This window comes from Lithobates pipiens, unplaced genomic scaffold (genome assembly GCF_037356315.1).
Source record: "Lithobates pipiens isolate NorthernLeopardFrog02 unplaced genomic scaffold, aLitPip1_a1.2 Scaffold_23, whole genome shotgun sequence".
In the NCBI taxonomy this organism is placed as follows: domain Eukaryota; kingdom Metazoa; phylum Chordata; class Amphibia; order Anura; family Ranidae; genus Lithobates; species Lithobates pipiens.
Genome location: NW_027507785.1, coordinates 50,489,304 through 50,750,721, shown reverse-complemented (window position 1 = coordinate 50,750,721; position 261,418 = coordinate 50,489,304). Strand labels below are relative to the sequence as shown.

Sequence of the window (261,418 nt, the reverse complement as noted above, 5' to 3'; positions counted from 1 at the left end):
CTAAAAGCCAAACACTATGTGGGGCGGAAAACTAACACTGCACATCACCCCAACACACCATCCCCACTGTGAAACATGGTGGTGGCAGCATCATGTGGTGGAAATGCTTTTCTTCAGCAGGGGCAGGGAAGCTGGTCAGAGTTGATGGGAAGATGGATGGAGACAAATGCAGGGCAATCTTAGAAGAAAACCTGTTAGAGTCTGCAAAAGACTTGAGACCGGGGCGGAGGTTCACCTTCCAGCAAGACAACGACCCAAAAAATATAGCCAGAGCTGTATCCGAGCCTGTCACGTCACGCAGCCATAGAAAGTTAATGCGACTCCAAAGACATGCTGGTAGTTTTATTGGCTCCTGTCTAGATTGGTCATCATATGAGTAAGTATGAATGTGAGTTCGAGACCTTAGATTGCAAGCTCCTGCAGGGCAAGGACTGATGTCAATGTATAATAATAAAAAAATATGTAAAGCACTGCATAAATTACATATGCTATATATAGTACTGAAAGAACCTGAAATAAATATATTTCTGCACTGTTTTTAAGGGTGTACATCAGCACACAGTGATCATGAACTTTCTTCATTCCTCTACAATGGCCGTCAGGAAGTCAGTTCTGTCCTTTGATAGGACCACGGAGTGTAGAGAACAAATCATCGCTCTCAATGAATGGAAGGTTCAGTTTAAAAAGAAAAAAGAAAAGTTCTTCGTAGTGAAAGGAATCAGCCTGGCGTGGAAGCTGATAAACAATGGAGCTCGCTTACTTCAGACCCCATGCCGGGTTCCCTGACCCTCAAAGCGATGACATCATGAACACCAGTTCCCAAGGCAAAGCCTTCATTCCAAAACCCCAAACACGGGGAAATCTGGGAAATGAAAGTTGAAGTGGAAGTATGGGCAAAATCAAAATGATGTAAAAATGACATCTGTCACTACCATTAACGCAGAATAGAATCCCATCTGTTTTGTTTTATTTCGTTTTATCACCTTCTTTTTGTTATATATTTCTATAACAAAAATATAAATATATATATATATATATATATATATATATAATATATATAATATATTATTGTATTTTACATTATTTTTACATTACATTAATAATATTAGTTAGTTTTATCACCTTATTTTCATATATATTTTTGTATTATCATTTTTTATCAATATATATATATATATGCACAGTATATAATATTTATTTTTAGAATATTATTCATGTATTTTACATTATTTTGTTTTAGTTTTATCACCCTATTTTCTTCTCTCTCTCTATATTTTTTTATAATATTATTTTTTATTTGTTTATAATATTATTTTGTTAGTTTATATTACTTATATATAATATATGTATCTATATATATCAGTGGCGACTGGTGTTTTTTTTTTTGGGGGGGGGGGGGCACAAATAAACTGAAAAATTAAAAAAAATACTGAAACAAAAACATCAAATGCAGCCACTGTGCCCATCATATGCCGCAACACTTCCCATCATATGCAGCCACTGTGCCCATCATATGCAGCCACTGTGCCCCATCAAATGCAGCCACTGTGCCCATCATGCATCCACTGTGCCCATCATATGCAGCCACTGTGCCCATCAAATGCAGCCACTGTGCCCCATCAAATGTAACCACTGTGCCCATCAATTGCAACCATTGTGTCCATCATCTGCAGCTTCTGTGCCCATGAAATGCAGCCACTGTGCCCATCATATGCAGCATCTGTGCCCATGAAATGCAGCCTCTGTGCCCATCATGTCACAGTCCCAGGGTATTTTACCCCTTGTGTGTTGTGTTTTTTTTTTACATTTTCACAGGTGAATGGGTAGGGGTACATTGTATTTACTTATTAAAGGGGGGTCACGGATTCCGATAAGCCCCCCGCCCGCAGACCCCGACAACCAATGGCCAGGGTTGTTGGGAAGAGGCCCTTGTCCTCATCAACATGGGGACAAGGTGCTTTGGGGTGGGGGGGCTGCGCGGCCCCCCTTCCCTAAGGCACCCCCCATATTGAGGGCACGCGGCCTGGTACGGCTCAGGAGGGGGGGGGTGCTCGCTCGTCCCCACCCCCTTTCCTGGCCAGCCGGGTAGCGTGTGCTCGGATAAGGGTCTGATATAGACCTGGGGGGCCTCCTACGCCGTTTTTTCGGCATAGGGATTCCCCTTTAAGTCCATACCAGGTGATGGGGCCAGCGACGTCTCCTTCGCTGGTCCCGGCTACCTGGAGCCGTGCTCAAAATGAGCGGACTTTCCCCTGTGTGTGTGGGCGAGTCCGTTCATTTCAAAAGTATAGCGGATAGTCCGGCAAAAAGTGCCGTGTGTGGGCAGGTAGCTCGTTCGGAAAGTCCGGTGGACTAAGTCCGCCAGATAGTCTGATACGTGTGTACGCGGCAAAAGAGACACTTTATTGTCCCCTAGACTTTAAGGGGGCCAGACTAGGACCAGTGGGAGTAAAATATGTCCTGCCGTCCAGTCAGGGCCATCTTTAATATTAAATGGACCCTGGGAAAACATTTTCTTGCCCCCCCCCCATACAATTTCACTCTCTGCCTTCTCTGAGACATACAATAAATAGCAGATAGACTTAAAATCAGGTTACTGTATCAGATCAGGCAGCTATTGCGATTAGTTGCCAGAGGTTACAGTGTATCATTACTGCTTACTGACTGGTTGCTAGAGGTTACAGCACATGATTTCTGCTTGCTGATTGGATGCTAGAGATTACTGTACAGTAATACTGCTCACTGATTGGTTTCTAGAGGTTACAGCACATCATCTCCTCACTGCAGGGGGCAAGATATAAATATGAATGCCACTTTTATTTAAATATCTATGCCATTGGATGCCACTATTTACATATGAATGCCGGTAATTTACATGTAAACACAGGGTCTGCAGGTGAGTCATTTGTACACAACAATAGGACAGAGCTGGGCAGCATTAGTAATAGCACTTCACACTGAGATATCGGGACACAGCACGGGACTAAAACTAGAGGTGATTCAGTTCGCATTGTGCGCTATACAAGTATTTCATTCATTCATTCATTCATAAGGGAATTTAAAATGGGATAGTTGGCAAGTAGGAGGCAGCTGCTTTGCGCCCCACAACAATGACAGGGCCCAGGGCAGCTACACCTTTTGCCCTGCCTTAAAGATGGCCCTGTATCCAGTTTAAGTAAACACGCCCTATCTTTGGTGTCAGTGGGAGGAATAGTGACCCATCATTGGTATCAATGGAAGGGATTATGCCCCATCATTGGTTTCAGTGGCAGGAATAGTGACCCATCATTGGTGTGAGTGAGAGGAATAGATCCCCATCATTGGTATCAATGGAAGGAATTCTGCCCCATTGTTGGTGTCAGTGGGAGAAATAGTTACCGATCATTGGTGTCAATGGAAGGAATTCGGCCCCTTCGTTGGTGCCAGTGGGAGAAATAGTTACCCATCATTGGTATCAATGGAAGGATTTATGCCCCATTGTTGGTGTCATTGGAAGGAATAGTGACCCATCGTTGGTGTGAGTGGGAGGAATAGATCCCTGTCATTGGTATCAATGGAAGGAATTTTGCCCCATTGTTGGTGTCAGTGGGAGAAATAGTTACCCATCATTGGTGTCAATGGAAGGAATTCTGCCCCATCGTTGGTGTCAGTGGGAGGAATAGTAACCTATCGTTGGTATCAATGAAAGGATTTATGCCCCATTGTTGGTGTAATTGGAAGGAATTGTGCCCCATCGTTGGTTTCAGTGAGAGAAATAGTGCCCCATTCAGGGTTGCCAACCTTCCGCAGCATTTTTTACTGACAAAATATGGGAAATTTACTGACGGAGCACATTTTTTGCTGGCAACCTAAAAAAAATTACAGAATTCCTACTGAAAACTAACACAGTGAATATTTGAACAGTATAAACATGACGAGGGAACACTGCCAATACCCATAACAAGGTAATTTGCATGATTACACTTAAAAAGCCAACACAGCATGAAATTATCAGCCCCCAATATTTACTGACAGTTGTAAACAAATCACTATTTTTTACAAATTGTCAGTAAATTTACTGCCGGTTGGCAACCCTGGCCCCATTGTTGGTGTCAGTGGAAGGAATTGTTGGTGTCAGTGGAGGAATAGTTCCCCATCATTGGTATTAATAGAGGGAATTCTGCCCCTTCATTCATGTCAATTGGAGGAATAGATCCCCCCATTGTTGATATCAATGGAAGGAATGGTGCCCCATCGTTGGTGTCAATGGAAGGAATTGTCGGTGCCAGTGGGAGGAATTGTGCCCTACTCTTGGTGTCAGCAACACAAATTATGCCTCATTGTTGGTGTCAGTGGATGGAATAGAAGCAAGCAAAGGACTGCAGTTTGGAGACTGGTACTTTAGAGCGCTAGACATGTATTTTACGATTGGCTGATTTTCTAGCGTACGACCCAGGCAGCGCTGCCTTGTCTAACCGGTGATGATTCTGAAAATTTTCCATCCTTTGCTTCCCGATCCGTCACATCAGCATTCTCCTCGAGTCGCTCCTCTCTGTCGCTTCATTGACTTATTAGCGCGACCCCGGCTGAACAGTGCACGCCGCGGCGGGGTGGGGGGGGGGGTGGGAGAGTGCAAGCTTCACTAACAGCATGTTAATAAAGCCGCCGCTTTCTCCGAGTAGTATTTATAGCTTGTACTTTTCCTTGTCTTCTTTGACGTTTTCGAGAAGCAGTGAGGATGAAAAATCAACGCCAATCATGACTCATTTCGTAATATTTTGATTTCCTGAAAGGAGGACGGCTTGGAGGAGAGGCGTGAGAATTTTCAGGGCAGGAATATCACCTCCGTGGGGTTGTTAGACCGAATACAAGGGTTTGGGCCTAGCTGCCCAATGAAGGCTGCCCTAGCAGTAGAAGGAAGGAAGCAGCCATAACTCATGCAGAGAAATAAACTATTGTCTGTGGCAAATAGGTTCAGCTTCTGTTCTGTGATCTGCACACTGGAAAATAAAGTGTATGAATCCTGCTGGTTGCCATGGAAACACCTCCAACTTTCATTGCACCCGTTTTCATAAATCAAGTTGCTATTTTTTTTGACCAGTATATGTTTTGGGATGCTCCAATAGGTCACCAATACGAACTAAAGAAAAAAAAAACTAGCTTCATTGAGAGAAGCCCTGTTGGGATTTTATCCCAGCTTGTTATATCGGTCTGAACACCTGCCGTGTCGATTATGAGGGGTTCCCACCATCCCTCTGCTGATTTTCTGGGTCTTTATACCATAATAAGGGGTTCCCACCATCCCTGTGATGAGTCCCCAGGTCTGCTCACCTACTGTGCACATTATGAGTGATTCCCACAATCCCTGTGCTGAGTTCCCGGGTCTGTACACCTGCTATGCCCATTATGAGGGGATCCCACCATCCCTGAGCTGAGTTCCCATGTCTGAACACCTGCCGTGCTGATTATGAGGGGTTCTCATCATCCCTGTGCTGGGTTTTGGGTCTGTACACCTGCTGTGCTCATTATGAGGGGTTCCCACCATTCCTGTGCTGATTTCCTGTGTCTGTACACCTGCTGACCCCATTATGACGGGTTAATTTTGTTTATCGAAAAATCTTACAAACAACAATTTATATACAATAAAACCATAATAAATAAAACATATTTACAAAATAATTGAATACGACTATACAAAACAAGAACATAATAAATGGTGCAAACCAAATTGCGCACAACATAATCCCTACGAGAGAGCTTGACTAAGGATCATCACCGTCACCATGCATGTAGCCTTTTATCAAAAATATATTTGATCTGAAAATCTAGGGGAGTGAAACAAGAAAACAAAAAAAAAACTGCACACCCGCAGATCAACAGGCAGCAGCTACCGAGTCCTGATATTCCTCCACGTCCATGTGGGCAACATAACCCAGGAGCTTATCATGCTTGACCCTCAGGCTTTTCACTGGCCCACCATTTTCCCAGTCTCGCAGAAAGGGCCTAAACCAGGACTGGAAAATACCAGCCCACCCAGGCGGTCTCTCTGCCAACATGTTAAAAAGATTGTACTTCATAAACATCAGAGAGAAAAAGACTATAGGGTTGATCATCCCTAGACTACCCTTCCGCCTAGAAAGGTAAGTCACATTCCTTTTGACAAGGTTTATTTTGTTCCCCCATAACAGCTGGAAGAAGCAACTATAGACCTTGGTATAGAGAGAAACTGGCAAAACGCAAACAAAATTGCCATACAGAAAAATCGGAATCAGGTCTTGATCAGATCAACCTTTTCCCTCAAGGAAAGCCGGCAACCTTTCCAGCATGCATCGGCATTCTCCAGGCTGTTCACCCAATTTGCACAACCATAGTCACCTGGGCCAAATTCAATGCCTAGAACTCTAATTTTTTCTTGGGGCTCCGGGAAGTCATCCGGGAGAACAAAGCTCTCACCTTCCACGCCCATCCAGAAAGCTTCACACTTGGTTGACCTCGTTGACCTTTGAACCTGATGCCCCTGTATACTGCCTTATCACTGAGACCACCTCCTGTGCCTCCCCAGTCCCACAGACAAAAACAGAAACATCAAAAACAGAAACATCATCAGCATAGGTCACAACCCACAACCTTCAAAGGAAGCTCACCAGCGATGCCCAAAGGTACCCCACATAATGGCACACTCTCTAGCCTTCCAACAAAGGGGTCGATTGCAAACATATTTAGCAGAGGACTCAATGGACACCCCTGATACATAACCGAGCTGACCACAAAGAGCTGCCCGACCCAACCATTAACCAGAGGAAAGATTTTAGCCCCTTTGTACAAAATCTTGAGCCAATCAATGAAACCCCCCTCAAGGCCATATTTGCCAAGAAGGGGGCATAAGTACTCATGATTAACCCGATCAAAGGCCTTAGCCTGAGCCAATGTCAGCAAAAATGTACCCCAACCAGCAGCCCTTGAATGCTCCAAGGCCTCCCGTACAGCTAACACTGCTGAGAAAGTGCTTCTACCCTGGATCGAGCAGTGCTGGTGGTGGGATAACAAACTGCCTGCCACTGGTTATAATCGGCAGAAAAAAATCTTTGTAGGTATCTTTCTATTGACATTAAGAAGACTAATGGGGGCGTCAATTCCCAATCATCGAAGGATCTTTACCCTTTGACAGAAGGATCACTGCAGATTTCCTCATGGAGGGAGGGAGAGAACCCTCATACAAACAGCCATTAAAAACCTCTGCAAGGTAGGGAGACTGGATCATCTTAAAACATTTATAAAAAGTGTCTGTCAAACCATCTGGCCCTGGTGTTTTCTTGACTGCTAGTTTATCAATAGCCTGGATTACCTCATCTGCAGTGATTTCATCTGTCAAATTCATCAATGGAACATTACTCTCCAGACCTGGTGTAGAGTCCAAAAAGGCCAACATCCTTGTCCGATCAAGGTTCCTTCCTCCCAGGAGATCAGCATAGTTGACCTGACAACCTCCAGGATCCCTGACCTAGACTTCGTCAGAGAGCCAGTACTGTCCTTCAGGCCATTGACTGTCTTAACTGCTACGTTCTGTTTACAGTTCTGGTAAAGGTCAGGCGATTGGTATTTCCCATAATCCCTCTCCTGAACCAAAGAGGTGTGTCGGTCATATTGATGTCTCCTAATGAGGAGCTTCACCTCAGAGATCGCCCGAGAATCTCCTCCATTCAAAATAAGGCGGTCAAGTTTCCTCCGCATATACGGTGATATACTTATCTTGCTGCTTCTTTCTTCCTATGGCTTTGAAAAGCCCAACGGTCTGCTGCTACAAGCTCCCACCATTCTGACTTACTGTTGCAAGAGTCTAGGATCGTTACCTGTGCTTGAAAAAAATCCTCAAAGGATTATCTTACTCTTACTTCCAGGAGGGCCGAATGCAATCTCCAAATACCCCTCCCCCTAGGTGGCATGTTTGAGGCATACAGAGTCACAGATAGAATACAGTGATCGGAAAACTCCACTACCTGCCAAACAGGTGCTGAAAAGAAAAAATCTATCTATCCTACTCTGACTACTACCTCGCTGAAAAGTGAACCCTGTGCTGTCTGGGCAGCGCTTAATGTGCGCATCTACCAGACATGCTTCCCTAACTATCGCATTGAGAAAAAGACTGTTATAGCCCAGCTTATCTCTGAAACCTCTCTTTAGACCTAGTAATGGTGTTGAAATCACCTTCAAAAATAACCTGCTGGGCCGTAAAAAGAAAAGGCTTAATCTTTGTAAAGAGGCATTTCTTGTCCCACTTTGTCTGGGGGCCATAGATGTTAATCAGGCACAGGTCCTGCCCTCTCACAGAGACATCCAAGACCATGCATCTCCCAATCTCTACCTCAATTACTCGCCGGCATATTACCATACCAGAAAAAAAGGCCGTAAGAGACCAAAATGAGGGACCACAGCTCCACTCCTTCTTTGCCAGATGTATATAGGCCAGCCTACTCAGATGGGTCTCTTGCAAAAACAAAATGTCAGCATCAAACTCGCTGAGCAAAAATAAGGCCATATGACAAGCACTTACTGATCTTAAGCTGACAACATTAATGGTTCCCACTTTTAACGGAGTGGGAACTGCCATTAGGGTAATTGAGCCAGCCATTTCTTAGCCTGACTACTCCCTCTCTCTGGAGAACCAGCAAACTTCATTGCATCCTGGGACTCATCATCCATAGAGGATGCCATACTCAACGAGTCCCGTTCATCGTCATCATCTAACAGGACATCAAAGTTATTTGCCAAAGGCAAAACCTTAGGACTTAAAGTGGTTGTAAACCCTTACAAACCACTTTGAACTACAGGTAAGCCTAGATTAAGAAAAACAAAGAAAGGGGCGCCTCTGGGTGCAGATTTTTAAAAAGCTTCATGAATTTATTAATAAAACAATTTTGCACTCACATATTCCAAGAGAAAAACAGACATTGAAATTAGGGTCATATGATTCGTTCCGTCATATAGGTGGTCCAGTCCACAGATGTCCTGTTGCTCCTCTGGGTGTCTCCACTGTTTGTTGTTGAATTTTCCGGCTACAGTGGACACAGAGGGTGTTATCCTAAAGTGAGGCTTGGAACGCTGTGACAAGCAGGACGCAGAGCTATGACGCCACTTCCTGGCGACGCATTTCCTGAGCGCTCAGGTCGTGATGGACAGACGACCGCACTCTTCCATCAGGCCAATCTTTTTAAAAATCTGCACCCAGAGGCGCCCCTTTCTTCGTTTTTGTATCTTGCAGTAATTTGGGAACTTGGTTTCAGTTTTCTGATGGTGGCAGCCCTGCATGTGGAACTCCTTTTAAAAGATTAATACACTTCAGTGGACTTGATTTTTAAATATATACAGAATTTTTTTTTCTGTAGTCATATTGCATGTTTATATGTCTCTATGTGGACAGTACTTCCTTTTTGGTGATATTACTTTTGGTTCCTTGCGCCTCTACTTGTCTTAAGCCTAGATTAAGGCTTATCTGTAGGTCCAAGAAATATCTCCTAAACCTACACGGTTTAGGAGATATTTGCCAAAACACAGGCACGCATGCGCCATAGACAGCGTCGCGCAGGCGCACTGAGTGCGCCGCTGTCAACAGCGATATGCCGCGAGTGTCGGCTCCTGTGCGCATGCGCGGGAGTGATGGCTTCGCTGAATGATAGCGCCGGAGCAGCGAGACCCACCGAGAAGATGGAGGCTCCGTACATAAGGGGACATCGATGACTTCGCTGGCTCCTGTGTCAGGTAAGTGACACATAATGGACTACTATGCGATGCATAGTAGTCCATTATGCTTTATCTTTGCAGGGAATCAAAGAGGAAGTAAACCCATCAGGGTTTACTTCCTCTTTAAGGTAACTGCACTTCTTTTTTTTTCTCTTTCTTTTGCCCCTTCTCGTTTTATCCTCCAACCACTCCATATCATCCTCAGACAAACCGGAATCAACACCTTCCGCACTCCTACCCTCCCCTTCACCCCCCCCCCCCACTTTCCCTTCCCTTACCTACCACTAGGCCAGCTTCTTCACCATCTTCCCCGCTCCTCTGCAACCCACAATCCTCAATAGAAACCTTACAGCATTAAAGGAGGGGGAATGGCACTGCACTTGATGCACCTGCCTCAGCACCTCTTGCTGCCTCTGCAATTTTGGAAGACATAGGGTTGGACACATTCTCAGTATCTGATACCTTATCTACAGATTGGGAAGGCACAGGCACACAAGGTAAACGCACAGACTGGGGCACCACAGACTGGGAAGACACAGGCACACTAGATAAATGCACAGACTGGGAAGACACAGACATACTGGGTATTGGCACAGACTGGGGCACCACAGACTGGAAAGACACAGACATATTGGGTATGGGCACACATCACAGGCACCCCAGCTGCTGAGCTCTGAGCATCCTCCATGTCCAGGCAGAAGAACTCTCTCATAAGATCAGGCGTGTTATGCATTGCCTCAGGACACTGACTGTAAAGATGCCCCACCTCATTGCACAGATTGCACCTTATAATGTTACAATCCTTTGCCAAATGTCCTACACCCTTACACAAAGAGCACTTTATAACCAGACAGGAGGATGCAAGATGCCCTTTATCTCCACACATGTTGCAAAGCTTTGGCTGGCCGGGTAGAAGATGGTCAGCCTGCCCCTCCCAGGAAAGCTGAGGATGGCAGATGCTGGACAACATTGTCAATGACTTTTAATTTTAACTGCACAGACCACCCACCCATCCATATTCCCTGATCATCCAAAATCTTATTTAGGGGGCTCAGGACGTCTCCATACCTCCTCAACCATAGAGATAAATCCCCTTGTGGTATGGGCTCATTGCAGACAAGAACTGTCCCCATTTTAATGACTGGCTGGCCTGATACAAGCTTGGGGATGAGCCCTCTCCAGTCCAGCAGGCCCATACACACGTGCTCATATTACTCCCAAAATATGTCCAAAGACACCGGATGGATAAAGGACAAATCATACTCGTAGAAACCTGCCAGACTGATCAGGGCAAAGATATCTGTGGGCCTAAACCCCATTTGCAGAATCTTATCCACCACTGCCCTCCTGTGCGGAGGAAGTCCACCCCTCCCATCAAAGCTGCACAATATTCCTCCTTTTAAACAGGGAGGAAGATAAAACATTTCCATGCTCCTTCCCTGCTTGCTCCCCCTTCCCAGATCTTGTAGCAGCAACAACAGCATACGTTTTCCTTACGGACACACCAATTGCAGTCTTGTCCTTAGACACAATCAAACCTGCTGACAGAGAGTCTGATTCAGCTGGGATAGCAGTCTGTGGATTAACAGAGGTGAGATCCGCCCTTTCCCTCTGCTCTGAACACTCAGCTTCTTTCCTGGGTTCAAGCACAGTCTTGGTTACTGCTCCTGGAGAGTTGTGGCAGTACTGCTCCCAGCATCTCCTCCACCATTCTCAGAAACAGCCGTTATGTCTGGTCCAGGCAAAGTCACTGTATTGTCCATGGTGCTCCTCTCTGCAGACTCTTCCACGAGAAGATGACAGTTACTCTCACCAATTTCATCTGAAGCTTTGTTTTCAGGAGATAATTCAGACTGCATCACATGCTGTACATTGTCTATGGGTCTGGGCTAACTGCCCGTAGCACTACAACCCTCAGCAAGCCCATTGTCATTAATAAAGTCCACATCACTGTCCTGCACACACACTGTACCTGCTTGCTGTGCTGTTACCTTTGCGATGTCAAGGCTGACGATGGGATCAGACCTCCCCCCAGCTGCTGCAGACTTCATGGTTAATCTTGTTCTCTCCACAGGTCTGTCTTTCACAGGGTGAGGAACTGTGTCCATCTCATCATCATCTGAGGAATCCACACCCAAAGGGGATTCCAGCTTAGTGATGAACTCCAGCATGCCAGTACCTCCCTCAACCTCCTGTTCAGATGTTCCATATTGCTGGAGGGAGGGGGACAGAGGCCTCCGCCATTGATGGCTCAGCAGATACCTAAGTTGTTGAACAGTTGGGCTCATCCTCTGGGCCCACTTTCTCCCTCTCTACTGACTCTGTCAGTACTTGCATCTCCTCACTGATTGGGTCACTTTCCATGCAGGAAGCGGCTCCTCTTCTCATTCGGCAAAACTGTTCCTCTTTTCTATATTTTTCTTTAAATATTCTCCTTCAGAGAGCTCACCAGTACCTTCTGCTTCCTTCCAGCTTGCTCCAAGTCCTTCAACTCAGGCCTCAGAGCCGGTCTCTTTTTGCTGTATACTTTGGCACAAATCTGTATTTCTTCCTAAATTCAGCCATCAAAACTAACAATTTCTCCTCTTCTTTCTCAATTTGTTTCAGGTTACCGACAATCCTCTGTCTAAAGGCAGACAGGGACACATCTCTCCTTGGGCCAGGCCCAGTATCTTCCACAGGCTGAGGCCTAGTCACCGGCCTATCCAGGGGGCCCCTCGCCAGGGTCCTCCCCAGGATCCAGCATTCACCCTGGGGCAGAGAAGCAACTCTAGCCCCTGGTCTCTGGAAGCACAGGAGCTAAGAAACCAGCAACCTCACACCTTACTGCCAAGGAGCAGAATGGCAGTTTCCCACCATCCATGTGCTGAGTTCCCGGGTCTGTACACCTACTGTGCCCCTTATGAGGGGTCCCCACTATCCCTAAGCTGAGTTCATGGGTCTGTACACCTGCTGTGCCCATTATGAGGGATTATGAGGGGTTACCACCATACCTGTGTTGAGTTCCTGGGTCTGTACATTTGCTGTGCTCAGTATGAGGGATTCCCACCATCCCTGGTTTAGGAATACACAGGACGAATGTATTTAGACAATATTTACTTATCCCAGAGTTCAACTTTAAAAACTGGTCAGCTAATCTGTGAAAAAAAAATAGTCAGCTATGATAAACCCGAATCATGACATGGCCACGAAATCCAAACCTGCCTATTCAGTAAGCGCAATAAGTTATTGCGACCGGCGAGGTTTCAGTTTACAGAAGTTAGCGAAAGGAGAATTCTGATTGGCTGGCCTCAGTTTCTGCCAACTGCCTTATGGAATCGGCTTGGAAGCGGGTTTGCGGCCAAGACCTCGAACTGAGGCGGCTCCGCGGCAATAAAAGTTTATCACCATAATGTTATATTTAATATTTTTTTTTAGTGCAATGCACAAGGCCGGGGTTTGTTTGGACCGGTTAGTAGGTTCGTCTATTGAGCTCTTCCACGTGTTGTCAGTGTAGCCAGTTGATCCACTCCTCTGTCTTGAATCTGAGCCCAGGTCAGCCCTACATTCCAAAATTGCAGGAAGCATCTGGAGATCCCTGGCTGGAACGAAGCTCCTTCCTTGAATCCCAGCAAATGCGGCTCTCCGCTCCACGCCAGGACGTGACACCATGCAGTCTGAGACTCCGGAACCAGCGGGCCCGTGTCACGGCTCATTACATGGGGTCACATGGCCATTTACAGTATCTCACAAAAGTGAGTACACCCCTCACATTTTTGTAAATATTTTATTAGATCTTTTCATGGGACAACACAGAGAATAAATACAATTGAACAGCAAATTTAAAAGGTATGTTGTGGTTAGCGACAACAAACACCAAACGAGCCATCACCAATGGCAAACAATACACCAAGGAGACCATAGTTTGTCAGTTTGTCAAATACGTTGTTACATTTTTATTCACATGAATGTGACAACACTGAAGAAAAAACACTTGTCTACAATGTAAAGTAGTGAATGTACAGCTTGTATAACAGTGTAAATTTGCTGTCCCCTCAAATTAACTCAACACACAGCCATTAATGTCTAAACCGCTGGCAACAAAAGTGAGTACACTTCTAAGGGAAAATGTCCAAATTGGGCCCAATTAGCCATTTTCCCTCCCCTGTGTCATGTGACTCATTAGTGTTATAAGGTCTCAGTTGTGAATGGGGAGCAGGTGTGTTAATTTTGGTGTTATCGCTCTCACTCTCTCATACTGGTCATTGGAAGTTCAACATGGCACCTCATGACAAAGAACTCTCTGAGGATCTGAAAAAAAAGAATTGTTGCTCTACATAAAGATGGCCTAGGCTATAAGAAGATTGACAAGACCCTGAAACTGAGCTGTAGCGCGGTGGCCAAGACCATACATCGGTTTAACAGGACAGGTTCCACTCAGAACAGGCCTCGCCATGGTCCACCAAAGAAGTTGAGGTCACGTGCTCAGCGTCATATCCAGAGGTTGTCTTTGGAAAATAGACGTATGAGTGCTGCCAGCATTGCTGCAGAGGTTGTAGGGGGTGGGGGGTCAGCCTGCCAGTGCTCAGACCATATGCTGCACACTGCATAAAATTGGTCTGCATTGCTGTTGTCCCAGAATGAAGCCTCTTCTAAAGATGATGCACAAGAAAGCCTGTAAACAGTTTTCTGAAGACAAGCAGACTAAGGACATGGATTACTGGAACCATGTCCTGTGGTCTGATGAGACCAAGATAAACTTATTTGGTGTCAGATGGTGACAAGCGTGTGTGGCGGCAACCAGGTGAGGAGGACAAAGACAAGTGTGTCTTGCCTACAGTGAAGCATGGTGGTGGGAGTGTCATGGTCTGGGGCTGCATGAGTGCTGCCGGCACTAGGGGGCTACAGATCATTGAGGGAACCATGAATGCCAACATGTACTGTGACATACTGAAGCAGAGCATGATCCCCTCCCTTCAGAGACTGAGCCGCAGGGCAGTATTCCAACATGATAACGACCCCAAACACACCTCCAAAGACGACCACTGCCATGCTAAAGAAGCTGAGGGTAAAGGTGATGGACTGGCCAAGCATGTCTCCAGACATAAACCCTATTGATCATCTGTGGTACATCCTCAAAGAGAAGGTGGAGGAGCGCAAGGTCTCTAACATCCACCAGCTCCGTGATGTTGTCATGGAGGAGGGGAAGAGGACTCCAGTGGCAACCTGTGAAGCTCTGGTGAACTCCATGTCCAAGAGGGTTAAGGCAGTGCTGGAAAATAATGGTGACCACACAAAATATTGACACTTTGGGCCCAATTTGGACATTTTCACTTAGGGGTGTACTAACATTTGTTGCCAGCGGTTTAGACATTAATGGCTGTGTGTTGAGTTATTTTGAGGGGCCGGCAAATTTACACTGTTATACAAGCTGTACACTCACTACTTTACATTGTAGACAAGTGTCATTTCTTCAGTGTTGTCACATTCATGTGAATAAAAATGTCACAATGTATTTGACAAACTATGACAAACTATGGTCTCCTTGGTGTATTGTTTGCCATTGGTGATGGCTCGTTTGGTGTTTGTTGTCGGTGTCGCTAACCACAGCATACCTTTTAAATTTGCTGTTCAATTGTATTTATTCTCTGTTTGAATAAAATATTTTTAATCAATAATTTTTCTCATAAACGTTTTCGCTGATGATGAAGGAAGGATGGGGGTGATGATGGAGGGATGGGGATGATGAAGGAAGGATGGGGATGATGATGGAGGGATGGGCTGCAGATGACGATGGAGGGATGGGGATGATGAAGGAATGATGAGGATGATGATGGAGGCATAGGGGTGGGGGTAATGAAGGAAGGATAGGGATGAGGATGATGAAGGAGGGATGATGATGATGATGGAGGGATGAGGATGATGAAGGATGGATGAGGATGATGATGGAGGGTTGAGGATGAGGATGATGGAGGAATGAGGATGAGGATGGAGGGATGATGATGATGAAGGAGGGATGAGGATGATGTTGGAGGAATGAGGATGATGATGGAGGGATGAGGATGATGAAGGAGGGATGAGGGTGATGGAAGGATGAGGATGATGGAGGGATGAGGATGATGGAGGGATGAGGATGATGGAGGGATGAGGATGATGATGGAGGGATGAGGGTGAGGATGATGGAGGGATGAGGATTATGATGGAGGGATGAGGATGATGATGGAGGGATGAGGGTGAGGATGATGGAGGGATGAGGATGATGATGGAGGGATGAGGATGATGATGGAGGGATGAGGATGATGGAGGGATGAGGATGATGATGGAGGGATGAGGACAATGATGGAGGGATGATGATGATGATGGAGGGATGAGGATGATGGAGGGATGAGGATAAGGATTATGATGGAGGGATGAGGATGATGATGGACAGATGAGGATGAGGATGATGGAGGGATGAGGATGAGGATGGAGGGATGAGGATGATGATGGAGGGATGAGGATGACGGAGGGACGAGGATGAGGGTAATGATGGAGGGATGAGGATGATGGAGGGGTGAGGATGATGATGGAGGGATGAGGATGATGATGGAGGAATGAGGATGAGGATGATGGAGGGATGAGGATGATAATGGAGGGATGAGGATGATGATGGAGGGATGAGGATGATGGAGGGATGAGGATAATGGAGGGATGAGGATGGAGGGATGAGGATGATAGAGGGATGAGGATGATGGAGGGATGAGGATGATTATGGAGGAATGACGATGATGGAGGGATGAGGATGATGATGGAGGGATGAGGATGATGATGGAGGGATGAGGATGATGATGAGGGATGAGGATGATGGAGGGATGAGGATGATGATGGAGGGATGAGGATGATGGGGGATGAGGATGATGATGGAGGGATGAGGATGATGATAGAGGGATGAGGATGATGGAGGGATGAGGATGAGGATGATGGAGGTATGAGGATGATGATGGAGGGTTGAGGATGAGGATGATGGAGGGATGAGGATGAGGATGATGGAGGGTTGAGGATGAGGATGATGGAGGGATGAGGATGATGGAGGGATGAGGATGATGATGGAGGGATGAGGATGATGGAGGGATGAGGATGATGGGGGGTTGAGGATGAGGATGATGGAGGGATGAGGATGATGGAGGAATGATGATGATGATGGAGGGATGAGGATGATGGAGGGATGAGGATGATGGAGGGATGCGGATGATGATGGAGGGATGAGGATGATGGAGGGATGAGGATGATGATGGAGGGATGAGGATGATGATGGAGGGATGAGGATGAGGATGATGAGGGGATAAGGATTATGATGGAGGGATGAGGATGATGATGGAGGGATGAGGATGATGGAGGGATGAGGATGATGGAGGTATGAGGATGATGATGGAGGGTTGAGGATGAGGATGATGGAGGGATGAGGATGATGGAGGGATGAGGATGATGGAGGGATGAGGATGAGGATGATGGAGGGATGAGGATGAGGATGATGGAGGGTTGAGGATGAGGATGATGGAGGGATGAGGATGATGGAGGGATGAGGATGAGGATGATGGAGGGATGAGGATGAGGATGATGGAGGGATGAGGATGAGGATGATGGAGGGTTGAGGATGAGGATGATGGAGGGATGAGGATGATGGAGGGATGAGGATCATGGAGGGTTGAGGATGAGGATGATGGAGGGATGAGGATGATGGAGGGATGAGGATGATGATGGAGGGATGAGGATGATGGAGGGATGAGGATGATGGGGGGTTGAGGATGAGGATGATGGAGGAATGAGGATGATGATGGAGGGATGAGGATGATGGAGGGATGCGGATGATGGAGGAATGAGGATGATGATGGAGGGTTGAGGATGAGGATGATGGAGGGATGAGGATGAGGATGATGGAGGGATGAGGATGAGGATGATGGAGGGTTGAGGATGAGGATGATGGAGGGATGAGGATGATGATGGAGGGATGAGGATGATGGAGGGATGAGGATGATGGGGGTTGAGGATGAGGATGATGGAGGGATGAGGATGATGGAGGGATGAGGATGATGGGGGGTTGAGGATGAGGATGATGGAGGGATGAGGATGATGAAGGAGGGATGAGGATGAGGATGATGATGGAGGGATGAGGATGATGAAAGAGGGATGAGGATGATGATGGAGGGATGAGGATGATGGAGGGATGCGGATGATGGAGGAATGAGGATGATGATGGAGGGATGAGGATGATGATGGAGGAATGAGGATGATGATGGAGGGATGAGGATGATGGGTGATGTGCAGTCAGTCGGGTGTCCAGCAGGCTCCATGTAATGGGAGGTGGGCGGAGTCGGGTGACGTTCAGCCTCCGATCACCCCGCAGTGGCAGCAAGAAAAGAAAGAAGAAGGAAAACAATCGTAGAGGAGGGAGAGGAGCACAGCGGAGAGGAGAGGAGGGAGCGAAGCACAGCGGAAAGGAGAGAAGACGAGGGAGCGGAGAGGAGAGGTTGGATCGGAGCATAGCGGAGAGGAGAGGAGGGAGCGCCGGGCAGAGCAATGCGGAGTTCGGGGTGTGCTGGGCGGCTGTGCAGGTGATCGGTCCCCGGAGACCCTCCGATCTCCCCAACCATGTCCAGGTTCAGGAAGGACAAGGAGATCATCGCTGACTATGAGAACCAGGTCAAAGGTAAGTGCCAGGTGTGCGCCCTCCCTGCTGACAACCTACCCCTCCTTCCCTGTGCACCCCCTGCTTCGGGTCTACCCTTCACTATATAACACCTGCTGCCAGTATGCCCTCCTCTGTAAATCCACAGCTGACAACCTACCTATACCTACCAGTGTGCCCTCCTCTCAGCACCCACTGCTGCCAATCTGCCCTTTACTGCTCAGCTACCTGCTGCCAGTGTGCCCTCCCTCTGCCCACACCTCTCTGCTGCCAATCTACCCTCCACTCAATTGTTGCTGAAATTATGCCTATTTCTATACACGACCCTGTAGCAAAACAATCATACACTACTGCCATGCACTGAACACCTACCTGCCACCTACCTGCTATCTTCCCATTACTACATACCTCTCTCCCTGCTTCCATTGTACCTTCCTCCAGCATACACTAGCCACTGCACTGTGTATACACTGACATGCACTTGTCTCTACACTGTGTACACTGACATGCACTTGTCTCAGCACTGTGTACACTGACATGCACTTGTCTCTGCACTGAGTATACTGACATGCACTTGTCTCTGCACTGTGTGTACACTGACATGCACTTGTCTCTACACTGTGTACACTGACATGCACTTGTCTCTGCACTGTGTGTACACTAACATGCACTTGTTTCTGCACTGTGTACACTGATATGCATTTGTCTCTGCACTGTGTGTACACTGACATGCACTTGTCTCTGCACTGAGTATACTGACATACACTTGTGTCTGCACTGTGTACACTGACATGCACTTGTGCCTGCACTGTGCATACACTGACATGCACTTGTGCCTGCACTGTGCATACACTGACATGCACTTGTCTCTGCACTGTGCATACACTGACATGCACTTGTGCCTGCACTGTGCATACACTGACATGCACTTGTCTCTGCACTGTGCATACACGGACATGCACTTGTCTCTGCACTGTGTGTACACTGACATGCACTTGTCTCTGCACTGTGTGTACACTGACATGCACTTGTCTCTGCACTGTGTGTACACTGACATGCACTTGTCTCTGCACTGTGTGTACACTGACATGCACTTGTCTCTGCACTGTGTACACTGACATGCACTTGTCTGCACTGTGTGTACACTGACATGCACTTGTGTCTGCACTGTGTACACTGACATGCACTTGTCTCTGCACTGTGTGTACACTGACATGCACTTGTCTCTGCACTGTGTGTACACTGACATGCACTTGTCTCTGCACTGTGTACACTGACATGCACTTGTCTGCACTGTGTACACTGACATGCACTTGTCTCTGCACTTTGCACAGACTGACATGCACTTGCTACTTTAGTGCATTACCTGCACTGAATAGGCAGCCCACCCAGAATAATGCAGTGGCAGCCTCTCCCTGTCCATTCCAGGCCCCCTCCCCCCCCAGGCCTAATCTCCCTGCAGTGTGGCCATCTCCATGGCAGGGCATCTGTGTGCTCTGTGCAGCGCCGGGCGGACGAGGGGGAGCAGGCTGCAATGCAGCTGTGCAGCTAATAAGGAGTGTCACTTATATCGGCCTGCAGCATCCATCATGCTCACTCACCCAGGAGCAGATTGCTCCCCTGATACAGAACAGAGACACTGCATTGTCTGCTAATAGTCATTAAATGATACACGTGCGATTCAGCTGCTGGCCTGAATTATTGCTCCAGGAGACAGGCCCACACTGAGATATATGCAATGTATGGAAGCTGTGTGCCTGCAATCCCTCATCCCTCTGCCCCTGGAATTGTTTCCTTGTCTTGGCCCAGCTCCAGGCCTGAAACTTTCCCTGCCTCCCCATCTGCTCCACCTCTGGCTCTAATCTCCTCCTCACCTTTATTAAAGTCATATGTTGGCGGTTGCACTCTTAGCCCCCCCCCCCCCCCATGTCCTGAGCGCCTCCGAGTAGTCTATAGAACACTCTTACCTCTGGGAGTCTTCCACTTTTAGGTCGGATGTATTGATCTGCATCAATAAATGTCCTGCTTAAAGGAGTTTTCCTTTTTCAGAAAGAGGAAGGCCTCCACATCGGCGACCGATAAGGGCGTTCGGATCAGAAAACCCTCTAATTTGCTGCTTTAGAGCTGCAGCAAACGAGAGAACGAGGCGGATGCAGAGGTTTTCCACCTTCCGAAAGTGAAAAGCCCCTTTAACTACCCAAAAAAGTCTTTAGATTGTTCTTCTTCTTTTTATGTTACAGTCCAGCTTGTAAGGTTGAGCGTATGGGGGACCTGAAAAGGGGGCTCCGTCCATGAGCACCCCTCAGGCCTATTGAACCAAATGGCTTATGCCGCATACACACGACCGGACTCTCCGGCAGACTAGGTCCGCCGGAATCAGTCCGTCGGACATTCCGATCGCGTGTGGGCTAATCCGAGCGTTTTGCATTAAAAAAAAAATCAGACGGACCTAGAAATACCACAAGTTTCAAATCTGTCCGACGGACTCAATTCCTATCGGGAAAACCGTTCATCTGTGTGCCGGTCCGACGGACCAAATACGACGCAAGGGAGGCTATTGGCTACTGGCTATTGAACTTCCTTTTTTAGTCCCATCGTACGTCATCACGTTCAAAACGAACAGACTTTCGAACTGACTTATGCCGCGTACACACGATTGGAATTCTCGATGGAAAAAGCTCTGATAGTTTTCCCGTCGGAATTTCGATGGAATTTCGCTCAAACTGTCTTGCCTACACACGGTCACACCAAATTCCGATGGTCAATAACACCGCGACATACAACACGTTCCAAGGGGACGTTTAATACTTCTGAGCATGCGTCGAGTTGTTTCCCAGCATGCGTCGGAATTTTGCATGTTGGAATTGCAGGCACACGATTGAAAAATCCAATAGAAAGCTTTTCCGTCGAAAAAATTAAGAACAGGCTCTCAATCGGAAATGCCGAAAGAAAAAGACCGACGGGCATACACACGGTCGGAAAATCCGATGAAAAGCTCCCATCGGACTGTTTCCATTGGAAATTCCGGATGTGTGTACGAGGCATAAGTCAATTTGTGTGTGGGAAAGTCCATTCATTCGGAAGTCCATCGGAACTCTGCCGAAGGTCCGCCGGGAAGACCGTCGGATCTAGTCTGCTGGAAAGTCCGGTCGTGTGTACACGGCATTAGTGAAATGTTTGCTTCGTGCTGTTGGATGTCAGCTGTCCCATCTTAAGCTCCCCAATTGGTTGACGAATCGCTTCAAGAGCTAGCAGAGTGGGGATAAGCATACCATACCAGGCCGCTTGCTATCAACATGGGGAGGGTGCTTTGGGGTCCCCCCAAAGCACCTTGTCCCCATGTTGATGCGGACAAGGGCCTCATCCCCACAACCCTTGCAAGGTAGATTTGGGAGTCTGCAGGTGGGGGGGCTTATCAGAATCTGGAAGACTTCTTTAACAAGGGGGCCCCCAGATCCTGCCCCCCTCCCCCATTTGAATGGGTACCCTAACCATTATCTCATGTACTTTTGAACTTTTCTGATGTGTTTTTTTGTTATCAGTTTATTAGTATTTTTCTTCATCACAGATACATTATATAACAAAACAAACATGGAAAACAAACAAAACAAACCTATTTCCAGAATTCATACAACAAAAACATATTACATTCCAAACACATTAACATACAAAAAAACAAAAACCCTCCCCCAGCCCCATTTTCCCCTCCTCTCTCCCTACCCCCCCCCCCCCATCCCCAATCCCCCTCCGACCATAAGCTCCCCTCACCATCCCTTCTTTCTTGAGTCATCATAATTATTCTATAATTGGTAAATGATCTATTTACCCCTATGCTTCCATCTAGTCCTAAAATAAATGGTGTCAATCCTGGTAACAACAGCCAGGGTCCCCACATTTCATCAAATTTATTTGTTAAACCCCCCCCCCTCCCCATTCTTATCTACCTGCCATTCTTTTAACAATACGCCATTCACTTGTATCCGCCATTCCTCATATGTTGGGCTTCTAGAGGATATCCATTTCATTGCTATTAATACTAATTTTCTTGCAATAAATAGTATTGTATTAATGATTAATCTATTTGCCGGAGTATATACTTCTTTTTATATATATATAAGTATCCTAACAAGCATATTTTTGGATCTATCTGTATCGGGGGTTTGGTACACCTGGTTGATCATTTCGATCACAGTCTGCCAATATCTAAACAATTTAGGGTAATTCCAAAGCATATGCATTAAGTCAGAGGATACTCTTGAACATCTCGGACATTCTGATGTTTCCTGCCTACCCCATTGATATACGGTAGTTTAGCTGGTGTCCTATACGCTCTATATATGATGTATAATTGCATTAAGCATTGCTGTGATGATATTGATACAGTTTGTGTGGATTGCAATATACCCTGCCATGTTTCATCTGTCATTTTTCCAAGATCTTTTCCCCATCCTTTTCTGGCTAATTTGTTTCTCTGGTCTGCTCAGTTAGGCGACCATAAAGAGTGGAGATCAAACCCTTCTTAAAGCGGAGTTTCACCCAAAAAGTGGAACTTCCACTCATTGTACTCCTCTCCCCCCCCCCCTCTGGTGCCACATTTGGCACCTTTCGGGGGGGAGGGGGGACAGGATACCTGTCTTTGACAGGCATCCTTTCCCACTTCCGGAAGCCTCAGCCGCGGCTATTGACGTCACGGCCGGGGCTCCCTCCTCCTCCTCCCCCTTTTCGCCAGGCCAGAAGGAGAGAGGAGCGGAGCCTAACGCATGCACAGTAGGGTTCCCAGCGTGAAGCCGAAAGGCTACACTGCCGGGTACCTGTACCCGCAATGGCGGAGCACTCGACAGCTGATGGAGACATCAGATTCTGTGCTGTCATCACTGGACTCCAAGACAGGTAGGTGTCCTATTATTAAAAGCCAGCAGCTGCAGTATGTGTATCTGCTGGTTTGTAATTTTTTTTGGGGCGGACCTCCGCTTTAACCTGTTTCTTTGCTAGGGTATCCATGAGTGGCATATTTTGCATCTTAACTCTTTTAGCTTTCAACTGACTCTGTAGCGCATGGCGCAATTGTAGATGTATTTTTGGACATTGACTTGACATGTGGTTTTCATCCAAGGCAAGGGTCTCCAAACTTTTTAAACAAGGCCAGTTAACTGACTTTCAGGCTTTAGTGGGGCCTGGACCATGGCCAGTGGGAGTAGAAAATTCCCCGGTGTCAGTGGGAGTAAACAAGGCCCTATTCTTGGTGTCAGTGGGAGGAATAGCGCCCCATCGTTGGTATCAATAGGAGGAATAGTGCCTCATTGAAGGTGTCAATGGGAGGAATAGGGATCCATCATTCAATGAGAGGAATAGTGCCCCATCATTTGTGTCAGTGGGAGGAATAGTGCCCCATCATTGTTATCAGTGGGAGGAATAGTGCCCTATCCATGGTGTCAGTGGGAGGAATTGTGCCCCACCATTGATGTCAGTAGGAGGAATAGTGCCCCATTATTGGTATCAGTTGGAGGAATAGTGCCCCATCATTGATGTCGCTGGGAAGAACAGTGCCCCATTTTGGTATCAGTTGATGGAATAGCACCCCATTATTGGTATCAGTGGGAGGAATAGTGTCCCATCATTGGTGTCAGTGGGAGTTATGGTGCCCCATCACTGGTGTCAGTAGGAGTTATGGTGCCCCATCATTGATTTCAGTGGGAAGAATAGTGTCCCATCACTGGTGTCAGTGGGAGTTATGGTACCCTATCATTGATGTCAGTGGAAGGAATAGTGCCCCATCATTGGTGTCAGTGGAAGGAATAGTGCCCCAAGGGCTGGATAAAGGCAAGCAAAGAGCCACATCCAGCCCCCTGGCTGCTGTTTGGAGATCACCGATCCAAAGTAACCTATGCTTATACTAAGTTTGGATTGCACAGCTTTGTAGGAGGTTCACTGTAAGTTATTTATTTTACTCCAAATACATGCCGGTAGGTTAATTGACTTCTGTCCAAAAATTGGCCCTAGTATATAAATTGTGAGTTGGGGACTTTGGATTGTGGGCTCCTTGAGGGTAGGGACCTACGTGAGTGTGTGATGTATGTGTGGGGCACTGCGTAAATTGACGGCGCTATATGGGTACCTTAATAAATAATAATATAATAAATGAGCATCTTAATGAGACACAATGCACAGGGATAGGATCAATTGTAGACATGCACCCACACTCATTCAGGTTGAACTGGATGGACTGGTGTCTTTATTCAACCTTACTAACTATGTAACTATGAGTACATTGTAGCTACTATTATCTTGCAGAGGTTGACGTTTATAGGTGGTCATAATGGTATTACAAATGTGTCTTTTGTCTTTAAGGTGTTGATGATCGACTTTTGCATCTGAAAGTATAATAGTGGTTTGGCAAAAGTGCAGATTTTAAATTAAAGTGGAGGTCCAGCGACAATTCTTTTTTTTTTTTTAAACCTTTCAGACACTTACATATTCATAATGTTAGACTCGTTTTGTGCAATATCTCCCCCCGATGTCCGGTTTGGTTTGAAAAACTTAGTTATAAAAACTGTTGATGGCAGGTTTCATCTTGCTTGTGGGCATGTGAAACCCACAAGCATAAACTTCCTGGATGCAGTGAATGCTAAGTTACCAGCATTCACCGCTCGTTCCCACGCATGCTCAGCTTGTACGGCGCGGAGCGCTGTAAACTTCCACGTTGCCATCACAAAGGGCGTCGTTGTCGGAAGTTCCCGCCCAGTTGCGATGGCAACAAAAAATTAGAGGCGGGCATCCGCACTGACTCCTGGGAATACTGACATTTAGCTCCCAGGAGACAGTGCGCCGCCGAGGATGACGGCAATCCACGCCCATACCCGCGGGGGTCAGATTTAGGAAGTAAGACAAAAAAGAAGGCTAGACAGGTAACCAGTGAGGAAAAAAAAATGTTTATTTAATTTGACAATCTATGACGTGCAAGGATAAGGTGAATTGAAATATTTTTGTGGACCTCCGCTTTAATAATATGCCAATAAGAGGTGACTTTCCAATCTCAGAAAGTTAGGAGTTGTGTAACTGAAGGGCAGATCGGTATGAGGGCTGTCCTTCAAAGACAGACCCAACTTGTCCATGTAGACACCTCTGGCTTGCAATGTTGATTAACTGCATACTGAGACTTCTCCTTTTCTACATAAATATTATCAAATTTCCTGTCTGTGGCCTTCTGTTTCGAGAACAAAAATAGTTTCAGCACAAGAAAAAAGCTGTTTTATAGACTTGTTGGGAAGTAAAAATGTCTGAGGTCTTCTGATTGACCCATAGTTCTCTCAAACAACAGGGCTGATGTGGTAAAACTGGAGAAGAGAAAATTAACTCAATTCATGTTACATTTTTCCAGGAAATGTGAGAGAAAATTTGAATGCATGTTACTGGCAGCGAAACCAATGTTGTCTTCCTTCCTCCCCATTTTTTTTGCACCTGTAGCGATATTGTCTAAGCCCTTTGTACACACAGTCAGACATTCCGACGGAAAATGTCCGATCGGACCATGTTGTCGGATAATCAGACAGTGTGTGGGCTCCATCGGACTGTTTCCGTTGGAATATCCGACCAAGAAAGTTTTAGAGCTGGGCTGTAAAGTTTTCCGACAACATGATCCGATCGGACTTAGTCCGATCGTTTGTGGAGAATTCCGATCAGACAAAGTGCCACGCATGCTCAGATCAAATTCCTAGACCAAAGCTATTGGCTTCTAGCCTGAACGTAGTCCTGTCATAACGAAATAACATCATCACGTTCTGAATGACAACTTTGTCCGACCGTGTGTATGCAACACCAGTTTCGGACAAAATCCGATGGATTTGGTTGTCGGGATGTCCGACCGTGTGTACAAGGGCTAAGGGGTTCAGTAACAGAAAATAGAGTTCGAAAAGTTGCTGAAGATGTCTTTGTTATGGTGAGCATAGAATTGACCTGGTGGCTTTCTAGTGGGACATGTTGGGATTTGTTGTCCAATGATTGACAGAGAGTGACAGCTAGAAAAAGGATGATTTGTGCCTCTTGGAGTGTGTGTGGAGGGGGAGGGGTATCTGTCTGGCAAAGGTCTATATAACTTCATCTCTCAGTTAATGGTCTGTATCTTGCCTTGTCTATCTATCTACACTTCTTTTGCCACCTTTTCTCCCCCCTTTCCCTGCACGCTTTTTCCTCCTTTCCATGTCTCTCACTCTTTGCAGTGCATTACGCATATTATTTTTTGTGTTTATGCACATTGTGTTAAGCCAGCCCATTAAAATGAACCAACCCTAACATGCTAATAAATTAGACATGACCTTGTATCTGATGCAGCACAATGCATGGTATTACAGTGCAGTTGTGTTGCTTTAGCATGTTGGAGTGCCATTCAAACAGCACTGCAACACAGTACATTATTACTACACATTGTGTAAATGGGCCTCACTCACTTACCTCTCTTTCTCCTGCCCACACACCTCTTTCCTTCCCTCTCTACCTCTCTCTTTTCCACCCATCTTCCTTTATCTTTCCCCAGCTATCTTTCCTCCCTCTTCCTTTCCCTATCTTCCTCTCCCTCTCCTCTCCTTTCTCTCTCCCTCTCTTTTTATCTCTTTCTCCATCTCCCTCTATTTCATCCCTCTCTCTCCTTCTCTCTCTATTTTCATGTTTCTCTCCCTCTCTCTTTATCTCTTAATTTCTTTCTTTCTTTCTTTCTTTCTTTCTTTCTTTCTTTCTTTCTTTCTTCTTTCCTTCTCTACTTCCCTTCTGCTCTCTCATCATCTCTCTCTCAGTCACTCTCTCTTTCTCTCTTTACCTCCCTCTAAGTCTCCCTCTCTCTTTCTACCTCTCTTGTAATCTCTTTTTTCATCTCAGAGTCTCACTTGCTCTCTCTTTTTCTATCTCTAGCTCCCTCTCTCTTTATTTCTCCATCTCTCTTTTTCTTTCTATCCCTTGCTACCCATTTACTTTCCTTCCTGCCCTCTCTTTCTGTCCAGCTTTCTCTCTCTTTTCATGACTCTTTCTTTATTTCCCTCTCTATATCCTTGTTGCGCTCTCTCTCTATATATATTTCTGTCTCTCCTCTTTCTCTCTCCGTCTTCTTCTTTATCTCACTCCCTCCCTTTCTTAATTTCTATCTCACTTTCCCATTTCCCTCTCTTCCTATCCATCTCGCTCTCTCTCTCTTCATCTTCTTTCTTTCTTTCTTTCTTTCTTTCTTTCTTTCTTTCTTTCTTTCTTTCTTTCTTTCTCTCTCTCTCTCTTTCCCTCTCCCTCTTCACTTCTCAATTTTCTCTCTCTCCATTCGTCTTGTTTCTCTTTCTTTCTATCTCCCTTCTTCATCATCTCACACTTCCTTTTTCTTTCTTTCTTTCTTTCTCTCGTTCATCTCACTTCCTCCCTCCCTTCATTTCTCTCTATCTTTCCCTCTCTTCCTACTCATTGCGCTCTCTCTCTCTGCTTCTCTCCTTCTCTCCTTCTCTCCTTCTCTCCTTCTCTCTCTCTCTCTCTCTCTCTCTCTCTCTCTCTCTCCCTTTCTTCATTTCTAGCTGACTTTCCCATTTCCCTCTCTTCCTATTCATCTCTCTCTCTCTCTTTTCATCTTCTTTCTTTCTTTCTTTCTCTCTCCATTCTTCTTGTTTCTCTTTTTTCTATCTCTCTTTCTCTCTTCTTCTTCATCTCACTTTTTTTCTTTCTCGTTCATCTCACTTCATCCCTCCCTTAATTTCTCTCTCTCTTTCCCTCTCTTCCTACTCATCGCGCTCTCTCTCCCCCTCTCTCTGCTTCTCTCCTTCTCCCTCTCTCTCTCCCTTTTTTCATTTCTATCTCACTTTCCCATTTCCCTCTCTTCCTATTCATCTCTCTCTTTTCATATTTTCTTTCTTTCTTTCTTTCTTTCTTTCTTTCTTTCTTTCTCTCTCCATTCTTCTTGTTTCTCTTTTTTCTATCTCTCTTTCTCTCTTCTTCTTCATCTCACTTTCTTTCTTTCTTTCTCGTTCATCTCACTTCATCCCTCCCTTCATTTCTCTCTCTCTTTCCCTCTCTTCCTATTCATCGTGCTCTCTCTCCCCCCTCTCTGCTTCTCTGCTTTCTCTCTCTCTCTTATTCATCTAACTTCTTCACTCTCTGTCTTCATTTTCCATATTTTCCTTCCTTTTCACCCCCCCCCCCCCATTTATCTCTATATGTTGCTCTCTCCTAACCTGTCTTCTCTCTCTTCTTCATCTTACTCTTGGTCTTCATTTCTCTCTCTTTCTCCTTCATCTTTCTCCCTATCTCTTATTTCCTCCCTCTGTTTCCGTCTCTGTCCTCCCTTCTCTCTCTCCCTCTATTCCACCCCCCTTTATACCTCTACACTATGTCTACCTATTTATCTTGTGCCTTCCTTCCTCCCTTGCGTCTCTCCTTACTCCCACTTTGTGTTACATTGTATTCTCACATATAACGTTGCAGCTGCTCCCTAAATACAGATAAACTCCTCTTCCTATTCTGCATACACCCCCCCACCCCCCATCCGCAGCGTCTGTATATTTGTATATGTGCAGACCGCCTGCACTTGTAACACAATATTTCTGCCCCACCCAAGGGCTGCATGTGTTTTTCCAATCTTCCAGAACAGACAATCCGAAATAAATCCATTTCTTGTCTCTGGTGAGAGAGCCTCAGTGGCTGTAATGAGTGATTTTTCTCTCTCTTTATATTTTGTGTAAATTCGCAGTGATTTCTATGGCAAAGAAGCCTTGAAGAGTAACACACAGCTTGATTCATATGGGAAAATCAGGCCTTGTGAAATCCAACCATTTCCCAGTACATTGTAGAAATGTTTTACACAATGTGAAAGCAAAGATGAATAAGCAGAGGACAGCAGCCAATCACAAATCGTCATACTTTGTTTTTGCCCGTTTTAAAGGGATAGGATTGGCTGGCAGGGATTACTCTGGGATTTTACTGTTTGTATTAATAAGCCTTAACTGTAACCAGAAACTTGGCTTCAGTAGACAAGGGAAGGGTCGCCTTTGCATTCACTCTTATGGCATTTCTGGATTGTTTTTAAATATCTATTGCATTCACTGTTTTGCTACTTCAGGACTGTTTGTTTTAAATATTTGGGTGTTTATTGTTTTTAAAGGTGTCTAGCAGTCAACACACCAGCATTTTGCAATGCAATGTCCTCACCTACCTCTACTTTTAGCTAAATCCCTTTAGTTCCAGCTAGATCCTCTGTAGTTAGAAATCTCCGTAATTCCAACTGTTGCGATCACCTTGTAAAACAACCCATTCTGTTTAAGCACTTCAGTACCGGCCATAGTCATATGACGTCCGCAGGAGGGATCTTCCATCCTGGACGGGCATCATATGATGTCCTGGGCTTCCTGGCTGTATGGGGGGGGGGTGGGGGTGCGTCACTCGGGAGCCGATGCGCATGCCTGGCGGCAGCGATGTCTGCTGGCCACCTGCGATTACCCGGTAACAGAGTTGGAACGTGGGTCTGTGTGCGTAAAGAGGAGACCGATCATGTGTTCCATGTACAGAGGAACACCGATTGGTCTCCTCCGCTCCTGAGTCTCCTCCCCCTACAGTTAGAATCACTCCCTAGGTAACACATTTAACCCCTTGATCGCCCCCAGTGTTAACCCCTTCCCTGCCAGTGACATTTGTACAGTAATCAGTGCATTTGTAAAGCACTGATCGCTATAGTGGTGTAGTGGTTAGCACTCTCATCTAGCAGTAAAAAGGGTCGCTGGTTCGGATCCCAACCACGACACTACCTGCCTGGAGTTTGCATGTTCTCCCTGTGCCTGCGTGGGTTTCCTCCGGGTACTCTGGTTTCCTCCCACACTCCAAAAGACATGCAGGTAGGTTAATTGGCTTCTGTTCAAAATTGGCCCTAGTATATGTATGGGGACCTTGGATTGTGGGCTCCTTGAGTGTGCAATGTAAAGGGATAGGGACAATTGTAGACACTCACTCAGGTTGAACTGGATGGACTGGTGTCTTTATTCAACCTTACTAACTATGTAACTATGTGTATATAAATGTGAATGGCCCCAACACAGTGTCTGATATGTCTGCCGCACAATAAAAATCGCAGATTGCTGCCATTACTAGTAAAAAATAATAATAAAAATGATTTTATATTATAATAATAATAAAAATGCCATAAAACTATCCCCAATATTGTAGACACTATATCTTTTGCGCAAACCAATCAGTATATGCTTATTGCGATTTTTATTTTATTTTTAACCAAAAATATGTATAAGAATACACATCGGCCTAAACTGAGGAAAAAATTTATAAAAAAAAAAAAAAAATTGGGATATTTATTATAGCAAAAAAAGGTAAAAAGTATTGTGTTGTTTTTTTTTCAAACTTGTCGCTCTTCTTTTGTTTATATCGCAAAAAATTGCGATTTTTATTTTTTACCAAAAACATGTAGAATACATATCGGCCTAAACTGAGGAAAAAATGTATTAAAAAAAAAAAAAAAATTGGGATATTTATTATAGCAAAAAGTAAAAAGTATTGTGTTTTTTTTTTCAAACTTGTCGCTCTTCTTTTGTTTATATTGCAAAAAAAACAAAAAAACAAACAAAAGAAAGCTCTATTTGTGGGGGAAAAATATTTTCATTTGGGTACAGTGTTGCATGACCGCGCAATTGTCATTCAAATTCTGACAGTGATGAAAACTGAAAATTGACCTGGGCAGGAAAGGGGTGAAAATGCCTGGTTTTAAAGTGGTTAAAATAGAAATGAAATGCAAAACATTTTTATTACAGATATATATATATTAAAAAAAAAATTATAAATATCTTTTTTCCCTTTTTTTTTATAAGTGTTCACATTCCCTCTGTTCTGTTCCCTCTGCATAAGAGCTGGAGGGAGAAGAAACAGCAATACACTGAGCTTCCCAGTGAATGCCTGTGCCAGGACAAGTCTGGTCATTGGAGAACAGGCTGAGTTCCCGGCATATCTAGAGAACTGACCAGATGTGTTCTCCTGCTTAGTATGGTCAGTTTTTAATTGGAAGGCAAGGGGGCTGGCAGGTGCACCAGGGACTTTCTCATACAAGTACATGGTACAGCAGGAATATCAGGAATAGGAAGTGTTGGGGTAACAAAAGCTTTAAACTGAATAGACTCTGTGACCTCAGCCCAGTTTGTTTTTTATGGAAGTCCTCTAATGGATGCAGTCTGTTGAGGTTGGCAGAGAATTCTGGGTCTTGATGTTCCACAAAACCTAAGAAGCCCTGCAGGCTAGGAGCAATTCATGGATTATCCAGCTCCTGCACTGAGCTGTCATTGGCCGCAGATATTCTACATACTGTTATGTGCCTGAAGTTCTTTTGAAGACATCTAGAAGTTTGAATCTGTTGCTCAATGGAGTTAGCAGATATTAAAAGGCAGAAAATATGTGTTTATGTGTTTAGATGGAATATACACTCATGCGGCACTTTGCTACCTTGCTAGTCCCGGGTTGGACCCCCTTTTTGCCTTCATTCTTGGTGGCATAGATTCAACAAGGTGTTGGAAACGTTCCTCAGAGATTTTGCTCCATAGTGTCATGATAACATCACACATTTTCTGCAGATTTGTCGGCTGCACATCCATGATGCCATCACACCCCAGAAGTGCTCTATTGGATGAGATGTGGGGAGTGTGGAGGCCATTGGAGGACAGGGACCTCATTGTCCAGTGGTGAGATCTGGTGAGTGTGGAGGCCATTGGAGGACAGGGACCTCATTGTCCAGTGGGGAGATGTGGTGAGTGTGGAGGCCATTGGAGGACAGGGACCTCATTGTCCAGTGGTGAGATCTGGTGAGTGTGGAGGCCATTGGAGGACAGTGACCTCATTGTCCAGTGGTGAGATCTGGTGAGTGTGGAGGCCATTGGAGGACAGTGACCTCATTGTCCAGTGGTGAGATGATTGGAGCTTTGTGACATGGTGCATTATCCTGCTGGAAGGAGCCATCAGAAGATGGGGACACTATAGTCATAAAGGGATGGACATGGTCAGCAACAATACTCAGGTAGGCCGTGGTGTTTAAACCATGTTCAATTGGTACTATGGGGCCCAAAGTGTGCCAAAAAAATACCTCTCCCCCCCACACACCATTACACCCCCACCACCAGCCTGAACCGGTGATACAAGGCAGGATGGATCCATACTTTCATGTTGTTTACACCAAATTCTGACCGCAGCCGCAACGTCCTGCTGAGCTCCGCGGAAGGAAAAGCTGCTACAATTTGCACCGGCCCTAATCGCCGGTGTGACTGTAGCCTATGTTTGTGCTGTGTGGGGAGATGGGGGGTTATGTGTGGGGGGGGGTTGGCATAATTGAAATCTGGGGGGGGAGTTCAGTCCACCTAAGCACCCCCCTAGATCCGGCCATGCAGCATTTACTTACCTGGCCCCCTGCATTCCCTGCTGCTGTAGCTATTGCAAACCTGGCAGCCATGGCATCCCTCCAGGCGTGTCAGTGTAGGCTGCTGCAGATGCTATGTTTGCATGGCATCCCCAGCATCCCTACAGACCTGCATGGGCTGGGCTTGTCTGTGTCGGTCACCACGGCTTCTATTTTTGCATGGCACCCACAGGCCGGGGCCACATTGTAAACTCTCTGGAGTCGCGGGTTGGGCACCCCTGCTCTAGGTTGATAGATACTAGTGTAGTTAAGTAGATAGATAGGGCAAGTATGTAGATGTGGTACGAAGGTAGATAGATGTTCTAGGTAGATAGATAGACCAATCGATCAAAAAAATCAAGTATTTTGATTATACTTAAGCAGTGAGCACTTAAATCTTTTCTTTCTATCCATGACCTGGCGTCCTTGCTGAGATCTAAGGAGACGTGAGAGAAGTTTATGGTCCATGTTAACCCTTTTGATACCCACTTGCATGACCACCTGTTTGCACAGGGGTCCATGTCATGAGGCGAGAGCGATTAGTTAGACCGGAGGTGGACGGATTGTCACGCTACTGTGAAAAAAAAAAATGACATCAGTGCTACAGATTTAATTTAAAATGTATTTATGTGAACTGTGAAGTTAAGTCATGGATTGTGGAAACAAACTAGTGTCGGGTGATTGTATATAGTGTATACCACATTTACCACTGACTAATGCAGAGTTGCAATGAAAGGAGATCAACTAAAAGTAGTTGGATCTGTATGTGCGTTATAATTAATCGAAATTAGTTGATTAATCGATTAAAACAAAAATTGATTAATCAAACACGAAAATTGTAATCACTAACAGCCCTACTATAGATAGATAAGTGTGTGCAGCCTAATGTATTGGGGTGTGCGTCTCAAAACTCAAACACACATGTGCATGTGTGTGTATGTGTATATATATATATCTATCTATCTATATATATATATATATATATATATATATATATATATATATATATATATTAAAATGTATTAAAGCATGGACATTAGGGCTGTGGATGGTGTTAGTAGGGCAGTGGATGGTGTTAGTAGAGAAGTGGATGGTGTCAGTCAGTATAGCAGCAGATGGTGTCAGTAGGGCAGCGGATGGTGTCAGTAGGGCAGCGGATGGTGTCAGTAGGGCAGCGGATGGTGTCAGTAGGGCAGCGGATGGTGTCAGTAGGGCAGTGGATGATGTCAGTAGGGCAGAGGACTTGTCAGCAGAGAAGTGGATGGTGTCAGTAGGGCAATGGACGGTGTCAGTAGAGCAGAGGACGGTGTCAGTAGGGCAGAGGACGGTGTCAGCAGAGAAGTGGATGGTGTCAGTAGAGCAGTAGATGGTGTCAGTAGGGCAGAGGACGGTGTCAGTAGGGCAGAGGACGGTGTCAGCAGAGAAGTGGATGGTGTCAGTAGAGCAGTAGATGGTGTCAGTAGGGCAGTGGACGGTGTCAGTAGGGCAGAGGACGGTGTCAGTAGGGCAGGGGACGGTGTTAGTAGGGCAGAGGACGGTGTCAGTAGAGCAGTGGACGGTGACAGTAGGGCAGTGGACGGTGTCAGTAGGGCAGAGGATGGTGTCAGTAGAGCAGTGGACGGTGTCAATAGGGCAGAGGACGGTGTCAGTAGGGCAGTGGACAGTGTCAGTAGGGCAGAGGACGGTGTCAGTAGAGCAGTGGACGGTGTCAGTAGGGCAGTGGACAGTGTCAGTAGGGCAGAGGATGGTGTCAGTAGGGGTGGTGTCAGTAGGGCAGTGGACTTTGTCATTAGAGAAGTGGATGATGTCAATAGAGAAGTGGATGGCGTTAGTAGTTTTCTTTTTTTAATTAAAAAAATCAAAACATTTTCTTCAATTTTTTTTATGAGCCCCGTTGGGTCTAAACAGATCACTGATGTCTAATTTTTGAGACAAAGAAAGGGACTGAGGACAGAGGGAATCTGTGCCATACGGGTGATTAGGGTGTGCAAAGGCACTCCTGACACACCCTGTGCGCACGCCTATGGATACTGTACTTAGAGAGATAGACAGCGGTGCTAAAATCGATCTTACTTTTCATGCTACCATTGCTGTTTAGACTTCATGCACACTGTATTCTATTGAAGCTTTTTTTTTTTCTCCTATTGGAGCTTAGCAGCAGCAAAAAGGCCACGTTTTTAAATGTGTGTTTATACACGTTTATACGTGTTCATGTGTGTATATGCACATTCCCACGTCTGTTGTTAATATATTCTATTGGCTAGAATTCTGGTCATTAGAATGCATTAATGCGCCTAAATGTGCCTAGCGTTCATTTAGGTACTTTTGGGCATTCTTTATGCTCTAAAGCTAATCTCCTGAACACATAATTGATTTTTTTCTGCCTCTAAACTTCTCTGTGTGCATGAACACATAGGTTCCCATGGAGGGGCATTTAGAAGCAGAAAGTGTGCATGAGGCCTTAATCCGCAAGTGGAAATTCAGCAGGTTCTCCTCTATTTGCTGGATATCTCTGACTCTATAAACTAAAGTAATTATTCCAAACCATTTTAGCCGCAAGAAATTTAGAATTGCATTGTAACATTATTCACACTGACTGAATCAGTGATAATTTGTTACTTCATTTAATTATTGAACTGCTGCATGTCAAGGGCTCTTTTTTGGGTTGATGGATTTCCTTCGGAGAGTAATCACTTTTTCTTGTTTTTCAGTAACAAATCTGATCCAAGTGTTTATAAGTTAAGAATAGTTTTAATGAGATTTAATAAGATGAAGATGAGATCCTGTAAGGGAGATGTTGGTACATGGTGACTTCCTCTCAGTATGATCACTGTGAACATTCTCTTTTCAGTCTAATGTGGCTGATTAGATTAATGGATCATGGCAGGAAGTCACACCTTTGCCTCTGCATTTTCAAGCACTTTTTGGCACCTCTTCATGCATTTTTGTTTGCTGCCAGTAAAGCCTAGGGGGCCAAAAACATGGATTAGTACACCAAAAAGGCACCTGTAGTATTTTCCCCAGTGCATTGCAATGAAGCACGCAGGTGTGAATAAGAACACCCACAAAATGGACATTCCTTTCTTCTGCCTCCTCGCCCTCCCTCTTACACAATTGGAATTTGCTATTTAAAATTAAAACGTTATCTGGGCCTTATCATGTCTACTCATATGCTTGGCACTATAGACCTGGTAGGTACCTATGACGTGTCTGCACATGCATGGCTTATGTCCAAGTCCAAGATGGTGGCATGGGAACAGAGCAAGGAAGAAGAAGGGAAAAGCTGTATGCCTTGCAAGGACAAAGGCTTGACTACATGGACTATTAAGAAGGACAAGGCTTGACTCCATGGACTATTAAGGAGGATGAGGCTTGACTCCATGGACTATTAGGAAGGACAAGGCTTGGCTCCATGGACTATTAGGAAGGACAAGGCTTGGCTCCATGGACTATTAGGAAGGACAAGGCTTGACTCTATGGGCTATTAAGGAGGATGAGGCTTGACTCCATGGACTATTAGGAAGGACACGGCTTGGCTCCATGGACTATTAGGAAGGACAAGGCTTGGCTCCATGGACTATTAGGAAGGACAAGGCTTGGCTCCATGGACTATTAGGAAGGACAAGGCTTGACTCTATGGGCTATTAAGGAGGATGAGGCTTGACTCCATGGACTATTAGGAAGGACACGGCTTGGCTCCATGGACTATTAGGAAGGACAAGGCTTGGCTCCATGGACTATTAGGAAGGACAAGGCTTGACTCAATGGACTATTAGGAAGGACAAGGCTTGACTCCATGGGCTATTAGGAAGGACAAGGCTTGACTCCATGGACTATTAAAAAGGACACGAAGGACTCCATGGACTATTAAGAAGAACAAGACTGCACTCTATTGACTATTAAGAAGGAGAAGGCTTGTCTCCATGGACTATTAAGAAGGACAAGGCTGGACTACATGGACTATAAAAAAGGATAAGACTGAACTCCATGGACTATTAAGAAGGACAAGGCTGCACTCCATGGACTATTATGGTCAAGGCTGGACTCCATGGACTATTAGGAAGTACAAGGCTTGCCTCGCTTGACTATTAAGAAGGACAAGGCTGGTCTCTATTGACTATTAAAAAGACAAGGCTGGTAGTTCTATAGAAGGTCTCATATGGCCCACGGAGATGGGTCCGCGACTATCGGTAATAGGAACCAGTTTTCCTGGCGGTACGGTCAAGAGTTCGATTGTTTAGCATTGTTTGGGGAGCGGGGGGAGGGAGGGGGAAGAAAATAACCACTCGATGTTCAAATGAAGAGCAGGTACAGCAAGATTAAAAGGTATTGTGTTAGGAGGCGGATGTTTAATGGTAACCCTTTTATGATATGGAATTGTTCTAACCACGATGCTGATATGCAATATGTATGTTGAACATTTACCTGTCTGCAATGATTGTTAATAATAAAAGAAGTTTTTAAAAAAAAAGACAAGGCTGGACTCCATGGATTGTTAGAAAGGACGTGCCTGGACTCCATGAACTATTAAGGACAAGTCTGGACTTTATGGACTATTAAGAAAGACAAGGTTGGACTTCATTGACTATTAAGAACAACAAGGTTGGACTCCATGGGCTATGAAGAAGGACAAGGCTAGACTCCATGGACTATTAAGGTCAAGGCTGGAGTCCACATAGACTAGTAAGAAGTAGACTCTGGACTAAGGCTGGACTCCATGGACTATTAAGGTCAAGGCTGGAGTCCACATAGACTAGTAAGAAGTAGACTCTGGACTAAGGCTGGACTCCATGGACTATTAAGCGCATGCACAAAATATTGTTCCAAGATGGTACCATAAGAACAGAGCAAGAATGAAGAACCTTGGGCTGGAAGAAGGACAAGGCTGGACTCCAGGGACTATTATGACAAATAGAAATAAATTTTTTTGTCTAGGAAGAATGAAGTTCCTATTTAAGTTATGAAAAAAAAATCACCCATCCTGCTGCACCTGTGTAATGCTTGAAGGGGATCCTCATAGTGAGGTTACCCTAGAAAGGAGGCCTGGCATCAGCTGCTGATATGGCTGATTACATACTTGGATGTCCTCAGAGCTTCTAAACTACACATCGTCAGTTTCGGGTATTGCTGCCTTGTTTGAAGACAGCGCAATATAAGGTGGAATTCCCCTTCTGAAGAAGGATTTGCAATGATGCAGAAAGCAGATCACATGACTGGAGAGAAATTGGCAGACAAAGCCACAGCCGGTGTTAGGGAGAAGAAGGACCTGCCAAAATAGGTTGTCCGACAAAAACAAAGGATTAACGTCCCTTGTAGTCACCATGGTTGGAGATATACCCTATCAGGGCGAAGCAGGTGCATTGGAGCGGCATTTAAATAGGCCATCAAAAAACCAATTGCAGGGTAACCTATGGCTTGAAATTGGATGCAGATTGAACATTATAATGTAATCCTCTGGTGTGTCCCATGGGTGAGTTAATCTACGGGACAATCCTTTTAAATTGTCCACAGTGGATAATCCCAATTCACAATACAAATGGGCATGCCATGGGCAGCTGTTGGTACATAAAGAGATATATAGATTATTATACTGATATTACGGAGGGGTGTTGCGAGACGCCGGATGGGGCAGCCTGTCTCCAAATCGCTCAACCTGCCAGCCTGTGGTCTAGGGGGCGATGGTGAGACAAACGCAGGATTCAGCGGCAGCTATTTACAGTAGATGTCTTTTTATGTTGTCTTTTTGTAAAAAAAATATAATAATATTCCATTTTGTTCATTATGAGAGTAGACATATTTTGTCATTTCTCACTTATGGGAGGCGGGCTGCTCATTCATCTCAGTGCAGAGTCCCTCTCCCATCTCTGATAAAACGAAATCAAAGGATGGGAGTGGACAGCAGAAGGATTCAGATTTTTTTCCGCTGAACTGCAGTGGAAAAAAACGAGATAAAAATGAAAGATAAAAGATAAAATAATAAATCCAGCTTTTGCAGCAATATTTATTTAGGCTCAGTCCAGAAATTTCCCATGGAGTATTTTTTTTTCTGCCACCAGGTGTCCTCAGTCTGATGGCCAGCATCTTTCAACTCATTTCCTCTGAACCCATCCTGGACCCTTCCCCAGCCTGTGATGGGACAGTGAATGGAGAAGCAGCACAGCAATAAGCTCATCTCTCTGTCACTCTGCTCTCCTCTCCTATCAGCATGCTTCTAGTCAACAATGCCAATTCACAGTCCATACGTGCTTATGGCCAGCATCTTTCATCTCACTTCCTCTGAGACCATCCTGGACCCGCCCCAGCCCGTGACTGGACAGTGAATGGACAAGCAGCACAGCAATTAGATCATCTCCCTGTCAGTTGGCTCTCTCCTCCTAACAGCATGCTCCTTGTTAGCAATCCCAATTCACAGTCCATATGTGCTAATGGCCAGCATCTTTCATCTCACTTCCTCTGATCCCATTCTGGACCCACCCCAGCCCATGACTGGACAGTAAATGGAGAAGCAGCACAGCGATTAGATCATCTGCCAGTCGGCTCTTTCCTATCAGCATGCTTCAAGTCAGCAATCCCAGTACACACTATAAATGTGCTTATGACCAGCATCTTTCATCTTACTTCTTCTGAGCCCATCCTGGACCCACCCTAGCCTGTGACTGGGCAGTGAATGGACAAGCAGCACAGCAATTAAATCATCTCCCTGTCAGTCGGCTCTCTCCTCCTATCAGCATGCTTCTTGTCAGCAATCCCTATTCACAGTCCATATGTGCTTGTGGCCAGAATCTTTCATCTCACTTCCTCTGAGCCCATCCTGTACCCACCCCAGCCTGTGACTGGACAGTGACTGGAGAAGTAGCACAGTGATGAGATCATCTCTCTGTCAGGCTGCTATCTCCTCCTATCAGCATGCTTTGTGTCAGAAATCCCAATTCACAGTACAAATGGGCATGACACAGGCAGCTATTGATTCATAGAGAGAGAGATCAATATACTGATATAGCAAGGGTATTAAGAGACGCCGGGTGGAGAAAGATGTCATGTCTGCAAATCCTTCGATGCGCCAGCCTGTGGTCTACGATTTTGTAGGACCAATTTACTATTTCATTACGTTCATCATAAGAGTAGATGTATTTTATCATTTTTCATTCACACGAGCCTGAAAATTCTCCGGAGCAGAAAATGAATGGCGAATGGTTGCGAAATGTGCAGTTACGTGTGTTTAGCTGTGGCAAGTTATTTTCTGTTTCCCAGAAAGCTTGGTTGTCCCATGATGCCTTACTAAATGAAGGGAATTCTTCATTTGCTGCACCTATTTGTTCTGCAGCCATCCTCATAGCTTTGCGAATAGCTTGCGGATGGTTGCTATCAGCTGCAGCGATCCGTCCCTGGACCCAGCACTTCCCTTTTTTTTTTTTCTAACAGCAGCTATACTGAATGCAACTATGAGATGCTAAATGCATAGTGTGCATGGTGCCATTACATAACATTGCTTATACAGTATCTCACAAAAGTGAGTACGCCCCTCACATTTTTGTAAATATTTTCTTCTATCTTTTCATGTGACAACACTGAAGAAATGACACTTGTCTACAATGTAAAGTAGTGAGTGCACAGCTTGTATAACAGTGTACATTTGCCGTCCCCTCAAAATAACTCAACACACGGCCATTAATGTCTAAACTGCTGGCAACAAAAGTGAGTACACCCCTAAGTGAAAATGTCCAGATTGGGCCATTTTCCCTTTCCGGTGTCATGTGACTTGTTAGTGTTACAAGGTCTCAGGTGTGATTGGGGAGCAGGTGTGTTAAATGTGGTGTTATCGCTCTCACTTTCTCATACTGGTCACTGGAAGTTCAACATGGCACCTCGTGGCAAAGAACTCTCTGAGGATCTGAAAAAAATAATTTATGCTCTACACAAAGATGGCCTAAGCTATAAGAAGATTGGTAAGACCCTGAAAATTAGCTGCATTTTCCCTTTCCGGTGTCATGTGACTTGTTAGTGTTACAAGGTCTCAGGTGTGAATGGGGAGCAGGTGTGTTAAATGTGGTGTTATCGCTCTCACTCTCTCATACTGGTCACTGGAAGTTCAACATGGCACCTCATGGCAAAGAACTCTCTGAGGATCTGAAAAAAATAATTTATGCTCTACACAAAGATGGCCTAAGCTATAAGAAGATTGGTAAGACCCTGAAAATTAGCTGCAGCACGGTGGTCAAGACCATACATCGGTTTAACAGGAGATGTTCCACTCAGAACAGGCCTCGCCATGGTGGACCAAATAGGTTGAATTCACGTGCTCAGCGTCATATCCAGAGGTTGTCTTTGGGAAATAGATGTATGAGTGCTGCCAGCATTGCTGCAGAGGTTGAAGCGGTGGGGGGGTCAGCCTATCAGTGCTCAGACCATACGCCGCACTCTGCATCAAATTGATCTGCATGGCTGTCGTCCCAGAAGGAAGCCTCTTCTAAAGATGATGCACAAGAAATCTCGCAAACAGACTAAGGACATGGATTACTGGAACCATGTCCTGTGGTCTGATGAGACCGAGATAAACTTATTTGGTTCAGATGGTGACAAGCATGTGTGGCGGCAACCAGGTGAGGAGTACAAAGACAAGTGTGTTTTGTCTACAGTCAAGCATGGTGGTGGGACTGTCATGGTCTGGGGCTGCATGAGTGCTGCCGCCACTGAGGAGCTACAGATCATTGAGGGAACCATGAATGCCAACATGTACTGTGACATACTGAAGAACAGCATAATCCCCTCCTTTCGGAAACTGGGCCGCAGGGCAGTATTCCAACATAACGACCCCAAACAAACCTCCAAGACGACCACTGCCTTGCTAAAGAAGTTGAGGGTAAAAGTGATGGACTGGCCAAGGATGTCTCCAGACCTAAACCCTATTGAGCATCTGTGGGGTGTCCTCAAACGGAAGGTGGAGGAGCGCAAGGTCTCCAACATCCACCAACTCCGTGATGTCGTCATGGGGGAGGGGAAGAGGACTCCAGTGACAACCTGTGAAGCTCTGGTGACCTCCATGCCCAAGAGGGTTAAGGCAGTGCTGGAAAATAACAGTGGCCACACAAAATATTGACACTTTGAGCCCAATTTGGACATTTTCACTTAGAAGTGTACTGACTTTTGTTGCCAGCGGTTTAGACATTGATGGCTGTGTGTTGATTTATTTTGAGGGGACAGCAAATTTACACTGTTATACAAGCTCTACACTCACTACTTTACATTGTAGCAAAGTGTAATTTCTTCAGTGTTGTCACATAAGAAGATATAATAAAATATTTACAAAAATGTGAGGGATGTACTTACTTTTGTGAGATACTGTAAGAAACCTTTCCAAACACATCTATTCACATCATTGTAAACGCCCATGTGAATGAGGTAGAGTTGCCACCTTTTCTTCAATCCAAACCAGAAACACTTTAGTGCTCCAAGGACAGTAGCAATGCGGTGCGCATAGCGTGCCAGAGCGAACAGTGGGTGTGGCCAAATTGCTGTTGCTGACCCCATCACCCTCACCCACCCCCCTCCGTAATGCCGAATCTGCCCCCCAGACAGCTGCCCGCAGCAACAGATTTGTGTGTAGCTATCTTGGCAAAGAACTTGGGGAGCCACAGCCCCGTCTGAATAATGTGTCTGGGTTTTAGTCCACGTGATTCAAAACCTGGACTGTCCGGGTGAATCACCTGGACAGGAGGCAATGTTAGAATGAGGCCTAATAGTGTCCTAATTGCTGAATGGAAACCTTTTAGTCCAAGTGATTGACCAAACTACCTCTGCGCTGTCAGGAAGGAATTTTCTTCACCTCCCCAAGGTAAAATTGTCTGCAGTCGCCCTTGTGGAGGGGGTGGGGCAAGGTATTTAGAGTTCATGTAGACCAAAGCTGCTGGAGTTTGTTATAAGCCAGACTTCCATCTGTCTATGTTCAATCTGCAAATCAGGAAACAAGACCTGCCTGCAGTCTTCATTCATGTTCATGACCTGTCTAGCCATTACCCTCAATGCACTTTGATTTGTCAGGATAGTGCCCCCATCTCACCATATGCCTTCATTTGGAACATACTGTATATTATTGATTTTTGCCAATTATTCAGAGTTTAGCTGTGCCATTTCTTGTGGGGTCTTTAGTGTAACTGAACTGCTTTAAAGGTGACTTGTCACTGTGCTGACCATCAGGGTTACTGTTAAAAATCGCCAGGACCTGTACAGCCTACCCGACCCGCTCTCCATCCTGAAGCGATCCCCCATACCCTGCAGCAGCTTACAGGAGGGAGAGGGGAAAAAGCTGTCAGTGCTGCTGGAGGGGCACATGGGGGGGAGGGCAGGGGGAAGTAGATTGTCTATGGGAGGGGTGATCGATATGACCAGGGGGCATTTACTAGAACAGATCCCCTGTAGTTCCCCTCCCTGCAGTAGCTGAAAATTGGTGGAAGGGAGAAGAGATGAAGCCGACTTTCAGCTGCTGCAGGGAGCATACAGGAGCTCAGTTCCTGTAGTTCCCCCCTCCCCCTCTGCACCAGTCACTCCCTCCTGTCCTTGATCCAACTCTTAATGCTGCCTGGGCCCCCCTGCTGAACTGATGGGGCCTGGGTCCATCCTGAAGAGATCCCCCATAACCAGTAGCAGAGACGGAGAGGGGAAGAAGGTGTCAGTGCTGCTGGAGGGGCACACGGGGGGCCCAGGAGGAAGGAGATTGTCTACGGGGGGAAGGGTGATCGGCACAACGGGGGGCATTTACTAGAACAGATCCCCTGTAGTTCCCCCTGCAGCAGCTGAAAGCTGGTGGGAGGGAGAGGAGTTGAAGCCAGCTTTCAGTGGCTGCAGGGAGAGCCATACAATGGCTGTACCCTCAATATTTGCCAATATCATATATAGACACAGCCCATGACTGGTAACTGTTAAAAACAGAGATTTTTGTTTTGTGTTTTCAAAGTAATAAAGAAGCAGAATAATACACGAAAGGCTAGAATGATATGTGTACTATAATAATACATGGTATTCATACATGCATCACATGACTACATTTAAAACCTTGTTTTTGGACAACCCGTCAAAAGCTGTGGATGATGGCACTGCAAAATATTCATCATCAGATGATAAACACACACGCATGATTGCACAATCGTCGATCCAAATAGCGTGTAAAAGGCACGGACATATGCAAAACCGTTAAATGATATACAGATTATGTTCAGGATAAAAGTACATGAAAGCTAATGGATGGATGCACATGAATTCTCCTCAATGAAGCGTTCCGGCTCCTATATTGTCATAGTTGTAAATAACATCCTGTATGTAGACATTGCCTGTCAATTACTTCTGCCACCGCTGCAATTGCAAATGCCAATCCAGAGAGTTGTAACACAATACCCTTTAAAGGTATCAGACAGCCATCCAACAGTCAACCGTGACACATATGGGGCTCGCAAGTGGAACTGATGATATCTCACGATACCCCCACCAGTGTGTATGTTAACATTGTATGACAAATGTCCACCAAACATTGAGGTTGTTCTACACTAACATCAAACTTACAACAGCAATTTAACAGTACAGAGTGCAAAACATCCACACAGTGATCCCATAAACAGAACAATTATGTATTTATCCAGCCCCACTTCCAATGGTCTCAGAGAATCATCCACCATAAGAGAAGACTCCGTCATAGGAGAAGCATCCACCATAAGAGAAAAATCCACCATAAGAGAAGAATCCACCATAAGAGAAGAATCCACCTTAAAAGAAGATCCCACCATAAGAGAAACATCCACCATAAGAGAAGCATCCACCATGCGAGTAGCAGCCACCATAATAAAATAATTCACCATAAGAGAAGATTACACCATAAGAGAGGCATCCACCATAATAGAAGATTCCACCATAAGAGAGCATCCACCATAAGAGAAGATTCCACCATAAGAGAAGATTCCACCATAAGAGAAGCATCCAAAATAAGAGAAGATTCCACCATAAGAGAGGCACCCACCATAAGAGAAGATTCCACCATAAGAGAAGAATCCACCATAAGAGAAGCATCTAAAATAAGAGAAGATTCCACCATTAGAGAGGCATCTAGCATAAGAGAAGATTCCACCATAAGAGAAGCATCCAAAATAAGAGAAGATTCCACCATAAGAGAAGCATCCAAAATAAGAGAAGATTCCACCGTAAGAGAGGCATCCACCATAATGGAAGATTCCACCATAAGAGAAACATCCACCATAAGAGAATATTCCGCAAAAAGAGAGGCATCCACTATAAGAGAAGATTACACATACAGTAAAATAAGATTCCACCGAGAGGCATCCACCATAATAGAAGATTCCACCATAATAGAAGCATCTAAAATAAGAGAAGATTCCACCATAAGAGAGGCACCCACCATAAGAGAAGAATCCACCGTAAGAGAAACATCCACCATAAGGCCGCGTACACACGAGAGGATTGTCTGCCCAACTAAGTCCATCCGACAATCCGACAGACAGTCCGTCCTACTTTCGAATGAACGGACTTGACCACACACGATGAGCAGACAGTCCGCCGAAAGCTTGCGCGATGACGTGTACAGCACGTACGACGGGACTAGAAATACGACGTCCAATACACTGCAATGCAACCTTTCGCCTGTAAATCCTTTCTGAGCATGCGCCATACTTAGTCCGTCGAACTAGCCTACTCACGAGCGGACTGTCCGCTGAAACCAAGTTTGGACGGACAATATTACGGAAATTCCAAAAGACTTAGTCCGCCAGACTATCCGCCGAAAAAGTCCGCTGAAGCCCACACACGAGCGGATTGTCCGCTGAAACACGTTTCAGCAGACCAAGTCCGTCAGACAGTCTGCCCGTGTGTATGCGGCCTAAGAGAATATTCCACCATAAGAGAAGATTCCGCAAAAAGAGGGGCATCCACTATAAGAGAAGATTACACCATACAGTAAAAGAAGATTCCACCGAGAGGCATCCACCATAAGGGAAGAATCCACCATAAGAGAGGCATCCACCATAAGAAAAGATTCCACTATAAGAGAGGCATCCACCATAAGAAAAGATTCCACTATAAGAGAGGCATCCACCATAAGGGAAGAATCTACCATAAGAGAGGCATCCACCATAAGGGAAGATTCCGCTATAAGAGAGGCATCCACCATAAGAGAAGAATCCACCATAAGAGAGGCATCCACTATAACAGAAGAATCCACCAGAGAAGAGAATAACCAAGCACAGCTCATGCTTGGTTAGCTGCTTTCCTGGCTCTAACAGCCCGGTAATGATGGCTCTTAAACAGGATGTGACAAAATCCTTGTTGCTTCTGGGATCATTTGTCATAGTGGAGATGGGAGAACGGTTGTTCCCCCATCTCCTCTGTGAGGAGCCGTCCAGACCACTTACCGCAGGCCTGGGCTACCTGAAGGAACTGGACAGCCCAGGAACCACCATTGGTGGCAGGGGACCTTCGGAAAACTGTAACAGTGATCAAGCTGTAGGGGAGAGTACAGGTAGGAGCTCAGCAGTGTGACAATGCTGTTTCATGACTGGCAGGTGACACAGGAAGCAGCAAAATCTGCAAGAGGAAGTGGCAGTGTCACCCTTCTGGCTGTGCTGTGTATGACGGGTAAGTAGATCAGTAGAGGTGGGTCACTGAAGACAGGCCTGGTAATCTGCTTCTGCTCATAATATGACAGGCACCCACCTCAGACGTCGCCATATGTTCCCAGCTGCAGACAGACATATCCATCCACATATGTTTATTTCATCTTCACATTTGGCTGGAGTTCTTCTTTAATCTTTCCAGTGCCAGGCAGTTTTATTTATTTTTTCTTGGCCGGGCCACTTTCCAAGACTGGCGGCGTTCCCGCTCACGGTACCGAGAGTGCCAATTACCGCTCTCTCATGTGATCCATCTCCTCTGTTATTTGAAATCTTCCTTGTAGATGATTGGCTACGGAGCAAAGTGCTGCACAGCCAGCTGGCTCGCCAATAAATAAGTCTGGCGTGTGAACTCTGAACTTTGCTTCTTCACTTACAGGTGTGGGTGTCATCCCGCTTCCTCCTCTGTACCGGAGAGAGGTCTTTTTCAACCAATGTATCATCTTGAAAGCTCCACAACGCTGGAGGAGGAAAAAAAAATCAATGATTCTCATTGGAGACGGTTCACATCTCCACTACACGTCGCCTGAAGCCAAATGCCTGAAAAAAAGTTCTGTTTTTTTTGGGAACTCGAGTCAGGCAGATTGGTGCATTTTTTTTTAAAGCGTTTTTAGTTCCATAGAATTGTTGGGAATTTCCCGTGTTCTAGCGCGTTTTGTCAGACGTTTTTGAGCATTTTTCTGCTCAAATGCCATAATTAAATGCCAATAAATTACAATAATTAATAAATAAATAAAATACATAAATAAACAATATTATAGAGGTGCGCCAAATGGAAATTTTTGTACCCGAAACCGAAAATGCAGAATGCATTTGACCGAAAATGTCAGTTTTTAAAAATGTATGTATGTATGTATGTACGTATATGTGTGTGTGCATATATATCTAAAAGTGGTTCAGCAAGGGGGCTGACTGCCCTGTCTGACGTAGCAAGAGGGAGTCAGGCAATTAGCATTTTCAAAAGTAGCTCTGCGATGGCAGTCGAAGTTTTCTTGGGGGTAATCGCTCAGAAACAGACCTAAGCACACAGCGGAAGTGTGATGGCAGATCGGTGATGGATTGCGGCGATATAATTATTTGCGGGGTCAGCGTGAGCCGCTGTGCGATATTTCTGTAGAACACCCGGCCTTGATTCATGGTCTCTCAGAAAAGTAACAAGACGCCGTGTTCTAGTTCTCGGCCACGGAGCGTGTCCTGGTATATAGATCACCGCACCGGAGGCTCTCCGCCAGGAATTCCCTACAGGCCGCCTTTCCGTGTAATCTGATACATTGTATATAATGTCTGATACTGGAAGTACCCGGGAAAAATATATTCTCTGCTGCAAATAATGGAGACGATGTGGTGATGTCATCCAGGAGAGCGCAGGAAGAGGTCCTGTTTTCTTTATTTACTGGGCAGTGTTGCCAACCTACCAGAGTGAAAGTTTTTGCTGACATTTCAAAATACAAAATGACAGTTTTAAGAGCAAATTTCAGAATTTAGGCTACAAACAAGTCCAATATGCAATTAGTAATGTGATTTAACCACTTCAATACCAGGCACTTTTACCCCCTTCCTGCCCACGACAATTTTCAGCTTTCAGTACTGTCACACTTTGAATGACAGTTGCGTGGCCATGTTTTTTGAGACAGATAAAGATTTCTTTTGGTGGTATTTAATCACCACAGTTTTTTTTTCTGTTGTAAACTTTTGCAAAAAAGTAGTTTTTCTTCTTCACTAATGTGTGCTAATGGGCACTGATGAGGCTGTACTGATGGGCACTGAGAGGAGATTGCACTACTTGGCACTGATGAGGCTGTACTGCTGGGCACTGATGAGGCTGCACTGATAGTCTGCACTGATGGGGCTGATAGGCTTCACTGCTGGGCACCGATGAGGCTGCACTACTGGGCACTGATAAGACTGCACTGGTGGACACTGAGGAGGCTGCACTACTTGGCACTGATGAGGCTGCATTGCTGGGCACTGATGAGGCTGCACTGATAGTCTGCCCTGATGGGCACTGATGAGGCTGCACTGCTAGGCACTGATGAGGTTGCGCTGCTGGGCATTGATGAGGCTGCACTGATGCGCTCTGAGGAGGCCTCACTACTTGGCACTGATGAGGCTGCACTGCTGGGTACTGATGGGGCTGCACTGATAGTCTGCACTGATGAGGCTGCACTGCTGGGCACTGATGGGGCAGCCCTCATGGGCACTCATGTGGCAGCACTGATGGGGTAGCACTGATGGGAACTGATAAGGCTGTGCTGATGGGCATTGATGAGGCAGCACTGATGGGCACAAAGCTGCACTAATGGGCACTGATGAAGATACAGTGATGAGGCTACCCTGATAAGGCAGCATTGATGATATAGCACTGGCGGGCGCTGATGGAGCACCACTCATGGGCACTGATGAGGCTGCACTAATGGGCACTGATGAAGATACAATGATGAGGCTGCACCGATGGGCACTGATGAAGATGTACTGATGAGGCTGCCCTGATAAGGCAGCATTAATGGGCACTGATAAGACAGCATTGATGGGTACTGATATGCTGCACTAATGGACACTGATGGGGCTGCTCTAATAATATGTGTAAATGACAGGATAGTCGGTATTTGTCATTCCTTTCCTTGGACACTGACAGCGCTGAGGAAAGGAATGACAAATACCGGCTTTTGTTTACATGTGATCAGCTGTGATTGGCCTACGTCATCGGCTCCTTACTGCAATCAGTGATGCGCTGTGTCCGAGGGACACAGCTTACCACTGATCGCCTCACTGCGTGCCCCCGTGAGTGCACATGCAAGAGGATATCATATGACGTCCTCCCAGAACAACATTGGTTTCGCCCGACCGTCATTCTTCAGTACAGCGGGCAGGAAGCAAGTAAGGTGATATTAAGGCAAGGCAAGACACCTCAGCGACACGTACCCTCCTGAGTCACAGTGACCGTCCCTCTCCACGCCAGGCGGTCCCTTCAGTCCACTTCAGTCCAAACAGCACTGACAGTCCCGCCCCCAGCTTGCCTTGTTCCTGACCCACACGAGGATCCCTGCCCGCTCCACGCGGCTTCCTTGAACTATGACATCACACAACACATGCTCAGGCACCGCCTCTGCCAGACCCTCCCCCCCGCTGGCACTGCCCAAACACGCTGTAGCAGACACTCGGATGGTTTCGGCCAGCTCTGGACTGCACATGCCATATTTTATTTTTTTGGTTATTCTGATTATTATTGTTATTACTATTGTTATTCTCATTTTATAATAATAATAGTTAATATTGTTATTATTCTCATTATTCTTACTACTACTACAGCTAAAACTTGTATCCTCAGCCCAAGGTCCTTTGTAGTGTACTGACTATGCTAAGGGCCGGTTCACACAGGGGGCGACACGAGGCGACACGACTTGCCGTGCCGCGACCTGACAAGTCGCCCCCGTTCTGTACAATGGAACCGTTCTAAGAGGAGCGACTCGAGTCGCTCCGACTCAGAAAAAAGGTTCCTGTACTACTTTTGGGCGACCTCGGGATGACTTGCATTGACTTCTATACAGAAGTCATTTGCAAGTCGCCGCTGAGGCAAGTCGTGTCGCCTCGCATCGCCCCCTGTGTGAACCGGCCCTTACTGCTCTCCAGCTGTGCCTGTCCTTGATTTAGACATAGTTTGTATTAAGATCAATGACAGGCATTGTCACAGCTGCTACAGAAAGAGTCAGCTGGGGGGCCCCATCAATATTTTGCTATGGGGCCCCATGGTTTGTACTTAGGCCCTTTCTCTGACAGTATCCTGTAGCATGTACCCATTCTCCAACCACAACTGTAACATGTCCACAGTCTTGGAACATCTGATGGATAAGTATCTGCCTGTATTTCTCAGCATTGAGGACATGCATATGCGGAAATGCAGCCTCAAAGGAACCTCCACCATGCTTCACAGTTGCCTGCAGACACTCATTATCGTACCGCTCTCCAGTCCTTCACCAACATACTGCCTCCTGCTACAGGCAGATATTTCACAGTTTGACACCTCAGTCCAGAGCACCTGCTGCCATTTTCCTGCAGCCCAGTTCCTATGTTTTCCTGCATAGTTGAGTCTTTTAGCCTTGTTTTCACATCGAAGGTTTGGCTTTTTGGCCGCAGTTCTTCCATGAAGACCACTTCTGCCCAGACTTCTTCAGACAGCAGATGGGTGTACCTGGGTCCCATTGGTTTCCACCAGTTCTATGCTGATGGCATTGCTGGACATCTTCTGATGTCGAACTAAAAAAGCATGATGTGTCTTTCATCTGCTGCATTAAGTTTCTTTGGCCAACCACTGCATCTACGGTCCTCAATGTTGCCCGTTTCTTTGTGCTTCTTCAAAAGAGCTTGAACAGCACATCTTGAAACCCCCGGTCTGCTTTGAAATCTTTTCCTTGGTGAGACATTGCCGATGCAGTACAACTACCTTGTGTCTTGTTGCTGTGCTTAGTCTTGCCATGGTGTATGACCAGTGACATGAAACTGTCTTCCACAACCCTCACCTTAGTAGCAGAGTTTGGCTGTTCCTCACCCAGTTTTAAGCCTCCTACACAACTGTTTCTGTTTCAGTTAATGGCTGTAAAGATAAAATGTTTCTTAGGCCCCTTTCACACTGCCGCAACTTGGAGGTCGCGTAATTTTACTGTGATTTTGCCGTGATTTCAGGGAAAGTCACAGAAAAGTCGAAGTGTGAAAGGGGCCTAAAGGTAATTTTTTTTTTTTACTAAAATAACAAACATGCCATACTTATCTGCTCTGTGTAATGCTTTTGCACAAAGCAGCCACGATCCTCCTTTTCTTGGCTCATCCTCTTCATGCAGTGCCCCCATTGGAAGCTACTTCCTATGGGGGCACTCATAAGGGCTTCATAGACACAGGCAGCAGAGCACAGCCTCCCCCACCCCCCCACCCTTCCTCATTACGGAGTTTGGTTGACAGCAACGAGACCCAATGGCTCCCGCTGCTATGGATCTGCTGTGCGAGGAGGGAGGGAGTGGCGGGGCAAAGGGTTTTAGGTAAGTATAAGGGGTACACATTAAACAAAAATAGTTTGCTCTGTTCCCATACAAATTTTTTAAAAAGTTTGTCGCCTTTCGGAAATTTTCATTTGGAAGGTCGGAATCGGCTGTCGAAAGTTGTGTACACACTATCAGAAAATCATTCGATCGTTCCTCAGATGGAAACGTTTGCCCGATTTTCCTATAGCGCGTACGAGCCTTTACTTTACAGCATTTCTTCACACATTTCTTCACACCTGCCTAAAACTTTTGAACAGTACTGTATTTCTTACCCTTCACCGCTTCACCCAGAATTCCGAATGATCGCTGTCTCTAGTAATTTACAGTTATCATATCTGTGTTCATTATTCAAGCATTCCGCCCTTGATTCCGCCCCTCCCGTGATAACATGCCTCATCATGTCCCTCATAATCGCTGCTATTGGATTCCTCTTCCATCTTAAATGATTAGTTAAGCATTTTCATGGAAAAAATTCCAGGCGTCCCACTTTATTTCCATGTCCAAAGTCCCGCTGGCTTCTCAGCTGGAAAATTCTGTGTCGGAAAAAAAAAAAAAGATAAAAGTGATACATTCACCTATCACCTCTGCGGAGACGGAGAGTCTTGTGCCGACAGCGATCGGAATACTGAGTGTGAGGAAGAAGCAGAATGTCCCAGAATGCGCTACATGGAAACTTCTTCCACTTATATACAGTATCTCACAAAAGTGAGTACACCCCTCACATTTCTGTAAATATTTTATTATACTTGTCTACAATGTAAAGTAGTGAGAGTAAAGCTTGTATAACAGTGTAAATTTGCTGTCCCCTCAAAATAACTCAACACACAGCCATTAATGTCTTAACCGCTGGCAACAAATGTGAGTACACCCCTAAGTGAAAATGTCTAAATTGGGCCTAATTAACCATTTTCCCTCCCTGGTGTCATGTGACTCATTAGTGTTACAAGGTCTCAGTTGTGAATGGGGAGCAGGTGTGTTAAATTTGGTGTTATCGCTCTCACTCTCTCATACTGGTCCCTGGAAGTTCAACATGGCACCTCATGGCAAAGAACTCTCTGAGGATCGGAAAAACAGAATTGTTGCTCTACATAAAGATGGCCTAGGATATAAGAAGATTGCCAAGACCCTGAAACTGAGCTGCAGCACGGTGGCCAAGACCATACAGGATAGCTTCTACTCAGAACAGGCCTCGTCATGGTCCACCAAAGAAGTTGAGGTCACGTGCTCAGCGTCATATCCAGAGGTTGTCTTTGGGAAATAGACGTATGAGTGCTGCCAGCATTGCTGCAGAGGTTGAAGGGGTGGGGGGGTCAGCCTGTCAGTGCTCAGACCATACGCCGCACACTGCATCTAATTGGTCTGCATGGCTGTTGCCCCCAAAAGGAAGCCTTTTCTAAAGATGATGCACAAGAAAGCCCACAAACAATTTGCTGAAGACAAGCAGACTAAGGACATGGATTACTGGAACCGTGTCCTGTGGTCTGATGAGACCAAGATAAACTTATTTGGTTCAGATGGTGACAAGCGTGTGTGGGGGCAACCAGGTGAGGAGGACAAAGACAAGTGTGTCTTGCCTACAGTCAAGCATGGTGGTGGGAGTGTCATGGTCTGGGGTTGTATGAGTGCTGCCGGCACTGGGGAACTACAGATCATTGAGGGAACCATGAATGCCAACATGTACTGTGACATACTGAAGCAGAGCATGATCCCCTCCCTTCAGAGACTGGGCCGCAGGGCAGTATTCCAACATGATAACCACCCCAAACACACCTCCAAGACAAATTAACGGCCTTGCTAAAGGAGCTCAGGGTAAAGGTGATGGACTGGCCAAGCATGTCTCCAGACCTAAACCTTATTGAGCATCTGTGGGGCATCCGCTAATGGAAGGTGGAGGAGCGCAAGGTCTCCAACATCCACCAACTCCATGATGTCATCATGGAGGAGGGGAAGAGGACTCCAGTGGCAACCTGTGAAGCTCTGGTGACCTCCATGCCCAAGAGGGTTAAGGCAGTGCTGGAAAATAATGGTGACCACACAAAATATGTACACTTTGGGCCCAATTTGGATATTTTCACTTAGGGGTGTACTCACTTTTGTTACCAGCGGTTTAGACATTAATGGCTGTGTGTTGACTTATTTTGAGGGGACAGCAAATTTACACTGTTATACAAGCTGTACACTCACTACTTTACATTGTAGACAAGTGTCATTTCTTCAGTGTTGTCACATGAAAAGATAGAAGAAAAGATTTACAAAAATGTGAGGGGTGTACTCACTTTTGTGAGATACTGTATACAGGATTGAGATAGGACTGGCGGGAAATGTTTTTGGGTTGAGTTTGCGGTAACCTCAGCTGACATTTTTTATTAGCAATATAGCGTTTAGGGTTCATTTACACCGTATTCTTCAGACGTCTTTTCTCCTTGCTGGAAAAAAGCGGCAGAAAATATGCGGTAAAAGCTGCGTTTTTTGCATGCGCGTTTATGCACGTTCTCTCGTTTGACATTAATGCGTTCTATTGGGCAGAGAATTCATTTATTCTGGCCATTAGAATGTATTAAGACGTGAACGCCCACAAACGCGCCTAGTGTTATATGAAAGAACGCCCACAAACGCGCCTAGTATTATATGAAAGAACGCCCACAAACGCGCCTAGTGTTATATGAAAGAACGCCCACAAACGCGCCTAGTATTATATGAAAGAACGCCCACAAACGCGCCTAGTGTTATATGAAAGAATCGGCAAATGTATTATATGTTAAGGCTTACATGAAGGGGCAGTTAGAGGTAGAAAAGAAAAAAGTCAAACGTGTTTTTGAGCTGCCATGTGCATGATGCCCTTAAATTGGAGGGCCACCATAAAAAAACTAAATTACATTAAAATGTTAAAAAAAAATGGAAACTTAACAGAAATGCCTGTTGCTAGGCAGATCGTCCTAATCTGCCTCTTCCTTCTCCGCTGTGATCTTCAGTCTTCTCCTCCTCGCATTGTTTTCTGGGGAATGGGGCACGGTGTGTTCTGGGAACTGTGTGTGTCCCAGAACACAGCGTGCCCCATTCACAAAGCGCTGCGCGACTCGCGCATGCGCAGTAGGAAACAAGCAGTGAAGCCGCAAGGCTCCACTGCTTTTTTCCCTTAGATAGAATGGCGGCGCCGGGACCCGAGAGCCGAGGGACGGGTTGGCCTCGGGCACCCTGGACAGGTAAGTGCGCTTATTAAAAGTCAGTAGCTACAGTGTTTGTAGCTGCTGACTTTAAAAAACAAAAAATTTCAGCTGGCCCTCCCCTTTAAAGTTGACCACCGGTCCACCCTTCAGCCTTGCCCAGTTGTACAGGCTCCTCTCTGAAATAGCTTACTCTGGTTTCACTGCACACTGTGAGCGGTACCGACTGTGTCACCCGTTAAGTTTAATGAGGCTGCGCCGCAAACCGCACGCATTTTCAGTGTGATATTGCGGCATTATGCGTTTAAATCAAGCAACGAGGAGGCGATCGCTCTTCAGAGGACACCGCGTTCCGCAGAGGACTCTAAAGAGCCCTAAAATTGCATTGCATTGCAGCGAAAAATGCTCACTGTGCTTGTGGCGCCGTTCATTGTCAATGGTGTCCCAGTTGTGTCAAAATGCACATTTCACCAACATGCAAAGTCTAATGTCCAGAAAGACGCAGTATGTCATTTCCTGCTGTGTCAGCATTGCAGGGCGTGAAGGGAAATCTCCCATACAGATGATAGAAATATCTACCATGGGTTTTATCCATTCCCAGCTACAGCATACCCAAAATGGAAAAAATAAATAACAAAAAGTTTTTTCCTATAAATACATTTTAAAAAACTTTTAATGAGAGGTGATGAGGGTCTAGAGTTTTTTTTTTGACTCTTTTAGTATTCTAGTCTATGTTTTTGTATTTGTAATCCGAATCGCAGCGGACGCACAGATCCACGCCCAAATATTCAAAATTGATTATTTAATACTTGTTACTTTTTTTTTGGTCGAAGAGTTTTATAGAATTTTCCTTTCCTCATTTACGAGCCCTACAGTAGAAGACCTTCGACCAAACCAGCCCAAATCTTCTCACGAGTTCCTCTTTAATACTCATTATTCAGCGAGTGTGGGTTCCCGGGCGCTTCATTATGGAGTTGCCATGGTAACGGAAAGTTCCTCCGGTTGACTTGGTAACCTATGAATTGGGTCATATTTACTTGCGGTCTCCCACCGTCGTCCACCATCACTTCAATCCTTCTCCAGCCACCTCCTCCGTCCTCCGGACATTCTTGTGCCATCTCCGAGGGTTGAGCTTCCCTTCTGGTGTTATGAAGTCACGTCACAGCTGGAAGAGCGGACTTTATCTTGGCACCTGCTAGAGGAATCTTTTGTTGGCGTTTTTCGGGATTAGGAATTGTGCCAGAGCCTCGGCTGAATTCATTCTGAGTACCTATAGCTGGGTAATCTCCAAGCCCCCCTCCCCCACAGATACCTCTGTGAACCGCTGTGGTGGGGACCCGTTCATGGACCATCTGTCACTTTCATCCTTTGACCTATAATGTTTAAAAGGGATCTTTATCTTTACATAGTTTCTTATAGGTTGAAGGTTATTTTCCCTGGGGGAGGGGTACAAATGATTTTCAGGTGGAAATGACTCACTGACACTTGGGGGGTTCCAGAACAATGACACACTGAAACTTGGGGGATCCTGGAGCAATGACACACTGATACTAGGGGGTTCCAAAACAGTGACACACTGACACGAGGGGGGTCCTGGAGCAATAACACACTGACACTAGGGGGGTTCCAGAACAGTGACACACTGACACTAGGGGGGCCCTGGAGCAATAACACACTGACACTAAGGGGGTTCCAGAACAGTGACACACTGATATTAGGGGGGTTCCAAAACAGTGACACACTGACACTAGGGGGGTCCTGGAGCAATGACACACTGACACTAAGAGGGTTCCAGAACAGTGACACAATGACACTAGGGGGATTCCAGAACAGTGACACACTGACACTAGGGGGGTCCTGGAGCAATGACACACTGACACTAAGAGGGTTCCAGAACAGTGACACAATGACACTAGGGGGGTTCCAGAACAATTACACACTGAAACTCGGGGGATCCTGGAGCAATGACACACTGACACTAGGGGGTTCCAAAACAATGACACACTGACACTAGGGGGGTTCCACAACAGTGACACACTGATACTAGGGACGTCCTGGAGCAATAACACACTGACACTAAGGGGGTTCCAGAACAGTGACACACTGACATTAGGGGGGTTCCAGAACAGTGACACATTTACACTAGGGGGGTTCCAGAACAGTGACACACTGACACTAGGGGGGTCCTGGAGTAATGACACACAGAACTTGGGGGATCCTGGAGCAATGACACACTGACACTAGGGGGGTTCCAGAACAGTGACACACTGACATAAGGGGGGGGGGGGTTCCAGAACAGTGATACACTGACACTAGTAGAGTTCCAGAACAGTGAAACACTGACACTAGGGGGTTTCCAGAACAATGACACACTGAAACTTGGGGGATCCTGGAGCAATGACACACTGACACTAGGGGGTTCCAAAACAATGACACACTGACACTAGGGGGGTTCCAGAACAGTGACACACTGACATAAGGGGGGGGGGGTTCCAGAACAGTGATACACTGACACTAGTAGAGTTCCAGAACAGTGAAACACTGACACTAGCGGGCTCCAAAACAATGACACACTGAGACTAGGGGGGTCCTGGAGCAATGACACACTGACACTAGGGGGGTTCCAGAACAGAACATTTAAAAAAAGTTTAATATAATACAATTATATATATATATATATAATTATTTATTTTTTTACTGTAATTTTCCTAAATTTTTGGTGTTGGCACCAAAATTTCCATTCAGTGCACCTCTACTTATAAGGATGACACATTGACACTTGGGGGGATCCAGGACAATGTCACACTGACATTGGGGTGTCAAAGAATGTTGACACACTCACACAGGCCTGTATGGTGGTCACTGAGCAAGAGGCTTCTCCACTGCAATCACCTATGAGGACCAAGTAATGGGAACCACAGGCCTCGCCAGCAGGGATGTAATGGTGCACCGGTGGAAAAATGAATCACAGAAGCCACATGGCGTAAAGCCGCAATCACCAATTTATTGTAAGAAAGGTACTCACATTATACAGCATTTACGGAGCGATAGTTAAAATGGACCGCCAGCGTGATGACGTCAGCTTTAGCCCCACCCCAATACGCTTCGTCATACGGGGACGTTCTCAAGGGGATCCATCCAAACTTTGACATTTGGGGGTGACTATCTGATTTCCACCCTGGTCCCTGTCTTTTCTAAAACCTGCCCTGCCCCAATTTAGTACAAGATCATAAGAGAGCGGAGAAATTGTAATACATTTACCGGAAATCTTCCCTACTCTCCATTATGTTCTGTAGACAGGCTCCTCTGTGGCCTCTGCATCTCAGGCAGGCCTCCACTTAGTGCCGCGTGGCTTTTCTGGCAGGTTGTTCACGGATTGTATTAAGTGTGTAATAGACCTTTCTCTTTTAAATTGTTACGCCAGGACCTTCACTCGTTTTCAAATTAAACTGCAAAATGCATTTGAGATCCTAATCGGAGACTTGGCGCTTTGAACGTCGTCACTTAATATGGAAATCTGTTTGCCTAAAGATTTAGGGAAAGGGCGCGTGCGCGCCCGGGCGGATTGTAGCGTCTGTGGATGGAGATTAGATAGTCCAGGCTGTAGAGAAGCCATGTTCTTCAAACATAAAGGGCGGCGGGAGAACCTAAAAAGCAACATTCCTATTATAGGAGGTTAGATAGAGGGGTCGGCGGTGACAACCGAAGTCAGCTCATCCAAACCTTTACGCTAAGTTCACACCTATGCGTTTTTGCGAGCTGTGTTTTGCTTCAGCATGGCAGCCCATTCATATGAACGGGTTAACGTGCCTGCATTTCCGCACAAAGAAAAAAGGTGTGTGCATCTTTTCAAAAACGCGGCTGCAGGGAAATCGCATTGGTCTTTTTGACCATGTGATTTCCCTGCAGTTCTCGTACCCGCACATGCACGGAGATTTTAAATACATGGGGGTGCCATTCATAACTAATGACAGCCCTGTGCATATTCACCAAGCCCGTGCGTATCCATTGCGGGTGATTGCCCATTTAAAATGATTGGTACGCACTCCCCAGTACCCCAACATTCTGACACACTGTCGTACTCTCTGCCACTCTCTGGTCCCCTCTACCTCCCTGACTATATGGCATTCTTAGTTACTATTTGACACTCGCTGGTAGCCTCTGGCACAGCCTGATACTTTCTGACACTCTCTTGTACCCCTGACACACCCTGGTGCCCTCTTACAAACGGTGGTAATCTCTTGAATTTCTGTCACTCTTTGATGCTCTCTCTGTCCCTGGTACTCCCTAGGATACACTGTATTTCGCTAAACTTCTCCCGCACACCTTGGTTCTCTTTGACACTCTCTGGTACTCTCTGACGCAATCTAGTAATCTCTAACACATTCTGACACACCATGGTACTCTCCTAAACTCTCCGGCACTCCTTGGTAGTGGTGGACACTCTCCAGTACTTCTCTCTGCCACTCTACAATACACCCTGATTGTCACTCCCTGGTGCTCTACAACATTCTCTGCTATTCTCTGCTACTCTCTGACACTCTCTGGTCACCTCGGACACTCTCTGCTACTATCCAGCACTTTCTGGTCTCCTCTGCCACTTTCATGTACTCTCTGGCATGCCCTGCCCCCCCCCCCCCCCCACACTCTCTGCTACAATCTGGCACTTTCTGATCTCCTCTGACACTCTGCTACTCTCCAGCACTTTCTGGTATTCTTTTGTCACTCTCAGATACTATACGGCACTCTCTGGTTACCCCGGACACTCTGTGGTACTATCCAGAACTTTCTGGTCACCTCTGACACCCTCTGCTACTATCCGCCACTTTCTTGTCTCCTCGGACACTCTCTGGTACTATCTGAAACTCTCTGGTCCCCGCTGACACTCTCTTGCACTATCCACCACTCTCTGGTCACCTCTGACACTCTCTGGTCACCCCGGACACTCTCTGCTACTATCCGGAACTCTCTGGTCACCTCTGACACCCTCTGCTACTATCCGCCACTTTCTTGTCCCCTCTGACACTCTCTGGCACTATCCGAAACTCTCTGGTCCCCGCTGACACTCTCTTTCACTATCCACCACTCTCTGGTCACCTTGGACACTCTTTGCTACTATCCAGCACTTTTTGGTATTCTTCTGTCACTCCCAGATACTATACGGCACTCTCTGAACACCCCGGACACTCTCTGCTACTATCTGCCACTTTCTTGTCCCCTCTGACACTCTCTGGTACTATCTGGAAACTCTCTGGTCCCCTCTGACACTTTCTAGCACTATCCACCACTCTCTGGTCACCTTTGACATTCTCTGGTCCCCCTGACCATCTCTGGTACTCTTTGGCAAACTCTGGTCCCCTCTGACACTCTCTGGTCCCTTCTGTCCATCTCTGGTACTATCTGTCACTCTTTGGTCCTCTCTGAAACTCTTCGATACTCTCTGGTCCCCTCTGACACTCTCTGGTACTATCTGGCACTCTCTGGTCCCCTCTGACACTCTCTGGTACTATCCAGCACTCTCTGGTCACCTCTTACACTCTCTGGTCCCCTCTGACACTCTCTGGTACTATCTGGCATTCTCTGGTCCCCTCTGACACTCTCTGGTCCCCTCTGACACCCTTCTGTACTATCCAGCATTCTCTGGTCCCCTCTGGCACCCTATGGTCCCCTCTGACACTCTCTGGTACTATCCGGCATTCTCTGGTCCCCTTTGTCACTCTCTGACACTCTCTGGTCCCCTCTGACACTCTCTAGTACTATCTGGCACTCTGGTCACCTCGGACACTCTCTGCCACTCTTTGGTGCTCTGACATTCATTCATTGTACTGAATTGGATCAGCCGGTGAGATTCTTTTCTCTTGAATTGATGAGACTCCCCTGAGTTTGTTTTTTTGTGTCGGGGTATAATTTGTCCCTCGCCTTATCTGCAGGATCTTTATTATTTCCATGTGTTGTCACCGTCTCCAGACCGGGGTCATCATCTTCTCCTGAACAATTGTACAAAACCTAATTCCGGGGGCGGACGCCGTACGGCTCGCCCTGTAGTCTGCAACAAACTCCAGAGAAATGCAGAACCAATAATTACATTGGAGGGACGCTCCCATGAAAAAGAGAACCTCTCTTCTAGGAGACAAAAGGGCCCATTGTGTGATCGCAAAGTCGCTTGTTTTCTGTCCTCGGGTACAATGTGGACTTCAGTGTTATTTAGCTGCTTTACATTAAAGCTGAACTCTGAGATTTATGTAAAATATACCCCCTCCCCCACCCCCAGCACTGCAAGGGTTAAGTGCTCCTTAAAGCGATACTAAATGATATCCTTACCCTCCAAAAAAAAATAAAAAAATCCATTCACATCCACTACTTAATGGCCCTGTAGTTTCTTACTGTGTTGTTCTGTGCCCTTGTAATGTCCTCAGTGAGGTCCTGAACCTCTCCTTTCCCCCCCTCATTTCACTTTGTTTGGAACAAGCAGTGCACTGTAGTTGTGGTCATGGACGATGCTCTATGCACACTACCCTTCCCGTAGTCCATCTCAGGGGTGAGCAAGAGAGGGTGACTACATTCCTACATACAGTGGGACCATGGAGAATGGATGTAGTCACCCCCTAACAGGAAGTCAGATCACAACAGCAAAAAAAAAAAAAGAAAAAAAAAAGGAATTTGAAGATTTGGAGGAGCCTGAGAACAATAGAAGGGACTTTTTTGAGTTAAGAACTCATGCTGGAATAGAATTTTCTTTTTTTGGACCAGAATTTAATGTCATGTTAAAGTAGGGATGCACCGTTTTTTTTTTTTTTTGGCTAGCGAGTCACAATATTCACGGGATCGGGAATTCTCTCCCATTCCACGGGAGTTTAGAGCCACTTAAAGGGGCACTGGAGCTGGGCAGGAAGGGGTTAAAAATCTATTTAAAACTTTTTGATTCTTTACTTTATCTGATCCCTGCTAATCCTACCATGAAGGTCCTTCTTCTGGCACTTCCTATTATGAGGTGACAGCTCTCTGTCCATATCTTCCAGTTGTGCTTCTACGTTGTCATCCTGTCCCATCATTGGAGATGAAAGTGCTAGCGCTGACGCACGCAGGTAGGTCAGGCTTGGCTCACCATTGTCACCCTCCAGAGCAAGGATGTCTGAAGGCTTGAGGGGATGAGCAACACTGAGATGGGCCTGGCAAAGATCTTGACTGTAGAGATTATAGTGCCACCTCCAGGAGTAGGACACTCCTGGAGGTGGCATTATAACACTACGATAAAGATGTTTGCTGGGCTGTGTCCTTCAAGGAATGAAGTAAGACACTCCTAAAGGTGGCACTATAACCCTGTGGTCAAGATCTTTCCTGGGCTGTGTCCTTCAGTGAATGGAGTAGGACACTTTTGGAGGTGGCGCTATAAACCTATGGTCAAAATCTTTGCTAGGCTGTGTCCTTCAGTTAATGGAGTAGGACAGCCCCAGAGGTGGCATTATAAACCTACGGTTTAAGATGTTTGCTGGGCTGAGTCCTTCAATGAGTGGAGCAGGACACTTCTGGAGGTGGCGCTATAATCCTATGGTTAAGTCAAAATCTTTGCTAGGCTGTGTACTCCAATGAATGGAGTAGGACACTCCTGAAGGTGACACTATAACAGTGTTGTCAACAACTTTGCTCGGCTGTGTCCTTCAATGAATGGATTAGGACACACCTGATGGTGGCACTATAACCCTATTTTCAAGAACTTTGCTGGGCTGTGCCCTTCAATAAATGGAGTAGGACACTTCTGAAGGTGGCACTGTAATCCTACGGTCAAGGTCTTTGCTGGGCTGTGTTCTTCAATGAATGGAGTAGGATACTCCTGAAGGTGGCACTACAACCCTGTGGTCAAGATCTTTTGTGGGCTGGGCTGTGTCCTTCAATGAAAGAATTAGGACACGCCTGAAGGTGGAAATATAACCCTGTGGTCAAGATTTTTGCTGGGTTGTGTCCTACAATGAATGGTGTGGGACATTCCTGAGGATGGCACTATAACCCTGTGGTCAAGATCTTTACTAGGCTATGTCCTACAGTGAATGGAGTAAGACACTCCTGAAGGTGCCACTATAACCCTACAGTCAAGATCTTTGCTGGGCTGTGTCTTTCAATGAATGGAGTAAGACACTCCTGGAGGCAGCATTATAATCCTATGGTCAAGATCTTTGCTGGGCTGTGTCCTACAGTGTCCTACAGTGAATGGAGTAAGACACTCCTGAAGGTGCCACTATAACCCTACAGTCAAGATCTTTGCTGGGCTGTATCTTTCAATGAATGGGGTAAGACACTCCTGGAGGCATTATAATCCTATGGTCAAGATCTTTGCTGGGCTGTGTCCTTCAATAAATGGAGTAGGACACTCCTAAAGGTGGTAATATAACCCTGTGGTCAAAATCTTTGCTGGGCTGTGTCCTTCAGTGAATGGAGTAGGACACTTCTGGAAGTGGCGCTATAAACCTAGGATCAAAATCTTTGTTAGGCTGTGTCCTTCAATTAATGGAGTAGGACACTACTGGATGTGGCACAAAACCCTACAGTAAAGATCTTTGCTGGGCTATGTCCTTCAATTAAAGGTGTCGGACTCTCTTGAAGGTGGCGCTATAACCATACGGTTGCAACAATGCAATTGTTTATGACATCCATCCAAATGTCATCCAGTTGCAGTTACATTTCCTTCAGCTGAAGTGACCCATGTTTTTTTGTTGACCATTCTAGGAAGATGTATTGACTACTCCAGGTTTGTTTTAGCCACATTGAGCGTGTGTCGGGGGAGCGGCGGAAGGCCAAGAACCCGAAAGCTGCCCCTCTCTCCCATCTGCAGGGTGGGTATGGCGCCTCCATGTTGAGACGAGTGGAAGTCAGGCAGATCCTTCAAGATTTGCTGATCCTTCCGTTCTAAATATAACCGTGCGGCGCAAGGCAGATGGCTGCGGGACTTGCAGGAGGAATATAAAGAGCATCCCTTTTCATTGGGGGATGAAATATTCATGAAGTCTTGTTCTTAGGAGCTTCTGTCTTTTAGACACTGAGGCCTGCTGTGTCTCCCCTTCGTTTGGAGTCATCGGACGTCGTGCTGGAACAGAATTCTGCCCCCCCAGGGGAGAGCTTTATCAGTCAGGATCAGGACTTTCCGAGCTGACGACTGCACATGAGGAATTTGCTCGTAAATTGAACCATAGCCAAGGCTGTGAAGGGCGCTGGAGAAGTTCACAGCCAACAGCAGGTGCTCTGGGGTGTTAAGGCCTATAGGAACCCAATCACTAAAATCTCATTCCTTCATGATTGTGATCCCAATAGTTTTTTTGCAATCTTGTATTAAATCTGCAACTTTCACTGGGTTAATCCCTGGTGATCCTGCCACGAATATCCCTGTTCAGGCACTTCCTGTTAGAGGATGACAACCCATATAGCAAGGATAACCTGCCATAAATGTGTGGCAGTGTTGAATTGTAAGTCTGGGTGCGTGCTCTGTATGTGACCATATCTGTATGTGACCCCCCAATGGAAGAGGCTTGTTATTTGGGGGCATACCCCTCATTATTGGAGGGGACCTGAGAAAGGGATTTTGGGGGCTTCTCTGCAAAGCCACTACACAGAGAAGGTAAGTATAACATGTTTGTTATGTTTTATTTTATTTTTTCTCCTGTAGAATCACTTTAAATAGAATATAATGCATTTCTGTGGATCTGCAAACGCACAAAAAAAACCAAAAAAAAAAACCGCATAGATGTGAGTCTAGCTTAAAAAGGAGCACTAGGCTTACCCCAAAAAATTTTAAGTCAGCAGCTGCAAATACTGTAGCAGGTGACTTTAAATATAAGGACACTTACCTGTCCAGGGATCTAGCGTTGTCCTCACTCGAGCCGATTCTTCAATCAGCTTCAGGGGCAGGCACCAGCATCCAGGGCCAGGACAGGAGGTTGGGCAGGAGGATGGGCTTCCCTGGGTGCAATGGTTTATTGCAGGGATTGGGGCACCCTGACCCTAGCCCTAAGATAAGGAGAGGGGGGACACAATTTGGCATCTTTTCCCTGGGTGCTGGATGACTTTGTCCTGGCATTGCCGGGGGTTCCGTCTAAATAGCTTATTCATCAAGATCTCCAATCATGTCACTTCCTGTTACTGTAAACCGTCGGTAATTGGAGATTTTGGGCGACTTTCTGTTTTGACACAACATCGGCAAGCATATACACTCCGGCACACGGTATTATGAGCGGATATTGTTAGTCTGCTCCGATACTAACCAACAAAATGGCCGCCTCCACGGCAGCGACAACTTTTTCCTCGTTACACGCTGTTGTGTCAAAAGAGCGAAGTCTTCGTGTACCGGAGTATACACGCTTGGCTGTGTTGTGTCAAAACAGCAAGTCATCGAAATCTCCAACTAATGATGAGTAACCGGAAGTGACGTGATTGGAGATCTTGATAAATTGGCTGTTTTGGGGCTCGGTTCACTCTTGCGCGATGCGGGAACCCTGCGAATCTACTGCGGGTTCCCGCATTGCCTCCGACTCGCAACAGCAGTTCACACCGCTATTTGCAAACCGCTGGGATTGTCAATACATTGTTAATGACATCCCCATTTCAGCTCACATATCACACATGGAACTGACAGTTCGAACATGAATCGCATCGCATGGGTGTGAACACCCGTGCGATCCGATTCTGATGCAGGCCAAAAAAAAAAAAAAGGGTCCTGTGCGAGTTTGGTCCGAATGCAATGCGATATCAGCCATATTATCTGTATGGCTGAAATTGCATCTCATGGACATCGCATGTGATTTGTACTGAAGTGCGGTGCGAATCACATGCGATCTCGCAGAAAGCAGTAGTGTGCATCGGCACTGACAGAACACTGCCATCTGAAATAAGGTAAACAGGAAGTAAAGCCTTGAAACTTCACAGCCGGGACCTATTGTGCATGCGTGAGCCGGGCTTCACCTTGTGAATGGTTCCGTAGTGTTTTGGGAACTGTGATGTGTCCTGGATTACTGCGGGGGGAGGGGAGAAGGCGACTTTGAGGTTCAAATTGCCGCAGAGCATTTTGCCAGAAGTGGGAGGGGAGACCAGTCAAAACGAGGTAACCCTCCAAAAAGTGTCAAATGTGTCAGTGGAGGGGGGGTACCATCAAGCAGATCGTTCCCTTTTGGGTGAAGTTCCACTTTAAATTATTATATCCAGGGCCGGTGCTACCACTAGGCAAACTAGGCAGCTGCTTAGGGCACACTTCTGCCTAGGGCGCCTGGACTCTGGTGTTCCTACTCTCTTCTCTCTGCAGCAAGCAACTAAGTCTCAGCATCACCAGGCAGCCGCCGCTCCATATGCACATAGTGTCAGAGGCGCAGCGGCAGCGGAGGACTGTGTCTGTGTCCCGACTTCTGAATGAATGGAAGCAAGCAGACATTCATTGATGGGCACTAGTAGGCTGCATTTGATGGGCACTGGTGAGGCTGCATTTGATGGGTGCTGGTGAGGCTGCATTTGATGGGTGCTGGTGAGGCTGCATTTGATGGGTGCTGGTGAGGCTGCATTTGATGGGTGCTGGTGAGGCTGCATTTGATGGGCGCTGGTGAGACTGCATTGATGGGCACTGGTGAGGCTGCGTTGATTGGCACTGGTGAGGCTGCATTTTATGGATGCTGGGGAGGCTGTATTGATGGGCACTGATGAGGCTGCATTGATGGGTGCTGGTGAGGCTGCATTGATAGGTGCTGGTGAGGCTGCATTGATGGGCGCTGGTGAGGCTGCATTTGATGGACGCTGATGAGGCTGTATTGATGTGCGCTGGTGAGGCTGCATTGATGGGCGCTGGTGAGGCTGCATTGATGGGTGCTGGTGAGGCTGCATTGATGGGCGCTGGTGAGGCTGCATTGATGGGCGCTGGTGAGGCTGCATTGATGGGCGCTGGTGGGCTGCATTGATGGGCGCTTCATTAAAAAAGTTGGGTATACATGGGCAGAGCAAAGGGGGTGGAGTCAGTGGTGGAGCGGGGAGGGGGCACCAGCCCTATCTTCAGTGTTTGTTCCTGCTTCAAAACAATGCCCAAAATAAATAAATAACATGGGAAGCTGAGTTCATTATTTATAAATACAAAACAACAATAAAAAAAAATATTAAACAGAAAAAAAGTGCAAAATGCTACATTGTTTCATTGAGTGATTTTTGTTCTGCTCCTTATTGACGTCTCTTCTAAATAGACATTTTACTGTCAAGGCAGCTGAATCTGCGATCTGTATTGGATTATTTCTTCTTCTTTTTCCATTTGCGATGGCGGAGACGCGGGAACGCCGCTCCCCGGAGTCTGCAGATTTCAGAGCGGCCCTGAAAATATCTCTATAATGATATACAGAGAGACGAGCGTTGAGGAAGATGTAAACAGACAGGAGGTCTTCGGCGTTCCCGGCGCTCGCCACAATCTACCACGCCCTGCGGTGTCGTGGAGCCGCTCTGCAGTCCTCATTCCTCCGATGTGCGGATACTCCTTGCCCCCCCCCCCCCCCCCACACACCCACCCCCGACCTCGGATCTGTGCCGGAATATTACCGGGACAGGGAAACGGAACCTTGAAATACACGCAGGGAACGAAGAATGATAATGATACATTGTAGAGTCACTCAGCAATGTTTATATTTTGTGGCTTTTTTGTTATGTTTTGTAGCATTTCTTTTCAATATTTTGTTGCATTTTTCATATTTATACATTTTTTATTTTTTTTTATATTTTTGTATCAAATGTAGAGATTTGTAGATCAGCTGTTGGGCCCCATTCACACCTGAGCGATTATCTGCTTGAAGCTCAAAAACGCTGGAGGAGGAAAAAAAAAAAAAAATTATTCTCTATGGAGACAGTTCACATCTCCATTCCATGTCGCCTAAAGCCAAAACGCCTGAAGCGCAAACAAGTTCTGGAGCTTTTTTTGTCGCTCGAATCGGGCAGATTTGGGCATTTTTTTGGCGCATTTGCATTCCCATAGAAATGAATGAAAACGCGTTATTTACGTGTTTTTTGTGTGTTTCTGATCGTGTTTTTGCACGATTTTCTGCTCAAATGGAAAAAAGGTAAAAAATAAAATAGCAATGATATATGAATAGTTAAATGTAAAATAAATACACAAATAACTAAAAATCATCATAAATAAGTAAAATAAAAGAAAATATATGTAACAATACATTAATAAATTATAATTAACCTTAAAAAATATGAAATACATTATTATTATTAATAATAATAATAATAATAAAAAACACCCAGACTCGAACAAAAGAATACATTAATAATAATCATTTATTTTGTGTTAGGATGTTTATTTATTTAGTATTATTATTATTGTTTTTTAAGGGGTAAGGTTTAAAGTTAAGGGTTCATTATTTATTTATATTATTTATTTGTGTATTTATTTTACATTTATTTAGTCATTTATTTTTGATTCCTATAATAATAATAAATACAATAAAAAAAAAAAAAAATGAATAATAAATAACCCTAATCCCAACTCCTAATCCTAGCCCTAACCTAAACTGAACTCAAACCCCTTACCCTAACGAAAACATATTATAATAAATGAATAATGTGTAATAATACATTAATAAATAATAATTAACATCTGACTTTAAAAAATATTAAATGTATTATTATTATTATTATTATTATTATTATTATTAATAATAATAATAATGATGATGATGATGATAATAATAATTTAACAATAAACACCCAGACTCAAACAAAATAATACATTGATAATAATAATACAAACATTTTGTGTTAGTTTGTTTATTTATTTATTATTATTATTGTTTTTTTAAGGGATAAGGTTTAAAGTTAAGGGTTCATTATTTATTTATTGAATTTATTTTTATTATTTATTTGTGTATTTATTTTACATTTATTTATTCATTTATTATTATTCGTATAATAATAATAAATACAATAAAATAAAAAATAAATAAAATAGTAGTAATTAACCCTAATCCCAACTCCTAATCCTAACCCTAACCTAAACTGAACTCAAACCCCTTACCCTAACAAAATAAAACATTATAATAAATGAATAATATATAATAATACATTAATAAATAATAATTAACCTCTAACTTTAAAAAATATTAAATACATTATTATTATTCATAATTTCATAGTTAGTAAGGTTGAATAAAGACACCAGTCCATCCAGTTCAACCTGAGTGAGTGTCTACAATAGACCCCATCCCTGTACATTGCACACTCACATTGGTCCCTACCCTCAATGCGCCCACAATCCAAGGTCCCCATTCATATACTAGGGCCAATTTTGGACAGAAGCCAATTAACCTACCTGCGTGTCTTTGGATTGTGGGAGGAAACCGGAATACCCGGAGGAAACCCACGCAGGCACAGGGAGAACATGCAAACTCCAGGCAGGTAGTGTCGTGGTTGGGATTTGAACCAGCGACCCTTCTTACTGCTAGGTGAGAGTGCTAACCACTACACCACTGTGCCTTGTCATAATAATAATAATGATGATGATAATAATAATTTAACAATAAACACCCAGACTCAAACAAAAGAGTACATTATTAATAATAATAATAATAATAATAATAATTTATTTTGTGTTAGGGTGTTTAGTTATTTATTATTATTATTGTTTTCTAAGGGGTAGGGTTTAAAGTTAAGGGTTAATTATTTATTTATTGAATTTATTTTTATTATTTATTTGTGTATTTATTTTACATTTATTTATTCATTTATTATTATTCGTATGATAATAAATGCAATAAAAAATAAAAATAAAAAAAAATAATAATAAATAACCCTAACCCCAACTCCTAACCCTAACCTAAACTGAACTCAAACCCCTTAGCCTAATGAAAAAACATCATAATAAATGAATAATAATAAAAGAAGAAATAAAAGCTAATGTAAAATCTAAAAAAAGCTGTAATACCTAGCAACAAATGATGCAACAGATAACAGTTTTCTCTATTGGTTAATAAAAAAACGCCAAGGCCCATAAACACTGCATACAAATGCGCAAAGTCAGGCAAAAATGTGCCAAAATCGCGTATAAAAACGCATGAAAAAGCCAGTAAAATGCTCAAAATACGCTCAGGTGTGAATGCGGCCTTAGCGGCGGGATGACCAGTGACTACAATGGCTCTGCTTCACTGTGGTGCTCCATTTTGGGGCTCATACACACTATTGTGTTGCGGGGATGCATGTTACATGCGTTCATTCTGAATGGCAATCCAACGCAGCTTTGCTGAAGAATGGAAATGCTGTTGAAAATTACGGCATGCACAGTTTTTGGTCCAATGAAAATGAAATGGGCTGCCCTAATGCCACGCATATTCATGAGCAAGGTGGTGGGCCTTAACCCGCATAGGTAAAGACCAGCTTCTCCTCTGTGAATTTTAGGAACGCACACAGAATTGCGCGCTTTCCCAACACGGGTTTGGGTCCTGGCAGAGCCCTGTGGGCATATCTGCATAGGAGCAGGTATGGAAGTCCGGCACTCGGAATGTTACAAACCACCCCACGCATGCGCAGATTTGCCCTGAAGGGGACCTGAAGGCTGGGCAGAGCCCTCCTTACACATCTGTGCATGCGCCAGACTAAAAAAGATGGCAGCATCCGTGAGAAGTGGGGGGCAATGCCAAAGCTTTTAGGGCCACACCACAATTTACGCATTCCAGATGCATTTCTGTACGCATGTTTTTTTTTTTGCTTTTTTAATTCTTTTTCTGTACGAATGTTTCTGATGAGTTTTCCGATGCGTTTTTGATGGGTTCCGGTGCGTTTTTTTCTCTTTTTTTTTTTCCTTCATCAGAATTTAGGACACGCATGTTCTAATGCAGGGATAGGCAACCTGGGGCCCTCCAGCTGTTGTGGAACTACATTTCCCATGAGGCATTGCAAGGCATTCAGTTACAATGACTCCCAGAGGCATGATGGGACTTGTAGTTCTGCAATAGCTGGAGGACCCCAGGTTGCCTACCCCCTGGTCTAATGTGTTTTTGATAAGTTTTTCCACATTCCATACCCCAAAAAATGCAACATTGTCTACTTTTGTTGACTGCACTGGTGTGAACTATGGTCAAAGGAATGCATGGAAAACAGGGGTTATGCGTTTTTTTTTTTTTTTATGCATATTAACCCTGAAAGGATGGTTCCCACCAGATGCAGTCCAGTGCGGTTTTTTTTGTTCTGCATCAAAATTACATGCACAGTGCTTTGTATGTATTCCAATGGCCCTATATACACCAGTATAGTGTGTTCCAGTGCAGTCAACAAAAGAATTTGCTGCATTTTCCTTTACGAACGCATCAAAATGCATCACAAAAGCTCTGGAACACACATGTCCTGATATAAGATGAAAAAAAAAGGGGGGGGGGACCACAGCCGAATGTGTTAAAACCGTATAAAAAACACACCGGAATGCATCAAAACTACCATAAAACAAAAAAAAAACACCGGATTGCACATGTCCTCAATTGGGATGAAGATACAAAGGAGGGGGGGGAGGGGAAACACAGCAGAATGCATAAAAAAAGTATAAAAAAACACAAATGAATAAAAAAAGGGGGGGGGGGGAACTGCAGCAGAATGTGTTAAAACTGTATCAAAAACACACCGGAATGCATCAAAACTGCAATAAAAACGCACTGAAACGCATAAAAAAAGCACACCGGATTGCACATGTCCTGAATTGGGATGAAGATACAAAGGAGGAGGGAAAAAAACACACAGCAGAAAGCATAAAAAAAAGTATAAAAAAACACGAATGAATAAAAAGGGGGGGGGGGGGGACCACAGCAGAATGTGTAAAAACCGTATCAAAAACACACCGGAATGCATCAAAACTGCCATCAAAAACGGACTGAAACGCATAAAAAAAGCACTGGATTGCACATGTCCTGAATTGGGATGAAGATACAAAGGAGGAGGAAAAACAACACACAGCAGAATGCAGAAATGGTACAGAATGCATATGTCCTGAAATGAGATGAAGGAAAAAAAGCGGAAAAAAACGCATCAAAAATTCACCAGAAAGCATTAAAGATGCACTGAAACGCATCAAAAACCCATCAAAATTGCACTAGAATGCACACATGTCCTAAACTGAGATGAAGAAAAAAACAGGAGAAAAAAAAACAGCAGAACGCATCAAAAAAGGTATCAAAAAGCCATCAAAAAAGGCATCAAAAAGCCATCAAAAACGCACATGTCCTGAATTGAGATGAGGAGAAAAAAAAAAATGCACCAGAACGCATCAAAAAAAAAAAAATCAAAAAAAAAAAAAACAGACAAGAACACATTAAAATTGTATATAAAAAAAAAACAGATCAGAATGCATTGAAAACGCACTAGAGTGTATCAAAAACGTATCTAAACCGTACCGAAATGCATCAAAAACCTGTATGCAGAAACGTTTTCAGGAATGCATCCTGACTGCATTTCTGTGGTGTGAACTGGCCCTCAGTTCAGGACATGTGCGTTCCGGTGCAAGTTTGATGCGTTTCGGTGATTTTTTGGACACGTTCTGGTGCATTTTTTGCTCCTCTATTTTTCTTCATCTCAATTCAGGATGTGTGCTTTCTGGTGCGTTTTCTGATTGCGTCCCGTTGCGTTTTTCCCCCCCCCTACTTTTTTTTATCTCCATCTCAATTCAGGACGTGCGTTTTTTGATGCGTTCTGGAGCATTTTTGATCAGTTTTGCCATGTTCCCGATGCCGTCCATACAGAAAAAATATATAAAATTGCAGCCTGTTGTAGTTGTGTTGTCTGCACTGGAACGCGCTGCACTGGTGTGAACCAGGGCCGTTGGAATACATGGAATACGCTGCGCATGCGTTTTTTTTTGTCGATGCAGATTAAAAAAAACGCACTGGACTGCATGTGATGTGAACCGGTGATTGGCGGACATGAGTCTTGTGTCTGTATGGGGATATTTATAAATTGTGGGCGATTTTGGAGAAGGACGCTCGTTTTCAGAGCTCCGCCCATTTGCAGAGCTCCATCCAATCGAATTATTCGCCCCTTAATAAAAAAACGCCCCCCCCCCGTGCCAAAAAGGTCCTCCGGCGCAGTGAGTGGAGCGATTGATGGCTGTCAGTGGCGGGCGGCGTTGGCGGCGGCGCTCTCCCAGACCCCTCCACCTCTCCCGGACCCCTTTGCCTCTCCCGTACATCTGCTGCTCCTCTCTCAGCCGTGACCCTTTTCTCAGCCGTTCCCCATTGTTTGTAATCTCCGAAGTCTGCTGGAGGAAAACCAATTAGAAGCTGACAAAACTGATTTATCTCATTAGTAAGTTCCCATCTGGTGGCGTGCAAATTCCTGGTGATCGCAGCAGTCGCCAGCAACACGCATCGCCCCTGTCATGGACGCCGCCGAAGGGCTCAGAGTCAAGCGGAATGGGGGGGGGGGACCGCTGCAAAACGGCGAGGAAAGAGATGAAAGTTGGGGTGACGCGTTGGTGACAGCGCATCAGAATTTAGAATAATTAAATGAAGAAAAAAAAGAAACATTGTTTCCATTCCGATGTAATGGCCACCAATTATTTTCTAGTTGTAGCGCCTCCTCTCTTGGACGGAAACCTCTTCCTCTGGTTTCACCGCACACTGTGAGCTTCTCACCATGTGCATCAGAAGCTGCAGCAAGTCAGATAGAGACGGCCTCATTTTCTGGCTGGAGGACATCCAGCATCATCCAGCTCTTTCCTCCCCCCTTCCCCCGCAGCCTAACTGTCCCTGGCCCCGCCCCTTCTATTCATTGGATGTCAGTCAATCATTGAGGCTCAGCATCACATGTGCCTGCAAATAGTGGCAGCCTGGGAACGCCCACCCAGACTGACACCCAGCCAACAAGGCATTTGCATAACTCCTCCCTCTGGGCTGCTGAGAGGCGTACTGCGGTCGGGTGCTCTGATGTCATCAGGAAGCTATTTGAGGCCCCACCCACCAGCCACGATCTGCCTGCAGCGTTGCATAGAGAAGCGCAGAGACCCAGTGATGAGGTCACTGCATCTAAAATTATGCATTTAACGAAAACGGAAACTTTTTATTTATTAAAGATTCATTAGCAATGTTGATGGGGGAGGGGAAGGAATAACAATGGAGGGCAAAACATAAGCAGATTATCACTTCCCAACCGAGCCACATAGACATGTGCAGAACGAAAATATTTGTTTCGATCCGTTATTGCCATAAATTTATGTAGTTAAATTCATTTAATTTGTTTTTTCGGAATTCGTTTTGTTTATTCGTATTCGAAAGGATTCAAATTTTCAGAATTCGAATTGTTTTCGGATTCATTTCAAATAGTTTTCGAAATTCGAATAGTTTTCCATTTTCCAAAGAGAATAAAAGAGAATAGAAAATAAACGAATAGAACAGAAAAAAAATCTAATAAAATAGAAAAGTATATAATAGAAAATAAAGGAATAAAATATAATGCAATAGAAACAAATAGAATAGAATAAAAAAAAAGAATAGAATAAATTGGAAAGAATATAACCAGCTTCTGAAATTGAAATAGAAAAGAATAGAATAGAAAATAATATAATTCAAAAACAAGAGAAAAAATTGAAATAATATAACCATTTCCCAAAATTCAAATAGAATCAATTTGAATTTGAGTAGAATAGAAAAGAATAGAATAGAAAATAACAGAATAGTATAGAAAAAAAATTGAATAGAATAGAAAAAATAAGCATCTTGCTATTCTAATCTATTATTTTCTATTCTATTCAAATTTGAATTAATTCTATTTGAATTTTGGAAAATTGTTATAGTCTTTCTATTCTTTTCTATTTGTTCTGTTCTATTAAAATTCTAATTTATTTTATTCAAATTTCGGAAGAAGGTTCTATTCTTTCTGTTTTATTCTGTTTTTTTCTTTACTATTATGCTATTTTCTATTCTATTCTAATCTATTCTTTTATATTCTATTCAAATTTGAATTGATTATAGTTCAATTTTGGGAACTGGTTATATTCTTTTCTATTCTATTGTTTTTTTTATTCCATTCTTTTCACTTCTATTATAGTCTATTCTATTATTTTCTTTTCTATTCTATTCTTTTCATTTTCTTATGAATTCAAATTTTAATTTATTCGATTTGAAATTCGAATTTCAGAAGCTGTTTATATTCTTTCTATTTTAGTCTATTCCTTTTTTATTCTTTTCTATTAGTTTCTAGTCTATTCTATTCTGTTCTTTTATTTTCTGTTCTGTTTTACTATATTATATTCTATTCTTTTATTTTCAGTTATATTTTTTCTATTCTATTTTTTCTATTTTAATTCCTTTGTTTTATATTCTATTTTATTCTCTTTGGAAATTGGAAAACTATTTGAATTTGAATAACTATTTGAAATAGATTCAAAAACTATTTGAATCGATTCGAATTCGACTTTCACCTGAATTTTTTTTTTTATGTTTCAGATTTGTTTAAATTCGTTAAATTTTTTATTTTTATTTTTTTAAAGGACAGTGTAAAAATGAAAAGTAAAAGAAATGAGAAAAAAATTATTTGTCCCACCGAGCTTGCGTGCAGAAGCGAATGCATACGTAAGTCGCGCCCGCATATGAAAACGGTATTCAAAGCACACATGTGAGGTATCGCCTCGATTGTTAGAGCGAGAGCAATAATTTTAGCACCTCTGTAACTCAAAACTGGTGATCTGTAGACATTTTAGACATTAAGTGACAAAGTTTGTCGCCATTCCACGAGCGGGCGCAAATTTTGAAGCATGACACGTTGGGTATCAATTTACTCGGCGTAACATTGTCTTTCACAATATGGAAAAAATTGGGCTAACTTTACTGTTGTCTTATTTATTAATTCAAAAAACATGTTTTTTTTTCCCAAAAAATTGCGCTTGTAAGACTGCGGCACAAATACAGTGCGACATAAAGTATTGCAATGACCGCCATTTTTTTCTCTGGGGTGTCTGAAAAAATATATATAATGTTTAGGGGTTCTAAGTAATTTTCTAGCAAAAAAAGTATTTTAACTTGTAAACAACAAATATCAAAAAGAGGCTCGGTATTTAGGTGGTTAAAATTCATTTTTTCCAAATAAATTGCGTTTGGAAAATCGCTGCACAAGTACCATGTGATGAAAAAAATTCCAACGACCACTATTTTATTCTCTAGGGCATCTGCCAAAAAAAAATAATATATATATATATATATATATATTAAAACAAAAATAAATATATATATATATATATATATGTATATATATATATATATATATATATATATATATATATATATATATATATATATATATATATATTAATTACTGATACTGAGACTCCCATTTTCTGAAGCTGAAGCTAATTCAGTACAGAGTCTCAATTCTATCTCCTGACATGTGTCCGTAACCTGACCGCTGGGCATCAATAGCGCCTCCGCCCAAGACAAGAAAAGCAGCAATATGAGAGCCATCAATAGGAGAGACATTCTCACCGTGGCGTGATATCAGAGTTACATTGTTAGGCCCGGTACAGGCAACCCCATCGCCAGCGGGTAGAGTTTCAGCAGGTGTGGGTGAGATGATGAGAGTGGAAGGGTTATGTGTAGGGAGTTCTGTGTTGTGGGGGTGGGGCATTACAATCCAGCACAGTTACATAAATGCATGTCAATGTAAACCTCAGTGCAGGTCCACTCATTGTGAATGACTCCTCCACATGCTGAGCTGTTTCAATATTTGGTGGATGCTGGAGAGTTACATCCCCCTGACAGTTTCGTCTGTCTATATTGGTGAGATCCCTGTGCTGAGTTCCCGGGTCTGTACACCTGCTGTGCCCATTATGAGGAGTTCCCACCACCCCTGTGCTGAGTTCCCGGGTCTGTACACCCGCTGTGCCCATTATGAGGGGTTCCCACCATCCCTGTGCTGAGTTCCCGGGTTTGTACACCCGCTGTGCCCATTATGAGGAGTTCCCACCACCCCTGTGCTGAGTTCCCGGGTCTGTACACCCGCTGTGCCCATTATGAGGGGTTCCCACCACCCCTGTGTTGAGTTCCCGGGTCTTTACACCCGCTGTGCCCATTATGAGGGGTTCCCACCATCCCTGTGCTGAGTTCCCGGGTTTGTACACCTGCTGTGCCCATTATGAGGAGTTCCCACCATCCCTGTGCTGAGATCCTGGCTCTGTATGACCTCTGTGCCCATTATGAGGAGTTCCCACCATCCCTGTGAGGAGTTCCCGGGTTTGTACACCTGCTGTGCTCATTATGAGGGGTTCCCACCATCCCTGTGCTGAGTTCCCGGGTCTGTACACCTGCTGTGCCCATTATGAGGGGTTCCCACCATCCCTGTGCTGAGTTCCCGGGTCTGTACACCTGCTGTGCCCATTATGAGGAGTTCCCACCAACCCTGTGCTGAGTTCCCGGGTCTGTACACCCGCTGTGCCCATTATGAGGAGTTCCCACCATCCCTGAGCTGAGTTCCCGGGTCTGTACACCCGCTGTGCCCATTATGAGGGGTTCCCACCACCCCTGTGCTGAGTTCCCGGGTCTGTACACCCGCTGTGCCCATTATGAGGGGTTCCCACCACCCCTGTGCTGAGTTCCCGGGTCTGTACACCTGCTGTGCCCATTATGAGGAGTTCCCACCAACCCTGTGCTGAGTTCCCGGGTCTGTACACCCGCTGTGCCCATTATGAGGAGTTCCCACCACCCCTGTGTTGAGTTCCCAGGTCTTTACACCCGCTGTGCCCATTATGAGGAGTTCCCACCACCCCTGTGCTGAGTTCCCGGGTCTGTACACCCGCTGTGCCCATTATGAGGGGTTCCCACCATCCCTGTGCTGAGTTCCCGGGTTTGTACACCCGCTGTGCCCATTATGAGGAGTTCCCACCACCCCTGTGCTGAGTTCCCGGGTCTGTACACCCGCTGTGCCCATTATGAGGAGTTCCCACCATCCCTGTGCTGAGTTCCCGGGTTTGTACACCCGCTGTGCCCATTATGAGGAGTTCCCACCACCCCTGTGTTGAGTTCCCGGGTCTGTACACCCGCTGTGCCCATTATGAGGGGTTCCCACCATCCCCGTGCTGAGTTCCCGGGTCTATACACCCGCTGTGCCCATTATGAAGGGTTCCCACCATCCCTGTGCTGAGTTCCCAGGTTTGTACACCTGTTGTGCCCATTATGAGGGGTTGCCGCCACCCCTGTGCTGAGATCCTGGCTCTGTACGCCCTCTGTGCCCATTATGAGGAGTTCCCACCATCCCTGTGCTGAGTTCCTGGGTTTGTACACCTGCTGTGCCCATTATGAGGGGTTCCCACCATCCCTTTGCTGAGTTCCCAGGTCTGCACACCCGCTGTGGAACAAGCATGCAGCCAGTGAAGGCCCAAGGCAAGTCACAACTGCTGATTGCCTGTCCTGTAAAACCCCCTCAGATCAAAGGAACAGCCAGGGAACACATCATTACAAAAGGGGAAGCTCCGCCAGCAGTAGTTTGTTTTTGTTTGCACATCTCAGGTTACTTTTTAACCCAGGACAGATTTGTCCCACTCCCAGGGCAGGGATGCGGAACTGCACCTCCCCCTCCCCCAATGCTAATGCATTATATAGAATGAGCCTATTCTCGGCCCCCTTCGCTCTGGCTGCCCGTGGTTGGCATAGAGTGAGCACTGCACCTACACATGGTAAGCCGCTCGCTTTCTACCAGTTAGAAGGTAACTGCGCATGCACAGTGTGTTTTTTATTTATTTTTTGTGTCAGCTGTGGGTGGATGAGGTGGAGAGTGGGGGGCATGTTTGTGTGACAGCAAATCTGGAGCGTGCAGTGACCGGGCAGCCTCTCGCTACCGCTACTCCCTCTGCGCTTTACCCTCTTGCCCGCCCCTTGTCCCAGCCCTGATTTAACCTCTTGCTGCCAACGTAACGCACATTAGACACGTGCACTGCCGAAAAATGTGTTCGCTTTCGGTCATTCGTTATAATCGTAAATTCGTAAATCCGAAAACCCGAAAATAAGAAAGGAAATAAAGGAAATCCGAAAATTCTAAAGACCAAAAATCCCAAAATTCTAAATAATTAGTAACTATTAAATTATAGGTATTGTAATTTCCTTCCAAATTTGACTGTTAGTGAACGTAACGAATACGAGTTTGTCCAAAGTTACGTTATGATCGCAAATTAGTCAATTCAAAAATCCGAAAAGCCAAAAACCCAAAAATAAGAAAGAAAATCCGAAAATTCTAAAAACCAAAAATCTGAAAATTCTAAATAATAATTAACTATTGAATTATAGGTACTGGAATTTCCTTCCAAATTTGGCTGTTAGTAAACGTAACGAATACGAGTTTATCGGAAGTTACGTTATGATCGCAAATTAGTCAATTCGTAAATTCGAAAATCCGAAAACCCGAAAATAAGAAAGGAAATCCCAAAAAATTCTAAAAACCAAAAATCCGAAAAATTCGGAATAATAGCTAATTATTAAATTGCAGGTATTGGAATTTCCTTCTAAATTTGGCTGTTAGTGAATGTAACGAATACAAATTTATCTGAAGTTACGGATTATCCGAAACAACAAATTCTGTATCTAAATAAATGGAACGTAACAAATTAATAATAAATAATAATAATAAAAAGTTTTTATTGTTATTATTGTTATTTATTATTATTAATTCGTTACGTTCCATTTATTTAGATGCGGCATTCGTTGTTTCGGATAAATCATAACGTTCACTAGCAGCCAAATTTTAAAGGAAATTCCAATACCTATAATTTAATAGTTATTATTTAAGATTTTTGAATTTTTGAATTTACGAATATTCAGAAAAATTCGTTAAACAGGTTTTCATTAATTGGGATGTTTCCGAATTAATGAATTTCGATGAATTAGCAATCGGAGCGACTTACTTGGTTTTTATTACAAACAGCGTAAGGGGGCGTCCCGTCTCTCCTCGCCTTTGCTGGCTCCCTTGGGCTCTCGCGTCCCACCAGGAGACCTGAGCTACCAGCTGGCCAGAGTCCCGGAATCGGCTCTGATTGAGTCTCCGCTATGGTGCCCACTCCCGGTGTACTGAGATGTCAGCAGTATTCAAAAACGCAGATCTTGGTGTCTTGAATGAGTGCAAAGGAGGGATTTGGGATGTTATAGACGCCAGATCCCTCCATAAAGAGTACCTGTCACAGGCTTATTACTGTTACAAGGATGTTTAAATTCCTTGTGATTGTAATAAAAGTGATTAAAAAAAAAAAAAAAAAAAATTTGAAAGCAACAGTGTAAAAAAAAAAAAAAGAAAGTGCCCCCCGTCCCCATATGCCAACGCACGCGTCGGTCCCGCACGCACGCACGCAAAACATAGATTGTCCCACACATGTGAGGTATCGCCGCAAATGTTGGATCATGGATATTAATTCTAGCACCAGACCTCCTCTGTAGACATAAAGTGGTCGTTGCCTATGGATAGTACAAATTGACGTGTTGACTTTTAAAGCGTGACGTGTTTAGTATCTAGTTACTCCACATGACATCATTTATATATATATATATATTTATATATATATATATATATATATATATTTATTTATTTATTTATTTTTATTTTTTTTTAATGGGTTATGTATTGTGTTTTTTTTGCATTAAAATTTTAAAAAAGGTTTCCCAAGAATGACGTTTAAAACACAAATACCGTGACATAAGATTGCAAAACCCAAGAATTTATTCTCTAGGGCCTCTTAAAAAAAAAAAATATATATATATATATATATATATCTATATATATATATATCTATATATATAATATATAGATATGTGTGTGTGTGTGTGTGTGTTTTTATATATATATATATATATATATATATATATATATATATATATATATATATATATATATAAAATTTAAAAAAGGTTTCCCAAAAATTACTTTTAAAACGCAAATACCATGACATACAAGATTGCAAAACCCAAGAATTTATTCTCTATGGCCTCTTTAAAAAAATAAATACAAAAAAAAAATATATATATAATTACCTAGAAAATGTTTGGGGTTTCTAAGTAATTTTCTAGCAAAATAAAATAAAAGAAGATTTTTACATTTAAACAAAAAGTGCCAGAAAATGCCTGGTCTTCAATGGTTAAAGGGACGCCGAGGCTGGGTGGGAAGGGGTTAAAAAAACTGTTACACAGCCATATAAATATAAAAATATTTGCAGATAATAACATTAGCGAAAAAAAAAATCAGGCGTAGTGTCACCGCGCATGCTCACTCTGCTCCCCAGCAAGGACAAACCTGACCTGGCTCCCAGCCTGGGGGTGCTGCAGTCACATGACCCGACGCCGCTAATTTGAATAATGCCGTCGGCAGCGGCGACCTTGGACAAGAGGGGGCGGGCTCGTCTCGGCCATCATTTGTCATGTAAGTGGTGGCTGTGACCGCGGCGTGCGTCTCACCCTTGGCTCGGGCTGCGCCATTAATTGGCGATTGTCTGACAGCTCTGCGCTGACCATCTCCGTCCGGGAAATAATGCGTTGTGCCGGGGAAAGGTCACCCCGAGTTTGTGTACATGATTAGAATTTTTAGCTTCCTTTTGATTCCCCTATGTAAGGCCGCGTATTGCCAGGCTGAGATGTGCGTCCTCGTGTCCTTGCGGCGCTTTTTAAAAAAAAAAAGAAGAAAAAAGCGCACTGGCGTACATTACTTTGTGCAGGAACATGCTTTGTGTTAGGGTAGCCTATTGATCTGAAGGGGCTCCCCAACGCACCAAAATGCACCAAAAAAGGTGCACATACTTTTCTTGAAAGGTAGCGCGCCATGGCGTTACCGTTGGGTGCGCTAAAACGCAGGTGCATTGGGGTGCCATTAGGATTAAATAGCACAGTAGAAACCCGAAACATCCGTTATGTAACGTGCACATTTCCGCAGTGCAAAAAGTGGAAACTTTAACTTAAAGGGGGAAATTACATTTTTTGTTGTAAGCGTTAAAATTCCTGTTATCTGACGATGTACAACAGCATAGCCCAGGCTGAGATGATGTCATTAGTTTGCTGCAGGCAGGAAGAAGCATTTCCTCAGTCTCCCCGCCCCCAGTGATCAGACTGTACTTTGTAACTTTGTAGTATGCAGGAGGAAGTATTTCAGCATAGGGTGGGCTCGGGCTTAGAGCATTGTGTCTGGAGCCCACCCAGGTGGGTTGCAACAGCGAATGAAAATTCGCTGTTGCAAGACTGATCCTCCAACCGGCCTATCGGGAAGTGGGTCGGATGCCCATCACCCAATTGGCTGAAAGGACAGGCGATCCTATTGAACGCCTAGGAGGAGGGGAGGAGATGCACGGCGGAAGAGAGGAGTAGAAGACACAGGAGTTGCGGCCTGATGCCCGCTGCAGCACTGATGCCCTGATCCCTGCTGCTGCCCGATGTGCCCACCGATGCCCTATCCCCACCGCTGCCCGATGTGCCCGATCCCCACCGCAGCTCAGATGTCCACTGATTCTCTGATCCCCACCACTGCCCGATGTGCCCGATCCCCGGCGCAGCCCTGATGTTCACCGATGCCCTGATCTCCGCTGCTGCCCAAAGTACCCGTCGATGCCCTATCCTGATGCCCTATCCGCATCGCTGCCCAATGTGCCCTATCCCCGCCTCAGCTCTGATGTCCGCCAATGCCCTGATCCCTGCCGCTGCCCGATGTGCCCGCCGCTGCCCTATTCCCACCGCTGCCCAATATGCCCGATCCCTGCTGCTGCCTGATGTGCCCGCCAATGCCCTATCCCCACCCCTGCCCGATGTGCCTATCCCTGCCGCAGCCCTAATGTCCACCAATGCCCTGATCACCGCCACTGCCCGATGTGCCCGCCGCTGCCCTATTCCCACCGCTGCCCAATGTGCCCGATCCCCACCGATGCGTGATCCTTGCCGCTGCCCGATGTGCCTGCAGCCTAGATGGGGTAAGGGTCGGTGGACCAGCAGACAGCGGGGGTTGGGGGGTTTGAGGTGTGTGTGTGTGTGTGTGTGTGTGGGGGGGGGGGGGGGGGTGGTGGTGTTGTTTTCCGCCCCCACAAACAAAAAAACACGATCCGTCACACTGGATCAGACTGTACATCTAACTTTCTGGTAGGCAGGAGGAAGCATTTCCTGAGTCTCCCCTCCCCCCCAATGATCAGACTGTACATTGTAACTTTGTAACAAGATGAGAGGCAGCAGCAGGGGCTGATCTGTGTCAGACGTTTGTGAACATGGTCACAAACAAACCTCGCAGACACCTGTATTTACATGATCATGTCACCTGGGACCAGGGAGAAGATGGTGACCCTGGATGATGCCTGAGCAAAGATGGTGTCATTCTTTTGGAGAGAAAAGCTGATGAAGGCATAGCCAGGGGAGGTACTGTGATCTACGGAACATACTGCACAATTTTAGATCTACTTTAAAAGTTTTTAATTTTATATACTGGTCATTTTTTTCCTTTTTTTTACCGTTTATATCTGAGGTCAGGCAGTAACATATTTCAGGTGACCTGTGATGCCTGATTCTCAGGCTGTAGACTCGGGCTCAGAGTAAATGAAGGTAAATAGGGAGCAGATATATATATGACATAAGTACGCATGTTATAAGAATTAGAGATGGGGTATTAGGATTCCGGAATGATCCCGGGTTGTGACTCCTCTAATCCCTATGCGCCATGCTGATAAATTGGATTACACTTCTATTGTGTGTTCCCAGGACTCCACTAAACCTATAGGATATTCAATTCAAGAGAACCTGTCACCAACTTTAAAATTACACCTAAAAGTAAAACAGCCAGTATTTTATGTGCGGTTCTTTTCCCATAAATTATTTTTTATTCATTTGAAGAGTGCCCGGTCTAACTGCCTGTGATTCCCCATCTATTGGGCCAATCCCTGTGTGCCCCATCTATAGAACCAATCACCTGTGATGCCCAATCTATAGGCCCAATTGCCTGTGATGCCCTATCTATAGGCCCAATCCCTGTGTGCCCCATCTATAGACCCAATCACCTGTGATGCCCCATCTATAGGCCCAAATCGCCTGTGATGCCCTATCTATAGGCCCAAATCGCCTGTGATGCCCCATCTATAGGCCCACTCCCTGTGATGCCCCATCTACAGGGCCAATCGCATGTGATGCTCCATCTATAGACCCAATACCTGTGATGCCTCATCTATAGGCCCAATCACCTGTGGTGCCCCATCTACAGAGAAAATCACCTGTGATGCCCCATCTACAGGGCCAGTCGCCTGTGATGCCACATCTACAAGGCCAATCGCATGTGATGCTCCATCTACAGGGCCAATCGCCTGTAATGACCCATCTATAGGCCCAATCGCCTGTGATGCCCCATCTACAGGGCCAATCGCATGTGATGCTCCATCTACAGGGCCAATCGCATGTGATGCTCCATCTACAGGGCCAATCGCACGTGATGCTCCATCTACAGGGCCAATCGCTTGTGATGCCCCATCTATAGGCCCAATCGCCTGTGATGCCCCATCTACAGGGCCAATCGCACGTGATGCTCCATCTACAGGGCCAATCGCACGTGATGCTCCATCTACAGGGCCAATCGCACGTGATGCTCCATCTACAGGGCCAATCGCCTGTGATGCCCCATCTACAGGGCCAGTCTCCTGTGATGCCCCATCTACAAGGCCAATCGCATGTGATGCTCCATCTACAGGGCCAATCGCTTGTGATGCCCCATCTACAGGGCCAATCGCCTGTAATGACCCATCTATAGGCCTAATCGCCTGTGATGCCCCATCTACAGGGCCAATCGCATGTGATGCTCAATCTACAGGGCCAATCGCCTGTGATGCCCCATCTACAGGGCCAATCACCTGTGATGCCCCATCTATAGGCCCAATTGCCTGTGATGCCCCATCTACAGGGCCAGTCGCCTGTGTTGCCCCATCTACAAGACCAATCGCATGTGATGCTCCATCTACAGGGCCAATCGCCTGTGATGCCCCATCTACAGGGCCAATCGCATGTGATGCTCAATCTACAGGGCCAATCGCTTGTGATGCCCCATCTACAGGGCCAATCACCTGTGATGCCCCATCTATAGGCCCAATTGCCTGTGATGCCCCATCTACAGGGCCAGTCGCCTGTGTTGCCCCATCTACAAGACCAATCGCATGTGATGCTCCATCTACAGGGCCAATCGCCTGTGATGCCCCATCTACAGGGCCAATCGCCTGTGATGCCCCATCTACAGGGCCAATCCCTGCGATGTCCCATCTACTGGGCCAGTCGCCTGCATTGCCCCATCTACAGGGCCAATCGCCTGTGATGCCCCATATATATAGGGCCAATCTTCTGTGATGCCCCATCTATAGGCCCAATCTCCTGTGGTGCCCCATCTATAGGTCCAATCTCCTGTGATGCCCCATCTATAGGCCCAATCTCCTGTGATGCCCCATCTATAGGCCCAATCTCCTGTGATGCCCCATCTATAGGCCCAATCGCCTGTGATGTCCCATCTATAGGCCCAATCTACTGTGGTGCTCTGTCTATAGGCCCAATCGCCTGTGTTGCCCCATCTATAGGCCCAATCTCATGTGATGCCCCATCTATAGGGCCAATCTACTGTGGTGCTCCATCTATAGGCCCAATTGCCTGTGTTGTCCCATCTACAGGGCTTATCGCCTGTGATGCCCCATCCTATCTACAGGGGTAATTGCCTTTGATGCCCCATTGACCGGAAGGTGGTCCATTTGGGGCAGTGGAGTCCTTAAAGACAAGTTCATCTTTTTCAATGCTCTCACATAAGGGTCACAGACCACTTTCTTGCAGACTGTTTCTTGTTTTTGTTGGGGTGCCAACATAATAAATTTTATCATTCTTCTAGCATTTGTGAATAAGCCCCATTGTGCTTCCCTGCCCCCTACCCCAGCTGCAGACGTCTGGGGTCTTCTGCCGGTGATATGGGAGTATTGATAGAGCCCCCCGAGCATTGGGACCCCCCCCCCAGCATCAGTAATGGTGTGGCAGTGAGGGCAGAACATTAGCGGATTGTGTTTATGTGAGAAGCGGAGACTCAGGGGAGATGGATGGATGTCCAACCATTGAGGCGCGAGATATACGACAGGAGAGGGACAGCCGACGTCTCCGCCGTACGCCCAGCCATGCAATCAGCCGTCTATGGCCTGCAAGCTCAGAGCTGACTTGTCTTGAAGGCAATCTATATTCTTTTTGTGAAGTTCGGGTTGAAGGTTTTGTGTTTATTGATTCCAGCAGATCCTTGTTTTGAATATCCGGCATTTTCCCCCTTAATACTTCCAGAGCCCTGGTATGAGGATCGGCACTTACTCCTCATTTGATGGACTATATTCTATTTAACCCAACTTTGGCTCGAAATTTTCGAATAAAAATTCTAAAGGTTTAATATGGAAAGTTGTGACAGCGGGAGCCGCAGTGCTCAGTCTGGACTCAGAAAACCCCTTCACCCTTTTCTGTTCTTACTATAACACATTAAACGCACATCGTACTGTGCCCCCGCCAGTAACCCTCCTTTATTGTTCCTTTAATGGGATATATATATATATATATATATATATATATATATATATATATATATAGAGAGAGAGAGGAAAATACTGGCGCAGAGGGGGGCTGGAGAGACAGAGAGTGGAGGGAAGAAGAGGGGCAGGCAGAAAAGAGGGAGCCAGAATGAGAAAAAGGAGAATGAGTGAGGAGGGAGAGAGGAGCAGGGGGAGTGCGGCAGAGAGAATGGAGAGAATGGCAGGGGGGAGTGCAGCAGAGAGGATGGGGAGAGAGGGGCAGGGGGAGTGCGGCAGAGAGGGGGAGAGCAGGAGAGAGGATGGAGAGAGGGGGAGTGTGGGAGAGAGTAACAGGGGAAGTGGGGCAGAGAGGATAGAGAGAATGGCAGGGAAGTGTGGCAGAGGGAGAGAGCGGCAGGGGGAGTGCAGAAGAGAGGATGGAGAGAGGGGCAGTGGGAGTGCGACAGAGAGGATGAAGAGAATGGCAGCAGGAGAGTGGCAGAGGAGGGAGAGAGAGGCAGGAGGAGTGCGGCAGAGAGGATGGAGAGAGGGGCAGGAGGAGTGCGGCAGAGAGGAAGGAAAGAGGGGCAGGGGGAGTGCGACAGAGAGGATGAAGAGAATGGCAGGAGGAGTGTGGCAGAGGAGGGAGAGAGAGGCAGGAGGAGTGGGGCAGAGAGGAAGGAAAGAGGGGCAGGGGGAGTGCGACAGAGAGGATGAAGAGAATGGCAGGAGGAGTGTGGCAGAGGAGGGAGAGAGAGGCAGGAGGAGTGCGGCAGAGAGGATGGAGAGGCAGGAGGAGTGAGGCAGAGAGGAAGGAAAGAGGGGCAGGGGGAGTGCGACAGAGAGGATGAAGAGAATGGCAGGAGGAGTGTGGCAGAGGAGGGAGAGCGAGGCAGGAGGAGTGTGGCAGAGAGGATAGAGAGAGGGGCAGGAGGAGTGCGGCAGAGAGGAAGGAGAGAGGGGCAGGGGGAGTGAGGTAGAGAGGATGGAGAGCAAGGAAGTGCGGGAGAGAGGAGCAGGGGAAGTGGGGCAGAGAGGATGAAGAAAATAGCAGGAGGAGTGCGGCAGAGAGGGGGGAGAGAGGGGCAGGGGGAGTGCGGCAGAGAGGATAGAGAGAGGGGCAGGGGGAGTGCAGCAGAGAGGATGGAGAGAGGGGAAGTGCGGGAGAGAGGAGCAGGGGAAGTGGGGCAGAGAGGATGAAGAGAATAGCAGGAGGAGTGCGGCAGAGAGGATGGAGAGAGGGGCAGGGGGAGTGCGACAGAGAGGATGGAGAGAGGGGCAGGGGGAGTGCGACAGAGAGGATGGAGAGAGGGGCAGGGGGAGTGCGGCAGAGAGGATGGAGAGAGGGGAAGGGGGAGTGCGACAGAGAGGATGGAGAGAGGGGCAGGGGGAGTGCGGCAGAGAGGATGGAGAGAGGGGCAGGGAGAGTGCGGCAGAGAGGATGGAGAGAGGGGCAGTGCGGCAGAGAAGATGGAGAGAGGGGCAAGAGGAGTGTGGAAGAGAGGATGGAGAGAGGGGAAGGGGGAGTGCGGCAGAGAGGAGGGAGAGAGGGGCAGGGGGAGTGCGGCAGAGAGGATGGAGAGAGGGGCAGGGGGAGTGCGGCAGAGAGGATGGAGAGACTGGCAGGAGGAGAGCGGTAGAGAGGATGGAGAGAGGGGCAGGGGGAGTGCGGCAAAGAGGATGGAGAGAAGGGAAGGGGGAGTGCGGCAGAGAGGATGGAGAGAGGGGAAGGGGGAGTGCGGCAGAGAGGATGGAGAGAGGGGAAGGGGGAGTGCGGCAGAGAGGATGGAGAGAGGGGCAGGGGGAGTGCGGCAGAGGTGCCTTTCGCCATCCACAAACAATATTTATTTTAATAAAAAAAGATATCTAAATAAAAAAATCGACCTTTAGAAATTTGCCCCATTAGTGTTGTGGCGGGGGGGGGGGGGGGCCCGCTGTGTATTTGTTCAGAAAACAGCAATTCCAAAACAATGAACTCTGAATAATTCTTCTTGAACTGGGCCCCTCTCCGAACACCGTGTTTGGATTTCCAGCCCTTATCGCGGGTTCCGTATGTAAATATATATTTAGATGGGTGTTAATTGGAGGGGTTCCAGGGCGCTCCCTCGCCAGAAGCGCTGGCACTTTGGTAAATTAGCGGGACGTTTGCTGAGCCGATAAAGCGATTTGTTGTAATTCGGAGTAGCTTGGGTCCTTCTTATTACTTTGATGTTTTTATCTTGCTTTGCATCCGTAATTGCTTTTGAGAAAGTAATCTAAACGAACGTGAAACAGCGCTCGGCTAATTATCCCCATGAATAATTAGTGAAGACTAATACCGAACGCCAATCGGATGTTCAGGCAAGGACGGCTCTGAAAGGTTTTCTGTGGCGTCCCGATACAGTTCCTTAATGGTGTGTTCTACGTTAGTACGGTCTGTACTATAAACCTGATCTTCCCATATCCTCTTATTTATTGGTCTGGTGATGGCTACCGCGGGTATAACTATGCCCATTGTACGTTGTGCGGCCCGGGACTGTGGGCGCTCCTGACTGCAATCATTTATCTTGACGCCAGGAGCATTTAGCAAATGATACGCCAGGGAAATATATATCGAAGGACTATTTTGATCTATGCATTCACGACTTTTTTCTGAGGGATTAGATGCAGGAACTGCCCCCTTCTGAGTCACTCCTTGTCTCTGCCCCCTACCCACCTCTGAGCACCGTCCCTTGGTTACAAAAATCGATCCTCAGCAGCCAGCAGCAATAGATCTCCCCCAGCAGTAATAGATACCCCCCAGCAACACTAGACCCACCTCAGCAAAAATATACCTCCCCCCAGCAGTAATAGATACCCCCCAGCAACACTAGACCCACCCCAGCAACAATAGACCTCCTCCCAGCAGTAATAGATACCCCCCAGCAACACTAGACCCCCCCTAGCAACAATAGATCTCCTACACAACATTATACCCCCTCAGCAACAACGGACCACATGTGACAAAATACCACCCCAGCAACAATAGATCCCCTCCTGCAACAGTAGACTCCCAGCGACATCAATGGATTTCCCAGCAGCCAGCAACAATAGACCTCTCCCTCAACAATTGACCCCTCCCCCCAGCAACAATAGACCTCTCCTTCAACAATTGACCCGCCCCCTCAGCAACAATAGACCTCCTCAGCAACAATAGATTCCTGCCAGCAACAATAGATTCCTGCCAGCATCAATAGACCCTCCAGCATACCCCAGTACCCCTCGCCATTACATACATTTAGTACTGAAGGTGCCGGAACTGCTTTCCCCCACGTTCCCGCTGAAAAAAAGCCCTGCATGTATTCCTTTAAAAGTCATGAAAGATGCATTCGTTTTTATTTAATACACAATAGCTGAAAGTTGAAATGGGGCTTCTGCTGGAGGCATCTGCTGTGTAATGGATGGGTGGGGAGGTTTGTAAATGAAAGGTTGGAATTTTAGGTTGCTGCAATAAATTGACAGCTGATTGGTGTATGGTGGGTCAAGGTGGGGATCACTAGTGAGCTGACCGGGCAGTAGTATTTTTTTGAACAGGGAGAAGGCGGGGCAGTGGCACAAAGACTCCAGTGTTGTAGGCCCTGAAAAGATTTGTGATTTTTCTTATGGCACAGCAGTGGACGGCGCTTGCAGACATGTAGAGGGAGCTGTGTGAGCTAGGTGATGACCTCATCATGGCAATACCCCAGTTAGGCTGGTGTGGTTCTTTGCTTAAAGTGGACTTAAAGTATGCAAAGAATACATTCCTGACATGTCACAAATATACAGAAGTGTATAATTTTTCAAAAATGTCCCATCTTTTATCAATAAAAGCCACCCTTGAGCTCCAGTCTGTGACTGTGCCTAGGCTCAGGTGACGTCATCAGTTTGCTGCAGGCAGGAGGAAGCATTTCCTCCGTCTCCCCTCCCCCAGTCATCAGACTGCAACATTGTAGCCTTGTAGCAAGTCACGCAGTGGGAGACTGCAGCAGGGGGCTGATCTGTGTCCCTAACCGGAGCCCCCCATCCACACATTAGAATCCTCCCCTCTGTGTCAATAAATTCTGAGACCCCCCCCACCGTCAGAATACATGGATCAGTGCTGCAGTCTATTGCCTGTGGCGCTGATCAGGCAGGAAAATACCAACAGGGCAGTTGAACAGAAGATGGTCAGTAGATAAACTTCTGTTCAACCACAGTGACCCCACACGTAGTTTAGCCAGTCCTTGCTGAACCGGACGATTTTCGATCCATGTATGGCCAGCTTTACTTTACATGGAAAAGTCTGTGTCTCTTCAGTGGTTGCTGGCACACAACCTATAGTAGATTATATATTCTCTCCCCCTGTACATTCCTCGGTCTGCCTCTGTATCACCCTGACGGCTGTGGCTTGGCGCTCCACCAGCTCAGGGAATCGTTATCTGGTCTCCATTATTAGCCTTGGGCTTCATCCAAGGCGTAGCAGTCGTGTCCCACTTTACACATTGTGAGATGTGCCTGCAGCGGCGGCCCGTAATGCAGAGGCTCTAATAGGCTTCAGAAAAGGGTGGGCTCGTGGGGGAAGAGCACTCCCAGTTGTGTGACAATAGAGAATGAATATTCACTATTGTCTTTCTGATTCTCCTCCCGGGCAAATCAGGAAGCGGGTCCTGAGACTCGTCACCCAATTGGTCGAAAGGAAAAGCGATCCTTTTGGCCGCCTAGGAGGAGGAGGGAGATGCAGGGGAAGCTGCCGCCCGTCACCCGGAGGAAGCGCTGCCTGCGACCTATATGGGACCTACTATGGCCCTCCAGTTGTTCAGGAACTACAATTCCCATCATGCCTAGTCATGTCTGTGAATGTCAGAGTTTTACAATGCCTCATGGGATGTGTAGTTTCGCAACAGCTGGAGGGCCGTAGTTTGAGGAACCCTGCTATATGGGGTAAGTGCCGGGCTGGAAGCCCCGACCGAACGGGGCCAACTGTGGCCCTTTGGCAGTTTTTGTGTGATCTTCGCGGGCCCCTATAGACACTCATCTGTGTTTCCCCAAATCCAATCGGTCAAAAGCTTGTTGACTTCACCTCCATAACATCTCTAAAATTCGCCCCTTTTTATCTAATGAAACCACCAAGCTCCTCATTCACTCCCTTGTTATCTCTAACCTTGACTGTTCAACTCCCTCCTCATAGGCCTGCCTCTCCATAGGCTTTCACCCCTTCAGTCTATCATGAATGCTGCTGCCAGACTTATCCACCTTACCAACCGCTCATTGTCCACCACCTCTCTATGCCAATCCCTCCACTGGCTTCCACTTACTCAACAAATTAAATTCAAAATGCTAACATACAAAGCCATTCACAACTCTGCCCCGAGCTACATCACCAATTTTGTCTCCAAATATCACCCAAAGCGTCCTCTCCGTTCCTCCCAAAACTTCCTGCCCTCAAGCTCTCTTGCCTCCTCCCATGCTTGTCTCCATGACTTCTCCAGAGCCTCTCCCATCCTCTGGAACTCCTTACCCCCAATCTTTCTGGCTATCTCCTAGTCTGTCCACCTTTAGGCGATCCATGAAAACTCATCTCTTCAGGGAAGCCTATGCCACCTCCACCTCCACCTAACAACTCAACTTTAATTCATCCATCAGCTCGCCCCTCACAGTTATTACATTTTGTACCACTTGCCCCACCCTATTAGATTGTAAGCTCTTATGAGCAGGGCCCTCTTAATCCTCTTGCATTTGAATGTATTGTATTTGTACTGTTTTTTCCTTTATATTTTGTCAAGCGCTGTGGAAACTGTTGGCGCTGTATAAATCCTGTGGGTAGTCCAGCATAGTACTGATCTGGCTTCCCTTTTTTTCTGCCCACTGAGTTTTCTTTATTCAGTTCTGCGACATCACAAGGGCCAGCTGCTCTGGGAAATGATAATCTTTTTTTTTTTTTCAGTAATAAATCTGAACAGATTGTGCTGTTCCAGCCAGGTGAGAAGTGAGAAGGATGCAGAATGTGCAGTGCAGGAAGAGTGTGTTTAGAGATGGCTGTTGGCTAATTAGCTGTCAGTGATTAGAGATTCTTATGAGGCTGGGAGATAAAACAGACTCATAGGTAACAGATCAGAGGCACCAGGATGTTATTTTAAAGGAATCTGTTGCTGTAAAAATATCATCAGGCAAACACGCCGGTTTTAATAAAGGGACGGTGCACCCAAAAGTGCCATTTTAGTAACTGGTGGAGCATGCGGGCAAGACAGCTTCGGACTTCGTATATGTCTTGGATACTCCCGACAGTGAGATCTCCCTGAAATAATTCCAGACTCTGTTCTTGTCACTGTGTTCTGAATGTCCCACAGTTCCCAGCCTCGCCCTCTGATGTATTTATTGTTATAAGAGGCTGCACCACAAAAGTACTGCGGTGAACCCGCTGAGTCTGGTGCCAATGGATAAAAATTCAGATTGAATGTGAACGGGGCAAGTGGTTAGCACTTCCAAGTGGCAGCACTAGGGTCATTGGTTCAATACCTAACCACAGCACTACCTTCCTGGAGTTTGCATGTTCTCCCTGTGCCTGCGTAAGGTTTCCTCGGGGATACTACGGTTTCCTCCCACACACTAAAGACTTGCTGGTAGGTTATTTGGCTCCTGTCTAAATTGGTCCTAATATGTGTATGTATGAATGTGTCTCGGGGACCTTAGATTATAAGCTCCTTGAGGGGAGGGAAGGATGTCATGTTAATATGTAAAGAGCTGCCTAAATGGAAAGCGCTATATACTGTAAGTCCCTGTAATAATAAAATAAATATATAGAAGAAGCCTTTGCAATAGCATTAGGACTTCACCGATTGAAGTTGAGCTGTAAGGTGCTTCCACACTTTCCAATCCATCTGACTGAAAGAAAACAGATTTGCAGAAAATATGTGAATTTGACGAGCTTTCTCTCTATCCTTCAAGTCATCCATCCCTCCCTCCCACTCTATATCCATTCATCCGTACCACCTCCCTCCAGTCATCCTTTTATCTATCCCTCCCTCACTCTTTCCATCATCCATCTCTCTATCCATCTATCCCTCCAGTCATCCTTTTATCTATCCCTCCCTCACTCTTTCCATCATCCATCTCTCTATCCATCTATCCCTCCAGTCATCCTTTTATCTATTCTTTCCTCCCTTTTTCCATCATCCATCTCTCTATCCATCTTTCCATCCATATATCCATCCAGTCTTCTATCTATTAATCCCTCCTACCCTTCCATCGATCCATCCATCCATTCATCTCTTCATCCCTCTACGGTGTCTGCTGTCTCTCATTGCATCCTCACCCCCCCTCCCCCATATCCATCAATCCATTTCTCCATCCATACCTTCTTCTCTCTTCCACTTTTCATCCATTCATCCATCTCTCTCCCCATCCCTCCATACATTCATCCTTCCCTCCATACATTTATCCAGCCATCCCTATAACTCCCTCCCACTACATTTTTACATCTCTCGCTCTATCCTTCTATCCATCCATCCCTCCCTCCCTATATCCATTTATCCTTCATCCATACATTCCTCTCTTTTCCACATTTTGTCCATCCATCTATTAATACATTGCTGTCTCCATCAGTGGCGGCTGGTGCTATATTTTTTTGGGGGGGGGGGGGGGGGGTCGACAAAAAAGTGCACCCACAAACACCCCCATGGTCAGTTGGGGTCACCCACACCCCACCCTGGTTGGTCGGTCACCGGCACTGCACTTACCTCATTCATTGGGCAGTGCTTCCTCCTGGTGATGGGCAGTGGCTTCCCCTGCGTCTCCTCCGCATCAAGGCAGCTTCCACCAGGAAGACAATAGCAAATATTAATTCGCTATTTCCACACAACTGGGTGGGCTCGGGCGCAGTGCTCTGCGCTCAGACCCACCTTTTTTTTAAGCCTGTTAGAGCCTCAGGTTCTAATCACGTGCTTCAAAAAAAAAAAACTTCCATTGCAATCAATGCGTCCGGCACCCTGCATGTAGAGTATGGATCCGGACGCATGGCTAGGAGGTTGGCGCCCCTGCACCCTGCATTACAGGCCGCCACTGCTCTCCATCCTTCCATCCATCCATCCCTCTCTATATCCATCTATTGCTACATCCATACCTTCCTCTCTCTTCCACTTTTCATCCATCCATCCATTGCTTTCTCCATCCTTCCATCCTCTCTCTCTATATCCATTCATCCATCTCTGCAACTCCCTCTCACTGCATCCTTAGTTCTTTTGCTGGATCCTTCCATTCATCTGTCCCTCCCTATATCCATCCATCCCCCTGCCCATACCGCCATCGCTCCCTCTGTATCTATCTATCTATCTATCTATCTATCTATCTATCTATCTATCTATCTATCTATCTATCTATCTATCCCCCCCTTATTCTATCCATCCATCCTTATGTCTTTTTCTCACTGCAACCTTGCCTCACTCGCTCCATCCTTCCATCAGGCTATCCCTCCCTCCCTATATCAATTCATCCATCCCTCCATCCATGCCTCCCTCTCTCCATCCATCCATCCATCCATCCGGATGTACAATTATGTCCAAAGCCATCTTTTCTTTGGACAGTATCAGTTATCAGGAATGCAGTTAATTGATCTCTGAGTTGCAGTATTCCGTCTATTGCTGTCTAATTGTCTTGGGAAAATGTTGGAAATCTTCAGATTGTATGAATCCCCCTCCCCAGCCCCTATATCCTCTGGTTAATACATTCTCTGTATGTAGTCACTGACTGGTAAAAGCTTCTAAGGGATCCTCTTATGGTCATTTGTTGGGCAATTCACTTATCCGCACTTAGAATGATTAGCGTTATAGAAGGTATTGGAATATCCGCCTATGTACCAATCACCCTGATCAGTCTGGAGAGTCCTCCAATACTTCCCCCTCAGCAGACCTGTCATTAAATCAAGGCTTTTGCTGGGTCAGTAAATAATGCCGATCAATCTGCTCGCTCAGCTTCGTCTGCTTATTGATTATCGTTACGGCTAAATGGTTAATGGCGCTCGGAATTATTTACGGCGCAGCATTTTCTTCCCTCTCCATAAATTAGGCTCCGCCTGACATGCGAAAGGTGGAATATTTTATTTGATACGTTTTTATATGAAAGATAAGAAGTGGTAGCGGTGACCGGGCCGCTGCATTTGTCATCCTCTCTGGATTTCATTTCCTCTTTCAAAATGAGAAATAAGAAGGAAATATGAGAGCTGCCGCGGGATCACATCAGCGGAATATGTCCTGCCGTTATACCTTCTGAAAAGCGGCTGGCAAGGGGGATGGGGGATTTAAAGGGAAACATTCATGGAGATTTATTTTCTTTTTTCGTTTTATATTCTGTTTTGTATATTTTCATTTATAAATATGTTCTTTAGTTCAATTCTTTATTTTGCCATTGCTTTCTTTTGTCTGTGAATGTTCTCCTTCATTCATGACACAGCTAGGAGTTAGAAGAGTTTATTTTATATATGTATATATATACATATATATACATATATATATATATATATATACACAGTATCTCACAAAAGTGAGTACACCCCTCACATTTTTCAAAAAATTTCTTTTCACGTGACAAAAGTGAAGAAATGACACTTTGCTACAATGTAAAGTAATGAGTGTACAGCTTGTATAACAGTGTAAATTTGCTGTCCCCTCAAATTAACTCAACACACAGCCATTAAAGTGGTTGTAAACCCTCACAACACACTTTGACCTACAGGTAAGCCTAGATTAATGCCGCGTACACACATTTGAACTGTTTGACGTACTTAGTCCGTCATACAATCCGACGGACAATCCGTCGTACTTTCCACTGAACGGACTTGACCACACACGGATGCACAAACAGTCCGTCGAAAGCTTGCGCGATGACGTGTACAGCACGTACGACGGGACTAGAAATAGGAAGTCCAAGACACAGCAAAGCACCCTTCCGCCATGTAAATCCTTTCTCGGCATGCGCCATTCTTAGTCCGTCAAACTAGCATACTGACAACCATATTGTCCGCTGAAACCAAAGTACGACGGACAGATTCTTAGTACTCTGGACTGCACGCTGAAAAAGTCAGCTGAAGCACACACGAGCGGATTGTCCGCTGAAATGTGTTTCAACGGACTAAGTACGTCAAACAGTTCGACCGTGTGTACGCGGTATTAGGCTTACCTGTAGGTCCAAGAAATATGTCCTAAACCTACATGGTTTAGGAGATATTTGCCGAAAGACAGGCACTGCTGTCTACGGCGCCTGCGCCGTAGACAGCGGCGCGCAAGCGCACTGAGCGCGGCATCGTCAACGGCGAAGATGCCGCGTGTGTCGGCTCCCGTGCGCATGCGCGGGAGTGACGTCATCGCGGCTTCGCCGAATGACAGTGGCGGAGCAGCGAGACCCCACCAAGAAGATGGATGCGCCGGACTACAGGGGACAGCGGTGACATCGCTGGCTCCTGTGTCAGGTAAGTGACACATAATTGACTACTATGCGATGCATAGTAGTCCATTATGCTTTGCCTTTGCAGGGAATGAAAGAGGAAGTAAACTCATCAGGGTTTACTTCCTCTTTAATGTGTAAACCGCTGATTCAGATGGTTAGGACAAGGATCCTACTTTGCATTGACTTCAGTGAAATTCAATGGGCTGAAGTAGCATCAAAGGTGGACCAAATAGTGCAGTAACCTTTTTCAAAGTCGGACCGACTTGTGTTGGACCAGTTAAGACGGCTCTCATAGGAAATCATTGCTTTGTACACGTCATGCGACATGTGCTCCCAATGTCGTAGCGGTTGTCGTACAAGTGTGAACCCGGCCTCATCCGCAGCTCCCAATGTGACAACCATGCGGGTGCATGCCCATGTGGGCAACCGCATGGCCCTGAATGGGGGTATGCTTATGTACACCTTGTCTGAACAAGGCCTTATAGCGCTGGTGCCCAACTTGTGGCCTGAGGGCCTTTTGTGGCATTTCGATGTTTGAAGTGTGAGCCCTGGGCCCCAGCAGATAGTACAGGAAGCATTCATTTGTAAAGGGCCCATGTAAAGTCCAGTGGTCTCATGCAACATGTCCCTAGTCTCTGAAGGTCTTCTATAGCATGACTTCAGTCTCCAACCACTCTAGTAGAACATTATCTGACCATTTCCTCCAGTAAGTCTTCAGTCAGTGACAGTTTTCTGTAGCATTACATGTAATAAATATTATATGTGGCCCTTTGGAGACATTAGGGGATGCATTTGTGGCTTCCTTTTCCTTGAAGTTTGACAACCATTGCCTTATAGGCTTTTGCATCAAGACATAGCAGCTAACATTGGGGACATCAGGCGTACAGATGATATGTCCTTTTATTCTTGGCTTTCTCCTTTTTCTGCTCCACCATATGATAGCTAGTTTTTCCTCCAAAACCACTTCTCCTTCCGCGTGCTGCCCGCAGAGCTTCTGATTAGAGATTTCAGAATTACACAGACTAAAATAAGAGCTGGAAATGGTGGTTTCAGTAATGCAGAGGCGGAACGCCGGCTGGAAAGTTCTCCACCGTGCTTAGTGGAGCCAGAGACCCCCTCCACAGGGGAATTCCCTCGGAGCATCATAAGTAAATGGAATATTACTGGGCCATGCAGTCTAATGCAAAGTACTCCGCAGAACATCTGTCCCCTGTCTGTGCTGGATCTCTGCAATGTGTAAGGGATGGGCTTTGTGTGTTGCACCTTAAGTAGTAATTATATTAACTTATAAGCATTCTATTATGCATAGTATAAACAAAGTCAAGCTAATGGAGCCACATCACATTGTGTATATCTATGATGGTGTCCAGTGGTGGGTCATTCTTGGGGGTGTAGTGTTCTATGTATACCATGTAATAGAATTGTATTATGATGGTGTCCAGTGTTGGGTCATGTTGGAAGTGTAGGGTTCTATGTATAGAGTGTAATAACACTGTATTGTGATAACATCCAGTGGTAGGTAATTTTTGGGGGTATAGTGTTCTACATATAGAGTGTAATAGAATTGTATTATAATGGTGTCCAGTGATGGGTCATGTTGGAGGGTATAGAGTTTTACTTATAGCGTGTAATAGAATTGTATTATGATCATGTCTAGTGATCAGCCATGTTGGAGGTGTAGTGTTCTATGCAGTGGTGGAATTACCAGGGTCGCAACAGTCGCACCTGCGTCAGGGCCCTGGCATTCCGTCACTGTGGGGGGCCCCAGCGGGGTTGCTATTCGCAAGGCTCTGAGTGGAGAGCGTGTCTCTCATGGAACAGCACAGAGCCAGCATTGACAGTCCTATCTCCTCCTCTGTCTGAGGACACAGCTGATCTGCTCCCCCTTCTCCCCCTCCCCTCTCCTGTGTGTGCTCAGCAGGCAGTCAAGTGCGAATCTAAGTAGCTCACATTTCCCATGGAGCACACACAGGAGAGGGGAGGGGGGAGAAGGGGAAGCAGATCAGCTGTGTCCTCTCTCATCCCGTGCGAGAGAGGACAGAGGGGGAGACTGCCAATGCCGGCTCTGTGCTGCTGTTCCATGAGAGACACGCTCTCCGCTCAGAGCCGTACTGTCCTAAGAAGGCAGACGGCACTGATGAGCACTGATAGAAGGCACTGAAAAAAGGCACAGACAGAAGGCACTGATGGGCACTGATAGGAGGCCCTGATGGACACTGATAGGAGGCACTGATAAGAGGCACTGATAAGAGGCACCGATGAGCACTATTAGGAGGCACTGATAGGCACTAATAGGAGGCACCAATGAGCACTGATAGGAGGCACTGATGGGCACTGATAGGAGGCACCGATGAGCACTGATAGGAGGCACTGATGGGCACTGATAGAAGGCACTGATAAGAGGCACCAGTGAGCACTGATAGGCACTGATGGCCAATGACAGGAGGCACTGATGAGCGCTGATAGGAGGCATTGATGGGCACTGATAGGTGGCACTGATGGGCGTTGATGAGAACCGATAGGCAGAACTCATAGGCTGCACTGATGGGCACTGAGGAACACTGATAAGCAGAACTCAGGCAGTATTGATGAGCACTGATAGAATGCGCTGATGGTCAGCATTGAAGAGTACTGATAGGTGGCACTGATAGACTAGGTGGCATTAATGAGCACTGATAGGTGGTGCTGATAGACAGAATTGATGGGCACTAATAGGCAGCATTAATGAGCACTGATAGGTAACACTTGTAGGCGGCATTGATGGGCACTGATAGGCAGCATTGATGGGCACAAATAGGTGGCATTGATGAGCACTGATAGATGGCACTGATGATTGGGGCACTGATTATTAGTGTAAACAGTTTATTGAACCTTCTTGACGGTTAACGGCAGTCCTTTCCTTGCACAGACACAGTGTGGGAGGAAAGGGCTGTGGATAACTGTCAAGTCTGTTTACATGTAATCAGCTAATTACATGGTAAAGGGCCGCTGTGATTGCACTGGATGCACGTCTCAGGGGGCAGTGCAAGAAGCAGGGTTCTGGGAGGATGTCCATGGACACCCTCCAAAAATTGGAAGCCCGGGGGTTCGGATGGAAGGGGGGCAGGGGGGCCCATCATGGTTTCTTGCACCGGGTCCTGAAGGTTCTAGTTGCGACTCTGGTTCTATGTAAAGAGTGTAATAGAATTGTGTGATGATCATGTCCAGTGGTGGATCATGTTTGGGGTGTAGTGTTCCATGTATAGAGTGTAATAGAATTGTATTATGATCATATCCAGTGGTGGGTCATGTTGGGGGTGTAGTGTTCTATGTATAGAGTGTAATAGAATTGTATTATTGTCATGTCCAGTGGTCGGCCATGTTGAAGGATGTATTATATATGTATTATGATCATGTATTCATGATCTAGTATTCCAAGACTGATATTCATTTTTTACGTTCATCCATCTAGTCAGTTTTATATTTCCACAAACATTTTGGAATATATTTTGTCCCTGTTAGTATATATTTGAAATTAGGTCAGGAGGACATCTGTGAGACTTGTTGCAGAACTGTGATTTTATCCTATGAGCAGGGCCAATTGGTGGGGAATTATCTCAGGCAATGAGGACATCAGGAGGAGTTGTAGGCGTTGGACATCCTGAGGGACCATCCGGGTCAGCTGTCCAACATTCTGACAGCATCCAGAGAGAGGTTCAGATGATGGGTGGGAATCGTGAACCACATCATTGGGGTTAATTAATTAAACAGTGTAGACAGCTATGAGGATGTACACAATGATGTAACCCATATATTCCAATCAAATTTCATAATTTTTATTAGTAACTAGTAGTTACTTTGCGCATTGCTGTTTGCATAGCTACTCATATCTCCTTGGTTTTTAAATTGAAGGTTAATTCACTGGTGAGGGTGAGCCTTTGCCATAATATGGCGATGATGGGTCCAAGATCCTGCCACTGCTGCGTCCCCCACCAACACCATCTTCATTGACGATGGTTTCAGATCCCCTGGTGATCCCCTTTGGCCATAGGTTGGTTTATGATGATGAAACTACTCCATACACACTGGAGTTAAATTGTCTTTGGCATCTAGCTCCACTCTTGGCATGGCAAGGAGAGAGCTAGGCTTGGACACATGTGCGGTGGAGTGTACTGAAAAAACAAAAAGTCCCCATGACCTGGCAGAAAAACGTTTTTTGGAAATAGAGTTTGCATGTCTTTTCGACCAATAACCTCTACCTCCTGGTGAGTTTTTTGTTAAAGTGAGTTTAGTTCTTCTTTAACTGGAGGTATCAGTTCTCCTTGGTGGTATGGGAGTCAAATGATGGTGGGATGGTGGTAAAATGATGGGCACATGTGCCCACTGTCATTCCACTTATTTGCTACTGAGCCCCTAGCTGCATCGATCAGCAAAAATAGTGCCATAGGCAGCTTCCACAAAAAGAATGCTGTACACTGTTGATATGTTCCTCTTTAGGGGACACATTGAATTCTTTGAATTCAGTGTAAGCAGTAATACTTTTTAATGTTTTGGAACCTTTTTAGGTCTCACCATAAATTGGACCAAGTTGGCCCTGTTGTGCTCTGTCTCTCCTTCCCAACCTGTCATATATAAAAATTGTCGGATACCCATTGTAGAAACATTTAAAAAACATGTTATCACTCCTCTAAACCTCAAGTTCAAATCCAAAACCAAAGTTTGGATGAAACTCTTGTTATCCGTAATCGGTAGAGGGAACTTAATTAAAAATAATGATACCACAGTTGCCATACCTTTTACATAATGACCCAATAGCAATCCCCCTCAAAATATAAAAAATATATAGGAAGCTACTGAGGAAAAAGAAACAACCATGTATTACTTTGTAGAGCAATCTTTATCAACTTTTTACCCCCCTGTGGAACCCCTGAATCCCTAAAATAAATTTCAGGTTTCAGGGATCCCCTTCTAAAAAAACTATTTATTGGGCGACTCAATGAGAAAAATGCCCCCTACATTCATGGTGAGCAGAAATAATGTTCATTACATTGGTGGTCAGCAGGAAGAATGTTCCTTACATTGGTGGTCAGTGAGAAGAATGTTCCTTTTCTTCTGGGTCAGTAGGAAGAATGCTCCTTACTTTGTGGGTCAGTGGGAAGAATGCTCCTTACATTGGTGGCCATTGTGAAAAATACTCACCTTAAAGTGGTGATCACAATGTCCTCCTTATGCCGCGTACACACGATCGGAATTCCGGCCAGAAAAAGACCGATGAGAGCTTTTCATCGGAAAATGCGACCGTGTGTATGCTCCATCGGAATTTAGCTGTCCGAAATTCCACCAGCCAAAAATTGATAGCATGTTCTCAATTTTCCCAACGGAAAAACTTTCTATCGGTAATTCCGATCGTGTGTATGCAATTCCGACACGCCAAAAATCACGCATGCTCAGATTCAACTACGAGACAGAAGCTATTGGCTACTGGCTATTGAACTTCCTTTTTCTAGTCACGTCATACGTGTTGTAAGTCACAGCATTATAAATGATCGGAATTTGATGTGACCATGTGTAGGCAAGACAGCTTGAGCCGAATTCCATCGGAATTCCATCGGGAAAACCATCAGAGCTTTTTCCGACGAGAATTCCGATCGTGTGTACCCGGCATAACAGACAGCTAATATGATCACCTGCGATATGCTAATGGATTTGCTAAGTGGTGTTTTACCTGAAGCTATGAAGGAACCATCAAGCTAAAAGTCAATCAGCCTCAGTTCAAAGAACCCCTTGTGATAGACTCACCCAAGAGGCTAACATTCAGTCCCCTCCAAAAGCATCTGTCCCGTGTGAGTCTATCACACCCCTAGCAATCTTTGAAGGAACCCTGGTCAGGAATGGCTGGTGTAGAACCCTCGTTAATGGTGGCTCACTCGTTTATTTGTGATTTGATTGTTTTATATAAATAAATATGATTTTCTTTCAGTTATTCAGTTTCAAGCTATACATCTGTAAAAGTAAAATCAAGCTATAGACAGTTTTTAAAGTGATACTGGTACCTAATAGAGCTGATGATTATGATGTTTGACAATTGGGTTATGGAGCCATATTAGCTAAATCTGTTTGGGTTCTGCAATCATATTAAGGTTAAGAACTCCTATCCTAAGGGTTGTTTATGAATTTCGCATACAATGATATTTCCGGAGGGGTTACCAGAGAGGACATTCGGAGGTTGGGTTTAGGAGCCGAGTCATATCTATGTGCATACAATGCAGGGTGCCGTTCATGTTCATTGTGGTATAGATCTATACATGCATGCTTGCTCGAGTTGGATGCTCCGAGCTGGAGCATCCACAAGGCAGTGTCGGCAGGAGCCAGGGCTCTAGATGTCCAAGATGTTCCTGAAGTTATTTTGACGAAACGTGTAGACCAGAATTAAGGTGATGTTATCACGTGATGCCCTGCATTTGCACAAACAAGTCTGGCGTTCATGGTCTGGTGAGCGGAGAGAGAATAAATAGAAGTGGTATGAACGATATGCTGGCCTTTGTTTCTACACTTATCAAATGCTGTCTATTCATAGTGCTGTGAGCATTCTCCAAAACGTTAGCATATTTTTATTATTAGATTTCTTTGCATTCTATCTAATTTGGCCAACAATGGTCATTTGTGGAATCAGAGAGAGGGTTACGTCCGTGTTCTAAACATCTGCCATTTGGAGTATAACATGTACAGTAAAACCTTCGTAGTTTGAAGTGCATCCTATTTGGTGGTAGGTGTGCCTTTCTGAAGGTGGTGGTGTAGTTTCACAGAGGACACTTTTATCAGTGAGAATTATTCACAGTGTGATGGATAAGTAGAGAATTAAAGAAGAAGTTGATGGATCTTCATTTCATAGCAGCATTGCATGAACTCCATTGAGGTTGGAGGTGTTTTTAAGACTTTCAGAACATGCTTGCTCATGCGGAACTGGATTATCCACAAGGTAACCTAGGCAGGAGCGAGTAGATATCCAGGGGGTTCGGCTATAACCATCACGCTCCATCAGTTATCTAGGGGAACAGTACAATTTATCAAAGTTGTGCACCTACCTGTCACTCTAAAAGGGAAGATGTACTTGTAGGTCAAACTTAATTTCATTTTGGCCCACATCAGCAGGTTGCCCTTAAGGGGTCGGTTCTACAGAGTGCAGGGTTCAGGGGTATGCTATGTACAGAGTGCAGGGTTCAGGAGTACGCTATGTACAGAGTGCAGGAATTAGGGTTGCGCTACGTACAGAGTGCAGGGTTCAGGAGTCTGTTATGAACAGAGTACAGGGTTCAGGAGGGCGCTATATACAGAGTGCAGGGTTCCAAGAGTGCCCTATGTACAGAGTGCATAGTTCAGGAGTGTGCTATGTACAGAATGCAGGGTTCCAAGATTTCCCTATGCAGAGTTTAGGGGTGCGCTATACACAGAGTGCAGAGTTTAAGGGTGCACTGTGTACAGAGTGCAGAGTTTAGCATGCGCTATGTACAGAGTGCAGGGTTCAGGAGTGTGCTATGTACAGAGTGCATTTCCAAGAGTGACCTATGCATAGAGGGGTGCACTATGTACAGAGTGCAAGGTTCAGGAGTGCATTGCGTACAGAGTTCAGGAGCGTATTACGTACAAAGTGCAGAGTTCAGGAGTGCCTTATGTATAGAGTGCAGTTCGAAGAGGGCCCTATGCACAAGTACAGAGTTCAGGGGTGCAATATGTACAGAGTGCAGGGTTCAGGCGTGCACTATGCACAGTGTTTAACTCCAACCCCCGCACCCCCTGGCTCCAGTACCTTCCTGTGATCTCTCCCTCAGATTCTGGAGATCTGTCCCCGCCATGAGTGCTTATGTGCAGGGATCTGTTAGTTACAGGAGCCACTGAGAGCAAAGCTGTTGCTTGTGAACACAGAAGGCTTCTGTGTTTACAAGTGGCAACGGGGAGCGAAGAGCGAGAGCCGGAGCTGGTGGAGTTCCACTACGTTATGGTTGCAAAACCGAATACGAGAACCACATGACAAACCCTGGTGGGGCGGGTAAGGCCTGCGGACCTTGTTTTTTTTTACATGTGTTGTAGGCAGTTGGTGAGCGATGGGGCCATGGCAATACAGACAATGCAAATGGTGCAACTTCTCCATGCCTGGTACAGTCCTTACCAGTGTCCATCAACAGGGATGGTACCTTCAATGTACATCAAATGCTGCTACTTTTCCAAAGGCCCATTGTACCGTAATCATCTTCATGCTTGTGTTTTTAGCGTTGATGCGCATTTTGATGCGTTTTTATGTATGTGGACTGAACTTGTTTGTTAGGTTAGCGGAAAAAACGATTGAACATGTCAAATGCATCTTCAAGCCAGAAAATCAATTCCTAGGGACCCGTGTAACATGTGTTGCAGTACAAATGTTTGTGTTTTTGCTTTTTTTGAAAAAAAAAATATTTTGTTTGCTTTGCCATGCATATTTGGAGATCCAATGTCTTGCATATAGAATTCTATTTAAACCCTTCCTGCAGTAAAAGCCACGTGTTACACCGCAGGCAAATGCACAGATGTGACTGGGCCATAAACAGCAGTTCCCAGAAAAGTGAGAACAGTTAGTGATTCGGTGGTGTTATCCAACAAACGCTGGGACTGTGCTGAGGCCAGGAGGTCCTCTCTCTGTGTAACTTTTTGTAATATGTGCGAGAATGTTGTCAGATTCAGCAGATTAAATCCATGTGTTCTGGTAGGACTGCAGCCTCTTGTCACCTGATTCTGTCCCCCCCCCCCGTTAAAGTTTATGTAATGGAGTAGGGAAAAGGGTTAGAACCCCTGTCGGGTTTTTATATCGGTGTTTCCCCCCACTGTGAAGATTCACCCTCTCTATTGATCTTGGTGACAGATGTGTTTGGTACAGAAAGTGAGGGGAGATCCTACATTTTAGAGTCTTCCGATGTGGACACCCGTTTTTCCGATGACAGCTGCCTAGTAAAGGATACCCCTTCATTCTGGAAATCTCCTCCGTTGGGACACAAAGCTCCACCAAAACTTTAAGCGGTACTAACCCCCCCCCTCCCTTCCTGCCGCTGCCGCTGCCGCCACCGCCTCCTGGCCCTTTAAGAACTTCTAGATGTGGAGGCAGGTATTAGGGTCACGTGATTGGCTGACACAGCAGTCACATGTTCAGAAAGCACCCAATCACATGTATGCATTGGCTGCTCTCCAGCCCCTGCTTGTGCTGGGAGTGTGCAGGGTGCACGGTCTCAGCACAGTTTTGTGTTCACACAGGGTCACATATATGTGGCCTCTCTGCGTTAAAGCCCACCCACCGAAAGGCCACATATAGGCGAGCGGCCGACGGAAAGAGGTTAAACCCAAAGCCAAACATTTGATATATTGCAGCTTGCCAATCCTTAGATGTGGTGGCTGCATTAGTTTTCCTTTATTTGCCCCCCCCCCATGTTTTCACCTGGTGACCTGGCCATTAACACACCTCCTGTATTAGTGAGATACCACTCTGGATGAAGGAGCACAGGGGAGGGGGGGGGGGCACAGCAGACAGCAGCATTGTCAATCTGGAGGGAGGGGAGTGTTAGACGGACTAGCAGATTTAAATACACTATCAAATTGAAGCCAAACTCCAGCTCACACTTTATAAGCAGTTACAACAAACATTTTTTTTCTTTCCTTTTTGGGATAAAGGTTTTACATGAATAAATAAAATCTGATCATAGCAAGCTCCACTGTCAGTGTTAAGTGCTTTGTCTCATCCCTGTGACTGATACATTCTGCTGGAGAGCTTGAGCTTCTGAAAAAAATAACTTACTTGCTGGCCAAATCACCAGATGAAAATAAAGGAAAGAAAGCCTAAAAAAGAAAACGAATGCAGCCGTCACATCTAAGATCTAATAAGCTGCAATATAATAAATGTTTGCTTTCAGATTTAATACCGCTTTAACCATCTCAGCCTCTGCAATGTCGCCAGGTTGGGGTGGTTACACCGGGAGGATGCAGCTACAGGCACTATCCGGGTATCTTGTTTTTTTTTTTTTTCAGCCGACGATGCGCTTCAATGTAAAAGCAATCCTAGCTGCTGGAACCTTTTTTTTTTTTGCAGGTGATGGAAGGCGGTTCTGACGCCTTCCCAGGCTCTCCCATTTCACTGAGGAGTCTGGGACTAAAGCCGGCTTACCATAGAGATGACCGAGGACCTGATCATCTCTATGGTCTCAGAAACCAGAAGTATATCACTTCCTGTTTCGCCGGATGTAAACAAGCCATTACTGGGCTGGCCCTACCTTGGGTCCCAGGGGGTCCATTGGACCCTGGCAGCCCTTTGAGAGGGGTAGCAAATTGAACCACGTCCGCCTCTCCTCTTCTATTTACCCAGCAAATTGATGACCGATATTTTTTTCCAGAAGTTTTGTGTGTCATGATGACAGCTGCTCCCTGGCCCCTATTCTACCCTAGCCTGTCTATATACTACCCCAGCCTGCCCCTATACTGCCTTAGCCTGTCCATATACTACCCTAGCCTGCCCCATACTACCCTAGCCTGTCTATATACTACCCCAGCCTGCCCTGATACTGCCTTAGCCTGTCCATATACTATCCTAGCCTGCCCCATACTACCCCAGCCTGTCTATATACTACCCCAGCCTAGGGTGACCACATTTCCAAACTGCCATTCAGGGACAACCCACCCCCCCCCCCCGCACCCGCCCAAAAAAGATGGTTTTTGATACCTTTTTTGCCAATTTTTTGGGGAAAAAAAAGCAAACAGTGGTAACCAGTTTAGACAGGTATGCAATGTACACCTGCTTTAACTAAGTCACTTAGTGACAACGGTGTACTTTGTACATTACTTACTCTGGCAAGTTCACTGCATCACAAGGCTTTGGCTGCTCTGCTTGGCTCCATTGCACCGCCTGAGCTGCCCGATCACACTGTAGAAGGCACTCAGATGGTCTCAACCGGCTCTGGACCAAGCCGAGCGTCACAGCCATATTTTTTACTGGCAACCTTTTACTTTTTCTGGCATTTTTTTTACATTTACTTGCAGGAGAAAATTGTCTGTTTTTTATTGGCTGCCACTAAATACTGACGGTTGGCAACACTGATGTGGGGGCTGAAGGAGAGGTCAGAGTCAAGGATGACACCCAGCACCCTGGCATGTGTGGAGGGACTAATGGTTGTGCTGTTGATAAAATCATGGGGGGGGGGGGGGGACTGGGAATGGGAAAGAGGAAATGTAACTAGCTCCGTTTTAGTAAGACTGAGTTTGAGGAAGTGGTGTGACTGTGACATCTATACCAATATGTCATTCAGTAAGTTTAAGATCCATGAGGAGATTGAGGAGGTTAGTTGAAGAGGGGAGAGAGATCTGTGTGTCATCGGCATATAGGTGGTATTGGAAGCCATATGAGGTTATCAACTGACACAGGGAAGAGGTATAAAGAGAGAATAGGAGAGGCCCAAGGACGGAGCCTTGGGGTACCCCAACAGAAAGAGGAACAGAGGAGGAGTTGTAAGTGACACTGAAAGTGGAGGAAGAGTGGAGGGGGCAGCCGAACGGAGGGGGACAGCAGCAGAACGGAGGGGGACATGGAGGAACACTGGAGGGGAGGCAGTAGCAGAACAGAGGGGGCCACGGAGGAAAACTGGAGGGGGACAGGGAGGAAAACTGGAGGGAGACAGCAGCAGAACGGAGGGGGCCACGGAGGAAAACTGGAGGGGGACAGCAGAAGAATGGAGGGGGACACAGAGGAAAACTGGAGGAGGACAGCAGCAGAACGGAGAGATAGTGGGGGACAGCAGCATAATGGAGGGGGAGTATGCTCACTGTAACAAAGTGTATCACTAACCTGGAAGTTTGTCAATGTCTGGCGGGAGGCAAACTCACGGACCTCGGCGCTGCTGGCAATGCACTGCAACGGCTGCGGGAGTAGTCGGCGGCGGCCCCAGGACTGGCACTGACTGGGCACAGGCTGTATCCTTACCAGCAGTAAGTCTGGCTCTGTCTGGTGGGGATTAAAAATACATTTTATTTATGTTAGATGTTTTCTGTAAGAGTTTTTAAATAAGGAAAAAATAAAGTATGGGGGCACAGAAGAACAGAGGGGGACAAGGAAGAACGGAGGGGGACACCAGCAGAACATAGGGGGACACGGAGGAAGAACAGAGGGGGACAGCAGCAGAACAGAGGGGAACAGCAGCAGAACAGAGGGGCACATGGAGGAAGTACAGAGGGGGACACGGAGGGGGACAGCAGCAGAACAGAGGGGAACAGCAGCAGAACAGAGGGGGACACGGAGAAAGAATAGAGGGGGACACGGAGGAAGAATAGAGGGGGACACAGAGGAAGAATAGAGGGGGACACAGAGGAAGAATAGAGGGGGACACAGAGGAAGAACAGAGGGGGACACAGAGGAAGAACAGAGGGGGACATGGAGAAAGAACAGAGGGGGACACGGAGGAAGAACGGAGGGGGACAGCAGCAGAACAGAGGGGAACAGCAGCAGAATATAGGGGGACACGTAGGCAGAACGGAGGGGGACACGGAGGAAGAACGGAGGGGGACAGGAAGGAAGAATGGAGGGGAACAGCAGCAGAACAGAGGGGGACACGGAGGAAGAACGGAGGGGGACACGGAGGAAGAATGGAGGGGAACAGCAGCAGAACAGAGGGGGACACAGAAGAAGAATGGAGGGGAACAGCAGCAGAACAGAGGGGGACACGGAGGAAAAACAGAGGGGGACATGGAGGAAGATCGGGGGGGAGACGGAGGAAGAACGGGGGGGGGGACAGCAGCAGAACGGAGGGGGACACTGAGAAACAACGGAGGGGGACACTGAGAAACAACGGAGGGGGACACTGAGAAACAACGGAGGGGGACACTGAGAAACAACGGAGGGGGACACTGAGAAACAACGGAGGGGGACACTGAGAAACAACGGAGGGGGACACAGAGAAACAACGGAGGGGGACACAGAGGAAGAACGGAGGGGGACACGGAGGAAGAAGGGAGGGGGACAGCAACAGAAAAGAGGGGGACACAGAGGAAGAATGGAGGGGGACAGCAGCAGAAAGAATGGAGGGGGACAGTCAGCAGCAGAATGGAGGGGGAGGGGGACAGCAGCAGAATTGTACACTAACCTGGACTCCTGGAAGTTTGTCAGTGTCTGTATTTTAACTGCAGGACCTCGTGGGCGGGAGGAGCCTGGGCTCTGGAGGAGGAATCTGAGGAGGAATCTCAGTGAGAGCACAGGCAGTGAGAGGAGTAGGACACACACGAGACTGAAGCTGCTGACTGGCCTGCCCTGGAGTCTGGAGACCAGACGTCAGTGGCGCCCTGTGTCGTCAGTGGCGTCACTCTGGCTGGGCTGGGGACCGGTACGTTACTGTGCGGGGCCTGCGGGGGGGTTGCATTGCCCACACTCACTGCCAGTGCCACCAGCTCCTTCTCAGCCCGCCCCTCAGGCTGACGCCACTGGTTGCTAGATGCGGGGCGGCCCCTAGCCTAGCAACCAGACTGCCAGCATGAGTCATCCTCCTGTGCGCTGTGCGCTGTGTAGTGTGACACTGATACTGACTGTGTGTGGCGGCGCCGCGGCGGCAGACAGAGAGAGGGAGCGGACTCAGCGGAGCAGACTGTGTTTTGTTTCATTCCGGGACACTGTATTGTCCCGGAATGAAGGTGCCCGGGACACGGGACAAAAGTGTGAAATCAGGGACAATCCCGGGCAATCCGGGACACGTGGGCACCCTACCCCAGCCTACTCTGATACTGCCTTAGCCTGTCCATATACTATCCTAGCCCGCCCCTATACCATACCTCCCAACTTTTTGAGATGGAAATAAGGGACACCTATCAGCAAAAGCATTCAGGCATAGGACACACCCCCTGCCATGCCCCCTTAAAGGAGAATTGTACAAAAAAACAAGATTGGTTAAACCCACAAGTGCTTTTTTACCACTACTATTCCTTTATATTGGCTTTTGAAATTTACAAATGCAGCAATTTAGAAATCAGATGAAAGGTTTAGCTCCGGGAAACACTTTTTGATAGATAAAAAGTGCATTTTATATACAACTATATAGATCAGACCAAAATGAGGGACAAATGAGGAGGAAGGAGAGACAGAGGGACATTGCTCCAAATCAGGGACAGTCCCTCGAAATCAGGGACAGTTGGGAGCTATGCCTATACTGCCCTAGCCTGTGTATATACTACCCCATCCTGCCCCTATACTGCCTTAGCCTGTCCATATACTACCCTAGCCTGCCCCTATTCTACCCTAGCCCACCCCTATACTGCCCTAGCCTGTCTATATATTAACCTAGCCTGCCTTGATACTGCCTTAGCCTGTCCATATACTACCCTAGCCCGCCCCTATTCTGCCCTAGCCTGTGTAAATACTACCCTAGCCTGCCCCTATACTGCCTTAGCCTGTCCATATACTACTCTAGCCTGCCCCATACTACCCTAGCCTGTCTATATACTGCCTCAGCCTGCCCTGATACTGTCTTAGCCTGTCCATATAATACCCTAGCCTGCCCCTATACTGCCCTAGCCTGTGTATATACTACACCAGCCTGCCCCTATACTGCTTAGCCTGTCCATATACTACCCAAGACTGTCCATATACTGCCCTAGCCTGTCCATATGCTGTCCTAGCCTGTCCATATACTACCCTAGCCTGCCCCTATACTGCCCTAGCCCGCCCCTTGGAATTGAACATAATGGTATGTCATTTAATTTTGCATATAGGTGCTGCTGCATGTAAATCTGACTTCCTGATGAATGTAATTTTAGTTTTAATTATCCTGATATAAAATAATGTATGCGGGGGCCTTTTGATAGGCTTGATTTTTTTTGGGGGGGGGGGCAGAATTTCATTCTTGGACGCGGGCAGCCCAATGTCTTGGCCCATCCCTGATCACAAGGGATGTTGTTCATCGGTTGTGATGCCATAAAAGTAAAAAAAAAACGAAATTTAAGCGATACAAAAGCTAAAAACGTTTTCTATTTCTCTGCCCCCCCACAAAACAGAGGACAGAATAGATCCAGCACTGTGCATGCTGCATCTTTTCTCCGCTCTCTTCTTCATCACACGGCACTCAAGCAACAGCAGAAGCCATTGGTTCCTGCTACTGTCAATCAAATGCAGTAAGGAGGGGCATGGGGGCGGGGCTAAGGCCCACTGTGTAAGTCCATGGAACGCAGCTCTATAGACACACACAGCTCGGGAGTGTGCAGACACTGTGTGCCTCCATAGCAAATGGCTTGCTGTGGGGACAAATGAAGAAGAGGAGGAGCCAGGAGCTCAGCCAGGGGGTCAAAAAGAGGAGGATCGGGGCCGCTCTGTGCAATCCCACTGCACAGAGCAGGTGAGTATAACATGTTTATGTAAAAAAAATAAAAAATGTAAATAAAAAAAATAAAAATAAATTAAAAGCGTCGCCATCCACGTCCCCCCATGCTCACGCGCAAAGGTGTACACATACGTAGGTCGCGCACACATATGTAAAGTTTAAACAGAGTTCGCACCACGCATGAGGTATCGCCACAAATGTTATAGCAAGAGCAATAATTCTAGCGCTAGACCTCCTTTGTAACTCTAAACTGGTAACCAGTAAAGGTCTTTAAAGCATCTCCTATGGAGAATTGAATGTACCGTTGTTCATTGCAGTTCCGAGAACCTGCGCAATTTTAAAGCATGACATGTTAGGTATCTGTTTGTTTGGCGTAACATCATCTTTTTATATTTTAGATATTTCATTTTTGTGCATTAAAATTCATCTACGGTAATTGTATTTTTTTCCCTAAAAACTGCCGTGCAAATACTGTGTGACATGAAAAACTGTAACATCCACCATTTTATTCTCTAGGGCCTCTTGGAATAAAAAGATATCAAGTTTGGGGCTTCTAAGTAATTTTCTAGCAAAAAATACGGATTTTTTACACGAGGGAGAGAAATGTCGGAATAGGCTTGGGGCTGAAGTGGTTAAAGTATAACTAAAGGCAAAACTTTCTTTTTAGTTTAGGATAGAGTGGAGAGGGATTAGAACCCCTATCAGTTTTTATTGCTGTCTGTGACCCCCGTTATGGAGACTCACACTCTCTATTTGTCCTGTTTACCATTGAAAGGGAAAGTAAAAGAAAATCCCCAATTTCGGGTTGTCCCTAGAGAAGTAATAGAGGGGAAATCTTACAATAGGGACACTAGTTCTGGTGACCTGAGGATCCTTTAACCACTTGCTTACTGGGCACTTAAACCCCCTTTCTATCCAGACCAATTTTCAGCTTTCAGCGCTGTCGCACGTTGAATTACAATTGCGCGGTCATACACTGTACCCAAATTACATTTTTATCATTCCCCCCCCCCCAAATAGAGCTTTCTTTTGGTGGTATTTGATCACCTGTGCGCTTTTATTTTATTTATTTTCTAAATGTAAAAAGACCAATGTGTTTTTTTTTTTGTTTTAAAATTTTATAAACGGGTAATTTTTGTCCGTCATTCATGTACGCTGATGAGGCGGCAGTGATGGGCACTGATCGGTTACACTGATAGGCAGCACTTCTAGGTGGCATTGATAGGTGACACTGGTGGGCATTGATAGGTGGCACTTGTGGGCTTTAAGTGTGAATAGGCCCATGAAATGTGGTTACTCTATTTAAAAAAAGTGTTGGCCTTACATTCACATCAATACGTGTTGGGTTGAAACTAGCGAGGTCAGAGAGAGGGAGAGGCTCGGAGACTGGGAACTATCTGTGCTCTGTATTTCCCCAGTTTTGGGGACATTCATAGAGGTCTAAAATGTAGCTAGAGGGGCAGCTAAGTGTACAATATGAAACCGGGATTCAAATTAGACGCTCTGATCAGATAAAGGCTTTCTGTCCTCAATGAGTAACATTTTCACGTGAAGGTGGAGTGTACCTTTAAATCTGACCTCCGGCCTTCCCTTCAGTCTGGCACAGTTGTACCGCTGTAACGACATATATTCGGTGACCCATCGCAGTTTGCTATGGAAGTGACATTCCGTCGCCGCCATCTTGCTACACCCCACACTCGTCCACACTAAGGATAAACTAAGAAGGGGAAAAGCGGACATCTTGTTACACCCACCAGAGTTTTGCATTTTACACATATTTATAACAGTAAAGTCAGTTTCTATAGTGACATACAGGACTTACAACTCCGTGTGACTGCTTAGATGTTGAATTTTAAAAGCAGCGAACTTCTGTCAGATTAGAAAACCTGTGAGATGAGCAGAGTTGCCACTGCTTTTAAAATTCAACATCTAAGTAGTCAGGCGGAGTTGTAGGTACTTTATTTCACTATAGAAACTGACTTTACTGTTATAAATACATGTAAAATTCAAAACTCCGGTGAGTGTAACAACATGTCCGCTTTCCCCCTTCTTAGCGTATCCTTAGGCCGCGTACACACGCGCGGACTGTTCGCCCAACCTTGTCCGCTGAACAGTGTTTGGGCGGACAGTCCGCTCGTGTGTGGGGCTTCAGCGGACAGTTTCAGCGGACAGTTGGCCGAACAAGGTCTTACGGAAATTCCGAAAAACTGTCCGCTGAAACAAGGTTTCAGCGGACTGTTCGCTCGTGTGTAGGCTTGTTCGGCCAACTAAGTCTCGCGCATGCTCAGAAAGGATTTCCACGTCGGAAGGTTGCATTGCAGTGTATAGGACGTCGTATTTTTCGTCCCGTCGTACGTGCCGTTCACGTCATCGCGCACGGTTTCAGCAAACTGTTCGTCCGTCGTGTGTGGCCATGTCCGTCCATGCTAAGTTTGAGCGGACTGTTCGCTCAAACTGTTGGACGGACAAAGTTGGGCCAACAGTCCGCGCGTGTGTACGCGGCCTTACTGTGGACGAGTGTGGGGTGTAGCAAGATGGCGGCGACGGAACGTCACTTCCGTAGCAAACTGCGATGGCTTGCAGAATATGTTGTTACACCAGCTCCTCTCCTGGACTGAAATGGCTTCCTCTGATTTCACCGCACACTGTGAGCTTCTCACCATGTGCACTAGAAGCTGCAGCAAGTCAGATAAAGCACGGCATCACCTAGCCCAGGGGGGTCACCAAACGATCTAAACAAAGGGACAGTTTACTGCCCTTCAGACTTTAGGGGGGGCCATACGGTGGCCAGTGGGAGTAAACAAAGCCCAATCTTTGGCATTAGGGGAAGGAATAGTGCCCCATCATTGGTGTCAGTGGGAAGACGAGTGCCCCATTGTTGGTATCAGTGGGAGGAATAGTGCCCCATTGTTGGTGTCAGTGGGAGAAAGAATGCCCGGTTGTTGGCATCAGTGGGAGGAATATTGCCCCATCAATGGGATTAGTGGGAGGAATAATGCCCCATTGTTGGTGTCAGTGGGAGGAATAGTGCCCCATCAATGGTATCAGTGGGAGGAATAGTGTCCCATCAATGGTATCAGTGGGAGGAATAGTTCCCCATCATTGGTGTCAGTGGGAGGAAGAGTGCCCCATTGTTGGTATTAGTGGGAAGAATATTGCCCCATCAATGGTATTAGTGGGAGGAATAGTACCCCATTGTTGGTGTCAGTGGGAGGAATAGTTCCCCATCATTGGTGTCAGTAGGAGGAAGAGTGCCCCATTGTTGGTATCAGTGGGAGGAATATTGCCTCATCAATGGTATTAGTGGGAGGAATAGTGCCCCATCATTGATATCAGTGAGAGGAATAGTGCCCCATTGTTGGTGTCAGTGGGAGGAATAGTGCCCCCCCAATGGTGTCAGTGGGAGGAATAGTGCCCCACCAATGGTGTCAGTGGGAGGAATAGTGCCCCACCAATGGTGTCAGTGGAAGGAATAGTGCCCTATCATTGGTATCAATGCACAAGTGGCTGCATTTGATGGGCACAGTGAGACTGCAATTGATGGGGGGGTCAGTATTTTTCAGTTTGCGCCCCCCCCCCCAAAAAAAATTTTGAGCACCAGCCACCACTGCTGTGTACAGCACCCTTTTGGCCCCTCCCACCAGCCATGATCTGCCTGCATTGGCAGAGATCTAGTGATGACATCACTGGGTCTATAATAAGTTATGTCATGCAAACGGAAAGATTTTATTGTTGATGAATTGGAACCAGGGAAGGTAAAATGTAATCAGTTTAAACTTCAGCTTTAAATAGTTTTGGGTTTGTGACTGTTGGAGATTTTGCAGGATTTGGCATTGGGAAAGGATCCTGGAACAGATCTCCGCCAGGCGCCTCTGACATTGAAAACGTTTGTTGCGAGGCTTAGTGTTCGGTATAATTAGATGACCTATTTCTCGGGGCTTCATTTTTTTTTTTATATTAGTTTTCTGCCAGCTCTTAGATGAATGTTGTGACTTTGGGCCGAGTGCTGTAACGTCCCCTCTGTCTCTCTGCAGAGATCCGCAGTCAGCTGGTGGAGCAGTTCAAGTGCCTGGAGCAGCAGTCGGAGTCGCGGTTGGCTCTCCTCCAGGACCTGCAGGAGTTCTTCCGCAGGAAAGCCGAGATCGAGCTGGAATACTCCCGGAGCCTGGACAAGCTGGCCGAGAGGTTCTCCTCCAAAATCCGCACCACCCGGGAGCAGCACCACTTCAAGTAAGATGGCACCGGCCTTCTGGGGCCATCTGAGATGCGCAGCATCACTGCGCCACATTTATGCTTTTAGGGCTTGTTCACACCGGCATTACAACGCGGTAGACATGTGCAATTCGTTTAGTTCCAAATTTTGTTTTTTAAAGAATTTCTACAAATTCGTTAATCTGGAAATATACTAATTAAAAAAAACCTCTTTAACGAATTTTTTCCAAATGTTCGTAAATTAGAATATTCGAAATTTCAGAAATTCTAAATTTAAAAAATATGGAATTTAAAAAACACGAAAATCTTAAATAACTAACTAACTAATAATAACTTAACTATTACTACCTATTAAATTATAGGTATTGGAATTTCCTTTCAAATTTGGCTGTTAGTGAATGTAACGAATACGAATTTATCTGAAGTTATGAATTATCCAAAATAATGAATGCCGCATCTAAACAAATGGAATGTAACAAATGAATAATAAATAAATAAATAGTAATAAATAAATAGTATTAATAATAATAAAAAAATATATTATTATTTTTATTGTTATTTATTATTATTAATTTGCTACGTTCTATTCGTTTAATATGCGGCATTCATTAATTCGCATAATTTGTGATTTTTTTTTTTTTTTTGGGTCTTCGGATTTTTGAATTTTGAATTTACGAATTTTAGAATTCACAAATTTTAGAATTGACTAATTAACGAATATTCACTGCAGTACTCTGGAAAATAGTACGGCCTGTTCTTTTTTTAGAGCACACCACTGCCACCGGCCACATAGGAGTATTTTGCCTTGTTTTACGTTGGGACTGCGCTGCAATTGCCGTCCCACCGCACCTGGTGTGAAGAAGCCCAAAAGCAGGGGCCTCCAAACTACAGCCCATGGGCCACAATCAGCTCACGTCAAGATTTTATCCAACCAGCAAGAGGCTTCCTATGGGCTTTGCTTTAACCCCTCCCCCTTTATGTAATGAGGGACTTTGATGTAAAGGGGACTCTGATAGGGGCCTTGGTGTAAGTGGGGATGATGATGGGGACCATTATGGTAGGGGGACTTTAAAGGGGCCCCTGATGTAAGGGGGAACCCTGATAAGGAGCCTCATGTAAGGAGGACTCTGATGGGGACCATTATATAAGAGGGGGCTCTTATGGGGACCCTGGCGTAATCGAGTAAGGAGGGACTTTGATGGATACCTTGATGTAGAATGGGGACCATTATGTAAGGCAGTAGTCTTATGGGGACCATGTTGTAAGGGTGGACTCTGATGGGGACGAGTATGTAAGGGAAAACTCTAATGCCGCGTACACACGAGAGGGATTAAGTCTGACAGACTTCCAACGGAGTTCTGCCGGAGTTCCGACGGAGTTCCGACAGAGTTCTGGCGGACTTTTCGACCGAACGGACTTGGACACACACAATCACACCAAACTCCGACGGAGTCGAACGTGATGACGTACGACTGGATTCGACTAAGGAAGTTCATAGCCAGTAGCCAATAGCTGCCCTAGCGTCGGTTTTAGTCCGTCGGAGTAGCACACACACGAGCGAATTTTTCGAAGGGACCGGGTCCGGCGGAGTTCCGTCGGGAAAATTTGAAGCATGCTTCATTTCTAAAGTTCGTCAGACTTTAGCTAAGCTAAAGTCCGTTGCAGCCCACACACGATCGAATAGTCTGACGGACTCAGTCCGTCGGACTTTGGATGTTGAAAAGTCCGCTCGTGTGTACGGGGCTTAATGAGGACCCTGATGCAAGAGAGGACTGATTTTAGGGGGAAATCTAATGGGGAGCCTGATGTAAATGTGACTCTGATGAGGACCCTGATGTAAGGGGGTAAGGAGGGACACTGTTGGGGAATTTGATGTAAGGGGGGACTCTGGGGGGAAACCTGTCATAAGGAGGACTCTGATGGGGAACCTAATGAAAGGGGGGACTTTGACGGGGACCCTGTTGTAAGGAGTATTCTGATGGGGACTCTGATGTTAGGGGTGACGCTTATGTATGGGGGATTCTGATAGGGACCCTGATGTTAGGGGTGACTCTGATGTATAGGGGAACTCTGATAGGGATCCTGATGTAAGGGGGACTCTGATAGGAACCCTGATGTTAGGAGGGACTCTGATGTAATGAGGACTCAGATAGGGACCCTGATGTAAGGGGGGGATCTGATAAGGGCCCTGATGTGAGGGGGGATTCTGATAGGGACCCTGATGTAAGGGGGTTACTCTGATAGGGCTTCCAATGTATGATTTGGCCCCTTTTACTGAAAAGTTTGGGATCCCGCCACCGCGCTTTAAAGGCTAAGCCCACCTTTTTCAAGCATGTTTCATGTTACTTCCATGTTTGGGGCTCACTCACATGGATATAATATATGGTGCATACAATGTAAAGTGTTGTACACAGCTGTATACTAGTCTATGGTATAAATGTTCTGTTGTGTATGGCGGCACAAAACCAGGGCCATAATGTTGTCCCTAGTTTTTTACCCCATTGGCTGCCGCCGCTGCTCCTGGCAGACACAAGGCTTAGAGGTAGAACCCCATTGGCGGCTGCCGCCGCTGCTCCTAGCCTGCACAAGGCTTAGGGATTTTTACCCCATTGGCTGTCGCTGCTGCTCCTGGCCATCACAAGGCTTAGGAATAGGACCCCATTGTCTGCCACTGCTGTTCCTTGCCAACACAAGGCTTAGGAATAGGACCCCATTGTCTGCCACTGCTGCTCCTTGCCAGCACAAGGCTTAGGAATAGGATCCCATTGGCGGCTGCCACCGCTACTCCTTGCCAACATAAGCCTTAGGAATAGGACCCCGTTGTCTGCCACTGCTGTTCCTTGCCAACACAATACTTAGGAATAGGACCCCATTGTCTGCCACTGCTGTTCCTTGCCAACACAATACTTAGGAATAGGACCCCATTGGCGGCTGCCGCTGCTGCTCCTTGCCAACACAAGGCTTAGGGATTTTTACCCCATTGTCTGCCACCGCTGCTCCTGGCTGACACAAGGCTTAGGGATTTTCACCCCATTGGCTGCTGCCGCTGCTCCTGGCCAACACAAGGCTTAGGAATAGGACCCCATTGTCTGCCACTGCTGCCCCTTGCCAACACAAGGCTTAGGAATAGAACTGCATTGGCGGCTGCCACCGCTGCTCCTTGCCAGCACAAGGCTTAGGAAAAGGACCCCATTTTCTGCCGCTGCCGTTCCTGGCTGACACAAGGCTTTGGGTATTTCACCTCATTGGCTGCTGCCGCTGCTCCTGGCCAACACAAGGCTTAGGAATAGGACCCCATTGTCTGCCACTGCTGCTCCTGGCTGACACAAGGCTTAGGGATTTTCACCCCATTGGCTGCCGACGTTGCTCCTGGCCAACACAAGGCTTAGAAAAAGGACCCCATTGGCTGCCGACGCTGCTCCTGGCCAACACAAGGCTTAGAAAAAGGACCCCATTGGCTGCCACCGCTGCTCCTGGCTGACATGTTAGTATCAGCAATGTCTAATAAGCGACTCTGTCAACCTGAATGCGTCAATGACGCCAGGTGCACACCCGCCCCAAGTGCATCAATGACTCCTTCAGACTGGCAGCCCCGCTGATGAGACATTGCTGATATTAACATGTCAGCCGGGAGCAGCAGCCAATGGGGTCCCATTCATAAGCCTTGTGCTTTGGGAACACCAATTCCTAAGTCTATGATGGCACAGGTTAGAACATGTCACCTATACCTTCTGTATTCTAGCTGTGCACCTCAGTGCTTCTTTTCCACTCATGCATCCTCCTGAATGCACTGTGAGAGGGAGGTTGCACAACACAGAATGGTTGGCAACAGGCTGTAGCCCCAAGTATAGACACTGTGAAAGCCCAAATATTTGGGAAACTTAGATAAGGAGTATTTATCTCGGAGAGCTCTTACCCGGGGTTCCTCGATAATCATTGAACTTTTTCAGGAAGGATCAGCATCTCCTGTCCCCGGTGAACTGCTGGTATTTGGTTCTGGCCCAGACGCGGCGGGAAAGTAAAGACCATGCCACCTTGAATGACCTCTTCCTCAACAACGTGATTGTCCGCCTGTCACATATCAGTGAGGATGTGATCCGTCTCTTCAAAAAGGTGAGTTGGTCTCCATGTGCGTCAGTCATCTGGAATACATTTGGAGGGGGAGGGGAAGACAATCAGGCCATCTGACAGAGCCAGACGTTTTATGTCAGGGCTCAGCTGACACATAGGACGTGCGCACCGGGCAACGTGAACCTCTCCTGCTGTCAGCAGCTCTCCAAGTGTAATGTGCCGGGCTGGGCTGCCAGTTGCACAGCCTGGTCCCGGGAGTGCTGACAGCAGCTACTGTGTGAATGAAGGCTGCAAACAGGCTGCAGGCTCCATTCATAAATCAGCGCTTATAAAAGTAGTCAAGTTTTGCAGTTATAGCACAATGCTAATGGCAAGTTCAACTTAATTATTATATAATAATGAATCATTTTAATTTGCCATTAACAATAAGACTATGAGTACAGAAATCGATTAACTGGTGCACACACAAAACATGTTCAGCCCGAAGCATTACCCCAGATCAATCCCAATGCATGCACTTCAGACCACAGATCAGCCCCATTGGATGCACTGCAGACCTCATATCAGCCCCAATACATGCACTTCAGACCTTATATCAGCCCCAATACATGCACTTCAGACCTTATATCAGCCTCAATGCATGCACTGCAGACCTCAGATCAGCCTCAATGCATGAAATTCAGACCTCAGGTCAACCCCAATGCATGCACTTCTTCAGACCTCAGATCAGCCTTAATGAATGCACTGCAGACCTCAGATCAGCCCCAATGCATGTACTTCAGACTTCAGATCAACCCCAATGCATGCACTTCTTCAGACCTCAGATCAGCCTCAATGCATGGACTGCAGACCTCAGATCACTCCCAATGCATGCACTTCAGACCTCAGATCCGCCCCAATGTGTGTACTTCAGACCTCAGATCAGCCCCAATGCATGTACTTCAGACCTCAGATCAGCCCCAATGCATGTACTTCTTCAGACCTCAGATCAGCCCTAATGCATGGACTTCTGACCTCAGATCAGTCCCAATGCATGGACTTTAGTCATCAGATCAGCCCCAATCCATGGACTGTAGAGCTGAGATCAGCCCCCAAGCATGCACTTTAGTCATCAGGTCAGCCCCAATGCATGGACTGCAGACCTCAGATAAGCCCCAATGCATGAACTTCAGACTTCGGATCAGCCCCATTGCATGCACTTCAGATCAGCCCCATTGCATGCACTTCAGACTTAAAATCAGCCTCACTGCATGTACTTCAGTTCAGCCCCATTGCATGCACTTTAGAGTTCAGATCTGCCCCATTGCATGCACTTCAGACCTCATATTAGCCCCAGTACATGCGCTGCAGGCCTCAGATCAGCCCCAATGCATGCACTTCAGACCTCACATCAGCTCAAATGCATGTACTTCAGGCCTCACATCAAACCCAATGCATGCACGTCTTCAGATCTCAGATCAGCCTTAATGCATTCACTGCAGACCTCAGATCAGGCCCAATGCATGCACTTCACACCTCAGATTAGCCCCAGTGCATTCACTGCAGATCTCAGATCAGTCTCAAATCCTGTATGTTTAGGAACACAGGGCACCCCTCATGCAGACAAGCTTCCTCCGCACAGCGGGCTGAAGTCCTCACCTCATGCAGGCTCTTAATGACATCTGGGAGGTGGATGTGGCCAAGCTTTGTAATTGACAGTCAAATGGCATCATGTGCCCACTCATGCTTGTATCTGGGGGTTAGAGCATCTGTATACTTTTTATATTTCTATCTTGATGCAGTTGTAATTATAAATCCATCTTTTACAGAGTAAGGACATTGGGCTGCAGATGCATGAAGAACTGGCAAAGGTCACCAATGAACTCTATACTGTGAGTGGAATCCGGTGTAAAGGGTCTAGTATGGATATTCCAGGAATGCTGGTGGATACTATTGGACTTCACCATTTACTGTGATGTTATATTTCTCTGGGACTGAGGTGATGAATTCCTGGTGTCCAATCATAGGGAACTAAAATAAACGGCAGGGTGGGTAAGCCTCATTGTAATGGGTGCAGCAAGTGGGCGGAGCTGGGAACCCAGGGGAGGATCTTTCACTGCCGGTACCCTCAATGGGAAGAAGAACTTGTCCACATCATAAGGGCAACATCACTTATGGGTGGAGAGGTTATATTTTCTCCCTGTGTACACTCTGTACTGTTCTTCAGTGAACCTGTGATGTGTCACACCAACATTTTCTTAATAACCTTCAAAATGAATGACAGATAATGGGCGTTCACTTATTACCCTCCAGCGTCGGGTGGGGAGTGGAGTGTCTGAAGTATTTATTTACAGAAAATATTTACAGAATGTCTTGGCTGGAGGATGTCAAACATCGTGTAGCTCTTTCCTTCCCAGCCTGGCCCCTCCCTTCACTAGATTTTAGTTCTTTCAATCACGGAGGCATCATATGTGGTCATTAAGGGGGCAAATCTTCCCATCTGTAAGTGGTTAATATGAAGTTGCCCTCCACCCATATGAAGTTGGCCCACATAGCTATTAATATGGAGTTGTCCTCCCTTTGTGGCTATAACATCCTAAACTCTTCTGGGAAGACTATTCCACGAGATTATATAGTGCCTGGGGGAATTTGTGAGGTAATTTTGGATGAGAAGACCTGGCTTGGCTTTCCAATCCATCCCAGTGTTCTGTAGGGTTGAGGTCAGGACTCTGTGCAAGAAACTTGAGTTCCTCCACAACAAACTCATCAAGCCATTCTTTATGGAGCTGGCTTTGTACACAGAAAAACAGTCGTGTTGGAACAGAAAATGGTCTTAACCAAACTGTTACCACAAGGTTGGAAGAACACAATTGTCTACAATGTCTTTGTATGATGTATTATTATTAGTACCCTTCACTAGAAACACCTGAGTCATTTGGAGGTGCTCCATATACTGTTGGCCTTATAGCGAGCATGATGGTTAGTTGTCCACACGCATTTCATGGTTAGGTGTCCAAAACTTCAGATGCTATGTTTGCATTCATTTCCATGAACCCCCATATATAAAATGGAGTTCATTGGAATGAATACAAATGTGGCATCTGATGGTTCAATGCCTTTATCTCTCTTTGGAAGTAAGATCTGTAAGATTACCTTTTATTTGGGCAAGTTGTATCTCTTAACCCCTCTCCCTTATTCCTTGACTTATGTGCAGGTGATGAAGACGTACCACATGTACCATGCGGAAAGCATCAACGCAGAAAGCAAGCTTAAGGATGCCGAAAAGCAGGAGGAGAAACAGTTTAGTAAATCGGCGGACTTTGGGCCCAACGCCCTGCGGCATGAAGACAGAGCGCAGAGGCGGAGCTCTGTGAAGAAGATTGAAAAGATGAAGGAAAAGGTAACGTTGCAGCTTTGGATATTGATCGGTAACAATTGTTGCCAAACATAGGCTATAAAAGTCACCACCAGGGATTAATTACTGGTCTGTGGTCTCTCACAGACCTAATGAAAGCGCAGTAATCCACCAACCAGAAGTTATCTTTAGCCTTTTATTGGTGAGCCTAAAAACCTGGTTGCAGGTCATTGTTTTTGCCATTTTGTTAAAACTCTGCATGTGCTGATCTAATCTTTGCCCATTTTGTACTTTTCTAATACATCTTCCTGCCTATTTCCAGCGGCAAGCCAAGTACTCAGAGAACAAGCTGAAGTGTACCAAGGCCAGGAACGAGTACCTGCTCAACTTGGCAGCAACTAATGGTTGTATCAGCAAGTACTACATCCATGATGTGTCTGATCTCATAGAAGTAAGTGAACTTCATGAAGTGTCCAAGCTCTTAGATATTAGTGAACTCCATGATGTATTCCACCTCATAGATGTAAATAAACTTCATGACATGTCCAATCTCATATACGTAAGTGAACTCCATGAGGTGTCTGATCTCATAGGTATAAGAGAACTCCATAATGTGTTCAACCTCATAGATATTAGTGAACTCCATGATGTGTCCAATCTCATTGATATTAGAGAACTACATGATGTATTCAACCTCATTGATGTAAATTAACTCCGTGATGTGTCCAATGTCATAGACGTAAGGTAACTCCATGACGTGTCCAAACTCATAGACGTAAGGGAAATCCATGATGTGTTCAACCTCATAGATATTAGTGAACTATATGATGTGTCCAGGCTCATTGATATTAGTGAACTCCATGATGTTTTCAACCCCATAGATGTAATTGAACTTCATGACATGTCCAATCTCATAGATGTAAGTGAACTACATGAGGTGTCCAATCTCATAGATATAAGTGAACTCCATAATGTGTTCAACCTCATAGATATTAGTGAAGTCCATGATGTGTCCAATCTCATTGATATTAGGGAACTACATGATGTATTCAACCTCATAGATGTTAATGAACTCCATGACGTGTCCAATGTCATAGACGTAAGTGAACTCCAGGACGTGTCTAAGCACATAGATATTAGTGAACTCTATAACATGTCCAATCTCATAGCTATTAGTGAACTCCATGACATGTCCAATATCATAGACATAAGTTAACTCCATGATGTGTCCAATCTTATAGATGTAAATGAACTCCTTAACGTGTTCAACCTCATAGATATTAGTGAACTATATGATATGTCTAATCTCATTGATATGAGTGAACTCCATGATGTTCTCAACCCCATAGATGTAAATTAACTTCATGACATGTCCAATCTCATATACGTAAGTGAACTCCATGTGGTGTCCAATCTCATAGGTATAAGTGAACTCCATAATGTGTTCAACCTCATAGATATTAGTGAACTATATGATGTGTCCAATCTCATTGATATTAGTGAACTCCATGATGTTTTCAACCCCATATATGTAAGTGAACTCCATGAGGTGAACTCCATATATGTTTAGCCTCATAGATATTAGTGAACTCCATGATGTGTCCAATCTCATTGATATTAGAAAACTACATGATGTATTCAACCTCATCGATGTAAATGAATTCCATGACATGTCCAATGTTATAGACATAACGGAACTCCATGACATGTCCAAGCTCATAGACATAAGGGAACTCCATGATATGTTCAACCTCATAGATATTAGTGAACTCCATGATGTGTCCAATCTCATTGATATTAGGGAACTACATGATGTATTCAACCTCATAGATGTAAATGAACTCCATGACGTATCCAATGTCATAGAAGTAGGTGAACTCCATGACGTGTCCAAGCACATAGATATTAGTGAACTCTATGACATGTCCAATCTAATAGATATAAGCTCCTGGATCTCCATGCCTTTCTGGCTGTGGTGGGGGCTGCTGTGGTCTGGACTGGGGGGTCGGGATGCTTTTGTTGAAAAGCCTATGGTGATGTGCCCCTGAAGTGGCAGTTCAGGGGTGCCTTACTTTCACTGTGATTTAATCACTCTGATGTTTGGCACCTTGGTCACATCACTATAACACATATTTTCACACCTGCCTCTAGGGCCGGGCCTTTTGGCTAGGACCAGAGGAATTTTTGATTCCTGGCCGGAGAGCCTGGTCATTGTGTTACACGATGGCCACCTTTTCACTCTCCCTCTTCACTATCCCTTCCCCACTTTATATATTTATTTATTTTATTTCTGTGTGGTTTGTCGTTTTATGTTGTCACTTGCACGTTTGGCGAGTAGGGTGTCGGTCCTCGGGCCAACCCTGAAAGTCTTGTGGGAGGGTGGACATAGGCCTTCTGGCTTGGTTTGCCCTCTCTTTGGGGGGTCTTCCTTCGGGGGAGCCCCTACCCTAGTACCTGGGTGGGTCTGTTTCGGCAGACCTTCCAGAGAAAGGCGGTCGTCTGGCTTCGGTCAGATGGGCCATGTATTGGTACCTCAGTCCCCATCTGGAGCCTAACGCTGCGGCGGTTCAGGGTAAGGTCCTTCCTTGTGGAGGACAGCAGACACCCGTTGCACGTTTTTGTGTTCACTCTTGATGTGTGTGCACTTTTTTTGGCACCGGGTGGAAGTTGTTGGATGTGTTTTGCACGCCACAGGCTTTTTCAATAGAATAAAATTAGTGAACTCCATTACATGTCCAATATCATAGACATAAGTGAACTTCATGACGTATCCAATCTTATAGACATAAATTAACTCCATAACCTGTCCAAACTCATAGATACTAGTGAACTCCATGATGTTTTCAACCTCATAGATGTAAATGAACTCCATGACATGTCCAAGCTTATAGTGAGTGATCAGGGCTTTCTCTCCTGTGTGCAGTGCAGATGTTGAACTATATGGCATTTAAAGTGGTTCTGCACCTTTAAAAAAAATATTAAAAGCCAGCAGCTACAAAATTGACACTTACCTGTCCCAGGGTCCAGCAATCGCTTGTCTCTCTGCTGCCCCCGCCGCCATCCTCTGTCAGGGAATCGGGAAGTGAAGCATTGCGGCTTCACTGCCCGGTTCCCTATTGCTGCTGGTCCCCGCTGTGTCCTGGGAACTGTGTGTTTCCCAGAACACAACGGGGGGGGGGGGGGGGGGCATCTGCAGAGGTCTTGTCCCGGAAGTGGGTGCAGATACCTGGATTATCCAGATAACTGCAACTCCCTCCCCCCGAAAGGTGCCGATTGTGGCACCGGAGGGGGGGGGGGGGGGGGGATCAGATGAGCGGAACTTCCACTTCAGGGTGGAGGACTGCTTTAAGGGGATCCTGGGTGTCACAGTAAATTTATTCTCTGATTTTTGCATGACAAAATATGTTCCATGAAGGCAATGGGCTCTATAAAGTAGTGTTAGGGCCTCAGCTTTTTTTTCTCAGCAATCCATGCCTCATGACTAGCGATGAGCTGAGGTTTGGACTGAACCCGTCACATGTAATAGCAGTCAACTGCAGCCAGGCAATTCCCCACCCTGCGGCTGCATGCAACAAAGATACTGGTCTCTCTGCAGAGGTCCAACAAGCCCCTGCTGAGTCAAGAGTTATAGCTCTCCAATTAGCAAAGCGCATGGTCCCTGTTGATTGGAGAGCTCTTGCAGGGGAACCTGCCAGACCTCTGCAGAGGGACTGCTGCTTACACATGGAGCAAGGGTCCCTTCTCTGTAGCATGCTGTCAGGGGATACGCTTTTCTCGTATCTATTAGTGCAAAAGACTTATAGAAATAAATGTCGATCATACAGTCTGTACAAACCTCCTGCGTCCTGGTATAGCCAGCAATGTGTTAATATGAAATGTGATTGCAGGCATGCCCATTGTACAAGAGCAAAAAAATATGAATCCAATAAAACCTGGAGTTTTGGGGTGAAATGCCCCCCCCCCCCATTGGCCATTGTCTCACTGCTCAGGGGGAGCAGATGGCTCCATGTCTCATCTCATCTCCCTAATTACCTCCGGCACACAGAGGAGGGCAGGCGGCGAGGGGCAGACCCAGGTGTGCCTGGCAGATACCGATCTGTGTGCCGCAGGGACCTGGGGATCTCATGTCAGTGATTTCTGTTCAGCCCGACACAGATGTGACCCCTCCCGTCCGTCTCCCAGTGCATAAAATGCACTCTCCCCTCCACTATTTATACCATATTTATCAGCTATCGTCGTGTCACCCTGCCTGGATGGCCAAAAACATGTCTAAAAATTATTGTTCTAAATATATATACCAGGGAGAGTTATATTCTCTTCAAATATATTTCATATTTTTGCTGTATGAGAAATTATAATGAGTGGAGCCAAAAAAATCCTCCATCACAAAACAGAGTGCAGCTTTATTAAAGTGGACTTTCAGCAACATTGCAAATCTACATGAATGAATTCTTGATATAATATAAATATAATAAAATATTTAATAATACAATATATACAAAAAGTATAAATTCCAAGAAAAGCGCCATTTTTTTTACAATTAATTTATTAACATTTATTACCATTTTTTTTACCATTACCATTAAAAAGCCATCCTTAAAGTGTCACTAAACCCAGGAGCTTTCAGTCACTATATCTGGTCTCCCACAGTACACAGAACATGGAAGTGCAATTATTTTAGTAAATATAAACTGCTAAATGCCTTTCCTCATCAGCAGTATATAGCAGTCTTATGACTTCTATCAGTGTCTGGTTAAAGCTTGTTTGAGGAGTTTTAATTCCCCTCTGATTGTCCTATGAGGCTGCAGGACTCCTGACCCTCCGTCTGGACAGCGCTGATTTGGCCCTGTGCTGATCACATGCACCCTCCAAAAAAATAAAATAAAATCCCTTTAGCAATACACACCAAACTGAGCATGTGCAGAGTGCATCCAAGGATGCATTAAGGTGAAAAAACACAAAGGTTCCCAAACCCTTTAAGTTCCAAGCAATGACTTTGCCTAGGCTGGAATGATGTAAGGCAGGAGGAAGCATTGCCTCAGTCTCCAAGGATCAGACTGCAACATTGTAACTTTGTAGCAATCCACAAAGTTATTGATCTTCCGTCCAGTGACTGTACCTAGGCTGAGATGACCTCATTAATCTGATGCAGGCAGAAGGAAGCATTGCCTCAATCTCCCCCCCCCCCCGGATCAGACTGCAACATTGTAACTAAGGCCGCGTACACACGGGCGGACTGTTCGCCCAACTTTGTCCGTCAAACAGTTTCGGCAAACAGTCCGCTCAAAATTAGCATGGACGGACATGGCCACACACGACGAACGAACAGTTTGCTGAAACCGTGCGCGATGACGTGAACGGCACGTACGACGGGACGAAAAATACGACGTCCTATACACTGCATTATAACTTTCGGCGTGTAAATCCTTTCTGAGCATGCGCGGAACTTAGTTTGACGAACAAGCCTACACACGGGCGGACTGTCCGCTCAAACAAAGTTTCAGCGGACAGTTTTACGGAATTTCCGAAAAACTTTGTTCGTCAGACTGTCCGCTGAAACTGTCCGCTGAAAGCCCACACACGAGCGGACTGTCCGCTGAAACACTGTTCAGCGGACAAAGTTGGGCGAACAGTCCGCCCGTGTGTACGCGGCCTTAGTAGCACTCCACTAGATAAGTGGCTTCAGCAGGGGACTGATCTGTGATAGACATTTGTGAACATAGCCAAGTACTCAGACACCAGGCTTTGTATGTTTATTTTTGTAGATGGTTAATGAGAGTCAGGTGTGCGCAGCAAAGCAAAATTGACGCAACAGTATTATTTTCCCCCCAAAAAATTATCCATCTTTTATCATAAAAAGTTCTTGATCTTGATCTTCCATCCAGTGACTGTACCTAGGCTGAGATGATCTCATCAGTCTGCTGCAGGCAGGAGGAGGCATTGCCTCAGTCTCCTCTTCCCCACCCCCAGGGATCAGACTGCAACATTGCAGTTTCTGAGAGGCTGCAGCAGGAGCTGATCTGTTCCAGACGTTTGTGAACACAGCCAAAAACTGCACCAGGATTTCCATGATCCAGCTGGCATCTCAGTCCAGAAAGTAGATGGTGACCCATCCAGATGCCTGAACAAACATAGCACCATCCTTCTGGAGAGAAAAGCAGGTGAAGGCATTGCCAGGGGGAGTCCTGTGATCTCTGTGAGAGGCAATAAATATTGGACGTGTTGCACTGACATGTTACTTAGCATGCTGCCCTTGAAGCCGAACTCCGGCTTTGCTGTCACTTTAAATAGGTCAATTGGGCCGCCTTGGCCACAGGCAGCAGTGCTCAGTAGCACCCCTTGTGGACAAGGACGCTCCTAACGTCCCCTACCTGTCCTTCATAGCAGAGTGTTGTCTCCCAGTCTGCTGCGGGTGTCGTTACATGGACGTCATGAATTTAGTTCCTCTTTTGCAGAACCAACAGGCTTAGAATTCTTTTAAATGCCATCCACACCCAACACAGACTATTTTTTTTTTTTAACTCATTGATTATTTTGCACACGTAGATTTCCAACCATTTAATCCAATCCAACGTAGAAGGACGTTCCTTAAATCTGACCTCCTTTCCCTTCAGTCTTGAACAGTTGTACCGGCTTCTCCATTGGCCTGAAAGTGCTTATTCTGATTTCACCGCACGCTGTGAGCTTCTCACAATGTGCATTAGAAGCTGCAGCAAGTCAGAGCCCCCCCCCCCATCATTTCCTGGCTGGAGGATACCCTACATCATCTAGCCCACGGGTGTTCAACCTCTGGCCCTCAAACTGTTGTGGAACTACAATTCCCATGAGGCATCGCAAGGCTTAGAGTTACAAGCATGACTCCCACAGGCAGAGGCATGGCGGGGCTTGTAGTTCCTCAACAGCTGGAGGGCCCCAGGTTGAGCACTCATGATCTAGCGCCATGGGTGTTCAAACTTGTGGCCCTCCAGCTTGTGGAACTACAAGTTCCATCATGCCAATGCCTTTGGGGGGGTCATGCTTGTAATTGTCAGCCTTGCAATGCCTCATGGGACCAGTGATTTTTTTTTTTGAAAGCCCATGGCATGTGAAACACACTCAAAAACTTCACCCGGTGCCCAAAAAATGTGCACACGCATAAGGAGTGAAACACAAAAAAGTGCAACGGGTACACAAGCCCTCTAAAATCAGAGGGCCTTGCCCTGAATTCCCCGGGGCCTTGGGCTCCTGACGGGGACAAGGGTACTTACACTCGGTCCATGTGGCCAAAACCAGACGGACCCCTTTCTCTGGAGCAGTCTTTCTCAACCTTTTCAACACAGAGGAACCCTTGAAATAGTTGTCCAGTCTCAGGGGAACCCCTTCTAAAAATTAGAAATGTACAACACACGATTCATTAGTGTGATGGTCAGTGGGAAGAACGGTCCTTACACTTGTGGTCATTGGGAAGAACGCTCCTTACACTTGTGGTCATTGGGAAGAACGCTCCTTACACTTGTGGTCAGTTGGAAGAACGCTCCTTACACTTGTGGTCATTGGGAAGAATGGTCCTTACACTTGTGGTCAGTTGGAAGAATGATCCTTACACTTGTGGTCATTGGGAAGAATTACCTCCTTACAGAGAGCTAAAAAGATCAATGGTGTTCGTGGGAACTTATCAGAGAGGCAGAAATGGCCCAATGCTTCAGGAACCCCTAGCAACCTCTGGAGGAACCCTAGGGTTCCACTGAACCCTGGTTGAGAATCACTGCTCTGGAGGGTCTGTGTATATAATGTCATGGTGGTAATGACCTGTATATACAATGGGCGGTCCAGAAGGTTCAGCACCATTTGCCATTGTAAATCAGGCTTTATAACTCGTTACATTTGGAATATCATAGAACAGCATACCTGTAGATAAAACAGAGATAAGGGTAGAGAAAATAATACATTAATATCAAGAAAAGATAAAGAGAACAGAAGGAAAGGAATTCCCAATCAGAAGTACGGCTCCTGAAGGTCAAAATTACAAAAGTTGGGAGGAGGAAGGCGTCTCCACCCGGCCAACGCCGCCGTAAGTGAAAGGTCACTCAGATGACCTTATTGCTACATGGGAACATGTCCATTTCTGATATGTGTTGGTTCAGCCAAATACTGATCTTTACCTCTACACAACTGCTGGAAAGTTGAATCCCCTGTTATATTTATAGGGACTTCGAGGGTGAGACCTCCCCAACGGGTTCCCAGTTCTGCTGAACTGCTGCTGCTTTGATGCCACCCTCCCTCCCTCCCTCGACTCTCCATATCATAGTATAACCAAGTACACTATACTGCCAAAAGTATTGGGACGCCTGCCTTTACACGCACATGAACTTCAATGGCATCCCAGTCTTAGTCCGTAGGGTTCAATATTGGGTTGGCCCGCCCTTTGCAGCTATAACAGCTTCAACTCTTCTGGGAAGGCCGTTCATAAGGTTTAGGACCGTGTCTACGGGAATGTTTGACCGTTCTTCCAGAAGCAAGCGCATTTGTGAGGTCAGGCACTGATGTTGGAAGAAAAGGCCTGGCTCGTAGTCTCCGCTCTAATTTATCCCAAAGGTGTTCTATCGGGTTGAGGTCAGGACTCTCTGCAGGTCAAGTTCCTCCACCCCAAACTCGCTCATCCATGTCTTTATGGACCTTGCTTTGTGCTCTGGTGCTCAGTCATGTTGGAATAGGAAGGGGCCATCCCCAAACTGTTCCCACTAAATTAGGGGCATCAAATTGTCCAAAATGTCTCGGTATCCTGACGCCTTGAGTTCCTTTCACTGGAACTAAGGGGCCAAGCCCAACCGCTGTAAAACAACCCCCACACCACAATCCCCCCTCCACCAAATGATTTGGACCAGTGCACAAAGCAAGGTCCATAAAGACATCAGACCTCAGCTCCTCAATGTTACATGGTACATACAAGAATCAATATTCAAAATTACTGAGAAATATTGAAAATAAAGCAATAATGAAAAGGGAAGCATATCTCTTAAATGAGGTCCGAAGCTCCGCCCAGCGTGATGATGTCACCGCCTGGCTTCCGCTTTGCACCTAATCTGCTTTCTCAAAGGAGATTTGAGAAAGCCGATTGAGCGCGACACTTCAGTCGGGCGGTGACGTCATCACGCTGGGTGGAGCTTTGGACGCCATATATGAGATATGCTTCCTTTTTCATTATTGCTTTATTTTCAATATTTCTCAGTCATTTTGAATATTTGGTGATTTTTGTGGTTTGGAACACTGAGTTAGAATAATAATTTTGAGGAGGACAGGGGGGTTTTCACACATTTCAGAGACACAAACTATTGCAGGAAATCTCACCAATGTGGGAGGGGCAGAGACACAAACCACTGCAGGAAATCTTATTGTGGGAGGGGCAGAGACACAAACTACTGCAGGAAATCTTATTGTGGGAGGGGCAGAGACACAAACTACTGCAGGAAATCTTATTGTGGGAGGGGCAGAGACACAAACTACTGCAGGAAATCTTATTGTGGGAGGGGCAGAGACACAAACTACTGCAGGAATTCTCACCATTGTGGGAGGGGCAAATACATAAACTACTGGGGAAAATGTCACCATTGTGGGAGGAGCAGAGACACAAACTACTGCAGGAAATCTCACCATTGTAGGAGAGGCAAATACATAAACTACTGGGAGACAATCTCACCATTGTGGGAGGGGCAAAGACACAAACTATGGGGAGGGGGATCTCACCACTGTGGGGGGGGCAAAGACACAAACAACTGCAGGAAATCTCACCATTGTGGGAGGGGCAGAGACACAAAACACTGGGGGAAAACCTCACTATTGTGGAAGGGTCAGAGACACAAACTATGGGGGGGGTGGGGGGTGGGGAACCTCACTATTGTGGAAGGGACACAATCTACTGCAGGAAATCTCACCATTGTGGGAGGGGCAGAGACACAAACTACTGGGGGAAAATCTCATCATTGTGGGAGGGGCAGAGACACAAATTTATGGGGGAAGGCTCACCATTATGGGAGGGACAGGGGCACAAACTACTGCCTATTACTATCAACCATGAGTTGCCCTTTGCCTGTGTATTGTATGTGGCAAGATGTATTTACAGGCACTCCTGTCTCACTGATTTCTCTGGTTTACGCAGTGCTGTGACCTGGGATTCCATTCCAGTCTTGCCCGCACCTTCCGCACATACCTCTCAGCCGAGTATACCCTGGAGACTTCCCGGCATGAAGGCCTTGACATCATCGAGAACGCTGTGGACAATCTGGATGCTCGAAGTGACAAGCACAAAATCATGGACCTCTATAACCAGGTCTTCTGCCCGCCACTTAAGTTTGACTTCCAGCCTCACATGGGTGACGAGGTGGGTCCTGCGTATGTGTCCTACAGCAGTGAAGAGTATTTTAGGAGAGGAGAGTTAGATAGAGGAAGGAGCAGAGTCCTCCAGCAATGCAGAGTATTTCAGGAGAGGAGAGTTGGATAGAGGAAGGAGCAGAGTCCTCCAGCAGTGCAGAGTATTTCAGGAGAGGAGCGTTAGAGGAAGGAGCAGAGTCTTACAACAGTGCAGAGTATTTCATGAGAGGAGAGTTGGATAGAGGAAGGAGCAGAGTCCTCCAGCAGTGCAGAGTATTTCAGGAGAGCAGAGATAGAGCAAGGAGTAGAGTAATCCAGCACTACAGAGTATTTCAGGAGAGAAGAGTTAGTAGAGGAAGGAGCAGCGTCATCCAGCAGTGCAGAGTATTTCATGAGAGGAGAGTTGGATAGAGAAAGGAGCAGAGTCCTCCAGCAGTGCAGAGTATTTCAGGAGAGCAGAGTTAGAGGAAGGAGTAGAGTAATCCAGTACTACAGAGTATTTCAGGAGAGGAGAGTTATAGAGGAAGGAGCAGAGTCCTCCAGCAGAGCGGAGTATTTCAGGAGAGGAGCTTTGGATAGAGGAAGGAGCAGAGTCCTCCAGCAGAGCGCAGTATTTCAGGAGAGGAGCGTTGGATATAGGAAGGAGCAGAGTCCTCCAGCAGTGCAGAGTATTGGAAAAAATGAACATTGGTTATAGGATGGAGTCTTGCTGTTGCATACTGTACTTGCACAATGATGTTCTTGTTGAATACAAAACACCCAGTTTCCATTATTCTGCGTCTTTTACATTCATGCTTCATATGTTTTTGCAACTTTTCTGCCATTTCTCAGGTGTGTCAGGTCAGCGCTCAGCAGCCGGTACAGATGGAACTCCTCGTGCGATATCACCAGCTGCAATCACGTCTCACCACGCTGAAGATCGAAAATGAGGAGGTGATTTCCTGTCTGTGTTTGACTACTTATGTTATAGTACACACAATTTGTTCTTTCCTCTGCAGCTCTTTTCACACTTCTTAGATAAGGTAGACCTGCAAATACCCAAAAGCCCTTGCAAAAAATTTTAAGGGTATGCTCCATTCAGACATGAAAATTCTGCTCATACACCTCCACTCAGCTCACCTACTGAGCGGCTCTGAGTTCTGCCCTGACCTGTCGGCTGTATCCTTACACTGGCCATGTCCTCCTCAGACAGTGTGTTCCCTAGTTCCATCCTCTCCCTGATTGCTCATTGCAGACTCGCCTTGGAGCAGGAGATTGTGGTTGACCATGTGCTTGCGTTTGGCCCAGAACCCTGTGAAAAGCCTTCTGAATATGGCTGCATAGGGTCTCCCAAAACTCTAGGAGTGTTTCCTTTAAGGCCCACCGATGGAACCTTGCTTGCTGTTTAGAGTTGTTCTACTATTGGAGGCGTCACCAAGAGCAACCAATAAAATGATAGCTGCCAGGGGTGTTGCTAGGTCTACAAAAGATCTGGGGCTAGAGCCCATAGTAGAGTAGTAAAGAAAGTCATACGCTGGGGAGGGCATACACATGTATATACAGTAATATACGTGTGTGTGTGTGTATATCCCCAGAGAGCCCCCTACTTATATCCGGGTCCCCAGAGAGCCTCCCCCTTACATCCGGGTCCCCAGAGAGCCTCCCCCTTACATCCGGGTCCCCAGAGAGCCTCCCCCTTACATCCGGGTCCCCAGAGAGCCTCCTCCTTACATCAAGGTGCCCAGAGAGCCTCCTCCTTACATCAGAGTGCCCAGAGAGCCTCCTCCTTACATCAGAGTGCCCAGAGAGCCTCCTCCTTACATCAGGGTCCCCAGAGAGCCTCCTCCTTACATCAGGGTCCCCAGAGAGCCTCCCCCTTAAATCAGGGTCCCCAGAGAGCCTACCCCTTAAATCAAGGTCCCCAGAGATTCCCCCACTTACATCAGGGTCCCCAAAGAGCCTCTGCTCCCCTTGGGGACCTCTGCAGAGACTCAGGGCTATGGGCCCCAGATTCGGGGCTATAGCCCCAAATGCCACCCCCTAGCGACGCCACTGATAGCTGCCATATTTCTTTTGGAGGCTAGAATGTTCTAGACTTGACACCTTGTAACTATTGCAGTCTGCAGGTATCCATACAAATTTTACCGTATGTGATCTATGCTCTGTGTGTTGGCACAGGTGAAGAAGACCTTAGACGCCACCATGCAGACCCTGCAAGACATGCTGACTGTTGAGGACTTTGACGTCTCTGACGCCTTCCAGCACAGCCGCTCCACCGAGTCCATCAAGCTGGCCGCCTCGGAGACCTACATGAGCAAACTGAACATCTCCAAACGCAGAGCCAACCAGCAAGAGACGGAGAGTTTCTACTTCACGGTAGGTGATGAGGTGTCTCTCTACTCGTAGGAAAGTCCCATGACCCCTCAAAATGCCTCAACCAGAGCCTCCAATAAAAAAAGATGTATGAGGGCTTTTGGACTCTTTCACTCAGGCGTTGAATTTTAACTGTGCTGCACTTATGACAGTATGTAAAAAAAAAGAAAACATTTTCTTTTTAAATTTCTTCATTTTCCAAATAATTGTAACAAAAAATTACAACTTAAAAAAAAAAAATCTCTCCATGCCTCTTCTTAAATACCTTGGACTGTCTACTTTCCAAAATGGGGTCCTTTGGGGGATATTTGTACTGTCCTGGCGTTTTCGGGCCTCAAGAAGCGAGATAAGGTGTCAGTACATCAGGATTGATTAATTTTCAGATATATACCATTGTTTGTGGACTCTATAACTTTCCTATAGACTTAATAATAAACTGATTTGGGTTATTTTACCAAAGAAATGTAGCAGAATATATTTTGGGCTAAATTTTATGAAGTAAGATCATTTATTTGCAAAAGCGTATAACAGAATCACAGAAAAACTTGTTTTTTTTTTTTGTTTTTTTTGTTTTTTTATGTTTTCTGTCTTTTTTTTGTTTATTTAGCTAAAAATAAAAAAAGCCAGTGGTTATTAAATATCACAAAAAGAAAGCTCTATTTGTGTGAAAAAAACAAAAGACGCTGGGTATAGTGTTGCATGACCGCGCAATTGTCATTCAAATGCCGCGTACACACGATCGAATTGTCCGGCAGACTTAGTCCGGCAAACAATCCAGACAAACAATCCGCCGGACTTTCTAAAGATCGGACTTGGCCACACACGGACACTCCGAAAGTCCGACGATTTCTAGCGCGATGACGTACAGCACGTACGACCAGACTAGAAAAAGGAAGTTCAATAGCCAGTAGCCAATAGCTTCCTTCTCGTACTTGCTTCTGAGCATGCGTCATTCTTAGTCCGCCGGACTAGCACACTGATGAACGGATTATCCGCTAAAAGCCAAGTCCGGCGGAGAAATTTTGAGTCAAAACTACTTTCTAAGTCCGCCTGACTTTACAATGAAAAAGTCCGCTGGAGCCCACACACGATCGAATTGTCCGGCGTAATGCCGCCGACTGAGAATTCGGTCGTGTGTACGCGGCAAAAGCGTGACAGCGCTGAAAGCTGAAAATTGGCCTGGGCAGGAAGGGAGTGAAAGTGCTCAGAATTGAAGTGGAAAATCAGGCCTGCTTTTATACATAATGGAATGCTAATAAGATCTTAGGGTAGTAAAAAGATACAGATGAAGTGGTTAACCCCAAAGGATCGTGGCTTTCCAGGTATGAAAGTTTTTCAACAACCAATCATGGTGAGTAAATAAAATCGTAATACAGCAATCGACTCATAAAATATATGCTGTCAGAGTGAATTATTAGTCAACCCCAATGTAAGCTGAGGCAGTGTGATCACATTATTGCAATGTCTATATGGCCTCAAAGGTATATATAAAAAAAAAAAAAAGTAAAAGCATAAAGGTGTAAGAATAAATCAATCTGTACTTTGTATGATGGCAATGATCACACCGGAGGGGTAATTAAAGGAAATGAAGCTTCTAGTGGAAATAAATGATTAATGTGATGAGAATAAAGTGCCAGCTGCAGAAAGGGCTCCTTTACAGGAAGGGCGATAGGTGATTCCCGGAGAGCGTGCATTATATAAATCAGGGGTAGGCACCCCCCCCCGGCACTGGTGCAGCAAGCGGCACGCAAAGCCTCTTTTGCCGGCACCCGACTCCCTCCCCATAAGCAGAGCAGTGCAGGGAAGTGTCAGTGAGACACTAATGCATTCCACTCCCACAATTCCCCCACACCGCACCTGCACTGAGGGGGAGGCACTGCACCCCACACATTGTAAAAGATGGGAAACATTGTTTGGTTCTCTAACTTTGTTGTAGCTGCGATTGTCAGCTCTTGTGATGGGGAAGAGATTGGGTGCAGTTCTGCTGGGGGGGGGGGGGGGTCCCTGTTTCCAGGAGGAAAGGAGGAGGACTGTGATTGGCCACTGTCAAAGCCAATCACAGTCCTGCTAGCCCCGCCCACCATCTGGAGGAAGATGTTGCGCTTGGTTGCCGCTACCAATCTCAGAAAGAAAGGATTTCACTGCGATTGAGAAAACCCCAATCATGCCACAGTTTGTGGAATTACTGCTGAGCTTCTAGGAACCCTGTTGTAAAAAAAAAAAAAAAATATATATATATATATATAATATATATAAATATATAATATATATATATATGTGTGTGTGTGTGTGTGTATGTGTTGTGTGTGTGTGTCAATTACTACTGACCCCTCAACTCTGCATCATCCACTACTACCAACCTCTACATCACCTAGTCCCAACCTCCTAAATTTTGCATCACTTTTTACTGAACTCCGGCACTCTGTATCCCTTTAAGCCACAGCCAGTATTCAGCGCAATAAAAATCACACCCAATTTTGCTGCGGTGCCCGACACCGCACTTTTTCTCAGCTGCGGGGGCTCGATCTTGCACACAGGCCCACTGCTTTCAGAAAATGCCCCTGACCTGAGCTCATCATTGCGCATGCATTCCAGATGCTTGTATGTGACATCACATACATCCCATACATCACATACATCACATACATCCCATACATCACATACATCCCATAATACATCCCATAAATCACATACATCACATACATCCCATAATACATCCCATAAATCACATACATCCCATAATACGTCCCATACATCATATATATCACATACATCCTATAATACATCCCATACATCACATACATCCCATACATCACAATGAGCAGGGGGTTATAGGGGTGGAACAGATGAGAAGGGGGTTACAGTGGTGGAAAAGATAAGCAGAGGGGATCAGTGTTGGGGCAGATGTGAAATCAAGGTGCATTAGTGCAAAAAAATGAGCAGGGGGTTACAGAGGTGGGGCAGAAGAGCAGGTGGGTATCGAGGTGGGGCAGAAGAGCAGATGGATGCAGAGGTGGGACAGAAGAGCGGCGGGGGGGGGACAGAGATGGGGCAGAAGAGCAGGTGGGTACAGAGGTGGGGCAGAAGAGCAGGTGGGTACAGAGGTGGGGTAGAAAAGCAGGTGGGTACAGAGATGGGGCAAAAGAGCAGGGGGGTACAGAGGTTGAGCAGAAGAGCAGGTGGGTACAGAGGTGGGGCAAAAGAGCAGGGGTGTACAGAGATGGGGCCGAAGAGTAGGGTGGTACAGAGATGGGGCAGAAGAGCAGGGGGGTACAGAAGTGGGCAGAAGAGCAGGGGGGTACAGAGGTGGAACAGATGAGCAGCGGGATACAGTGGGGGGACAGATTTGCAAGGGGTACAGTGATCTGAGGGTTCAGGAATTGGGGCTGATCTGAGGATTGGAGGTACAGGAATTGGGGTTGATCTAGGGCATGAGAGCGCAGGATGTTAATTAGTCACTATTACTCTAGAAGTTTACACTAGCATCTACTTTATAAAAAGTCCTTTTCGTGATTGAGAGTGTGAAGTTTGCATTTTTTTGTTATAAAATCGGCACGCTCAATTTCTTTGAAAACATTTTTCGGCACACTGTGCTCAAAAGTTTCCCCCCCCCCCCCCCCCCCCCCGATATAAATCATATATACCGTAAATTGTTTCTGGAGTGTAATTATCTCACATGCCTCTTGTTCTTTTCTGTTCCAGAAATTCAAAGAATATCTGAATGGTAGTAACCTGATCACCAAGCTGCAGGCCAAGCACGACCTCCTGAAGCAGGCGCTGGGAGAAGGTGAGAGGCCGGAATCCCCTCCTGTCATTACATTATCCTCTCCTTTACATGAGTGGCCAGGAAGGAGTTTACTGATCAATACACATTATGTCATATTTGGAACTAATTTCCGTCCTAATTCCAGGAGTTATAGAAATAAATTGATGCTGTACGTAGAAGGGCTCCCCCTGCCTGCAGCACCCTGGCTTGCAGTGTTGCATTCACATCGTCACACACAGCGCCACCTAATGGTAAAATCTGGTGGCACTAACTTAAAGTATCTCGAGCCCACACTTCATGGGTTCATTTAGGCCTGTTCCACATGGGCTTCAGCTTGTAGAAGAGCGGTGTGAATAGCAAGCTTTGGCAAAGCATTTGCAGAGCTTTCAGAAAGCTTGTGAATGTTGAACACAGATCCTTTTTGGGAGTGTTGATTGTCACTGTACGCAAGCTGCTAGCAGGCTTCAGCAGGCTTTCAACAATCCTCAAGAACACCATGCATATAATCATAAAAACCAATTGTGTCAATAGGTCCATAGTCATACAGTATATAGATTGGCTTGAAACACATATACAGGTGCATCTAAAAACATTAGAATAATCAAAAAGGTAATTCATTTCAATAATGCAATTCAAAAAATGAAACTCATATATTTTATAGAGACTCATTACACACAGAGTGATGTATTTCAAGCATTTCTTCGTTTTAATTTTGATAATTGTGGGTTACAGCTAGTGAAACCCCAACATTTCAGTATCTCAGAAAATTAGAATAATACATAAGACCAATAAAAAAAAAGTATTTTTAATACAGAAATGTTGGCTTACTGAAAACGATGTCCATGTACAGTATAGTATGCACTCAATCTTTGGTCGGGGCTTCTTTTGCATGAATTACTGAATCAGTGCGGCGTGGCATGGAGGGGATCAGCTTGTGGCACTTCTGAGGTGTTATAGAAGCCCAGGTTGCTTTGATAGCGGCCTTTAGCTCGTCTGCATTGTTGGGTCTGATGTCTCTCATCTTCTTCTTGAAAATACCGCACAGATTCTCTATGGGGTTTAGGTCAGGCGAGTTTGCTGGCCAATCAAGCACAGAGGTACCATGATCAATAAACCAGGTATTGGTACTATTGGCAGTGTGGGCAGGTGCCAGGATCTGCTGGAAAAGGAAATCAGCATCTCCATAAAGCTGGTCAGCAGAGGGAAGCATGAAGTGCTTTAGAATTTCCTGGTAGAGGGCTGCGCTGATTTTGGACTTGATAAAACACAGAGGACCCACACCAGTAGATGACACGTCACTCCAGATCATCACTGACTGTGGAAACTTCACACTGGACCTCATGCAGATTGGATTATGTGACTCTCCACTCCTCCTCCAGACTCTGGGAACTTGATTTCCAAATTAAATTGTCTTCTTCATCCGAAAAAGAGGACTTTAGACTACTGAGCAACAGTCTAGTCCTTTTTCTCCTTAGCCCAGGTAAGATGCTTCTGAGATTGTCTCTGGTTCAGGAGTGGCTTGACACAAGGAATGTGACATTTGTAGCCCATGTCCTGGTGACATCTGTGTGTGGGGTGGCTCTTGAAGCACTGACACCAGCCATAGTCCACTCCTTGTGAATCTCCCCCAAATTCTTGAATGGACTTTGCGTCACAATCCTCTCAGGGCTGCGGTTATTCATGTTGCTTGTGCACCTTTTTCTACCAAACTTTTTTTCCTTTCACCCGATTTTCCATGAATATGCTTGGATACAGCACTCTGTGAACAGCCAGCTTTTTCAGCAATGGCCTTTTGTGACTTACCCTCCTTGTGGAGGGTGCCAATGACTGTCTCCTGGACATCTGTCAAGTCAGCAGTCTTCCCCGTGATGGTGTAACCTACTGAACCAGACTGAGAGACCATTTAAAGCAGGGGGTCTCAAACTGGTGGCCCTCCAGCTGCTGCGGAAAACTACAAGTCCCATCATGCCTTTGCCTGACGAAGTCACGCTTGTAACTGTTAGCCTTGCAAGGCCTCATGGGACTTGTAGTTTCGTAACAGCTGGAGGGCCGCCATGTTTGAGACCCCTTGATTTAAAGGCTCGGGAAACCTTTACAGGTGTTTTGAGTTAATTAGTCTGATTAGAGTGTGATACCGCGAGTCTACAATATTCAACTTTTTTACAATATTCAGATTTTCTGAGATACTGAATTTCGGGTTTTCACAAGCTGTAAACCATAATCATCAATAAAAATAAAAAAAAGAGGCTTATATATCATGCTTTGTTTAATGAATCCATATAATATGAGTTTCACTTTTTGAATTGAATTACTGAAATAAATTAACTTTTTGATGATATTCAAATTTCTTTGAGATGCACCCGTACATGGACAATGTATGTGAAAATCCCTACGCGTTTCAATTCTTGACACAAATCTTCCTCAGGGGGATATATCACACATCTATAGTCTATCGGCCATAGATCGCCAAGGCCATCGCATCTTCTCAAATCTCCTTTGAACTCAGACGAAAAAATATTTTTATGAATAGAAGGATCCTTATGTGTCACTTTTCTCATTGTCTTTGCTTACAGGTGAGAGAGCAGACTACGGCACCACAAGGTGAGCGGTCTAAAAAGACGACTGTGCTGATTGGTTGGGTATTGCTGTGTTCATAATTACTGGGAGTGATAAAATCTGGAGTGATGGGAATAAAAAAAATGACACTGTTGCCTATAGCAAGCGATAAAGTCTTTGGGGGTCGGGAGCCCGGTCTGATGGGCTGTCACTTTGCTTATTTCATTATTAAACCCCATATATTTGTGATTGGACTTCTCTGTACCCCTTAGAAACAAATTAAATGTGTAGCTTTATTTTCTAGGGGTCTTCTTAATATTTGCATGTATCTATGAGATCTTTGAGGGATCTGTGAAGGACCTGCATGTATTACATACAAGAATAAATCAAATTATAATATAATAGAAACATAAAAGGGAGACTGATGGGGAGCACAGATAGTTTTTACTTCATACACCTTTATTAAAGTGGTGTTGCACATAAAAAAAATAAAAATTCACCAAAATTCCTAAAAAATAAAATAAAATATATATATATATTTTTTTTTAACTCACCTCTAAATGCCTGTTGCTAGGGGGGCCGTCGTAGTCTGCCTCCATCCGTGCCTGGGCTCTTGACGTCACTTTTCCTTGGCGCAGGAAGGGCTCAGTTCGGCCCCTTCCCTCCTGTCAGTCATCTGGGACACGTGACAGGTCCCAGATGACTGCGTGGTCAATCACGGCGCGCGGCGCTGCTCGCGCATGCACAGTGGGTGCCCGGCTGTGAAGCCACAGCCGGGTGCCCACAGTTACAATGCCGGCGCTGCCAAGCGGAGGGGGGAAACGAGAGGGGCTTCATTCCCCCGCATCGCTGGACCCTGGGACAGGTAAGTGTCCGATTATTAAAAGTCAGCAGCTGCAGTATTTGTAGCTGTTGACTTTTAATTTTTTTTTTTTTTTTTTTAGAGGAACTCCTCTTTAAGTGTTCCCTATTAGAAATGTGGGTTTTAAGGGGGACTGTTGGCATGCCGTTTGCTATTGCAACATATTGGAACGTCTTTACGTTAAGATCACGCAGAGAAATGGAAACCGAATATTGTTTTATTTCACTAAAGTGGTTGTAAACCAATGAGATTAAAAATGAACAAAGCACATCCTTCTATAGCATGTACTTGCCTCAATCCAAAGCACTGTGATGAGTGTGATTTCTGTCTTCTCTCTCATTCCTTTGCTATCTGCATGGGTTCTGACAGTCTATGGCAGTGATGGTGAACCTTGGCAAGCCAGATGTTTTGGAACTACATTCCCCATGATGCTCCACTACACTGCAGAGTGCCAGAGCATCATGGGAAATGTAGTTCCAAAACATCTGGGGTGTCAAGGTTCGCCATCACTGGTCTATGGCATGGGTGCTCAACCTGTGGCCCTGCAGCTGTTTTGCAAAACTGCAAGTCTCATGAGGCATTGCAAGGGCTGAACAGTTACAAGCATGACCTCCAAAGTCAAGGGCATGGTGGGACTTTTAGTTCTGCGACAGCTGAAGGGCCACAGGTTGACCACGCATGGTCTATGTCGACTCCAGACAATCCCCCAACTCTAGCACACAGCAGGTGATTGATAGCCTCAGCTGTGCATGTTTCCCTATGAGACTGTATAGAGGGTGGGGGATGTCCTCTCCCTCCACTCAGGTCTCAGATTACACTCAGCTTCCTGCTCTTTGTTGTGAGGTGTGTGAAATCAGATCCCTGACTCCTGCCTTCTGGAGCTCAGAAAAGTGTAAATTCTGGACTTTGAAAGGCTATTGAGGAGAGTGGGCTGTAGACAAACAGGTACAACTTATGTAGAAGCATTTGTTTAATCTGTGTATCACCTGAGGCCAGTCACTTCACTGGGTATTTGGAAGGGTTTACAACCACTTTAAGTGTTCCTTGTTAGTAATGTAGGTTTTAGGGCAATGTTGGCACACAGTTCTCTATAGCAACTAATCAGATCGGAAGTTTCTTCCATTAAGATCATGCAGAGGAATGAAAACTGAATATTTATTGTTTAATCTCATGAAACCCATAGCTTTGTTTGACCAATTCAGTATTCCGCCATTTTGTTGAAGCCTTGTCTCTGCAGATGTATTTAACAGCATGTTCCATTTCCTCAGGCCCCCGACTCTGCCCCCTAAGCCCCAGAAAATGAGGAAGCCCCGGCCTCGCTCCCTTTATAGCCATATGCTCTTTAACGGGAATATGGAGCTCTTTATCAAGGTACTGACGGCTGCTGCGTGGCGGACTGAGCGCCCCTTCGGCTTTCTCTGCACGGCCTCCCTGCTCAATTGCTGCTCTGTCCGCACCGACTCTGCTTCTCCTCTCCACCCTCCGATCTCACTCCGCTTCTCATTTTCTGGGGGATTAAATAGGCGGCCATGCTCTAAAGAACAAGTGGACCTATCTGTGATACTTGGTGGAGGCTGACATTTCCCATACTAAGGATCTGGTTACAGCGCCTTGAAAAAGTATTCATACCCCTTGAAATTTTCCAAATTTTGTCAGGTTACAACCAAAAACCTAAATGGATTTTATTGGGATTTTATGTGATAGACCAACACATAAAGTGTCACATAATTGTGAAGTGGAAGGAAAATGATAAATGGTTTTCAGAATTTTTTACAAATAAATATGAGAAACGTGTGGGGGTGCATTTGTAATCCGCCCCCTTTACTCTGATACCCCTAACTAAAATCTAGTGGAACCAATTGTCTTCAGAAGTCACCTAATTAGTAAATAGAGTCCACCTGTGTGTAAATTAATCTCAGTACAAATACAGCTGTTTTGTGAAGCCCTCAGAGGTTTGTTAGAGAACCTTAAACAGCATCATGAAGGCCAAGGAACACACCAGACAGGTCAGGGATAAAGTTGTGGAGAAGTATAAAGCAGGGTTAGGTTATAAAAAAAATCTCCCAAGCTTTGAACATCTCACAGAACTCTGTTCAATCCATCATCTGAAAATGGAAAGAGTATGGGACAACTGCAAACCTACCAAGACATGGCCGTCCACCTAAACTGACCGGCCGGGCAAGGAGAGCATTCATCAGAGAAGAGCCAAGAGGCCCATGGTAACTCTGGAGGAGCTGCAAAGATCCACAGCTCAGGGGGGAGAATCTGTCCACAGGACAACTATTAGTCGTCTCTCCACAAATCTGCCCTTTATGGAAGAGTGACAAGAAGAAAGACATTGGTGAAAGAAAGTCATAAGTAGTCCTGTTTGCAGTTTGTGAGAAGCCATGTGGAGGACACAGCAAACATGTGGAAGAAGGTGATCTGGTCAGATGAGACCAAAATTTAACTTTTGGGCCTAAAAGGAAAACGCTATGTGTGGGGAAAACTAACACTGCCCATCACCCTGAACACACCATCCCCACCGTGAAACATGGTGGTGGCAGCATCATGTGGTGGGGATGCTTTTCTTCAGCAGGGACAGGGAAGCTGGTCAGAGTTGATGGGAAGATGAATGGAGACAAATACAGGACAATCTTAGAAGAAAACCTGTTAAGAATCTGCAAAAGACTTGAGAGCGGGGCGGAGGTTCACCTTCCAGCAGGACAACGACCCGAAACATACAGCCAGAGCTACAATGGAATGGTTTAGATCAAAGCATATTCATGTGTAAAGGCCCGTACACACGATCTGACTTTTTGAAAACAAACAGGTAAATTAGCTGTTTTAAGGCAACATCTGACCGTGTGTACGCTCCATCGTACAAACTTTTTCGGTTTTCATCGGAACAAACTTTTGGATAACATAAGTCCGATCTAGCAAAGTCCGATTGTGTGTACAGTAAACCATCGGACTTTACAAACACACATGCTCAGAACCAATGCAAAACATCAGACAACAATACAGAAGTTGACCAAAGGTGGCGGTAAAGAGCAGAAAAACCACGTGATTTGGTGAAAGTTGGCTGAAAAAGTCTGACTGTGTGTATGCTTAACAAGTTCACGGGCAACGCCCTTTGTACAGAAATCCGCGGGAAAGTTTGTATAAAGTCCGATCGTGTGTATGAGGCTTTAGAATGGCCCAGCCACAGTCCAGACCTAAATCCAATTGAGAATCTGTGGCAAGACTTGAAAATTGCTGTTCACAGATCCATCCAATCTGACAGAGCTTGGGCTATTTTGCAAATTAGAATGGGCAGAGATGTCCCTCTCTAGATGTGCAAAGCTGGTAGAGACACCCCCAAAAAGACTTGCAGATGTAATTGCAGTGAAAGGGGGTTCTACAAAGTATTGACTCAGGGGGGCGCCATACAAATGTATGCCACAATTTTCACATATTTATTTGTAAAAAATTTATAATTGTCCTTCCACTTCACAATTATGTACCACTTTGTGTTTCTCTATCACATAAAATCCCAATAAAATACATTTACGCTTTTGGTTGTAACATGACAAATTTCAAGGGGTATGAATACTTTTTCAAGGCTGAGCATTGCATTGGACTTCACTGGACTGATCTGTTAAGACTCTGAGATTGATAGACACAGGAGTCGTTCAAGTCATTAACATTCAGGCAGAAGTCAGGGACAGACAGATGTCTATTCAGGCCATGAGCAAACAGACAAACCCATTGATTAGGCGTTAGGTGGAAGTTCTAAGTTCCTCTTATAGGTGGTTAATGAGGGTCAGGTGTGCACAGCAAAGCAACACGGCTGCAAAATCTCAAGAACAAGTTTTTATTTTATTTTTATCAGGTAAAACATTTATTAAACAAATTCAAGCATACAGATTCCAAAAATGCCCACATTGCAGTACAGAACTGTGATGTACAGGAACAAATAGACAAATACAACATCCAGCATTTCAAAGCTACGTTCAAACATCAGCCATCTAAAAAGAACATACAGCCCCACCTAGTAGCCAAAATTGTCAATTACGGTGGAGTTGCAACATCATGTTGTACTCAGGAAACATATTATCTCAAGAACAAGTTTAATTTTCTTTTTCGATACAGTAGACCAGTAAATAGAGTCCATTGCTGGGACCTCGTGGGAGGGGCACAGTTTTACCACAGCTGGAGTGCTGAGGCTGCCTACCCCTGCGGTAGACTGTGTCTCTGCCCCTCCCACGAGGTCCCAGCAATGGTCCCACCCACGCACAGCTGGAATCTCCCAAATATTTGTTGTTTATTATTGTGGAGGATTTGCTGCAGAGAGTTTGAAACCAATAATTAATATTTTCATTATGGAATGGGGAATTCTGCTGGTGATAGCTCACTATTGGGGTCTATGAGAGATATTATGAGGGAGATTTACTAAAAGTGGAGCACTCAGAATCACATTCAGCGGTGCAAGGTAGCCAATCTAGACCTGTGCAGAACAAAAAAAAAATGTTTAGTTAAAGCGGTAGTAAACCCGCATTTTTTTTTTTTTTTTTTAAAAACCTGCAAAGCAAAAGGCATAATGAGCTAGTATGCACCGCATACTAGCTCATTATGAAATACTTACCTTAGAACGAGGCCCCGACATCTCGCCCGATCCACGCCGAGGAAGCCGACATGCTCCCTCGGCGTCTCTTCCGGGTATCGCGGCTCCGGCGCTGTGAGTGGCCGGAGCCGCGATATCGTCACTCCCGCGCATGCGCGCGGGAGATTTAAATCCGGCCGGACGAGCGCTGCCGGATTTTCGCGGAGAGAACCCCCTTGTGCGCATGCGCCGCTGCAGTCAGCGGCGCATACCGAGGGGAATATCTCCTAAACCGTACAGGTTTAGGAGATATTTTTTTTACCTACAGGTAAGCCTTATTATAGGCTTTCCTGTAGGTAAAAGTTAAAAAAGTGGGTTTACTTCCACTTTAAATTAATTTTTGTTCCATTTGTTCGATTCAAATACGGCATTTGAATCAGAATCAGCATTCAAATTGGCATTCGAATTTGAATTTCGGAAGATGTTTATATTCTTTCTATTCTATTCTATTTTTGTTTTTATTCAGTTATTTTCTATTCTCTTCTCTTATTTTCTATTCTATTCTTTTCTATTTTTTTTATTATGTTTACAATTTTTTTCCTTTTTTCATTTATTTTTATTTATTAACCCTGTTGGGGGGGGGGGGGGGGCTGTGGTGAGATATCAGGGGTCTAAACAGGCCCCTGATATCTCCCCTTTGAGACAGGGAAAGGGACTGAAGACACAGATGCCTCAGCTGCACTGAAGATGAATGGAGAGGAGACAGAGGCTCCTCTACATTCACAAACTGAGCCACAGTTTACGATGCTCAGTTATAAATGGACAGTCAGTGATCAGTCAGTGCATTCAGGAGAGGAAGGAGCCAGTAAATGACAGATTTACCGGCTCCTTCCTCCGCTCTCCATCCTGACAGATCTGGGTCGGGGGGGGGGGGAACCGGAGGAGGACACAGAGGGGGGGCAGAGAAGAAGCAGTGGAGGACACAGAGGGGGAGCGGAGAAGGACTGGAGGAAGACATGGGGGGGGGAGCAGAGAAGGACCAGAGGAGGACACGGAGGGGGAGCAGAGAAGGAGTGGAGGGGGAGCAGAGAAGGACCAGAGGAGGACACAGAGGAGGAGAAGAGAAGGAGTGGAGGAGGACACGGAGGGGGAGCAGAGAAGGACCAGAGGAGGACACGGAGGGGGAGCAGAGAAGGAGTGGAGGAGGAAACAGAGGGCGAGTGGAGGAGGACACAAAGGGGGTGCGGAGAAGGAGCAGAGGAGGAGACGGAGGGGGAGCGGAGGAGGAGTGGAGGACATGGTGGGGGAGTAGAGGGGACACGGGGGGGAGGCGGAGAAGGACTAGAGGAGGACACCAAGGGGGGAGTGGCGAATGACCAGAGGAGGACACAAAGGGGGTGCTGAGAAGGAGCAGAGGAGGACACGAAGGGGGTGTGGAAAAGGAGCAGAAGAGGACACGGAGGGGGAGTGGAGGACATGGAGGAGGACACAGAGGTGGAGTGGAGGGGGACACAGAGGGGGAGTGGAGGAGGACATGGATGGGGAGCGGAGGAGGACACAGGGGGAGCGGAGGACACGGAGGGGGAGCAGAGGAGAACACAGGGGGGGAGCGGAGGAGGACACAGAGGAGGACTCGGAGGGGGAGTGGAGGTGGACACGGAGGGGAAGTGGAGGTGGACACGGACGGGGAACAGAGGAGGAGCGGAGGAGGATACAGAGCGGCAGCGGAGGAGGAATGGAGGACATGGAGGGGGAGTGGAGGAGAACACGGAGGGGGAGTGGAGAAGGAGTGGAGGAGGACACGGAGAGGAAGTGGAGGAGGACACAGAGGGGGAGTGGAGGAGGACACGGAGGGGGAGTGGAGGAGGACACAGAGGGGGAGTGGAGGAGGACACGGAGGGGGAGTGGAGGAGGACATGGAGAGGAAGTGGAGGAGGACACAGATGGGGAACGGAGAAGGACACAGAGGGGGAGTGAAGGAGGAGCGCAGGAGGACACAGAGGGAGAGCGTAGGAGCACAGGGAGACTGGCGGGGGACCTTAGGAGCATGGAGAAGGAAAATGAGGAGGACACAGGGGACAGTCAGGGATGATTGGTACGGTGGTGGGGGCAGTTACAAGTACCGATCTCCCTGTATAGATTTCAATAAAGCAGCTGAAAGCCGCGGGAGGTAGAGGAGGAGAAGCAGCTGTCAACTGCTGTATTGAAATCTATACAGGGAGATCGGTACTTGTAATTGCCCCCACCACCGCACCGATCACCCCTGACTGCCTAGGTATCGGATTAGGCATCGGAGCATTTGCACGAGTACTTGCACTCCTGCAAATGTTCGGTATCGGCACCGATACTGATACTAGTATCAATATTGATGCAACACTAATTCAGATTCATTCTATTTGAAATTCAAAGTTCAGAAAACAGTTATATTCTAGTTTATTCTATTCTATTGTTTTTTTTATTCAGTTCTATTCTTTTTTTTTTCTATTCTTTTCTATTCTTTTTTATTCTATTCTTTTCTACTCTATTCATTTTATTTGAATTTCAGAAGACGGTTATATTCTTTCTATATTATTCTATTCCATTGTTTTTTTTCTATTCTATTATCTACTCTATTATTTTCTATTCTATTCTTTTATTTTCTATTCTATTATGTTTTTTTTTCTTTTCTATTCTTTTATTTTCTACTCTATTCTTTTCTATTCCCTTATTTTCTATTCTATTCTATGCTATTCTGTTCTGATTTACTCCATTATTTTCTGTGCTAATCTTTTATATTCTATTCTATTCTAGTTCCTTTATTTTATATTATATTTGATTCTAGTCTTTTATTTTCTATTTGGTTCTGTTCTGTTTTACTCTAGTCTATTATATTCTTTTATTTTCTATTATATTCCTTTATTTTCTGTTTTATTTTATTCTATTCTTGTTCTTCCTTTTTGTATTCGAATTTCGCCCATATTCCGTTTTGTTAAATTCGGATTTGTTTTAAATTTGTTACTATTGTAATTCAGAATAATGAAAAATTTGTCTGAATTTTGATTCAGAATGAAACAAACCCCCACATGTCTTAGCCAATCCGCTTCTAACTTCAGCTTGATCAATTCATCTTTGACAACAAAACCTGGATTGGTTTCTATGCAGAACTGCACCAGATTTTGCACTCTCCGGCTTTAGGTAAAGCTCCCCCTACGTGTCAAAATGCTGAAACCTGCCAATTACAGTGCAGAGATCTCACGATCTGAGCCCCCCCCCCCCACCAAAGATGTGAAAAAAAAAAAAAATCTGGAAAAAATAGAAGTTAGAGGCATGACAAACAGACAAGCCCATTGATCAGGTGTTGGGTGGAAGGTCCTCTTATATCAGGTAAAGTACACAGCAACACAGAGGCAGACGTATCATTTGCCAAAAAAAGTTCTTGATCTCCAGTAGAGTGACTTTGCCTAGGCTACGATGATGTCATCAGTCTGCTGCAGGCAGGAGGAAGCATTTCTTCAGTCTCTTTTTCCAGAGATCAGATGGCAACATTGTAATTTTGTAGCGAGTCACAAGGTGAGAAGCTGCAGAAGGGACCAACCAGTATTTCCATGATCCAGCAGGCGCCCCGGTCCAGGAGGTGGATGGTGACCCTGGATGATGCCTGAACAAAGATGGGTCCGTCCTTCTGGAGAGAGGAGCAGACGAAGGCAGGGGAAGTCCTCTGATCTCAGATAGCATAATAGATACCTAGAATTATTGCTGAGCCTTGCCTGGACTAAACATGTAAAATATATTTGATGCCAGCTCCACTTTAAGTGACACCATCTTATTGGTGTCAGGGCCCCCGGTGGTATCTGGAGGAGCGCTGTGACTGGGAGACGGGCGGGAGTGACCTAGATTCCGCTCCCCATCGCTCTCTGATGCTGTTTTTAAACCCGTCTTCCCCCGCCGGATCCGCTGCCAGGAAGACGCGTGAGCCTCTCTCCGGGGAAGCTGGGCCAGCACGTCACAGCGATAAAAATAACCCGATAGTAGCAGATGTCTGCCGGGTGCTCAGAGAATATCAATATTTATAGGAAGTTTACATAATTGGTTCACTTCAACGTACGGCTTCTATAGTAAGCCTCTATCAGTATAGAGTACCGTATTCTCTCCCTGTCAGTATATCAGTACATAGAGCAGTATAATGCTATGTATTAGGTGATAGGGCGCCCCCCCATGGCTGGTTCCTCTGGTGGCGGGTTATGATCTTTTTGCTGTCCTGCCTCTTCCTGGCTCCGATCTGTGCTGACCTCTTCTCTTCTTCTCTCTATGTCTCTGCGCCTGTCGCTGCTGCTGCTGCTGTGTGTTAATGTTTGTTACTGTCATCAGAGGAAGGAGGAACACTCGCTGCAGAAACCAGGTATTTCCATCCAAACTTCATCCTTTTTGAATCTACCATTTCTGGACTCTGATTTTAAGATTGTGTCACTGCCCCGCCCATTTTTAACAATTTTTGGTTTCTCATTTTCAGATTGCGACCCATTTTCAGATTGTGTCACTGCCCCGCCCATTTTTTAAAAAATTTAACAATTTTTAGTTTCTCATTTTCAGATTGTGTCACTGCCCCGCCCATTTTTACCAATTTTTGGTTTCTCATTTTCAGATTGTGACCCTGCCCCACCCTTTTTTGTTTTTTTGTTTATGATTTTAAGACTGTGTGTCATTTCCTCGCCTATTTATTTTTTAACTTTTTGGATTCTGATTTTCAGATTGTCACTGCCCCGCCCATTGTTAAAAGATTTTTAGATTCAGATTTTTAGATAGTCCTGCCCATTTTTAACACTTTTTGGATTCTGATTTTCAGATTGCCTCCCTGTCCCACCCTTTTTTTATTTTTTACTTTGTAATTCAGATTTTTAGACCTTTCCCCACCTTTTTCTTTTTTTACTTTTTGGATTCAGATTTTCAGAGTGCCACTGACCCACCCATTTTTTTATTTTTATTTTACTTTTAGATTCTGATTTTCAGACTGTCACTGCCCCCTCATTTCTTTTTTTTTACTTTTGGATTAAGATTTTCTGACTGTGTCACTGCCCCGCTCATTTTTTATTTACTTTTGGATTCTGATTATCAGACTGTCACTGCCCCGCCCATTTTTATTTTTTACTTTTGGATTCTGATTTTCAGATTGTCCCTGCCCCGCTCTTTTTTTTTTTTTTTTACTTTTGTATTCTGATTTTCAGACTGTCACTGCCCCGCCCATTTTTTATTTTTACTTTTGGATTCTGATTTTCAGACTTTCACTGCTCCACCTATTTCTTTTTTTAATTTTTGGATGATGAAGTGTAAATTCCCCACCTTTTTTCTTTTTTTTTTACTTATCTTCTTCTTTTTTCTTTTATTTATTTATTTATTTATTTTTACTTTTGGATTCTGATTTACTGACCCACCCATTTTTTTTTACTGATTTACTGACCCACCCATTTTTTTTTTTTATGTTTAAATTCTGATTTTCATACATTCACTGCTCCACCTATTTATTTTTTTAAATTCTCAGATTTTTAGACTGTGCCACTGCCCTACCCATTTCTTTTTTTACTTTTGGATTCTAATTTCAGGCTGTGTCACTGCCCCACCCATTAAAAAAAAAAATAGTGATTCTGTTTTTTTTAGACGGTGTCATTGTCACTGGAAGCGGCCCCATTGTTTTAACTTTTGGACAGAGGGGTGAGGGGGATAGACCCTCTGTCCAGTTTGTTTTGCAGTCTGTGTCCCATTTGGATAGATTCACTTCCTGTTGTACCGGTGACCACTGAGGGTGGAGGGAAATCTCCGGAAGTAGAGGCGAGGTTCATCCTCCAATGAAAAGAGGGGATTTCCCCTCACTTTGAGAGATTTCCTAACTTCCTGTGGCATCTCTGGGGCCGGCAGTGAAGGGAAATTTCCCCAGTAGTACACAGACTGCAAAAAATAAACTGGCAGAAGCATTAAAGCTGAACTCCGGGATAAGTACATTTTGTATGAATTCATATATTGTGTATTCTTCTTGAATCTCGGTGTGCTTTGTGTATTTCTTCCAGATCTGTGCAGTAATCCAGTGTGAGACTTCCTGTAATAAAGACCGCTCACTGCTGCTCTCTCTCCTTGTGCAGGGAGACTGGTCTTGTCTCCGCCCCTCTCGTAGTCTGCAGTGGGTGGAGCCAGCTTGTCCCCTCCCACAGCTCTGCTCTTTCTCCCTGTGCAGGGTGACTGGTCTTGTCTCCGCCCCCCTCCTGCAGTTTCCTGCAGGCAACCTGCAGTGGGTGAAGTCTGCATGGCCCCTCCCACAGATCTGCTCTTTCTCCTTGTGCAGAGTGACTGGTCTTATTTCCGCCAAATCCTTTATTTTATTTTTTTATTGGGTGGAGCCTGCTGGGCCCCTCCCACAGCTCTGTTCTTTGCACAGGGTATGTACAGCACAGTGATAATGTCGCTCATACTTTTATAAGGCAAAGGCATTTGGTGCACACAAAGGGGATTTATATTCTTTGTAGTTATTGAGGAGTATATGTACATGAGAGTAGTGATGGACGAACTTCCGACGGGACGTTTCGCGAAAGCGAAATGCGAACGGACCCAAACGTTCGCGAAACCGAACGTTCGCCGCGGGCCCCATTGACTTCAATGGGAGGCGAACTTTGCAAACCTTCATGTCGAATTTGCGGCCACGTGGTAATTATTAGGGGGTAAAACGTAGTCCCACCATCTGGACAATGACATAATACATGTATGAGGTGAATTTGGGATCGATAACTACAAGCATTTTTATTTTATTTGGGAAATTGTTCTAACAATTCAGGACTATGGAGCTAATGAAGGCAATGGAGGAGAGGGAAGGTCAGGGACCAGGGTAGGCAAAGAAGAGGGTGCAGGAGATGATCACCAGCAGCGTGACATACCGGAATGACACATGCACCGTGATAGAGGCATCTGACAGCAGCACCGTAATACAGAGCACTGACAGCAGCACCGTGACATACAGCGCTGACAGCAGCACCGTGACATACAGCGCTGACAGCAGCACCGTGACATACAGCGCTGACAGCAGCACCGTGACATACAGCGCTGACAGCAGCACCGTGACATACAGCGCTGACAGCAGCACCGTGACATACAGCGCTGACAGCAGCACCGTGACATACAGCGCTGACAGCAGCACCGTGACATACAGCACTGACAGCAGCACCGTAAGCAGCCCCAGGAGGAAGTCAGCACAGCACAGGGATGGTGTGATCCCCTCATAATAAGAACCCCCAGGAGGAAGTCAGCACAGCACAGGGATAGTGTGATCCCTTCATAATAAGAACCCCCAGGAGGAAGTCAGCACAGCACAGGGATATCATAAGCAGCCCCAGTAGAAATATGACACCGCTCAACCTCTTCAAAGAGGAGGGTAGGGGCATATAGTACGGTGTGCTTTTTTGGGTCAAGGAAGTGAGCAGACTGTACGTCAGTCCCTATACCGCTGAAGGACTGCTGCAGTATAGGGCAGCGGTCAGCAGTGGTGCACGTCAACCCTATCTATTGTGGACCTATAGCGGTCCTTACAGAACAGCAGACTGTACCGCACTCAAGCCTATGTACCGTAGCACCCTATACCAAGTTACCAGTCCTTATAAGAACTTTTGTGGACCAAGCAGGTTGTGTATTAGTGTTTAGCAGACTGTACGTCAGTCCCTATACCGCTGAAGGACTGCTGCAGTATAGGGCAGCGGTCAGCAGTGGTGCACGTCAACCCTATCTATTGTGGACCGATAGCGGTCCTTACAGAACAGCAGACTGTACCGCACTCAAGCCTATGTACCGTAGCACCCTATACCAAGTTACCAGTCCTTATAAGAACTTTTGTGGACCAAGCAGGTTGTGTATTAGTGTTTAGCAGACTGTACGTCAGTCCCTATACCGCTGAAGGACTGCTGCAGTATAGGGCAGCGGTCAGCAGTGGTGCACGTCAACCCTATCTATTGTGGACCGATAGCGGTCCTTACAGAACAGCAGACTGTACCGCACTCAAGCCTATGTACCGTAGCACCCTATACCAAGTTACCAGTCCTTATAAGAACTTTTGTGGACCAAGCAGGTTGTGTATTAGTGTTTAGCAGACTGTACGTCAGTCCCTATACCGCTGAAGGACTGCTGCAGTATAGGGCAGCGGTCAGCAGTGGTGCACGTCAACCCTATCTATTGTGGACCGATAGCGGTCCTTACAGAACAGCAGACTGTACCGCACTCAAGCCTATGTACCGTAGCACCCTATACCAAGTTACCAGTCCTTATAAGAACTTTTGTGGAACAAGTGAGTTGTGAATGTTTAGCAGACTGCAGCAGAAGGGCAGCAGTCAAGTATAATATCCTTTCTATATTTGGAAGAAAGAATATTATACATGTACAAGCCTATTACTGTACCACTGATACCAGTCCTGAAAAGAACCTTTGTGGAACTAATAATAACAGCAAGTCTTTAAAATTACCCTCACTGCCTGACAACACTGCTTCCTTCCTGTCCCTATACAAATTGGCAAAAAAAGAGAACGATTAGTGGTTACTGGAACAGCTCTTTTGTGGACCTTGATAGTAACAGCTAATGATGATGATGATGATGATGATGATGAAAGACTAATCTGGCTGTCCCTGTAGCATACACCGTCCTTTCCCTTTCTCTAAACTAACAAAAGACACTCAGGCTGCTGCAAGAATCAGCAGCACAGCAAACCTATCAACACCTAACACCTATACCAGTCCTGAAAAGAACTTTTGTGTACCAAATAGCTAGTGGTTTATCTCTCCCTACTCCACACAGGAACCTGTCCCTATCGTAACAGAAGAAAGAATGTAAAATGGCCACCGGATCGGGTGTATTTATAGGTTAGGGGGAATGTCCAAGTGTCCATGTGCTGTCATGTCTCAATTGGCTGTCCTGTATCACATGATAAACGTGTCACCAAAGGTTAAAGTTCTTGTATACATTAAACACGTAAGTCCGCCGCGGCGAACGACGGAAAAAGGCGTTCGAACGTGCGGACCGCGAATGTCGGAAATTCGCCGCGAAACGACCGCCGGGCGAAACGTTCGTCCATCACTACATGAGAGTACTTGTGCCCGGAGTTCAGCTATAATGCAGTCATAGTAGCAGTGACATACAGAGATCTATGAATACTGAACTTGGATTTTCTCACTTTCAACAGGATTCTGGTCAGGCAATTCCACTGGTGGTTGAAAGCTGCATCCGATACATTAATTTATATGGTGAGTAGAGGCTGAACATGGAATTATAAGGTCTCAGGGCCCCTGATCATCTGTGGACAATTTTGGATATGACCCTTTTTTCCAAGGGTGCACAGTTATAAGGCTTGGCATGTTGGGCGTCTATTTACTCGGTGCAACCTCGTCTTTCACATATTAAACAAAATTGGGTAATATATCGTGTTTGTGTACCCTACAATAATGGAAAATTTGCATTTGATATGCATGGACGCTAATATATTGCATAAAAAAACTGGAACTACCTCCATTTTATTCTCCAGGGTCTCTGCTTTCAGAAAATCATGTTTGGGGGTTTAACTAATCTTCAGACCTAAAATGTACATTTTAACATGTGTGCAAACACGTAGAAAAAATAAAAATGGCCGTGGTAGTGATATATGGTTAGGATGCTCTTGAGATGGTTATTCCTATAGACTTCTATGACATGCAGAACCCATTTGGTGTGAATGAATGCCCCTGGACCCAAACCCCTCCAGTGATTTCTATAACGCCTGTCTCTCTCTCTCTCAGGTCTGCAGCAGCAGGGGATATTCCGAGTCCCCGGATCTCAAGTCGAAGTCAATGACATCAAGAATTCATTTGAAAGAGGTGAGTGACAGTTCCCCCTCATAGTAGTGTCCTCTGCCCTTATGTTCCCCCTCATAGTAGTGTCCTCTGCCCTTATGTTCCCCCTCATAGTAGTGTCCTCTGCCCTTATGTTCCCCCATACAGTGGTGTACTCTGCCGCCATCACGTCACACCCCCCCGCTCCTCACACTAGTGTCCTCCGCCACTCATGCCCCCCACAATAGGTAGTGTCCTCTGCCCTCCTGTAGTAGTGTTCTCTGCCCCCCCCCACAGTAGTGTCCTCTGCCCCCCATAGTAGTGTTCACTAGCAATGTCCTCTGATCCCCCCCCCCCCCCCCACAGCAATGTCCTCTGCCCTCCCGTAGTAGTGTCCTTTGTCCCCCCATAGCAGTTTCCTCTGCCCCTTAGTTTTTCATTATAAGAAGCTGCTGATTGGTGGCTAGGACCACCCTGTGTCCTAGCCACCACTAACCTGCGGTTAACTGGGGCAGCTCCCGCTCTCCATCCAGAACTGTGCTGCCTCCCATTTTCTGCTCTGCAGTGAGGATGAGAGAGGTGGAGGAGGCCGGGGGTAGAAGGACCGACAAACTAAGTGGTGCGACTCTGCCCTTCAGTGATCCCTGGATTAGAGGGTCAGCAAAGCGGGGACATGTTCACAATCTACCCTGAACCTACCATTGTAGCAGATGTCCATCACTAGAAAATCTGCCTAAAAATGTTTACAAAGTCTCTGTGAATTTACAATAAAACACCAAAATGTTAATGTGGAGGATCAGTTCCTAGAATACTTCCCTCGGTTGTTGTATGAGATGGAATTGGGTTTGCTGAATGATGCATTGTCCGCCCCGTGCCCAGGAGAGGACCCGCTGGTGGAGGACCACACCGAGAGGGACATCAACTCCGTGGCCGGGGTACTGAAGCTCTACTTCCGGGGTCTGGAGAATCCGCTCTTTCCCAAGGAAAGGTTTCAAGACTTGATATCTACTATTAGTGAGTATCAGTTCAGTGTGGTACTGGAGGTGACAATTATAGAAGATATATTCCTGTGTTTGTTGCACATATATATTTGATTTAACATTGTATATATTTATATATATTTGATTTAACATTGTATATATTTATATATATATATATATATATATATATATATATATATATATATATATATATATATATATATATATATATATATATATATATATATATATATTTGATTTAACATTGTATATATATATATATATATATATATATAAAAAAAAATATATATATATATATATATATATATATTTGCTTTAACATTGTATATATATATATATATATATATATATATATATATATATATATATATATATATATATATATATATATTGCTTTAACATTGTATATATTTATATATATATTTGATTTAACATTGTATATGTATGTGTGTGTATATATATATATATATATATATATATATATATATATATATTTGATTTATCATTGTATATATTTGATTTAACATTGTATATATTTATATATATATATATATATATTTGATTTAACATTGTATATATTTATATATATATATATTTGATTTAACGTTGTATATATTTATATATATATTTGCTTTAACATTGTATATATTTATATATATATATATATATATATATATATATTTGATTTAACATTGTATATATTTATATATATATTTGATTTAACATTGTATATATATATATATATATATATATATATATATATATATATATTTGAGTTAACATTGCATATATTTATATCATTTGAATTCATTCATAAGAATAGATTTAACATTTAAGTGATAGGAGAAAAGAGCGCAGAACATATTTATCTTTCCTGACAGGCTCCATGGCAGCATACGTGTGGGTTAGCCCCGCCTCCATAATTACCCAATAGGACCTCTACTCCCATAAATCTTTGCTCCAAGCTGCTATCCGTGTTCCTTTTTTGTCCTCCTCCATAGGACAGGTGTTTCCTATCTGAAGAGATCTTCACTACGATCAAGTCGGCCGACTATCAAGCTTTTGTTCCTCCGATAGGCCCTGTCTGTTAAGCATGGGTATGGAGTGTATGGCAGAGTAGCGCTGAAGGCTTGGTTTGTCCGAAGATAAAGTGCGCACGGCTTATTACCTGCTATGTAAGGTGGCCATTATCTGCCCGATGGATCGGTGGTGTGTGCTTGAACCTGTTCGGCCAGGCGATCGTTGGTGGAGTGGTGAGCTGTAAAAATTCCGTTTTTCATGGCAGCAGTGTTTATGTGTTTTTCTTTTTTCTATCTGTGTCTTTTCATATGCCAGCTGGTTCTTGTGCATAGGCGCTGACGCTTCCGCGTTCCAGCAGCCTTTCTCCCCCTGTTTCCGGGTCCAGCGCTGCGTTCTGCGCATGCGCGGACCCAAATCCAAAGCGAGGCTTGGTTCCCGCGCACGCGCGCGGGCATCTCGCGTCTGACGCCGCTGATGACGTCATGGGCGCCATATTTAAAACACAGTGAGAGATGTCAGAATTTGGGAATGATTGCAGGAAATTCAGCGACTTCCCGGGGCCATTCTCTGGTTGGTGTAAGGTAGGTTATGATCTGCTCTGATGTATTATTGCTCCTGTGTTTTTGTATGGCTGCTTATGAGGGTCTATTGTTGTTACAGTCAGCGTTCTTAGTCATGGATGCCTCACTGCCTACTAGTGACCTGCCCGCTTGTAACAGGTATGTGCATGGCTGGATTGCTGTGTATATGTGGAGTATTCCTTAGCATTTGATACCAGCCTGGTCTGTATCTCTCTCTCTTTCTTGTATATTTCCTTATAGCCCTTCTAGGTCTGAACCGCATTACAGTGCGCATAGTCGCAGTGGATCGTCAAAATCGCACCACCGCAAATCATCGTCAAAGTCTGGTTACCGCAGGTCTTCCAGATCTGGACAACGCAGTGGTCACTCGCACTCAAGCAGAGGACCAGATAATTCATGTTGGGGCTGTAAGATGCCCATTTCATCAGACAAATCGCTCTGTGATCATTGCTTCTCTAAAGTCGCAGATGAAAGAGATGGTGCGGATCAACGCTTGGAATCTATGGTGAGAAGAGTGGTAAAGGAATCCCTGCAGCAGAGGGAAGCTCATCACGCTATGGAATCCCCCTCAGACCCATTATGTCCTTCAGGAGGTGAAGGGCTCTTACAAGAGACTGGGGAATCTTCTCAACCAAGCCACCACTCTGTGCTCTTGTCTGACAGCGAATCGGATCCAGAGGATCCAGGAGTAGGATTTGATTATGCTTTAGTACCTGCTCTTGTCAAGGCAGTGAAAGAAGCTTTAAAATGGGAAGAACCCACTTCTTCCCCCCTCCCCAAACAAAGAAAGTTTTTCAAACAACTCAAAAAGGAACGGCAACATTTTCCTTTCCTATCTGAATTGGGAGAAATCATTACTGAAGAGTGGAGCAAGATTGATAGGAAGAGCTCCATGCAATCAAAGGTGTCTAAATTGTACCCCTTTAAGGAGGATGATGTGAAGCACCTTGAATCAGCTCCTCTGGTAGACGCAGCACTTATGCGTTTAGTTAAATACGTGACTCTCCCTTTGGAAGACACGGTATCTTTCAAAGATCCGTTAGAGAGAAGAATTGACTCAGATCTGAAAAGAATTTATCTAACTTCAGGGATGGCTTGTAAACCAACTTTGGCTTTAGCTGCAGTCTCAAAGGCTATTGAAACATGGGCCGACAATGTTGAAGAGTTCTTGAGAGGTATCTCAGTGAATACGGCTAAAGACTCTCCTATTCAGGAGATCAGAATGGCATCAGCTTTTTTGGGGGAGGCATCTATTGACATTACCCGCCTTCTGTCTCGGGCTATGTTGGCAGCAGTCTCGGCACGCCGTGCTTTGTGGCTCCGTCCCTGGTTGGCGGATCCAACATCTAAGCAGGCATGGTGTCGTATACCATTTGAGGGTACCTCCTTGTTTGGTAATAAACTAGATAGCGCCATATCCCGGGCCACGGGTGGGAGGTCTGGGTTCCTCCCTCAAGACAGACGTCTTCAAAACCAAAAACGTATTTTCTCAAGAAGGCAGACCTCGGATCGCGCTAGAGAAGCGCGCAGTTATAGGCCCGGCAGGGAGTTCGCTAGATCTTGGAGGTCCAGACAATCCTCCCTTAAGAAAACCTCAAAGGGGGCTTCCGCAGGTAATCAAGATTCTACCAAATCTTTTTGAAATTGGGCCCGCTCAAACATGTCAGGTGGGGGCTTGCCTTCTTCACTACCGACATGTTTGGGCGGCCTCAATTCAAGATTATTGGACCGTCAAGACGGTTTCCTCGGGTCACAAGTGGACTTTCATCAACACTCCGAGGTTAAGGTTCATTCCCACAACAATTCCAGGTTTAGAGGAAAAGAAACAGGTCCTATTGACCTACGTAAGTTGTTTGCTGGATCAAGGTGCAGCCGTGCCCGTGCCAGAAGACGAACGTGGCGAAGGCATGTATTCTCCTCTGTTTATGGTTCAGAAAAGAAATGGCGCATGGAGGCCGGTGATAGATTTGACCCACCTCAATTCCTTCATTCGCAAGGAAAAGTTCAAGATGGAGTCTCTTCTTACAATCCAACAGTCAGTGCAGCTAGGGGATTGGTTAATCTCAATCGATTTGAAGGACGCATACTTTCATGTGCCAGTAGCAAGGGATTTCCAGCAATTTCTTCGTTTCGCAGTTGGCGATCAACACCTCCAGTTTACCTGTCTCCCATTCGGGTTGACGACATCTCCTCGGGTCTTCTCCAAGGTACTCCTAGCGATAGTAGCTCTTTTACGAGTCAAAGGAGTTCGTCTCCATCATTATCTGGACGATTTGCTCCTATTATCTCAGGACAGAGATCAAATTCTGGAACACAAGAGTTTAGTCATCTCCACTCTGCAGACGTTTGGTTGGCTCCTGAACCTAGAGAAGACCCATCTGGTTCCAACTCAAGTGATCGTGTTTCTAGGGGCTCAGTTCGACACATTAAAAGGCACTATCTCCCTGCCGGAGGAAAAAATCAGTGTGATCCGGGACAGGATTCACAAGGCTTGGGAATCATCTCATCTTTCGGCTCTACAATGCTTGAAAGTGATCGGCACAATGACGGCCACCATCCCTATGGTGAAGTGGGCCCAGTGGCACACTCGTCCCTTCCAGAAAGGGTTTCTGCAACAGTGGGACTCGGCCAATCAAACACAGCGCATACGCCTTACACCAGCGATGAGGATGTCTCTCCTCTGGTGGCTTCAAGGAAAGAATCTACGCAACCATCATTCGATAGTCCCCATTTCCTGGATAATAGTAACCTCAGATGCCAGCAACAAAGGTTGGGGCGCCCATTGCCTTACGGAAGTAGCTCAAGGAAGGTGGTCGTTCCCGTCGCGGTATGTGGTCTCCAACATCCTGGAGTTGAGAGCAGCCTTTCGAGCACTCATAGCATTTCGCCATCTGGTGGCAGGGTCGTCAGTAATGTTAAGACTGGACAACACAACTGCAGTGGCCTATATAAAGAAACAAGGAGGGACTCTCAGTTGGTCTCTATTACGAGAAGTAGAACCGATAATGAACTGGGCTCAGAAGAATGTGGTCAACATTTCTGCTGTATACATCCCAGGAGTCCAGAATGTTCAAGCAGATTTTCTGTCAAGGGTCAAAATAGACAACAACGAGTGGTCCCTTCACAGGGATGTCTTCGAGTGGCTTCTGACTCTGGGAGTATCTCCAGAGGTCGATCTGTTCGCTTCGCCGTACAATCGCAAGGTTCAGGGATCCTCAGGCGTTCGGGATAGATGCTCTCACGGATTGTTGGAAGTTCCAGAGAGCCTATGCCTTCCCTCCAGTTCCTGTAATCCTACAGTTCCTTCGGAGGCTCAGAGGGGAGAAGGTGGAAATCATTGCGATAATACCATTCTGGCCCAACAGGCCTTGGTTTCCTCTGCTGTTGCTCCTCAGCTATCAGGACCCAGTTCCCCTGCCTCTCAGGCCAGATCTACTGTCTCAAGGCACGCTGTTACACCCGTGCCCATCCTGTCTACACCTCAGGGCATGGTTCTTGAGAGGGGAAGGCTAGAAGCTCTAGGTTGCCCAGAAGAAGCGATTCCAACCCTTCTTAGTGCCAGACGGAAGAGTACCAATAAAGTGTACGAACGTATATGGGCCAGGTTTATGGGCCACATGTCTTCTAGGTCAAATTCATATAATTCTCCAGCAGTTCAAGATATCTTGTCTTTCCTTCAGTCAGGGTTAGACTTGTCTCTGGCAGTTAGCTCTCTTAGAGTACAAGTTTCAGCCATTTCAGCCTTTACAGGAGTTTCGTGGGCGAATCACACCTTAATTCAACAATTCTTTAAAGGAGCCATCAGGCTTAGGCCTCAAAAGAGACCCAGGTTTCCCAAATGGGACCTTCCGTTAGTATTGGACTTTCTTTCTGATCTTGGGAAAGGTTTGGATGCTCCCCTGTCTTTAGGAGATCTCACTATCAAGACGGTGTTTCTGGTGGCAATAACTTCAGCCAAAAGGGTGTCGGAAATTAGGAATCTTGGGTCAGTTGAACCATTTCTAACTTTCTTTCCGGACAGAGTGGTCCTGATCCCTATGCTTGGATCAAATCCAAAAGTCACATCAGTATTTCACGAAAATCAGGAGATCGTGCTACCTACGTTTAGAATGTCAGACAACCAAGAGATTCATCCCCTGGATGTTGGTCGCACCTTGAAACAATATCTGGACGCTACAGCTTCGTTCAGACGAACAGACTTTCTTTTTGTCCTTCTTCATGGCAAAAATAAAGGGATGCGAGCATCAGTAAGATCAATCTCATCTTGGGTGGTCCAAACGATTCAAAGGGCATACAAGGCAAAGGGCATGGTTCCTCCTGAGGCAGTGACGGCTCATTCAACTCGGGGCATCTCGACCTCTTGGGCAGCAGTTCGACATGTCGCACCAGAAGTTATCTGTAGAGCAGCTTCCTGGTCTTCAATTAATACCTTTGTTTCCCATTATTGTGTAGAGCCAGCTGCGCTTTCTTCTGTTAATTTTGGTTTACAAGTATTGTCAGTGGACAATGAAAAATAAAATTCTAGTTTCTTTGCTCAACATTTTTAGCCCACCCGGGTGTGTTTGGCGAGTTATTTCACACACGTATGCTGCCATGGAGCCTGTCAGGAAAATGGAAAATTTATATCAAATACTTACCGTAATTTTCCTTTCCTGATGGGCTCCATGGCAGCAGGAGTTCCCTCCCAAATGTTGGAGTAGGCTAGTTACGGAACACGGATAGCAGCTTGGAGCAAAGATTTATGGGAGTAGAGGTCCTATTGGGTAATTATGGAGGCGGGGCTAACCCACACGTATGCTGCCATGGAGCCCATCAGGAAAGGAAAATTACGGTAAGTATTTGATATAAATTTTCCATTTTTTTACTATCTTGATAAGAGAAAAGTAGAAAACGAAAAGGTATAAATTGAAAGTATAAAAACGTACAGATCGAGCCAACACATTTCGGGTGAACTGCCTCCCCTTCATCAGGGATAACATACAAACATAAACAGTATATAATTTAGTATCTTGTAAAAATAATGATATCACTAAAGCAATGGTATTGCTACCATGTATTCTGAGCATGTATATGATGATGTTTGCTGTGATCATGTATATTTTTGCTTATAATAATGTTTGGGGGTTCTAAGTAATTTTCTAGCAAAAAAAAATCAAAAGCAGATTTTAATTTGTAAACAACAAGTTTGAAAAATAGGCCTGGTCTTTAAAGTGGATGTAAACCCGCTCTCGTCCTTTCTGAACTACTGCCATAGGGGTTTTCTATAAGGATATACATGCCTCCTGCATGTGTCCTTACCTGTCACGTCTCCCCTCCGTCTGTTATGAGACCCTAAAAACTGCAGATTCTGTGGGCCGGTCTGTTGTCCGGAGCTCGGTGGGTGGAGCTTGTGATGTCAGTAGATGCCCCGCCCACCTCTACACTCCCCTTGCCAACATGCATTTTCTCCTGTGTATTTCTTACACTGAACTTCTGCTGTGATCACTAACATCCAGTCAAAACCCAGAAAAGTCACCATATGACTTCAGCATGTCCGATCATGCTGAAGTGTGGAGCTGCCAATCCTGGGAGAGCTGGAGAAGAAAGGAGGAGGTGATCTGAAGTACACAGAATGTCTCTCTCAGGCTGGTGCATGAGATATGTAAATCACCCGTCACTCACAGCAAGGGGGAAGAACTGACTCCTATTTCTCTATGTGTCAGTTTTTAACTTATTGAAAAAAGATAAGAGGACTGCTCAGAGCTGGATTAACTCTTCATGGCAAGACTGGGCACAGATGACATGAAATCCTATAATGTACAAGGTGCAAGCCTTAATGAAAGAAAAAAAAAAAATTCAGGTTTACATTCACTTTAAAGGAAGGAGATGGGATATGCCATCCCATCTCCTTCCTTTAAAGTGAATGTAAACCTGAATTTTTTTTTTTGTGCAAGCGGAACAAAATCTTCCCTTATTTTTTCTAATAGAGTAATTCTTGTATCATCACTGCCATCTAGTGGCCAAAATGCGATATACTGTATTTTCTCATTGCAGTAGTTCAGAATACGATACCACATTTTGGCCACTTCACGGAGCTGATGATACAGAAATTAAGATGTCGAAAAAATTCCAACGAAATTTCATTCAGCTTGCACAGATGTTTTTTTTTTTTACATTTATGCAGATTCAGTATAAATGATTGTTTTTTTTTTTTTTTATTCCAGAGATAGAGAACCCCGCGGAGAGGGTTCACCACATCCGACAGATCCTCATCACTTTACCCCGGGCCGTCCTGGTGGTCATGAGATATCTGTTCGCCTTCCTCAACCAGTAAGCCCTCACTAGCAACGCTTTGAAGCTGTTTAATCTGCTTGTATTTTGCCTTCTCTGGTCCCTCCCCCTCCCCCACCATCAATTATTTAAATTAAAAGCTGATACTTTAGGGTGCAAAATTGATGAAAAATTACTGGGCGCAAATCACACTGCAAAGAATTGCGTTCGATTTCCCCCACCCGCTCCTGTGTGTGTGTGTGTATAGAAAGGGAAAAGCAGCGCCATCTAGTGGGCAGTTTATTTTAAAAAGTTAGCATTCACATTAAGTACAGTTCAAATGCAAAACATGCATAGGTGTCCCAGTCCCGCCGATGATGGCAAATCACGGCCGCTGGAGTTGATCACTGGGTTGGAGGAGATGAATAGATGGTCCGCCCCTAAGATGACATCACTTCCGCCCTATACCCAAAGAGGTCCCGGAACTTCTCCAGCCCTTTGAGCGCCTTCAGCGGCCATGATTTGCTATCATCGGCGGGACCGGGACACCTATGCAGATTTTTCATTTGACCAGATATGTACTTAAAGTGATTGTAAAGTTAGAACATTTTCTTTTATCTCAATGCATTCTATGCATTAAGATAAAAAAGCCCCCACCCCCCCCCCCCAATACTTACCTGAGCCCCCTCTCTCTCCAGCGATGTCCGTGAGTGAATCGGCCATCCGGGACTCTCCCCCCTGATTGGCTGAGACTCGGCACCATTGCCTCCCGCTGCTCTCAATCAAACTCAGCCAATCAGGAGAGAGGGGGCAGGGCCGAACACGGGGCTCCGTGTCTGCATGGATAGACGGAGCTGCCACTCGGCTCCAGTGCCCCCGTAGCAAGCTTCTTGCTGTAGGAGGGGCATTCGAAAGGAGGAAGGGGCCAGGAGCTCCAGCCAGGGACCCAAGAAGAGGAGGATCTGGACTGCTCTGTGCAAAACCATTACACAGAGCAGGTAAGTATGACATGTTTGTTATTTTTATATATTAAAAAAAAAAAAACGAGATTTTACAATCACTTTAATGTGACTGCACACTAGATGGCGCTTCTCTTTCTATTCAATGGGGGGAAATCGCATGCCAATCGGATAAGAATCGCACCGCATTCCTATTTAAATAGCATGCGATGCTTTGCAGTGCGATTTGCACCAAATTATTTTGTATTTGGTGCGAATCGCACCGCAAAGTATCGGTGTGAGCGAGTACTTGACCGAAAGTATCGATTAAAAAAAAAAAAAAAAAAGGTATCGATGCAACCCTAATAAAATAAAAAATAAAAATCTGTGAAAATATACTGGCCCCTTAAATGGTGATGCAGATATTCTACACTTATTATACATTATAATAGGAACGCATTAATGGATTGAGGCCGCTGTAAGCCACCCACGTAGAATGAATAATGTATGTATTTAAGAGCTGTTAATAATTTATTCTGTATGATTATGTGTGTTGGTATTTGTTATGTGACGCTAGCAAGAGACCATCGGAGCGCTGTTATCAATCGGTCTAGTCTGCCATCTAGTGGTGGAGATAAGTATATCCAGAATACTTCTTCCCGAGCTGATTTCTTCATTGAGGAGCTTCAGGTTCCAGCTGGAACTTATAATTATTGCAGACATCCCTACTGTGCAGCACTGATTTAGATTTTATATATTACTATATTTAAAGATAAGTTTAAAGATTATCCGTTTCAAATGGCCGCCTGTAATTTGATCTGAATCTCCATTTTTTACTCTTTGTAAATACTGCAGCCTTACCTCTCGTGGATAATAGATTTTTTTTTTAAGAGGTATTAAACCCAAAACTAAAAACGTAATATATATTGCAACTTACCAAACATTAGATGTGGTGGCTGCATTCCTTTTCTTTTTTGTCTTTTTTCCCCTCTGTTTTCACCTGGTGATCCAGCCAGTTGCACACCCCCTGTATTAGAGTGGCCCCACTCTGGATGAAGGAGCACGGGGGGGCATCTTTGGACAGCAGTATTATCATCTGTTAGATATACTAGCTGATTTAAAAACAGTAAAATTGAAGCCAATCTCCAGTTCACACTAGGCACCTATAGTTACCATTTTTTATTTTCCTTTTTTGAGATAAAGGTTTTACATGAATAAATAAAAGCTGATTATTTTAAGCACCCCTCTTGGCGTGGTAAATGGTTTGTCTCATCCCTGTAATTGCTACATCTGCAAGAGCTTATTCTTTCTAAAAACAACAGACTCACTGGCAGGATCACCAGGTGAAAATAAAAGAGAGCCTAAATTGAAAACAAATGCAGCCATCACATATAAAAATTGGCAGGCTACAATAGAATAAATGATTGCTATTAGGATTAATACCACTTTAATTCCTACTTGCAAGTGGGTTTCGGGCTCCTACGGGCGGCCCAGCAGCGGCCAGGTTGCGGCTCCTACGGGCAGGTTGCGGACTTCTATGGGCAGTGGGTAGAGGGCTCCTATGTGTGGCAGGTGGCGACCAGGTTGCATGCTGCTATGGAGGGGTTGCGGGCTCCTATGGGTGGCAGGCGGCGTCTGGGTTGCAGGCTCCTATGGGCGGGTTGCCGGCCCCTATGGTGGGTGGCATCGGCTGGATTGTGGGCTTTTATGGGCGTGTTACGGGTTCCTATGGGTGGGTTGCGGGCTCCTATGGGCCGCGGACAGCGGCCGCCGGGTTGCGGGCCCCTATGGGTGGGTTTCGGGCTTCTACGGGTGGTGGGCAGCGGCCAAGGTTGCGGGCTACTATGGGCAGTGGGCTCCTGTGGGCGGGTTGCGGGCTTCTATGGGTGCCGGGCAGCAGCCAGGTTGCGTGCTGCTATGTGAGCTCCTATGGGTGGGTTGCGGGCTCCTATGGGTGGCAGACAGCGGCCAGGTGGCATGCAGTTATGGATGGGTTGCGGGCTCCTACGGGCAGCGTCTGGGTTGCAGGCTCCTATGGGTGGGTTTCGGGCTCCTATAGGTGGGTTGCGGGCTCCTATGGGTGGCGGGCCGCGGCTCCTGAGTTCTCTCAGCATCACGGCGGCTTTCACCTTGCGGCTCCTCCCTCCCCCTCCAAGGCGTCCAATAAAATCACCTGTCTTTTCAGCCAATTGGGTGACGGGTCTCAAGACCCGCTTCCTGATGGCCGGGAGGAGGATCAGTGTGGTGATAGCGAGTATTCTCTATTGTCATACAACTCTGGCTCTAATCCCGTGCTTCAAACCCCCCCACCATTGGAATCCATGCGTCCGGCACCATGTATGTAGATCAGGGGGGCCGGACGCATGGCTTGGGGGGCAGTGCCCGTGCACCCCTAATGGATGGGCCGCCGCTAATAAAAACCTAATAATGGAAATATGGATGATGAGCTCAGGCAGGAGACAGAGATGATGTGTCTGCTCTGACAGGGAGAGAATACAATCAAATATCAGCACACACAGCAACCCTTAAGAAGTCAGGCTGCACTATTATAAAAGCCTAATTATGGAAGAGCGCTTTTACACTACGAAGAGTCCCAGTGAGCCATATTACCCCCATGAACCACCTGAATAACTCTTCCTGCAGCCTCCCAGTACCTGAAGCATGTTAGAAGGATAGTACTGTGGGGTGCATTATAGCCTATTGGGAAGGCAGTGCAGACCCTCCCACTCCTGGCCTGATTACCTGTACAGGGGATTCTGGGCAGATAAAGACACGATTTAGGCAGCCCTGCTTCTAGTATTTTTTAATTTATGCGGGGTCTTCACTTTGGAGTCCCATTCAGGACACTATCTGCATGGAGTTTGCACGTTCTCCTTGTCTTTGCCTGGGTTTCCTCTACTCCGGTTTCCTTCCACACTCCAGACACACTGTTAGGTTAATTGGATCCCGTACAAAATTGTCTTTTGTATGATATTCTAATAAGCGTCCCCAAAGATGGCTGCCCTGCCATCTGCCCCAACAGTTGATAAAGTGCTTTTTTAGCCCCCACCCCCCCGGGGAGAATATAGAAATATAAAAAATTTCACTGATAATACATTTGTGTATCTTTCTGCAGCTGCAGAGCAGTTTCTCCCAGTCAGAGCCTATTGTTGTCGGGCCCAGTAGGATTGATGGCCTGTGTTCTGTTTCAGCTTGTCCCAGTACAGCGATGAGAACATGATGGACCCCTACAACTTGGCCATTTGCTTCGGACCGACGCTGATGCCCATCCCGGACGGTCAAGACCCAGTGTCCTGCCAAGCGCACGTCAACGAGGTCATCAAAAGCATCATCGTCAACCACGAATCCATCTTCCCCAGCCACCGGGAACTGGAGGGGCCCGTCTACGAGAAGTGCATGACTGTGGATGTGGAGTACTGGTACTAACTGACCCCCTGGGCTGCATCAAGCAGCAAAAATTAAGCTTAATATCATATTAATTTTTTAAAACAATTTAATGAATGAATGAATGAATTAACTAATTAAAATTTTTTTTACATTTGTAATTAATTAAATAAATATAAAATTAAAATTAATTAATTACAATTTCAATTAAATTTATTTAAATTCAATTAATTTAATCATTTTAATTATTGAATTAATCAATTTAATTCTTTATTTGAATTTAAATGTAAACTTTACATTGAATTTGTTATTTTTTTACATTTATTAAAATTAGATTTATTTAATTTTTAGCTTTTGTATTTTATTTAATTAATTTAAATGATTTAAATTCATTATAAATTATATTTAATACATTTTTTTAAATGAAAAATTGAATTTAATGAATCACATTATTAATATTGATCAAGGATGGAAAAATATTCACCCTTCGATTGGCCACACCCCCCATATATAATGTTAAAATCTTTCAATCTTGAATTGTAAACTGCAAAAAATTGTCACCTCAAGGAAAGATGCTTCTTCAGTCTCCCTTGTGCCTAAACAGTCAATCTTTTTTTTTTTTTTTTTTCCTGTGGGTTTTCTGTTAAGGGGGGGCTTTGGCAATAAGAAATGGTGGGGGGAGGGGTCCACTACTGAATAAGCAGACTCTGCATTCTAGTACAGGGTCCCCTTTAACTCTTTGCCAAATTATTAATTACATTTAAAATTTCTATTACAGTGACAGCCCGCACAGCGAGCCAGGCGCCATTGAAGAAGGGGACCATGATAACGGTACTGAGCCTCACACAAGTGATGAAGGTAAGTGGGCAGACTGACCTGACTGATCACATATAGGATTTTGAATAGACCTATGCGAAGGGGTTTATTTAAAACATGTGGAATAATAAATAGAATCATAAGGCCCCTTTCACACTGGCCCCTTTCACACTAAGGCTTTACCGTTGTTTTAACGGCGGTCTGCGCCGCTTTGCCGGCAGTATAGCTGCGCTGCCCCATTGATTTCAATGGATAGGAGCGTTTTTTTTTTGTATTTCTTCAGTTGCTTCCTGGTGTCTGGCTTAAGTCAAAATGATGTCATACATCCCAGGCGTCTTCATGGGAGCAGCTAGGCACATCCTCCTGCTTGCAAGCCTGAGCTAAGGGCAGATGGATTCCAATAGAAAATGCTACATGAATCATCTGCCCTTGCTCAAGGTGGCCTAAGCTAGAAATGATATAGGGGGATGTTTTAGTTTTCCTATCCTTTTTTTTATTAAAGTTATACAGTGCCTTGAAAAAGTATTCATACCGCTTGAAATTTCCCACATTTTGTCATGTTACAACCAAAGACGTAAATGTATTTTATTGGGATTTTATGTGATAGACCAACACAAAGTGGCACATAATTGTGAAGTGGAAGGAAAATGATAAATGGTTTTCATATTTTTTTTTACAAATAAAAATCTGAAAAGTATGGGGGGGCATTTGTACTCAGCCCTCCTTTATTCTGATACCCCTAATTAAAGTCTAGTGGAACCAATTGCCTTCAGAAGTCACCTAATTAGTAAATAGAGTCCATCTGTGCGTAAGTTAATCTCAGTATATATATACAGCTGTTCTGTGAAGCCCTCAGGCGTTTGTTAGAGAACCTTAGTTAACATACAGCATCATGAAGGCCAAGGAACACACCAGACAGGTCAGGGATAAAGTTGTGGAGAAGTATAAAGCAGGGTTAGGTTATAAAAGACTATCCCAAGCTTTGAACATCTCACGGAGCTCTGTTCAATCCATCATCCGAAAATGGAAAGAGTATGGCACAACTTCAAACCTACCAAGACAAGGCCGTCCATCTAAACTGACCGGCCGGGCAAGGAGAGCATTCATCAGAGAAGAGCCAAGAGGCCCATGGTAACTCTGGAGGAGCTGCAGAGATCCACAGCTCAGGGGGGAGAATCTGTCCACAGGACAACTATTAGTCGTCTCTCCACAAATCTGCCCTTTATGGAAGAGTGACAAGAAGAAAGACATTGGAGAAAGAAAGTCATAAGAAGTCCTGTTTGTAGTTTGTGAGAAGCCATGTGGGGGACACAGCAAACATGTGGAAGAAGGTGATCTGGTCAGATGAGACCAAAATTCAACTTTTAGCCTAAAAGCAAAATGCTATGTGTGGTGGAAAACTAACACTGCACATCACCCTGAACACACCATCCCCACCGTGAGACATGGTGGTGGCAGCATCATGTGGTGGGGATGCTTTTCTTCAGCAGGGACGGGGAAGCTGGTCAGAGTTGATGGAAAGATGGATGGAGACAAATACAGGGCAATCTTAAAAGAGTCTGCAATTTTTTAGAGTCTGCAAAAGACTTGAGACCGGGGCGGAGGTTCACCTTCCAGCAGGACAACGACCTGAAACATCCAGCCAGAGCTACAATGGAATGGTTTAGATCAAAGCATATTCATGTCTTAGAATGGCCCAGTCACAGTCCAGACCTAAATCCAATTGAGAATCTGTGGCAAGACTTGAAAATTGCTGTTCACAGACGTTCTCCATCCAATCTGACAGAGCTTGAGATATTTTGCAAAGAAGAATGGGAAGAAATGTCCCTTTTTAGATGTGCAAAGCTGGTAGAGACACCCCCAAAAAGACTCGCAGCTGTAATTGCAGAGAAAGGGGGTTCTACAAAAGTATTGACCATTTATCAATTTCCTTCCACTTGACAATTATGAGCCACTTTGTGTTGGTCTATCACATAAAATCCCAATAAAATACATTTACGTCTTTGGTTGTAACAAGACGAAATGTGGAACATTTCAAGGGTTATGAATACTTTTTCAAGGCACTGTACTTACGAAAGAATAGTGTAGGAAAGCAAAACATGTATTGAAATGCTGGACGGCTCTGGATGGGGCTGGGTATCACTGTATGGGGATGAGGGCTGTTGAGGGGGTTAGGGGACTATGAAACTGACTTGGTGGCCCTAGAGGGGTTAAGGTTCCTGGAGGGGGCAGGGGAGCACTGTGGGAGGTTGGGATGTGCTGAGAGACACTGTTAGCCCTTGTACACACGGTCGGACATTCCGACGGAAAATGTCCGATCGGACCGTGTTGTCGGATAATCCGACCGTGAGTGGGCTCCATCAGACTGTTTCCATCGGAATATCCGACGGACAAAGTTTTAGAGCTGGGCTATAAAACTTTCCGACAACATGGTCCGATTGTGTGTAGAGAATTCCGATCGGACAAAGTGCCACGCATGCTCATATCAAATTCCTAGACCAAAGCTATTGGCTACTAGCCTGAACGTAGTCCCGTCGTAACGAAATAACGTCATCACGTTACGTACGATCGGATTTTCCGTCAACTTTGTCCGACCGTGTGTATGCAACACCAGTTTCTGACAAAATCCGATGGATTTTGTTCTCGGAATGTCCGACCGTGTGTACAAGGGCTTAGAGATTGAAGGCACTGTGGAGTGAGTGGCTCTGCAGCAGACTGGTGGGCACTCTTGGAGGCTGAGGCTCTCAGAGGGCATGGGGTCTCAGAAGGCCACTATGGGAGGTTGGGGGCACTATGGTAGCTGGGAGGCATTGAGGGAGGTTAAGGGATCTGCAGCTGGCTGGAGGCCTGGGAGTGGGGAGGCCATGGCTTGGCAGTGGGCCATGGCGCAGTGGATTAGAACCACTGATATTAAGAGCCCACCTCTGAGTTGCATCTCCAGCTCAGATTACTGGTAAGTGGATATGGGGCATGAAGATCTCAGGTGTACTATGTACCAATTTTGTAAAGCTAAATTGTGCCATCATAACTCTAGTCACCCCCAAAGCTAATTACAATTCTTCTGTGTCTCACCCTTCTAGAGGTGGAGCAGATTGAAGCCATCGCCAAGTTTGACTACTCCGGTCGCACTCCCCGAGAATTGTCCTTTAAAAAAGGGGCGTCGCTGCTCCTCTACCACCGAGCGTCGGAGGACTGGTGGGAAGGCCGGCACAATGGGGTGGACGGTCTGATACCCCACCAGTATATCGTGGTCCAGGATCTGTAAGTAACCGAGAACCAACCACTTGTTCGTGATCACATGAGCAATGAATTGACCCCTGCCTGTAATCATCTAACCTCCCCATTCTCATCTCATGACCAGCCCTTAGTCCCGTCTTCTTTACAAAGTGGTCTCCATCTAGGCAGAGAGGAACATCTATGAGATGACCTATACAGACCACGGTCACTATAACTCTGAGAATTCTGTTTAAAATTGCAGAAATTTTCCACCAGGCACCCAATAATCTCTTTCTATACCCCTCTCTCCAGCGATGATGCCTTCTCGGATAATCTGAGCCAAAAAGCGGACAGCGAGGCAAGCAGCGGGCCCCTCCTGGATGATAAATCCTCCTCCAAGAATGACATCCAGTCACCCATCGAGCACCTACCAGAATACAACTTTGCCGGGGTCCTGGGCAGGTAGGAAACTAACAACGGATGTGTGTGGACCCAAGGGCCCAGAAGGAAGAGGGGCCTATCAGGGGAAGTACAGGGGAAGCCTCATAGGAGAGTTAGATGGGTGTGATGGGGTAGAAGTTCCCCTAATCCAACAGGAACTCGGGGGTCATACCTCCAGTGGGAACGCAGACCACAGATAAAAACCTCGCAGTTTTGGTTGGAGTTGGGCTTTAAGTAGCACTTTTTTGGTTTTGTTAAGCAAATATTTTTGTTGTGAATCTCTTACCTGAAATTCCTTCCAGTAACATCACTTCCTCGACAAAGCTAAGCCACTGCCTCACAATTATCAGCAGCATTGTCCGGCTTCCAGGGGCGCTCATTCAGTTGGCCATTGAGTTGTCCATCTAATACATTGGTCTCCAAACTGTGAACCTGTGCTTGCCTTTATCTGGCCCTTGGGGCACTATTCCTCCCACTGACATTATTAATGGGGCATAATTCATGCCACCAACGATGGGGCGCTTTTCCCCCCACTGACACCAATGATGGGGCACTATTCCTCCCACCGACACCAATGATGGGGCACTATTTCTCCCACCGACACCAATGATGGCGCACTATTCCTTCCACCGACACTAATGATGGGGCACTATTCCTCCCACCGACACTAATGATGGCGCACTATTCCTCCCACTGACACCAATGATGGCGCACTATTCCTCCCACCGACATCAGTTATGGGGCACTATTCCTCCCACCGACACCAATGATGGGGCACTATTCCTCCCACTGACACCAACAATGGGAAACTCTACCTCCCGCTGACACCAACGATGGGGAACTATGCCTGCCACTGGCACCAATGATGGGGCACTATTCCTCCCACTGACATTATTAATGGGGCATAATTCATGCCACCAACGATGGGGTGCCTTTTCCCCCACTGACACTAATGATGGGGCACTATTCCTCCACCGACACCAATGATGGGGCACTATCCCTCCCACCGACACCAATGATGGGGCACTATTCCTCCCATGGACACCAATGATGGGGCACTATTCCTCCCATGGACACCAATGATGGGGCACTATTCCTCAGACTGACACCAATGATGGCGCACTATTCCTCACACTGACACCAATGATGGGGCACTATATGGGGCACTATTCCTCCCATGGACACCAATGATGGGGCACTATTCCTCAGACTGACACCAATGATGGCGCACTATTCCTCACACTGACACCAATGATGGGGCTCTATTCCTCCCACTGACACCAATGATGGGGAACTCTACCTCCCGCTGACACCAACGATGGGGCACTTTTCCTTCCACTGGCACCAATAATGGGGCACTATTCCTCCCACTGACACTAATGATAGGGCACTATTCCTCCCACTGGCACCAATGATGGGGCACTATTGCTCCCACTGACACCAATGATGGGGCACTATTGCTCCCACTGACACCAATGATGGGGCACTATTCCTCCCACTGACAGCAACAATGAGTTACTATTCCTCCCACTGACAACAACGATGGGGCACTATTCCTCATACGCACACCAATGATGGGGCATTGTTACCGACACTAGGACATTTTCTACTCCTACAGGCCACAGTCAGGCCCCAAGAAAGTCTGAAGAATAATAAACTTGCCCTTTGTTTAGAAACTTTGGAGACCCCTGGTCCAATTTTTGGGTTTATAGACGTTCATTTTTTATTTCTCTCTTTTCTTCAGGGTTAGACTTCGTTCCGACGGAGCTGCTATACCACGCCGGAGAAGTGGAGGTGAAAACCATAGCCCGCCTCGCCCTCTTGCCCCTTGCATTGACACGCCTCCCCGCGCGGCCGCCTGTCCCAGCAGCCCCCACAAGTTGTCCCTGAACCGCGGACGAGTGGACAGCCCCGAGAAGCGCAGGTTGGGGACATTTGGAAGCGCTGGGAGTATCAATTATCCCGAACGGAAGCTACTGAACGATGGGATATGCCTGCGCTCTGTGACTGGAGGCACGAGGCACAGCAGCCTTGGAGACCACAAATCCCTGGAGGCGGAGGCTCTGGCTGAGGTAACACAGGGGATATTTGCAATTTTTTTTTTGAGTATTATTATTATTATTAAAAAACAGCTCTTTTTATAATTCTGTGTCCTATTAAGTTGCAGGCATTCATGATTTTATTTTCCTGCTCCTGTAGTTGGTGTACTTTCCCTTTAAGGGCCTCTTTGTCTTTCTGTCTCTTTATAACAACATACAACACGTCTGTTTTAACAGTTTTTTCAAGTTTCCCCAAAAAATTTGAAAAGAATATTGCTGTGTCCCCTTTGAGGCGATCTGCCCTCACTTCCTGTCTTGCTGATGGCTGTCACACCCTGTCACCAGCACCGGAGGTGAGGGGAAAAGGAGGACAAAGTCCTAAAAACTCAACAAAGGTTTTCCTTTCTCATCCATTGAGGGACACAGGAATTCAGATACAGTCTTGTTATACTGCCACCTACAGGAAGATCTGAACGCTAGCAACAAAAACATTTTGTGAGCTGTCCAGGATAGCCCTTTCTTTACCCAACATGCCTCATTTTGTTTGCTAGTGTCCCAGGATGATGGATATCTTTTGCGTCAGCACTGCTAAGAAAAATCTCATTTTGTTATGCCTTTTTATTCAATTTTGTGAATTTTTGTTTTCATTGACCATATCTAATTGTGGGTCTTTTCTTCCCTAGATGGGAAGTGGTTGTTTTTCCACTTGTTTTTTTTCTAGGTTCTTGTTATTTCAGGTTGGTGATGTCTTCCGTAAGTCATTCCTGCTTAGTGCTGAGCTTTTCTATCCTGGTCACAGGGTTAGGTTGATTCTCCATGTCCTCTCTCTGGTCATGTTGATAGGTTCTGTAAAAGACAGAAGGAGAGCAGCGCCATCTAAGTGTAGCATTATTAAGACATTTTATTCCATAAAAGACAATTGGTAACTCACAAGATGTATGAGATGTCAGCGCATGTGGGATTAATAATGTGGTTCATCTGCTTGTGGGAAAGACGATCTGCTCACTGGGGAAGAGGCAGCTGATGGGTCCAGGGACGCCGGTGGTTCCCAGCGCTTCCAGACACTCAGGACGGCTCACAGACAGTGGTGCACATCACTTCCAGTTAAAGAGAGAGTGGGGGGAGCGGGCATTCGGAACATGCGTGCTCCTTCATCATGATTGTGGCCATTTTGGAGGAGGTGTATATATTCTGTTGTGGCCAGGACTAATCAGGCGTTACTTTGGCAACCTTTCAAAGTGGTAATTAGTGGATCACGGGGCACTGGAGTGTCAGATTAACTAGTTAGCTACCATCAAGGTCAGTCTAATAGCTGTCTGTGAGCCATGCTGAGTGTCTGGAAGTGCTGGGAACCACCGGCGTCCCTGGACCCATTAGCTGCCTCTTCACCAGTGAGCAGATCGTGTTTCCCACAGGCGAATGAACCACATTATTAATCCCACATTCGATGACATCTCATACATCTTGTGAGTTACCAATTGTCTTATGGAATAATTGATTCTCCATGTACCCCCTCTGGTTATATTGACAGGTTCTCCCATCTAGAAGGGGACTACTTGGTGCCGACCTTGTCTAACCTGGTCAGAGCATCAGGTTGATTCTCCATGTCCTTCTTCTCGTCATGTTGTTAGGTTTTCCTATCTAGTAGGGGACCACTTGGTGACCATTCTATCCTGGACTGAGCATAAAGTTGATTTCCCATGTCCTTCCTCTGGTCATGTTGTTAGGCTCTCCTGTCTAGTAGGGGACCACTTTGTAGTCTTAGTCTGAGCATCAAGTTGATTCTCCATGTCCTCCCTCTCGACATGTTGACAGGTTCTCCCATCTAGTAGGGGGACTACTTGGTGCCACCCTTGTCTAACATGGTCCGAGCATCAGGTTTATTCCCCATTTTCTCCCTCTGGTCCTTTTGATAGGTTCTCCTATCTAGTAGGGGACCACTTGGTGATGAACATTTCTTTCCTGGTCTGAGCATCAAGTCGATTCTCCATGTCCTCTCTCTGGTCATGTTGACAGGTTCTTCTATCCACTAGGGGACAGCTTGGTGGTGATCCTGTCTACCCTGGCTAGAGAAACAGATGTCCTTCTTCTGGTTGTGGTGACGGATCCTCTTTTCTAGTAGTGGACGTGACCTCATCTGGTTTCAGCTCTGGATGTTGGTCCTTCTGGCAGCTCAAGGGCTTCTGGTAGTATTTAGTTCTGTTTTGTGGGCCTGTTACTGAGGCTTTTGCTGTTTGCCCACATCTTAGTTGGGAAACTTTTGGACATCCCAAAGGTATCTGAATTCCTGTATCCATCAATGGTTCGGAAAGAAAATAGGATTTTTGTACTTACCGTAAAATTCTTTGCTTGAAGTCTATTGGGAGACACCGGTCCCTTCCCTGTGTCTTTATACTTATGCTTTTGGTACTACAATCAACAAACTGAAGCATGCTGGATAGAGAAGGGGTTATTCTGGGCTGGCCTATGGATTTTTTTGTTGCCAGTGTCCAAATGCTCCTGTATGCAGCAGTTTAACCCCAAAGTAGACAAAATCCTTTGTCAAATTTTGTCGATTTTTCTTTCTTTTTTTTTTTTTTTTTTTACTGCATCCTAACTTGGTATATGTGGTCTCATGTTGTGACCTAGAGTCAACAGAACAGAAAGTGAGGGGAGACTTCTCAGACTATAATACAATTCTGAAACAGATTCTAACCGTTCCCTACTCTGATAAACAAAACAATAATACGTTTTTGGTAGAGTTGGTAGGTTACTTTACATACTCATACAGTATATTGTAGTTAAGTTTATGTATTATACTGCAAATTATGCTTTAACAAAAAACCTACAAAAATCTCATTGTTATTTTGTGACTTTTGTCTCCATTGTAGGACATTGAGAAGACAATGAGCACAGCCCTCAATGAGCTACGTGAACTGGAACGTCAGAATACCGCTAAACAAGCACCAGATGTTGTCCTAGACACTCTAGAACCTATGAAGAACCCTACCCTTGGAACCCCAAATTCTGAGCCAGTAAGTCCCCTGCACACCATCATGATACGGGATCCCGATGCTGCCATGCGGAGGAGCAACTCTTCTAATACCGAAATGCTGACCACTTTCAAGCCAGCGTTGTCTGCTCGCCTGGCTGGAGCCCAGCTCAGACCCCCACCGGTAAGGCCGGCCCGGCCGATGGTCCAGCACCGATCTAGCAGCAGTAGTAGTTCTGGGATGGGAAGTCCAGCCCTTACCCCTACGGAAAAAATCTTTCCCAACAATTCTTCTGAAAAGTCAGGGACCATGTGACCATCTCTACTGGGCCTTGGTGGGAATCCATTGTGACAAAGTCCAGTATGTGTGTTAAGGAAGGACACTCTGTGGAATTTATACCCATCAAACTCATTCACTTGTCCTAGAGGCTTCTCTTGATCACCTCTCATAAGTTGATGTCCCTGGTAAAAGATCTCTATTGTCGTACATCTAAAACAGGATCTCATTCCACTGTGTCTGCATTGTATATGTGCCGTTCATCTCAACCCTTCTCTATGAAAAATTCTCATATTCATGTGTCCTTCAGATTGCCTTAAAACTGCACTCCCGGTTGGGTATCTCCAGTCCTGTTTCTGTTTTAGGCCTCCATGTCTCCTGGTTCCATCTCAGGCGTTCCTAAATCAAACAGGTGTGAAAGGTGGAACTCCATTTTACAGTTCTGGGCTGTACCCGAGGATGGTTTTTTTTTTGGCTCCATTTGCTGAAAGCTTTCATCTAGCAGACTCAAGATGTGGATCTTTTTTGAAAGGAATCAGGCTGAAGATCTCACTTTCATCCCAATATGTTCAGTGGTCACCATCTTGTTCTCTGATGGAGCTCAAATATGGCCTCCTAACGGGATGTGGATATTTCCTGTGGTTTACGATTATGCTGTACTCCAGAGCTTTTCCCCTATAAGGGGTTCAGCTGCTCCATTTACTATGAGCAATATGTAACTTTGTACATAATTACTCCGAAATGTTAGTCATGTCATTAACCTTGTTTAGGCCCGAGGCCTAGCCGTTATAAATATATCTATACATACCTATATATAGTAGTGACATTTATGTAGGATAATGTGAATTATGCTTGAACTTAAACCATGAAAAGGCTGTTTTCTTTTTTGTTTTTATTTTGCTGTCACTGGAAAAAAAAAAAGTGTATACAGTGTGTATATATAGTATGAATATACAGTGCAAAAAGCCGTTAGATCTTACCTCAGTGGCTTTTGTCCTCACGTTTACCCACGATGCTCTCTGGGATTTTAGTTGCGCCAATAAAATGTTTGTGTGTAGTGCGTGCGAGGATTATAACTTGCAGGCGCGTTCCTCAGAATATTCCACTATAGCAGGACCAGGGCGTTAGTACAGAGCAGTGCATGATAGGAGTTAAGATTCAAAAACTGTTTGAGGGCCACAGGTAGAGAATATTCATGGGACCTATTTGGTTTGCAGCATTGAAACTCTGAGCCAATTTTCTAACTGGAAATTCTGTTCCCTGCGGCGATAAAGATGAATGACGTTGAGTACATTTGTGAAGAAACTGCAGTTCTGGAACAAGTTTCTAAAGAGGATACTTTTTTTTTAACTTTGGCTTTTTAACCATTTGTGTTGGGATGGGTCGTAAGATTTCAAAAACCTTGTCCATTTAGCACCAAAAAATTCCATATTGGATGACCCTGACTAGATGGTGCCTGATAAAAGCCAGACTGCTGTTGGCTGCTTTGGACTACAGCACCCAAACAATGCAGGATGTATGGAGGCAAGGAAAGGGTCTACACCACATACCAGTTCAACATGTTTTACATGCATTAAATAGATGAGCAAAAATCTTTGCCATTATTGGTGTTATTCAACTCTATCTGAGCTAAGTGGACAAACTAGATGGTGAGCTAATACCGACTTAAGGGAAAACTCCATCTTTATGCATTTCTTAACCTCATTCTATGCTATCCAAAAGTCAATTACTTAATGATCCAGACAATCTGTGCAGCTAAGCTTTTTTGTCTTTTTGGTGGATCACATCTCCATGCAGTCTCTGTGTTCTTGGAAACTAGGCTGGAACTGAGTGGTTGGGGATATAAAAGAACCTTAAAGGACTGTGTGCACATGTTCAGTGCAGGTAGATACTCTCTGATATTATAAGGTTATATCCTCATTAGGAGTTCATGGAAGACAGTGTAGATACCTGTATCTGAAAAATGTGCTTGAGGTTTTAGACCGGCGCACATTACGTTTTAGTCATACTGCATTTCCAGTTGAACCCAACTCAGAAGAAGGACTGGCACTTTTAAAGTGAACAGAATATTGGACAAAATTAAAGCTATCCTAGTGGATGGTCCCGTATTATTCCCACCGTGGTGGTTGGCAGCAGTTTTTCCTGTAAATTCCCAGTCTGTCCGGTGTGAGCCAGCATAAGGTAAAAAATGTTTAGGTCCTGGCCTTCTCTCTACTTTTCTGATTACACTCACCAATGGGATAGCACACTCTCTAACATGACCTTCTGTAACGTAGTAGATATTCTGCTCCTGACCTTCTCTTAACCTCTCTGATTATGCGTACCTCCGGGATATAAGACCCCTTAAGATGACCCTCCATAATGTAGAAAACAGTCCGTTCCTGACCCTCTCTGTAACTTTCTAAATATACTTACCTCCAGGATATAAGACCTTTCAACATGACCCTCCATAAGGTAGAAAATAGTCCATTCCTCACCTTATCTGTAACTTTCTGAATATACTTACCTTCAGGATATAGGACCTTCTTTCAACATGACCCTTCATAAGGTAGAAAATAGTCCGTTCCTAGTCTTCTATTAACCTTTCCGAATATACTTACCTCCAGGATATAAGACCCTCCAAGATGACCCTCCATAAGGTAGAAAATAGTCAGTTCCTGGCCTTCTCTTAACCTGTATGATTATACTTACCTTCAGGATATTAAACCATTCAAGGTGATCTTCCATAAGGTAGAAAATAGTCAGTTCCTGACCTTTTCTATAACTTTCTGATTACACTTACCACCAGGATATAAGACCCTTCAACATGACCCTCCATAAGGTAGAATACAGTCCATTCCTGAACTTATGAACTTATCTATACCTTTCTGAACATACTTCCAGGATATAACACCTTTCAGCATGACGATCCATAAGGTAGAAAATAGTCCGTTCCTGATCGTCTCTTAACCTTTCTTATTACACACACCTCTGGGATATAAGACCCTTCAACATGACCCTCCATAAGGCAGAAAATCATTCATTCCTGACCTTCTCTGTACCTTTCTGAATATACTTACCTCCAGGATTTAAGACCCTTCAACATGACCCTCCATAAGGTAGAAAATAGTTCCTGACCTTCTCTGTACCTTTCTGATTACACTTACCACCAGGATATAAGACCCATTCAACGTGACCCTCCATAAGGTGGAAAATACTCTGTTCCGGAACTTCTGCCATTCTAAGTACGCTTACCACAAGGATTTCGCACCCTCCAATATGACCCTCCATTGGGTATAAAACACTGTGTGTGACCTTTTTTACTCCTTTCTAATTAAAATCAGCAGAACTTGGTCAGTGAACTCTTGGGTGGTGGGATGGATTTGGCGCAATGTCAGCTGATCTTAATTAGAAGGTTCTGGGATATTCAGAGAAAAATCTTGACGGGTCTTATGTTGGAGAGACTTTAGCATTAGTCTAATTTTTAGCTATTTTGTATAAAACATTATGTGACTTTTTTTGGCAGAGCATGCAGAGAATTGTAGTACCAATGGCTGTCTACGTAATATTTATGGCCTAAGGCAATTGTGAATGCAAGGTCTAAATATGATATTTATTGCATTGTATGTTGCCAGATTCTGGTGTCAGTAGTATATAAGGTTGACCTCTGACACTTTTAAATAATAATACCATATTTTAGTATCTACAAATATATAATGCAGTCTGATTATGCATGGGAAACTTAGGGCCAGCCTCTGGTGTCCAAAATATATACTGCCAGACAGTTGTCTATAAGCCTTCAATTGCAGGGTTATATAAGTATGGAGCTTGCACCCTTTTATACCTCTGATCAGTGACTATAGAAATGTGCTTACTGAGACCTTTCATGTTTGGGGCCCTGTGGCAACTGTCTTGTTGCCTTTTCCAGGACATAGCCCATGCACTTTTCCAACAACTTGGTGCCTTGTTGAAGGTACACCGGTGCTTTTAGCTAACTGCAGAAACTAGAATTAAGCACATTAGTCTGTTTCCAGCACGCCGTAGATTCACTTGCGCTTTAATAAAGTTGTTAGACATTAACCAACTTAAAGCACAAACATCTAGATATTTTAAGTCTTCATCTGGAGATCATTGCACTAGACATATCTAAACATCTTATCGATATTCCGAATACATAGGCTGTGAACATTGCATGTCACTCCTATGCAGTAGATAAGGGCTTCAAAGACACCAATTAGCACAACAGCCAATATGACTTCTGTGCACCAGAGGGCCCTTGAATTCTAAGGGCCCCAAGGATCCACAACCTCTAGACAGAAATGTATGTGCTTATAAGCCACAAAATATACAGCCATCATTATAATACAGAAACTGAAACTTTAGGGGTGCTATAGTTCTATTTGCCAGAAAACAAGCTTGCTACTATCCCATTTTTGTTCATCTTTGCCAAATTTTCCAGATGTTTTAAAAGTGTTTTCTAGGACATGATCATTGATATTGTCTAGTTGCAAAAAAATAATAATTCTGTGTATGCAACATCTGAGTAATACTATTTGAATACTTTACCATGGTACGTGAAAAGAGCACTTCATGGGAAGGTTGGCATTGGCCAACATTCCCATGAAACATGACCATCAAAGAACACCCCACCATTTGGAAAGCAAAATATAGATATTTAAAATTGCTTCAGCTATATAATCTCTGTGATTGGCCTATACCCAGAAAAAAAAACAGTTGATACTTTATGGACAGCCTCACTCAACCTCTTATGCCGCGTAGACACGACCAGACTTTTCGACCGACTAGGTCCGACGGAATGAATCCGTCGGATATTACGATCGTGTATGGGCTCCAGTGGACTTTTTCTTCCCAAAAGTCTGACGGACCTAGAAATAAAACATGTTTCAATGATTTCCGACGGACTCGAGTCCGGTCTTTATGCTAGTCCCACAGACGAAAACCAACGCTAGGGCAGCTATTGCCTACTGGCTATGAACTTCCTTATTATAGTCCAGTCGTACGTCATCACATTCAAATCCATCGGACTTTGGGGTGCTTGTGTGTGGCCAAGTACGTTCGTTCGGAAAGTCCGTCGGAACTCCACCGAAAGTCCGTCGGGAAGACCGTCGGACCTAGTCCGTTTAAAAGTTCAGTCCTGTGTAAGCGGCATTATGATTTGCCTAAAAATTTGGCAACCCTGCCAAGAAACATGCTGATGGTTGACTATTTGAATTTTATGTTTGTATGCTCCCTTAGAGCATTCCAACTTTTGGTGCTATGACAAGATACCCCCTACACAATACCTAAGGCCATACAACTGCTAAAACACCAAGAACAATGGTGTGACTCTTCTCCAATTCATTCTTCATCTTCATTATGTAAAAAAATAATGAAGGATTCCAGGGAGAGTGAAACTGGTTGATAGGAGGGAGTGAAGACAAAAATTGCTGCAGAGAAATATTGCCATTTGGTTTTCAAAATGAATCCTCGGGGGTGGGATTTGCACTGAAACATTCCATGTATATTGCACATTTTGTGATTCCTGCAGGAAGGTAGAAGATATACAGCATCTGTGAAGGTGTTTATGTATCGAGGTCATGGTGTAGCTAGTAGAAGTAAGTCCAATCTAACTGGATTTGTTTGGTGATGTTGAAGGCATTTCGAGGCTTGGCCATGTAGCTCCCTCATTTCTAATTAGTACTGGGAAATTTATGTAGGATTTACAGTATACCCCAAATAGGCAATTTGGCAAATGTGTTGAGGAAAATGGTAACTGTCCAAGAAAATTCCCAATTCCCATAATGGGTATTCAACCTCTGCCTTGAAACATAGGATGACCCAATGGTGATTACATTAGAGTATCATTAAGCTTTCTGAAATAATGTATAGCCTCTGAATAAACATATGAAATCATGGCCTTTCCTTCATTTTTGTGTTCTTTCGATGTGGTTTCCAAACTTTTTTTTTTTTTGTGGTATCCAATGCAGGTACACATCTGTGCCAAATGATGTGACGATCCCAAAGTGCTCCACATCGGGAGTTCTTGCGGGTGGTCCTTATGCTGGGGCCTGTCTTAGTTTAAAAAAAAAAAGCAAGCTGAATGGGTTGGCGTTGACACGTACAGTAGATTCCAAGGGTGCCAATGCTCTGACTTTATAGATAAAAAGTAAAGGCATTGTTATCACCCTAGGCCAGGAATGGCTAATAATGGCAGGATCACTAGGTGGTAGCCACCAGCTGCAGTTGCCAGGCTCAGTGTGGGTTTTTCTTCCTCCCTGTAGTTTCAAACAAGGGTCCAGGCCTCACACCACTGTACTTTTTTCTTTCAATTACAATAAACTTTGTTGACACCATTACATGGGCAATCAGACCTCTTTATTCTTTATTCCCATAACTCCTACCTTGGCGTGTTTAGTCCTCAATCAGGGTTTAACCTATGAATAAACTAGGATTGAGGGCAGAAGACATCAGTCAAGTGTCATGTATTACGGTGGTAAAGATGTCAGATTGGCCATGTAATGGTGTCAGTATAATTTATTTTGATTGTAAGAAACATGTACAGTGGTGTGTGGCCTGGACACCTTAAGGTAACCTTGTGCCTAATAATTCTGAGAATTTTTTTCAGACACTGAGGGGGGCTACTTGGATAAGCAGTGAAACATCTTCAACAAAACAGTCCAGATGCATTTGACTAAATTCTGTTAGCTAAAGTGACATGATGTATATATTTTGTCTTAAAGCAGACCTGTATTCTTCATTAAAAGTCTTCTTGGGGGTGGAAAAAGTACCGAAAGGGCTTACATGTGCATACTGAAGAAGATATTGCTCCAGGCCCCCTTTAAAGTTTGCCTTCATGTCCGAAGGCCTAGACCAGCTTTTCTCAACTAGGGTTCCTACAGAAGCTGTTAGGGGTTTCTTGAGCTGTGGATTATTGGCCTCCTGTCTGGTGGTGCTCTCATCGTTTTGTACTAGTGCCACTTGGCGGAGCCAGCAAGATGGCACCAATTATCTTTTTGTAAGCGTGGCATTCTGTCCACCAATATAGGGGGCATTTTTCCCAATAATCTCCAATGATTCGGTTTTAGCAAGGGACCACAGAGACCTGAAAATAATTTTAAGGGTTCCTCTCGGGGTAAAAAGGTTGATGTAGGCTGGCTTAAGCATTTGGTCAGCCCGAAACCAAAACTTTGATCCAAGACTTTCCACAGAGATCCCTTAATAAACGCCTCAGACTCCGAAAATGTGACTAGAAATGAGGGGACCCTGAGACTCCATTTTCCCCAAGCATGGTATATATATTTCAGCCCTTCTTTTTTTAATATCCATCCCAGGAAGATACAGGTGGTACTTTTGACCATGGAAATAAAGTCCATTAACAGTATTCATCTCTCCTGTACTCCACTGTAAATTATAATAGAGAATCCTTTTTTCAACATGCTGGAAGTTCTTACCATATGCTAAGACAATGAAGACTTTTTAATTGGTGCAGTTGAAGGTTCACTCCACTTTAGGACACCAGTGAAGTGATTTTTGCACCTGTATTCCCAGGTCCACCCACCTGCCATGACCAGTTAGAGGAGTCTCGCATTAGAGATACATTTTTATTTATTCTGCATCAGAGGAAATGCGGATTCAGACTCTGTGTGGGAGGGACAAAGCTACGAACTTTAAAGGTTAGTTTTGTACTTGAATATGGGGTCTATGTATACCACAACAAAAATCCCCGTAATGTGTCTATTATGTTTATAATCCGATGAGCTCCATAATGTATTTTCCTAAATTCGTTTTTTTTTAAATATATATATATATATATATATATATATATATATATATACAGTAAATATATACATATTTTTAGACCCCTAAGTAAAAGAAAGAGTCTCTAAAGTACAAAACAAGTTTGTTTTTATTTCTGTCAACCTGATTTCACTTTCTTTGATCCTCCGAGCACTGTTGTACTCAATTTGAAATGATGATAATTTCCATAATCCCTATCTCCAATCCCCTCCCAATAGTGTGAGGCCGCGTACACACGGGCGGACTGTTCGCCCAACTTTGTCCGCTGAACAGTGTTTCAGCGGACAGTCCGCTCGTGTGTGGGATATCAGCGGACAGTTTCAGCGGACAGTCTGACGAACAAAGTTTTTCGGAAATTCCGTAAAACTGTCCGCTGAAACTTTGTTTGAGCGGACAGTCCGCCCGTGTGTAGGCTTGTTCGTCAAACTAAGTTCCGCGCATGCTCAGAAAGGATTTACACGCCGAAAGTTATAATGCAGTGTATAGGACGTCGTATTTTTCGTCGCGTCGTACGTGCCGTTCACATCATCGCGCACCGTTTCAGCAAACTGTTCGTTCGTCGTGTGTGGCCATGTCCGTCCATGCTAATTTTGAGCGGACTGTTTGCCGAAACTGTTTGACGGACAAAGTTGGGCGAACAGTCCGCCCGTGTGTACGCGGCCTTATGCTCCTCCCCAGAGCTGGGACAAGAGGGGGGCAGCTGCCCCTGGAGCAGTGTTTTCATGTGGGGGGAGGAGGGGGCTGTGGGGGCGAGCCACGCTCTACTTATCACTTGCATGCCCTACCTTGTGCTTTGCCTCTGGACAGCCTGGTGCTATTCACAATCAGACTGGCAGAAGCAGAGACCACATAGGAGGAAGATTCTATGCACATCTCAGAGGAGGGGGGAGGCAGTCCTGGGCACTGGGTGGCCTTGTCCCAGCACTGGTCCTTGTCTCTCCATCTGTAGTTTGAATGCAGACCATGCATATTACCTATTACTCACCCAAACAAATGCTGTTAAATCAATACCACATGGCATGTCTGGCCATAATTGCATCCGTATAAAGGAATACATTAAAAACGGCTAATATAAACCAATGTTCTCACTGCATTATTATATACATAAAGAATTTCAGATATTGTGGATGGAAAAAAAAAATGTAACATGTGTTATATAGGAAGAAATAATATTTTCCATAAAAATCTGACTGGCTGTGGGAATATAAAGAAGTCTAGACCACTTTTCATCCCCTGGCAGAAATGTATTTGGGTATTACTCCCCTGGGCCCAGAGGCAGATTCCCACTCACCCCCCAAAATTAGGCTGCAAGACATTTCTGCAACGTTTGCCCATCCTTTCCATACTTACCTTATTAACCCTGCTCATGGTCTGCATTACTACTTTCATGCCCAAATCACTTTAGAAGATGGTCCTGGCCAGATCCCTGACTCTAAATATGCAGAGGCCACCCATCATGCCCACTCTATGGGTTGGCCTTGCCCAGACCCTACTTTATATATATATATATATATATATATATATATATATATATATATACTGTATAAAGGGGCAACCCCTATATAGGGGCTGCCCACTCTTGGCCCCAAACTTCATAGTTAATAGCTTTTTAATTGACTGCATTTGTGCAGTAACTCAAGTAAGTTGGAGGCTGTGATCCCGGGACATGGCCCAGGACACCGTATCAGCGGGACGGAGGTCCAAGATGCAGGACTGTCCCGGGAAATCCTAGCCTGTTGGCATCTATGCCTTTTTGGTGTGCTGTATTTCCCAGGGCAAGACCAAGGTCACTTAAGAGCAACTTTGGTCTTGCCCTGTTATTATCCCGCAGAACTAGCAGTTGGGGAGTCCTCCGTAAGGCAAAAAGCATGCGTTTTGGTCTATTTTGCGAATGTTAGACGTATTTTTGTATGCTAAATTGTATCATTTAGTAATCGTAATTAAGAGCTTGCATTCCCCTAAACTGAAGTTATTATTACTAGTTTGAGATTGGTACCTCCAGTTCTATAATTCGTGTTGCAGAAGCAGGTAGAAGTGTATCCGCCCCATACTTGGCATCACAGCGGCAATGTTGTCTGATGCCCACATTGCTGTACACCTGACTGGCCTGTTGGTAGCGCTGTCGGATTTGCCATCCTATGACTAACTTGGTCTGTCTATATAGGAAGCCATAAAAACAGCACTACCTGCTGGTTCTCGGGAAGAATTACAAAAACTGCTGTATTGGGATTTTCCTCTAATTTGTGACGGGAAACTCTTCCATTCATAGCAAAGTACCCCATCGCAGAGAAACCCCACACTGTCCGCCATGTGATCCAATACAATATATTCATTGATTGCAGCTTGTATGTATAATGTGCATTGTGCAATGACTGTATTTCCAAGGCATGGGATCTTAAAGGAGTTCTCTACTTTTACAGATAACCTTTGTATAGCAGTTTTGAAAACTATATATCCTGTAATTTCCACTATTATCACTGTTAATAGCTATTTTATTATAAGCCCATTGATTGAAAGGTGTGTGCTGTGCTTAGTCCGGCACCGCTCTCTGCTAATGTTTCAAAGGCCAACAGCCGCGCCTTTGTATTTTACATAGACTGACCTCTGCTTCCTCTCTGCAGAGATGCACCTTGAAGCAGCGGCCCCAACGTTCATGACCTAATCACCGAAATAACTGAAGCACAAAATAGCTGAACCGGTATTGACGCGGCTTAATCAGTTCACTGCCAGTGATATCATGAAACGGAACGCATTTACGTTAGCTCGCTGTTCAACATGGCTGCCTGTGCCTAGCGCCAAAAGCCTGCATCCCAAAAAAAATAAAAAAAAAGACTTGAGAGCAGTTTCCAAATTAAGAGAACTCAATGTTTGGTCTTTGGTGACAAGGTCTCCAACTGGCCATATATGTTACAATTTAGTCACTGCTGCGACTTTCCATTTGACTTGCAACACATAAAGTTGCTTGACCAGCGAAAACACAACTATTTCAATGGCGGCCGTTGCAACTAATGCGACTCAAGTCACAGCGACTTTTTAAAAAGGTTCCTGCGCTACTTTGATGCAACTTTGAGTCCCATAGACTCTAATGTCGCATGAAAGTCGCACTGGAAATCTCAAGGTAATTGGGGGTCGCAGCAGAGTGAACTGAGGCTTTGGTTTACCAACAATGGACTGCAAGAACGAGACTAAACACCCCGTGCAATGCCTGCCCAATCATGTAGCCCCTTGTACCAGTTGATGCTTAAAGGGTTTTATTGTGTGTGGCCGCCCTTAGAGAGAACCAACCTGCCTGAACTGAACTTACCTGATATCAGTCCTCTTGAACACTGACCTGATATCAGTCCTCTTGAACACTGACCTGATATCAGTCCTCCTGAACACTTACCTGATATCAGTCCTCCTGAACACTTACCTGATATCAGTCCTCCTGAACACTTACCTGATATCAGTCCTCCTAAACACTTACCTGATATCAGTTTTCCTGAACACTTACCTGATATCAATCCTCCTGAACACTTAACTGATATAAATCCTCCTGAACACTTACCTGATATCAGTCCTCCTGAACACTTACCTGATATCAGTCCTCCAGGATCTCCCACTTCAGCAGAGGCCAGCCTCCCAAAGAAAATGATAGAAAATGAGTTCTGGAGATCCTCTTTAGGAAGGACCTGTTCTGGATTCCTCAGTTTCAGCTGCCTGCCTATTGAGCATCTCCGGATAGAACTCTTTTCTTTTTAGTTTTTGGATAGAGGGGGGAACAGTAGAACCTCTCTTGGGATTTATTTGGTGAAAATGGATCTGAGCATCGTGAAGCATTGCAACATAAATTAATAGTCCAGATACCAACTTATTTGAGTGTTAGCAGATGGAACACAATGCGTTTCGGGGGTCAAAATGCGCCTCCTTCATCAGGGCATAAGAATAGGAATCAAGACTGCATTGAGGGTACAATGTATATAGTATACAGCTGCTGATGAACTCTGTGCTCCATCACTTATTTGGTTAATATACCATATACATTGTGTCCTCAATCCATCCCATATACATTGTGTCCTCAATCCACCCCATATACATTATGTCCTTAATCCACCTCATATACATTGTGTCCTCAATCCACCTCATATACATTGTGTCCTCAATCCACCCCATATACATTGTATCCTCAGTCCACCTCATAGACATTGTATCCTCAGTCCACCTCATATACATTGTATCCTCAGTCCACCTCATATACATTGTATCCTCAGTCCACCCCATATATATTGTATCCTTAGTCAACCTCATATACATTGTACCCTAAGTCCACCCCATATACATTGTATCCTCAGTCAACCTCATATACATTGTATCCTCAGTCCACCCCATATACAATGTATCCTCAGTCCACCCCATATACATTGTATTCTCAGTCCACCTCATATACATTGTGTCCTCAATCCACCCCATATACATTGTATCCTCAGTCCACCTCATAGACATTGTATCCTCAGTCCACCCCATATACATTGTATCCTCAATCCACCTCATATACATTGTATGCTCAGTCCACCCCATATACATTGTGTCCTCAATCCACCTCATATACATTGTGTCTTCAATCCACCCCATATACATTGTGTCCTCAATCCACCTCATATACATTGTGTCCTCAGTCCACCCCATATACATTGTATCCTCAGTCCACCCCATATACATTGTGTCCTCAATCCACCTCATATACATTGTATACTCAGTCCACCCCATATACATTGTGTCCTCAGTCAACCTCATATACATTGTATCCTCAGTCCACCCCATATATATTGTGTCCTCAATCCACCTCATATACATTGTGTCCTCAGTCCACCCCATATACATTGTATCCTTAGTCCACCCCATATACATTGTGTCCTCAATCCACCTCATATACATTGTGTCTTCAATCCACCCCATATACATTGTGTCCTCAATCCACCTCATATACATTGTGTCCTCAGTCCACCTCATATACATTGTATCCTCAGTCCACCCCATATACATTGTATCCTCAGTCCACCTCATATACATTGTATCCTCAGTCCACCCCATATATATTGTATCCTCAGTCAACCTCATATACATTGTACCCTAAGTCCACCCCATATACATTGTATCCTCAGTCAACCTCATATACATTGTATCCTCAGTCCACCCCATATACAATGTATCCTCAGTCCACCTCATATACATTGTATCCTCAGCCCACCCCATATACATTGTATCCTCAGTCCACCTCATATACATTGTATCCTCAGTCCACCTCATATACATTGTATCCTCAATGATCCACCTCATATACATTGTGTCCTCAATCCACCTCATATACATATACATTGTATCCTCAGTCCACCCCATATACATTGTGTCCTCAATCCACCCCATATATATTGTATCCTCAATCCACCCCATATTCATTGTATCCTCAGTCCACCCCATATACATTGTATCCTCAGTCCACCCCATATACATTGTATCCTCAGTTCACCCCATAGTGGAACCTTGGACTGCAAACAAGGCGGTTAACCAACGTTTTGCAAATACAAGCAATTATTAAAAAAAAAATCCTGACTTGGTTTGCGAGTGTTGTCTCGCAAAACAAGCAGGATTCAAGCCTCTGTGGTGTACCGTACCACATTTGGCCAGAGGTGCGGGGGCAACAGTTCGAAAATACTCGGAAACACTCAGAAATACTCAGTTACAGTGCCTTTCCGAGTGCATCTGAGCTGTCTCTGAGTATTTTATTCTCTCCGGCGCCCCCCCCATCTCTGGCTACATGCAGTATTGCATGCAATAGAAGTCAATGTGGAACAAATTATCTTCATTTCCATTGACTTCTATGGGGAAACTCGCTTTGATATGCGAGTGCTTTGGATTACAAGCATTCTCCTGGAATGGATTATGCTCGTTATCCAAGGTTCCACTGTATTTGCTTTGCAAGACAAGGAAACTGGGAACCATTTGGCATGTAGAAGCCGCCAGCCCAGAATCCGGATTACCACTATAAACATCACCGCAACACTATTGGATGCTAATACCAATAGGAAAATTCCAGGGTTCCAGCGCCCTCTACTGTTCCTCCATGGATTTAATTGCGGTCTGTGAACCCATAAGACATATTTTCCAGGTGGCTATTATTATAAAAGGGGATGTCCATTCCAACCGTCACAGCGTAATAAAAACAGCACAGAGGTGCTAACTCTCCCCCCACACTATACAAAGCTGATAGAAAAAAAAAGAGGTTTAAGTTCCACTTTAATTGTGATTCCATTGATTGGCGATTAATGGAGCCGTCCTGTGCAAGTGAATGGATATGGATTACAACGCAGGGTATCCATTTACATAAAAACGCTTGCAATGGTATGTTGGTCCCAATTGGTATGTTGTTACAAGCACGGCATAAGACCGCCACTTCCAACTGGCATAAGTGTTGGCGCCCCCCTCCCCCCCCAGCTGCTGATTGGCTGAACCCTGTGTAATGTTCCCCCTTATTAACTACCGCTAAAACTGTGTATGGAACTTTGAGCGTCTGATCCAATATGCTAATATATGCTACTAAAACCTGTGTAGAACCAATGTGTTGACTGGATTCCAAATAAAAAGCAAATTCTTCTTTTCAGACGTGTGCCGTGTTTTTATAAATCATCGCCACCCGCCGGTGCTTCCGACTTCTGGGGTCCCCCGAAGCCTGGAAATCTGTTGCTTCAATATTCACCGTCTCTGGATTTATGATAGAGAGAGAAACACCACCGCTCCAGGCAGGTCGGCCGAGACTGAAACCTCTCCTCCAGTTTTAGAAGCCACAGGTGCTAGCAATGCATGTAGCAATGACGGTAGGGAGAAAATTCTGGAAGAATCACTCCGAAAGAAATTTTGCCTTTTATTCAAAAAACGGGATCACAAAATACAAGCCATAGCAGGGTGGACAGGAAGAGCTGATGCGTTTCATACTACAAACAGTGCTTACTCATAGCTATGAGTAAGCACTGTTTGTAGTGTGAAACGCATTAGTTCTTCCTGTCTGCCCTGCTGTGGCTTGTATTTTGTGATCCAGTTTTTGGAATAAAAGGCAAAATCTCGGAGATCCAGAATTTTCTCCCTACCTTCTCTGGTTTTATGATGTGTGATCTATTATCAAAGGACCCATAGGCATGCGCAGGGGGGGGGGTGCCAGGTGTGCCTGGGCACTCCATAATCACTATATGAGATACCACTCAAGCCCCCCCACCCCACAGTGCTGCTGGCTTCTCTCCTCTCCTCTCACCCCGGCTGCTGCAGGGGATGTTTCAGGATGGAGAGCGAGGGGGGGAAGGGGCTAGTAAATATGTAAATTACTCGCCCCTTCTTTTTCTAAATGAACACGCTCACTCAATGTGTCCATTCATAACCTGTGTTTGCTATGCTTCAGTTTGTGAATGAACACGAAGCCTCTCAGCACAGAGCACTTCCCATTCATTCACCGTCCAGTGCAGCTGAGGCTGCATAGAAAGACGTGTGTGTTTGAGGATTGTAGGGGGGTGCACCCTAATGCAATAAGCTGCACACCTATGGAAGGGCGCTAAAGCCCCTGAGGTCCAACCCAAAGTCTGTAAACTATTTAGAAAATGATTATTATTATACAGGATTTATATAGCGCCAACTGTTTGAATACACTTTTACCCACTTTGGCCCTGGGACACTCTTCCTATGTCCAAGTTATTTCCAAAGTTCTGGAAGCAGATCTCCAGTTGAAAACAAGATAAAATGAATGGATCGTTAAAAGAAAAAAAAAACTGCTGTTGAATATTCATTTTTAAATCGGATCTTTACCCTGCAGTACTTCTTTACCTCCACTAGATGTCCCCAATCTGATGGCGAGCATCATTCAACCCACTACCTCTGGACCCGCCCCATCCTGTGAGTGGACAGTGAAAAGAGAAACAGCAGCACTTTGCCCTCTCCTCCTATGAGCACGCTCCTGGTTGGCTCCTTGTGCAGCTTTTCCCTTTTCAAACTCCAGCTCTTCCCATGTAAACAAGGCAGATCGCCGTTCTGCTAGTAAGAAAGCCAGAGATCTTGTGTTTCTGCTAAGCAGGAACACGGATCTCTGTCTTTCTCCATCCAGTCCACCCCCCACAGTTAGAAAGCACTCCCTAGGACAGTGATGGCGAACCTTGGCACCCCAGATGTTTTGGAACTACATTTCCCATGGTTGAACATCTACGCTGCAGAGTGCCAGAGCATCATGGGAAATGTAGTTCCAAAACATCTGGGGTACCAAGGTTCCCCATCACTGCCCTAGGAGCACACTAAACCCTTTGATCGTCCCTGATGTTAACCCCTTCCTTGCCAGTGTCATAAGTAAAGTGCATTTTTTTTTGTTTTTAGCACTGATCGCTGTATTGGTGTCACTGGTCCCTAATAAAGTGTCAGATTTGTCCGCCGCAATGTCGCAGTCCCGCTAAAAATCGCAGATCGCCACCATTACTAGTAAAAACAATAATTTAAAAAAGTCCATAAATCTATCCCATAGTTTGTAGGCACAATAACTTTTGCGCAAACCAATCAATACACGCTTATTGGGATTTTTTGTTTTACCAAAAACATTTATCAGAATACATATTATTATTATTATTATTATTTTACAGGATTTATATTGTGCCAGCAGTTGCTTTACAATAAAAATGAGACAACACAGTTATAGTACAATAAAATACAAGAGAATTAAGAGGGACCCACTCAGAAGAGCTTACAATCTAATAACATATTGTCCTACATTGATGAATAAATTAGATTTTTTTAAATATTTTTATTGGAAATGTTTTATAGCAGAAAGTAAAAAAAAAATTTTTTTTTTTAAATTGTGGCTCTTTTTTTATTAATAGCACAAAAAATAAAAACCGCAGAGGTGATAAAATACCACCAAAAGAAAAAGGGCATCAATTTTATTTGGGTACAGCGTCGCACGACCACTATATTGTCAGTTCAAATAGCGCCGTATGGCAAAAAATGGCCTGGTCAGGAAGGGGGGTAAACCTTCCCGGAGCTGAAAAGTTCTAAAACTACAACTGACAGTAACCTATTTAGAATGGCACCCCAGTAGGTGGCAATCGGGCCTTTTTTTCTCAGCAAATAGGTGTCACTTGCTGTCTCCGCTTCCTACCTACCTCCAAGCGCCTTCCCCTTGTCTCCACCCCTTACCCACCTCCAAGCGCCCTCCCCTTGTCTCCACCCCTTACCCACCTCCAAGCACCCTCCCCTTGTCTCCACGCCTTACCCACCTCCAAGCGCCATCCCCTTCTTTCTACCCCTTACCCATCTCCAAGCACCCTCCCCTTGTCCCCACCCCTTACCTACCTCCAAGCGCCATTCCCTTGATTCCACCCCTTACCCACCTCCAAGCGCCATCCCCTTGATTCCACCCCTTACCCACCTCCAAGTGCCATCCCCTTGTCTCCACCCCTTACACACCTCCAAGCTCCTTCCCCTTGTCGCCACCCCTTACCAACCTCCAAGCGCACTGCTTGGCACAGATAAGGCGACACTGATAGGCACAGATAAGGCGGTACTGATAGGCACAGATACAATGGCATTGATAAGAGGGCACTGATGGGCCCTGATGGGTGGCACTGATGGGTGCCACTGACAGATGGCACTGATGGGCAATGATAGGTGGCACTGATGGTCACTGGTAGGTAGTATTGATAGGCAGCACTTGTAATGACGCACTGATTAATTTATAGCCGGCACTGTGGGCACTGATGGCACTGATAGGTGGCACTGTGAGGTGACACTGTGGGCACTGATGGGTGGTGCTGGTGGGCACTGGTAGGTCATGCTGATGGGCACTGGCGGTACCTTCACGATCGGGATCGATGTTCCTCTTCAGTTGTCATTAGCTGACAGCTGATCATGGTAAGGGGTCAGGCCCCATTGTTGGTGTCATTGGGAGGAATTGTGCCCCTTCGTCGGTATCAGTGAATGAAATAGTGCCCCGAGGGCCGGATAAAAGCAAGCAAAGGCCTCACCTGCCCCCCCCCCCCCCCCCAATGCCACAGAGGAGACCACTGCTCTATAGTCTGTACTTGTCTCAACTAAGGACCTAATTTCTGTCTGCTGTCTCCTTCCTCTGCTATCAGTATGACTCACTTCTGCCAAGTTTTCCTGACACCAAGAGAAAAAAGGTGACAGGGGAGGGACCTCCAGCTAATTGACAGCCTCAGCTCTGTTCCCGTGTGCTGTGTGAGGGGAGGTGTGTCCCTTCCCTCCAATCAGCTCTCAGAGATCTCCTCACTGAGCTCTGCAGAGTGTAATTTCAGCTCTCCACACCCTTTTACTGACAGCTCAGATGAGGCATCTGAGTAATGAAAGTTGAAGACCCTGGATGATGCCCGAACAAAGATGGCGCTGTTCTTCTGGAGAGAAAAACAGACAAAGGCATTGTCAGGGGGAGTCCTGTGATCTCTGTGAGAGGTAATAAATACCCGGAAATGTTACACCTCTGTGCATGAATACATTTAAAGCAAACATTACAGCTAAAACTATCAAACACATCAAAATTGCTAACCAAAATCCTATAGCAGAAAATAGCAGAAAAGAGCACTAGACGCTTACCGTCAACATGCAGTCTGCTCACTTGGCGATAGCGATTATCCATGACGGACTAATAGGCATCAGAAAGTTTTAGGTACAAGATTCCTTTGAAGGCCGGGTTCACACTGGTGCGACACGACACTCGTCCTTCGTTGGATCTGACTTTGCCCAGCGACTTGAAGTCAGAGACGCGCCCGACTTCAATGAACGGGGATCCGACTTGGATCCCCGCCAATACCATGCACTGTGTTTGGTATGAATCTTGAGGGGGAACTCCACGCCAAATTTTAAATAAAAAATCGGCATGGGTTCCCCCTTCAAGAGCATACCAGGCTCTTCGGTCTGATATGGATTTTAAGGGGAACCCCCTACGCCATAAAAGCGGCGTGGGGTCCCCCCAAAATCCATAACAGACCCTTATCCGAGCATGCCCTCAGCATGGGGGGTGGGTGCTTTGGGGCAGGGGGCGCTCTGCGCCCCCCCCCACCCCAAAGCACCCCAAAGCACCTTGTCCCCATGTTGATGAGGACAAGGGCCTCTTCCCGACAACCCTGGCCGTTGGTTGTCAGGGTCTGCGGGCAGGGGGCTTATCGGAATCCTATGTGAATGAGTATGGGGTACATCAAACCCCTACCCATTCACCTGGGGGGGAAAAGTGTCAATAAAAAAAAACACTAGACAGGTTTTTGAACTAATTTATTAGTCAGCTCCATGAGTCTCTTCCGACTTGGGGGGTCTCTTCTGACTTCTCCGGCCTCTTCACCGCGCTCTCCGGCCTCTTCTCCGCGCTTTCCGGCCTCTTCTCCTGGTCTCCGGCCTCTTCTCCGCGCTTTATGGCCTCTTCTCCTGGTCTCCGGCCTCTTCTCCGCGCTTTCCGGCCTCTTCTCCTGGTCTCCGGCCTCTTCTCCGCGCTTTCCGGCCTCTTCTCCTGGTCTCCGGCCTCTTCTCCTGGTCTCCGGTTCTTCTCCCGGTCTCCTGTGTCTTCTGCCGGGCTCCTCCGCTATCTTCTGATCTTTTGCCCACTCTTTTGCTAGCATTGGCCCGGTCTTCTCCATCGTCTTCTTCCCTCCAGTCTTCTTCCGATGTTGACATGACGCTCTCTCCTGATGTAATGCCGTGTGTAAAAACAACTTATATAGGCATGGGGCGTGTTCACAGGTGATGTCATCCGGTGACCACGCCCCATGCCTATAGAAGTCGTTGCGCACCAGGCATACGGCATTACACCAGGAGAGAGTGTTGTGTCACTATCGGAAGAAGAAGACCGGCCCAACGTTGCAAAAGAGCAGTAGATAGCGGAGGAGCCCAGCAGAAGACACAGGAGACCAGGAGAAGACCCGGAGATCGGGAGAAAAGGACGGAGAGCGCGGATGAGTCGGAAGAGACCCCCGGAGCTGCCTAATAAATTACTTTAAAAACCTGTCTAGTGTGTTTTTTTTATTGACACTTTTTCCTCCCCAGGTGAATGGTTAGGGGTATGATGTACCCCACCCTTATTCACATAGGGAGGGGGGGCCGGGATCTGGGGCCCCTTATTAAAGGGGGCTCCCAGATTCCGATAAGCTCCCCGCACGCAGACCCCGACAACCAACGACCAGGGTTGTTGGGAAGAGGCCCTTGTCCTCATCAACATAAACAAGGTGCTTTGGGGTGGGGGGGGGCGCAGTGTGCCCCCCTGCCCCAAAGCACCCACCCCCATGTTGAGGGCATGAGGCCTGGTACGGTTCAGGAGGGGGGGCGCTCACTCGTCCCAACCCCCTTTCCTGATTGCCCAGGCTGCGTGCTGTTTTTATGGCGTAGGGGGTTCCCCTTAAAATCCATATCAGACCGAAGGGCTTGGTGTGCTCTTGGAGGGGGAACCCATGTCGGTTTTTATAAAAAATTTGGTGCGGAGTTCCCCCCTCAAGATCATCAGAGCACAAGCCGAATGCCAAAGTCGGATCAGGTAAGATGGTGATCCGACTTTGATCCGACTTCGATGATATTCAATGGGCGGAAGTAGGATCAAAGTTGGACCAAAGTAGTACAGGGAGCATTTTTTTCAAAGTCGGACCGATTTGTGTCGGACCAGTTAAGACGGCTCCCATAGAGAAACATTGATTTTCACACGTCATGCGATATGAGCTCCCAATGTCGGAGCGTTTGTAGCACCAGTGTAAACCCACCTGCCATGATGTTAGGTCCTCTTTAATGTAAGTAACCTGTGGCTGCATTTTCCTGTAATGACCAGCAGGTGGAGACAAAGTACTACAGCCAGGTAAAAGTTTTCAATACATTTAATTTGTAACAAAAAAGTTCTCACAAAGTTCTAAAAACTAAAAAAAAAACGAATTTCTCACAAACCAGCCTGCCAACCACCTGCAGCTTGTCGATTTTTATTTCAGGTCCAATCCTGGCAGATGCTCTTTGTTTCTGTGTATTTTTTTGGGAGAGTTTTTGGCTTTCATGCCTGAAGTTTTGATCCTCTCGCAGATGTTTTTTTTTTTCAGGTTGGCAGCAGTCATATCCCAGAATCCTCCGCAGGTGCAGGTTAGCGAGAGTCCCAGGCGCAGTCTGGGTGATGTGTGACAGCTCACAGTGTGAAGTCTTGTTTGGAGAAGACGGAGGAATTCTCTTCAGCCTTTTCCAGGCTCCGTTCCGCAGCGGGAAGCTGGCACCGCCGCCGTCATTTATACTCATTTGTTTTTCCACTCGCTCCTGGCGCACAAGGAAATCGGACATTTCAGGGTGGGTTGTTCTCGCCACGATGGCCTGCAATATGGTGCAAAGCGAGTTCAGAGGGCTGACCCTTTAACCCCTTTTGTCCTTGAGAAGGAGCGCTGGAACAGTGGCGGCTGGTGCTCCAAATTTCTGGAGGGCGCAAACAAACTGAAAAAAAAACATCAATTGCAGCCCCACTGCGCCATCAATTGCCACCACTGCACCCATCAAACGCAGCCACTGTGCCCATCAAACGCAGGCACTGTGCCATCAAATGCAGCCACTGTGCCCATCAATTGCCGCCACTGTGCCATCAAACGCAGCCACTGTGCCATCACATGCAGCCTCTGTGCCCATCAATTGGCACTACTGTGCCCATCAATTGCCGCCACTGTGCCCATCAATTGCCGCCACTGTGCCAAACGCAGCCACTGTGCCCATCAATTGCCACCACTGTGCCCATAAAACGCAGCCACTGTGGTCCACCAAATGCAGCCTCTGTGCCATCAAACGCAACCACTGTGCCCATCAAATGTAGCCACTGTGCCCATAAATTGCCGCCACTGTGCAATCAAACGCAGCCACTGTGCCATCAAACGCAGCCACTGTGCCATCAAATGCAGCCACTGTGCCCCATAAAATGCAGCCCCTGTGCCTCATAAAATGCAGCCACTGTTCCCATCAATTGCCGTCACTGTGTCATCAAACGCAGCCACTGTGCCAAACCAACACAGCCACTGTGCCCCATAAAATGTAGTCACTGTGCCCATCAATTGCCACTACTGTGCCCATCAATTGCCGCCACCGCGCCCATCAATTGCCGCCACTGTGCCCATCAATTGCAACCACTGTGCTCATCAATTGCTCCCACTGTGCCCATCAATTGCCACCACTGTGCCCATCAATTGCTCCCACTGTGGCCCATCAAACGCAGCCAATGTGCCATATCAAATCCTGCTAGTGTGCCCCCCGCTGGCCCGCCGTCTGCACTTACCTGTCTCGGAGGGACAGATTCTGCAATGCATGAATCTATTTATTGGTGCTGGGGGGGGTGGCAGGAGAGAGGGGGCGGTGCCCGTGCGCCGTTATGGACGCACCGCCACTGCACTGGAACCCTTTTATTTTATTTTTATGAATATTTTATTTTTCTATTATGTTTCTTTGTTTCAATATACATTATGGTTATCATCCAAAGCTACACTATACTGCAAAATACTCCCACAAACGCAGGCCGTTGATTGCAACCAAGATTTGTTAATTTGCAAAAGTAGCTTTCCTAACAAATTCATTCAAAACCATGCTGCAAAAATGAATACACCCCAATAAAAGTCTAGGAGCAAAGCTAAATTTTATGTAAATTGGACTTAAAACAAAACCTTCAACCAGTGCACACCAAAAATATATATATAATATTTAACCACTTGCCGACATGCTCATGCAGATATACTGCGGCAGGCCGGCTCTCCTGTCCAAACTGACGTTACTGTACGTCAGTCCACAAAAAGCAGGATAGCGCCCGGGCAGTGGGTCCCATGGACTCCATATTCGGCAATGGGCGGCCAGCGATCGCGGCGAGGAGGGGCAGAACAGGGAACTGCCTATGTAAACAAGGACAATCCCTGTTCTGCCCAGTGACAGGACAGAGATCTTCTGTTCCCGGTGATCACTCGTTTTTAACTTGCTCATTAACGATAATTTGTGTTTCCGTTCTCCTTTTATTTCCTTCTTACAGCCCTCTTCCCTCGCTGGTACCTGGGGATGTAGACACACGTGCAGCTGTCTCCAGCTATACAGAAGGTAGCCTGGCTCTGGGACTCGGAATATATTCAGATCAGATCTGACAGGGAAGGTCACCATGTCTTCAGATGTAACTGGAGCAGATGGGAAAGGTCCGCTATGATGAGCAGAGGGCCGCATAGAATGAATGGAGGACCCTGTTCATCTGTGATCAGTGGTGACAATTACTGAGAAATACTTCTCTTCTCTAAAAATAATTTCAGCACAATCCTTTATATTACAGCCAAACTCCTGGGGAGAGCAGGACTTAGGGTGGTGGGGGCCCCTGGGCTTGAGTCACTTTTGGGCCCTACCTTCTATGCATTACCGTATTTATCGGCGTATAATACGCACCCCAAATTTAGCAGGGAATTTTAAGAAAAAAAACTTTTAGGAGTGAAGTTTAAGGAAAAAACTTAAATTTAAATGCCCATCAATGCAGCCTTATCAGTGTCCATCTGCAGTCTTGTCCATCCATCTGCAGCCTTGTCAGTTGCATTGCAGCCTTGTCAGTGTAGCCTTGTCATTTGCAGTTTTGAAGTTTAAAAATGGCGCCGCCGAGATACAGAGTTCTCTGTATCTCAGCGGCTCTCGGGTCCTCTCGGTGGCTCTCGGGTCCTCTCGGTGGCTCTCGGGTCCTCTCGGTGGCTCTCGGGTCCTCTTGCAGTCCCAAGCACAGCCGAGAGTAGCCGGCTCACAGTCACGCCCAGTCTCTGTGTCATGTTCATCATAGGGCGGGACTAGGCGTGATTGTGAGCGGAGCCGGTACACTCGACTATGTATCTCGGCAGGGTCCACTATTGAGCGGGGCCCATGGGCTGGAGCCCAGTCAAGCCAAATGGTAAGTCCGGCACCTCTCCTGACCCATTTCTTCTTCAGCTTTGAGTGCATATCTCCCAACCAACCCTTGTCCCTTTTACCACCTCAGCTGATCTTCTTTTTCTCTCTGACCTCCAAATAAATCAACTTTTTGGTTAAAGTGGACCTAGCATCAGCTTTTTTTCATGCTAACTACAGGCATGCTAAATAAGTGCTATAGCATCCTACATATATATCTCTCTCTCTCTAAATAGATATACAGTATGTATTTTCACAGTTTATTTTTATCAATTTAGAAAATTGCAAAGTGAGCGAACAGAAGGCAAATCTAAAATCAATATTTGGCGTGACCACCCTTTGGCTTCAAACCAATGTCAGTTCTTACACTTGCACAAAGTCAAGGATATTGTAGGATTAGAGTCAGGCGTATGAGTAACCAATTATATACTAACCAGGTGCTAACAATCATCAAATGTATATGTAGGTTGAAACAAAGTCATTAATTGAAAAAGAAACAGTTGTGTAGGAGGCTTAAAGAGGAAGTAAAGGCAATTTTTTTTTTTTAAACGCACCCTGTAAGGCAAAGGCATAATGAGCTAGTATGCATAGCATACTAGCTCATTATGAATAACTTACCTGAGAACGAAGCCCCCGAAGCGGTCCTAGTCTTCCTCTTCGCCGCTGCCATGTATCCCGAAGTGACTTCCGGGTCTCGCGGCTCTGGCGCTGTGATTCCCCAGAGCCGCGATGACGTCAACCCCACGCATGCACACGGGAGCCGACACTCGCGGCATATCGCCGCGATCAGCGGCCTGCCTAGTGCGCCTGCGCGCCGCTGTCTATGGCGCATGCGCCGTAGACAGCGGTGGCTGTCTTCGGGTAAATATCTCCTAAACCGTATAGGTTTAGGAGATATTTCTTGGACCTACAGGTAAGCCTTAATCTAGGCTTACCTGTAGGTCAAAGTTGGTTGTAAGGGTTTACAACCACTTTAAAACCGGGCGAGGAACAGCCAAGCTCAGCTACTAAGGTGAGGGTTGTGGGAGTCAGTTTCATGTCACAGGTCATACACCATGGCAAGACTGAACACAGCAACAAGACACAAGGGAGTTATAACGTGTTACAAGGTCTCTCCCAGGCAAAGATTTCAAAGCCTATAGAAAAACAGGGAGGGCGCACCGACCTTGTGCATTACCAAAGATAACATTTATTTAAATAGCAAAAACAAAGGTCATACTCGCAAACAAGCGTTAAAAAAGGCTTAACTGCGCTATCACTGACGCTCTGATGAAGAGGATATTCCCTCATAACGCGTAAGCCGTTCTGCGTTCCCCCTAATACCCGGTCTAGGTGTCCAGAAGACACGGCTCCGAATTCTTGGAGTAGTGTTAAGCCTTTTTTACCGCTTTTTTGTGAGTATGACCTTTCTTTTTACTATTTAAATAAATTTTATCTCTGGCAATGCACAAGGTCGGTGCGCTCTCCCTGTTTTTCTAAATGTTTCAGCTTTAAGGACACCCATTGTACTGAGGAGGGCAGCAAGAACTTTGACTTTCCACACTTTATCCAAAGGCTTGGCTACACCACCTACACATGGACTAAGGGCCCGAGTGCAGGAGATTGTTTTGTGTTGTAAAGATTTCAAAGCAGACCAGGGGTTTCAAGATGTCCTGTTCAAGCTCTTGAAGAAGAACAAAGAAACATTGCAGCATTGAGGAACGTAGACGCAGCGGTTGGCCAAGGAAACTTAATGCAGCAGATGAAAGACATATCGTACTAGTTCCCTTCCACTTCAAAATATGCCCAGCAATGCCATCAGCACAGAACTGGCGGAAACCAGTGGGACCCACGTACACCCATCTACTGTCCAGAGAAGTCTGGTGGGAAGTGGTCTTCATTGAAGAATTGTGGCCAAAAAGCCATACCTCCAACGTGGAAACAAGGCTAAGCAACTCAACTATGCAGGAAAATATAGGAACTGGAGTGCAGAAAAATGGCAGTGGGTGATCTGGACTGATTAGTCAAAAAGTGAAATACTTGGCTGTACCGGGAGGCAGTTTGTTGGCGAAGGGCTGGAGAGCAGTACAATAATAAGTGTCTGCATCTAACTGTGAAGCATGGTGGAGGTTTCTTGCAAATCTGGGGCTGTGTTTCTGCAAATGGAGTTGGAGATTTGGTCAGGATCCTTGATTTCAGTAAGGGGTGTAAGATTTTCGATCCTCTGGGATGGTTTAAAGACTAACAGAGAAGTTTGGCCCCCTCAGGTCTGGGATTGATTTGGGATTAGGGGTTAAGTGCTGAGACATCCATCATGCCATACCATCAGGGAGGCGTGTGATTGGCCCCAAATTTATTCTGCAGCAGGGCAACCACCTCAAACATACAGCCAACAGACTTCAGACTTCACATGCGGGACGCCAGTCTGACGATTCGTTGTTTCTGCACCAGTGGCCGTTTTTACAGGGGTTCTTCAGGGAAGTATATCTGGGATATCAATGATACACCTTTGCTCCATTATATTCCCCTGTCTTTTTCCCCCCTTTGGGAAGCCCTGAACACTGGCAAAACCTGCTATCCATCCGATATCGCTCATTGTTCTTGTTTAAAAAAAAAAAAACGTGGGATACATGTAATTGTTGTCACAAGCTTTAGTCCTTGTATTTATGTTGCATTTACATCCCTGAAGAAGGAGACTACCTACAGCTCCGAAATGCGTAGGGTGATCGCATCTACACTGACTATGCATAGTCTTGTGCTTTGTTATCCACTGTTATAAATTTTCAGGATATGTATCCACTTGATTTACATGTATATGTATGTGATTTTTTATATTCAATAAAGTAAATGAATTGCTCTTTATCTTAGTTTGTACGTGCCAGTAAAATCCACTCCTAGGGGGTCTTCTTTACGCAATTATTCCTGGATGTGGCACAACTACCCTACACAGCCCTGCCGAACCATACCATTTTCTATAAACATACAACCAATGTCATTAAGAACTATCTTCAGTGCAAAGAATGATAAAGAGTTCTGGAAGTGATGGCTTGGCCCCCCAAAGAGCCCTGATCTCACCACCATGGAGTCTTCCATAAAGAGACAGAAGGATTTGAGGCAGCCGACATCCACAGAAGATCTGTGCTTAGTTCTCCAAGATGTTTGGAACAACCTACCCATTGAATTAATGCTGGTTTGAAGGCAAAAGGGTGGTCACACCAAATATTGATTGGATTTGGATTTCTCATCTGTTCATTTACTTTACATTTTGCTAATTGATACAAATAAACTATTAACACTTCTATTTCTGAGAACATTCTTCATTTACAGCATTAGCATCACACCTGCCGAAAACTTTTCTTTAGTTCTGTGTATAGAAGAGAAAATCCTCCAAAAAGCAATAGAGCTCCTTATTTCTGAAAGACTTCACAATAGAGATGGACTTCAAATGAGAGAACCCTTCTTGTCAGCCAGGCCCGGTGACTTCAGTAAGTAGCACACTAAGTATTGCCGATCAATAAAATGCAATTCTGAGATCCGATTGAGTCCGGCGCTCCAGCGGAACGCACATATTCCACCAATAATCACCCTGTCATTTGTCGCCTGGTCACCTCTCCGCTGCCTTGTTCTGTATTCAGGTCAAACATGACTTTTAAAGCTCTATTGATTCCTTCCTGGGAATAAATTATTTCTTTTGTTTTTTGGTGATGCTGAGAACTTCTGGATAGGGGAGTTAAATTGTAACTAGATTCTAATAAGCAGCAGGACCCAGCATGATGGAACCGTTCCCAACAAATTTACTAAGAGGCTCCATGATCACAAAAAAAGGTGTTTTGGAAGCACTTGGGCCCCCAGTATCAAGGACACAGGGGGATCTAGGGAAATCTGAGCCATGTGTATGTACATGTAGCTTAGGGTTGCCCCCTTTTCTTCAAGTCAAACCCGAACAGTTTTGCGGCGCACAGCAATTTTTTTTTTTTTATAGTATAAACTATACATATATTTTGCTACTAAATAACATTTGTAATCATATGAAGTTAATAACAAGAGTCCCCCTTTACATCAGAGTCCACAGAGTTCCCCTTTTACATCTGAACTCCCAGAATTCCCTTACACTGTAAGGAGGGACTCTGCAGACTCTGATGTAAGGGAGAACTCTGGGGACTCTGACATAAGGGATGCTCTGTGAACCCTGATTTATGGGGGAACATGGAGAACTCTGATGTATGGAGAGGACTCTGCTGTAAGGGGAAACACTGTGGCCTCTGGTGTAAAGGGTAACTCTGATGTAAGGGGTGCTCTGAGAACCCTGATTTGCCTTAGTGTACTCACTCAGAGGCGGGAGAGGGAAGGGGGGAGACTTCAGTCAGAGAAAGGGATGGATGGTGAGCTCACTCTCCCCTTGGCAGTCAGCTCCTCTCATTCAGATGGATCTGAGGCTGCTGGACTTCAAATATCCGGCCCCCACTTTCCTTTTCTGAGGCACAGCGCCTGGGATTGGAGTGTGGGCAGACACAGAGGGGTAGGGATGGGGGAAGAGGTGCAGATCAAGCCCTCTCTCCTCTCCCATCTGTATGTGTTGGGGGGGGGGGGGGGAGGGTATGGTTTGTTAGTGCTGCCTTTGGGCAGTGTAAAAGAGAATGTAACAGACACTCTCAGCTGCGACAACTGCAGCCAGCAACCCTGCTGGGAAGCCATAGTCCAATCTAAAGAATGTGTCCGGGTTTCAGACAGTCTGAAACCTGGACACATGATTCCAAACACAAACTGTCCAGGTGAATCCTGGACAGGTAGCAACCCTAATGTAGCCAGGGCTTTTTTTCTCAAACAATAGGTGCTGGAACTTAACCACGGCCCCACAAAACCCCTTCCCCTACACACACCCTCCAAATCACATCAATTAGTGGGTGTGTTCAGTCAAATTTCACGAAAAACGGTAAGAGGGTCTCAAAGGGGCATTAAATACCAGGATTGCATTACATACAGAGTGCAGAGCTGTCACTTGTAAACACAGAAACCAGACTTCGGTTTTTACAAGTGAGCAGGCACCAAAGGGACTGAGCCGGAGGTGGTGGAACTGAGTTCCACCAAGTTCCCCCTGAAAAAAAGCCCTGCATGTAGCACTACCCCCGCAGGAGCTGCTGGATAGCATGGGTCCTCTATTCTTTGCCTTGACCTTCTCCAGAACCTCAGCCTCTCTGACACACAAGGTTGAGTGTACACATATACAATGTCACAGCAAAAAAACACACACAGGGGAGCACCCAGTAAAGATTTATTAATAAAATAAAAAACAAAATGACAAATGAATACTCACAAAGGACAGACGTAACAAACAAGACAATAACTCCGATGGTACAAAATTGCTTTAGATATATTTTTGTAGCGGCCACAACCTTTGCTGTGCGGCCTTGATTTGTTGGGCTTGCAGTAGAACTTCCACAACACACATTCTCTTTGGGAACAGAGGGCACGGGGTGATGAACTCAGGCACCTTGAACTGCAGGTTTAACAAAGTCTCTACTTCCACCCAGAGAGTAGCCACTCGCAGCTGGGCACTTCAAGGCTGAACAGATCTCTAGCCAGAGATCATGGCAGTCAGCACGTTGACTCAAAACTTGAACAATCAACTGAGAGTATACAGGAACCTTTTTCCAACCGTACCTGGAACGTTTCCCCACTTCCTTTGTGGTACTGGAAAATTGTGAATTTGTCAATGTCCTTCCCAACTCAGTAACCAGGCACTTCTCAGGATGCCACTCCGTGACCGGGCCCCCTACAGACCACACGGGTCTCACGAACAACTCCGGAACCCCGAACCACGTGACCCACACCTGTTTAAGTACCCCTTCCCAGACTTCTCAGTGGGCCCCGGCACTCCCACCGATTGGCTCCGAGAGGGCCGATACCAAAACATCCAACCAGACTTGGTTCTGGCCCGTCATGTGCACCTCACCGCTCACATGACCAGGCAGAACATCCAAACAGAGCCTGGCCAGACTGGTGTTAGGCCTACCTACAATAATTAACCCTCAGAACCTTTACTGTCCTGAGGTCAAAAACTAAATTTACAATGCGTGTGACATTTGATCCCAAATGTCATCCGCTACATTTTAATAAATGGGAAGCTAGTTTGTGATTTAAATTGAAAGCAATAATGCAAAACTGGCTGAGCAGTGTTGGGTGGGATTTGGATTTTACTGATTACTTTTATACAAAAGAATCAATTTTTTCCATTTCTCTGTAAAGAAGGAAAAGAATATCACAGTTCACTTCAGAGGAAGTGCAGAGGATGCTGGGAAATGATATGAGAAGGTTGGTTGCAGAGTCCGGTGTTCTGCCATATATCGTGGCTCAGTAGAATATTGCAGTTGTCGGAATTGATTAATGGATGCAATGTATTGTTCCAGCACTCTCTGGCTCCGAGGTTTCAATGCGGTTCCAGACAATTATGAGACGTGTTATGGAGACCATGGAAGGCCCACAGTTCGCAAATAACCTGAGAAGTCTCTAGAGGACCATTCTGGAGGTCAGGTCCGGGTTTTCTCTGAATTCAGTAACAGGTGTGAGATTTTCGATCCTCGGGGATGGTTTAATGACTCACAGAGAAGTTTGGCCACCTCAGGCCCGGGCTTGATTTAGGATTGGGGGGTTAAGGGGGTTAAGAGACATCCAAGTGAGATACTGTGTCCATCAAAGAGGAAGGGTGGTCAGCCAAGTCTTGTCCATGAATCACTGACAGATGGACCTCACTATATTCTAGCCTTCACAGACGAGGATCCTTGGCAGCCCAAAATCATCCTCCTTAAGAAGCAACCAAAAGGAATTGTTGTGCAAGACCAAAATAATAGTGATAAAGTCTACATCTGCATCAAATCCAGACATGTTTGCATCCCATTGTTCAAGGAAATCCGAGTGTTCTGTCATTGTTCTGGATTGTGTGTTGATATCAATATTATGGGATCCCCAAGTGTCAGTGTGTGATTGTTCCGGGATGCTCAAGTTACAGTGTGATATTGTTCAGGAACCTCTATGTGTCACTGTTCTAGAACCCAAGTGTCAGTGTTCTAGTACCCCAAATGTCAGTGTCTTGCTGTTCTGGGACCCCATGTGTCAGTGTGTCATTGTTCTGAATCCCCAAGTGTCAGTGTCAATTTGTCACTGTTCCAGTACCCCAAGAGAGTCAGTAAGTTATTGTTATAGGAACCCAAGGTTTCAATGTGTCATTATGTAATTATTCTGGGACCCACATGTCAGTGAGTCATGGCTCTGGATCCCCAAGTGTCAGTGGGTCATTATTCTGGGACCTCAAATGTCAATGAGTAATGGCTTTAGATCCCCAAGTGTCAATGTGTTATTGTTCTAGAAGCCCATGTGTCAGGGTGTCACTTTTCTGGAACCAAACTGTCAGTGTGTCATTGTTCTAGTACACCAAATATCAGGCTCTTACCGTCCTGGGACCCCATGTGTCATCGTTCTGGATCCCCAAGTGTCATTGTGCCATTTTTCTGGATCCCCAAGTGTCAATGTGTTATTGTTCTAGAAGCCCGTGTGTCAGGGTGTCACTTTTCTGGAACCAAACTTTCAGTGTGTCATTGTACTAGTACACCAAATATCAGGGTCTTACTGTTCTGGATCCCCAAGTGTCAGTGTGCCAATGTTATGGAACCCTAGATGTCAGGGTTTCTCTGTTCTTGGACCCTAAGTGTCAGTGTATCATTGTTCTAGAATTCCAGATTTCAGTGTGTCATTGTTCTGCATCCCTAAGTGTCAATGTGTCATTGTTCTGGGACCTCAAATGTGTCAGTGTGTCATTGTTCTGAATCCCCAAGTGCCAGTGTGTCACTGTTCTCGGACCTCAAGTGTTGGTGTGCCATTGTTCTGGGGTCCTCAGGTATCAGTGTGTGGCTAGGTGCAGCATGGTGCTGCAGCAGTAAACACTCACAAGTCAAGTTGCAGAGAACAGAACTTGTATTAATGTGGAATCCAATAATTCGCAACATACCTGACGGGAAGGCATCCTGCTGGAAACACTCACACAATATATCAGCAGTGTGTAGTGGAGAGGGTCTCAGATGTGCATCTGTTTTGAGGGGCAGAATGTAGCCTGAATGTGGAGGTTTCCAGGAAGGATGGTGTGTCCTTATCCTTTTCCCTACACTACCCTAATGGGAAATACGCACCAAACCTGGGAGCCAGGGTCTTAAATAGGCTCTGCTGGACTCAAGATGGCTGCCAGAGTCACATGGGGTGGTGGCATCCAATTGGATAGCTTCTCCAGTGACCCAGGAAATCATAGAGGAACCTTTTGACTTCCTGTTCAACTGCACCATCATGTCGAGCACCATCTTCAGTGGAGAAATTAGATTGCATTTGTCTACAAGTGTGTCATTGCTCTTGGATCCGCAAATGTGTGTTATTTTTTTTCCAGAGTCCCTAATTGTCAGCGTGAGATTATTTAGGAACCTCTAAGTGTCAATGCGTCAATGTTCCAACCCCCCCTAGAGTCAGTAAGTTATTGTTCTAGGAACCCCAAGTTTCGATATGTCATTTGTCTGGGACCACCAAGTGCAGTCTGTGCCTGAGGTGGCCACTTCTTCTGTTTTGCCCTGGCCTTGCTGGAGTCCTCCACCATGTGTAGGTTAGAAACCCGAGTCAGGCATATTGACTGTCCGACATCCTGCCAGGTTTTGGCTGTAGATAAGTCTTAACATTATCTATAATGGTTTCAGAAAACCTGACAGCCTTTTAATAGGAGAAAACATTGTCCTTTCTGGTGACCTCATACCTCTAACTTCAAGTACGCGTGAATTTATATTTCTCGCAGGAATTTATTCTGTTTCAATACATTCTTTTGTTGAAAACTTTTTTCAGTCCTACAAAAATACACGACACAACATGGGGTAGGACTGGTATTCATTCAAAGTGAACCACCAGCCAGATTCTATCTTTGGGTTTGGATATAGCGGGTGAAGGTAAGACCCTTTAGGACTTTTCCTTCCTTAGTTTAGCGATGGGCAGGAAAGGTAACTCCGACCTCCTCTAGACAAATTCCAAACAGAGAGACACAGACAGAAACCTCTGAATTCTTCGTGAACTTTCCTTCTTGATTCCCCGAAAAGTTTCCTTCCCGCAGAACGGCCATACATCAATGTAAAAAACATCCAGCGGTATAATAAAATGAAGTGACTGCTAATAATGTACCTTATATACCCCCCTGGAGAAGGACCTCCCGCATTCACAGTCTATGCTAAATTTGCCTTGCAAATATAAAAAAATAAAGAGATTTGGCCGGTCAGAGCTACGAAACTGGAAGCCGCTGCTGAGACTTTAACCCTTTCACTGCCAGAGCCATTTAACCACTCGACCTCCGGAAGATTTTACCCTCTTGACGACTAGGTCATTTTTTTGCTATTGCACTACTCTAACCACTTGCCAACCCCAATACGTGTATATATATATATATATATATATATATATATATATATATATATATATATATATATATATACGTTGCGGTCTGTAAGTGGTTTACCAAAATTATGGCTGAAGATATCACCCATAACCCCCAGTGCCGTTTTTTTTCTGCAGACAGCCGGCTTTCTCAAGAAAACTGGTCTGAGTGGCTCATGAGCTGCTGGAAAGCGGCAAGAGGGATCGTCACCCACCTCCTCCCCTCCCTCCCCCCCGCCCGCCGCTCACCGGCGGTGCGGCAGGCTACTCCCATAGGCAATCAAAAAGTTAACACTCTGATCAACTCTATGGTCTTGGAGGACCGAAGCAACATCATGACATTACTTTCTGGTCCAGCCTGAAAACAGAAATGAAAGACAAAACATTTGTGTATATTCAGTATATACAGTGCCTTGCGAAAGTATTCGGCCCCCTTGAGCTTTTCAACCTTTTGCCACATTTCAGGCTTCAAACATAAAGATATAACATTTTTATTTTTTGTGAAGAATCACCAACAAGTGGGACACAATTGTGAAGTGGAACGAAATCTATTGGATTTTTGAAACTTTTTTAACTAATAAAAAAATGAAAAGTGGGGCATGCAAAATGATTCGGCCCCCTTGCGTTAATACTTTGTAGAGCCACCTTTTGCTGCGATTACAGCTGCAAGTCGCTTGGGGTATGTCTCTATCAGTTTTGCACATCAAGAGACTGAAATTCTTGCCCATTCTTCCTTGCAAAACAGCTGGAGCTCAGTGAGGTTGGATGGAGAGCGTTTGTGAACAGCAGTTTTCAGCTCTTTCCACAGACTCTCGATTGGATTCAGGTCTGGACTTTGACTTGGCCATTCTAACACCTGGATACGTTTATTTGTGAACCATTCCTTTGTAGATTTTGCTGTATGTTTGGGATCATTGTCTTGTTGGAAGATAAATCTCCGTCCCAATTTCAGGTCTTTTGCAGACTCCAACAGGTTTTCACCCAGGTCCTGTATTTGGCTGCATCCATCTTCCCCTCAATTTTAACCATCTTCCCTGTCCCTGCTGAAGAAAAGCAGGCCCAAACCATGATGCTGCCACCACCATGTTTGACAGTGGGGATGGTGTGTTGAGGGTGATGAGCTGTGTTGCTTTTACGCCAAACATATCGTTTTGCATTGTGGGCAAAAAGTTAGATTTTGGTTTCATCTGACCAGAGCACCTTCTTCCACATGTTTGGTGTGTCTCCCAGGTGGCTTGTGGCAAACTTTAGACAAGACTTTTTATGGATATCTTTGAGAAATGGCTTTCTTCTTGCCACTCTTCCATAAAGGCCAGATTTGTGCAGTGTGCGACTGATTGTTGTCCTATGGACAGACTCTCCCACCTCAGCTGTAGTTCTCTGCAGTTCATCCAGAGTGATCATGGGCCTCTTGGCTGCATCTCTGATCAGTCTTCTCCTTGTCTGAGCTGAAAGTTTAGAGGGACAGCCAGGTCTTGGTAGATTTGCAGTGGTCTGATACTCCTTCCATTTCAAAATGATCGCTTGCACAGTGCTCCTTGGGATGTTTAAAGCTTGGGAAATCTTTTTGTATCCAAATCCGGCTTTAAACTTCTCCACAACAGTATTACGGACCTGCCTGGTGTGTTCCTTGGTCTTCATGATGCTCTCTGCGCTTTCAACAGAACCCTGAGACTATCACAGAGCAGGTGCATTTATACAGAGACTTGATTACACACAGGTGGATTCTATTTATCACCATCAGTCATTTAGGACAACATTGGATCATTCAGAGATCCTCGCTGAACTTCTGGAGTGAGTTTGCTGCACTGAAAGTAAAGGGGCTGAATAATTTTGCACGCACCACTTTTCAGTTTTTTATTTGCTAAAAAAGTTTAAAATATCCAATAGATTTCGTTCCACTTCACAATTGTGTCCCACTTGTTGGGGATTCTTCACAAAAAATTTAAATTTTATATCTTTATGTTTGAAGCCTGAAATGTGGCAAAAGGTTGAAAAGTTCAAGGGGGCCGAATACTTTCACAAGGCACTGTATATATATATATATTATCACTTGAAAAGATAGAATAAAATATTTACAAAAATGTGAGGGGTGTACTCACTTTTGTGAGATATTGTATGTAGGAGGATTTGTTTCATCTCTGTGTATCACTTGAGGCCAGTCACTTTACTGGGTATATGGAAGGACATGATGATGTAACTGTGCTGCTGGGCGATCTCCTCCATCCTCAGACAGCCGTTGCGACGGTCCCTGGACCCTCTATCTCCGGCTACATTTACACTGGCGACTTCGGACCTTTTTTCCACCCCCCTTTTTTTTTTCTTTTTAATGTACGCACATGCATACATTTTTTTTTTTTTACAAATTTTCAGGTTTGAGCATTTTTTTTTAGCCTATGGAAACCAAGTTATTAAGAGGAGATGGTTGTTGGGTACAAAATTGCAAGAAAATAGGTATATGGAAGGGTTTTCAACCACTTAGTCAAACTTTCTAAAAGTTCAGTGGCGTGTTGCAAGTCAAACATTTTTTATATGTTTATATGGAAAAATGCTGCAAGTATTTGAAATACTTGATTTTTCTATGCTTTTACCTGCAATGTTTTAGGTTGGTGACAGGGTCTCTTTAAAGCTTTTTGTTAGCCACCCGGGGCACAAAGAACGGTCAGGATATCCAGGTTTGGGTTGTATCGTTCTTTAATTTTAATTTATGAAATAAGGAAAATAGGGAGCCCGGCAGCTTTAGTGCTCAACCCGAATCCTCATCAAAGATCAAGGCTTTTAGAGCCAAATTAAAAGTTCATTTCGGGAGACGTTAGCAATTACAGTCTACTGCTAACGAGCTAAATTGCAGAATAATGATCATAAAAGCCCATTAAGCTATTAATTGTTGGCTGTGCCTTTTGGAGAGAACATTAAATATCGTAATTAATCCTGCCCGCTCTGGGGTGTTATCCGCCATTTACTAATGTTAAGATGAAAAGTGCCCAAAATCTACCGTACCGGGACTGTATGACCTGGTCCTTTTAAAGGAGACCTGTATTGGATTAGCCGGGTTCTGCCCCCCCCCCCCCCCCCCACGTGCTAATCTCCCGGATTCAAGACTTTTGGGATCACTGACTAGGAATAATATACAATATACAGGAATAGTGCTCCATCTTTAGCATCAGCAGGAGGAATAGTGTCTCATCATTGGCGTTAGTGGGAGGAATAGATCCCCGTCATTGGCATCAGCGGGAGGAATAGGTCCCCGTCATTGGCGTCAGCGGGAGGAATAGTGCCCTGTCGTTGGCGTCAGCGGGAAGCATAGTGCCCCATCCTTGTTTTCAGTGGGAGGAATAGTGGGAGGCATAGTGCCCCATCCTTGGTATCAGTGGGAGGAAAAGTACCCCATTGTCAGTGTCAGTAGCAGGAGCTATGCCCCACTGCTGCTGATAGTGCCCCAAGGGCCGGATAAAAGCAAGCAAAGGGTCACATCTGGCCCCCGAGCCACAGTTTGGAGACCACTGGTTTAGAGCAACCAGTATGAAGGAGAATTAGTGGTAAAAATGACTTGTGGGTGTACCCAATTGTTTTCTGAATATTCATTCTTTCATTCAATCTGCAAAACTGGGGTTGTGGGTGGTGATGTTTCCTTTGCCTTTATACCTTGCAGTAAAAGGTGTGCCTTTTTCCCATCCCAGATGTTATTGTGCCATTTCTGAGCTGACATCTCAGTCCAAGAAGTAGGTAGTGACCCTGAATGATGCCTTAACAAATATGGCGCCTTCTGGAAAGGAAAGCAGATTAAAATGGTTGTATAGGTTTTTTTTTTTTAAATAACAAATATGTTATACTTACCTTCACTGTTCAGTTTATTTTGCACAGAGTGGCCCAGATCCTGCTGTTCGGGGTCCCACGGCGGCTGTCTCAGCTCCTCCCTGCTAAAGGCAACACAGCCTTGAAGCAGAAGCAACAGAAGACCACACCGGGTGCCACTGTTGGCTAAGAACAGACAAATGAGGCTACAATTGGCACAGGCTCACCAAAATTGTACAATAGAGGATTGGAAAAACGTTGCCTGGCCTGATGAGTCTGGATTTCAGCTGCAATATTCAGACGGTGGGGTCAGAATTTTGGCGTAAACAACATGAAAGCATGGATTCATCCTACCTTGTATCACTGATTCAGGCTGGTGGTGGGGGTGTAATGGTGTGGGGGGTATTTTCTTGGCACACTGTGGTCCCCTTAGTACCAATTGAGCATGGTTTAAATACCACACCTACCTGAGTATTGTTGCTGGCCATGTCCATCCCTTTATGACTACAGTGTCCCCATCTTCTGATGGCTCCTTCCAGCAGGATAATGCACCATGTCACAAAGCTCCAATCATCTCACCACCGGACAATGAGGTCCCTGTCCTCCAATGGCCTCCACACTCACCACATCTCATCCAATAGAGTGTGATGCTATCATGTCACTATGGACCAAAATCTCTGAGGAACGTTTCCAACACCTTGTTGAATCTATGCCACCAATAATGAAGACAGTTCTGAAGGCAAAAGGGGGTCCAACCCGGTACTAGCAAGGTGGACCTAATAAAGTGTCTGGTAAATGTATGTAATGCTTGAGAGGAGTGTCAGAGACTGCAGACCCAATAGAGGAGATGAGGGTCAGAGAGTGAGGACAGGATACATTGTTGGCTTGGGATATGCTGCAGAAGACAATACCAAACTGGGAATATGTTACATAAGGCTAGTAGAGATCAATGATATTACCCTAATTAATGTTCCCTCTATGGACTGCTGAGGTCTGAGGGCTGCATATCATGAACTAAAGGGCCACATGTGGCCCTTGGACTCCAGGTTGGCACCAGGGGACCAGGCCGTCAGCTGAACTGTGAAACTTGCTCTGTCCTGTAGGAGGTGAAAAGCTTCTAGAACTGAAATGGTTAACAAACCTTCTGTACTGAAATAGGAATGGACATCCAACATTCTTCTTCAGAAATAGATTTGGAAGGAACGATTGTTTTCTCAGGTTTGACTTATTTATAAAATAAAGCTCCCGTATTACTCAGCTCCATCCATTCCTGGCTCCATCACATCCCGGCAGTAGCTCAAGTCTTGGCCTGCAGTTCCCTAATGTCCTTCATCTAAAGGACAGTCTTCTATTCAGGCCCAAATTCGTCCATCCTTCTGTCCTCTACAATTGTCCCCCCTTTAATATCTGTTCTCACCAGATGTGTGCAGCTCTCACCATGTGTTTAAAGGATTAGACTTATTTCACTTCAACAGCAGAAACTTTAAAACACACAATAAATGCTGCGTACACACGATCGAATTGTCCGGCTTACTTAGTCCGGCAAACAATCTGGCGGATAGTCCGGCGGACTTTCTACCGAACGGACTTGGCCACACACGGACTCACAGAAAGTCCAGTGTTTGCTAGCGTGATGACGTACAGCACCACGTACGATGGGACTAGAAAAAGGAAGTTCAATAGCCAGTAGCCAATAGCTTCCTGTCATGGTTATGCAACAGAGTTCATCTGCTTACCTGTCTCCATGTGTTCATTTCTAGAGACCAGCCGACCCTCACCTGACTGCTTTTATAATTCATCCTCTGGCATGGCTCCACCCTAGCTCCTATCAGAGAAATCTATATTAACCTCTGCACTGCTAGCCAACCCTGCTGATCAACCTTTGTGTGTTAGCTTCCTGTTTCCTGCCGTGTGCTCTTCTATTGTTTTCCGTTACCGACTTTGGCGTGTCCTTGACTATCCCTGTTTGCCTGTGATCCTGACCTTTTGGCGTGTCCCCGACTTTTCCTGTCTGCTTGTGGCCCCGACCTTGGCTTTGTCCCTCACCATCCCTATCCTCCTGTTTGCCTACTGTGGGTGTGAGCTGGGGGACCCTGGGGGTCGCGACCTGGAGCCAGTTGCAGCCAAGTCCATCCTCACCACTCGAGGCTCTGGTGAACACCTGCTGGCTCTTAGACTCCGCGCCCCAGGTAATCTTACGCTGTAACCTCGGTGGGATCCATCTTGGTGTCCTGGCGGCCCTGCCTTCCTATCACCTTGACCCCCATCCGCAGCAGTCAGCCGTAGGGTCCACAACCTTGCGGTGCACTCCTAATCCTCTACGGGGTGCATCTGTCACCTGGCCTCAAGGTGACCTGACACTTCCTTTTCGTACTTGCTTCTGAGCATGCGTCATTCTTAGTCCGCCGGACTAGCATACTGACGAACGTATTGTCCGCTGAAACCCAAGTCCGGCGGTAAGATTGGACTGCAAAAATACTTTCTAAGTCCGCCGGACTTTACGCTGAGAAAGTCCGCTGAAGCCCACACACGATCGAATTGTCCGGTGAAATGCATTTCGGCGGACTAAGTTTGCCGGACAATTCGATCGCGTGTAAGCGGCATAAGACTACTGTGTGCACTGGACTTCTTCCCAACCCAACTCATGGTGTTGCTGGAAATGGGTTTTAAAGCGAAGCCCCACCCAAAAGGGGAAATTCCCGCTTTAAGGCTTCGTTCCCCACTCCTCTTGCTCAATTGGCATTTTGAGGAGCTGGGGGGGCGGACAGGTACCCAATTTTGACAGGTACCTGCTTCCCACTTTTGTTCCACGACGCTCGGGAACAGAGGTTCCTCCCCCCCCCCCTGCAGTCTTCTGGGACACTGACAGGTCCCAGAAGACTGCATCCAACAGTCACGATGCACAGCGCTACTCGCACATGCGCAGAGGGCACCCAGTTGTTATGCCGCAAGCTGTCACAACAGGGTGCCCATAGTGAAGATTCTGGAGCGAAGACAGCGGGCGAGACCGACTGGGGTGAGAACGCTGCTGGATCTTGGGACAGATGAGTGGCTGGTTTTTAAAAGTCAGCAGCTACAGTTATTGTAGCTGCTGACTTTTATTTTTTCCATAGGTAACTGGAACTCCTCTTTAACCACTTGCTTACTGGGCTCTTAAACCCCCATCCTGTCCAGACCAATTTTCAGCTTTCAGCGATGATGCACTTTGAATGACAATTGATGAGTCATAAAACACTGTAACCAAATTACATTTTTATCATTTTTTTCCCCACAAATTTTTTTTTATTTCTATATTTTGTAAACAGGTAATCTTTCTCCTTCGTTGATGAGGCGGCAGTGATGGGCACCGATAGGTGGCAGTGATGGGCACTGATGGGTGGCAGTGATGGGCACTGATGGGTGGCAATAATGGGCACTGATTGCTTACACTGATAGGTGGCACTGATAGGCACCACTGGTGAGCATTGATAGGTGGCACTTGTGGGCATTGATAGGTGGCACTTATGGGCATTGATAGGTGGCACTGGTGGGCACTGGAAGGTGGCAATAACAGGTGGCACTGGCAGGGGGTACTGATTGGCACAGATGAGGTGCCTGTGATCTTTCCTCTTCGGGACCGATGTCCCTTTAACATAAGCCGGTGAAAAAACGATTACAGAGCTTTTGTTTCCATCATGTGATCAGCTGTCATTGGCTGATCATATGGTAAGGGACCGGTGATCACCCGAGTCTCAGTGACTCGGTTATCACAGCATGCTCCCTGCGCGCCCAGGAGGGCGCGCTCTCCGTGCACCCTGCAGGGTGCACGCAGGGAGCATGCACAGGGGAGGACGTCCTATGATGGCCTCCCGGAAATTGAGGTCCGCTCTATAGCCGTCATTCGGCCAAGGCCCGGACCTCAAGGGGTTAAAGTGGTTGTAACCCCTTCATATCTTGTGTCTCTTCTCACTTTGCTACCTGAGACAGCTCCCTGCCTGATTCCTTGGACAACCTTGTTTTGAGTCCTGTTCATGGTGAACTTTGAACCCTTTGCTCTTCCCATGAACTTCCTAATTTAAGGTTCGGCTTTTAAAAAAAAAAAAACATGTCATACTTAATTGCCCTGTGAAATGGTTTTGCACAGAGCAGCCTCGATTATCCTCTTCTTGGGTACCCCGCTGGTGCTCCTAGCACTTCCCCTTTGACCAGTGCCCCCAATAGCAAGCCACTTACTATGAAGGCACTGGTGCATATTCCCTACTGAGCCCTCCCGAGACACACAGAGCCGCAGCTCGACTCTGCCGCTCATGATCTCCTCATTGGCTCACTGACTGTGAATGACAGCAGTGGCAGCCAATGAGGAGAGGCAATCAAGGCTCTTCTGCACATTGCTGGATCAAGAGGGGGGGGGGGGCTCTGGTGAGAATAATTGGGGCTGTGGGGGGAGCAGCACACAGAAGGATTTTTACCTCCATGCATAGAATGCATGAAGGTAAAAAACCTTCAGCCTTTACAACCACTTTAAGCCATGTCTCTGCATGCCCTGTTTGCCAGATTTATCTGCACTTAATTTCAGGTGCAATGGTTTCCAGGCCAGCCCCCCTTGGGAAAAAATAATAAATTGGCCTTTTTTTTCCTGAAAAATATGTGCATTTATTATTTTTTTTCCTTAAAAGTGAACTTAGCAATTGAAGTCCTGTTTGCTATGGAAATAGCGGACCAGCTATAACGGTAGCTACGTGACTTTTAATATATTCCTATAACATGCAGACCATTTCCAATCTTTATTAAGCAGGAATGCATAGGTAGCCTGTTGTTATCTATGCATATTTGCAGCATTCTTGATAAGTAAAAGAACATTAATACTAATACTACTACTGGGTCAGATGCCTTGGCTTTACTGCAAGAATTAACAAAAATAATTGGGTTTTGCATTAATTTCTGATCAAAACAAGCTATGCTATGTCAATGGGAACATGTAACAAATATAAAGCAGGTGTTATCCCAATTTGGCAGCAAAATTGGAAATTGAATACAGATTAATAATAACAGAAAAGGATGAAGAGACATGTTATAGGAGGCTGCCGGGTAATCATAGGATAAAATGATGGGGCTTGTAAAGATGACAAGAACTTATAAAAATGTCTCCTCCTGCCGACTCGCTCCATCTTCACTTATTTGTGTCATTCTGCCTTTCCAGGAACATCCTGTCACTGCACAAAGCCTCGGCTTAGAGGCTTAGAGGGGTTTACAATCACCATCCGGAATACCCAGACATCACAAATGAAGACAATTATAATAAACATGAGAAATATTGAGCAACGCTGAAATAAACACAGAGCTCTGCCTAAGAAGGACATAAACATTACAAGTCTACATAATAAATTCCAGGTATGTCACACCATTTACAGAAACAATTATAAAGGTGTCCTTGAGCTGAATAAGCTGAGATGATGTCAGTCTGCTGCAGGCAGGAGGAAGCATTTCCTCAGTCTCCTCTCTGCCCTTTCCCTCCCAGCGATCACTGCAACATTGTAACTTTGTAGCAAATCACAAGGTGAGCTACAGCAAAGTAGGGTGACCACGTGTCCCGAATTGCCCGGGACAGTCCCAAATTTTGCAGGTCTGTCCTTCATTCCAGGACAATACAGTGTCCCAGAATGAAACTGACAAAGCCACCCCCCAGGCCAATCTGATGCCCCCAAAAAAGGCCGCCACATGACAGCTTTACTCACTGGCAGTACTTGTCCTGGCTGGGAATGTCTGGAGGAGCACAATCCCCACCCCCTGCTTGTGATTGGAGAAATTATAAATCCTGCCTCTTGTGTCTAGTCACTGAGTCAAGCTGATTGATTTTTTGGAAGTGGAGGTGGGGGGGGGGGGGGGGGGGTGGGGTGATCCTTGAATGGCAGTTTGGAAATGTGGTCACCCTACAGCAAAGGGACTGATTTTTGAACACAGCCAAAAACTGCGCAGACACCAGAATTTACGTGGCGGTGTGATCTCTGAGCCGGCATCCAGTTCAGGGAGTAGATGGTGACCCTGGATGATGCCTGAACAATGATGGCGCCATTCTTCTGGAGATAAAAGTAACTGAAGGCATTGTCAGGGGGAGGACTGGGATCTCTGTGAGGGCCGGTTCACACTGCTGCGATGCGGGAACTCTGCAAATCCACTGCGGGTTCCCGCATTGCATGTTTTCCGGCGGCAGTTCACACTGCCCTATGTGAACTGCAGGGAGTGTCAGGTAAAAGTTAATGACACCCCCAAATCAGTTTGCATATCGCAGTGCGATCTGGAAACTCGGACAGGAATCGGATTGCATGGGTGTGAACACCCATGCGATCCGATTCTGCTGCGGACAAAAAAAAAAAAGGGTCCTGTGTGAGTTTGATGCAAATTCAGCCATACGATCTTTATAGCTGAAATCGCATCGCACAGAGATCGCATGTGATTTTCACTGCAGTGCGTTGCGAATCACATCCGATCTCTGACATCACACCAGTGACTGTCATGACTGTCTGTTGGAACGCTTTTATTCATTATTTTGTCTACAATAAAGTATGCTTTTTACACGGAGTGCGGCAGTCCAGGACCTTTTTCATTCCCAGTGTGAACCGACCCTTAAAGGTGGTAATAATTTGAATGTCTTACACCGATATATTGCTTAGTATGCTGCAGATAACATGAAAACTGATATCTGGTTCTAGGTATTCTATCTATTTGTCTATTATCTATCTACAATCTACTTATTATCTATTAACTCTATCTATCTATCTATCTATCTATCTATCTATCTATCTATCTATCTTATCCTCTTTTCATCAAGCTATATTCTCTTTCTTTATATCTGTCTATTATCTATCTACTTGTCCAATTATCTATATATCTATCCATCCCATTATCTATCTTTTTTTAATCTATTTGCCTATTATCTATCTTCAATCTAATTATTATCTACCATCTATCTAGTTATCAAGTATCTATCTATCTACCTATCTATCTATCTATCTGTCTGTCTGTCTGTCTGTCTGTCTGTCTGTCTGTCTGTCTGTTTGTCTGTCTAGCTATCTATCTATCTATCTGTCTGTCTGTCTGTCTGTCTGTCTGTCTAGCTATCTATCTATCTACCTTCCTTCTATCTTCCTGATTATCCCTTTATCAAGCTACACTCGTTCTATCTATTTGCCTATTATCTATCTACAATCTAATTATTATCTATCATTGATAAATGTATTATAAATATATCAATCTATCTAGTTATCAATTATCTATCTATCTATCTATATATCTATCTATCTATCTATGATCTATTTTCCTCCTTATCCTTGTTTTATCAAGCTTTATTCTTTCTATCTGTTTATCATCTATAGAGACATCCCCAAAAAGACTTGCAGCTGTAATTGCAGAGAAAGTGGGTTCTACAAAGTATTGACTCCGGGGGCGCCATACAAATGCCCCCCCCCCCCCCCCACACTTTTCACATATTTATTTGTAAAAAATGTTGAAAACTATTTATCCTTTTCCTTCCACTTCACAATTATGTGCCACTTTGTGTTGGTCTATCACATAAAATCCCAATAAAATACATTTACATTTTTGGTTGTAACGTGACAACATGTGGAAAATTTCAAGGGGTCTGAATACTTTCTCAAGGCACTGTATCTATCTATCTATCTATCTATCTATCTATCTATCTATCTATCTATCTATCTATCTATCTATCTCTTTAGCTATCTAGCTTCCTGCTTATCATGTTATCAAGCTACAATCTTTCTATCTATTTTCCTGTTATCTGTCTACAATCTAATTATTATCTGTCATTGATAAATGTATTATAAATCTATCTATCTAGTTATCAATTTATCTATCTATCTATCTATCTATCTATATATCTAGTTATCAATTATCTATCTATATATCTATCTATCTATCTAGTTATCAATTATTTATCTATCTATCTATCTATCTAGTTATCAATTATCTATCTATATATCTATCTATCTATCTATCTAGTTATCAATTATCTATCTATCTATCTATCTAGTTATCAATTATCTATCTATCTATCTATCTATCTATCTATCTATCTATCTATCTATCTATCTATCTATCTATCTACCTATCTATCTAGTTAAAAAACGATCTATCTATCTATCTAGTTATCTATCTATCTATCTAACTATCTATCTATCTAGTTATCTATCTATCTATCTATCTATCTATCTATCTATCTATCTATCTATCTCTTTAGCTATCTAGCTTCCTGCTTATCATGTTATCAAGCTACAATCTTTCTATCTATTTTCCTGTTATCTGTCTACAATCTAATTATTATCTGTCATTGATAAATGTATTATAAATCTATCTATCTAGTTATCAATTTATCTATCTATCTATCTATCTATCTATCTATATATCTAGTTATCAATTATCTATCTATATATCTATCTATCTATCTAGTTATCAATTATTTATCTATCTATCTATCTATCTAGTTATCAATTATCTATCTATCTATCTATCTAGTTATCAATTATCTATCTATCTATCTATCTATCTATCTATCTATCTATCTATCTATCTATCTATCTATCTATCTATCTATCTATCTATCTACCTATCTATCTAGTTAAAAAACGATCTATCTATCTATCTAGTTATCTATCTATCTATCTAACTATCTATCTATCTAGTTATCTATCTATCTATCTATCTATCTATCTATCTATCTAGTTATCAATTATCTATCTATATATCTATCTATCTATCTATCTATCTATCTATCTATCTATCTAGTTATCAATTATCTATCTATCTATCTAGTTATCAATTATCTATCTATATATCTATCTATCTATCTAGTTATCAATTATCTATCTATCTATCTATCTAGTTATCAATTATCTATCTATCTATCTAGTTATCAATTATCTATCTATCTATCTATCTATCTATCTATCTATCTATCTATCTATCTATCTATCTATCTACCTATCTATCTATCGATCTATCTATCTATCTAGTTAAAAAACGATCTATCTATCTATCTAGTTATCTATCTATCTATCTATCTATCTATCTATCTATCTATCTATCTATCTACCTATCTATCTATCGATCTATCTATCTATCTAGTTAAAAAACGATCTATCTATCTATCTAGTTATCTATCTATCTATCTATCTATCTATCTATCTATCTATCTATCTATCTATCTATCTATCTATCTATCTAGGCTAGGTTACCCAGTATTGCTAGCATTCCTGCATTGCAGCACCAGGATCCTGGATTCAGTTCCCAGCAGAGCTTCTATCTACATTGACTTTCCATGATCTCCCTGTGTTTGTCTCCTCTATAAAAGTAGCGATGAGTACATTGATGCTGTATAAATAAACCATATTTATCTGCCTAGGCTCTGCAGTGTGGCGCAGTGCTCTGCAGGGGGCAGCGTTGCACTAACTGTCAATATTGGAAGTTTTCTGTCTTTGTTGCATTCGTAGAGTTTGTGGCAGGAATCTCAGAACTTGGAGTTTACCGTAATTACTTCTCTGGGTATTCTGGTCTAGAAGTGGTCATTTGTTATTATTTTTGAGGTTGGCATACCAAAGTATCCAGAATCCAGGCAGAAGTCAGGACCAGAGGTTGCAACAAATTTCTTCATAAATTTAGGCCAATATGCATCAGTTCCAGGGTTGCCAACCGCCAGTAAATTTACTGACAGTTTTGTAAAAAAAAAATGTTGCAACTGCCAGTAAATATCAGGGGCTGATAATTTCAAGCGGTGTTGACTTTTTAAGTGTAAATCCAGCAAATGACTTTGTTCTCGGTATTGTCAGTGTTTCCATATCATGTTTATACTGTTCAAATATTCACTGTGTTGGTTTTCAATAGGAGTTCTGTCATTTCTCAGGTTGCCAGTAAAAAAATGTGCTGCGCCAGTAAATTTCCCATGATTTGTCAGTAAAAAATACTGCGGGAGGTTGGCAACCCTGATCAGTTCATCGCTGTCTGAACCTCAGGAGAATCCACCTAATAATAAAGTTACAATGTATCGTCGATGTTGGGCAATCATTTCACTCCCCAACTAACTTTGTATCATGAGGGCGACAGAGGTAAGTTCACCCACCTTGCAGTCTCACTCCTCTTGTTTCGGCACAGAAAGTCTCACTTCTCCTGCTGCGTTCTTTATAGTACGCACAAACTAAAGCAAGGGAAGGAGGAAGTGCTCCAGTCTCCAGATCACCTTGATCACCAGATGACTTTAATGGCATATTTATAAAGCAGTGAATATGATTTCTACCAAACATTCACTGCAGGTGAATCTTCCAGGTTCACGTGTTTTACATTCCAGTGACTGGTTCGCCACCAGCAAAAGTCACATTTTATACTGTATATACTGTATGTGCCTTTTTAGCGTATCTCTAAACTTTTATTTTTCAGGTCTGGATTAGGTAGGCATGGGTTTGAACCTCTTTCAGCTTTTACTGCTTTATTTGGCCCCGCTGGGGAGATTTTCCCTCACTTCCTGTCCTGGTGACACATTGCCAAGAGGGACACAGGCAGAAAAATAAAAGTAACTTGACAGAAGTTATATCCACAATATTTGAAGATAACCTGTGCTAAAGAAAGGGAACAGTATTGTGTTGTGTTAATGCTGGCAGGGGCCCTATTCATCCTTATGATGTGAGAATTTAATAATGCCGCGTACACACGAACAGACTATCCGGCGGACTTAGTCCGGCGGACAATCCGCCGGACTTTGCAGCAGAGGACCGTCGGACTTTCCGAACGAGCGGACTTGCCCACACACACGCCCACACATGACCAGACTTTTCCGCCGGACTAGGTCCGGTGGACAATCCGCCGGACTTTTGAAATGAACGGACTTGCCCACACACGGAGTAAAGTCCGTTCATTTTGAACGTGACTCCAGGTAGACGGGACTAGCGAAGGAAGTCAATGTCGCCGCCTCCATCGCCAGTCCCGTCGCCTGGTATGGATTTTAAGGGGAACCCCTACGCCAAAAAAACAGCGTGGGGGGTCCCCCCAAAGTCCATACCAGACCCATATCCGAGCAAGCAGCCTAGCCGGTCAGGAAAGGGGGTGGGGACGAGCGAGCGCCCCCTTCCCTCCTGAACCGTACATGGCCGCGTGCCCTCAACATGGGGGGTGGCTGCTTTGGGGAAGGGGGGGGGCCCTGTGGACTCGTTCGGAAAGCCGGGCTCCTCCGCTAGTAAAAGAGCAGAAGATAGGGGAGGAGCTCATCGAGAAGACCCCCGAAGTCGGAAGAAGACCCCCGGAGCTGTCTAATAAACGACTTTAAAAACCTGTGTTGTGTTTTTTTTTATTTACACTTTTTTCCTCCAGGGTTGCGCTACACACAGAGTGCAGAGGTGCGTTACGTACAGAGTGCTGAGTTCAGAGGTGCAGTATGTACAGAGTTCAGAGGTGTGCTATGTACAGAGAGCAGAGTTGCCTTACATACAGTGCTCAGAAGTGTGCTACATACAGAGTGCAGAGTTCAGGGGTGTGCTACGTACAGAGTTCAGGGGTTTGCTACATACAGAGTGCAGAGTTCAGGGATGTGCTACGTATAGAGTGCAGAGTTCAGGGGTGTGCTACATACAGAGTGCAGAGTTCTGGGGTGCGCTACTTACAGAGTGCAGAGTTCAGGGGTTTGCTACATACAGAGTGCAGAGTTTAGGGATGTGCTACGTACAGAGTGCAGAGTTCTGGGGTGTGCTATGTACAGAGTGCAGAGTTCTGGGGTGTGCTATGTACAGAGTGCAGAGTTTAGGGGTGCGCTACGTACAGAGTGCAGAATTCAGGGGTGTGCTACATACAGAGTGCAGAGTTCTGGGGTGCGCTACTTACAGAGTGCAGAGTTCAGGGGTGTGCTACGTATAGAGTGCAGAGTTTAAAGGTGCATTATGTACAAAGTGCAGGTTAGCGCTACATAAAGAGTCCAGAGGTGCACTATGTACAGAGTGCAGGGTTTAGGGGTGCGCTATGTACAGTTTCACAGGCTGTTCACACCTCACTTACTCCCCTCCCCCTGGGTGCGAGGGCCACATGAAATGGCCTGGAGGGCTGGATTTGGCCTAATGGTCTTGTGTTTTGGCACATGTGGTGTACACTGATTTGGGTTATTTTCACCAAAGAAATGTAGCAGAATATATTTGGCCCTAATTTTATGAAGAAAGATTATTTACTGGCAATGTGACAGCAGTGAAAACTGAAAATTGGCCTGGCAGGAAGGGGGTAAAAGTGTCCGGTATTGAAGTGGTTAAAGTCAGTACATGAACTGATTGACGCCGAGTGATGCTTCTTCTTCTCCCAGTCGGAACTCTGTTGTACAGGGACTGCAAGAGGCCAATAAGAAGCTCACATCCAGGTACTTATAAGATACATTCAATGATGTATTAATGATTGACTACATTACATTATACATTACTATGTATATATTTTTTTGAGTATCCTTGTAAATAATATTATAACCTGTTTGCACTATTTCCTCCCAGAAAGGTTTCGTTGATATAATTTATGACGGTGTCCTCAGCCATGGAAAATGTACGTCCTCCTCGCAGGATGCGGCACAAGGGGACGCGTTCCGATCGCGGCGAGATAAAACAAGAACCAGCCTGAGTGCTGCTCTGGGAGTTCTGTGCTCAGGAAGGAAGAATCATCCTTATTTTTAGCACCTTGCGGCTCAACCGGTTCTCCATCTCCGGAATAATCCGCAGACTCCGGGGAACGCCGCGTTCCGTGTTTGTCCCTCGTTCTCTGGGTGGGCTGTGTGGGAGGGAGACACCCCCCCCCCCCGACCTACCCCAGAGACAAAGGTCACATATTCTGTTTATGTATGTATGGTACCATGGGAGATCCGAAAATCTGCAGAATATCGCAATCCCCGGCGAGAAACGTCCAGATCTCTCTGGAAGGTTACAGCTTCTAAATTGCTCCGTTTTATCATTTTCTGGAAGGAAAACAATTTTGTTATTTTGTTTCTTGTGGTTTCATCTATGAAGGATCAGAAATGTACGGATTCCGGGCAGCCGGGGGAAGGAAGAGACTCTCTAGGCTGTAGGTCCTCTACATATTCGGTGCTGCAATAACACAATAAAAATAAAAAATAACACACCTCCATCAGCGAAATGCATGAAAGATTTACCCCCACCGTCATGACCAGGCCTTTTTTTTTTTTTTGCGATACGGCACTGCGTTACTTTAACCGCTTGCTGACCAGCTGCCATCATACTGCAGCAGGTCGGCGCGATCCCGCGAGCCGTCGTAGCTAGATTTCGGGTCCGTTAATGGGGACAGCAGGGGGTAGCCGGCCACGAGCGATCACGGGCACGAGAGGCAGAACGGGGATGTGTGTGGGTAAATAAAAGGAAAGAAAACACTGCGCTACAATATGACAAAGGTGGTAAAGCGGCTAACACTCAAGCAAACAAAGCTAAACGAAGTGATAAATTAGTGTAGCACTAAATATTATATACGCAAATGTGCAAACAAGTATAATGAAACACATAAGGAAACAATGCACAATATAATGAATTTTGCGTGGAAGTGCAAAACAAAAAATTGAACAGTGAAAACTTAGTGAATGTAGTTCACACTGAAGGGGTTAAAGCGGAGGTTCACCCTAAAGTGGACCTTCCACTCATTGGAATCCCCCCCTCCGGCGCCACAATTGGCACCTTTCAGGGGGGAGGGGGGTGCAGGTACCTGTACAGTACAGGTATCTGCACCCACTTCCGGGATAGCTCTCTGCGGAAAGGGGCGTAGATTACGCCCCTTTCCGAAAGTCCCCCGCTGTCTGCTGGGAAACACACAGATCCCAGAGGCAGCGGGTCCATCCTTATTGCGCAGCGCGACTCGCGCATGCGCAGTAGGGAACCGGGAAATGAAGCCGAAAGGCTCCACTTCCTGATTCCCATACCCAAGATGGGGGCGGCAGCACCCGAGAGACGATCGAGAGATCGGCTTCGGGTGCCGACATCGTGGGTGCGCTGGACAGGTAAGTGTCACTATTTTAAAAGTCAGCAGCTGCAGTATTTGTAGCTGCTGGCTTTAAAAAAAAAAAAAACGCGGACTCCCGGCGGACTCCCGCTTTAACTCCAATGTATCCTATGTTGGGAATAGTCCAAATAAACCCAAATGTGCAAATGAATGTTCCTGTAGGATGATGCCAAACACAGAAAGAAGTCTGGAAAAAGCACTGCAAATAACAGAGGCTGGAACTAGTTGTCTGAAATCACATCAACACCGACCATTCAAGGAAAAAATGTGGGTACTCTTACCGATATAGTTGGACACACATGTCGTACGACAGTGGGTCATAAAGGCTTACAATCACGATCTGATGCCGTGTGGGAGCAGTAGTTGTGTCACATACCTAGTGGTTTTTAGCCCGTATTGCAGAGGGAGGCCTCCCTTAGGGCTCCCACTACCGGTTCCCTGGTAAGGTAACAGGGGACACAGGAGTAAGGAGGGGCACGGGTGCCTGGCAGGATCAACAGACCGGAAGGGATGAACAGGCTGGGTCAGCTCCGCAGACAGGATCAGCTTCAGCACACTGGATCAGCTTAGCAGATAGGATCGTCAAACAGGCCGAGTCAGGTATCAGGCTGGAAGCGAGGTACAAGGGAGCAGGCAGGAGAGTAGTCACAGACAGGCCGGGGTCGGGTGCAGGCAGATAACAGGTAGGTCACAGACAAGCTGGGTCTAAATCACAGGTAAGTACTTCAGATCAGGTTCTCAGGCACACAACGCTGTAGAGCAGACAGCGGGGACCGTCTGTGACAAACAGGCTTAAATAGTCTCGTGTGTTGTGTTTTTTTTGTACTTTTATTTTACAGGTGAATGGGTAGGGGTACATTGTACCCCATACTCATTCACATAGGGTGGGGGGCCGGTATCCGGGGGGCCCCCTTATTAAAGGGGGCTCCCAGATTCCGATAAGTCCCGCGCCCGCAGACCCCGACAACCAACGGCCAGGGTTGTCGGGAAGAGGCCCTTGTCCCCATCAACATGGGGACAAGGTGCTTTGGGGTGGGGGGGCTGCGAGGCCCCCCCTTCCCCAAGGCACCCCCCATGTTGAGGGCACGCGGCCTGGTACGGCTCAGGAGGGGGGGGCGCTCGCTCGCCCCCCTTTCCTGGCAGGCCGGGTAGCGTGCTCGGACAAGGGTCTGTTGTGGACTTGGGGGGGGGACCCCCACGCCGATTTTTTTTGGCGTTGGGGTTCCCCTTTAAGTCCATACCAGGCGGCGGGGCCAGCGACATCTCCTTCGCGGGCCCCGCCTACCTGGAGACGCGATCGAAATGAGCGGACTTTTCTCCGCGTGTGTGGGCGAGTCCGTTCATTTCAAAAGCATGCGCAGTACGGGGCGGACGCTATATGATCGCCAGACTGAATATGCCAGAACACCGGTCACACTCGCCTGTCATGCAAACTGGCTACATCCATTTCTCATATATGTGAACCTAGCCCCAAGGTGCGCTACGTTTAGACAATCTCAGCATATACCATGAGAGCAGCGTTTTTTTTTTTTTTGGTTTGTTTTTTAGAAAATATAAATATAATTGTATCAACTTTATTTTGTCAAAACTTCATCAGATCAGCTGAAAAAGTATCCTTTCTATGGCCAGTCTTACCTATTTAGCCCTTACCACCGCATCCGTGCCATTGGGGGTGGTAAAACTGCAGCTCAACCACCTGCTTTTACTGCCCCCTGCTGGCTGCCCAAGCTCACAGGGTGCCTACAAATGACGCTCCTTGCTTTACAGCTGCATGTTCTATTCAGGTCACAGAAATCATTGCGCTGCCGTTAAATGTTCCTCCGGTGCCGGAATATCTTCCGGCGTCGCTTACATTTCCCTTTAAGTGGCTTTTACTTGTTCACTTGCGAAAATAAAGCAAACGAAACGTGTTTGTCTTACGGCAGTCCGGGGATTTCAGCTCTATTTCTGCGTGCCAAGGGCGGCTAAAATATCACAATTCTCAGTAAAATACCGCAATCATTATGCGATAATCCCGCCGAAATGCCAAACCTTCGCTTTCCAGCCGGCGCACACAAATACCGCGTTTGTTTGATTTCCAAACAGCCGTCTCCATTTCACCGGCTGATAGGGAACTGAGTGAGCCGAGACCTCCGAGGTCGCCAAGCAAATGAGGAATGCCTCGATACGACGTGTCACCAACAATTGTGTTGGTTCTTAAAGGAACGTTCCAAAAATTTGTTTTTTGAGATAGAAAGGTACTGCAATGCAATGACAATCTGCCCGTTTCTGGCAATCTAATCCTAAATCTGAGGGTCTGGATGGATTCCCGAGGGCTCCAAATATTTTTCCCGGGTTTATTGCCAATCAGCAATGCTCTAGAAAAAATATCAGTTGGAAACTGAAAGACTGAATCTATTTGAGCTTTAGAGCCGGTTCACACAGCGGGCGATGCGAGGCGACACGACTCGCCTCGCCTCGCTCTCGCAAGTCGCCCCCGTTCCGTACAATGGAACCGTTCTGAGAGGAGCGACTCGAGTCACTCCGACTCAGAAAAAAGGTTCCTGTACTACTTTTGGGCGACCTCGGGGCGACTTGCATTGACTTCTATACAGAAGTCATCTGCAAGTTGCCGCTGAGGTCGCGGCAGGTCGCGGCGAGGCAAGTCGGAGTCGCCTCGCCTCGCCTGCAGTGTGAACCGGCCCTTAGAGGGCACTAAAAGCAAAAAAAAAGACACTTAAGCCTCGTACACACGATGGGATTTTCCACAGACAAAACGTCAGACTTATTTTGTCCGAAGGGCGTTGGCCAGGAACTTGTCTCGCATACAAACGGCAAGGAATTGTTGGCCAACAAACACGAATGCTGTGACGTATTATGCCGCGTACACACACGACTGGACTTTCCAGCAGACTAGGTCCGATGGTCTTCCCGACGGACTTTCGGTGGAGTTCCGACAGACTTTCCATACGAAAGGACTTGGCCACACACGAACGGACTATGTCCGTTCGAAAGTCCATTCGTTTTGAACGTGATGACGTAAGACAGGACTAAAAAAGGAAGTTCAATAGCCAGTAGCCAATAGCTTCCCTTGCGTTGTATTCGGTCCGTCGGACCAGCACACAGACGAACAGATTTGAAACATGTTCTATTTCTAGGTCCGTCTGATTCGTTTTATGAAAAACGATCGGATTAGACCACACACGATCGGATTGTCCGACGTACTGATTCCGTCGGACCTAGTCTGCCGGAAAGTCTGGTCGTGTGTACGCGGCATGAGATGTACTACGAGACTACAAAGAGGAAGTTCAATTGTCATGCGCCATCCTGTGGGTTCCTTCTGTTAATTTTGTGTTAGTAGAAGTTTGGCGAGTGTTGATTCATGCTTTTCATTTTGCACTTTTCATTTTGCGCTTTTCATTTCGCGCTTTTCAGTTCGTTTCTGAATGGCCGTTCGTCAACCAGCCATGTTGCGGAATCGGAGTTATTGCTTTGACCCAAGTCCGGTCCAGGAACTGGAGGAGGAGGATTTCTTGGGCCAAAAATAGGTTGCTTTATTAATCGTGACCAATTATGTCATATGCCTTTGCTGCGGGAGCTCCAGGAGAATAATCAGGATGATTTTCGGAATTATCTCCGGATGACGGACCCCTGCTTTCACCAACTCTTGGCATTGTTGACCCCTTATATTAAAAAGTAGGACACATGCATGAGGCTTTTATTTTATTTTTTGGTTGAATAATAATTATTTGATTTGGTATATTTTCTATATTTTTGGATGCATAGAATGCACTTTTTGCTTAAGTTCTATTGGCAGATAGCATGTCTAATATTATTTGTTTTCTTTTTTTAATGCAAAATAAAAAAAATTGTGTAGAATAATACTTGGCTGTGTGTTTTACTTCAAATGACAGTTTGGGGGTAGGCAGTTACATTTTCTAAAAAACTGCGGGACAATGGTGTTGTGGTAACTTGCACAAAAAAAAAAAAAAAATATATATATATATATATATATATATATATATATATATATATAATATTATTCTTGGTATCACTAGAAAAAAAAAGCCGTTTTAAATATGTTTGGCAGAACTCAATTCGTATTACCAGCAAAGCAGCTTCATTATTATCCCATTAAAGAAGAAGAGAATTGTGCGCTGCATTTAGAGATTTCATAATTTGCCACGTCACGAATGTTAATTCTCCATTACAAGACCCACCGATTCCGGCTCCTCCTTGCTTCCGGGCATGCGTGTTTGTACTTTGGACTTTTGTCCGATGGACTTGTGTGCACATGCTCAGAAAATCCGACAACAGACATTTGTTCGCTGAAAATTTATAATCCTGCCATCCAACATTTGTCAGCGGAAAGTCTGACAACAATTGTCTGATGGATCGTACACAGGGTCATATTTTGGATTTTCGAACTTCGAATTTCTGAATTTTCCAATATAAGAATTTTCGAATATTCAAATTTTTTATTTTGTGATCGCGATCCCCCTCCTTCTGAGGGACGTCTCTGAATGTGCACTCAGAAAGGGAGAGCGCCCACCCGGCCGTACATACAGGGCCGTCTTTAATATTGATTGGACCCCGGGCAAAAAAATTTTTTGGGGGCCCCCTCCCATGCAATTTCACTCTCCACCTGCTCTGAGACATACAATAAATAGAAGCTGGACTTAAAATCAGTTTACTGTACCGATCAGGCAGAAATTGTGATTGGTTGCCAGAGGTTACAGCATATCATTACTGCTTACTGACTGGTTGCAAGAGGTTACAGCACACATTACGGCTCACTGATTAGTTGCTAGAGGTTACAGCAAATGATTTCTGCTTGTTAATTAGTTGCTAGAGATTACTGTACAGTAATACTGCTCACTGATTGCTAGAGGTTACAGCACATCATCTTCTCACTGCACGGAAGCATGATATACATATGAATGCCACCTTTATTTACATATCAATGCAGATGGTCCCAGCTCTTTGCTTAGTAATGCCGCTGCTATTTACATATGAATGCCAGTTATTTACATGTAAACACAGGGTGTGCAGGTGAGTCACCTGCACACAACAACAGGGTTAAAACTTCAAGGGACAAGGCAATTTAAACTGGGATAGTTGGCAAGTATGAGGCAGCTGCTTTGGGCCCCACAACAATGACAGGGCCCAGGGCAGCTGCCCCTTTTGCCCTGCCTTAAAGATGGCCCTGCGTACATATGCAGTGGCCGGGTGGAAAGTGGTTAAAGGAAATAAGTATTTGATCCCCCTATCAATCAGCAAGATTTCTGGCTGCCAGGTGTCTTGTATACAGGTAACGATCTGAGATTAGGAGCACTCTCTTAACCACTTCCCATCCCACATATAGTAATATGACGGCCGCAAGGTGGCTCTGCCATCCTGGGCAGCTGTCATATGACGTCCTCGGCATTCCAGCCGCGCGCGCGCTGTCTCCCCCGGGAGCCAATGTGCGTGCCTGGCAACCGCAATGTCCGCCGGGCACTCGTGATTGCTTGATCTATGTCCTGTCAGGGGAGAGGAGACTGATCGTGTGTTCCTTGTATATAGGAACACTGACTGGTCACCTCCCCCCAGTCAGTCCCCTCCCCCTACAGTTAGAATCACTCCCTAGGTAACACATTTAACCCCTTGATCACCCCCTAGTGTTCACCCCTTCTCTGCCAATGACATTTATACAGTAATCAGTGCATATTTATAGCACTGATCGCTGTATAAATGTCAATGGTCCCAAAATAGTGTCAAAGGTGTCCGATATGTCTGCTGCAATCTCACAGTCCTGACAAAAAACGCAGATCATCGCCATTACTAGTAAAAAAAAAAAAAAAATGCCATAAATCTATCCCCTATTTTGTAGACGCTATAACTTTTGCGCAAACCAATCAATATATGCTTATTGCGATTTTTTGTTTTCCAAAAATATGTAGAAGAATACGTATCAGCCTAAACTGAGATAGAAAAAAATATATATATATAGAAAAAAGGCCATTCAAAAAAACAAAAAAAGGTCCTTTAAGTGCACTATGTTCGGAGGCCGGACACGGTGCACTATGGGAAGCGTGACGTCAGTGCAATCACATGATTGCAGATGAGACGCTTCAATTGTAGGGTTTTTTTCTTCATTGATGTGTTGTTTTGATTGGCACTGCCGTAAAACATGGGCGGGGCTTTCCCTTATGGTTTCACGAGCGCCTCAGAGGGATGGAACGCAAGGCCTGAACAGGCCAGAAGGAGTCAGCAGCTGGCCGGTGACCATCCATGGCCATCAGCCAGGGCATATGTGCTGCTGCTGGACAAGGTGTCAGTGGCCTATTGCTGATGCGCTGCATCAGTGGGGAGTGGGGACAGTTATAATGGGCACAGCAAGTGTACAGAGTCAGGGCCCGATTGGGTCACAGAGACCAGTAATCTAATTATGTGGTCCACCGCTATCGGCGCCCAGTGTTGTTACTTCTATCATGTTACTGTTGAAGTCTTCAGGACCCGGGGAGATCCCCACCAATAGACAGCTAATACACATCATCGCGGAGGTCACTGTTTGAAGAAGGACCCCCCCCCCCAAGTCTTCAGTGCAAAGCAAAAAAGAGTCAAGACTTAATAGGTCATGCAGACTCGTAATCTTCTTATGTGGTCAATTCCTGCTGCCTCTTGGTCTTGTTACCGCCCCTCATTGTTCAGAACCCGGGGAGGTCCTCACTAATAGACAGCTAATACAAAGCATTCACATCACCAGGGATGTGGCTGCTTGAAGAAGGACCCTCTCACTCTTCAGTGCTGAGCAAAAAAGAGTCAGGGCCTGGTGGTTCATGAAGACTGGTAATCCTCTTATGTGGTCCAGCCCTTCCCCTGCCTGGTCTTGTTACTTCCCCTCACTGTTACATCATCACGTCACTGTTAAAGTCTTCAGAACCCAGGGAGGTCCCCACCAACAGACAGTTAATACAAAGCATCCACATCACCAGGGATGTGGCTACTTGAAGAAGGACCCTCCAAGTCTTCAGTGCAAAGCAAAAAAGATTTAGGGCCTGGGGGTTCATGGAGACCGGTAATCCTGTTATGTGGTCCAGCCCTGCTGCCTCACGGTTTTGTTACCCCCCCCATTGTTTAGTCATCACATCACTGTTTAAATCTTCAGAACCATGTAAGATCCCCACCAATGGACAACTAATACGAAGCATCCACATCACCAGGGATGTGGCTGCTTGAAGGAGAACTCGCCCACTCTTCAGTGCAAAGCTAAGAAGAATCAGGACCTGGTGGTTCATGCAGACCGGTAATCCTCTTATGCAGTCCAGCCCTAATGGCTCCCGGTCTTGTTACCGCCCCTCATTGTTACATCATCACATCATTGTTAAACTCTTCAGGACCCGGGGAGGTCCCACCAATAGACAGCTAACATCAGCAGGGAATAGAATAACTGTATTCAAAATGTAATTAAGGCATTAGCTTGAGGGGGGGGGGTGAAGTCTAATAAATATGATAAATAAAGCGGGAAGGGGAGCCAGGCGGTTATTTTTAAGTATCCTATACTCTTTGGTAAGCTTGCCACACCATCCATTTCCAACAGCACCAATCATTATCCATTACATGATGTTGCATGGCAGGCCACATGACACGTTTCACCCTTCCCTAAATACTCTCTCAGTGCCTTTCTGTCCAATCACCAAGCTTGCACACAGCCACATGTGGGTGACGGATAGCATGAAAACCTTGTATAAGTTTAGACATAAAGTTAGGACTTATGGAGAAGTTTCTGGTTGCTCTGGTTGTGAATTGGGCATCAGGGAATTTTGAGGATGATGACCACGGGAAGCTTATTGTGCCTCCTGTAATGAAACCTTTAATGGGCAAAGAAACAAGTTCACCTTAATTCCCCTCTGCAAAAACAAACAGGAAAAAAAAAAAAAAATCAGCGTTGAGGTTTATAATTGCGTCTGAGTCACGCAGAGCTTCGTTTGCACTTCACTTAGCTGAGAGCGCCGGCCAACTTTCCCTTCTCGCCATACGGCAGCCCTAAAACAACATCCTTTCAAGCACGGGGTTATGGATTAGCACCAGACCGCTCCCTCTCTCTGATGGCGCAAGCGAGGTTCGAAACTTCTCTAACAAGTGCCTTCTGCTCCAAGCAACTGCAGCCAACCAAATCCCAGAATCCTTTGCTCACGGGGCTGCCTTGGCCAAAAATAAGCTTAAAGTCTGCTCCAGGAATGACACAGATCATCCTTGGAAGACGTCTGATTTTAAAATTTTCTGCGAGTACATGTAATAGGAACCGGCTTTGGAAAAAGAGGATGATAGATTGTTGAAAAAGGACCAGGATGACATCCCCTCCCCCTCCAGAATCCATCATTAACTCAACCGCTGCCCACCATTTATCCAAAATTGTGCAGAAACTTTCCAACTCTTTGTGACTGTGTTAGATGAGCTACAGCATACTGTATAGTATATATATATATATATATATATAGATATATATATATATATATAGATATATATATATATATATAGATATATATATATATATATATATATATATATATATATATATATATATATATATATATATATATATATATATATAGATATATATAGATATATATATATTCATTAGGGATGCACTGATATATCAGTCACCAAAAATTATTGGCCTTGTGCAGATAGAAAAAAAAAAAAGTGCAGATAATAGCATGCTGCCTCCTATTGACTTGCAAAAATGCAAAATCACGTCCCATTGACCTCAAATGCAAAATCCCGTTGCCTATTGCATAGGGAACACATTTAACCCCTTGATCGCCCCCCTAGTGTTAACCCCTTCCCTGCCAGTGACATTTATACAGTAATCAGTGGCTATTTATAGCTCTGATCGCTGTATAAATGTCACTGGGCCAAAAAAGTGTCAAAAGTGTCCGATCTGTCGGCCGCAGTGTCGCAGTGCTAAAAATCGCAGATCGCCAACATTACTTGTGAAAGAAAAGAAAATAATAAAAATGCCATAAAAATGCCAAAAATCTTTCCCATAGTTTGTAGACGATTTTGTTTTACCAAAAATATGTAGAAGAATATATATTGGTCTTAACTGAGTAAGCAATTCGTTTTTTTAGCAAAAAGTACAAAAATATTATTTATAATATAGCGCAAAAAAAAAAAAACGCATATGTGATCAAATACCACCAAAATAAAGCTCTATTTGTGGAAAAAAAGGGACGCAAATTTAGTTTGGGTACAGCATTGCATGACCGCGCAATTGTCAGTTAAAGCGACGCAGTGCCAAATTGTAAAAAAGTGCTCTGGTCAGAAAGGGAGTAAAATCTTCCGGGGGCTGAAGAGGTTAAAAATTGTAAGCTCCATGAGCAGGGCCCTCCTAGTCCTTCTGTATTGAACTTAATTGTATTTTCCCCCTTTATCATGTAAAGCACTTCGTAAACTGTTGGAGCTATTTAAATCCTATATATAAATAATAACTACAGGTTGCCTGCAGAAAACTACAGGAGGGGGGTGGAGACAAGACCGATCGCACTGCAGAAGGAGAGAAAGCAGAGCTGCGGGAGGGGCCCTGCAGACTCCACCCACTACAGGCTGCCTGCAGGAAACTACAGGAAGGGGGCGGAGACAAGATCAATCACACTGCAGAAGGAGAGAGAGCAGAAGCTGTGGGAGGGGCCCCGCAGACTCCACCCACTACAGGCTGCCTGCAGGAAACTACAGGAAGGGGGTGGATACAAGACCAATCACACTGCAGAAGGAGAGAGAGCAGAGCTGTGGGAGGGGCCCCATAGACTCCACCCACTTACAGGCTGCCTGCAGGAAACTACAGGAAGGGGGCGGAGACAAGACCAATCACACTGCAGAAGGAGAGAGAGCAGAGCTGTGGGAGGGGCCCCACAGACAACACCCACTACAGGCTGCCTGCAGGAAACTACAGGAAGGGGGCGGAGACAAGACCAATCACACTGCAGAAGGAGAGAGAGCAGAGCTGTGGGAGGGGCCCCACAGACTCCACCCACTACAGGCTGCCTGCAGGAAACTACATGAGGGGGCGGAGACAAGACCAATCACACTGCAGAAGGAAAAAGAGCAGAGCTGTGGGAGGGGCCCCACAGACTCCACCAACTACAGGCTGCCTGCAGGAAACTACAGGAAGGGGGCGGAGACAAGACCAATCACATTGCAGAAAGAGAGAGAGCAGAGCTGTGGGAGGGGCCCCACAGACTCCACCCACTACAGGCTGCCTGCAGGAAACTACAGGAAGGGGGCGGAGACAAGACCAATCACACTGCAGAAGGAGAGAGAGCAGAGCTGTGGGAGGGGCCCCACAGACTCCACCCACTACAGGCTGCCTGCAGGAAACTACAGGAAGGGGTGGAGACAAGACCAATCACACTGCAGAAGGAGAGAGAGCAGAAGCTGTGGGAGGGGCCCCGCAGACTCCACCCACTACAGGCTGCCTGCAGGAAACTACAGGAAGGGGGCGGAGACAAGACCAATCACACTGCAGAAGGAGAGAGAGCAGAGCTGTGGGAGGGGCCCCACAGACAACACCCACTACAGGCTGCCTGCAGGAAACTACAGGAAGGGGGCGGAGACAAGACCAATCACACTGCAGAAGGAGAGAGAGCAGAGCTGTGGGAGGGGCCCCACAGACTCCACCCACTACAGGCTGCCTGCAGGAAACTACAGGAAGGGGGCGGAGACAAGACCAATCACACTGCAGAAGGAGAGAGAGCAGAAGCTGTGGGAGGGGCCCCGCAGACTCCACCCACTACATGCTGCCTGCAGGAAACTACAGGAAGGGGGCGGAGACAAGACCAATCACACTGCAGAAGGAGAGAGAGCAGAGCTGTGGGAGGGGCCCCACAGACTCCACCTACTACAGGCTGCCTGCAGGAAACTACAGGAGGGGGCGGAGACAAGACCAATCACACTGCAGAAGGAAAAAGAGCAGAGCTGTGGGAGGGGCCCCACAGACTCCACCCACTACAGGCTGCCTGCAGGAAACTACAGGAAGGGGTGGAGACAAGACCAATCACACTGCAGAAGGAGAGAGAGCAGAAGCTGTGGGAGGGGCCCCGCAGACTCCACCCACTACAGGCTGCCTGCAGGAAACTACAGGAAGGGGGCGGAGACAAGACCAATCACACTGCAGAAGGAGAGAGAGCAGAGCTGTGGGAGGGGCCCCACAGACAACACCCACTACAGGCTGCCTGCAGGAAACTACAGGAAGGGGGCGGAGACAAGACCAATCACACTGCAGAAGGAGAGAGAGCAGAGCTGTGGGAGGGGCCCCACAGACTCCACCCACTACAGGCTGCCTGCAGGAAACTACAGGAAGGGGGCGGAGACAAGACCAATCACACTGCAGAAGGAGAGAGAGCAGAAGCTGTGGGAGGGGCCCCGCAGACTCCACCCACTACAGGCTGCCTGCAGGAAACTACAGGAGGGGGCGGAGACAAGACCGGTCTCCCTGCACAAGGTGAGAGAGCAGCAGTGAGCGGTCTTTATTACAGGAAGTCTCACACTGGATTACTGCAGAGAATTACACCAAGCTCAAGAAGTGCCTTCTTCAAGAAGAAGATACACATGAGGAATGGATTTAGAAAATATTTACTTATCCGCAGTTCAGCTTTATTTTGGAGCACAGGTCCACTTTAACAACATATACTGTATATTTAATAGTTGGGGATCATTTCTATCAGTTTCTAGATTGTAAGCTCTAACGAGCAGGGCCCTCTGATCCCTCCTGTATTGATTTGTATTGTAAGTGTACTGTCTGCCCTCATATTGTAAAGCGCTGCGCAAACTGTTGGCGCTATATAAATCCTGAATAATAATAATAATAATAATAATCAGTTCAAACATTATGGCAGGGGAAGAATCCCCCTTTAATGTGACAGCAGTCGGAGAAGTGCAGACCTTCAAAGGTCACAATTAAAGATTCATGGACAGAAGGTGCTCTCCCGGATGACATGCCTGACTCATTGCTTGATATAATTAACAAGATTACGAATGATGGCGATAGGATGCTGTCAGCTGTCTGAAAATACATCCAAGCTCCGTGATGCCATTTTTTTTTTTCTACTGAACCAATTTGGCCAAATCTGATGCCGCACTGCTGCATGAGGGTCCTCTGTGGTGGGAACCCCGACTCTACATAATGGAAACTTAAACTCAGAGACATACAGCCAGTGTTCATTTTGGCATCAAATTTGGATTTAGTTTTATGCCACGTACACACGATCGGAAAGGCCGCCAGCAAAACTCTCGTGAGAGCTTTTGGTCAGAAAATGCGACCGTGTGTATGCTCCATCGGACTTTTGCTGGCGGAATTCCAAAGATGATGCACAAGAAAGTCCACAAGCAGTTTGCTGAAGACAAGCAGACTAAGGACATGGATTACTGGAACCATGTCCTGTGGTCTGATGAGACCAAGATTAACTTATTTGGTGTCAGATGGTGTCAGGAGTGTGTGGCGCCAACCAGGTGAGGAGCACAAAGACAAGTGTGTCTTGCCTACAGTCAAGCATGGTGGTGGGAGTGTCATGGTCTGGGGCTGCATGAGTGCTGCCGGTGTTCTGTCAAAAAATGTCCGCCTATCGAATACTGTCCGCCCCGTACTGTGCAGAGATTCAGAAAATCTCTGAAGATGAATGGCGCCTGCGCCGTGAGTCCAGGTACAAGCCCCACCATCCAAGTGGACATAGGACTGCACATAGTTAGAGGGCCCCTCGCGGGCTCGCTTCACTCACCACACTTCAGGTACGGTCCAGGTACAAGCCCCACCATCCAAGTGGACATAGGACTGCACATAGTTTGAGGGCCCCCTCGCGGGCTCGCTTCGCTCACCACACTTCAGGCATGGCCTCGCTTCGCTCTTTTATATTCTAACTCTACGTCCACTTGGATGGTGGGGCTTGAACCTGGACTCATGGCGCAGGCGCCGTTCATCTTCGGCTATTTTCAGAATCTGCTTGTCATGTGTAGTGCGCATGCGCAGTACACAGCGGACACTATCCAACGGGGGACAGTATTTGACAGGACACTGGCACAGGGAAGCTATAGTTCATTGAGGGAACCATGAATGCCAACATGTACTGTGACATACTGAAGCAGAGCATGATCCCCTCCCTTCGGAGGCTGGGCTGCAGGGCAGTATTCCAACATAACGACCCCAAACACACCTCCATGATGACCACTGCCTTGCTAAGGAGGCTGAGGGTAAAGGTGATAGACTGGTCAAGCATGTCTCCAGACCTAAACCCTATTGAGCATCTGTGGGTCATCCTCAAATGGAAGGTGGAGGAGCGCAAGGTCTCTAACATCCACCAGCTCTGTGATGTCATCATGGAGGAGGGGAAGAGGACTCCAGTGACAACCTGTGAAGCTCTGGTGACCTCCATGCCCAAGAGAGTTAAGGCAGTGCTGGAAAATAATGGCGGCCACACAAAATATTGACACTTTGGGCCCAATTTGGACATTTTCACTTAGGGGTGTACTGACTTTTTGCCAGCGGTTTAGACATTAATGTCTGTGTGTTGAGTTATTTTGAAGGGACAGCAAATTTACACTGTTATACAAGCTGTACACTCACTACTTTACATTGTAGCAAAGTGTCATTTGTTCAGTGAAAAGATAGAAGAAAATATTTGCAAAAATGTGAGACACTGTATTTATAAACTCTTTATATTGTAGATGTTGATACTTCCTATTCTGTATTTGTACAATGAGACCTTTGTATAGATTTATACTTCTTATTTTATATTTTGTGTTTAAAAACAAAACAAAAACAAAAAACCCTAATAGACAGATATTTCCCCAGCTGGAGGTTTATGGCATTTTTGTATTGGTTTCTTGCTCAGTTTAGTGCAAACCTTACGACATTTGTCCTCTGCGGACTCATAAATTCTTTGTGAAAAAATACAGTTTAGATGTTAATATTCATACAATTCAGTAGCCATGCTTCTCTTATTTAACATTTGTGTTCCTCATTATAGACATAAGAGAGATGTTAGCGTTATGGACGTACGGTACATCTTCTGTTCTAAGTGCTCCCAGCTGAGCGTTCCATCCCAGAATATTTCATAGCATATATGGCCGGAGATCCTGGTATTGTATATGAATATGATTACGCCGTGTGACAGCCTGCAACATATGTCTTGCGTTTTTATTTCGGCTGTTAAAGTCTGAACTAGTTTTGATGTTAAAGTGCACCTGTCACATAAAATAGAATCTGGGAGTCGGTCGTAATTCCGCCCACGTTCTGTACCAACGACAATTAGTTACAAATGTATAGATCACAATCTGTTTACTTTTAATTTGCCTTTTGTGGCTGTTTGCAGACAGTTTAATTGGAATGTTGTATGGAATTGCGTCATTGCTCCAAGATGCTGGCACAAGACAGATAAATGGAAAGAAAATATGTCATTAAATCTTCAAACCTGTACAAAGTTTTGAATCAATACTTTTAACCCAAAAGAATGTATTTTGTAGGATTCCTATTTAGAGGTAATTGCAACAGTGGATACTTTATATTGTAAAATGTTGGAGGACTCTATGAGGTTGTTGGACATCCTACTCCAAAACCATGGCAAATAATATGGATTTCTCCCACGGTCAATGATATGGAGTTGATGTCAGGTCACCTGAGACCAGGTGACAGATGCACTCCATAGGAATCGGAAGTGCAGCGCTAAGATAGTGGACCTTAGGACTGACTGCTGCGGATTGTACCCAGGGAGGTTCAGTTCAGGAAGCAGGTCTACTGGATCATTAAAACAGATCCCAGTTGGAGCTAGAGCATAGATTACCCATGGCACGGAGTCTAATGCCACGTGCACACGAGCGGAATTTTGGTCGGAAAAAGCTCTGATGGTTTTCCCGACGGAATTCCGATAGGATTTCGCTCAAGCTGTCTTGCATACACATGGTCACACCAAATTCCGACCGTCAAGAAGGCGGTGACGTACAACACGTACGAATCTGAGCATGCATGAGTTTTTGTGCATCGGAATTGCACACGATCGGAATTTCCGATAGAAAGTTTTTCCGTCTGGAAAATTGAGAACATGCTATCAATTTTTTGCTGGTGGAAATTCGGACAGCTAAATTCCGATGGAGCATACACACGGTCGCATTTTCCAATGAAAAGCTCTTATCAGTCTTTTTCTAGCCAGAATTCCGATCATGTGTTTGCGGCATAAGAGCCAGCAGGTGTTCACCAGAGCCTCTAGTGGTGAGGATGGACTGCGCTGCAGTCTGGATCCAGGTCACTGCCCCTAGGGTCACACAGCTCACACTCACGGTAGACTATAGGAGTAGGAAACAGCAGGCTGGAACAACAAGAATAGTAAAGGGATATGGCAGAGGTCAGGGCAACTAGCAGACAGGAACAACAGAGTACACGCCAAAGGTTCAGGGTCACAGGCAGACAGGAGTAGTCGGGGACATGCCAAAAGGTCAGGGTCACGAGCAGACAGGAATAGTCGAGAACACGCCAAGGTTGGTAACAGATCAAACGTAGAGCACACGGCAAGAAGGAACCAGGAAGCTAAGCACACAATGAATACACAATGGTTGATCAGCACCGCTGGCTTGCAGTGCACAGGTTAATATAGGCTTTTGGAATAGGGCCTGGGGTGGAGCCATGCTTAGAGGAGAGGTTATAGAAACCACCAGGTGGAAGTGGCTGGCCTCTTAGTCTGAACACATGAGGAAAGGTAAGCAGACAGAGGAAGATTACTACATAACCATGACAGCTGACCTCCTTGGAGGCTACGACAACCTCCCCTCCTCTGGGAAAGTTTTCCGTACGATTCTGTGCCCATTTAGGCAAAAGAGAATTTGTGAGGTCAGATAACATTGTTGAATGAGAAGACCTGGTCCACAAGCAACATTCAAATTTCTCCCAAAGGTGTTCAGTAGAGCTCAGGTTAGGGCTCTGTGCAAAACACTTGAGTTCCTCCACACCAAACTGGTTAAGCTATGTCTCTATGGAGCTGGCTTCATGTACAGGGAACAGTCATGGTGTTTATCATCCCAAAGGTGTTCAGTAGGGTTGAGGTTAGAGTTCCGCTCAGGCCACTTGGGTTATTCCAAACCAAACTGGTCAAACTACCCTATGTCTTTATGGAGCTGGCTTTTTGTACAGGGTACAATCATGGGGGAATAGTCATGTTGTTCATCCCAAAGGTATTCGGTAGGGTTCTGTGCAGACCACTCAGGTGTATGTAAGTTTATTTTTTTAAATCCCAAACTCTTAACTACTTGCCTTCTACACATAGCTCCGCCAGACGTGCTGGTGCATGCACAAGCCCCCCCACTGGCCCATGCTGTCATTGTCACACTTACAGTTGCTCACATTATTTGGGCACAACTAACCCCTTGATTCCCCTCCATTAACCCTTTGATCACACCTGTCACCCAGCCAGTGTCAGTACAGTGTCAGTGTAGAACATTTATCGTTGATCACTGTATTAGTGTCACTAGCGACATTAAATAGCATCAGCATCAGTTAGCATCCCTACCAGCCAGATTGCCCGCACCCTATTAAAGGCACATTGCTCCTTTATATTTAGAACCATAACACCGGCTTACTCCATACATCCCTAAAGAGGAGCTTCTGTCTAAAAAAAATTAAAAGTCAGCAGCTACAAATACTGTAGTTTCTGACTTTTAATATAAGGAAATATACCTGACCAGGGATCCCACGATGTCGGCACCCCCAGCCGATTTGTCAATCAGCTTTGGGTGCAGGCACTGGCATTGCACTTTATGAATAGTGCCGCCATCTTCTGGGACCTGTGTGTGTCCCAGAAGGCAGCAGGGGGAAGGAGGAGGGGCTGGAAATGCTCAGAGATTTCCGGACGTCGGAGCGGGTACCTGTGAAAACCAAGTACCCCCTCCCCCCAACAAAAAGTGCGAGATGTGGCAGTGGTGGAAGGGAGGGTGCGAACAAGTTGAGCTTCCCCTTTTGGGTGGAGCTCCACTTTAAATTAGAAATAGATAAATGATAATCTGAATAATTATAGTTCATGTAAAAACATTATATGGCACACCCTTAAACCCAACAAGGATTAAATAATCAAAAAAATTAGATAAAGTTACAAACAATTCATTATACTGGGGTGACTACTTAACGGTACTATATCAGATCTATATCAATCTAAACATACAAGACAGTGCTCTAAAAATATTAGTTATATAAAAAAAGTTATATTCAGTAATAAAAATAACTGAATAATAAAAAAGAAAATTACCCCATGAGGGAACTAAACATGATTTCTAGGTGATTTATTTCAAGAGGGAGGGAGGAAAGGACTTGACCATCTAAAAAATAAAAATATATATATATAAAATTATGCATAATAATTAAAAGCCATCCCTACATGTATTTTGGGACAATTCATCCAAAGGAGACAACACAATTTTTAGACAATATAAAATAAATGTTTTGTAAAAGTTCAATTCAAAGGAACTACAAAGGACAGTAAGGGGCTACCTGCCAGGAACATGTAAGGTAAATCATATGACACTATGTCCCTCCAACCCTTCATTTAAACCATTGGCGACATGGTGGCCGACTTATATATCCAGAAGGTTTCTCTTCCGCACAACAGAGAAAATCTCTCATTGGCCGTCAGGAGACCCTCGGGTATATGTTCTATAGCAGGGACTCGTAAAGCTTTTATATCCTTTCCAGGACAGGTGACATGTCGCGAAATGGCAAGGCACACTATGCTTATCTGAGCCTTCTTTAATAAATCTATGATGCTCATCTTCCCATTGTCAGAAACCATGAAATCAGACAGAGACAGAAGTACAGTTAAATCACACTTGTTTAATAATAAAAGTAAATAGAACAAACGTAGTCAAAACATAGCCAGAGTTCAGGAACGGATAGTCAGACAAGCCAAACGTCAGGGAGCCGGAGATGAGCGTAGTAAAACAGCAAGCAGGATCTGGAGCCAGAAGGGATGTCAGCCAAGCAAGTCTTTAACAGGAATGCAGGAGATAGTCTCTGTGATGCTGACCAAGGCGAAGGCAGAGAGCTTCTGGACTGGACGGCTTAAGTAGGCAGGAATGACAAACAGGATATCATCAATAGCTGAGTAACTGTGGAGAGATAGGAGCTGGCAATTAGCCGACAGCTGAGCGGCCAGCTCAGAGAAGGAAGGGCTGAGCCCAGCCCTGACACCCATTTATGTTAAAGTGGATGTAAACCCACTCTCATCCTTTCTAAACTACTGCAATATTGGTTATCTAGAAGGCTATACATGCCTCCTGCATGTATACTTATCTGTCAAATGTCTCCCCTCTGTCTGTTATGAGACCCGAAAAACTGCAGATTTTCTGGGTGGGTCTGTTTTCCAGGGCTCAGTGGGTGGAGCTCGTGATGTCAGTAGACTCCCCGCCCACCTCTATACTCCCCTTATCAACATGCATTTTCTCCTGTGTATTTCTTACACTGAACTTCTTCTGCTATGATCACTAACATTCAGTCAAAACCCTGAAAAGTCATCACATGACTTCAGCATGCCAAATCATGCTGAGGTGTGGAACAGCCAATCCTTGCAGAGCAGCAGAAGAAAGGAGTGGGAAAGAATTAAAAAATAATGCATGTCTCTTAGGCTAGTCCAGAGATATGTAAATCACCTGTCACTCACAGCAAGGCGGAGGATTTGACAAAGTTTTTCTCTGTTTGTCAAGATTTATCTCACTGAACAATAAAAGAGGATTGCTCAGAGCTGGATTAACTCTTTGTGGCAAGACTGGGCCCAAATGATAGGAAACCGTATACTCTACATTATGACATTGTCAGGTCACCTGAGACCAGGTGACAGATGCACTCCGTAGGAGTCAGAAGTGCACCGCTAGGTAGTGGACCTTAGGACTGACTGCTGCGGATTGTACCCAGGGAGATTCAGGACACAGGTCTACAGGATCACTAACACAGATCCCAATGGAAGCTGGAGCATAGATTCCCCAGTGCGCGGAGTCTAAGAGCCAGCGGGTGTTCGCCAGAGCCTCCAGTGGTGAGGATGGACTTCGCTGCAGTCTGGCTCCAGGTCACGGCCCCTAGGGTCTCACAGCTCACGCTCACAGTAGACTACAGGAGAAGGAAGCAGCAGGCTGGAATGACAAGGATAGTAAGGGGATATGGTAGAGGTCAGGGCAACTAGCAGACAGGAACAACAGAGTACACGCCAAAGGTTCAGGGTCACAGGCAGACAGGGATGGTCAGGGACATGCAAAAGGTCAAGGTCACAAGCAGACAGGAATCGTTGAGAACATGCCAAGGTCGGTAACAGAGACAAACGTAGAGCACACGGCAAGCAGGAACCAGGAAGCCAAACACACAATGAATACACAATGGTTGATCAGCGCCGATGGCTTGCAGTGCACAGGTTAATATAGGGTTCCCTGATGGGGCCTGGGGTGGAGCCATGCTTAGAGGAGAGGTTATAAAAACCACCAGGTGGAAGTGGCTGGCCTCTTAGTCTGAACACATGAGGAGAGGTAAGCAAACACAGGAAGATCACTGCATAACCATGACAGACATCATGTTGGGTTTACATCCACTTTAAGTGCATTTGATTGGCCTACATATAAAAGATTACAGGGGCACTGTAAATCGGAAGAGCATGTATTGAACTGTTTAATCTTGAAAGTATTGCCCACTCTATTAGAAAAACAAGACTGCCCCTGCTTACCATAATAATAATCATACATACCTAGGTGGATGCTGCATCTGTCCCCCGGCACCTCTAAGCCCCTGTACACACGGTCGGAGATTTTGACAACCAAATCCGTCGGATTTTGTCCGTCGATTTTGTCCGTCAGATCTTGTCCGAAACTGTTGCATACACACGGTCGGACTAAGTTGTCGAAAAATCCGATCTTTCAGAACGTGATGACGTAATTTTGTTACGATGGGACTACATTCAGGCTAGTAGCCAATAGCTTTGATGTAGGAATTTGATCTGAGCATGCGTGGCACTTGGTCCGATCAAAATTCGCTACACATGATCGGAGTATGTCCGATCGAACCAGTTGGTCGGGAAATATTTCCAACAAGTTGGAAAATTGGGTCCGACGGATATTCCGACGGAATCAGTCCGATGCATACCACACACAGTCGGATTATCCGACAACACGGTCCGATAGGACACATTCCGACGGATTCTCCGACCGTGTGTACAAGGGCTTACACTCAGAACCGAGTGATAAAACACAGCTGAACGCTTAATGGACACAGCAGCGGCATTCGGGAGCGAGCCCCCACACAGGTGCCCCCCCCCCATGAAAAGCGGCCTTCTGTGCACTCAATGAAGAGGAGGAGCCTGGAGTGCTGGCGGTGGATCCCAGAAGAAAGGGATCGGGGCTGCTCTGTGCAAAACAATTGCACAAAGCAGGTAAGTATAGGCATGTTTGTTATTTTTATACAAAGAAAAAACCTTAATTAGAAACAACTCAAGATACACTATCAATGACCTCCCGATTAGTATATCATCACAGCGCTCAAACTCCCCCTCCCCCCAGCTGCCACTTAAAAAATTAAATATATCTATCAGAAGGTGAAAAAAGAACAAATCTACCACTTGAAATGCAAAAGACACCTAGTGGCGCTATAAAAACTACACACTGTTAGAAAGCAGTGTGCTATGATGCCCAAAATTACCCAGCATAAAAATTATAAATACATGTGTATAAATATAATCAACAATCAAATAAATCGTGATTAAGTAACAAAAAAATGCAATCAAAAAAATAAAAATCGCACAAAAGTGATGCAGTGAATATGTGACAAAAGGTAAATATAAATATAAAAAATGAACACAATAACAAATAGTGCTCTAATGAAGATGTGCAGTTCCAAAGTGCATTAGATTGATCTTCAATCAAATACAATTATTGAGGAGCAATAACCGTAATTTTTATTTTTTTGATTGCATTTTTTTGTTACTTAATCACGATTTATTTGATTGTTGATTATATTTATACACACCTTCTGATAGATATAAAGAAAAAACCTTGACAACCACTTTAAGTGATAGAAACGGACACATTATTTTTTTTTTTCAACTCTTGTCAATGGCAGACAAGAGGAAATTGAAATATAGACAGCAGGAAATGGTATGGAGCGATAATTGCTGACCAACGGCCACAGGTAGCATTGACAAAATGAAACGTTTGTGTGCAGAACCTTTCTAAATCGTGTCCGTTTATTGTACTGAGGACATCTGTTGAAAAGGCATTGTTCTTTCATAAACTCCTCTATAACAAGACCATAGATGCAGCAGTTTGTTCAGATAATGCTCTCCGCCATGCCCGATTCCCAGCCCCAGTTACCCTGCATTTCATAGACGCATTTAAAGAGCGCACACAATGGTTTGATTTCTAAAATAAAATGCTTCACGCAAGTGCAAATTACAGCTTGCAGGTTGCCAGGTTTGCAGAGTTCTTCTAAAGGCACCAGACAAGATGAAGGAAAAGGTGCTAATTAGCGACACAATGACTTTGTCTTGCTGATTTCGTCCTGTACCGAAATATTCCCTCCATTCTGTAGTCACTGCCGGGGTGCGCAACACACGTCACCCTCAACGGCAGAGCCGTGCTGAGGGGTATTTAACTAAAGAAAGGGTTTTAGATCAGCAGGAGAAGCCAAATAAACCTGTACACATCTGTGAACAAAAGGTTCTCTCCAGGAAGACACAAATTATAGAGTTTAAGAGAGTCCCGACAAGGATTGAGGTACGTTAAGTAGACATTTTAACTCAATAAAGCTTCTAATTTTATTATATTAACAGTTTTGGTTCTAAATTTATAATAATTTTAAAGAGAATCTGTCACCTGTGATGGCGAACCTTGGCAACCCAGATGTTTTGGAACTACATTTCCAATGATGGTCATCTACACTGCAGAGTGCATGAGAATCATGGGAAATGTAGTTACAAAACATCTGGGGTGCCAAGGTTCTCCATCACTGCTATAGACTATATTAACCCTTTCATGACTTAGGGTCCTTTCACACGGGGCGGATCAGTTCTGATCCGCCCCGTGGATATCCGTTTGCTCAGCGGGGATCACTCCGTCGATCCCCGCTGAGCAGGAAGATGACAGGTCCGTCTCTGCACACTGCGCAGGGACAGACCTGTCACAGCGCCGCTCTCCCCTATGGGAGATCGGATGACGACGGACCGCAGTGCCCGTCGTCATCCGATCCGATCCGCAGACGGATGGAAAAATAGCTTTTTCCTCCGTTACACTTTTTCGAAACGGAGCGGGTCGGATGTCAGCGGACATGTCACCGCTGACATCCGACGCTCCATAGAGCTCTATGGAGCACCCGTTCAGGTCCGCCTGAAAAACTGACAGGCAGGCCTGAACGGGGCGTCAGTGTGAAAGGGGCCTAAGCCTATTTTTGGCATTTGGTGTTTACAAGTTAAAATCCATATTTTTTGCTAGAAAATTACTTGGAACCCCCAAACATTATATATATATTTTTTTTAGCAGAGACTCTAGAGAATAAAACAGCGATTGTTGCAATATTTTATGTCACACGGTACTTGCGCAGTGGTGTTTTAAACGCAACTTTTTGGGAAAAGGGACACTTTCATGAATTTAAAAAAGAACGAAACAGTAAAATTAGCCCAATTTTTTTGCATAATGTGAAAGATGATGTTATGCCGAGTAAATAGATACCAAACATGTCACACTTTATAATTACACACACTCGTGGAATGACGACAAAGTATGGTACCTAAAAATCTCCTTAGGCGACGATTTAAATATTTTTACGGTTACCAGGTTAGGGTTACAGAGGATGTGCTAGAATTATTGCTCTCGCTCTGACGATCGCGGTGATATCTCACATGTGTGATTTGAACACCGTTTACATGTGCGGGCGCGACTTCCGTATTTGTTTTCTTTGCTTCGCGAGCTCGTGGGGACAGCGGGCGCTTTCACATTTTTTTTATTATTTATTTATTTTAACCACTTCAATACCAGGCACTTAAACACCTTCCTGTCCAGACCAATTTTGAGCTTTCAGCGCTGTCGCACTTTGAATGACAATTGCGCGGTCATGCTACACTGTACCCGAATGAAATTTGTATCATTTTATTCCCACAAATAGAGCTTTCTTTTGGTGGTATTTGATCACCTCTACAGTTTTTATTTTTTGCTAAACAAATAAAAAAATACCGAAAATTTTGAAAAAATATATGTTTTTTTTTTGTTTCAGTTTCAAAACTTTGCAAATAAGTAAGTTTTCTCCTTCACTGATGGGCACTGATGGGGTTACACTGATGGGCAATGATAAGGCGGCACTGATGGGCACCGATGAGGTGGCACCAATGAAGTGGCACTGATGAGGTGGCATTGATGGACACCGATATGTGGCACTGATAGGCGGCACTGATGGGTGGCACTGATGGGCGACACGGATGGGCACTGATAGGTGGCACAAATTGGCACGGATTTGCATGGATGGGCATGGATAAGTGGCACAGGTGGGCATGGGTTAGGCGGCACAGGTGGGCATGGGTAGGCGGCACAGGTGGGCATGGGTAGGCGGCACAGGTGGGCATGGTTAGGTGGCACAGGTGGGCATGGGTAGGCGGCACAGGTGGGCATGGGTAGGCACTGATAGGCGGCACAGATGGGAACTGATAGGCGGCATTGTATTATAATATATTGCACTAATGGATGCCAATCAGTGCCAATCAATAATGCATGGCAATCAGTGATGCCCATTGTGGGCACTGATTGGCATCCATTATGGGCACTGATTGGCATCCATTGTGGCACTGACTAGAATCCCTGGTGGTCTAGGGTGGCATACCTTGTCCTTGGCATCCCTGGTGGTCTGGTGGCGTCCCTGGTGGTCCAGTGTGGGCATCCTCGGGGGGGCTGTGCTGATAATCGATCAGCACAGACCCCCCCTGTCAGAGGAGCAGCCGATCGGCTCTCCTCTACTCGCGTCTGACAGACGCGAGTGAGGAAAAGCCGATCACCGGCTTTTCCTATTTACACTGTGATCAGCCGTGATTGGACACGGCTGATCACGTGGTAAAGAGTCTCCATCGGAGACTCTTTACCGAGATCGTAGTTGCCGGGTGTCAGATGGACACCCCGCAACAACGATCGCCGCGATGCGCGCCCCCGGGGGCGCGCAGCGGCTCATAATCCTGATCACGTCATATGACGTCCGGTCAGGATTATGAAACCACTTTGCCGCCGTCCATTTGCTATAGGGCGGGCGGCAAGTGGTTAAAATGGATAAATTGTTTTGTTTTGTTTTTAAATAAAAAATTTGATCACTTTTATTGCTGTCACAAGTAATAGGTGGTGACAGGTACTCTTTATGGAGGACCCCCGATCCCTCCTTTACACTTCAATGTATTCAGATCACTGAAAATGGCGATTCTGAATACTGTATATTTTTTTTAAACTGGCGCCATTGGCAGCTGAGTAAACGGGAAGTGACGTCATGACGTCGCTTCCGTGTTTACTATTAGGAGACTGGAATTCCAGTCCCTGCCCAGCAGCCGGAGGCATCGTATCATGAATCGGTGCTTTTAGCCGCTTTGGTTGTTATGGCTGGATAGCCAATCGCCCGCTGTAAAAAACGGTACCGGGATGATGCCTGCAGGTGCGGGCATCATCCCAGTATAACCCCCGGAAGCAGAGTACGCACATCTGCGTACGCTCGGCGGGAAGGGGTTAAGTATTGAGTAATGCTTAAAGGATAACTTCACCTTTACAACAAAAAAATAAATAAATGCACATCTTTTTGCAGGTAAAAAAATATGCATGTATTATTTTTTTGTAATGGACCTATAAAGAATTGCACAGTGATGCCACGGTCCTGCCTACTGTCTGTATATCTGTCTGGCCGTACCTCTGATATGGAGAGGCAGTTGCACTGTGACAGGAAGACTGTGCCATGGTAGTTCATTGAGAGCTACAAGCTGACAGCGACAAAGGCCTTGTAGTTTTCCCATTCATAGAACACTATGAATGGATGATGCAGCCGAGCGGGGCGGAGCTCTGCACAGCTGCGTTTTTTTGCAGATTGTAACAGCTAGCGGGAAAGGAGAAGATCCCCAGCTAGCTGTCAGAACGGGGGACCAGGGGCCGGTTGCATCTGTAATGTTACACCCTGAATATGGTCTGAACATGTAATGTTACAAAGGGTGAACTTACCCTTTAAGCAGTAAATTAGTTTTTAAACAAGCCTTTTCTGATTTCTGCAGCTGTGGAGCAATTCACCCTCAGAGTTCACAGTGGAATCATTGAGGTAATTTAAGGTGGCTATCTCAGCAACTCAGCTCTCCACGCGCCCTCCTCACAGCAGTGACTCAGCAGCTCAGCTCTCCCTGCTCTACCTTCCAGCATTGACTCTGCAGCTCAGCTCTCCCTGCTCCCTCTTTCCAGCATTAACTCAGCAGCTCAGCTCTCCCTGCTCTGCCTTCCATCGGTGACTCTGCAGCTCAGCTCTCCCTGCTCCCTCTTCCCAGCTTTAACTCAGAAGCTCACCTCTCGCTGCTCTACCTTCCAGCATTGACTCTGCAGCTCAGCTCTCCCTGCTTTGCCTTCCATCGGTGACTCTGCAGCTCAGCTCTCCCTGCTCCCTCTTCCCAGCTTTAACTCAGAAGCTCACCTCTCGCTGCTCTACCTTCAAGCATTGACTCTGCAGCTCAGCTCTCCCTGCTTTGCCTTCCATTGGTGACTCTGCAGCTCAGCTCTCCCTGCTCCCTCCTCCCAGCATTACCTCAGCAGCTCACCTCTTCCTGCTCTACCTTCCAGCATTAACTCTGCAACTCAGCTCTCCCTGCTCTACCTCCCAGCAGTGACTCTGCAGCTCAGCTATCCCTGCTCTGCCTTCCATCAGTGACTCTGCAGCTCAGCTCTCCCTTCCCAGCTTTAACTCAGAAGCTCACCTCTCGCTGCTCTACCTTCAAGCATTGACTCTGCAGCTCAGCTCTCCCTGCTTTGCCTTCCATTGGTGACTCTGCAGCTCAGCTCTCCCTGCTCCCTCCTCCCAGCATTACCTCAGCAGCTCACCTCTTCCTGCTCTACCTTCCAGCATTAACTCTGCAACTCAGCTCTCCCTGCTCTACCTCCCAGCAGTGACTCTGCAGCTCAGCTATCCCTGCTCTGCCTTCCATCAGTGACTCTGCAGCTCAGCTCTCCCTGCTCCCTCCTCCCAGCATTAACTCTGCAGCTCAGCTCTCCCTGCTCTACCTTCCAGCATTGACTCTGCAGCTCAGCTCTCCCTGCTCTGCCTTCCATTGGTGACTCTGCAGCTCAGCTCTCCCTGCTCCCTCTTCCCAGCATTAACTCAGAAGCTCACCTCTCCCTGCTCTACCTTCCAGCATTGACTCTGCAGCTCAGCTCTCCCTGCTCTGCCTTTCCATTGGTGACTCTGCAGCTCAGCTCTCCCTGCTCCCTCCTCCCAGCATTAACTCAGCAGCTCACCTCTCCCTGCTCTACCTTCCAGCATTTACTCTGCAGCTCAGCTCTCCCTGCTCTGCCTTCCATTGGTGACTCTGCAGCTTAGCTCTCCCTGTTCCCTCCTCCCAGCATTAACTCAGCAGCTCACCTCTCCCTGCTCTACCTTCCAGCATTGACTCTGCAGCTCACCCCTCCCTGCTCCACCTTCCATTGGTGACTCTGCAGCTCAGCTCTCCCTGCTCCCTCCTCCCAGCATTAACTCAGCAGCTCAGCTCTCCCTGCTCTGTCTTCCATCAGTGATTCAGCAGCTCAGCCATCCCTGCTCCCTCCTCCCAGCATTGACTCAGCAGCTCAGCTCTCCCTGCTCTGCCTTCCATTGGTGACTCAGCAGCACAGCTCTCCCTGCTCCCTCCAGCAGCTGCTCAGCAGCTCAGCTCACTTGCTCTCCTTTCCATCAGTGACTCAGGAGCTCAGCTTTCCCTGCTTCTTCCGTCCGTCCAGCATTGACTCAGCAGCTCAGCTCTCCCTGCTCCGTCAGCAGCCCAGCTCTCCCTGCTCCCTCAGTAGCTCAGCTCACTTGCTCTCCTTTCCATCAGTGACTCAGCAGCTCAGCTTTTTCTGCTCCTTCCTTCCAACAGTGACTCAGCAGCTCAGTTTACCTGCTCTTCTCCCAGAATTGGCCTACCAGCTCAGCTGCCCCCGCTTGACCCTCCCAGCAATCACTGAAAAACCGTCCAGCTCTAATGTCAAATGTGTTCTGGATGGGGAAGAAGAGTAAGCTGAGATGCTGAGCCACAGCCAAAGGGGGGAGGGGGGGGGCAAGGGGAGCTTCTGATTCTATGCTGGGGTGGGATGGGGGCTGATCTGCTAAGAGACTTAGGTGATTTAGGTGTTTTATTGTTAAGTTTGATGATTAAATGCTCTACAGTCACTTGAGGCTTATTTTATAGTTTATTTATTTATTCATTTTATTTCTCCAAATTTAAATATTTATTTACATATAAAAATTATGTTACAAATTGCTTAAACGTTCACATTTTTTTAAATGTATCACTGTGATGGCTTCAGGGCCCAAACTTTACATTTGTAGCTCTGGTTACTGCCTACAATCATTTGAAGATTATTAAAGCGGGGCTCCACCCTAAAGTGGAACTTCCGCTCATCGGAACCCTCCCCCCCTCCGGCGCCACAATTGGCACCTTTCAGTACAGTACAGGTATTTGCACCCACTTCCGGCATAAATATCCGCAAAATCTGCGGATATTTATGCCACTTCCTGTGGGTCCCCCGCTGTCCGCTGGGAAACACACGGATCCCAGGGACAGCGGGGACCATCCTTATTGCGCAGCACGATTCGCGCATGTGCAGTAGGGAACCGGGAAGTGAAGCCGCAAGGCTCCACTTCCTGATTCCCATACCCAAGATGGCGGCAGCGATCGAGAGACGATCGAGAGACCGGCTTCGGGTGCAGACATCGCGGGCGCGCTGGGCGGGTAAGTGTCCTTATTTTAAAAGTCAGCAGCTGCAGTATTTGTAGCCGCTGACTTAAAAAAAAAAACGCAGAACTCCCGCTTTAACTGTGGAAATAAAGTTTATTTTTTGCTTGTGAAGGATATGTAAATACTTGAATGTCCATCCCCTAGTTACAGATTCACTTTGGTGTAGTTCTTTATTTTGAAAAAAGCTTAGGGAAAGTGTTACTAATTATAAACTATACCAGGGGTAGGAAAACTTTTGAGCACAGTGTGGAGAAGAATGTTTTCAAAGAAATTCAGTGTGCCGATTTTATAATGAAAAAATGTAAACTTTACACTCTCAATCAGAAAAAGTATTTTTTATAAGGTAAATGCTGTAAATGACTTTAGTAGTGAGAAAAAATTACCACCCTGCGCTCTCACGCCTCAGATGAGCCCCAATTTATGCAATCTGCTTCACCTCTGTACCCCCCAGCTCATCTGCCCCACCTCTGTACTCCCCCGCTCATCTGGCCTAACACTGCACCCCCCTGCTCTTCTGTCCCACTGCTGAACCCCCTTCTCATCTCTTCCACCACTGTACCCCCTGCTCATCTGCCCCACCACTGTACCCCCTGCTCATCTGCCCCATCACTGTACCCCCCCTGCTCATCTGCCCCACCACTGTACCCCCCTGCTCATCTGCTCCACCACTATACCCCCTGCTCATCTGCCCCATCACTGTATCTCCTGCTCATCTGCCCCATCACTGTACCCCCTGCTCATCTGCCCCACCACTGTACCCCCCTGCTCATCTGCTCCACCACTGTACCCCCTGCTCATCTGCCCCATCACTGTACCCCCTGCTCATCTGCCCCATCACTGTACCCCCTGCTCATCTGCCCCATCACTGTACCCCCTGCTCATCTGCCCCACCACTGTACCCCCCTGCTCATCTGCCCCACCACTGTACCCCCTGCTCATCTGCCCCATCACTGTACCCCCTGCTCATCTGCCCCACCACTGTACCCCCCTGCTCATCTGCCCCACCACTGTACCCCCCTGCTCATCTGCCCCACCACTGTACCCCCCTGCTCATCTGCCCCATCACTGTACCCCCTGCTCATCTGCCCCACCACTGTACCCCCCTGCTCATCTGCCTCACCACTGTACCCCCTGCTCATCTGTCCCACCATTGTAACCTCCTGCTCATCTGCCCCATCACTGTACCCCCTGCTCATCTGCCCCACCACTGTACCCCCCTGCTCATCTGCCTCACCACTGTATGCCCTGCTCATCTGTCCCACCACTGTAACCTCCTGCTCATCTGCCCCATCAATGTACTCATTTTCTCATCTGCCCCACCACTGTACCTTCCTGCACATCTGCTCCACCTCCGTATCCCCATGCCCTTTTGTCTCACTACTGAATCCCCTTCTCATCTGTCCTAACACTGAACCCATCTGCTCATCTGCCCCACCAATGTAGCTCCTGCACATCAGTCTCACCTCTGTACCCCCTGCTCTCCTGCCCCACTTTTGTTCCCCCCTGCTCTCCTGCCCCACCTTTGTTCCCCCTACTCTCCTGCCCCACCACTGTAACCCCCTGCTCATCTGTCCCACCAATACACCTCCTTTCACATCTGCCCCACTGCTCTACCCCCCTGCTTTTCTGCCCCAACCCTGAACCCCCCCTGCTCATCTTGCCCAACACTGCACCCCTCTACTCTTCTGTCCCACTACTGAACCCCCTTCTCATCTCTTCCACCACTGTACCTCCCTGCACATCTGCCCCACCACTGTACCCTCCTGCTCTTCTGTTCCACCTCTGAACCCCTCCTGCTCATCTGCTCCACCACTGTACCCTCTTTTCATTTATGATATGCAGAGTGGTGAAATGAAGCAGAGATGAGACACATCTACCTGTCCTGGCACACTCACCCTGTTGATCC

At 45.6% G+C, this 261,418-nt stretch overlaps 1 protein-coding gene across 3 annotated transcripts; it reads left to right on the top strand.

Annotated features, from left to right (window-relative positions):
• Positions 1 to 18,075: 18,075 nt before the first annotated feature.
• SRGAP3 (SLIT-ROBO Rho GTPase activating protein 3) lies at positions 18,076 to 195,071 on the top strand. Of its 3 annotated transcripts, none has more exons than XM_077451578.1 (22): positions 18,076 to 18,382; positions 115,892 to 116,087; positions 120,020 to 120,182; positions 121,949 to 122,011; positions 123,334 to 123,519; positions 123,797 to 123,925; positions 133,610 to 133,831; positions 134,653 to 134,754; positions 135,979 to 136,176; positions 139,876 to 139,960; positions 142,513 to 142,540; positions 144,626 to 144,728; positions 157,104 to 157,164; positions 157,693 to 157,770; positions 158,605 to 158,739; positions 166,531 to 166,636; positions 170,706 to 170,933; positions 171,677 to 171,756; positions 174,795 to 174,975; positions 175,243 to 175,392; positions 177,116 to 177,443; positions 180,281 to 195,071. In XM_077451578.1, the coding sequence occupies exons 1-22, from the start codon at positions 18,325 to 18,327 to the stop codon at positions 180,695 to 180,697; spliced, it is 3,297 nt and encodes a 1,098-aa protein (XP_077307704.1). In that variant the 5' UTR covers positions 18,076 to 18,324; the 3' UTR covers positions 180,698 to 195,071. The 3 variants fall into 3 exon arrangements, with proteins under 3 accessions (XP_077307704.1, XP_077307706.1, XP_077307703.1); XM_077451580.1 differs by lacking the exons at positions 18,076 to 18,382; positions 144,626 to 144,728 and adding exons at positions 78,154 to 78,270; positions 152,269 to 152,299; XM_077451577.1 differs by lacking the exon at positions 18,076 to 18,382 and adding an exon at positions 78,154 to 78,270.
• Positions 195,072 to 261,418: the final 66,347 nt, after the last annotated feature.

Coding starts and splice junctions, on each gene's coding strand:
- SRGAP3 (XM_077451577.1), top strand. CDS start 78,198: ATGAGCCTATTCTCGGCCCCCTTCGCTCTGGCTGCCCGTGGTTGGCAT. Junction 123,520..123,796: donor TTGAAAAGATGAAGGAAAAG/GTAACGTTGCAG, acceptor GCCTATTTCCAG/CGGCAAGCCAAGTACTCAGA. Junction 139,961..142,512: donor GAAGCAGGCGCTGGGAGAAG/GTGAGAGGCCGG, acceptor CTTTGCTTACAG/GTGAGAGAGCAGACTACGGC.